This window comes from Coregonus lavaretus (assembly GCF_964263955.1).
Source record: "Coregonus lavaretus genome assembly, chromosome: 1".
Lineage (NCBI taxonomy): Eukaryota > Metazoa > Chordata > Actinopteri > Salmoniformes > Salmonidae > Coregonus > Coregonus lavaretus.
Window position 1 is genome coordinate 79,108,026 of NC_139988.1, and position 212,500 is coordinate 79,320,525.

Sequence of the window (212,500 nt, forward strand, 5' to 3'; positions counted from 1 at the left end):
AACCCAATTCAACACAATCACAATCACAATCACTTTTTGGTCTTTTAATCATTTTAAGCATCTTTTAACACAGGCTAGCCTAACAAAAACGTTGTACTTTTTAAAAACACTTTTAACATACTGTAGGCCAGGCCCTGTTGTTACCTCATATCCCAGCTATAATGCCTTGCATTATGCCTGAGAAGAAAACACCAATTTGCTCAACTTGCCATTGGCTCAACCATTGTGCCAATGCATCATGAAACCTCTAACACAATACATTCATTTGACTTGGTGAAAATCTGTTTCTTGGACCTAACTTGCTTCTTCACAGACTCCATGAAATTATTACCTGTTCCTAAATATTTTGTCAAATTATTAATTTTGTGTATGGTTTCCTAGAAACAAGGGTAGCTCAACTTACCCCACTCTCCCCTACTGTAACATATATATCCCATAACATGAGGATCTATATCCTTCATTTCTTCACATTTGTTTTCCTGTCCAGCACCTGTGTACTTTTCCCTTTTTCATTGGTCATTCTATGTAAACAGTCACTTAAAAGTTTAGAAAAAGTTGCTGTTTGTTTTTCTCTTTTCCTAACTAAAAGTTGTCTAATAAAAGCTCACAAATCTCACAAAGGTCACAAAGGTCACAAAGGCATCTCCATTCTCCAGTGGCTTTGCATACTTTCCTAAGTAATTTTTCCACAAAGATGCAAGCTGTGTAGTGTGTTGTTGTCTCTGGGCATAAATTATTTGTGAAAGAAGCGATAAACCCTCGCCAGATGGGTCAAGCTGAAGGCATTCCAATGGCAATAGATTCAGAATCAAAGAACTCTGGGAGTGAGTCACTGTGAGTGTGAATTCATGCGTGAGTTTGTAGTTGGAGAAGGTAGACAAGTTTTCGCTTTTCTGAATCTCTAGTGTGAAACGGTGGCACAAAGCAGCAAAACCCAGCAGAAGCTTGGCACATCTAATTCAGACATCACAACCCAGAATGGGCCAGTCCAGGGCTCAGAGGGGAGTGCCACTCTGCCCTCATGCCCACCACCATGTGCCCGCCTAATGCCCACCTAATACCCAGTCTCCCTCAGCTGCACCTGTTCCCCCGGCGGGAGTCTCCTTTTAGAGAGACATGGCCAGCGCTGGACTAGCACACACACTGAGAACCTATTAACACCCCAGTGAGGCGTGTGTGTGTACTTGCGTGCGTATGTGTGTGTGTGTGTGTTCATACAGCGCCTTCGGAAAGTATTCAGACCCCTTGGCTTTTTCCACATTTTGTTACGTTACAGCCTTATTCTAAAATTGATTAAATTGTTTTTTTTCTCTCATCAATCTACCCACAGTACCCCATAATGACAAAGCAATAACAGATTTTTAGAAAAAAAAATGGAAATATCACATTTACATAAGTATTCAGACCCTTTACTCAGTATTTTGCTCCCGAGTGGAGCAGCGGTCTAAGGCACTGCATCTCAGTGCTTGAGGCGTCACTACAGACCCCCTGGTTCGATTCCAGGCTGTATCACAACCGGACGTGATTGGGAGTCCCATAGGGCGGCGCACAATTGGCCCAGCGTTGTCCGGGTTTGGCCGGTGTAGGCCGTCATTGTAAATAAGAATTTGTTCTTAACTGACTTGCCTAGTTAAATAAAGGTAAAATAAATACATTTTTGTTGAAGCACCTTTGGCAGCGATTACAGCCTCGAGTCTTCTTGAGTATTATGCTACAAGCTTGGCACACCTGTATTTGGGGAGTTTCTCCCATTCTTCTCTGCAGATCCTCTCAAGCTCTGTCAGGTTGGATGGGGAATGTTGCTGCACAGCTATTTTCAGGTCTCTCCAGAGATGTTCGATTGGGTTCAAGTCCGGGCTCTGGTTGGGCCAGTCAAGGACATTCAGAGACTTGTCCCGAAGCCACTCCTGCGTTGTCTTGGCTGTGGGATTAGGGTCATTGTCCTGCTGGAAGGTGAAACTTCGCCCCAGTCTGAGGTCCTGAGCGCTCTGGAGCAAGTTTTCATTAAGGATCTCTCTGTACTTTGCTCCGTTCATCTTTCCCTCGATCCTGACTAGTCTCCCAGTCCCTGCCGCTGAAAAACATCCCCACAGCATGATGCTGCCACCACCATGCTTCACCGTAGGGATGGTGCCAACTTTCCACCAGACATAACGCTTGGCATTCAGGTTAAAGAGTTAAATCTTGGTTTCATCAGACCAGAGAATCTTGTTACTCATGGTCTGAGAGTCTTTAGGTGCCTTTTGGCAAACTCCAAGCGGGCTGTCATGTGCTTTTTACTGAGGAGTGGCTTCCGTCTGTCCACTACCATAAAGGCGGAGTGCTGCAGAGATGGTTGTCCTTCTGGAAGGTTATCCCATCTCCACAGAGAACCTCTAGAGCTCTGTCAGACTGACCATCGGGTTCTTGGTCACCTCCCAGACCAAGGTCCTTCTCCCCCGATTGCTCAGTCTGGCCGGGCGGCCAGCTCTAGGAAGAGTCTTGGTGGTTCCAAAAAATCTTTGGTACCCTTCTCCAGATCTGTGCCTCGACACAATCCTGTCTCGGAGCTCTACAGACAATTCCTTCGACCTCATGGCTTGGTTTTTGCTCTGACATGTACTGTCAACTGTGGGACCTTATATAGACAGGTGTGTGCCTTTCCAAATCATGTCCAATCAATTCAATTTACCACAGGTGGACTCCAATCAAGTTGTAGAAACATCTCAAGGATGATCAATGGAAACAGGATGCACCTGAGCTCAATTTCGAGTCTCATAGTAAAGGGTCTGAATACTTATGTAAATAAGGTATTTCTGTTTTTTATTTTTAATACATTTGCAAACATTTAAAAAAAAATCTGTTTTCGCTTTGTCATTATGGGGTATTGTGTTTAGATTGCTGAGGATTATTATTTTTTTAATCCATTTTAGAATAAGGCTGTTATGTAACAAAATGTGGAAAAAGTCAAGGGGTCTGAATACTTTCCGAAGGCACTGTATGTGTGCTCGCATGTGTTTGAGTGTGACTTTGTGTGTGTGTGTGTGTGTGTGTGTGTGTGTGTGTGTGCTCACGTGTGTGTGTGTGTGTGTGTGTGTGTGTATGACTTTGTGTGTATGCCAGGCAGAGATGTAAAAAGCAGGGATACAAAGGCGCCTATGTATCTATACACATCTTTACCTTCTAGGTTAGCTGGTGTCATGTTTGACATTGTCAGGCCTCAAAAGTGGTCACGTACCACCACATCTGTTGTTCAGGTCAAGCTAAACCCTTCAATGGATTCTTGCAGGTTAATTCTGAAATCCATCTATATAACACAAGACACTGCGATAACCTTCACCCTCCCCACTGCCGCACCTCACAGTCAATTTTCTATCAGATACAGAGGTACCATACTATGGAATTCTTATCTTCACATTGCCAAAACCTCATCATCCCTCAATAACTTCAAGCGAAGACTGGGGGATAGCCTGATGAATCAGACTACCCAATAATATCTTTCACACTCACACATACACACATAATCAAACATGGTTTCTGTTTTTCTTGTATACTGAGTATATCAGTATATGATTGTGGACTACAGGAAAAAGAAGAGGACCGAGCACGCCCCCATTCTCATCGACGGGGCTGTAGTGGAGCAGGTTGAGAGCTTCAAGTTCCTTGGTGTCCACATCACTAACAAATTAACATGGTCCAAGCACACCAAGACAGTCATGATGAGGGCACGACAAAACCCATTCCCCCTAAGGAGACTGAAAAGATTTGGCATGGGTCCTCAGATCCTCAAAAGGTTCTACAGCTGCACCATCGAGAGCATCCTGACTGGTTGCATCACTGCCTGGTATGGCAACTGCTCGGCCTCCGACCGCAAGGCACTACAGCGGGTAGTACGTACGGCCCAGTACATCACTGGGGCCAAGCTTCCTGCCATCCAGGACCTCTATACCAGGCGGTGTCAGAGGAAGGCCATAAAAATTGTCAAAGACTTTAATAACTCTAACTACATGTACATATTACCTCAATTACCTCGACTAACCGGTGCCCCCGCACATTGACTCGGTACCGGTACCCCCTGTATATAGCCTCGCTATTGTTATTTTACTGCTGCTCTTTAATTATTTGTTACTTTTATTTCTTATTATTACTTTTTTTAATGTTTTTTTTTTTGTTTGTTTATTAATTTTTTATTCTTTATTAAAATTGCATTGTTGGTTAAGGGCTTATAAGTAAGCATTTCCCTGTAAGGTCTACACCTGTTGTATTCGGCGCATGTGACGAATACAATTTGATTTGATTTGATTATAATTCATATGCTTTGTTTAACTGATTGAACAAACATGATTTTTTTTAAACTTATATTTGTGGTGTGGTTTTCATATAAGCCCTTTTGGGCTTCCAACCTCACCTGAACACTGTTTTTACCAGTTTTTTTTATCTGTACTGCTTTGTCTTTCACTTATTTTCTTTGGTGCGAATAAATAAAACCTAAAACCTGTATGCCTCAATCCCAAAATGAATGATGTCCAATTGGGATTGAGGTGTATAGCGGCTCGACCTACACTATTTCCCAATGTATCTACAATCTGACATCAGCTGTGTTGTCCCATACAGGATGTTAGTACTATAACTGTACTCAACTGTACTGTGTGTTAACACTGCACAGCCATCACGTCATGCTGTGCCAAGCCATTCCATGCCATGATTCATCCCTCCGCATCAGCGTAGGCAGCCTGGCAATATGCAGCCTCGAGCTGTGTGTGTGTGTGTGTGTGTGTGTGTAGGGGGTTTGTGTGAGAATGTAGGGGCGGTTGTCAACCAGTAGATTGATAGAGGGAGCAGGGGGTGGACAATGAGCTCTCTCTCTCTCTCTCTCTCTCTCTCTCTCTCTCTCTCTCTCTCTCTCTCTCCCCTCCTCTCTTTCTGTCTCTCTTTCCTCTCTCTTCTTCCCCCTCTCTCTCTAATTATCTTTCTCTCCCTATCCTCTCTCCTTCTCTCTCTTCCGAACCTGTGGGGAGCCTGGCTCTGCATCGCCTTCCCTCCCTCCCTCCCTCCCTCCCTCCCCTCGTTCCCTCCCTCCGTCTCATTCATCCCCCCCGCAGATCCAGCAGCAAAGTCCATCATAGCCCTCCAAGGAGGGGGAATTACTCTCAGCACCAAGTTTCAATGACAACTTTCCCAGAAAAGACATTAATCTCCTCATTATTAGCACTGCAGTCCCGCCTTCTCAAGGCTAGCTCAAAGTCTGCAGCAGTCTCCAAGTGCAAAGAGAAAACAATGAGATTTTGGTCTTTAATGTCTTTTTTCATCCAATCACCACCCGCCCCCCTCCTACCTACGCCTGCCACCTTTAGCTGTCCATCAACCTTGGGCACACACACACACACACACACACACACACACACACACAAACATGCACGTGCATACACATACACACACACACACGAGTGCACACCCACCAACCCACCCCCACACACACCCACCCAGACACCCTCACACCCACCCACCCCCACATTTTACATTTTAGTCATTTAGCAGACACTCTTATCCAGAGCGACTTACAGTTAGTGAGTGCATACATTTTTCATACTGACACCCACCCACCCACCCAGACACCCTCACACCCACCCTCACACACACACATACACACACACCCCCACAGTAGTGAGTCAGAGGCTTTACCCAGGAAGGATCACAGTGAAACACTCCCTCCCCATAATTTCAGCTGCTCAGCCGTTACGAAGCAAATATCAAGGCCACCGAGCACAGCCCACATGCACAGAAGGCATAAATACTGGAGTGAACGATTGCTACTTGGAAGAGATCAGTGACGTGCAGTCAGGGTAGGCAGGGAAGGCAGTGGTTACCCTGTGATAATCTAATACAAAAAGCTGTTATGAAAAGCCTCCCCCCAAATTAAATAATATACAGAAAATTCATAATTTTTGGTTACGTAATGTTTTTTGTGGTTTTTATGCACAAAATCTAAAGATTTGCTAAAACTGCATCAAAACCACAATTATTTTTGACATGAGGTAAGCAGAGAGTGTCACGGATACGGCCGAGGCTGCCCCTCCTCCTTGTTCGGGCAGGCTTCGGCGGTCGTCGTCACCGGAGTACTAGCTGCCACCGATCGATGTTTCTGTGTCTCACTAGTTCTGTCTGTATTGTTCACACCTGTTACCCATTAGGCTTATTAGTTTCCCTATATTACCTCTGTTTTCCCTCCTGAGTGTGTGCGTGATTATTCTTGTTACGTCGTCTGTTGAGCTGTTGTTTTGCTCTTCCCTGCGTGGAGGGTTTGCATTATTTACTTGGAGTTGAGTAAAGCCATTTAATTCTCAGTTCTGTGTCCTGCGCCTGATTCCGTTTCCCCACTGCAGGTGTGTAGGTGTTTCCGTAGGGGCAACCACGGTGGAGAGTCCAAACCATGTCTCCCCAATGCACATTCCCTCAGAATATGCCGATTTGGCTCTCGCCTTCTGTAAAAGGAAGGCGACTCAATTACCACCCCATCGACGAGGGGATTGTGCGATAGATCTCCGTGAGGGTGCTGCACTTCCCAGGAGTCACGTGTATCCTCTGTCACAGGAGGAGACGGTGGCTATGGAGACATATGTCACCGAATCTCTGGGACAGGGATACATTTGGCCCTCCACTTCCCCTGCCTCCTCAAGTTTCTTTTTTGTGAAGAAGAAGGATGGAGGTTTACGCCTGTGCATTGACTATCGAGGTCTAAATCAGATAACCGTAAAAATACAGCTATCCTCTTCCTCTCATTGCTAGTATGACGGAGTCATTGCACGGGGCACGCTTCTTCACAAAATTGGACCTCAGGAGCGCGTACAATCTGATCCGTATCCGGGAGGGGGACGAGTGGAAGACGGCATTTAGTACCACCTCTGGTCACTATGAGTACCTCGTCATGCCGTACGGGTTGATGAATGCTCCCTCAGTATTTCAATCCTTTGTCGATGAGATTTTCAGGGACCTGCACGGACAGGGTGTAGTGGTGTATATAGATGATATTCTCATATACTCCGCTACACGCGACGAGCATGTGTCCCTGGTGCGCAAGGTGCTTGGTAGACTGTTGGAGCATGACCTGTACGTTAAGGCTGAGAAATGTCTGTTCTTCAGACAGTCCGTCTCCTTCTTAGGATACCGCTTGTCAGAGTCAGGGGTCGAGATGGAGTGTGACCGCATTTCAGCCGTGCGTAATTGGCCGACTCCTACCACGGTAAAGGAGGTGCAGCGATTTTTGGGTTTTGCCAACTACTACCGGAGATTTATCCGGGGCTTTGGCCAGGTAGCAGCTCCCATAACCTCTTTGCTAAAGGGCGGTTCGGTGCGCCTGCAGTGGTCAGCGGAGGCGAACAGGGCTTTTGGTCAGCTGAAGGCACTGTTCACCACGGCTCCCGTGCTGGCTCATCCGGATCCGTCCTTGCAATTCATAGTCGAGGTGGATGTGTCCGAGGCGGGGATAGGAGCTGTACTGTCTCAGCGCTCGGGTACGCCTCCCAAACTCCACCCCTGTGCTTTCTTCTCGAAGAAGCTCAGCCCGGCGGAGCAAAACTACGACGTGGGGGATCGGGAGCTGTTAGCTGTTGTGAAAGCTCTTAAGGTGTGGAGACATTGGCTTGAGGGGGCTAAACACCCTTTTCTCATTTTGACTGACCACCGCAATCTGTAGTACATTCGGGCAGCGAGGAGACTGAATCCTCATCAGGCAAGGTGGGCCATGTTTTTCACGCGTTTTGTGTTCAACCTATCGTATAGACCAGGTTCCCAGAATGCTAAGGCAGACGCTCTGTCCCGGCTATATGACTCAGAGGATCGGACCAGGGAGCCTACTCCCATACTTCCGGCTTCTTGTCTGGTGGCGCCGGTGGTATGGGAGGTTGACGCGGACATCGAGTGGGCATTACGCACGGAGCCCACTCCCCCCCAGTGTCCAGTGGGTCGTGCGTACGTTCCGTCCGAGGTTCGCGATCGTTTGATTTATTGGGCTCACACGTCACCTGCTTCTGGCCATCCTGGCATTGGTCGGACAGTGCGCTGTCTTAGTGGGAAGTACTGGTGGCCCACCTTAGCTCAGGACGTGAGGGTTTATGTTTCTTCCTGTTCGGTGAGCGCTCAGTGCAAGGCACCTAGACACCTGCCCAGAGGTAAATTACAACCTCTCCCCGTTCCACAGCGGCCGTGGTCACACCTATCGGTGGACTTTGTTACAGATCTTCCTCCATCACAAGGTAACACCACGATCCTGGTCGTTGTGGATCGGTTTTCTAAGTCCTGTCGTCTCATTCCTTTGCCCGGTCTCCCTACTGCCCTACAGACCGCAGAGGCCCTGTTTACACACGTCTTCCGGCACTACGGGGTGCCTGAGGATATAGTGTCTGATCGGGGTCCCCAGTTCACATCGAGGGTCTGGAAGGCGTTTATGGACCATCTGGGGGTCTCGGTCAGCCTGACCTCAGGTTTTCACCCCGAGAGTAATGGGCAGGTGGAAAGAGTAAACCAGGAGGTGGGTAGGTTTCTGAGGTCGTATTGCCAGGACCGGCAGGGGGATTGGTCAGTTTACATCCCCTGGGCAGAAATGGCTCAAAATTCCCTCCGCCACTCCTCCACTGACCTGTCTCCCTTTCAGTGTGTACTAGGTTACCAGCCGGTCCTGGCACCGTGGCATCAGAGCCAGATCGAGGCTCCTGCGGTGGATGAATGGTTTCGGCGCTCGGAGGAGACATGGGACGCTGCCCATGTACGCCTGCAAAGGGCGATTAGGAGACAGGCGAGTGCCGACCGCCACCGCAGTGAGGCTCCGGTTTATGCACCGGGGGACCGGGTCTGGCTCTCGACCCGAAACCTGCCCCTTCGCCTGCCCTGCCGGAAGCTGGGTCGGCGGTTTGTGGGGCCCTTTAAAGTCCTGAGGAGGTTGAACAAGGTTTGTTATAGGTTACAGCTCCCCCCTGATTACCGTATTAACCCCTCGTTCCATGTGTCTCTCCTCAGGCCGGTGGTAGCTGGTCCGCTCCAGGAGTCCGAGGTGCGGGAGGTTCCTCCGCCCCCATTGGACATTGAGGGGGCACCGGCGTACTCGGTCCGTTCCATCATGGATTCGAGGCGTCGGGTTGGAGGCCTGCAGTATCTCGTGGAGTGGGAGGGGTACGGTCCAGAGGAACGGAGCTGGGTTCCCAGGAGGGACATCCTCGATCCCTCCTTGTTAAGGGAGTTCCATCGTCGTCATCCGACTCGCCCTGCTCCGCGTCCTCCTGGCCGTCCCCGAGGCCGGTGTCGATGCACGGCTGGAGCCGCGCGTCGGGGGGGGGGGGTACTGTCACGGATACGGCCGAGGCTGCCCCTCCTCCTCGTTCGGGCAGGCTTCGGCGGTCGTCGTCACCGGAGTACTAGCTGCCACCGATCGATGTTTCTGTGTCTCACTAGTTCTGTCTGTATTGTTCACACCTGTTACCCATTAGGCTTATTAGTTTCCCTATATTACCTCTGTTTTCCCTCCTGAGTGTGTGCGTGATTATTCTTGTTACGTCGTCTGTTGAGCTGTTGTTTTGCTCTTCCCTGCGTGGAGGGTTTGCATTATTTACTTGGAGTCGTGTAAAGCCATTTAATTCTCAGTTCTGTGTCCTGCGCCTGATTCCGTTTCCCCACTGCACCCAGATGCTGACAGAGAGGAAGTGGGTCTACAAAAGACCCATGTTTGGAATGTCTGTTTAATAATACGATCCTTTAGATATTTTGTCTCAAATTCCCCCCATCACAATGACCAACCGTCCTGCACACCAAGTTGAAATTGAATTGTATTTCACTTCTGGCTTCCCGCAGACAGTTTTTGTGCAACCCAATACAATTGAAAGCAACGCCAGTGTATGTAAATACACCCGCGTTGCTAAGAGCAGCTACTAGCTAGCTAGTGTAGCTAGCTTGTTAGCTAGCTGACTGCGCCATTCATTGGTTTGTTTCATTTTAATATAAAATGTCGCCTAGCTATTTAGTTGTAACTAGCTATAAATATATGGATGCTTGATGTTGTGTTATATTTCTGATGTCTGTGATCTGAAAGCCACACATCTGATTAGCTAGCCAGCTAGCTAATCAGCTACTTCACTTTACACTAGTGGCACGGTATAGCCATGATCATTGGAATAATTGTAAATCCATTGTGAAAGGCTATGGAGTTTGTGTTGCAAATTCTTTTGATGAAATGTGTCCATATATTGGTATTTTAGTGCCACCTTTCAGTTGTAACTGTGGATGCTACAACGGTCTATGGCTGAGCTGAGTTGAGCAGTGTGTCATTTTGTTGGATGAAATTGAAATATGCTGCCATCGGAGGCTATCGCTTGTGTATCTTGGCTACATTGGTATTTACATTTGGTTAAAATTGTTTGTCCATTTTGGTTAATAGCCTATGTCACTCTGGTTGTTGGAGCTATCTGTTGTATGGTGAACTTGAGATTCATCAAGGTATATTTGTGAGTAAATTCGGCTTTGATAATAGCCGGTGCTTACCCAGCCACCGACCTCACCGCACATCGCTGAAAGAGATGAGATGGAAGGATGCGATAGAGAGGTCTAGAATCACGCAGAGAAGAAGAGTGTGTGAAGTAGAGCTGTGCAGTCTTCAGGGTCACTACATAGACACACACACACACACACACACACACCACTAAAAGCCTTTACTACATGCCCATGTTGTATTCATACCAGATCAACTACAGATGTAGGATCTTAATTTGATCACCCTTTTGTTGCTGATAATTGCAAACTTGTAGTGTATTTGAGTTTTAAAAAGGCTTCTAAAGTTTGTAATTTCAACTTTGACATTTCAGACTTGATTGGCCATAATGAAAAATGTATCAATCCCTACAAAAAGGTCAATTAATTATAATCCACATAATAATTCACATTTCCTATTGCTGCAGGATTATATTCCTGCTCTATCAAAGTGGCTCAAATTAAGATTCTACATCTGCAGTACAATGCTAACCAGGTCAACTATACTGTATAAAAATATAAACGCAACATGTAAAGTGTTGGTCCCATGTTTCATGAGCTGAAATAAAATATCCCAGAAATGTTCCATACGCACCAAAAGCTTATTTCTCTCAAATTCTGTGCACAAATTTGTTTACATCCCTGTTATTGAGCATTTCTCCTTTACCAAGATAATCTGTCCACCTGACAGGTGTGGTATGTCAAGAAGCTGATTAAACAGCATGATCATTACACAGGTGCACCTTGTGCTGGGGACAATAAAAGGCCAATCTAAAATGTGCAGTTTGTCACACAACACAATGCCACAGATGTCTCAAGTTTTGAGGGAGCATGGAATTGGCATGCTGACTGCAGGAATGTCCACCAGAGCTGTTGCCAGAGAATTGGATGTTAATTTCTCTACCATAAGCAATGTTGTTTTAGAGAATTTGGCAGTACGTCCAACCGGCCTCCCAACCGCAGACCACGTGTCAACACGCCAGCCCAGGACCTCTACATCCGGCTTCTTCACTTGCGGGATTGTCAGACACCAGCCACCCGGACAGCTGATGAAACTGCAGAGTATTTCTGTCTGTAATAAAGCCCTTTTGTGGGGAAAAACGAATTCTGATTGGCTGGGCCTTGCTCCCAAGTGGGTGGGCCAGTCTCCCAAGTGGGTGGGTCTATGCCCTCCCAGGCCCACCCATGGCTGCACCCCAACCCAGTCATGTGAAATCCATAGATTAGGGCCTAATGAATTCATTTAAATTGACTGATTTCCTTATATGAACTGTAACTCAGTAAAATCATTGAAATTGTTGCATGTTACATTTATAGTTTTGTTCAGTATAGTACAATGTTTCCCTGCCAATGGCCCTGACATGTCGATGTGCTCTCACTTTGTCTTCCGCCAGACAACATCTAAAGACTTGTGCTTCACACCACACTACCTCCACTGGGTCGGCTCTGATGTCAGGTCCTAGCTCAACTAGAAATACACTCAAATGAGATGGAAAAGACACTCCCACTAATACAGTGTTGTATCATTCTGGTGCTGGGGACTCAGAGGGTGTGCAGGCTTTTGTTCCAGCCCAGCACAATCACATTAGATTAAACTATTAAGGGCTTGGGGATTAGTTACCTGATGTGTTTAAAACTGGGTTTTAACCAAAGCCTGAATGCCCTATGGGTCCCCAGCACCAAATACAGAAACACAATGGCCCTGAGTCCGATATTGCAAACTCCTCGAGTCTGATATGATGAGTGATGATAAATGAGACCGTGTTGATTAGTCAATCTATAACGATATGTGTGATTTAATTGACTTTCAGTGCTATGACATTCACAGCTATGACATTCAGATTAATGAATACAGCACATGTTTTACTCTCCTCTCAGGCTGGACCAGCAGCTGAGAAAAAGATGAATGGGAAAGCAGTGGGTTGGATCAGGAGGAATATTTGATGAACGTAAGCAATATCTCTCTCTCTCTCTCTCTCTCTCTCGCTCTCTCTGTGTGTGCGTGTGTGTGTGTGTATGTACACGCTCTCTGTGTAGGATTGATAGAGAAACCCAATTCCCGATTCTGATCTTTTGCCCAATTATTGGTATGTTGCCCAATTAGATCGGATCTTTTGCCCAAAAATTGGGCAAAATATCAGAATTGGGCTGCCTGTGTAAATGCAGCCAATGTATCCAAGTGTGTGTGTCTCAGTGTGTGCACACATGTTCCTCTCTCTCAAGGCGTTAGTCCATTAATCTAATGAAAAGCCTGGGGTGTCCTTGGCAGAGGACAGAGGCCCCCCCTCTTCTCCCCCCACCACCATCCCTGTGACACTCTGCTCATCTCCTCACAGACTGGGGGAAGGGGGAGGAGAGTGGGTGAAGAGAGAAGGATGGAAACACAGCAAAACTAGAGAAAGGGCTGTAAGAAGGCGACTGGGAAAAGAGGAGGACTGTCTCTCCATTCTAATTGGAGTAAAAGGAATGGAGCTCAGGGAGAGAGTTAAGTTGAATGTCACTTGTACACAGCGGAGTGTTGACGCTATTAAGACGTGCACACGCGTGCACACACGAGCACAGACACAGAGACACACACAGTAGTGATGCGCGGGTCAGCTGTTTGTTCACCCGCACCCGCCCACAATTGCTAATAACCCATCCGCAACCGCCCGACTATATGTGATAAAGTGAGAATTTGAGGCCTGCACCCAACCCTACCCCGCAAATGCGCTGTAGGCTATTTGTTAGTTAACTTGCCTATAATTAGATACATGCAGCAATTAGATAACCCATTGCTTACCAGAAAAAATGTCATACATCGATATGAATGCTTTAGTCTAGTTGACATTGGTAAGGTTTTCGCTTTTATCGCTGCTTCTCTCGCAACAAAGACGTTAAGGGATCGGGGAGAAAATGCAAGAACAAAAACAAAACATGAAAGACTTTCTTTGCAAAATGTCCAAATGACATCAGTTTGTCCCGGTTTTAATGGAATTTAAAGCTATGAAAATGACCCAATATATTTCTGATAAGATTTCAGTTCGGCATGGATGCATATTTTATGTGGTTTAAATACTATTAGCTTTTATGATGCTGATTAAGATAGCACCTTTACAGACGGTCCCTAACCATGCATTCATTCTCTCAAGGTGCCGACATTGTCCTTTTTGCCTCAGTGGATTGACGTAAACTTTTTCTGCTCAAGTTCACAAAAGTATTTGGCAATTGGAATGTATTTGGCGTGCGTACAGTTAGGCCCTAAAGCTTAGGCTTATGCACTAACTCCAGATAAAAATAAATAAATAAAAACCTCAATGTAGCCTATAGATCTGAATTGCACAAGAATTATACATGCATGGATTTTTTATGCATTGTTTTCTCTTTATTCAACCCGCCACCCACCCACCCGCCCTTCATCCACACAATATTTTATGACCCTAAACCTGCCCGCCCTATGGATATAACTGCGCATGGATATAATTGCGGGCACTGCGGGTTATGAGTCAACTTGCGCATCACTAACACACAGTCACACACACACAGAGGTCCTCAGTAGACAGTGAGAGGAAGGCACGTACTAACAGACGTCACTTGTCTCTGCTAACGACAGAGATGTGCAGCTGCCACCTGAGAGAGAGAGAGAGAGAGAGAGAGAGAGAGAGAGAGAGAGAGAGAGAGAGAGAGAGAGAGAGAGAGAGAGAGAGAGAGAGAGAGAGAGAGAGAGAGAGAGAGTGAGAGTGCGACTGTGATGGAAGGACCCAAGAGAGCACAGAACACGCAACACAGAGAGGGAAAATAAACTGAGGAACTGGAGGGACAGAAAAACACATAACAGAAAAAGGCAGAGGTGAGAAAGAGAGTGAAAGATGGAGAGAGAAAGAGTGAGACAGACACACAGAGAGACAGACAGACAGAAAAAGGAGAAAGAGAGGCGGAAAGCGAGACAGAGAGAGAGGGCGAAATATGAAGTGTGAGAGAGAAAGGAAAGCGAGAGATAGCAGGGGAGATGAATGGATGCAGGCTAAACAAATAGGCGGCACCTTCTATTTAGAGCGACATAACGATGAGCTGTGCATGACAGACAATTATTACCCACAGACTTAGAAACAAACACAGGCTTGTTAAGGAGCAATGATCGCACATGTTCCAGTCCAGCACTCTCCACACACTTTGTACAGGCCTAGGGCTCCGTGTAGCTCAGTTGGTAGAGCATGGAGCTTGCAACGCCAGGGTTGTGGGTTCGTTTCCCACGGGGGGCCAGTATGAAAATGTATGCACTCACTAACTGTAAGTCTCTCACCAAATCAAGCTTTATTTATCCTGAACAAAACATACAACAATTTCAACGATTTTCTGAGTTACAGTTCATATAAGGAAATCAGTCAATTTAAATTCATTAGGCCCTAATCTATGAATTTCCCATGACTGGGCAGGGGTGCAGCCATGGGTGGGCAGACTGGCCCACCCACTGGGAAGCAAGGCCCAGCCAATCAGAATGAGTTTTTCCCCACCAAAGGGCTTTATTACAGACAGAAATTGACAAAGGTTAAAATACTCACTAACAGGGATGTAAACAAATTTGTGCACAGAATTGGAGAGAAATAAGCTTTTTGTGCGTATGGAACATTTCTGGGATCTTTTATTTCAGCTCAAGAAACATGGGACCAACACTTTACATGTTGCGTTTATATTTTTGTTCAGTATCACGGCTCAGGAAAAGACCCAGATGCAGACAGTTCAAATATCGGACGTTTATTATATAAACAGGGGGCAGGCAAAGAACAGGTCAAGGGCAGGCAGAGGTCGGTAGTCCAGGGCAGAGTCCGTAAGGTAAAGAGCGGCAAGTAGACTCAGGGTCGGGGCAGGCAGAGGTCAGTAATCCAGGGCCCCAGAGTCGATGAGTACCCAGAGATATTTCGACTGGTTCCGCCACAGCAGGATGGCATGGAGAGGAGTGTGAGTAAGGGGAGAAGGAAAGTTCTCCATATGGCCCACCAGAGTCCTCGCCCCTACCGGTGAGCCTGGTCTTTTAGTGGACAGGTAGACACGAAATTACCAGTAGTCCCGCAATATAGACAACTCTTTGTGTTAAGCCTGCATAAACGTTCGGCTGGAGACAACCTAGCTCTGCCTAGTTGCATCGGCTCGGGAAGAGGCGAATCGGCAGACTTCGGAGACTCTCAGGGGAACTCGGGTAGCCTCGGATTCTCTTGGAAACGTAGACGTCGGGGACTTCCGGGATGCCTTGGAGGCGAGGTGGTATCCTTGGGTGGGTGCGTGGAACCGTAATCGGACCTACTCTCCTTCCTACGTTCCTGTAGCCGCCCATCGATCTGGAGCGAGTCGAGATCCGTCGGCAGTTCCCGGGCTGCGAGCTCGTCCTTAACTTCCTCCGATAATCCGTGCAGGAACGTGTCAATCAGGGATTCCGGGTTCCAGGCACTCTCGGCTGCCAATGTGCAAGAGCGGCAGGCAGGCTCAGGGTCGGGGCAGGCAGAAAGATCAAAACCAGGAAAACTAGATAACAGGGCTCAACAAAACAGGAGTATGAAAAACACGCTGGTAGGCTTGACGAGACGAACTGACAACAGACAAACAGAGAACACAGGTGTGTATATATTTTGATTTGGACTTTGATTATTCTACAATGTAGAAAATAGTCTAAATAAAGAAAAACCCTTGAATGAGTAGGTGTTCTAAAACTTTTGACCGGTAGTTTATATAGCACATTTCAGACATGAATGCAACATAATGCACTTCACAGTAAAAAAACAACAAGTTAAAAACAAATTAAAATCAACACTAAAATATTTACTACACAAGAAACATAAGAGGATAAAAAAAGATAACATTATAACAATTAAAACTAAAAAGCACGCCAAGGAAAAGCCTCTCCATGCCTCTTGGTCCTAGGCTTTGGGATAGTTAAAAGGCCAGTAACAGAGGACCTGAGGGACCTACTGAGTACATAACTTAAAAGCATGTCTGATATGTATTGGGGTGCACAATCGTGGATTGATTTGAAAACCAATAGAAGAATCTTTAAATTAATTCTAACTCACAGGCAGCCAGTGCAGAGACTTTAAAACCGGTGTAATGTGTGCTCTCCATCTGGTCTTGGTCAGTACCCAGTAAGGCCATTCTACTGCCAATGTTTGTATATGGAGATTGCATTGTCACAAGCTGATGTGTATGCGGTGTTGGAGTCAGGCGCAGGACACAGAAGCTTAGTCGAAACGACTTTAATTGTCACAAAGACAATAACAAAAATAACGGGCCTCAAACACAGGAGGCGAGCGATTACGCAAACAGTGCGTAAAAACACTAACAACTAGAGCACAATAAAGATTCACCAACGGACAGGCGGACAACAACACACAACTGCAAACAAAACCAAAGGAAACTTATAGGTGACATAATCAATACATAAGACGAAACAGGTGCACCAACAAGACAAAACCAAACAAACATAGAGAACATCAAGCGGTAGCAGCTAGTACTCTGGGGACGACGAACGCCGAAGCCTGCCCGAACAAGGAGGAGGAGCAGTCTCGGCGGAATTCGTGACAGTACCCCCCCCTTGACGTGCGGCTCCAGCCGTGCGCCGACCCCGGCCTCGGGGACGGCCAGGAGGACGTGGAGCAGGGCGCGTAGGATGACTACGGTGGAACTCAGTCAGGAGGGATGGATCTAAAATGTCCCTCCTAGGCACCCAGCACCGTTCCTCCGGACCGTACCCCTCCCACTCCACGAGATATTGTAGACCCCCCATCCGACGTCTCGAATCCACGATGGACCGGACTGAGTACGCCGGAGCCCCCTCGATGTCCAGTGGGGGCGGAGGGGTCTCTCTTATCTCACTGTCCTGGAGTGGACCAGCTACCACCGGCCTGAGGAGAGACACATGGAACGAGGGGTTAATGTGATAGTCATTAGGCAGTTGCAACTTGTAACACACCTCGTTCAATCTCCTCAGGACTTTAAATGGCCCCACAAACCGCCGGCCAAGCTTCCGGCAGGGCAGGCGAAGGGGCAGGTTTCGAGTCGAGAGCCAGACTCGATCTCCAGGTGCGTATACTGGACCCTCACTGCGGTGGAGATCGGCGCTCGCCTTCTGCCTGCGGATGGCCCGCTGCAGATGTATGTGTGCAGCGTTCCACGTCTCCTCCGAGCGCCGAAACCACTCATCCACCGCAGGAGCCTCGATCTGGCTCTGATGCCATGGTGCCAGAACCGGCTGATACCCTAACACGCACTGGAAAGGGGTCAGGTTAGTAGAGGAGTGGCGAAGAGAGTTCTGAGCCATCTCTGCCCAGGGGATATACCCCGACCACTCCTCCTGCCGGCCCTGGCAATATGATCTCAGAAACCTACCCACATCCTGGTTCACTCTCTCCACCTTCCCATTACTCTCAGGGTGGAAACCCGAGGTAAGGCTAACCGAGACCCCCAAGCGTTCCATGAACGCCCTCCAGACTGTAGAGGTGAATTGGGGACCCCGATCAGACACTATATCCTCGGGAACCCCGTAGTGCCGGAAGACGTGGGTGAACAAAGCCTCAGCGGTCTGTAGGGCAGTAGGGAGACCCGGCATTGGGATGAGACGACAGGCCTTAGAGAACCGATCCACAATGACCAGAATAGTGGTATTCCCCTGAGAGGGGGGAAGGTCCGTGACAAAGTCCACCGAGAGGTGAGACCACGGCCGTTGTGGAACGGGCAGGGGTTGTAACTTCCCCCTGGGCAGGTGTCTAGGCGTCTTACACTGAGCGCACACCGAGCAGGAGGAGACATAAACCCTCACGTCCCTAGCCAATGTTGGCCACCAGTACTTAACACTAAGGCAGTGCACTGTCCGGCCAATACCTGGATGTCCAGAGGAGGGTGACGTATGAGCCCAATAAATGAGACGATCACGGACCTCGAGCGGCACGTACGTCCGACCCACTGGACACTCTGGGGGAGTAGGGTCGGTGCGTAACGCCCGCTCAATTTCCGCATCGACCTCCCATACCACCGGTGCCACCAGACAAGACTCCGGCAGTATGGGAGTGGGCTCAATGGACCTCTCCTCTGTATCATACCGCCGGGACAGGGCGTCTGCCTTACCGTTCTGGGACCCTGGGATGTAAGTGATCTTAAAAACGAACCGGGTCAGAAACATGTTCCACCTAGCCTGACGAGGGTTCAATCTCCTAGCTGCCCGGATGTACTCCAGGTTACGATGGTCAGTCAGAATGAGAAAAGGGTGTTGAGCCCCCTCAAGGCAATGCCTCCACACCTTTAGGGCTTGAACCACGGCTAACAGCTCCCTGTCCCCTACGTCATAATTACGTTCCGCCGGGCTGAGCTTTTTAGAATAAAAAGCGCAGGGACGGAGCTTAGGAGGCGTGCCGGAGCGTTGCGACAGCCCCAATACCGGCCTCTGACGCGTCCACCTCTACCTGGAACGCTAAAGCGGGGTCCGGGTGCGCCAGCACCGGAGCCGAAGTGAACAGGTCCTTCAGTTTACTAAACGCCCTGTCCGCTTCAGCCGACCACTGCAAACGCACCGGGCCCCCCTTCAGCAGGGAAGTAATGGGAGCTGCTACCTGTCCAAAACCCCGGATAAACCTCCGGTAGTAATTGGCAAAACCCAAAAACTGCTGCACCTCTTTAACAGTGGTTGGGGTTTGCCAGTTACGCACGGCTGACACACGGTCAATCTCCATCTTCACCCCTGACGCGGACAACCGATGACCCAAGAAGGAGATGGACTCCTGGAAAAACAGACATTTCTCTGCCTTGACATACAAGTCATGCTCCAACAGCCTACCCAACACTCAGCGCACCAGGGCTACATGCTCGGCTCGTGTAGAAGAGTACACTAGGATGTCGTCAATGTACACTACCACACCCTGCCCATGCAGGTCCCGGAAGATCTCGTCCACAAATGATTGGAAGACTGAAGGAGCATTCATTAACCCGTATGGCATGACAAGATACTCATAATGACCTGAGGTGGTACTAAATGCCGTCTTCCATTAATCTCCCTCCCTAATGCGCACCAAGTTATAGGCGCTCCTGAGATCCAGTTTTGTGAAGAAACGCGCTCCGCGCAATGATTCAGTCATACTCGCAATCAGAGGAAGAGGGTAACTGTATTTAACAGTGATCTGATTGAGACTACAGTAATCAATACACGGGCGCAACCCTCCATTCCTCTTCTTCACAAAAAAGAAACTCGAGGACGCAGGGGAAGTGGAGGACCGTATGTATCCTTGTCTCAGGGACTCAGCTATGTATGTCTCCATAGCCGCCGTCTCCTCTTGAGACAGAGGATACACATGGCTCCGCGGGAGTGCCGCACCTGTCTGCAGGTTTATCGCACAATCTCCCTGTCTATGAGGTGGCAATCGCGTCGCCCTCGTCTTGCTGAACACGAGTGCCAAATCCTCATACTCAGGGGGAATGTGCATTGCGGGCACTTGGTTCGGACTCTCCACCGTGGTCGCCCCCAACGGAAACACCTAAACATCGCCCAACACACTGGTCAGACCATTCCTTGAGAGCCCTCTGTTGCCACGAAATGGTGGGGTCATGGGTGATTAACCAAGGAAGCCCCAGCACCACGGGATACGCAGGAGAGTCAATCAGGTACAACTGAATGATCTCCTCATGACCCCCTTGCGTCTTCATCTTTAGTGGCGCTGTGACCTCCCTAATCAACCCAGATCCCAACGGGCGGCTATCTAGGGCATGGACAGGGAAGGGTGCATCAACGGGCAGGAGGGGAATCCCTAACTTAGTACAACATTTCCGATCAATAAAATTCCCAGCTGCGCCTGAATCGACTAGCGCCTTATGCTGGGAATGAGATGCAACCTGAGGAAATACCACAGGTATACACAAGTGAACAACAGAGAGCTCTGGGTGAGTGGGGCGCCTACTCACCTGAAATGACTCCCCAGTGCGCGACCTGTTGCCCCGATTCCCTGGAGACCCTCCCCAGCACCTAGCCACAGTGTGTCCTCCACGGCCACAGTTGGTGCAGGGGACGGCCCCCCTCGGGTTCTCTCTCCTTCTCTCTCTAGCGCCAGCACCCCCGAGCTCCATAGGGCTCGGCTCAGAGGTGCTGGGGGATGGACTGAACGGCCCCAACTCGGGACGTCCGCGGGTGGCCAGCAGGGTATCCAGACGGATGGACATGTCCACCAGCTGGTCGAAGGACAGATTGGTGTCCCTGCAGGCCAGCTCTCGACGAACGTCCTCACGCAGGCTACACCGATAGTGGTCGATGAGGGCCCTCTCATTCTACCCCGCATCCGCCGCTAGAGTCCGGAAATCCAGGGCGAACTCCTGTGCGCTCATCTTCCCCTGTCGGAGGTGGAACAGACGCTCCCCCGCCGCTTTACCCTCAGGAGTGTGATCGAAAACAGCCCTGAAGCGGCGGGAGAACTCTGCGTAGCTGATGGTGGCGGCGTCTATTCCCCTCCATTCGGCATTGGCCCACTCCAACGCCTTGCCGGAGAGACAGGAGATGAGGGCGGAAACGCTCTCGTATCCCGAGGGCGCCGGGTGTATGGTGGCCAGGTAGAGTTCCACCTGAAGGAGGAACCCCTGACACCCGGCTGCGGTGCCATCATACGCCCTCCGGAGCGAGAGCCGAATCCCACTGGATTCCGGAGCTGGTCTGGTGGGGCTGGCCGATGGTGGTGGTAATGTAGGAGGAGGTGTGGGCACGCCTCCCCTTTCCCATCGGCGCAGGGTGTTCATCACCTCCTGCATGGCGGAGCCGAGTTGCTGGATCCTGGCGTCCTGGCAGCTGACCCGATCCTCCAGCGACTCGGTCGCCGCCGCTGCTCCTGCTGACTCCATAGTATGGTGTGTTGTTCTGTCACAAGCTGATGTGGATGCGGTGTTGGAGTCAGGCGCAGGACACAGAAGCTTAGTCGAAACGACTTTAATTGTCACAAAGACAATAACAAAAATAACGGGCCTCAAACACAGGAGGCGAGCGATTACGCAAACAGTGCGTAAAAACACTAACAACTAGAGCACAATAAAGATTAACCAACGGACAGGCGGACAACAACACACAACTGCAAACAAAACCAAAGGAAACTTATAGGTGACATAATCAATACATAAGACGAAACAGGTGCACCAACAAGACAAAACCAAACAAACATAGAGAACATCAAGCGGTAGCAGCTAGTACTCCGGGGACGACGAACGCCGAAGCCTGCCCGAACAAGGAGGAGGAGCAGTCTCGGCGGAATTCGTGACAGCATGGCTGTGTGCTAAATTGTATACACCTGTCAGAAACGGGTGTGGCTGAAATAGCTAAATCCACTAATTTGAATGGGTGTCCACATACTTTTGTATATATAGTGTAAGTTATATTCTTCAAGAATCATGGCTATATCATTAACTTAAAAGTCAAAAAATGGAAGTAACAATCGCAGACTGTCCCTTTAATAGTAAAAGCATAAAGCAGGTCCTGAACAAGTATTTAGGGATAACTGAAACATAATAATCACAAAAATGTGTTTCTTTCATGTGAACACAATCACATAGATTCAAGACCATGGGCAGTGACCATACTGCACTGCAGGAAAGAACCTTTAAAAACTGATCCAGATATTTTTTCTCCACTTACCCTCAACCAATGTGAGCAAAACAACAAAACTGCCCCTGTGTCAGTTGTTAGGAGCATCAAACACTGACTCAGCTAGGAGGCACAAAGAGAGAGGCCCAGTTTAGACTCCCCTCCGCTCGACAAAAGACTGCAACAAATGGAGTTCAAAGACAAGCCTCAGCTTCCTCTTAATCTCTGTTTTCTCTCCAGACACCAACAATGCATCTTAGCAGCTAGAACATCACTGTTTCCTCAGCTGGCCTTTTTTGGAAGATATTTATAGGAAATCTATTGGCCGTGTTAGCCCTGTCACGGCCACAAACGATTTTCTCACAGATTAAATACTTTTCGGTGAGTCTGAGTTGATTTACCGCCCGGTATATTAGTTGAGCCTCATTTAAAGAGAGAGACAGTTTCTTGTTCTTTGAAACGTACCGCTGTGTTGTATAACTATCTATCTTTTTAACTTTCTCGTGGGTTATTTCATATGCAGGGCTGTGATACTTTGGTTGCATCAGTATTAGGACTGTTAACAATAGCTGTCATGGCACTGCTAACGTTGAAGACGTCAGTAGAAGGAAAGAGGGTTTTCCAGCCAAACGAAGCAGTCGGGGCATTCTCAGAGCATTAGTGGTTATTTTTAGTGCCACCTGGGGGAATGAAGGCAGTCCAGCACAGCACCGAGTGACAGGCAAGTGGGTAACCTGGTTTTTGGAGATACAAAAAGAACCCTGTAAATCCCCAGGGTGAATATGGGCCTAAAGCAAACTCTCTCACACAACTCTTTCTCTCTCTCTCTCTCTCTCTCTCTCTCTCTCTCTCTCTCTCTCTCTCTCTCTCTCTCTCTCTCTTTCTCTCTCTCTCTCTCTCTCTCTCTCTCTCTCTCTCTCTCTCTCTCTCTCTCTCTCTCTCTCTCTCTCTCTCATACAGCACACAAACACACACATAGCCCTGCTCTCTATCAATTCCCCCTACCTCTATTACACACACTCCTCTTCTCTCTCACTCTCTCGCTCCCCCTCGCTCTCTTTTTACAGATTATATTACATTACGCCTCCATGGTCGGGCTCAGTGCCTTGAGTGGGCAGAGAGAGAGAGCAAGAGAGAGACATCCCATTACAATTCAGTTGCATCACTTTCTCCCAGTCAGTCAGCAATTGAACCAGGTGTTCATAACACTGAAAGAACAGAACAGAGACCATGTACCCTCCTGTCCCAATGCTCACACAATGCCTAAGCAACATCAAAGCAACAATGTGTCACGTTGACACAAACCCACACTGACACTGTCTGACTAACCAGTAACCACCAAATAGAGTGGAGCTGGTAGGGAAGTAGTCTGTATTGCAGAGTTATCAAACCAGCTTTGACAAGCAGTAGAGTTGCTTCTTATTGAGAGCAGCAAACAGATTGGGATGGAAAGGTGAGGCCCCTTCCTTCCGGAATAAGTCAAGCAGAGACTCATCTGAAGCAAGCACTCTGCTGGAGGAGCACAGAGACAGGGCAGCTGCCTGTGCAAAGCCCTACCTTTTGTCTGGCTGGCAGAATATTGTCAAGCTGGGGTCACCGCATCTGTCTCCGCACAGGCTATGATATGTTATGTAACAGAGAGAAGATGAAAGAGAGAGGGAAGGAGGGAGAGAAAAGAGAGGAGAAAAACAGAAGCAGGGATATAGAGAGAGGGATGGAATAAAAGGGGGAGAGGGAAAGGGGCATAGAGAGAGACAGGGGAAAAGGATACCATGTAGAGAGGGACAGACAGAAGAGAAAGAGACAAGGGGAATGGACACAGAAGAGGGAGAGAGAGAGAAAGAAAGAGAGAATGGAGCAACATTAACAAGGCAGGTATGTGTTGCAGTCTCCAGGGTTCTGGCTCTTGTAACCTGCCAGAGTTCACAGAAGAGAGCTGAACTGAAACATCCTTCATGTGGTCACTGCTTTGAATTTAACACTGGAGACCATTCATTTAGTAGCATAGTAGCATCATCTCTCGAGGCATCGAAGGTGATGATGGGTGTTGACCCTAAATGGACAGCATGCTCTTGGGGAAACCAATTTGCTGGACACGACAGATATTTGTTGTGCTCATATCAAGCAAAGCATTGTGAAAGCTTTTCATTAGAAACAGGAGATCTCTGGCTAACGTCTACACTGAGTATACCAAACATTAGGAACACCTTCCCAATATTGAGTTGCACCCCCCCATTTTGCCCTCAGAACAGCCTCAATTCGTTGGGGCATGGACTCTACAAACTGTCGACAGCGTTCCACAGGGATGCTGGCCCATGTTGACTCCAATGCTTCCCACAGTTGTGTCAAGTTGGCTTGAGGTCCTTCGGGTGGTGGACTATTCTTGATACACACTGGAAACTGTTGAGTGTGAAAAACCCAGCAGTGTTGCAGTTCTTGGCACAAACTGGTGCGCCTGGCACCTACTACCATACCCTGTTCAAAGGCACTTACATTTTTTGTCTTGCCCATTCACCCACACATACACAATACATGTCTCAATTGTCTCAAGGCTTAAAAATCCTTCTTTAAACTGTACTTCATCTACATTGATTGAGGGTGGATTTAACAAGTGACCTCAATAAGGGATCATAGCTTTTGCCTGAATTCACCAGGTCAGTGAAAAGAGCAGGTGTTTCTAATGTGTTGAAGTGAAAAGCACAGTAGCTCAAAGTGTGTGTGCTAGCTGGTTGGGCATTATTGGGCTTTTGGGAAACAACAGTCGGCTGTACAGTCGGCTGCTATTTGTTGTGCTCATATTAAGTCAAGCACCCGGCAACACTTGTGTGGGCTAGTCCTCAAACAAACAGTATTGTCTGTCATACTTCAAAAGGCGCCATGAATTTCAATTTCCCCTCAGTAGCCACACCTAAGGATCTATTATGGTTAATTGGATTCTGGTGCTTGTCTGTTTGAATGGATGATTTTGATGATTTTGATGTTCGGAATTAATGATTGACAGTTAGTAAGAGAAGTAGAGCTTCCACTGTCTTTGGTAGTTCATAAAGCTCTGTGGAGGAGCTAGCGATGATGCTAGCAATGAACCTGGGCAAACATGGTGATTGTTTCCCTAATATTCATCAGACTGAACATGAGAGAGAACCATTTGTACCATTTGATGGTCGAAACCTGTTTGAATATCAACACATCCTACAAACTAGCGCTGCACTTTTCTGACTTAGGCGATAGCCAGAAAACTCCCCCAACCTGGATTAGATCAAAGGAAGAGCCGTTTATGCTGGGTCACCTCGGGTTGAAGTCAGAAACACACAGGGAGAGAGAAGAAAACATCCTTAGAAAGTGTCCAACCAACTTAATAGATCTGCCAGGAGTGTTGTTATACAGCAGGCGACTTCTGAAGGAAGGAGAAGAGATCAGTGCACAACTTCAGGCTCTCTCTAGCTCTCTCTCTCTCGCTCTGTCCCCCTCTCCTTCAATCACCCCTCGCGACCCTTAAAAGCAGGCCATGAATATTTCATAATGTAGCAGGGTTCCTGCTCTCCCTCCTCCCTCATCATTAGCTAAATGTGTCAGAGTGTGAGTGGCTTACATAAATGTCCAGCGGCATCAATGTTGAATGGGCTAGGCAGAAATGAGTGACACATAGTTGGAAAGACATTGGGTGAAACATGGAATTCGTTTTATATACATGGGCAGGCTATGCTGTGAGTCACGTTAGGGCTATTTCTTGGTTGGTAGTGAGGGGTACTTCAGTCATGCTTATGAAGTTATTACACATGCACACCTAAGCAGAGAGCCCAAAGGTGGAACGAATGCAGGTCTCAGGTGTTGAGACCATGGAGTGAGATGGATGACCTCAATATGCCAGTGTGCTAGTCTAGGCAGTCTTGCAGGTACTGGGTGTATGAAAGACACATCACTCAGGTATACTCTCTGGTGGTAGGCTTTGCAGAGGTAGATTTAATCTCACTGCAGTATGGGTTTAGGTGAGAGGGATAAGAAGGGCAAGAGGTGACGCCTCTGATTCAACTAATCAAAGTTTTGATTGAAAAGCTGGAACAAAAGCCTGTACCTACACCAAGCCTATGTGGGTAAGAGTGACTACTCTTGGTTTTGGGTGTTCCAATTTTAAAGAAGTCTTGATTGAAAACTAGTTGGTGGATTGGTAGAATGAGGTGTGATACTGCCAGACTGGAACAAAAACCTGCACCCACACCGGCCCTCACAGATTGCCCAAAAAGTTTGAATTGTAAAGGAAAGAGTTGACTCCGATGATAGGGAAGAGAAGCTGCAATTTCCAGATTCCACTTGGTTAAACCATCTAATTCAACGCGTTACTCTCCCTCAGCGGGTTACCTTTCAGAGAGAAACACTCTTCTTTTCAGCACTCCAACAGTACGGTGCCAAATTGCTCACTCATTTAAACAATTTGCGTCAGTCCTTTGTCACCACTGGAGAGTAAGGAGATGGTGAGTTCCCTAGGCTAAACCCACTTAGTGAAGGCGGGACAGCACGATGTAGCGCCAACAGTCTTCATGAATCGACTGAAGCAATCGGCTGCTTGATTGGTAGGGCCTCTGATTATGGGTGACCCATAAAAAGCCAGACAGGACAGAAACTGGAGAGATTTGTGTCCTATGGGACCTCTGATGGGCAACATTGGTCTGGACCAGCAAGTGGCCATATCACTTTCACACATGATGAGGTAACTGGTAAATACATGTCCCCACGGTTGTCAGTGCTTTGGAGATACTGTTTATCTTTCTCAACATGGTTCCCTATGGATTCCTTGTTGGTCTTCTGCTGTGCAGTATGACTGTGCTTTTTTTCCCTTAAAGGAAGCAGTAAAACCTCAAAATAGACATACTAACAACCTACTAACAAGTACCTCAACTCCACAGTTCTGCACTCATAATTACAGCGCAAACACTTTACATAAGACATCAGAAACAAGCTGAAAGGCTCCCATGATCCAATTTAGGGGTGAGAAATGAAAAACATGGTTAGCTGAGAAACACAGCAACAGCCCCGTTAGAGGCTACAGTAGTTATGTGGCTGGTGATTAGCAGGTAGGCTAACACACAAAGTGATTCAGTCCCTTAAATTAGCTCCTGCACACAGATGGACAGGCCCCAGCGGGCCCAGCAGTGCTGCAAATGAAGTGCACAGTAATCAAGTCAGGTTTAGGCCCGGGTGTGAACACTGAACAGAGCACAAGCGATAACACAAGGGTCTGCAGGGGAACAGGCTAAGGGGTGGTGGTTGAGGTGAGGGCATGACGACCAATTCACAAGGACCTGGGTTGTCAGAGAACCCAAACCCCAATATAAGCACAATCTACAGTCGAGATAAACTCAACAATCCCTCTTCTGAAAGTCCTATTTAAACCCTTAAATTTCCGCAAAGTGATGCGGCTGAATATCAGCACCTCGGCGCTGTGCATTTCATTGCCACAGTAGAGCCACTGCAGCCGACTGTCCAGTCCACTGAACAATAATAATTTAACCTCTCAAGGTAACCTCCTATCCCTCTAAAGCTCCACAGTACTGTGATTGAATTTTGTATCATGCTAGCCACTTCATACACACTTCCTCGATGACTACATTTACATTTTAATCATGTAGCAGACAAGAGCGACTTACAGGAGCAATTAGGGCTAAGTGCAATGCTCAAGGGCACATTAGCAGATTTTTCCACCTACTCAGCTCAGGGATTCGAACCACTGGTCCAACACTCTTAACTGCTACACTACCTGCTTCCCCTGACACCAGAAAGGCCCAAACATAATATCCTGCAAGTAGACTGAAATTATATTTAGTTTTTAGGTAAATGGTACAGTATATGCGGGTATTACATGCACAGTTGTGAGTTTAGGCCTATCCAAGATTTATTTTTTAAATGCATTGCCTTTCACTCACGTCAATATAAAGTCCTTGTCTATCCAATTAAACCTTTTCATGTCACATTCCCCTTTAGGTTTTAGTGCAGATGTTGCTACTGCGGTTTTCCATTTGACTGATTCCATCCCAAGATCACATGGTCTGTTAGTTGCACGTCATCATGGTATGGTTGTCCTATAGCCTACCAAACATTTCTGACATAACTGGAGAGCAAAAGTCGATCTACACTAAGAGTCAACAGGCAGGCGCCCCACCCCTAAACTGCTGCCCACATAGCCTAAATGTTCCTTGCTTTCAATAATGTACAAGTGATCAAGAAAACACTCTCTTAATTTATTGGTATATAATTGTAATTAGTCTAGGCTACTAAATGAGTGGTCTAATTAAATAAACCTGCACGGTTTTGACAATTGAATTGCAAGCTATACATTTTTGCTTATGTAATCGAAATTTACCTTGAGCAAATTGTTTGATCGTCTATTGAAAATATCGTATGAGCGTGCATACCTCACCTATGTGGCGCTTGAAGTTGGGCGATTTCTGTCGCTAGGATCAGATGACAACTCCATCCATTCGAGGTGGTGCTGATGTTGTCAAAACACGCGCGCGTCTCCTTTAAGATACATCAGCTTTGTTCAACAACACTGCTAATTTATGGTATGTTCACTAGCAGCTGACAATGAATCATGACTTGACCCTTTTGTTATAAAGTCTGCAAACAAAAACATACATGGGAAATATTGTGCCTTTCTTTTCTTTGGTCATTTGTTGTGCAATCTGTACAACATGGCTGTATACACGGAGCGCGCTGCTTCTTTTACATTCCCAATCTTGTCTGCCTCTGTCTCCATGCACACACATCAGAGCCTGTATGGGAAACTCTACTATCACCATCACCGTACGATACATCTAATCTACGGATGATAAATCGTAATAAAAAAGGCGAGCCCATACTCACACGTTCCCTTTGATCGATCTATTGATACCATTGCTCAAGAGGGGGCAGTGTACCCCAAAAAGCGCTCGTTTACGGCGAGTCCCAATGTCAGTTGATAGTGGCCAGTGTTTTCCTCTTCTCTCCTTTCTTCCACAGTAACTGCTGCTATGACTGTAGATCACACACTTCTGTGCTCGATTGGTGTGGATTCTTGTCGCGGGAATAGAAGCGTCATATGGCTCAAAAACGCAGAAGCAGCACATCACACTGTCTCTCAACGTTTTAATAAGTCATTTGCGTCTGTCGGTTTATAAGAAAACGAACTATAAAGACAATCTTAATCTGTCAAAATAAAATGTATGTTTCAGATTATCAAAAAATGAATGTAATATTAGTCTACTCTTATAACATCAATCATTCTACATAGCAAATTTGAGATCAGAATTGTAACACCCACAGTGTTAAATTTAACCGTTTCTTAGTGTGACCCACCAAAGTAGTGTTAAACGAACACTTTTCAAAGCGTTGACAAATGTACACCCTACGAGTATTGTAATACTAGACTACACCTTGGGTGATGCAAATTCTGACTTAAATGAACACTTGGTAGTGTTACTGTAATTTTTTGGGGTGTTTTAAAGTTGTAGGGTGTAAAGACGTATTTGCATATTTCCCACCATGTGTTTGTTAGTGACAGAGACAGTCAATAATTTCCAATCCTGAAACCTTCACCAAGTGACTGCCTACGTGAATGTTTTTTAATTAAAAGCAAACCATTTATAACCATGTATTATACATTTCATAGGCCTTTAGTTATGGCCTAGTTTTCCCCCAACATTGTGGTCTGATGATCCTGGCTCATGGCCAATATCAGATCTGCAAGTCACAATATGCTTGCCTGATGACTCAAACTAAATTATTCCGCTAAATTTGCTACATACTTCAGTCTGAGACTGCCATCATTGAAGTCGTTTGTGGTGATGTCAAAATGAGGGGTGTTGTACAAAACAAAGTCATCAGCGATTGGATCATTTCTAACCATCAAAGCCAATTTTCGAAACGCTACTTTACCCAGTTGTGTTCTGGCTCTGGCCCAACCCATCGGTTTTTGGGACCAATCAGAGCAGTTAGAATGTGTTTCCGTTCTAGAAATCGTTGCAGAGGACAAACTAACATCTGTGGGCGTGGTGTAGCATTTGCCCAGAGCTAAGAGTTTGGGTAACCAGGTTAACAATATTCTGGTTTGTGCAGAGATTTGTAATTCCTATAAGAACCCAGCTAGAGTGACAATATTCAACAGTTGACATTTTTTTACTTCCACAACCTGCATTCAGAATTAATGCTATAGAAAATATCATTCCTAGAAGACTACCTAAACCATATAAATTGGAACAACCATCCCAGTAACGGGTGCAATAAAGCCAACCACTTAAAGATTGGATTAGTTTAGAAAACTTTAAGTTATTTATCTTTGTATAGTACAATATCAATTAATCAAGCAATGTGCATGCAGAAACATAGATATTAAAACAAACCATTCAAAAATCAATATGCAACAAAGCATGTTGGGAAATATGATAATGTAGCACCTCCCACATCTTTTTCACTCAGTTAGCAGAAATTAACTCAACAGTCGAGTAACACCCCGCGGTGTTGATTCCACTGTGATTAAAATAACAGTGTTGCCAATTTAGCGATTTTGTTGCTATATTTAGCGAGTATTCAGACCCCTCTAGCGACTGGCGACAAATCTAGCGACTTTTTCAGGTGTTATTGGAGACTGACGTGAAAGCACGTATCGTTCTTACTCTTCTCAACGAGCAGCGGGTGCTGCCATGTCCGTGGGCCGCACCCCCGTCCCAAAGCACTCACTTTTTGTCTCTCCCACGACGTTATACCTCTCTCCTACAGCGTCCATCACAATTACATGCACATGGTCAATTATGCCAATAGCTACTTTCCTTAATGAGGAGTTGGCAACACTGACTGCAGGTGGTGTCATTTTCATTCCGGCTAGTATGAACCTCACTAGAATCAACACTCAGATATAACACTCACAACACTTTTTACCTGAACACCAAGATTTTAACACCTGCAAATTTGCTGTGTACAGTATTATCCTCCTTGGTCTATTCCAAGAATCCAATAGCTTGCAATTCACATATTTCAAAAGACCATTATCTTATTTTCTCCTCTGGTAGCTCATTGCTGCTGTCATCTGCAGAAGTTTATTTGGATAAATTGATAATGAAAACCAACAGCCATTAGTCATCAGAGTCACAAGAGACCAGTGCTGTCAGGGCAGTAGTAGACATTGCAGTGAGCAAAGTAACAGATGCACAAGAAAACTATCCAGTCAGGCTTATTGTAAATGTATGATGTTTTGGTTGTGGTCTCAGGTGTGCTCAAAGTAACTACAGAAACAGTAGTTTATCCCTCTCATAGTCTCTCTCTCTCTCTCTCTCTCTCTCTCTCTCTCTCTCTCTCTCTCTCTCTCTCTCTCTCTCTCTCTCTCTCTCTCTGTCTCTCTCGCTCTGTCTCTCTCTCTCTCTCTCGCTCTGTCTCTCTCTCTCTCTCTCTCTCTCTCTCTCTCTCTCTCTCTCTCTCTCTCTCTCTCTCTCTCTCTCTCTCTCTCTCGCTCTGTCTCTCTGTCTCTCTCTCTCTCTCTCTGTCTCTACATTTACATTTACATTTTAGTCATTTAGCAGACGCTCTTATCCAGAGCGACTTACAGGAGCAATTAGGGTTAAGTGCCTTGCTCAAGGGCACATTTACGTCATTTAGCAGACGCTCTTATCCAGAGCGACTTACAAATTGGTGCATTCACCCTATAGCCAGTGGGATAACCACTTTACAATTTTTTTTTTTTTTTTTAAATTTACTTTATATTATATTTTACTTTTTTTTTTTTTTTTTTTTTTTTTTTTGGGGGGGGGTAGAAGGATTAATTTATCCTATCCCAGGTATTCCTTAAAGAGGTGGGGTTTCAAATGTCTCCGGAAGGTGGTGAGTGACTCCGCTGTCCTGGCGTCGTGAGGGAGCTTGTTCCACCATTGGGGTGCCAGAGCAGCGAACAGTTTTGACAGTTTTGTCTCTCACTCTCTCTCTCTCTTGCTCTCTGCCCCTCTCTCTCTCTCTGTCTCTGTCGCTCTCTCTCTCTGTCTCTCTCTGTCTCTCTCTCGCTCTCGCTCTCTCTCTCTCTCTCTCTCACACACACACACACACACTGTCTGTCTGTCTGTCTCATGTACTTTTTATTTTCTTTGTGCAGTTCAAACAGAGGAAGTAATGTCAAATCATGGACCTTCTGTTCACATGGGCCCTGCTCCTACAAGAAAACTTGTTGTATTTCAAAGGAATCACCCCATCCTTTGCATCCCCCATCCCCAAAAAACAACAAGCAAAAGACTTCTATGACAATGACCACTTACAGACAGCAGATTCTGCACTGTTGTTCACCTCCCCAATTACGCTTATGAATTGTTCACAAGTAGCACTTCAACTGTACACTCTGTTTAGGGCATAGCACAACATGATGTTGGCATTTCAGTAATGAAATTAAATGCCCTCTAAAGGTGAATGTTGGAGTGGTTCTCCAAACAGCCTCATCCATCAACAATGTAATGGGAGCTGATTGATTTCATTAAGTTGCCAAGCGGTGCATTGGTCCATTTGGTGTAGGGGTGGTTTGGTTGTGCTAAGTAGGCCATCAGCTCCCCCTGCTCCGCCGCAGAGGAAATTTCCACTGGGGCTGTTGTCCACTCTCCTATCTGACAATCACTACGGCACAGGCAGAATGCTCCGGCAATCAGGGTTGACATAAGGGTTGACAGCCTGTTTATTTACAATGGGGGACGGCAGCCTGGAATGCAGCTAAGACTAGCAGGAGAGAGGAAAATTACCAGAGTAGCCACTGGTTAAGTTATTTGACCCCCGGGGCTGAGCAGTGGATGGGAGAGGCTGTAAGTGTGAACCACTGAGAGTTCAAAGTTAGAATAGTCTCTCTGAGAGTTAGATACTGTAGAGTTGGATACTTTTCAAATTAGATACTGAGGAGTTAGATACTTTTTGGACATCTTTGAGATTTAGGGGAAGGTATTCACTCAATACCATTAATATGCAAATTAAAAGCAATTACTGAATTATTATGTAAGAATATATTGATTCGTTGTTAGGTACAAGTAATTACATTATTACACAGGTATAAGCGCAAGGGTTGTAGATTAGAAAATAATGATGAATGATGTTCTTATGATCAGCACATGGGGGTGTATAATCGTAGAGGAAGTGCTTTACATGGTATTTTTACATTATTGACACCTGAAAACAAACGTTGTTTTACAACAATGTCAGATTGAGCTGTATTTAGGCATTGACCATTAGTTAGCAAACTGCTGCCAAAATTAATACAGAATAGTTAGATAGGCATAGGTGTAGCAGAATAATTTAATCAGTTGTGACTTTATTCTGGCTGACGCTCTTGCACCTCTCATAGTTATTGAATTACACTCAAGCTTGTATATTTTCTAATCTTTCAATCAAACAGCAACAGCACAATGTAATCTTTGGAGAGTTGTTTTGAATAGTGAAGTTTATCTAAAAGTTGATTAAGGGAGAAAGCACTTCATATGAATGTGCACCTTATTGGCATAGCTGTTGCTTATGTAATGATGGATTTGATGGTGGAACAGCATGTCCCCCAACAATGTTCAGTGCTATACGGGATCCTTGGGACGTCCATAAACCTAACCTTAACCATAACCTTTACCTAACCCTAACCTTACCATTTTAAATGTCAACTTCAATGGGGTAGGGACATCCCAAGGATCTTGGATTGCACGGACCCCTGAACAATGGCATTTCTATTCAAAACAGTGGGTGGCCAGTTGCCAGGGACTTACGCTTGGAGGGACAATTTCCATGCCCAAGAGAGAGAAAGGCCCATGGATGCAGACCATGCAGACAGAACAGACAGGGTGGCTGATGGATAGCACTATACAGTAGGCTACTGAGCGGCTGACAAACCTTTACGTAAATAAATACAATGCCATTAAATAAGATGAAAATTGATAGCACGACACTCATGGCATTGTACCATGTCAAATAAAATGTTATTATCAACTGTTGTGAAGCTTTCTTTTTTGCTTCATGAAATTTGAAATTATAGATATTAATCAGTGTACTGTGTGTGATCCATACACACACCTAACAATTATTGTTCAAGGTTATTTGGTGGGTCATTCCACGAATAGAGTGCCTTTTGGGTAGTGTACTTTATTTCACCTAATTTTAATATTCTGTCATAAAGAGAACATGTTCAACTTCATATCAAACATGTTTTCGCATCTCAAGAGGTTCAAATTAAGACAAATTACTAAATCATCCTAAATTAGCCATAACTCCTCTTGTGATAGGGGGGAAGGAAGCTTGTTGTGTTAGGCTATGGTTCAACCCAGCACTCAGAGAAACAACACGACAAAGGGAGTGGAAGAAACAAAAATATTTAATAAAAGTTAAAATTGTCTTAGTCCAAAAAACAACTGAAGTAAAGGAACAGAGTGGGCTAGTCGGCTCCGGAGGAAGGAGAGGCTGAGGCAGGCAGGCAGGCAGGCAGGCAGGCAGACCGACAGGCAGGAAGGCAGGCAGGTTGGGAGGTATGTCCGAAACTAAAGACAAAACAAACGACAAGTTAAGGTGAGTGGAGAGCCAGGCTGAAGACAAAGACAAAATAACTATACTGGTGAGCCAAGTTACCGCTCTGGTAAGAACAACGATCTGGCGCCGGTGGAGAGCCATGCCCAGGAATAAGTAGTGCAGGTTGATGAGAGAATAGGATGCAGCTGCGTAGGCAGGAATCACTGGAAACAACCCGCAGCTGCACAGGAGAGGCAGATCCTGAACACGCCCCCTGATCCACTCCAGACACACCCACATAAAGGGGACAAACACACATACAGATACAACAGAAAAATAGGGGACAAAACAAGGAGGAAGGGAAACAGAAAAGGGAGAGAAGCTGCCCACATAACAGTACCCCCCCCTCAATGGTCGCCACCTGGCGACCCACCAGGCCTGTCAGGGTTGTCGTGATGGAAGTCTGTGATCAGCTGAGGATCCAACACAAAACGCTTAGGGACCCAAGACCTCTCCTCTGGTCCATAACCTTCCCAATCGACTAGGTATTGGAGACCCCTACCCCGCCTCCGAGAGTCCAGGAGCCTACTGACGGTGTAGGCCGGATGGTCGTCAATGAGGCGAACAGGTGGAGGTGGATCAGCCGGCGGACACAAAAGGCTGGAGGACACAGGTTTCAGTTGGGAGACGTGGAAAGTAGGGTGTATCTTCATGGCTGAAGGCAACTTCAAACGAACCGCAGCGGGGTTAATAATGGACTCCACCACAAACGGACCCAGGTACCGAGGAGACAGCTTGCGTGATTTGGTACGAAGAGGTACGTTCTTAGATGACAGCCAAACCTCTTGACCAGGATGAAACACAGGTGCGGGAGTCCTGCTCCTATCCGCTGTGGTCTTGTTCCTGTCGGTGGTCCGAAGCAATGCTTCCCGAGCGTCGCTCCACACTCTCTGGCAGCGGCGGAGGTTCTCCTGAACCGAAGGAACAGCCAATTCCTTCTCCTGAGCAGGAAACAGAGGGGGTTGATAACCCATGGTAACCTCGAAGGGTGAAAGACCGGTGGCAGAGGCGGTGAGGGAGTTGTGGGCGTACTCTATCCAGGGCAGATGTTTGGCCCAGGATGATGGATGTTGAGCAGCCACACAACGAAGGGTTGCTTCGAGGTTTTGATTGGCTCTTTCAGTTTGACCGTTGGTCTGGGGATGAAACCCTGAGGACAGACTAACGGAAGCACCCAAAGCAGAACAGAAAACCTTCCAAACACGGGAAGTAAACTGTGGGCCTCTATCAGATACGATGTCCACAGGTATTCCATGGGGACGGAATACATGTTGGACTAGGAGGTCCGCTGTCTCACTGGCAGACGGTAATGCTATATAGTGGACAGATTTAGAGAATCTGTCCACAATGGTAAGTATAGTATCATTACCTTCAGACTTGGGTAGGCCGGTGACAAAATCCATGGCAATGTGGGACCAGGGACGGCTGGGCACTGGGAGGGGTAGCAGCAGCCCCGAAGGGGACTGATGGGAGGCTTTGCCCCGAGCACAGGTTGAACAGGCTGCCACAAAAGCCCGAACGTCAGTTTCCATTGAAGGCCACCAAAAATGTCTCCTAAGCAACGTCAACGTGCGTCTCATCCCAGGGTGACCAGCAAAACGGGAGGTGTGAATCCACTGCAACACCTGAGACCGGACCGTCTCGGGAACAAAGAGTAGGTTGGAAGGTCCATCACCCGGTCCCGGGTCCGTGGCAAGTGCAGTCTTCACAAGAGACTCGATCTCCCACTGAACAGCCGCCACGACGCATGAGGAAGGCAGGACTGCCTCAGGCTCGCTGGTCTCCGAAGGGTCAGCAAACTGGCGGGACAAAGCATCTGGTTTAACATTTCTTGACCCCGGTCTGTATGTAAGAATAAAGTTAAACCTACTAAAAAACAGGGCCCATCTGGCTTGGCGTGAGTTGAGTCTCTTAGTGGCTTGGATGTAAGCCAAGTTTTTGTGGTCAGTCCAGACCACAAACGGCAGTTCAGCTCCATCCAGCCAGTGCCGCCATTCTTCCAGTGCAAGCTTGACCGCCAGCAGTTCCCGGTTTCCAACGTCGTAATTCCGTTCTGTGGGTGACAATTTCTTGGAGAAAAAAGCACAGGGGTGAAGCTTTTGGTCCGTGGGGGAGCGCTGGGAGAGGACTGCTCCCACACCTGAGTCCGACGCGTCCACCTCCACAACAAACTGCAGAGAGGTATTGGGGTGTATCAACACGGGGGAGGTGGAAAACAGTTCCTTCAAAACCCCTACCGCCTGCTCCGCCTCAGGGGACCACCGAAAAGGGACTTTAGGAGATGTGAGTCTTGTAAGGGGTGCCACCACTCTACTAAAACCCTTAATGAATCTACGGTAGAAGTTAGCAAAGCCCAAAAATCGTTGAAGTTGCTTACGGGTGGTGGGTGTGGGCCATTCCGTCACTGCCCGGATCTTCTCGGGGTCCGCCTTCACCTGCCCGCTCTCAATTATGAATCCAAGGAACGATGTAGACTGTTTGTGGAACTCACACTTCTCTGCTTTGACGTACAGCTTGTTCTCCAAGAGCCGTTGAAGGACTTGACGGACGTGTGACTCATGCTCCTCGGGTGACTTGGAAAAAACAAGAATATCATCCAGGTATACAAAGACAAAACGGTTCAAAAAATCCCTAAGAACATCGTTCACCATGGCTTGGAAAACCGCAGGGGCATTTGAAAGCCCAAAGGGCATGACCAAATACTCAAAATGTCCCAGTGGAGTGTTGAAAGCGGTTTTCCACTCATCTCCCTTTCGGATTCGGACAAGGTGATAAGCATTCCTGAGGTCGAGCTTGGAAAACACTGTGGCGCCATGCAGAGGTTCAAAAGCTGAGTTGATGAGTGGAAGGGGATACTTGTTTTTAACAGTTATGTTGTTTAAACCCCTGAAATCGATACAGGGGCGTAACGACTTGTCCTTCTTTTCCACGAAAAAGAAACCTGCACCCAAAGGAGACGACGAGGGACGGATTATGCCCGAGACCAGAGAATCACCAATGTACTGCTCCATTGCCTCTCTTTCCGGTCGGGACAGATTGTATAACCGACTAGAGGGCAAGGGAGCACCAGGAAGCAGTTCAATAGGGCAATCATAAGGCCTATGTGGTGGTAGAGACAGAGCCTTGTCCTTACTGAAAACCTCCGCTAAGTCATGGTATTCTTTGGGGACAGATGACAGATCAAGAGGAGCTGAGGGAGGAGTTGGGTTACACTTAGTGGGGGGAACCGCTGACCTCAGGCACTCGGAATGGCAGTTAGTGCTCCAACTGAGAATGGTGTGACGTGTCCAATCAATTTGTGGGTTGTGAAGAGCCAACCAGGGGAAGCCAAGGATTACGGAGGTAGCTGAGCCAGACATAACTCTTAGCTGAATGCTTTCACAATGATTGCCAGAAATCACTAGGGAAACGGGGGTGGTTTGATGAGTTATCTCCGCGAGGAGGCGCCCATCAAGGGCTGTGACCCGAATGGGGGTAGGTAGTGGCTCCATGGGGATACGAGCTTGTGTAACGAACTGGTGGCTAATAAAGTTATCTTCTGCACCTGAGTCTATGAGAGCTGAGAGTGGCAGGGAATGACTCTGGAAACGTAAGGTTACAGGTACTTGTAATCGGGGAATGATGGGTTCAGGATCTAATTCTGGGCTCGCAAGTAGACCCACCGTTTACGAGCGAGCCTTGTCTTTTGGCCGCTTAGGGCATTTAGCCAGAATGTGTGTGGCGTCTCCACAGTACAGGCACTCACCCGCCTGGAGGCGCCGTTGCCGCTCTGCTGGAGGTAGTCGAGCTCGACCCACTTGCATAGGTTCCTCCTCTGTGCTCGGGATGGAATCAGGAACAAGAAGCTGCCGACTCCGGAGAGGCGAGACTCGAGTGGTTGAAGGCTGGGGAACTCGTCCTCCTAGATGTGGCCGATCGCCTCTCTCCCGACGCCTCTCCCGCAACCGATTGTCTAGCTTGATGGACAGGGAAACGAGAGAATGTAAATCATGTGGCTCATCACGAGCAGCCAGTTCATCCTTAATGGCTTCATTCAAACCGTTTAGAAATGCTCCTTGAAGTGCCACATCGTTCCACTTGGAGTCCGCTGCCAACGTCCAGAACTCAATAGAGTACTCTGCCACACTGTTAGAACCCTGCCTCAAATTAAAAAGTATCTTGGAGGAATTACCCACATGGTCAGGATGGTCAAAAACAGTCTTCAATTTAGCAGAGAAATCAGCAAAAGTCAATCCAGTCAAAGTTTGATCTGAGCACACAGCCTCAGCCCAAACCAGAGCTTTCCCTCTTAACAGCCCCAGAACATAATGTACCTTAGATGAATCAGTAGAAAACGACAGTGGTCTCTGCCGAAAAATCAAGTCACACTGAAGCAAAAATCCCCGGCACTTGTCCAATTCTCCATTGAACGGTTCAGGCGACGTGACAGGGGGTTCCCGATGGAACGAAGCCTGCCTAGTGTCCGAGGAAACAACTTGGGGTGCATCAAACTGGGGGTCAGAGAGAGATGGAGAACTGATAACAGACAATTTAGAGACGTGTGTAGTTAACTGAGTCACCTGGTTCAGCAGTTGATGATTATCTTCCACAAGAGTCCGAATCAACTGGTCATGCTGTCCTAGCAACGTTCCTTGAGCCTGGATAGCTTGTTGGAAGCTGTCTTTGTTTGCCCCGTGCTGTTTCTCTGTTGGGTCCATGGCCAGATCGTTCTGTTAGGCTATGGTTCAACCCAGCACTCAGAGAAACAACACGACAAAGGGAGTGGAAGAAACAAAAATATTTAATAAAAGTTAAAATTGTCTTAGTCCAAAAAACAACTGAAGTAAAGGAACAGAGTGGGCTAGTCGGCTCCGGAGGAAGGAGAGGCTGAGGCAGGCAGGCAGGCAGGCAGGCAGGCAGACCGACAGGCAGGAAGGCAGGCAGGTTGGGAGGTATGTCCGAAACTAAAGACAAAACAAACGACAAGTTAAGGTGAGTGGAGAGCCAGGCTGAAGACAAAGACAAAATAACTATACTGGTGAGCCAAGTTACCGCTCTGGTAAGAACAACGATCTGGCGCCGGTGGAGAGCCATGCCCAGGAATAAGTAGTGCAGGTTGATGAGAGAATAGGATGCAGCTGCGTAGGCAGGAATCACTGGAAACAACCCGCAGCTGCACAGGAGAGGCAGATCCTGAACACGCCCCCTGATCCACTCCAGACACACCCACATAAAGGGGACAAACACACATACAGATACAACAGAAAAATAGGGGACAAAACAAGGAGGAAGGGAAACAGAAAAGGGAGAGAAGCTGCCCACATAACATGTTGTGTGTAACAGTGAGGGGTAATTGAATGCAAGCTTAACAAAAAAAATGTGTACTTGTAAAAAACAAATCTAGCCGACCTATCTAGGGCAGTGGAGGCTGCTGAGGGGAGAACGACTTATAATAATGTCCAGAACATAGCGAATGGAATGGCATCAAACACCTGGAAACGTGTTTGATGTATTTGATAACTTTCTACTGACTCCGCTCCAGTCATTACCACGAGCTCGTTCTCCCCAATTAAGGTGCCAACAACCTCCTGTGATCTAGCAATAGGAAGCTCTACTCAAATAACTTAAGTTCATTTTAACTTGGAGGTTCCTAGTTCTGACTAGCACTTGAATGCAGCAATATTCTTTAATATTTAAGGTCCAAAGCAGTCGTTTTTATCTCAATATCAAATCATTTCTGGGTAACAATTAATTACTGTAATTGTTTTCAATTTTGCTAGGACTGTCTGTTATGAATTCTCTGCCGGAGACTCTTAGCACACCATCTCACAGTCCTCTCAGAAACGCAAACACTAACTTTCTAACCTTTGTAGTAGTCACCCCTCCCCCACCGGAGCCTAGCAGGCTCGGTTAGGGGTCATAATGTCATAAACTGTCCTTTCACACCTAGGTCACTGATTGGTTGACAGGGCAGTTGTTAGGGCGGTTGCTAGCGGGCAGGACATCTGCCCCATTTGTCACTTTTTAGTCTCCTTCAAGCAGTCACAGAGAGAGCAGCAAGCACATTACAAATCAACTTTATATTTGTCATATGCTTCTTAAACAACAGGTGTAGACTGTCAGTGAAATGCTTACTTATGGGCCCTTCCCAATAATGCAGAGACAAAAAAATACAAATAATATACAAATAATAAAACAAGGAATAAATACACAATGAGTAACAAGAACTACATACACGGTGTACCAGTACCGAGTCGATGTGCAGGGGTACAAGGTAATCTCTGTCCTGCACAACAACGGGACTCATTCATATCTCTGGACATGTAGGATAGAGTGCGTGTATAAAGTTAGTTGTGTATATTACTGCCAGTTGTTCAGCAGCATATCAGCTTACATTTCCATATGGTCCTTTGTCATTTATTACTGCATTATTCTGTAAGATTCTGTATCTGTGCATTCTAGCCCTGGTGTATTCATTGGGTATGTGTACATTCATTGCCTCTGTTTTCAGCTGTTACAGAACCATTACCTTTCCATGTACATTCCATTCCTGTGTGTGTCAATAAAGTATCCTTGTGTGTAACTCTGAGGTTGCCTCATTCCCTTCTTACCAGGGGAGGTGCTAGTGGATCACAGACCAGCAAACACGGAGAGCCAGGTCGCTCTCTTTCACTGTCTGGAAGTGGTCTGAGTAGGGAGGGGAAAACTGAAAACTAGCTGTTACGATGTCACCAGGCAGGACAAAATTCCATCCCACCAAAACAGGCTGAAATTTCAGGCGGTCTTTTCAAACGGCTCAATCACTAACTAAAATGGCATTATCATAATTTTCACAATATTATTCCAACCTCAGTGTGGAAATATATATAAAACAGAGGCAAATCATGTTTTTGACTGCACTGGGCCTTTAACTGTTTGTGTTTTTATGGTTACATGTTTTATAGTGGTAGTGCATTGGGGTGCAATTATCATATGATGCTGCAGCTTCTGTGGTCAACACATCAGGGAGATAAAGCCCCACAGCGGTGGTGTCATAATACCCATAAAACCTAGCTGTCAAACAAGGAAATGGTAACCAATAGTTTTTCCACTTTTACCATAGGGGATTTTAGAAACACTTAAAATAAGGGCTGTGTTTCGTGTAGGCTTTCCCTGACGTGATGTTTTGATTACCATGTAAAACTCTCTCTAGGACAAGGTGACTTTTAGCAATATATTCGGCTCTATTTACTCTCAGATTCGAAAATGCTAATTAGCATCAAAGGAGACATAATGCAAAACAACAAATCCCTGCAAGCTCCTGCAAGTCATCTCTAGCTAACACCTTTGCATTCAGGTATTGTGTCAATTTAAAAATTGCACAAGACAGTTCACATAATTGTCCATTTAAAGAAATGTAACCAATTTATTAATTACTACATTTAGCTAACATTAGATAGGTAAGAATTTCTGGATTGACTTTGCCTCGATTGGGCAGTCTCATCCAGATCATCATGGCATTTGTAGTTCTTTATGATAGCCACATTAGCAACTAATTAGCATTTCATTAGTTTTTTTTTGTTGTTGTTTTTTTTTTGGGGGGGGGGTAAATACAGGCGAAAAAATTGATAAAAGTCACCTTGTCCTAGAGAGTTTTACACGGTTATCAAAACGTCACACCAGGGTAAGCCTACACGAAACACAGCCCTTATTTTAAGTGTTTGTAAAATCCCCTATGGGAAAAACTGAAAAAGTATTGGAACCATTTCCCTGTTTGACCGCTAGGTTTTATGGGTATTATGACTCATGCTGTGGTAATCTATTGGAGGTGGACTTATCCAGAGCATCTTGCAACTTGGATGAGAGGACATTCTATATTTACGTCATTTAGCAGACGCTATTATCCAGAGCGACTTACAGTTAGTGAATACATATATATATTTTTTTTTTTTATACTGGCCCCCCGTGGGAATCGAACCCACAACCCTGGCGTTGCAAACACCATGCTCTACAACCCTGGCGTTGCAAACACCAACTGAGCTACACCCCTGCCGGCCATTCCCTCCCCTACCCTGGACGACGCTGGGCCAATTGTGCGCCGCCCATGAGTCTCCCGGTCGCGGCCGGCTGCGACAGAGCCTGGATTCTCTAGGTTCTCTAGTGGCACAGTTAGCACTGCGATGCAGTGCCTTAGACCACTGCGCCACTCAGGAGTACACTCAAACTGTCCAGCAGTGTTGCATCCAGAGTTCTATTTCAACAGTTTTGTATTTGTAAAATAAAAGGTAAAATAAACCAATTTGTAAAAGAAAATGTAAAATAAGCATATTTGTAAGAAGCTAGAAGGTGTGAAAGATTGTGGGAGACCTCTAACCAATTGTACCCCCTAGTCATAGACTGTTCTCTCTGCTACCGCATGGCAAGCGGTACCAGAGCGCCAAGTCTAGGTCCAAAAGGCTTCTCAACAGCTTCTACCCCCAAGCCATAAGACTCCTGAACAGCTAATCATGGCTACCTGGACTATTTGCACTGCCCCCCCCCTCCTGAACAGCTAATCATGGCTACCTGGACTATTTGCACTGCCCTCCCTCCTGAACAGCTAATCATGGCTACCTGGACTATTTGCACTGCTCCCCCCCCCATCCCCCTCTTTTACGCTGTTGCTACTCTGTTTATTATTTATGCATAGTCACTTTAACTCTATCCACATGTACATATTACCTCAATTACCTCGACTAGCCAGTGCCCCCGCACATTGACTCTGTACCGGTACCCCCCAGTATATAGCCTCCCTACTGTTATTTTATTTTACTGCTGCTCTTTAGTTATTTACTTTTATTTTTTTACTTAACACTTTATTTTTTTTTATTTTTTTTTGACTTTTTCTTTTTAAAAACTGCATTGTTGGTTAAGGGCTTGTAAGTAAGCATTTCACTGTAATGTCTACACCTGTTGTAGTCGGCGCATGTGGCAAATAAAATTTGCATTGATTTGATTTGCGTCAATTGTCTAGTCAGATGCCCTTCCCCTCCCCGGATCCACCGCCTTTTTATTGGATGGTAAATCAACCACTGTGGTGTCGTATTGGCTGCAGGTTTTTACTGAGCCTGTTCTTTTGGGCAATCAACATTGGAACAGAAGAGCACTTGTAGTAGCCAGCCAAGCCCTCTTTTTGTTTTCAAAGTGTTTTACTGAAGACGTCAACGATGAAATTCGTGAGATTTATAATGAAAAATGCTACATTGGCCAATGTGCCTAAACATATAGAATATTTTGCAAAATTTTCGCCGTCACCACTCTCTATGAAACAATTTCTCGATTTTGGTGAGTAGCCCTTCAATGTTGTACTACCACGTTGGACAACTGACAATTATTTAATGCAATATCTAACATTTTTAGTTATCGCGTTCTTGTTGTGGAGTAACATAGGCGGCTTGTGTGATTTATGATTTTGCACCACTTTGAATGGTCAGATTCAGAGAGAATATTGTATTGAATGCAAGATACAAGCCTATGCGCACATTTGTTTGTTTACTCTATTGGGCAACATTCCTGGATATTTTGGTCGTCTGTCTTTCCTAGACTAGGCTACTTCATAGTGCAGAGTATTGCGTCATCGTTTGTTGCAAACTCCCGTTCACTGCTAGTCAGAAGCAATGTTCCATCATTGTTTTCGGCACAGCAAATGTCAGGTCTGCTGAGCGCAAACTTGAACGTTGTGAAAACTGTGCAACTTTCAGCGCGCGTTTACTGTGAACACTGAGGCTGTACCCGCTTTAAATTAGTTTTAACAGTGGCCAAGTAGGCTACTTGATCATAATGTGGCTCTATCATCAAAAACAATGGAGAAAATGCATCCCATAACATTTTAACATGGAAATAGTTGTTCTATAATTCAGCCTACCGTAGCAGCCAATGTGTGGTGAGGCCTACATTCCATGATATAAAAAAAAACATGCAGGGCTTGAAATTAACCTGTGTATCCACTTGTCCTTTAGACAAAGAGGTGACTGAAAATGTTGTTTGATGCAAGAACCCCATACCATAATTACAGAGAATCAGACAAATTATACCCTCTGCCTATTGGCTACTTAGTTTATTCAAGCCTGTCTCAAAATACAACACTGCCCCTTTAAGACAAAAAAACTGGGCTAATAACTCACTAACTAGCAAAGGATATGAACAAAAACTGCACACCTGGCTACATGCAGCTCTCCCTTTGATCTCAGAACAAGCCCATCTACTCACCACTGCTCATGCTGTAAACACAGTCAAGTTCAAAGTGAATGGCACAGATCCATATATGACAATGAACTATTTGCATATAGGCCTACTGCAGCTCTGGTTGGTTATGCCGCACCGGACCTATTCCGATGCATTCTGCCTACAACAAAATCTCTTGTATAGTTAGTTTTGTTTCGGGATGTTGCAATGAGTGGCTAATATTGCGTTGATTCGATCATAATTGCCACAGCAAAGGGAAACGTGGATAGTGTTAACAGGGAAAACAGTAGAACAGTGGTCACCAACCTTTGAGTCAAGATCACTGCAAGCAGAGACCTACTGCTCAGATTTTTTTTTTTACGTGACTTAACCAATTAAAAACAGTACTTTAGCAATGAAGTTTGTGCAGTAAGCTATAGGCCCAATACATTTTCACCGCATATTGACTTTGCTTGAATTGTTTGGGCCATTAAAAAATATATACAGTGGGGAGAACAAGTATTTGATACACTGCCGATTTTGCAGGTTTTCCTATTTACAAAGCATGTAGAGGTCTGTAATTTTGATCATAGGTACACTTCAACTGTGAGAGACGGAATCTAAAACAAAAATCCAGAAAATCACATTGTATGATTTTTAAGTAATTCATTTGATTTTATTGCATGACATAAATATTTGATACATCAGAAAAGCAGAATTTAATATTTGTTACAGAAACCTTTGTTTGCAATTACAGAGATCATACGTTTCCTGTAGGTCTTGACCAGGTTTGCACACACTGCAGCAGGGATTTTGGCCCACTCCTCCATACAGACCTTCTCCAGATCCTTCAGGTTTCGGGGCTGTCGCTGGGCAATACAGACTTTCAGCTCCCTCCAAAGATGTTCTATTGGGTTCAGGTCTGGAGACTGGCTAGGCCACTCCAGGACCTTGAGATGCTTCTTACGGAGCCACTCCTTAGTTGCCCTGGCTGTGTGTTTTGGGTCGTTGTCATGCTGGAAGACCCAGCCACGACCCATCTTCAATGCTCTTACTGAGAGAAGGAGGTTGTTGGCCAAGATCTCGCGATACATGGCCCCATCCATCCTCCCCTCAATACGGTGCAGTCGTCCTGTCCCCTTTGCAAAAAAGCATTCCCAAAGAATGATGTTTCCACCTCCATGCTTCACGGTTGGGATGGTGTTCTTGGGGTTGTACTCATCCTTCTTCTTCCTCCAAACATGGCGAGTGGAGTTTAGACCAAAAAGCTCTATTTTTGTCTCATCAGACCACATGACCTTCTCCCATTCCTCCTCTGGATCATCCAGATGGTCATTGGCAAACTTCAGACGGGCCTGGACATGCGCTGGCTTGAGCAGGGGGACCTTGCGTGCGCTGCAGGATTTTAATCCATGACGGCGTAGTGTGTTACTAATGGTTTTCTTTGAGACTGTGGTCCCAGCTCTCTTCAGGTCATTGACCAGGTCCTGACGTGTAGTTCTGGGCTGATCCCTCACCTTCCTCATGATCATTGATGCCCCACGAGGTGAGATCTTGCATGGAGCCCCAGACCGAGGGTGATTGACTGTCATCTTGAACTTCTTCCATTTTCTAATAATTACGCCAACAGTTGTTGCCTTCTCACCAAGCTGCTTGCCTATTGTCCTGTAGCCCATCCCAGCCTTGTGCAGGTCTACAATTTTATCCCTGATGTCCATACACAGCTCTCTGGTCTTGGCCATTGTGGAGAGGTTGGAGTCTGTTTGATTGAGTGTGTGGACAGGTGTCTTTTATACAGGTAACGAGTTCAAACAGGTGCAGTTAATACAGGTAATGAGTGGAGAACAGGAGGGCTTCTTAAAGAAAAACTAACAGGTCTGTGAGAGCCGGAATTCTTACTGGTTGGTAGGTGATCAAATACTTATGTCATGCAATAAAATGCAAATGAATTACTTAAAAATCATACAATGGGATTTAGATTCCGTCTCTCACAGTTGAAGTGTACCTATAATAAAAATTACAGACCTCTACATGCATTGTAAGTAGGAAAACCTGCAAAATCGGCAGTGTATCAAATACTTGTTCTCCCCACTGTATATATATTAAAACATTTGAGGTAGGCTATATGATCACACCGGTAATAGATCTGTTGTTGTATTACTTATAAGGCACAGCTGAGTGAGCATACATTTAAATCGTTTGCTTTTTATTTTAATTTTACTGGGCTGATGTGCCTGCATCTGATGGTCAGTCTCAGTGGAGGGAGAGAGCAGCAGACGTCGCTCTGCTCTCCCTTACCTCCACGGACACTGACCAAAAAGGGACACAGTCTTCCAGCTGATGGCGAAACTCGAGTCGCACCACATTATTTCTGTCTCATGCACAAATTCATGTTACTCCCATGAACAGAGGAAGTGAAATATTCCTTGACCCAAACCGCTAATAATAACAACGCAAGCTTATCGATACACTTTCCTACTCATTCATTACTGCTGCAGTGCTTGTATGTTCCCTGAGTGGAAATAGGAAGAACGTGCATTATGGCGTATAAAAGTGTTGAATAGAAAGTGTTTACAGTGCTGAGTAAGAACTTAAACATGAACTCACTCAAAACAGCAGTTACATTTACATTTTAGTCATTTAGCAGACACTCTTATCCAGAGCGACTTACAGAAATAATTAGGGTTAAGTACCTTGCTCAAGGGCACATCGACAGATTTTTCACCAGTCGGCTCGGGGATTAGAACCAGCAACCTTTCGGTTACTGGCACAACGCTCTTAACCACTAAGCCACCTGCCGCCCACTTTCATCTACTTACACGCCTTCTTAAAAGTGAAATGTTTTCAGTCATTTCATGGGGAAGATAGTGCATTCAGAAAGTACAGTATTCATAGCCTTTGACCTGAATTAAAAATGGATTAAATTGATATATTTTCTAACCCATCGACACACAACACCCCATAATGACAAAGTGAAAACGTGTTTAGAAATTTTAGCTAACATGTTGAAAATGAAATGCTGAAATATCTCATTTAAATAAGTATTCACACCTTAAAACACAAGGCGAAATCTACGCTGGAGTTGTTGACCAAGAAGACAGTGAATGTTCCTGAGTGGCCTAGATAGTTTAGACTTAAATCTACTTGAAAATCTATGGGACGACCTAAAAACGGTTGTCTAGCAACGATCAACAACCAATTTGACGTAGCTTGAATAAATCTCACCCATCTACACACAATACCCCATAATGACAAAGTGAAAACACGTTTGGTCGATACTTTGTAGAAGCACGTTTGGCAGCTGCCAAAGCTGTGAGTCTTTCTGGGTAAGTCTCTAAGAGCGTTCCACACCATCCTCAGTTTTCTCCCTTCGCAGCCATTCAACTCTGTAACTGTTTTAAAAAGTCACCATTGGCCTCATGGTGAAATCCCTGAGCGGTTTCCTTCCACTCCGGGCGACTGACTGACTGCAATAGGAAGGACGCCTGTATCTTTGTAGTGACTGGGTGTATTGATAGCACCATCCAAAGTGTAATGAATAACTTCACCATGCTCAAAGGGATATTCAATGTCTGCTTTTTTGCGTTTTTTACCATTCCACCAATAGGTGCCCTTCTTTGCTGTATTTGTTGACAGTCGCTCTCTAGTCATGGTTTTAAACGTTTCGAAATCTCACAGTATCAACATTGCTGTAGCTTTCTTTTATGCCTGCTATGTTACTGCAGACACGGTAATCTGAGCCATCTGATTGGCCAGCGGTGGGCCTATAGTGCACTTGATTTTTCTCTCCGGGACCGCCAGGAAGGCAGACTTTGTACCTTCAGACACATGAAATGGTTCAAAATGGCAACAGTTTGCCTACCCGGCGCAGGGCAGCTGAATCGGGTGCACCTAACCCTAACAGTCATCTTTTTTTTTTTTTTTACATAAATGTTTGTCGATCGACTAGGAATGCTTTGGAGAGCAACCAGTCGATCATGATCGACCGGTTGGTGACCACTGCTTCTCTTTGTGGGCTGATATTTCTTCTGCGCAGAAGTCCTGGGGGAGCTGCGCGGCAGTCTCGGGGCTACTGCGCGCCCGCACGCAGCTTATTGGGAACATTGGTCAGAAGTTAACTACATCAGAAGTGTGCTATCCTATCCTCAACAGCACTCGCAACAATATCATTATGGATTCATATAATTTGGCACAAAAACACCACGTGTGACATTATTTCCTATTGTAGCTTATTTCCTATACTAGAAATTGATGGAAGAAGTTCTATTTAGCTAGGCCTAGGCTCACTTCTTCACTCCGGGAGACCTTGTAGCCTACACATAGAGCTCCTGTCGTTGAAGGTTAGTACGTCCCTAGCCCAACCGGCTGGCAGATGTCGCTATTATTCCTTTACGTCGCGTTTCTCATCTGCATCAGAGAAGAGGCAAAGCGAGAGGGATAACTGGGCTCCAACTCTGTCTTCTCCAGCAGGTGGCGTTTGTCTTTTTTATTTTTTGATCACTAAGCGAGGAGTTTTTGTGTGGAGGTCAATGAGTGTCGAATTTGGTTAACAAATGTAATGGCTTATTTGCTACGTGTGGCTTATTTTAGCGAAAAGAAATGTTGTAATGCTTAGGTTGTTATGAGTGTACTGAAATGTAGGACACGTGACATCCCGGCAATTTGAGAAAAAACACAGTTGGGACTGTTCACACGCGTATCTGCCCTCTCATTGGTTAGTATGGTCCCATCTGATATTGCCTCCTCCCAACTGCCTTGCATTTGTTCCGATTTTTTTTTTTCATTGTTTCAGCGGCCACTCGAGTATCTGGTCAATATTATGGATATTCTGCGTCCAACTGGAGTCTATGCAGCCAGCTATACCTTGTGTCCCCTGGCAACCGGCTCGTACATAAATTATAATTCAGGCTGCAAGGGTTTAACTTTAATGGTGAACGCCAAAAAACAAACTGGAAAAATATGCGTACTGTCTTATTAAAACATTTTCCACCACCATGCTAGAGTGGCTAATGCTACTTCCTGATGTTGCAAATGACGGTCATCCAGCCCACTGAGCTATAATTAACTGGAGACTGCGTCCAAGATGTCCAACCATTGTTTTCAACGTAATTTACTCATGTTCGCATACGCTGATTCATGGAACTTTTTATTTAGTTGTGTGTGTGTATATATATTTAACCCTCTTTCTCCATAATTTTGTGATATCCAATTACGATCTTGTCTCAACGCTGCAACTGCCCAACGGGCTCGGGAGAGGTGAAGGTCGAGTCATGCGTCCTCCGAAACATGACCCGCCAAATCGCACTTAACACCCGCCCGCTTAACCCGGAAGCCAGCCGCACCAATGTGTCGGAGGAAACACCGTTCAACTGACGACAGAAGTCAGCCTGCAGGTGCCCGGCCCGCCACAAGGAGTTCATGGACCTTTACACGGCCCAACTTCACATGCGCACAAGCACTCAGTGCACACAGAGAGCAGCGACGAAGTCGTCCAAAAATATGGCAGACATTGGATAAATATAAAATGTTTATCTTCGGCTGTGAGTGATAAAAAATACCAAAATAAAAAAACTGCCTCAGCAACAATGTTTTGAATAATTCAATGGATGTTTTGTGCACAAAGGTGATGACTAAAGTCTTATTAGGAATTTCAAATCTGACTTCTCTGTGGCAATCTATGGAAATTGTCTTTCTGTGCCGGGCATCAGTTAAACTGCAGTACCAAAGCAAGGCTGTACGAGAAGACCGCTGCAACCTTATTGTCTGAAGTTGTTTTTTCAGTGGCTCGCCATTAAAGCTAGTACATCCTGTATCCCTAAAACATATTTACCAGCCCTCTGGTTTACCTATTTCCGAGCAACTTTTCCTGTCATTGAAGGCAAATCTATAATTTGGAATACCTTACCATTCGCTATGGGCTATACAATGTGTGAAAAGTGACGCCTATATCCAACTTTTCCAGAGTTGACCAAATTCACTCCATATTCAGTGCACTGCCATCTAGGATCACGCAGTAATCTTGTGGCAACTACTACAGAGTATGGTGACTAGGGAGTGCGCTTCGGAATGTTTTTATTTAAACATTTTAACCTGTAGCGAATGGTAAGGCATTCTGGATTATAGGCAAGCCTTCGGTGACGGGTAAAGTTTATCGAACTAGGTCAACCAGAGGGCTGGTAAATAGGCTTATGTTTTATGGATACAGGATGTGTCCTTCAGCGACGGGAGCCCAATGTGTACAGGTCTCCCAGAGCGAAGAGGCTAGTCCTGCCTGCCTATACAGAAAACATACCCAAATGTATTTTTTTTCAGGTTCCACCAATGCATGCGAGAGGACGTCATTTGTTTTTTTGAGACAAGAGCTACCTGTGCGACTATCTAACATCATGAAGGAGATCAATTTGCTACCTGAACGATTGCTTACAACCCCATCCGTGCAGATGGTGCAGAGCTGGTAAGAGAGTTTGACTATTCTGTAAGTGTAGTTGAGTTTGAGAGGGTGATACTGCATTTAACATATTATAATTTTTTTGAACCCAGTAGTTTTACATATTGTTTCATTCACTGTTTTGAAAATGTAGTTCATATAAACCACACTAAGCTATTTGTTTGTTGATATTGGTATGTTGGTGACATATCCCTGCATCTCTCCCTGACCTTAACTTTGCCCTAGTTTTCCCCTCCTGACAGTCTTTTGCAGTGGGCTTTGCATCGGGAAAGCCATTTCAATCTGGAAAGCACTGCTGTTTGTAGAAAAGTATTTCCATAAACGTAAGGCCTATATGTACAGTGCTGTTATTACCCTTGTTGGAACTTTATTCTATTGTAGCCCTCTTGTCTAATGCAATAACCTTCAGTCCATCTTTATTTCAGCACAACGAAGAGCACCCACAGACAACTTCTGTAAAAGCCCAGATCTTCCGTCACGCACACTGTCAAAATGTATCATACTGATGTACAGAACAGATCCTGTGAAATGCTCATAACTTCTAGCTGGTGTGGAATACTGCAAAAGCAAGCCGCTGTTGTCGCATTAATTTTCAAACAATATTTGCAAATGTGTGATCTGAAGACAAAGGCCGATGAACATCAACATGGTTCTACAGTGAGGGGAAAAAAGTATTTGATCCCCTGCTGATTTTGTACGTTTGCCCACTGACAAAGAAATGATCCGTCTATCATTTTAATGGTAGGTTTATTTGAACAGTAAGAGACAGAATAGCAACAAAAAAATCCAGAAAAACGCATGTCAAAAATGTTATATATTGATTTGCATTTTAATGAGGGAAATAAGTATTTGACCCCCTCTCAATCAGAAAGATTTCTGGCTCCCAGGTGTCTTTTATACAGGTAACGAGCTGAGATTAGCAGCACACTCTTAAAGGGAGTGCTCCTAATCTCAGTTTGTTACGTGTATAAAAGACACCTGTCCACAGAAGCAATCAATCAATCAGATTCCAAACTCTCCACCATGGCCAAGACCAAAGAGCTCTCCAAGGATGTCAGGGACAACATTGTAGACTTACACAAGGCTGGAATGGGCTACAAGACCATCGCCAAGCAGCTTGGTGAGAAGGTGACAACAGTTGGTGCGATTATTCGCAAATGGACTAAACACAAAATAACTGTCAATCTCCCTCGGCCTGGGGCGCCATGCAAGATCTCACCTCGTGGAGTTGCAATGATCATGAGAATGGTGAGGAATCAGCCCAGAACTACACGGGAGGATCTTGTCAATGATCTCAATGCAGCTGGGACCATAGTCACCAAGAAAACAATTGGTAACACACTACGCCGTGAAGGACTGAAATCCTGCAGCGCCCGCAAGGTCCCCCTGCTCAAGAAAGCACATATACAGGCCCGTCTGAAGTTTGCCAATGAACATCTGAATGATTCAGAGGAGAACTGGGTGAAAGTGTTGTGGTCAGATGAGACCAAAATGGAGCTCTTTGGCATCAACTCAACTCGCTGTGTTTGGAGGAGGAGGAATGCTGCCTATGACCCCAAGAACACCATCCCCACCGTCAAACATGGAGGTGGAAACATTATGCTTTGGGGTGTTTTTCTGCTAAGGGGACTGGACAACTTCACCGCATCAAAGGGACGATGGACGGGGCCATGTACCATCAAATCTAGGGCATTGAAAATGGGTAGTGGATGGGTATTCCAGCATGACAATGACCCAAAACACACGGCCAAGGCAACGAAGGAGTGGCTCAAGAAGAAGCACATTAAGGTCCTGGAGTGGCCTAACCAGTCTCCAGACCTTAATCCCATAGAAAATCTGTGGAGGGAGCTGAAGGTTCGAGTTGCCAAACATCAGCCTCGAAACCTTAATGACTTGGAGAAGATCTGCAAAGAGAAGTGGGACAAAATCCGTCCTGAGATGTGTGCAAACCTGGTGGCCAACTACAAGAAACGTCTGACCTCTGTGATTGCCAACAAGGGTTTTGCCACCAAGTACTAAGTCATGTTTTGCAGAGGGGTATACTTATTTCCCTCATTAAAATGCAAATCAATTTATAACATTTTTGACATATTTTGTTGTTGTTATTCTGTCTCTCACTGTTCAAATAAACCTACCATTAAAATTATAGACTGATCATGTCTTTGTCAGTGGGCAAACGTACAAAATCAGCAGGGGATCAAATACTTTTTTCCCCTCACTGTAGAACCATGTTGATGTTCATCGGCCTTTGTCTTCAGATCACACATTTGCAAATATTGTTTGAAAATTAATGTGACAACAGCGGCTTGCTTTTGCAGTATTCCACACCAGCTAGAAGTTATGAGCATTTCACAGGATCTGTTCTGTACATCCGTATGATACATTTTGACAGTGTGCGTGACGGAAGATCTGGGCTTTTACAGAAGTTGTCTGTGGGTGCTCTTCGTTGTGCTGATATAAAGATGGACTGAAGGTTATTGCATTAGACAAGAGGGCTACAATAGAATAAAGTTCCAACAAGGGTAATAACAGCACTGTGTTATAAGTAGGGTCGCAAAGGGAGGGTATATTACTGGAAACGTTCAAAGTTTACCAGTAAACTACCAGAATTTTGGTTTGACATTTGTCATTTAGCGGACGCTCTTATCCAGAGCAACTTAATTGGTGCATTCATATTAAGATAAGTGGGGGTGGGGTTCAGATGTTTTTGGAAAATGGGCAGGGACTCTGCTGTCCTAGCTTCAGTCGGAAGCTGGTTAAAACATTGGGGTGCCAGGACAGAGAAGAGCTTTGGCTGAGCGGGAGCTGCCCTCCCGTAGGGGTGGGAGGGCCAAGAGACCTGAGGTGGCAGAACGGAGTGCCTGGGTTGGGGTGTAGGGTTTGAGCATAGCCTCAAGGTAGGGAGGGGCAGTTCCTCTTGCTGTTCCGTATGTAAGCACCATGGTCTTGTAGTGGATGAGAGCTTCGACTGGAAGCCAGTGAGGTGACATGAGAGAACTTGGGTAGGTTGAAAACCAAGCGGGCTGCAGCGTTCTGGATAAGTTGCAAGGGTTTGATGGCACAAGCGGGGAGCCCAGCCAACAGCGAGTGGAAGTAGTCCAGACGGGAGATGACAAGTGCCTGGATTAGGACCTGCACCTCTTTCTGTGTGAGGTAGGGTCGTACTTTATGGATGTTGTAGAGCATGAACCTGCAGGAGCGGGTCACTGCTTTGATGTTTGCAGAGAACGACAGGGTGTTCTCCAGGGTCATGCCAAGGTTCTTTGCACTCTAGGAGGGTGACTCTGTGGAGTCGTCAACCGTGATGGAGAGGTCTTTGAACGGGCAGGCCTTCCCCGGGAGGAAGAGCAGTTCCGTCTTGTCAAGGTTGAGCTTGAGGTGGTGGGCCGACATCCAAATTGAGATATCTGCCAGGCACGCAGAGATGCGTGTCGCCACCTGGGTGTCAGAAGGGTGGGAGGAGAAAAGTAGAGTGTCATCTGCATAGCAATGGTAGGAGAGACCATGTGAGGATATGACAGAGGCGAGTGACTTTGTGTATGAAGAGGAGATGGCCTAGAACCTAGCCCTGGGGGACACCAGTAGTTGAGAGTACATGGATCCACGCTACTTGGTCCTGCCAGGTAGGATGCAATCCAAGAGTGTGCAGAGCCTGAGACAACCAGCCTTGAGAGGGTGGAGAGGAGGATCTGATGGTTTACAGCGTCGAAGGCAGCAGATAGATCTAGCAGTGCGGAGAGCCTCCGTGACACAGGAGCAGTCTCGGTTGAGTGACCCGTCTTGAAGCCTGACTGGTTAGGGTCAAGAAGATCGTTCTGAGAGAGATTACGAGAAAGTTGATCAGAGACAGTACGTTCAAGTGTTTTGGAAAGAAAAAAATGGATACAGGTCTATAGTTTTTGACGTCAGATGAGTCGAGTGTTGGTATCTTGAGGAGGGGAGCAACTCGGGCCATTTTGAAGTCAGAGGGGACGCACACAGCCAGTGGTCAGGGATGAGGGAAGTGAGGAATGGGAGAAGGTCTAGAGGAGGGGATGGGATCGAGCGGGCAGGTTGTCGGGCGGCCAGACCTCACTAGTCGCAGAATGTCATCTGGACAGAGAGGGGAGAAAGTGGTCAAGGCGTAGGGTAGTTCTGTGTGAATGAAACCAGTGGACTCAATAGGCTGAGTGAATGAGTAGTGGATGTCTTTTTCAAAGTGGTTGACAGTCGTCCGGAGGGAGAAGGGGTGGAGGACGAAGGAGGGAGGAGAAGGTGGAAAATAGTTTCTTAGGGTTAGAGGCAGAAGCTTGAAATTTTGAGTGGTAGAAAGTGGCTTTAGCAGCGGATACAGAGGAAGAGAAGGTGGAGGACTGAGTGAAAGGATAATAGGACCTTTTCGCTCAGCTGCCCGCAGCCCTGTTCTGTAAGCGCGCAATGAGTCACTCAGCCACGGAGCATGAGGGCCAGGAGGAAAGGGGACAGTGCGAGTCATAGGATGCGGAAATAGAGGAGAGTAGCGTCAAAGAGGCAGAATCAGGAAACCGGAGGGAGAAGGATTTAGTAGAAGGGAGAGATGATGGGGTAGAAGAGGAAAGGGTAGTGGGAGAGAGAGCAGATGCAAACACTGCCAGAGATCCTGAATTCCACATGGGTGGGTACACTAAATTACAAGGGTTGCAGCCAAGGGGTGGGGAGTGTCTGTAAAGCCTACAGGGAGAGTTGCGAACAGGTATAGAAAACACACACATAGTTGCCAAAGCTGCAAAATCAGAATCTGTAAATAACTAGGTAAGATACTAAAGTGAGAGTGGTGTGGAGCCTTCCTCTCTTTCCTTCCTCAAACAACTCGGCAAAACAATCTTTGTTTTGTGACAAAACCGCCACTGACTCAGCTGCTGCTGAGAAAACAGGGGAGACTGAAGAACTAATTGCTTAGCAGAGGTGAAGAGCACACCTCACTGTACTAATTGCTGATTGCCTAGTAGAGGTAAAACCACTCCCCCTCCAATACAGCCACTGATTACCTTGATCCTGGTTGATGTGTCAACAACTATCTGCAAATTATGAGCATTCAGCTGTTCATTCACATTTTAGTCATTTAGCAGATGCTCTTATCCAGAGCGACTTACAGTTGGTGTTCACACACCAAGTAGGCCACTGGGAAGACAGGCAGCACTTAAAGTAGACAAAAAAAAGTATACTTATCACTCCTGGAGATATCAGCAGTCCTCTAGCTATAGAATGATAGCCTTTCAAGGATTTTATGTAATCTATCAAGACATCTAGTGGCCATTTTGGGTACTTCAGATTATCTCTGGCCCTCTGTCTGGCCTCATCACATGTAAAATATATGAAATAATTAAATAAGATTTTTAAATAAGAAATAGAATGACAAAGCTGTAAAACATTATCCTAAATATAAGTCATCAACGTAGTGAATACCATTTGGTGTTTAATATGAGGGTTTCAGCATGAAATATCCTTAAATGTTTTTACTAACTTTTTATTTATTTTACTATGTCAATATGCATTTGTTGTCAATGTTTTGGCATCAAACTGGTGGCAGTTGTGCAAAAAGTCAATAGTTGCAGAGTTAATTGAAAATGCCATTGTTGATTAGATGCTTTCTTATTAACTAGGTTATTTTCTCTTGAACCATATGGTCTATCTAGTAAACTCAGCAAAAAAAAAAAACGTCCTCTCACTGTCAACTGCGTTTATTTTCAGCAAACTTAACATAATCATAATATAATAAATAATGTGTAAATATTTGTATGAACATAACAAGATTCAACAACTGAGACATAAACTGAAGAAGTTCCACAGACATGTGACTAACAGAAATTGAATAATGTGTCCCTGAACAAAGGGGGCTTTGTGGCCACCAGCTGCATTAAGTACTGCAGTGCATCTCCTCATGGACTGCACCAGATTTGCCAGTTCTTGCTGTGAGATGTTACCCCACTCTTCCACCAAGGCACCTGCAAGTTCCCAGACATTTCTGGGGGGAATGGCCCTAGCCCTCACCCTCCAATCCAACAGGTCCCAGAGGTGCTCAATGGGATTGAGATCCATGCTCTTCGCTGGCCATGGCAGAACACTGACATTCCTGTCTTGCAGGAAATCACGCACAGAACGAGTAGTATGGCTGGTGGCATTGTCATGCTGGAAGGTCATGTCAGGATGAGCCTGCAGGAAGGGTACCACATGAGGGAGGAGGATGTCTTCCCTGTAACGCACAGCGTTGAGATTGCCTGCAATGACAACAAGCTCAGTCCGATGATGCTGTGACACACCGCCCCAGACCATGACGGACCCTCCACCTCCAAATCGATCCCGCTCCAGAGTACAGGCCTTGGTGTAACGCACATTCCTTCAACGATAAACGCGAATCCGACCATCACCCCTGGTGAGACAAAACCGCGACTCGTCAGTGAAGAGCACTTTTTGCCAGTCCTGTCTGGTCCAGCGACGGTGGGTTTGTGCCCATAGGCGACGTTGTTGCCGGTGATGTCTGGTGAGGACCTGCCTTACAACAGGCCTACAAGCCCTCAGTCCAGCCACTCTCGGACAGTCTGAGCACTGATGGAGGGATTGTGCGTTCCTGGTGTAACTCGGACAGTTGTTGTTGCCATCCTGTACCTGTCCCGCAGGTGTGATGTTCGAATGTACCGATCCTGTGCAGGTGTTGTTACACGTGGTCTGCCACTGTGAGGACGATCAGCTGTCCGTCCTGTCTCCCTGTAGCGCTGTCTTAGGCGTCTCACAGTACGGACATTGCAATGTATTGCCCTGGCCACATCTGCAGTCCTCATACCTCCTTGCAGCATGCCTAAGGCACGTTCACGCAGATGAGCAGGGACCCTGGGCATCTTTCTTTTGGTGTTTTTCAGAGTCAGTCATAACTGTGACCTTAATTGCCTACCGTCTGTAAGCTGTTAGCGTCTTAATTGACTGTTCCACAGGTGCATGTTCATTAATTGTTTATGGTTCATTGAACAAGCATGGGAAACAGGGTTTAAACCCGTTACAATGAAGATCTGTGAAGTTATTTGGATTTTTACTAATTATCTTTGAAAGACAGGGTCCTGAAAAGGGGACGTTTCTTTTTTTGCTGAGTTTTAGTAGCTTGGCAATCCTAGTTATAAGTTGTATTGCTGCAGCTAAACATATACACCACACTAGTCAGGAATGATGCAAACTGAGAAATGTGTTTTCAGGTATATCCAGAGCTTGATGGAAATCCTGGAGTTCTTGGACAAGACTCCTGACAACCACAGTGTCTTGGATGAGTAAGTCCTCAATCACCTTTGATAGTCAGGCAGGCCCTCTCATCAATCTATCACATGCTGTTTGTCTTAGTCGCCTTTTGTCCACTAGGTTTGTGGACACCCTGGTGAATATCAGGAACAGGCACAATGACGTAGTGCCCACCATGGCACAGGGCGTCATTGAGTACAAGTCGGTGTTCGGCCAGGACCCAGTCACCAACCAGAACATTCAGTACTTCCTGGACCGTTTCTACATGAGCCGTATATCTATCCGCATGCTCATCAACCAGCACAGTGAGTACAGATGTCAGTCCACTAAGTTACCCATTCTTTTATAGACTTTGTTGACAGCACAATTGTCGGCCATTTTGAAACTGACGTTTCCCCTCATTGGACTCTCTGTAGCTCTTGTCTTTGATGGAGCAACGAATCCACTTCACCCCAACACAATAGGGAGCATCGACCCTCACTGTGAAGTCACAGAGGTGGTCAGAGGTAAAAATAAATAAAGAAAATATGGATATTTTTATGTGGTTTTGAGCTGTCATAGATTATATAGACTTGTAATATCCTATGGGTGCATGGAGAGAATAGATGGGTCCAATTGTAGTTTTGATGTAGTCAAATATAACATCTGCGATTTTGCCAGGATGTCTCTTGGACCCAAACACCCTTATTGTGTCATTTCATGTTGTATTTTTCCAGATGCTTACCAGAGCGCCAAGTTGGTGTGTGATCAGTACTATCTGAGCTCGCCAGACCTGATGCTGCAAGAAATGAATGGTAAGAACCAAACCAAGAGTAATCAATCATCTATTCCACTGATATCACCTATGACGCACGCATGTAGATGGATGACCATTTTATGCTAATTTGGGAGTCTTGGATGAAATTGTCTGAGCACCACCGCTGTGTGTATAAACAATCTCTGCCGTCTGGAACTGCGGGCCAAGTAATTATTCCAGCGAGGCAAAAGTAATGGGTAAGTGGCAATGGCTGGCTGCCTCGGACAATATTGACACTGTGACTAAATTCCCCTCTATTCCCAGAATAATTAAAATGGATGTCAACAGAATCTGTCAATGACGCATTACATCCTAATGGCTTTTGAATTTTAATTGAACTGCAGAACTTGTTTATTAATTTATTCTCTTTCGCTTTACCCAGTCAACAACCAGAAACAACCAATAAGCATTGTCTGTGTGCCCTCCCATCTCTACCACATGTTGTTTGAGCTTTTCAAGGTATGGTAGAACCTGCATTAAAAATGTATTCTTAGATCGAAGATGTTAGTCACTTGTGAATGTGAATCTTACCTTGTCTATTGGTCCATCTTCCAGAATGCTATGAGAGCCACAATTGAGAATCATGAAGCCAGCAACAGGCTACCACCCATTCAAGTCATGGTGGCCATTGGAGGAGAGGACCTGTCAATTAAGGTACAGTATGTTAGTGAAATATATTGCTATGTTTTAAAAAAAAATACTAGAATTGCCAATACCAATTAATACCATTGTCACACTCACAAGTGCTAATGATAGTCTGTGGCATAATGAATTGACAATATCTTACTTTTCATTTTTTTAATTCTCCAGTTCCCCCCAAATCCTTATTTAAAGCTGTTATGTACGATTTTAATGTTAAACTAAGCCGCTAATCCCAGATAAGATTAGCAGGATTGGGCCTACGTTGACTTCCATACTAAGAGCCCATTATCCTTGTCCTGCAGTAACTTGATCTCAGTTCTGCTTGTTCTTTTGGTGATCTGACCGGTGTACCTGGGGTGTATTCATTACACCAATTCTGTGGCAAAACATTTCTTAAACGGAACGAAATGGGGAAGGACCTACCTGAATTTGTCCAATAGAAACTAATTTTGCTCTGTTTGCTTCCGTTTGGTTCTTAAACGGTTTCCATAATGAATACGTCCCTGGCAGTGACATAACACACAACAGAGGGAACTGAGTGGCCTTGTTGTCCAGTTACCTTGACGATATGCAGAATAGATGCCTTGGCTCAGCCTATCGTAAGGCACCTGTCTTTCTGGCAGTATCTCCACCTTTTTTATGACTGGCCATTCCTCCAATGCCTGACAGTTTTCTCTCTCTCTCTCTCTTTCCCTACTTCTCTCTCTCTCTCTGGTGATGCGTAGGTGAGTGACAGGGGTGGCGGAGTCCCTTTCAGGAAGATTGAGAATCTTTTCAGCTACATGTACTCTACGGCCCCCACACCAGAGAGGGGTGAGCACTCGCAGACACCATTGGTGAGTGCCTCTGCTCTTTGTCAAGTCTATTCTTTCATGGACCAGGTTCATATTCAGGATGGTGTAACATACTGAACTTTGCAGGTAGAAATGCTCTGAAATAGAGCTGACATGATTCCTTACTCTACATGTCAGAGAGGCATGTCTGGCTCTGTTCTACACAATATATATTTCTGTCCGAACTTTCCAATACACCCATGTTTATCAGACTATTGAAGCAGCCATGGTTTAACCCTGTTGTGTCGTCTCCTCTCCAGGCTGGCTTTGGCTACGGCCTGCCCATCTCCCGGCTCTACGCTCAGTACTTCCAGGGAGACCTGCAGCTCTACTCTATGGAGGGTTACGGCACTGACGCTGTCATCCACATGAAGGTAAGCTACATACTGAGACAATGGGACTCATATAAATAATAATAATTTAAAAAATCATTTAGCAGACGCTCTTATCCAGAGCGACTTACAATTAGTGCATTCACGTTAAGATAGCTAGGTGAGACAACAACACATCACAATCGTATCAAGTACATTTTCCCCTCAACAAAGTATTTATCAGCAAAGTCCGTGCTAGTGGGAAAATAAGTGCCCTTTTTTCTTTCTTTGGTGGGGGGAGTTATAAGTTACATTTCTGGAGACTCTCTAGTACCCAAACACTCAAATTGTATCATTTCACAATATTGTATTTCTCCAGATGCTTTAAACACAATAAAATACAACTCAATCTCCTTCCCTCCACAGGCCTTGTCCACAGACTCTGTGGAGAGGCTCCCGGTGTACAACAAGACTGCTCTGCGGCATTACAAGGTTAGCCAGGAGGCAGACGACTGGTGTGTGCCCAGCAGAGAACCCCTGGACCTGACCAATTACAGGGTAGCCAAATGAGGATAATGATGACGCCACCCTGGTTTTGATTGAGGCTCTGTGTGCCAACCCCCTGCCCAGACAGCTACCTAACCCCACCCAGATATGACTGGGTGTTGATGTTTTTTCATCCTGGTTTTGGCATTGGCACATTTTCTTGTTGTCCCCACAATGATTCCCTTCATGGTTATCTTTTAGGTTAGATTGGGGACTTGTGGAAGTATGGAAAAAAATTGCGTACTGGCACTTTAAAAAACAAAAAAATATATAATCTTTGTTCACCTCCATGAGTGTTTTTATGGGAGTGCCAGATGTTGATAATAAAAATAGTCACACTCTAATTATGATCCCAAACATTTAATGGGTATACCAACCCGGTTGCTATACCCATTAAATGTTTGGGAGCATAAGAATGTGTGACTTTCTTTCTTTTTATAGTTAACTCTCCGTTAGTCAGCATGTCTATAAAACATTTTTGGGTGTGTCAGCTTATGACTTTTTACTATTGCCCGATGTTGAAGTACACCCAAGGCCCACATGGGAGGGTGTGGGGTAGTGAGGCCCCTATGTCATGCTTCATTTTGGGGGGAGAGATGTGGCAGGGTGGGTCTGAAGACCCAGAGACTGTGCCCAGTATGTTATTGAGATGGCGTAGCGTGACCGTGGGAGAGTGAGAATACGTAACACCAGGGTAGCGTTCAGTATGGCCCAACGTTATGGAACGTTCAGGTAGAAACGTGGTGTAGAACAGCCAAGCTTTTCTATCATGTCGACTAGGGAATCATGGCATCTCTATACATTACATTTTCTATCTGCAACATTCAGAATGTTGCGTCCTTCTGAACGTGACCCAGGTTGAAAAGACAATACAATGTGTTTGTTGACCTCTCTGAGAGGCTCTTTATGTACTGTAAACAGAAGTGAGCTGGAGATGTTGAGGTGTGGTAGATGTCCTTTAGATGAACCAGTACTGTAGAATAATTGAATGTCCTGGCGGGCATTAATCTCCCTCTCTAAATCGCTGACTGCCAGAAAATGCCACCTCTGCCTTAAGTGCATCAGTCCTACGTTTTCTTTACTTGAAACATGTACATTATTAACAATGTAGTATTTAATCTATGACAAGGCTGCTATTGACTTACTAGTGCCATTGCATGGAGTCCATTTCATTGATTCTAAAATAATATTGTTAAGTACTGTTCTACCATGTGTCTTGATGCCTTCATGAGTATTGGTCCTGATGTCTATATTGATTTTAATAATTTCAAGTACATTTTCTCTTGCCAGTTCAATGGACCGGATTCAACTAACCAAAATGAGTTAGTCTATGTTCAGTGTTGTGACTTTCTGTATTCCTGTGAACTCAAGCTCTAGAGCAATACATTGTGGAAACAATTTTACCCAAGTTCATCTGCAGTAAGACTATGATCGACTTTGTGTTAGGAAGCCAGTGTTCGTTGGTTACGCGCCGGAGTTCTATTGCCTGTGGTGAAGTTCATCAGAAGCTAGTTAAAACATATCCCAAAGGGCAAAGCACATCGTTCTCTGTTAAGTTCTTATCATCTGTGAACCTTAAGGCTAGTCACATAGGAATATTTGACGCTGTGTATGTGATGGGAAGATGCTCCCTGCCTGTCTGCTTTTAACACTTCCCTTTTCTTTTGTAACTCTATACGTGTCTTCAGGAATATTTTAAATGTTCTTTATTTTTATGAAAATATATTTTTCGTTGAAATTATTGTTGTAAATATGTAGTGTTATTAAACCTATTTCAATGAGAAATGCTTGTTTAATACTTCTGTAATGTAGTGCTGATCACTGGGGCTTGGGGAGAAAGACAGTGTGGCCCTGTCCAGAAACAACCCCTAGCCACCAATCCCCAGGCATTTCATATAGACCTGAAATAATTGTTTCCACTTAGCCCTCTGAAGGGGTATGGATAATTTTTGCTATATTGCTTATCTAATCTGTGTATAAGTAGTCAAGGCTAGTGGCTGTTTCTTGTCCGGGCCCAGATAATCAGTGAGATATCTGTTTCTAGGCAGAAACCATCGTGTCTTGCCATTGGCTGAAACCAGCTCCAAAGTGACCTATCAAGTTCAGTAACTCTACCTTGCCCTCATCACAGTATACATGTCCTTAGACATATAGAATGTCACCCTGCATGTGCTTCTGTTAGTACCCTGACTCTCTTCTTTTACCAATTCCATCAGCTAAAGTGGCTGTTCTAAATAGGCTATATTCCACGATGACCTGGAGTTTAGTTGAAATAAAAGTGATTGACAGCCACCCAGGTTGTAGTTGGCCCAATACCAAATATGGGAGAGCTGGCCTCTACAGGCAGCTCATAGTAAACAAGTGGTTGGTTAAGAACAGTGGGGTCTGAAACGATGTCTCTGGAACAGCCATGGCTACTTTTGGAGTCCTTACACGGGACACTATTAATAGATTCCCTTTTATCTTTAATAATGTGGTGTCCTATGTGTAGTAGTATTATTATTGTAGCAACCTGCATAGCCTGCCATTAATACTTCTGTTTAGCATCACCACTGTATCAATGTTACCATAGACATGATCTTCAAAGTTTCTCATTTTGCCTTACTGTAGCAGAGGGATTTACCTGACAGCAGCTAGGCAGCCTTGACGTCAGAGCTGCAGGGATTTTTTGCAGGGACACCGTTGTCTTCGTTGACTGAATGGAATCGAGGGTGGCCTGGTCAAGTGAGGAAAGTTTTACAGTTAGTCTCATGCTCATATTGCCCTCAGAAAGCCTCCCAATATAAGGCCAGCAAGCCTCTGTTTAGCTCCAGGGAGCTTTGTGTAACATCCATCTGATGGCAGATAGCGTTCCAAACTAATGCCCCTGCTGCAATTTCAGATACAGTCTGCCCTGTTGCAGGTTTGTCTAAGTTTGTGTGCAGGGCCGGCTCAAGCTTTTTGGTTTTAAAGCTAATTTCCTGAAATTCTACACATTTTGCCGTGACTTATGCCATGTTAAAATGATATCTGAGTGAGAGTGGCTAACAAAATCAATGGGGGCCCCCTGGAGATCAGGGCCCTTGGGCACGTGCCCTTCATGCCCGGTCGGTAATTCGGCCATGATTAGTACAAGTTTAGATAGCTGGCTAGACTAATTTGCCAATCAAATTTTTTTTAGTGAGTGACAATTGAGTGACACACATTGACTAACTGTGGTGTTTTTCATACTCATAAGAATAGATCATTAGAATTAGAACCATGTGATATAAGTGGGATAGAGTCTTTTGTTCAATGCCCTAGGCCTAGTCTATGAGTCTGGCCAGCTAGACCACCTGTGCCCTGGCTAAAGACGTCTGACATGCATCCTAACAAAGAATAGCCAGTCTAGTTTATGACTGGGGGCATCCAACACACACTAGTGACAGACGTCTGCTGTCAGGGTCACACTTACTGCAACATACCTAGCTGACTACCTAGCTAGCATTCTTTGTGAGAGGACAATTGTTGTCATCCACCTGACAACAACGTTGTGTGGGACACTGAAAATTGAAAGAAACTCTTCAATAGCACTAGTCCAAAAAGTGTTGTTCAACTGCAGACTCACTGTGTTATTTCTATCAAGCTACCAAATGATGTGTATTTGATATGTAAAGTTGTATTGCTACTACCCCTATTGGGGTATCTTTGATACTGCAGTGTTGGTACAGCCCTCAAGCATCATTATGCAGCTGCACCCAAGGGTTTCCACTAGATAGCACAGTCACAAAGTCGGAATTGTCTACATTTTGAAATTTAATGATGACAAAAATTAGCTTTTTAGTCTTAATTTAAAGTTAGGGTTAGCAGTGGGGTTAGGGTTAGATTTACAATCACATTTTAAGAAGAGAAATTGTCTAAATAGGCAGGGTTTAAGACTTTGTGGCTGTGGTAACTAGTGACGACCGCACCCAAGGGGCCAGGGTTCCAGTCTAGAAGTACGGTTTGGACTGCTCCTACAGTCTTGCTTTAGTACTGCTGTTTAATTGAAGCCGGGCCCAGAAAGCCAATTTCCATAGACAGCCACATAGAGAAGTCAGATTTGAAAATTCCTAATAAGACACTTTAGTCATCATCTTTGTGGCTGAGGTCAGACATTTTTTTCTCCATCACCCCAGTATCTCTATTTGCACATCATCTCTTGCACATCTATCATTCCAGTGTTAATACTAATTGTAATTATTTTGCACTATGGCCTATTTATTGCCTTACCTCCATAACTTGCTACATTTGCACACACTGTATATATATTTTCTGTTGTTTTTTTGACTTTATGTTTTGTTTTACCCCATATGTAACTCTGTGTTGTTGTTTTTATCGCACTGCTTTGCTTTATCTTGGCCAGGTCGCAATTGTAAATGAGAACTTGTTCTCAACTGGCTTACCTGGTTAAATAAAGGTGAAATAAAAAATACAAAAAACTCACAGCCAAAGATATTGAAATTGTATATTCATCCAATGTCTACCATGTTTTTGGATGACGTGATGAAGTCGTTGCTGCTTGCGCTGCTTCCTGTGTGCACTGTGTTCTAGCACACGTGAAGTTGGGCCGTGTAAAGCAGATGCAACCTGGATATAGACGGTCCATCAATCGCGTGAGTAGATCATGTTGAAAACAGCGGTCGGACATCTTGGAAGCAGTCTCCAGTTCTTTATACCTCAGTGGCTAGGTCCCATGTAGCTCAGTTGGTAGAGCATGGCATTTGCAACGCCAGGGGCAGGGGTTTGATTCCCATGGGAGACCAGTACGAATGAAAAGGTATGCACTCACAAGTAAGTCGTGTAAAAATGTAAAATAAATTACATTTAAAATGTTAAAATGCCTGCACCCCTCAGTTTAGCATAAGAAGTGCCTATTTTCTCGGTTATTACAGTGCTGAGTGCATTGCTGACTTTTCCGCATGTAAAAACAGGACATTTTTAATACAGAGGAAATGTGAAATAGTACCACATATCCAACATTTTCACACGTTAATCCAATCCATGTTTCAAGTATGCTTGTTTTTAAACACTATGTTTTGCCCAAAAATTATTACATGGAAAATGCTGGTAAAGTGTTTTTAGATTCATACTGCAGCCTATGTCACTGCTCTTAGTTTTGCTGATGCTTACAAAACATTGTGCACACCCCATGGCTTCAACCAATCATCTTGCATGTGGTTTTCCCATGCAGTGCCCCATTAGCTGCTTACACAAGCAACATGTCTCAAACCCTAAATAAAAAAGATGAAAACTCCTTGACAGTGAACCTTTTCCTTTGAAGAGCCATTTCTGATTTTACCTTTCAGATCGGTGTATCGGGTTCATTTTATTTAATGGACAGCATCATATTCTTGGCTATATTAATCTATTATATTGATCTACCACTTAGTATCTGTTTTGGTTGTCTGACAATCTGACAATCAACACTGATAGTTTCCTGCCCAATTCACCCCTGATTTTGTACCCTGATGATGACCCATTTTGACCCCTGAAAAGTCAAAACGCAGTTAATAAATATGTATAGCCGACAACTTTTTCCCTGGGCCTTTGTTGACCACACTGCATCCAAAACTGCTGATGGTATGATCATTTCATGTACACGTCTGCGTCTTGTCTGTGAAAAGTAACACCTAAACTTACTGAGTGGGTAAAATGCTGTTAAACTGAAGTTCTTAACTTCTCTTTTTTGGTTTGTGACATTAGTCCTTGTTCATGGGTATATACGTCCATCCGTGGACTGATTTTCAAGATGCTGACCTAAACAGGTGGGGACACGTTTTTACATTTCAAGTGCTTTGTAGAGTTACATTTGTATTTTTATTAGGGATCCCCATTAGCTGCTACCAAGGCAGCAGCTACTCTTCCTGGGGTCCAAACATATTAAAGCACTTACATTACATATAAAACAAAATATAAAACAGTACATCATATGACATTATTACACCACTACCTATCTACAATACAAAATGTTTAATACCACCATACAACAATATCACAATGTGTGCGTATGCATGTGTCTATACCCTTGTGTGTGTCTCTTCACAGTCCCTGTTGTTCCATAAGGTGTATTTTAACCTGTTTTTTAATTCTGATTATTCTGCTTGCATCAGTTACCTGATGTGGAATAGAGTTCCATGTAGTCATGGCTCTATGTAGTACTGTGCACCTCCCATAGTCTGTTCTGGACTTGGGGACTGTGAAGAGTCCTCTGGTGGCATGTCTTGTGGGGTATGCATAGATTTCCGAGCTGTGTGATAGTAGTTTAAACAGACAGCTCGGTACATTCAGCTTGTATACACCTCTTACAAAAACAAGCAGTGATGAAGTCAATCTCTCTTCCACTCTGAGCCAGGAGAGACTGACATGCATGTCATTAATGTTAGCTCTCCGTGTACTTCTAAGGGCCAGCCGTGCTGCCCTGTTCTGAGCCAACTGCAATTTTCCCAAGTCCCTCCTTGTGGCACCTGACCACACTACTGAACAGTAGTCTAGGTGCGACAAAACTATGGCCTGTAGGACCTGCCTTGTTGATAGTGTTGTTAAGAAGGCAGAGCAGCGCTTAATTATGGACATACTTCTCCCCATTTTAGCTACTGTTGTATCAATATGCTTTGACCATGACAGTCTACAATCCAGGGTTACTCCAAGCAGTTTAGTCTCCTTAACTTGCTCAATTTCCACATGATTCATTATGAGATGTAGTTGAGGCTTAGGGTTTAGTGAATGATTTGACCCAAATGCAATGCTTTTAGTTTTGGAAATATTCATTCAGGACTAACTTATTCCTTGCCACCCATTCCAAAACTAACTGCAACTCTTTGTTAAGTGTTGCAGTTATTTCAGTTGCTGTAGTAGCTGATGTGTATAGTGTTGAGTCATCCACATACATAGACACACTGGCTTTACTCAAAGCCAGTGGCATGTCGTTAGTAAAGATGGAAAAAAGCAAGGGGCCTAGACAGCTGCCCTGGGGAATTCCTGATTCTACCTGGATTATGTTGGAGAGGCTTCCATTAAAGAACACCCTCTGTGTTCTGTTAGACAAGTAACTCTTTATCCACATTATAGCAGGGGGTGTAAAGCCATAACACATACGTTTTTCCAGCAGCAGACTATGATCGATAATGTCAAAAGCCGCACTGAAGTCTATCAAAACAGCCCCCACAATATTTGTATCATCAATTTCTCTCAGCCAATCATCAGTCATTTGTGTAAGTGCTGTGCTTGTTGAATGTCCTTCTCTATAAGCATGCTGAAAGTTTGTTGTCAATTTGTTTACAGTAAAATAGCATTGTATCTGGTCAAACACAAAACATTTTCTCCAATAGTTTACTAAGGGTTGGTAACAGGCTAATTGGTTGGCTATTTGAGCCAGGAAAGGGGGCTTTACTATTCTTAGGTAGCGGAATGACTTTCTTTAAACACAAATGTCAGTTCCTGTACCGTTGGTACCATTTAAAATCCTTTAAGTGCATTACATTAATAATTTGCTCCAGGATGCTAATATATTCTGTTTCAACACATTTGACAGAGGAATTTGACAGCCGTTATAGTTTTCCCTAACTTTGGTGTTCTAATCTACAGAGTCCCTCATCATTGACTTTGAGATGCAGTGTTTCAAGGTAAGAACATTTAGACAGCATAAATTAAAACGAAATACCTTATATCTGATCACGCTCCTCTTCTAATTAATATGTAATTACCAGAACATTAATTTGGGAATAGCACAATATCTCAAAATGATCTTAGAAATGAATAATAATTGAAATAGTACTATCTTATATAATTGATTTGTCACTGTTTTCCCCAGATGATTGCATTAGCTGATGCTGTGTTCTTTGCTATCCTATCATCCTACACAGTGGGCTCAGTAGGGAATGCCAGTTCTGTGAGTATCAACTACTCTGAGTGATGTTCAAAAGCAGAGCAGATGGAGATTTGGAATATAGAAATCATACATTATGTATTAAATACTTTCTTCCCAATGTTGTTTACTTTGGATGAAAGTTCCAACTCCTGCCTAATAATGAGATTGGCACAGTGCAAAAAAAAAATCAAAAGGATTGCCAAATGAATAACACAAATAGATTATCTTAATCTTCCAGGTTGAGTTTAAGATTAGGACATTTGAGGATCAACCTTTGGTGATGCAACTTGCTGCTGTCTACAAGGTAATGCCATTAAAAAAAAAAAACTTAAATTACATGTTTTAGAAATTATTTCTGTGATGTAGCCTAATCAATCTTTGCTCATCCCTAACAATAATGCTGTGTAACAAGATTAATTAGTTATTCATTGGTTATTGTCATATATCTTTCTTTTTTTATCAGGAAATGGAACACTTAAAATGTGAACAAAAAATATTTGGCAACAGCGGGAGGCCCTGAATCAGTTAAGGGATTTTCCTCTTAATTAAGATCTATCTTTTTTTATATGATTGTGTGCTTCTTTAAACAGGCAGATTATACTTTTTGTATGTGTTTCTTCATCCACAGATGCTGACAAGCCCAAAGATTGAGACTACAACAGAAATAGGTCAGTGAATTAAATATGATTATTAGTCCTTTACATCACAATTACATTTCTATAACTTTTTTTATGAAGATAATTTTTGCAGCTTGTAATATAGTATACCTATCTGACATTTACTGCAGTAGATTTAATTATTGTTGATAAGTAAAATTTGATCATCATTATAATCCTTGACAAGATATCCATATGACTAGCTTTAGTGTGAGCATAACTGGTCTGTTGTTTATTTCCTGTCTGGTCTCTGTCTATGTGATATCTCTGGTAGGCAGCACTTCTCTTGTTTACCCTCCAAACCATGGAGAGGAGGACATCATGTGGTCATCAGAGGAAGAAGACTCTACGCGACCCTTCGATCCCTGCTTCCACTACACCGTCCTGGACCAGGCCTGGAGGGCCACTAACACCAGCAACAAGAACCAGATGTGTGACCGCAATGTCAAGTGGCAAGGCTGGTACCGCCTGTTGTACAAGGGCAACAGTCTGCAGATGCCCGAGAGGTGTGTGCCCATGGACAAGTGTGGCACCCACGCCCCCCTGTGGCTGGCTGGGTGTCACTTCTTTGCCTCCTACCCCGGTCCCATCTCAGGCAAGGTGAACCGCATCAAGTACAGGACTTTCCTTGTGAACGTCGGCGAGCCTTCAACCGGAGGACCGGGGTGTTCCAGGCTCCTGTCAAAGGAGTCTACCAGTTCTTCTTCTCCACACAGAGTGGGAAACACGGCGTCAAGACGGACCTGTGGTTGCTGATCAACGGTTACTGGGTGACTGTCTCTCACACCAACATCAGGAGTCCTGCCACTGTGGGTAATCTGTCCACTTATATGACCTTTCTGCGCAGAGGGACCCTGGTGTATGTGAGCCATGACTGTGGTAGCTCTTGGGCCAATGCTGCATCCAATACCATCACATTTGGGGGGTCACTGCTTGTTCAGTTGAACAGGTAGACTAAAGCCTAGATGTGTCTGTTTTGATTTTGTATATGATTCTTATTTACAGATGTATTGGTTTTGTGTTCATTTTTTTTACATTCTGTCAAAACAGCATTGCAGTTGAAAACAGTTCTTCTAACTTTGACTTTTACATTTCGGTAATTTAGCATAGCTTACACTCTTGTCCAGAGGAACTTACAGTCAGATGCATGGACATCAATAATTTGGCTTAAAATAAATACTATATGTTGCTTCTGTAGTAAGTGAAAGTTTGCTTGAATTCAAAATGAAAACAATTTAGATTCTCAAGAGTTGAAATTAAAGACAGTCTTAATGCAATTCTCAGATTGTTTGACATTTCATTTCCATATTTTGCTGACATTCACAAAAGGCAGCAGTAAGAAAAATATTTCCCGCCCATGACGTTTTCAGAGTAAAATGCTGTGTTAGTTGATACTCTATGTCACTAAGATAGGCCTTCTGTATTTTAATTCGATTATAGTACACTAATAAGAGATTCTAAAAGAATAGCCTACCTCTCTCAAACACAAGATGGCATACTAGGGTATCAAATGTTATTTGTCACATGCGCCGAATAAAACAGGTGTAGAACTTACAGTGAAATGCTTACTTACAAGCCCTTAACCAAAAATGCAGTTTTAAGAAAAATAAGTGTTAAGTAAAAAATTGATAACTAAAAAATAACAAATAATTAAAGAGCAGCAGTAAAATAACAGTAGCAAGGCTATATTCAAGGGGTAATCGTAATTCGTAGGCAGATTACAGCAGCATCAGTTAAATTATATAGACTGTCAGTCATAAACCTATATATTGAGTTTATTTTGCCAGTGTTCAGTAGGCCTAATTCCAAGAAACTAAAAGTGCTGAGAGTGTTTTTGTCATATGTTCATCATCATCATCATCATCTATATGATGAGTCAGTGGTCCAAATTCTGTAACAGGGAGTTGAGTTGAGCCCAAAAAGTACATGCTATGTCTTTTTTTATATTTTTACATGGTATTCTTTTTGACATACAAAAACTACCCAAAGTCACAAATGGTAGGCCTGCGTATAGCTAGGCCGAGTTGCCAACAACCGGAAGTCCCGGTTTTCAGGGGAAATGGAAGAGAGCGCCTGTGATGTGACTTCCACTGTTGGAAGTTAACTAGTCCACACTCCATCTTAACATTTACTGGATTGTTTGAACAGCGCAGAAGAGAACCTCCCCCGACATTTTTTTTTTGTCAAGACCCGAATGTGGGGGATCTAGTTTCAGGTGTTTCTTTTAGGCCTGCTAATTTAGATTAGCCTGCACTTAAGATAAGTTGTAGGCTATGAATGTTTCCTTATATGGCATAATTATAGGGAATCATTTGAGGCCCTGACTAAGCATACTAAATTGGATGTGAAGAACTTGTCAAAATGACCAGTCATCCCGAGAAATTTATAAAACTGTTCAGTGGTCTTGGGAATTGTAATATTTTCAAATTTACACACGACAAGTTTAGACCAACACTTCTGACCAGGGGGAGGAGCGTCGCGAGGCGGTTAGGATTCTATTCGTCTGTATTGAGTCAAGACGATAAATTAAAGGAAAGGGCTCTATTGATAGGCGTTTAGTGTAACGGGAGTCGGGACAATACCTTTTCGGCGAAAGCAATAAGTCTGTCTGGATATGAAAACATATTCTGAAATAACCATTCCTATTTGAAACCTTCCGTTGTATTGAGAACAAATAATTATATACGTTTTGCTATAAGTTTGGCTGTTTTGTATCGTTTCCTTATTTTTCCAGCTCATTCAAAATGAGTAAAAAGTAACATTGTATCACTTGTACTGTTTACTACATGAATGAAGACAGTACTCATCGACGATTTAGCGCTTGAATAGGTGCATTGACCAGCTCGCCATTGTTTACCTGGTGTCGCGGAGGACCACTTCAAAACAGTGAAGTTGTCTTTTACCAAAAAGTATTTTCTCCTGAACCGATTTTTTTAGACCAAAATACAACATGGCAGAACACGAGAGTCTGGAGTTTGGAAAGGCTGACTTTGTTCTTCTGGACAACGTTTCTTTGGAGGAATTCATGGCTAACCTAAAGCTCAGGTAGGTAGTGGCGTCCACCACGGTCGTTCACCTCAATGAGGCAAGGCGTAGCCTGCGTGTTCAGGAAAATCATGTTTCCTTGTCTGATGGACGCTTTAGATAGTATTAAGCCTAAATAATGATAATTTTTTTGTTGTTCGTTCAATTAGGCCCCTATGTGTTTAGCACTGACTAATGTATGAGTTGTTTTCAAGCACCACAGGCGCAGGAGTGCTTGCTGTTCATTTTGACAGGTCAGAGTTACTGTTACAATTTTTTTTTGAATTTGCAGTGCTACATTCCTACACAACACCTTCCAGTAAAATTGTCAGATTTGTTTATTTTTAGTTGGCTGTGCCAGACTGCCAGTGCCATAGCCTAGGCTACTATTTAATGACTCTCTCTGAGTAATATGAATAGAATTCCCATTCCATTATGGAGTGCACATCTTGCAAAGCAACTTTTGTTTATCACTAACCACGTTTCCATCCAACCATTTCATGTGGATTAATTATTACCTGAGGCATAAAAGAAAGTCACGAGCCGGCTGATGAAAACATACAATTCCGGTAAAAATATGTTTTGCCGTTTGACAAAGACAAATAATATCGCTCTTATCCATAATAATCTCATAATGTATGTAGCCTACCCGCACTCTTATCTGCGAGCATACACACAAAAAATGTTTTATGCACGCATGACTGTAAGTCGCTTTGGATAAAAGCGTCTGCTAAATGGCATATTATATTATATTATTATTATTATAGCTGTTGGCTAGAGCGCATGTGCCAAGACCAGAGTGGGCAAATTTGCTATATAACGCAACAGTTTTTGTGACAAAACCATCAGTAGAGTTGAAAATGCGATGGTAACCCATTTAACTTGTGTGTTTCATTTGGTACATGGGAATTTAAAGGCAAAAGTTATTTTTATGTTATTTTTATTTTTATGTCATCACGCATTATTGTTTTATGCAGGTTTTTGAATATTCGCATGAAAATCTGTCGCACATTGGAAGGAAACCTAGCTATAGATGTCCAAGTTATTCATTGTCATTTGAAGGATGAAACAAGGAATAGCAGTTCTATTACTTGGCCTTTACTACAGGAATTGGCCTGTCATGTGAAAACTATTCCTCATGTTTTGTCTGCATACATGATTCTTTTGACCATTCATCCACTGCAGGTCAGACATAGAACAATGGACATAGTTTCCTCTTGGACCCTATTCTGTCCGGACACACAGCATTCCTCAGAGATGTTGTCTTTGTCAGACTGGTAATTCTATGAGCCATGCAGTGTGTGAATGGGGCGCCACCCAAGGAATCACAGTGCCCCACTGAAAAGCATCATCCGAACATACAGATTGTCCAAGGCTATTTTTGCATCATGAGTGGTTTGTGGGATGATGCCAACCAAACATGGCAACCAAGCATTCAAAGTCACTCACTGCCCTGGCCCAGTGTGCCTGTCCTCTGCTGCAGCTGCATGCAACTTTGCATGTGGTTTCTGACCCCATCGGATGTCAGGGTGTGGATGTAAGTCCCTTTTTTATGTAATGCTCATTGTAATAGCCTACTCCTGTTTTGACTTGAATATGGACAGAGTTGATTCTAGTAGAATTCTCTGTTATTGCATGCATGTGTAAACAGACATAGGCCTACATCTTATATGTCTCAAATTATGTTTATCATATTTGTTTTCCCTAGGGCTCTCCAACCCTGTTTCTGGAGTCCTACCCGCCTGTAGGTTTTCACTCCAACCCCAGTTGTAACTAAACTGATTAATCTTATCAATTATTAGAATCAGGGGTGCTAGATTAGGGTTGGAGCGAAAATCTACAGGAAGGTAGCTCTCCAAGAACAGGATTGGCGAGCCCTGGTTGTACCTGACTGGAGAGAGAGATAGTTTCCTCAAATTCAACTCTGGACCTCGAAGCCAGTTCCACTGCGTTTTTTCATTGTTCCCCTCTAATCAGGGAGTTAGACCTGGTACACCAGATGTGTGCAATTATCAGGTAGAAAACCAGCAGGCTCTAGACTTTGTAGGGTCAGAGTTAAATACCCCTGAGATAGTGGATGTGGGAACTATTTGACAGACCATGTAGTTCAGTACGAGAGTCTTTTCACAGACACACGTCTAAATCTGTCCTCACAATGATTCGATTTTATTGGTGTTTCTATCCTGATAAGCATCCAGTTTATAACATAGCTGTTTGCATTTAATAGCCAGGCAGCAGGATCTGCATACATCATTTTCCCAGCTTTCCCTGGCCCTACTGTTTGTCTTCCCTCCAGCTGGACAGGCCAGAGCGGAGATGATGTGTGCAAATTGTTATTTGCAGAGGGTGTGACCGACCAGGAGCACTTCCTCCTCCTTTCCCTTCTCATCCTGCGTGCATGCGTGTGTGTGTGTGTGTGTGTGTGTGTGTCTACAGCAGGGCGAAGGAGGCGTAGAGAAACACTTGGAGAAGGGATACACTGACAGAGTACATGAGGCATCTAATTGCCTCCTTCGATAGCTATTTTAAGGTGTGAAAGTTCCCAAATATCCACTTTCAATGCCATCATGGCTCTCTGGGGTTTATTTTGTGGTCAGCCCATGATGTCCATGTTGAGTCGCTAATCAGAATGTATCCCCTAGTGACTATATGATAAATTATGTGGAGTAGATTGCTTAGTTTTCGTCTTCATTTGGCCAGAGTGCTTGTCTAGCTGACTTGAGGTCGAGCATTCTGGCCTCAGGGAGCACAGTGCCAAGGAACTTCCTAAATATAACCCCAACAAATGCCCGATCTCTTTGGAAACGTTCCATATGAAAACAGTGAAATTCCAGTAAAGGTCTTGGGAATTTGCTTCAACGGACCAGTCAGCAGATAAGAGGCCATGAAGCCTCTACAGCACATTGGAACTGAGCAAATAAACCATTGTGATCCAATCTAACAATGGTGAAAACTGCGAAGGAAAGTGGTAGTCTCAAGGAAGTTGTTTTCCTCATTTCTGATTCTGGAACCTCCTTATATACACCTCTGGTGGTGTACCCCAAAACTCTTCTTTGTGGCACAATGTTATCACTGTTCACTGTTTGTCTTTTTATAGCACTTAGGTAGTGTTGTTTTGTCTGTTGCTGGGTCTGCTGGAAAGTTTGTTGGCAAACCGCTGCACATTTCGAAAACAATTTAAGCAATTTTTTTTATTCTTCCAAAACGTACGTCCTAAATACTGCAGATGAAATAGCTGATAACCACTCCACATGTCAGTAGCTAAGAATGTTCTCTTCTCTCACTGACTCCCAAACCTCCCAAACCGCCCTAACCTCCATTCTCGTTCTAGATCTTGTCTTTATATGTTTATATGTCAGTCTCTCCTGGCTCAGAGTTGAGGAGAGATTGACTGCATCACTATTGGTCTTTGTGCAGATGGCACACAGTTCGGACACTCATCAGTACAACACAAGACATGCAACCAGAGGCCTCTTCACAGTCCCCAGGTCCAGAACAGAGGCTGGGAAACGCACAGTATTAAATAGCCATGACTACATGGAACTCTCTGCCACCCCAGGTAACTCAAGTCAGCAATATAACCAGTTTCAAAAAACAGATAAAGGAATACCTTACTGCACAAAGGGGACTGTGAAGAGACACATCCATTTTATATATCTTATAATAATAATATGCCATTTAGCAGACGCTTTTATCCAAAGCGACTTACAGTCATGCGTGCATACATTTTTACGTATGGGTGATCCCGGGGATCGAACCCACTACACTGGCGTTACAAGCGCCATGCTCTACCAATTGAGCTACAGAGGACCACATCTTGTTTTGTCATTTGCACTGTACTATGTATTAGACCAAGATATTGTGTGTATGTAGGCTATGTGTGGCATTATAAATGTACAGTCCATTTTCTATTTTTTTTACTGAAATACCTTATTTACCTAAGTATTCAGATCCTTTGCTATGAGACTCGAAATTGAGCTCAGGTGCATCCTGTTTCCATTGATCATCCTTGAGATGCTTCTGCAACTTGATTGGAATCCACCTGTGGTAAATTCAATTGATTGGACATGATTTGGAAAGGCACACACCTGTCTATATAAGATCCCACCATTGTCAGTGTATATCAGAGCAAAAACCAAGCCATGAGGTGTAAGGAATTGTCCTTAGAGCGCAGAGACAGGATTGTGTTGAGGCACAGATCTGGGGAAGGGTACCACAACAATTCTGCAGCATTGAAGGTCCTCAAGAACACAGTGGCCTCCATCATTCTTAAATGGAAGAAGTTTGGAACCACTAACACTCTTCCTAGAGCTGTCCGCCCGGCCAAACGGAGCAATCGGGGGAGAAGGGCCTTGGTCAGGGAGGTGACCAAGAACCTGATGGTCCCTCTGACAGAGCTCCAGAGTTCCTCTGTGGCGATGAGAGAACCTTCCAGAAGCACAACCATCTCTGCAGCACTCCACCAATCAGGCCTTTATGGTAGTGTAGCCAGACGGAAGCCACTCCTCAGTAAAAGGCACATGACAGCCCGCTTGGAGTTTGCCAAATGGCACCTAAAGAACTCTCAGACCAAGAGAAACAAGATTCTCTGGTCTGATGAAACCAAGATTGAACTCTGGCCTGAATGCCAAGCGTCACGTCTGGAGGAAACCTGGCACCATGCCTACGGTGAAGCATGGTGGAGGCAGCATCATGCTGTGGGGATGTTTTTCAGCGGCAGGGACTGGGAGACTAGTCCGCATCGAGGGAAAGATGAACGGAGCAAAGTACAGAGAGATCCTTGATGAAAACCTGCTCCAGAGCGCTCAGGACCTCAGACTGGGGCGATGGTTCACCTTCCAACAGGACAACGACCCTAAGCACACAGCCAAGAAAATGCAGGAGTGGCTTCGGGACAATGTCCTTGAGTGGCCCAGCCAGAGCCCGGACTTGAACCCGATCAAACATCTCTGGAGAGAAAATAGCTGTGCAGCAACGCTCCCCATCCAACCTGACAGAGCTTGAGAGGATCTGCAGAGAAGAATGGGAGAAACTCCCCAAATACAGGTGTGCCAAGCTTGTGGTGTCATACTCCATAAGACTCGAGGCTGTAATCGCTGCCAAAAGGTGTGTCAACAAAGTACTGAGTAAAGGGTCTGAATACTTATGTACTTATACATTTGCTAAAATTTCTAAACCTGTTTTTGCTTTGTCATTATGGGGTATTGTGTGTAGATTGATGAGGGGGAGAAAAAAACAATTTAATCAATTTTAGAATAAGGCTGTAACGTAACAAAATGTGGAAAAAGTCTGAATACTTTCCAAATGCACTGTATGTATTTCAGGCCTTGACTAATAATGTTCTGTACTATGTTTTATGTGGACCCTAGGAAGAGTAGCTGATGCTTTTGCAGCGGCTTATGGGGATCCTAATAAATACCAAATTATGAGACATTTATTGGAAAATGTGTACTTCTTTAGTGAAAATTAATGAAAGAAACAGTTACAACTAGCCTTATAGTGACCCTGACCATCAGCTCTAGTTGTGTTGGAATGGTTAAACTAGGATGCAGGTTTCTTTTACCAGCCAAGAGATAATGCTTTATCTGATGGTTTCCACCTAATCAAAACATGAAGATGGTGGTAACCCTTGTTGGGGACATTATGACTTAGGGACTACAGTAGTTTTTCTGTAGTATTCAAAGCTACTCTTTTTCTGTGTCTATCTTCATTCCAATTAGTTTGACCTTTGAACTCCTAAGAGGGGTGTGGAGATTGGAAAAGGAAGGAGACAAAAATATGGCGCCTGGAGGAAGGCAAAGGAAAGCTGCCTTTTCCCATTGGCATTTCCCGTTCTTTGGCCTCACATTTCATTGTTTCCTGCATGTCCTCTCTAAGCCTGAATATTGGCTGAAACTGTGTTGACAGGGCACAATGTCTTGAGATTTAAAGTCCTACTGAAGTTATGATGACAAGATTAATATAAGAATAACATTCAATGACAAATAATACGATGAGGAATAGGCTCATATGATTTTCGTATACAGTACACACAGAACTGGCGCTCCACTTCCTGCTCCGAGAGGGACTGCATCTGCATGAAAGCACCTCCCAATTCCTCAGGGAGAGTTGTTAGAGGCAACCCTGGCTAGGAAAGGCTTACTATGCGAAAATTAGTTTTGCTGGACAAATAGGGCCTGGCATCTTCTCCCATTTCAGGCGTGTAAATGCTCATTTGTTGCCGTAACTACAGATTGAATCGTCGAATAGGTGCGGCACACCGAACATAGAAACCCGACTCCCTCCCTGCAGAGCAAACACAGGGATCAAAGTCTCTCCACGGTTCAGGTGCAGTGAGCAGAGAGAGCGGTCAAAGTTTCTACTTCCTCTTCCTGTTATACAGGATCGGTCTAATATACACTGAACAAAAATATAAACTCAACCTGCAACAATTTCAAAGATTTTACTGAGTTCATATAAGGAAATCAGTCTATTGAAATCAATTAATTAGGCCCTAATCTATGGATTTCACAGGACTTGGAATACAGATATGCATCTGTTGGTCACAGATACCTTAAAAGAACAAAAGTAGGGGCGTGGATCAAAAAAAAAAAACAGTCAGTATCTGGTGTGACCACCATTTGCCTCATGCAGCGCGACACAGCTCCTTCGCAGAGAGTTGATCAGGCTGTTGATTATGGCCTGTGGAATCTTGTCCCACTCCTCTTCAATGGCTGTGCAAAGTTGCTGGATATTGGCGGGAACTGGAACACGCTGTTGTACACGTCGAACCAGAGCATCTCGAACATGCTCAATGGGTGACGTCTGATGAGTATGGAGGCCATGGAAGAACAGGGTTGCTCGTCACAGTATCTCTGTGCATTCAAATTGCCATCAATAAAATACAATTGTGTTCGTTGTCCGTAGCTTATGCCTGCCAAATTCTCTAAAACGACAGAGGCTTATGGTAGAGAAATTAACATTAAATTATCTTGCAACAGCTCTGGTGGACATTGCTGCATCCCTCAACTTGAGATATCTGTGGCATTGTGTTCTGTGACAAAACTGCACATTTTAGAGTGGCCTTTTATTGTCCCCAGCACAAGGTGTACCTGTGTAATGATCATGCTGTTTAATCAGCTTCTTGATATGCCACACCTGTCAGGTGGATGGATTATCTTGGCAAATGATAAATGCTCAATAACAGGGATGTTAACAAATGTGTGCGCACAAAATAAATGGAAGATTTCTGGGGTCTTTTATTTCAGCTCATGAAACATGGGACCAACACTTTACATGTTGCGCTTATATATACAGTACCAGTCAAAAGATTGGACACACCTACTAATTAAAGGTTTATTTGTTATTTTTACTATTTTCTACATTGTAGAATAATAGTGAAGATATCAAAACTATGAAATAACACATATGGAAGAATGTAGTAATCAAAAAAGTGTTAAACAAATTAACAGCTGAAAGTTCCTCTTGCACAGTGAAGAAGGTGAATGGATGTCAATGAAAACAGTTGACTAGAAGGAGACTGACAATGTCACCCCGCAAGATCATTGCCAAATCAAAATCAAATCAAACAGGATATTAGCGGCACACTCTTACTCCGAATTCTACGCAATCCCCAACATTTCAGCAGCAAACTGTATTTATCCGGGTTTCTGAACTAGACTACTATGAAAAATCTCTGCTCCATACCTCTTTTTTTCAGCACCATTTGATCCAGTATTTTAGACCCTTCCCTAGCCCAGCATACTCCCCCTCCCTATTTTCCTGACTTTTGCTGGTTCAGTACCTCAGTATTCGCCTGGCACAAGCCTTCTTTCTTGCCAAGATAATTATTTTTTTATGATGATAAAGATAGGACCAGCACAAATACAGCAGGGCTGGGAATTGCCAAGGACCTCACAATACGATATTATCATGATACTTAGGTGCCGATACGATATGTATTGCGATTCTATATGTATTGTGATTCGATACTGCTATTTGATGTTCCAAACATATTGCTCACTGTCTGCTGCAGAGGGTTGAGAGAGCATGAGAAAATGTGTTTTGCTCAGTCATGGAAATAAAAGTGCTTAAAACATGTTGGCCAGCTGAACGGTGTTTCCTCCGACACATTGGTGCGGCTAGCTTCTGGGTTAAGCGAGCAGTGTGTCAAGAAGCAGTGCGGCTTGGTAGGGTCGTGTTTCGGAGGACGCATGGCTCTCGACCTTCGCCTCTCCTGAGTCCGTAGGGGAGTTGCAGCGATGGGACAAGACTGTAACTACCAATTAGATATCATGAAATTGGGGAGAAAAAGGGATAAAAGTTTTTTTTTAAACTTGTTGGCTCGCTATTTAAAGATGCACTACGCAGAAATCTCTGCCATTTTGTGGTTGCTCAAATTCTAAAAGTTTGCCTAATATCAGTTTGTGACAAAATTAGCAAGTATAGTGTAGAGAATCATTGTACCATCTAAACCTCTGTGAAATATATTTTCCATAACCAAAAATATTGTATTGTCAGCTATTTTGAAGTTGGTGTACAAAGCTGAAAGTAAAAGACGCAAAAACGAAACTTAAGAACGGGAAACATAGAAATAGCGCACATATAAACGATCTACCAATTCTTAGACTTGCTGACAATGACTGACAGATCTATAACTCATATTTCTATGTGAATTTGGTCAGGTCGCCCAAAAATTAACATATTGCAGCTTAAAAAATATGGAGAACAAGCTATTCATAGGTTGCACCTCCGTCACTCGGTCGCGTCATGCTATTGTCATGAATGTTCTCGAGCCGCCCTCTATCGGCGACGCCATAGTGGTACCCTAAAGTGGTGATAAGCCCAGTCATTCTGGAGGGAGGCTAACTACTATTTAGTCTAAATTACACTATAGTGCCTGGAAATACGATGATATTGCTAAAGTAGTCAAATATTTAGTAGGAAACAACTTTGCCATCATTATCATGTCGTCAAATTTACTTCAGACAAATGTCAATGTTGTCATTTAGCAAAGTTAGTCAAAAATAGCTAGCAATGCTAATGTTAGCTAGCTAAAATCCGGTGGCCTCCCCTCAATCCCAAACGTTATACTGCATCTAAAGTAAATCTGGTGACATCAAAATGATGACAAAAGGTTTTCCTGTTCATTATTTGCTTCCTTTTGAATGTCATTGTTTTTCCAAGTCACTGTAATGCACTTTTGATGAAATCCTCATCAGCGCTCATTGAGGATGCATTGAGTAGAATGCTCAGTCGGGCATCAGTCCATAACGAACGTTCAAAACATGCAACCCAAGAATAGGATAAAAAATACCGGAGTACTAGCGCAGGTACAGCCGACTAGCGCTAGCTAACGCTATCTACAGTATTTTAACAAATCGATACTTGGAGTCAAATATCAGTATAATATCGGCCAAAAAGAATAATAACATCATTAATATACAGTATTTTCTGAAAAATGTCTACTTCATTCTCTCTTGCTCTCCAGCAATGAAAAGGCCAGTCTCCACGCAATAATTTCAATACAACCCCCTGTAATCTGAAACACATTACCGCCTTTACATAAAAATATATACACTACCGGTCAAAAGTTTTAGAACACCTACTCATTCAAGGGTTCTTCTTTATTTTTACTATTTTGTACATTGTAGAATATTAGTGAAGACATCAAAACTATGAAATAACACATATGGAATCATGTAGTAACCAAAAAAGTGTTAAACAAATCAAAATATATTTGAGGTTCTTCAAATAGCCACCCTTTGCCTTGATGACAGCTTTGCACACTCTTGGCATTCTCTCAACCAGCTTCACCTGGAATGCTTTTCCAACAGTCTTGAAAGAGTTCCCACATATGCTGAGCACTTGTTGGCTGCTTTTCTTTCACTCTGCGGTCCGACTCATCCCAAACCATCTCAATTTGGTTGAGGTCGGGGGATTATGGAGGCCAGGTCATCTGATGCAGCACTCCATCACTCGCCTTCTTGGTCAAATAGCCCTTAAACAGCCTGGAGGTGTGTTGGGTCATTGTCCTGTTGAAAAGCAAATGATAGTCCCACTAAGCCCAAACCAGATGGGATGGCGTATCGCTGCAGAATGCTGTGGTAGCCATGCTGGTTAAGTGTGCCTTGAATTCTAAATAAATCACAGACAGTGTCACCAGCAAAGCACCCCACACCCTAACACCACCTCCTCCGTGCTTTACGGTGGGAAATACACATGCGGAGATCATCTATTCACCCACACCGCGTCTCACAAAGACACGGCGGTTGGAACCAAAATCTCCAATTTGGACTCCAGACCAAAGGACACATTTCCACCGGTGTAATGTCAATTTTCGTGTTTCTTGGCCCAAGCAAGTCTCTTCTTCTTATTGGTGTCCTTTAGTAGTGATTTCTTTGCAGCAATTCGACCATGAACGCCTGATTCACACAGTCTCCTCTGAAGAGTTGATGTTGAGATGTGTCTGTTACTTGAACTCTGTGAAGCATTTATTTGGGCTGCAATTTCTGAGGCTGGTAACTCTAATTAACTTATCCTCTGCAGCAGAGGTAACTCTGGGTCTTCCATTCTTGTGGCGGTCCTCATGAGAGCCAGTTTCATCATAGCGCTTGATGGTTTTTGCAACTGCACTTGAAGAAACTTTCAAAGTTCTGGAAATGTTAGTTTCTCTTTGCTTATTTGAGCTGTTGTCATAATATGGACTTGGTATTTTACCAAATAGGGCTATCTTCTGTATACCCCCCACTACCTTGTAACAACACAACTGATTGGCTCAAACGCATTAAGAAGGAAAGAAATTCCACATATTAACTTTTAAGAATGCACACCAGGTGACTACCTCATGAAGCTGGTTGAGAAGCTGCCAAGAGTGTGCAAAGCTGTCATCAAGGCAAAGGGTGGCTATTTGAAGAATCTCAAATATAAAATATATTTGGATTTGTTTAACACTTTTTTGGTTACTACATGATTCCATATGTGTTATTTCATAGTTTTGATGTCTTCACTATTATTCTACAATGTAGAAAATAGGAAAAAGAAAGAAAAAGCCTTGAATGAGTAGGTGTTCTAAATCTTTTGACCGGTAGTGTGTCCGCCAGGTCTAACAGACGTCTCATTTGTGGACTGTGTGCATTGGCAGCTGTGCCGTCCAGCGCCATGTTTGTGGTCCTCCTAATGCCTCCTCTCTCTTCCACTCTCTCTTTCTCGTTTTCTCTTTTTATATCCCCCATTGCTTTTCTCTCTCCATCTTTCTCTCTCTTTTTCCCTTGCAATTTCCCTTCCTCCAGGCCGGCCCGCATTATGTTGTCCACATTCTTGATATTAGGTAGGGTCATACAGTAAGTTACCCATCTTTTGTATAGAATGTGTACTACTCATTCAATAGACAGTTTTGTCTGGCATATGCTCACTGCACAGGGCAATCTATCCTAGGTCTGGGAAGACCTTGATTCAATCTTGATAGATCCAATCAGATTAGGCTTCCCATTAAGGCTGTCTGGCTTTAACGAGGTGAAGCACATCCTCCACTACATTAACTCTCTGCCTGTAATTTCCCAGAAACCAATTTATTTACAGACATGACGCATGTTGCATTCATGTGAATAACAATCAGTTTCTGTAATGAATGAGTAAGGTTTGTCAGGAATCCCTTGTGTCATGTCATCCAATAATCCTTAAAGGGCCCAGTGCAGTCAAAAATGTGATTTTTCTGTGTGTTATATATACACTACATTACCAAAAGTATGTGGACACCTGCTCGTCGAACATCTCATTACAAAGTCATGGGCATTAATATGGAGATGGTCCCCCCCTTTGCTGCTATAACGGCCTCCACACTTCTGGGAAGGCTTTCCACTACATGTTGGAACATTGCTGCGGGGACTTCCATTCAGCCTCAAGAGCATTAGTGAGGTCAGGCACTGATGTTGGGTGATTAGGCCTGGCTCGCAGTCGGCGTTCCAATTCATCCCAAAGGTTTTAGATGGAGTTGAGGTCAGGGCTCTGTGCAGGCCAGTCAAGTTCTTCCACACCGATCTCGACAAACCATTTCTGTATGGACCTCGCTTTGTGCACGGGGGCATTGTCATGCTGAAACAGGAAAGGGTCTTCCCCAAACTGTTACCACAAAGTTGGAAGCACAGAATCGTCTAGAATGTCATTGTATGCTGTAGTGTTAAGATTTCCCTTCGCTGGAACTAAGGGGCCTAGCCCGAACCATGAAAAATAGCCCCAGACCATTATTCCTCCTCCACCAAACTTTACAGTTGGCACTATGCATTCGGGCAGTTAGCGTTCTCCTGTCATCCGCCAAACCCAGATTCGTCTGTCGGACTGCCAGATGGTGAAGCGTAATTCATCACTCCAGAGAACGCGTTTCCAGAGTACAATGGCGGTGAGCTTTACACCACTCCAGCCAACATTTGGCATTGCACATGGTGATCTTAGGCTTGTGTGCGGCTGCTCGGCCATGGAAACCCATTTCATGAAGCTCCCGACCAACAGTTATTGTGCTGACGTTGCTTCCAGAGGCAGTTTGGAACTCGGTAGTGAGTGTTGCAACTGAGCGCTTCAGCACTCGGCGGTCCCGTTCTGTAAGCTTGTGTGACCTACCGCTTCGTTGCTGAGCCGTTGTTGCTCCTAGACTTTTCCACTTCACAAAAACAGCACTTGCAGCTCTAGCAGGGCATAACTTTGACTGAGCTCTTCAGTAAGGCCATTCTACTGCCAATGTTTGTCTGTGGAGATTGCATGGGTGTGTGCTTGATTTTATACACCTGTCAGCAACGGGTGTGGCTGAAATAGCCGAATACACTAATTTGAAGGGGTGTCATACTATATACAGTGGGGAGAACAAGTATTTGATACACTGCCGATTTTGCAGGTTTTCCTACTTACAAAGCATGTAGAGGTCTGTAATTTTTATCACGGAATCTAAAACAAAAATCCAGAAAATCACATTGTATGATTTTTAAGTAATTAATTTGCATTTTATTGCATAACATACGTATTTGATACATCAGAAAAGCAGAACTTAATATTTGGTACAGAAACCTTTGTTTGCAATTACAGAGATCATACGTTTCCTGTAGGTCTTGACCAGGTTTGCACACACTGCAGCAGGGATTTTGGCCCAATCCTCCAAACAGACCTTCTCCAGATCCTTCAGGTTTAAGGGCTGTCGCTGGGCAATACGGACTTTCAGCTCCCGTCAAAGATTTTCTATTGGGTTCAGGTCTGGAGACTGGCTAGGCCACTCCAGGACCTTGAGATGCTTCTTACGGAGCCACTCCTTAGTTGCCCTGGCTGTGTGTTTCGGGTCGTTGTCATGCTGGAAGACCCAGCCACGACCCATCTTCAATGCTCTTACTGAGGGAAGGAGGTTGTTGGCCAAGATCTCGCGATACATGGCCCCATCCATCCTCCCCTCAATACGGTGCAGTCGTCCTGTCCCCTTTGCAGAAAAGCATCCCCAAAGAATGATGTTTCCACCTCCATGCTCCACTGTTTTTGAGTCAGTCATGTGCGTGGTCTAAATAACTCAACTGGCTAGTTTGCCTGTCTATAAAGAGAAGGGTGGGCTGTACATTGATCCTGCTGCTCTGATTGGATAGAGTGAAGCTCTATTTCTCTGTCCACTCGTTTTATAATTTAGATTGCTGCTGCCTTCTACTATGATAAATCACATAACAAGGACGTTTGCTATCAATGTGCATAATACAGTGCATTCGGAATGTATTCAGACCCCTTGACTTCTTCCACATTTTGTTACGTTACAGCCTTATTCTAAAATGGATTACATTGTTTTCCCCCCTCCTCAATCTACACACAATACCCCATAATGACAAAGCAAAAACTGGTTTTTAGAAATGTTTGCACATTTATATTTATTTACATACAGTTGAAGTCGGAAGTTTACATAAACCTTAGCCAAATACATTTAAACTCAGTTTTTCACAATTCCTGACATTTAATCCTAGTAAAAATTCCCTGTTTTAGGTCAGTTAGGATCACCACTTTATTTTAAGAATGTGAAATGTCAAAATAATAGTAGAGAGAATTATTTATTTCAGCTTTATTTCTTTGTATGTAAACTTTCAAGTTTACACACACTCAATTAGTATTTGGTAGCATTGCCTTTAAATTGTTTAACTTGGGTCAAACGTTTCGGGTAGCCTTTCACAAGCTTCCCACAATAAGTTGGGTGAATTTTGGCCCATTCCTCCTGACAGAGCTGGTGTAACTGAGTCAGGTTTGTAGGCCACCTTGCTCGCACACGCTTTTTCAGTTCTGCCCACAAATGTTCTATAGGATTGAGGTCAGGGCTTTGTGATGGCCACTCCAATACCTTGACTTTGTTGTCCTTAAGCCATTTTGCCACAACTTTGGAAGTATGCTTGGGGTCATTGTCCATTTGGAAGACCCATTTGCGACCAAGCTTTAACTTCCTGACTGATGTCTTGAGATGTTGCTTCAATATATCCACATAATTTTCCTTTCTCATGATGCCATCTATTTTGTGAAGTGCACCAGTCCCTCCTGCAGCAAAGCACCCCCACAGCATGATGCTGCCACCCCTGTGCTTCACGGTTGGGATGGTGTTCTTCGTCTTGCAAGCCTTCCCCTTTTTCCTCAAAACATAACGATGGTCATTATGGCCAAACAGTTCTATTTTTGTTTCATCAGACCAGAGGACATTTCTCCAAAAAGTACGATCTTTGTCCCCATGTGCAGTTGCAAACCGTAGTCTGGCTTTTTTATGGTGGTTTTGAAGCAGTGGCTTCTTCCTTGCTGAGCGGCCTTTCAGGTTATGTCGATATAGGACTCGTTTTACTGTGGATATAGATACTTTTGTACCCGTTTCCTCCAGCATCTCACAAGGTCCTTTGCTGTTGTTCTGGGATTGATTTGCACTTTTTGCACCAAAGTACGTTCATCTCTAGGAGACAGAACACGTCTCCTTCCTGAGCGGTATGACGTCTGCGTGGTCCCATAGTGTTTGTACAGATGAACGTGGTACTTTTCAGGCGTTTGAACCAGACTTGTGGAGGTCTACAATTTTCCCATGATGTCAAGCAAAGAGGCACTGAGTTTGAAGGTAGGCCTTGAAATTCATCCACAGGTACACCTCCAATTGACTCAAATTATGTCAATTAGCCTATCAGAAGCTTCTAAAGCCATGACGTAATTTTCTGGAATTTTCCAAGCTGTTTAATGGCACAGTCAACTTAGTGTATGTAAACTTCTGACCCACTGGAATTGTGATACAGTGAATTATAAGTGAAATAATCTGTCTGTAAACAATTGTTGGAAAAATTACTTGTGTCATGCACAAAGTAGATGTCCTAACCGACTTGCTAAAACTATAGTTTGTTAACAAGACATTTGTGGAGTGGTTGAAAAACAAGTTTTAATGACTCCAACCTAAGTGTATGTAAACTTCCGACTTCATCTGTACATATTCAGACCCTTTACTCAGCATTTTGTTGAAGCACCTTTGGCAGCGATTACAGCCTCGAGTCTTCTTGGGTATGACGCTACAAGCTTGGCACACCTGTATTTGGGGAGTGTCTCCCATTCTTCTCAAGCTCTGTCAGGTTGGATGGGGAGCGTCGCTGCACAGATATTTTCAGGTCTCTCCAGAAATGTTTGATCGGGTTCAAGTCTGGGCTCTGGCTGGGCCACTCAAGGACATTCAGAGACTTCTCCCGAAGCCACTCCTGCGTTGTCTTGGCTGTGTGCTTAGGGTCGTTGTCCTGTTGGAAGGTGAACCTTCGCCCCAGTCTGAAGTCCTGAGCACTCTGGAGCAGGTTTTCATCAAGGATCTCTCTGTACTTTACTCCGTTAATCTTTTCCTTGATCCTGACCAGTCTTCCAGTCCCTGCCGCTGAAAAACATCCCTACAGCATGATGCTGCCACCACCATCCTTCACATTAGGGATGGTGCCAGGTTTCCTCCAGACGTGACGCTTGGCATTCAGGCCAAATAGTTCAATCTTGGTTTCATCAGACCAGAGAATCTTGTTACTCATGGTCTGAGAGTCCTTTAGGTAACTGTTGGCAAACTCCAAGCGGGCTGTCATGTGCCTTTTACTGAGGAGTGGCTTCTGGCTGGCCACTCTACCATAAAGGCCTGATTGGTGGAGTGCTGCAGAGATGGCTGTCCTTCTGGAAAGTTCTCCCATCTCCACAGAGGAACTCTGGAGCTCTGTCAGAGTTACCATCGAGTTCTTGGTCACCTCCCTGACCAAGGCCCTTCTCCCCCGATTGCTCAGTTTTGCCGGGCGGCCAGCTCTAGGAAGAGTCTTGGGGGTTCCAAACTTCTTCCATTTAAGAATGATTGAGGCCACTGTGTGCTTGGGGACCTTCAATGTTGCAGAAATGTTTTGGTACCCATCCCCAGATCTGTGCCTCAACACAATCCTGTCGCTGCGCTCTACGGACAATTCCTTCGACCTCATGGCTTGGTTTTTGCTCTGACATGCACTGTCAACTGTGGGACCTTATATAGACAGGTGTGTGCCTTTCCAAATCATGTCCAATCAATTGAATTTACCACAGGTGGACTCCAATCAAGTTGTAGAAAAATCCTAAGGATGGTCAATCGAAACAGGATGCACCTGAGCTCAATTTTGAGTGTCATAGCAAAGGGCCTGAATACTTATGTAAATAGGGTATTTCTGTTTTTATTTTTAATACATTTGAAAAAATGTTGAAAAACCTGTTTTCACTTTGTCATTATGCTGTATTGTGTGTAGATTGATACTTTTTATTAATTTAATCCATTTTAGAAAAGGCTGTAATGTAACAAAATGTGGAAAAAGTCAAGGGGTCTGAATACTTTCCCAATGCACTGTATCTAACAAGTGCGGCAAGGGTAGGGAAAAAATATGAAACGCTAATGCGCATTCTGAGTGAGTGACAGTAAACTTGGCTGCCCGCTGCAAGCTGAGGATACACACACCCACCCACCCCTCCGCACGCTGCTTCTAATTTGCAGTGAGAACGTGCAGGGAGGTATTTTACCAACATCTATTTAGGTATATTAAAACACTTTTTCTGATCACAAGTATCAACCGATCCGACTATCAACTGTCAGTTTACGGATACGAAAACGGCCGTTTCGGCACACCCATACCAGACACACTTGTCTAAATTTAATGGGTCATGTGAAAGAAATGCTGTAACCACCCCCCAGCCACATTAGCTAAGTGGATGGGTCACTTTTGTCTAGACATGTACACATGTTCATGAAATACAACAGATGGCCGTAATCACCCCCAGACACACCTGGCTAACTTGATGGGTCATGTAATCATCTGGCGAAGTAGAGTCTTGTTTAGACATGTGGCTAGACATATCATACACGTAACTTTAGCGAGCCATCAAGCTAACGTTCACTAGCTAGCTAACAGTACGTTATAACTTGCAATGAAAACGACTTTCTGACAAAATTTGAAATGTGTAATATCTGAAAATGTAGCTAGACTCTTACCCATATGCATGGCAGCGTGTTCTTTCTGTTTAGTTTGTAGCTAGCTACAGCTTGTTTGGCCCGTTGTGTCAAGTCACTCCGGTTCACACTGACCGTGTGCAGAAAGTAGTTGAAATCAAATCACATTTTATTTGTCACATACACGTGTTTAGCAGATGTTATTGCGGGTGTAGCGAAATGCTAGTTCTGGGCAGCAATGTTGTTGAGAGCAGTAGCAACACTTTTGCAGTTCTCCATGGCTAACGTTACATCTTTCAAAAAACTGCGGTAGCAAGGATTATCTACACATAATGAGCAGCTCATGTTATAGACATGTTGTAGATGTCCAGCCCATCCATTATCTCAGCCAATCATGGCTAGCGGGAAGGTTCCTGTCTTTTTCCGTGGCTAAAACAACTAGGCTCGTAATTTAACAATTGTATTCGTATTTACAGATGGCATACACGTTTGTTATTAAGGCACATGAAAGTTCACAAGTTCCAGAAGGCATTTCTGGCAAAATATGCATTTTGATTAAAAATAATAAGAATACAAAAAAAACATTCAAATGCCTCTCCTGTGAAGTAGTGACGTGCGACATACGCCTAGCTTCTTGAAACGGGTTACATTTGATATTGAGATAAAAATGGCTGCATTTTACCTTTTTAAGTGTGTGTGTCAAACAGTAATTATGCTGTGTGTATACAGTCGTGGTCAAAAGTTTTGAGAATGACACAAATATAAATTTTTACAAAGTCTGCTGCCTAATTTTTTTATGATGTCAATTTGCATATACTCCAGAATGTTATGAAGAGTGATCAGATGAATTGCAATTAATTGCAAAGTCCCTCTTTGCCATGAAAATGAACTTAATCCCCCCAAAAAACATTTCCACTGCATTTCAGCCCTGCCACAAAAGGACCAGCTGACATCATGTCAGTGATTCTCTCGTTAACACAGGTGAGAGTGTTGACGAGGACAAGGCTGGAGATCACTCTGTCATGCTGATTGAGTTAGAATAACAGACTGGAAGCTTTAAAAGGAGGGTGGTGCTTGAAATCATTGTTCTTCATCTGTTAACCATGGTTACCTGCAAGGAAACACGTGCCGTCATCATTGCTTTGCACAAAAAGGGCTTCACAGGCAAGGATATTGCTGGTAGTAAGATTGCACCTAAATCAACCATTTATCGGATCCTCAAGAACTTCAAGGAGAGAGGTTCAATGTTGTGAAGAAAGCATCAGGGCGCCCAAGAAAGTCCAGCAAGCGCCAGGACTGTCTCCTAAAGTTGATTCAGCTGCGGGATCGGGGCACCACCAGTGCAGAGCTTGCTCAGGAATGGCAGCAGGCATCTGCACGCACAGTGAGGCGAAGACCTTTGGAGGATGGCCTGGCGTCAAGAAGGGCAGCGAGGAAGCCACTTCTCTCCAGGAAAAACATCAGGGACAGACTGATATTCTGCAAAAGGTACAGGGATTGGACTGCTGAGGACTGGGGTAAAGTCATTTTCTCTGATGAATCCCCTTTCCGATTGTTTGGGGCATCCAGAAAAAAGCTTGTCCGGAGAAGACAAGGTGAGCGCTACCATCAGTCCTGTGTCATGCCAACAGTAAAGCATCCTGAGACCATTCATGTGTGGGGTTGCTTCTCAGCCAAGGGAGTGGGCTCACTCACAATTTTGCCTAAGAACACAGCCATGGATAAAGAATGGTACCAACACATCCTCCGAGAGCAACTTCTCCCAACCATCCAAGAACAGTTTGGTGACGAACAATGCCTTTTCCAGCATGATGGAGTGATAACTAAGTGGCTCGGGTAACAAAACATCGAAATTTTGGGTCCATGGCCAGGAAACTCCCCAGACCTTAATCCCATTTGAGAACTTGTGGTCAATCCTCAAGAGGAGGGTGTACAAACAAAAACCCACAAATTCTGACAAACTCCAAGCATTGATTATGCAAGAATGGGCTGCTATCAGTCAGGATGTGGCCCAGAAGTTAATTGACAGCATGCCAGGGCGGATTGCAGAGGTCTTGAAAAAGAAGGGTCAACACTGCAAATATTGACTCTTTGCATAAACTTAATGTAATTGTCAATAAAAGCCTTTGACACTTATGGAATGCTTGTAATTATACTTGAGTATACCATAGTAACATCTGACAAAAATATCTAAAAACACTGAAGCAGCAAACTTTGTGAAGACCAATACTTGTATCATTCTCTAAACTTTTGACCACGACTGTAGTGGCTGGGGCGGAATGGGCGATGATGTCATTCTCTAGTTCTTTTGTTCCCTTGTCCACCTGTTGGCTCTGTGCCCTAAGGCACTGTGGGGGATCTGGCTTTCACAGCCAGGTCTGAGATCAGATCACAGCCCCAGCATATGACTCACTTCACTGTGGGGGATCTGGCTCACACAACCAGGTCTGAGATCAGATCACAGCCCCAGCATGACTCACTTCACTGTGGGGGATCTGGCTCACACAACCAGGTCTGAGATCAGATCACAGCCCCAGCATGGCTCACTTCACACACCTTTTGAATGCCCACCTAGACACTCTCTCTTTCTCTTTCTTTCTCTTTATCTATCCCACACTCCCTCTATCTCTATACGGTAGCTAAGTATGCTCTAATATTTCCACCCCAACTTCTCCCTTCCCTCCCTTTCTCTTTGTCTCCCACCCCTCTCCTCTCTGAAGTATCTTTATTGAATTCTTGAAACTTTTAATCTGATTAAAATGAATAGTTTCTTCTCTCGCTGAGCTCCCCTAGCTCAGGATCGGCTGTGATCTCCTTCGTCAGGGTAGTAGACAATAAAGGGCCGAGGCCCAAAGAAACACTACTGTCTGTCAGCCACCCGATCTCCAGCCAAGCTGTTTACACCTGGCTTCCATATCCTATGTATTCAGATGCGAGCCAATGACGTTCATGGGAACACATGCTAGGCTATATCTCATACGTTAACATGAAAAATGCTCTGCGCTTTATTGTACATTTCATACAGTGTTCTTATGACTGAATGTGTATGACGACTGGATGGGCACCTCCAGTAATTGTCATAATATGAAGGGCCTATAACGTACGACCTATGACCCAGACGTTTTCCTTGTCATGTCGTCAGGAGAATGTCCCTAATCATATGATATTAGCTATCATAGATTGGCTCGTAATAATGGTTAATTTCATAATAATGGGAAGGTTAACTTGTTTGTTTCTCTCTCTCACCCTTTCAATACTGGGTGTGTCATGTCCTGTAGTTTCCCTGTCACATCCTAACATCTGTCCCAAACCATTGAAAAGTAAAGGACTCTCAGCTGCATCCTCTCCCCTATAGAGCCGGAAGAGCCGCTAACGCTAGTTGCTAATCCATCTGATTGCTATCATAAATCTGCAGACGTGCTATCATTAGAGTGAGGTAGTGATCTCACCCAGTCAGCTCTGCGCCAGCTGTGCTCCAGTAGCTACACTACGGTAACAGAGGGGGAATCCAGATCCACTCCTACAATATGTGCTAGTGAAAATGGATTTGTCTGTGGGCCAAGGGCTGGAAGTGTTGTGTTTAAGGCCCCAGGTCTTCCACAGCCAAGCAGACAGGCTGGAGTGGGAGCTAGGAGCTTCTGTTTAGCACTAAGGAACAGTTTACAAAGCAATGGAAAATCTCCTAATGCAGTCCTTAGATGTTTGACAAGAACTGAAGGAGAAGGAGGAGGCCCATTGGCTGTAAAGAGAGTGATCGGGATCCATGCTAGGGTTGCTTCATTCAGGTGTGATTGGCAGTAGGCCATAAGATAACATTTTGTATCGGATCAGATATAGTATGTACTTTGACTCGTAGTTGTCGTTCATATTATCAAAGTCTTTGGCAATGTCTAGATCTTGGAGATTTGTCAGTTGATACCTGTGACTAAATATGTGTTTTATATCTATGAATTGACCAGTAATGGGCATTTTTGAAGTGAATATCTCTTCAATGGAATCAAACATTTTTCCAGAACTATGACTTCCTGTAAAATAGCAATGGCTGAAATCACCCAAAATGGCCTTAAATAACCCTTAACTTCATGTAAACAAACTTAAATTATCCCTGAATCACCATTTTCCATTTCTCACTCTGAAACAGCCCCATAAAAGTGGTAAAAAAACCGTCATCCCTGAGAGGTCGTACCCAGCATGCACTGGGCTAGATAAGCTGTAAATCATGCAATCAGACTAAACAGAGACAGCAGAACACTGTTTGGTGGTAAATTCATGGGAAGAGAGAAAATTGGAACAGCCAGCGATTATCCCTGTCTTGATTACTGGAAATCCCCAACAAGGTCACAGTCACTGATAACAGCCAGCCAGCAAGTGTTGTGTTGTCTATTATATTGGATCCTTGGTGATAACACTGTGGCTGTGTCCTATTCCTTTTACCCCTAGGCATCTTCTGAAGGTTTGGAATGATGAAGTAATATGGTAACAACTCCACCTTGCCCTGTTTTTTATATGCCATTCCAATCCTTTCAGCTGTACACAAGTGTCTAGGGGATAGGCTCTAGAGGCTATTTGGTTTAAAGAGGTCTCTTAGGACCACCATGTTATTTACGTAGGTTCGTTAGGTTGCATTCTTCTCTTTATCTGTCTTTTTAAGGATTTTCATTCTGTTTCTATCTACAAGCCATCAGACTGCTGAACACTTGAACTGGACTGACCACCTGCTCTGATTCTCCACACCTTAGCACACATGCACTCACTCATGCACACGCCCACACAGACATACACACACACACACACACATACATTCATGCTACACACACACATCACAACTGCTGCTACTAGATAGGGTTGGGCGGTATCCATATTTTCATATCGTCCTCTCATTCTGGGATTTACGGTATTACCAGCGAAGTACACAAGTGGACGCCAAAAAACCCCGCAAAAAAGGCCATTGGGCATCTATTACCAGAATGCTACGAAAATTAGCACAAATAATAGCGAATTTCCATGGAGGCTGCTTGCTAAAGAGTGCAAATGAACATAAACGAATTGCAAAGACAGGCTTTCCAGCTCATAAAGTTATACATACAGTATATACAGTGGGGAGAACAAGTATTTGATACACTGTATATGCAAATTATTACTTAAAAATCATACAATGTGATTTTCTGGATTTTTGTTTTAGATTCCGTCTCTCACAGTTGAAGTGTACCTATGATAAAAAATTACAGACCTCCACATGCTTTGTAAGTAGGAAAACCTGCAAAATCGGCAGTGTATCAAATACTTGTTCTCCCCACTGTATGTAGGAGCTACCGAATGCCTTTTTTGGCAAGTTTGGACATGGACATTTTACAAGCGAATGTGAAAATATGCAAATTAACAAAGTTTTGAGGCTTGCTTGTGTCGTGGAAATTACCACCAGGGACAAACTTAAATTAATCATTCTTTATTAACAGCAAGCTGGAGCGGTTCCAACAAACTTAATGCACCATAGTACATGTCGGTCGGGAGCTCTCTCGGGGCAGTCCCGTTAGTTCTCTTATATATTGCTTACACAGTCAAGTTAGATTTGCATGATTTACAATATTCATTATTCATCATTGATTAATCATTAACGTTTGGTTCCTGCATGTGACTGGCACCGTCTCCTATCTTAATTTATCTAATATATTCTGGGCGTTCTGCCAAAAGGTCTGAGGAGGGGGTCATGACCTTCTCCCCCTCATATCTCTAAACAGCACCTACAGGAACCAATGATTGTACGAGACAAGATGTACAATTCAAGGCTATCTCTTCAGATAACAAAACTTCTGTCACAATTGCTTGTCTTTTTTTTTCTCCCAAATTTCGATCTTGTCTCATCGCTGCAAGGTCGAGTGATGCGTCCTCCGAAACATGACCCGCCTAACCGCGAATCTTAACACCCGCCTGCTTAACCCGGAAGCCAGCCGCACCAATGTGTCGAAGGAAACATTGTCCACCTGACAACCGAGATCAGCCTGCAGGCGCCCGGCCCGCCACAAGGAATCGCTAGAGCGCGATCAGCCAAGTAAAGCCCCCCCGGCCAAACCCTCCCATAACCTGGATGACGCTGGGCCAATTGTGCGCATGGGACTCCTGATCACCCGGGTCTGTAGTGACGCCTTAGACCGCTGCGGCACTCGGGAGGCCCCACACTTGCTTGTCTGAAGGGTCCCCTGAGTGGCGCAGTGTGGCACTAGAGATCCTGGTTCGAATCCAGGCTCTGTCGTAGCCAGCCGCGACCGGGAGACCCATGGGGCGGCGCACAATTGGTCCAGGGTAGGGGAGGGAATGGCCGGCAGGGATGTAGCTCAGTTGGTAGAGCATGGCGTTTGCAACGCCAGGGTTGTGGGTTCGATTCCCACGGGGGGCCAGTATGAAAAAAATATATATACAAAAATAACTCACTAACTGTAAGTCGCTCTGGATAAGAGCGTCTGCTAAATGACTTAAATGTAATGTAAATGAAGGAAGTGCTGCTTGAAAGTATGTTAACCCCTTGTGCAATTACAGATGTTTTCAGTTTTTACCATGAAATCTTCATTTAATCAGAACCAGTCTTTTTGATCTGACATAACAGGTTTATATTTACCAATACCATAAGTTGGTGTAGAGGAAATCATGCGTGTAGTAGAAAAACAAAATTAAAAAGGAATTAGTGCAGGTGCAAAAATAAGTGAACCCTAAGTTGCATTGGTTAAATCAAGTAGGTAAGTAGAATCAGGTGGGTAAATAATTAGCTACCAAATTCACCAATTAAAGGAGAGATCGTTAGGAAAGAGTTTGGGCGGGACTCTGATAAAAAGAGATAAGAAACCTGGTCAGTTTGGTGTTACCCATCCAGGTGAATGCAAAGCACACCATGCCGAGAGGAAAGGAGATCTGAGGACATCAGGACGAGGGTAGTGAGAGCACATCAGTCTGGGGAAGGCTATAAAATCATCTCAAAAAGGTTTGAGCTCCATCAGTCCACTGTGGGGCAAATCATTTACAAATGGAGAGCATTTAACATGACAGCAACTCGGCCTAGAAGTGGACGCCCTTCCAAATTATCCCCAAGAGCCACAAGAACAAAAATAAATCAGGTAAAAGCCAACCCAAACATAACATCTAGAGATTTGCAGACCTCCCTTGCTGCATCTCAGTTAACTGTGCATGCTTCAACAATAAGAAGAACACTGAATCGAAATGCCATTAATGGGAGGGTTGCTAGGAAGAAGCCTCTGCTGTCAAAAAAGAACCAAACTGCCCGTCTTAACTTTGCCAGAGACCACCTAGACAAACCTGAAGGTTTCTGGAAGTCCATTCTCTGGACCTATGAGTCCAAAATGAACCTTTTTTGGTCACAATCAACACCGCTATGTTTGGGAAAACTCAACACAGCCTACCACCAAAATAACCTTATCCCAACAGTCAAGCATGGTGGTGGGAATTTTTAAGATCTGGAGCTGCTTTTCCTCCTCTGGACCTGGACGACTCCACATCATTAAGGTAACCATGAATTCTGAGGTATACCAGGAGATTCTTGAACAGAACGTCAGGCCATCAGTCAAGGAGCTAAAGCTCGGCTGAAAATGGGTCTTCCAACAAGACAACGACCCAAAGCATTCAAGCAAATCTACCAAAGAATGGCTCAGGAGAAAGAAGATTTGTGTTTTGGATTGGCCAGGTCAAAGTCCTGACCAAGAACAGAGAGGAGAAAAAAATATAGAAAATCAAAAGATAACTCATCCAAAGGGCTTTGACTTCTCAAACACGGCAGAAAGCTAACACAATATGAAGCCCCGCCACCTTATTAATTCAGCCACTTACTTTTTTGTAAACACAGATTTAAAATGCTTCTTATTGTAATTTCTGCCCTGCATCAGACTAATGTTGTGGTTCAGTTGCACTTCTCCACTCAGAATGCCTGTTTGTGAATTCTTATCTATCAGCAGAGATCTACTATTTCTCTGGAGCGCTCTGACTGATGTGTAGCTACATTTCTCTTGAGCGCTCTGACTGATGTGTATCTACATTTCTCTGGAGAGCTCTGACTGATGTGTATCTACATTTCTCTGGAGCGCTCTGACTGATGTGTATCTACATTTCTCTGGAGCGCTCTGACTGATGTGTAGCTACATTTCTCTGGAGCGCTCTGACTGATGTGTATCTACATTTCTCTGGAGCGCTCTGACTGATGTGTAGCTACATTTCTCTGGAGCGCTCTGACTGATGTGTAGCTACATTTCTCTGGAGCGCTCTGACTGATGTGTAGCTACATTTCTCTGGAGCGCTCTGACTGATGTGTAGCTACATTTCTCTGGAGCGCTCTGACTGATGTGTATCTACATTAACTGATTTCTCTGGTACTTTCTCGGTGTAGCCAGCCTACTTTTCTCTGGTAAAATGCAAGGTTAACTTTAAGCAAAACATTAGGAAATGTAGCTGGCTACATTCTTTCTATGATAAACATTAGAAATATGATGGCCATGCATAGTTTTTGCAAAAAATACCTTGCTTTTTAATTGTAAGCTCATTTTACTTGTGTGGCTGCCAGCAAAAAATAGCGTTGCACATCTGTTGTCATCTGATGAAAATGAAGCTATTTTCTGCTGAATGTGTTGTGCTAATGTATTTTCTGTTAAGGAAAACTATAGTTGCACGTCCCTGATCACTCTATTGAAGCAAAAAAATCACTGTTGACTTTTCTCGGGGCAAAAATGTATGCACGCATGACTAAGTCGCTTTGGATAAAAGCGTCTGCTAAATGACATATATTAATATAAAATGCGACCCCCGTCAATAGGACTCACCTGCTCCCACTTTCTCCCGTTGTGCTATTTACAAACAAACACGTGACTGGCTCACCTGTTCAGGGGAACTACAGTAATCTTCATAATGTGACAGGTGAAATGAAGAACTCGATCTGCTTTATCTCCTAACGTATTGCACAAGTGGACTGCAGGTACTTAAAAAATAGCTACAAATATTGAAATTGATTGAAAAACTACAAATAATTAGTTTAAACAGTATTGACGGTATCGAAAAATCACCCCGTGGCTATTTTCAAATACACGGGTAAACGTGTATTTCGTATATTTTCTTATTTCTTATTGTTGTTGCATTGTCGAGAAGGAACCTGCAAGTAAGCATTTCATTGGTCGATGTATACCATGCGTATCCTGTACATACGACTAATAAAACTTGAAACTAAACTTGAGTGAGAAAATTGCTCTCCACCCTAGTTAACCACTGACAAATAACCATAAAAGACCCACCCAAACAAGATTGGGACCAGCGGTTATATGCTTTGCTTCGGCTTGTAATTCCGTTCTGAGGGGGGGTAGGGACTGACATTCATACTGAAGTAGACATTACAGTGGCTCAACAAGTTCAAAGCCCAGGGTAGCTCTTGAGATTGATTGATTGTTTGTTGTCTAGCTTGTGGTGTAGCTCAAAGGGTATCCCTCCTCCTCTTTTTGTACTGTATAAGGAGGCCTCTCTGGTCTCTCCCTCTCAGGTTTCTCGCTCTGGTCTCTCTCTCTGGTTTCTCTCTCTCTCTCTCCGGTCTCTCGCTGGTCTCTCTCTCGCTGGTCTCTCTCTCCCTCTCGCTGGTTTCTCCCGCTGGTCTCTCTGGCTCTCTCTCTGGCCTCTCTCTATGGTCTCTCCCTCTCTCTCTCTCTGGTTTCTCTCTCCGGTCTCTCCCACTCCCTATCTGGTCTCTCCCTCTGGTCTCTCCCTCTCTCTCTCTCTCTGGTCTCTCCCTCTCCCTCCCTCTGGTCTCTCCCTCTGGTCTCTCCCTCTTGTCTCTCTCTGGTCTCACCCTCTGGTCTATCTCTGGTCTCTCTCTGGTCTCTCCCTCTGGTCTATCTCTGGTCTCTCCCTTTCTCTCCCTCTGGTCTCTCCCTCTCTCTCTCTGGTCTCTCCCTCTCCCTCCCTCTGGTCTCTCCCTCTGGTCTCTCTCTGGTCTCTCTCTGGTCTCACCCTCTCTCACTCTCTGGTCTCTCATTGTCTCTCTCTCTGGTCTCTCTCTGGTCTCTCCCTCTCCCTCTGGTCTCTCTCTCTGGTCTCTCCCTCTCTCTCTCCCTCTCTCTCTCTGGTCTCTCTCTCTGGTCTATCTCTGGTCTCTCCCTTTCTCACTCTCTGGTCTCTCCTTGTCTCTCTCTGGTCTCTCTCATGTTTTAAATGTGAGTAATTTAGCAGATGGTCTTATCCAGAGTGACTTACAGTCGTAAGTTTAAAAAAAAAAGTGAACCGAACTCCAATTCAAATGTAAATGTTTTCCTCATTGAAAAGCATTGAAGAGAATTTGAATTTTAGTGTACTTCCTGAATTGACTGGAATTGAAATAGAATTGACCCCAATCCTGGTAAGTGCATACATTTTTGGACTCTCTCGCTCTCTACCTCTCTCTAGCTCTCACCCTCCCTCTCTCCCTCTTTCTGCTCTGGGCCCAGCTGTGAGTTGAAGAGTGTTTGACTGGCATGGCCCACAGCCTTCATCTCCCTCCAGCAGGACCCCTCCCTAGAGCTGCCGGGAAACCGGAGGAGAAGGGACAGAAGGAGGGAGGGAGAGAGGGGAGGAGCGCTGAGAAATGCTGACATCTACACCCTCAAGCTCTGACGCTAGAGTTGCCATAGAACCCTCCCACCCACCTCCAGTTTTTCTAAAGACCCTAGCCCGGACCCACAACGTTTCTCAATCTCCCAGAAACAGTCACACAACGTTTAGCCTAGACTCCCACTCCACTCAGTCTGTTTTGTTTATTTTTTAAATAATCTCTCTGTGTTGTTACTGAAATCCCCCGGAATGAGACTCGCTGAACCAGATGGGGGAGTCATCCAGTGTTCTCACACACACTCTCCCACAGATGTCTCTCTCATCATAAAATGCGCACAATTGATTCTGTCTTTGCACAGATGCCCTCTGATCAAGAAGAGATGATGATGGATTAGGACATGAATCATAATGTATATTTGTAAAAGCCCCAGAGGTTAGGAAAACACCAGGACACTGTCTGTATTGTTGAAACGGCCTGACGGACTGTTTGGGTGGAACATTGTTTACCCAATCGACTGTTCGGTTGTACCGCAAACAGATGATGATTGTGTTTTTTCGCTACCATATATGGCATTATAGAGTGTGGATGGAAACCAAACCACAATGACAAAATGACACTCCTTAGTGATGTTCTCGATAACACTGTGATTTTGGACCTCCCACGTATTGTCTGAAACCTGTTAGGTCTATAGTAGCCTACCTTGCATTATGTAGATTCGCATTCAGCGATTTTGCTGTCAACTCTGTCAACTCTGTCCTACCTCTTTAAGGAATACCTGGGATAGTATAAAAGTAATCCTTCTCCCCACCCCACCCCCCCAAAACAATTTTTTTTAAAGAAGAAATTAAGAATTTAAAAAGTAGAAAAATATAAAAATAAAACATTGTAAAGTGGTTGTCCCACTGGCTATCATAAGGTGAATGCACCAATTTGTAAGTCGCTCTGGATAAGAGCGTCTGCTAAATGTAAATGTAACTCCTTCTAACCAGCTGAGATCACAGCCACAGATGGAACACTCCCAACTGGTAGTTCATTGTTTACATTCCTCCAGATGACATTGTACACGTGCACTTTAAGTGGGCAGCTCACTGTGTTGGCCAAGGCTATGTAGGGGAAAGGAGGCCTATCTGTGCTTCTCAGACAAAGACCCCCAATTGACGTCTGAACAATGGAGCGGGCAGTGCACACAACAGCGTTCTGCCCTGGAGGATGGCACAATGGCTCCTTATCTAGTGCCAGGGGAGGTGCCACCAGCCAGCCTGCCAGGCTACCAGCCTGCCCACCACTTCCACAGGTCCCCGGGCATGGGCACACGATGCCAACCTGGGCACACGAGCACAGCGTCTCGGTGTCACCCATGCCCAGTGGCGCGTGACATGACGACATTCACACATGGCTGGCTGCAGGAGAATGAGCTAATCACCGCCTGTGTTGACCTGTCAGAGAATTAGCTGTGGTTGTTGGGGTAGAGATTGATTGTAGTGTACTCTAATGTGTACTTTAATTAAGCTCTCGGCCTCTTTCATTTGTTCTCTCAGTTCTCATTTAATATCTAAAGCCGTCGTTCTCTGCTCTTCTGTCTGTCTGTCTGTCTGTCTGTCTCGGTGTGTCAGCTGGAACACTGATTAGATTACAATCAGCTCTGTGTGTGTTTGGCCAGTTCTTCAACAACCATTGTGTGTATGTTGTGGCTTACCTCAATTGCTCTGTCAATGTTTGTATGTTGCTCAGTTCAGTGTTTATTATTTTAAGCATGACCAATGCCCAGCACATCATGACAATATCAATAGGCTTATATCTAACAACACAAAATTGGTTGCTTTATCTGATATACAATCAAACAGGATTCCAAAAACATTATATAAATCGGAAAATCCCCATCATTTCACTGACTGTAGGTAGAGATTACCAAGCCAAAAGTCCATATTCATCAGAAGCCAAGGTTTCTTTCCAGGGACTCTGCACAAAGGGCAGTGCTGTAGCAAAGGTGATTATTGTCCTAAGATCTTAATTACGAAAACCAGGTCTTTGAAATACTGTAAAATGGGATATTGTCTTAGTAACTTACCTGGCTATATCACATAAATACATAAATACAGAGTTTCACAGTCTGGAAAAGCAGTCATCCTGAAGCTGTATAGCTGTATTCCAATGTCTGTTAGTGTAGGCTCCTGGAACCCAGGGCCGCCAGGAGGAACCCAGAGGCCAAAGCAGAGGTAGGCTTGGCCGGGGTGCAGCTGAGAAGAAAGGCCCTATTCTTCTGAATAGGGGGAGAGACCCTGGTCCAGAGGAGGAAGGAAGTGAGGCAGGCAGAGAGAGAGAAGGCCCAGATCAGCCCCAGTCAGCTCCTCTCTCTGCGTTCTGCACAGCTCTAGGATCAGTGTCTTATGCTGCATAATGGTGTAGCCCTTGGAGTTGGACCTACCAAGACCATGTTCCTGGTAGCATCCATGCATGCATACATGCATTCCTCCTAGGCTGCAGATCAGTATAGAAAGCTATCAGTGTCTGAAGCATTGTTGTGTTGAAGGGGGGATTGAGATATAGAGAGGGATGCATCATTCTACAGTGATGGAGGTCCTCTTTGTTTAGATAGGGCGGCAGATAGCCTAGCAGTTAGAGCATTGGGCCAGTAACCGAAAGGTCGCTGATTCAAATACCCGAGCAGACAAGGTGAAACATCTGACGTGCCCTTGAACAAGGCACTTAACCCCATACTACTATGACTGACCCTGTAAAACAACACATTTCACTGCACCTATCTGGTGTATGTGACAATAAAACTTTTATTTTTATATAGTCTTACATAGAGAGCAGGGAACTAATGTAATCTGTTGCTCAGTGCTAGATTATGTTACCTCTGCACAAAGTCATAAAGGGTAGTCAAGGGTTATGATGAGAGTGAGAGCCGATTGCTTGGTTGTCCAAACATGACCTGGTATAGTCTCTGCTGTTTTTTTGTGTGCTAAAATGTTACATTTGACTGAAATACCTGCACTTCTGACCTGCATTTGTAGTGCCGTTATTACAATATGTTTTAAATATGTGCCTTTTTCAAAGTGTATACATTCTCCTCCAAAATGTTGAAAGAAATGTACCCGTCCATTTCCTGTAACATTTTTTTTATTTTTTTTATTTCACCTTAATTTAACCAGGTAAGCCAGTTGAGAACAAGTTCTCATTTACAACTGCGACCTGGCCAAGATAAAGCATAGCAGTGCGATAAAAACAACAACACAGAGTTACATATGGGGTAAAAAAACATAAAGTCAAAAAATACAACAGAAAATATATATACAGTGTGTGCAAATGTAGCAAGTTATGGAGGTAAGGCGATCTTATGAATCAGCAGTGTAGCATCTTGTTGTCAGGTGAGATGATGATGAGTTGACAATGCTCGTTGTCTCATGTGGCTGCAGGTTTGAGAAGGGCCGTATCTACACCTACATCGGCGAGGTGGTGGTGTCGGTTAACCCTTACCGCGCCATGAACATCTACGGTCGAGACACCATAGAGCAGTACAAGGGCCGGGAGCTGTACGAGCGACCGCCACATCTCTTTGCCATCGCAGACGCAGCTTACAAAGCCATGAAGAGGAGGAACAAGGACACCTGTATCGTCATCTCAGGTAACGGGGGAAGCCCCCAAAAACGTCCAATCAAATCAATTTTGTCTATTGAATTAATTGGAGCATAGAAATACACAACATAGTAGGAGATTATAATGGCTCATGCATGCTTATAAGAACTCCTGAGTGGCGCAGTGGTCTAAGGCACTGCATCGCAGTGCTAACTGTGCCACTAGAGATCCTGGTTCGAATCCAGGCTCCGTCGCAGCCGGCCGTGACCGGGAGACTCATGGGCGGCGCACAATTGGCCCAGCGTCGTCCAGGGTAGGGGAGGGAATGGCCGGCAGGGATGTAGCTCAGTTGATAGAGCATGGCGTTTGCCATTTTTTACTGGGGGCCAGTATTTTAAAAAAAAAGGTATTCACTAACTGTAAGTCGCTCTGGATAAGAGCGTCTGCTAAATGACTAAAATGTAAATGTAAATGTAAGAAGTAATACCCGTACATAACACTGGTTCAGGTCAAGTCATGTCTTCCTGGATGCCAACTTTAGTGTTTGTTTGAAAATGTAGCTTTAAAGTGTCAAATATTCTCTCAAAATATTGATGTCATGTCTGACTTTTGCTCTAATGTTTTCTGTCTGGAGTAATGTGAGTTTGTCATTTCGCTGGCGAGCCTTTTGGGGAAATCAATATGAAAATAGCAGGACCAATTCGTCACCTTCTTTCTAAGAAAACATTGAAGTGGCCACGAACTGTGACAGCATGGTGAAACTATTTAGTTGATAAAGTGCCACTTAGTGGTGAAGAGAGGAATATTCTGTATCAAAAGGCATAAATCCCAAAACTCACCCTAAAGAAGCCTGTGTTAATGTAGATGACAATTTAGAGGTTCTTATTGGATTCACTGGCACTTTATAACAAAAATCGTTAAATTTTTTCATTGCAGGGGAGAGTGGTGCCGGAAAGACAGAAGCTAGCAAATACATCATGCAATACATTGCTGCTATCACAAACCCCGGGCAAAGAGCTGAGGTCGAAAGGTGAGAAATTCTGCCATTCTTCTGTGGGAAGTTGCCATTTTAACATTCTCAGAATGTCCATACTAAAGACCTGTGAATGCAGAAGTAATCAGAAATTGTTTGCATTCCCAGGAGTATGATAAACTAAAGGTCAAGGTAGTTGTCACCAAATCACCCGTGGTATGCACTGGGAGTGTTTCTGCTAGATGGAGAAGAAATGCCTCTATCGCCATCGAGAATGTGATCATTCGGGACACATTTTTTAGTAAGAGTGCGTTGCTTGCCATGCGATAAGAGGAATATTGGTTGAAGGTAGGCTTGGGCAATATACCGTTCATACCGTATACCGCGGTATTTCAAAATGTTCAATACCGTTAAAAAAAATACCGCCTTACGGGGGTGCGTGCTACGCCACTGCTTATAACTAACTATAAGTGAAATATAACTATAACAAAACAAATCTAAGGTGTCAAATAAATGATATCCAGCTCAGGGCTCCAACTATGCATTTGGTTTGCTAACTTGCTAGATGTCAAGATCAAGCTTCTTGGTTACAGCACAGACATTTTTTATTTGTTTTGAAATAGCGCCCCCTTGTGTGCACATTCCATAATACCATATACACCGGCATGGTACAGAAACGGTATGACAGTATGAAAATCTGGATACCGCCCAACCCTAGTTGAAGGTTAGGGCAGGAAAAGAATGGGTGAGGTTGTACTTAACAACAGGAATATTTGGTGCAGAGAGAGAGAGGATAACCTATAGAAGATATACAGGAGAACACATGGAACGCGTTGCCACGGGAATTTAGCACGTACCTGTGGTGTATTTAAGTGATAATGCCAGAGAAGCCGGCGTTTGGAGGATGTACAGTGAGGGAAAAAAGTATTTGATCCCCTGCTGATTTTGTGCGTTTGCCCACTGACAAAGACATGATCAGTCTAAAATTTTAATGGTAGGTTTATTTGAACAGTGAGAGACAGAATAACAACAACAACATCTAGAAAAACGCATGTCAAAAATTTTATAAATTGATTTGCATTTTAATGAGGGAAATAAGTATTTGACCCCTCTGCAAAACATGACTTAGTACTTGGTGGCAAAACCCTTGTTGGCAATCACAGAGGTCAGACGTTTCTTGTAGTTGGCCACCAGGTTTGCACACATCTCAGGAGGGATTTTGTTCCACTCCTCTTTGCAGATCTTCTCCAAGTCATTAAGGTTTCGAGGCTGACATTTGGCAACTCGAACCTTCAGCTCCCTCCACAGATGTTCTATGGGATTAAGGTCTGGAAACTGGCTAGGCCACTCCATGACCTTAATATGCTTCTTCTTGAGCCACTCCTTTGTTGCCTTGGCCGTGTGTTTTGGGTCATTGTCATGCTGGAATACCCATCCACGACCCATTTTCAATCCCCTGGCTGAGGGAAGGAGGTTCTCACCCAAGATTTGACGGTACATGGCCCCGTCCATCATCCCTTTGATGCGGTGAAGTTGTCCCCTTAGCAGACAAACACCCCCAAAGCATAATGTTTCCACCTCCGTGTCTGACGGTGGGGATGGTGTTCTTGGGGTCATAGGCAGCATTCCTCCTCCTCCAAACACGGCGTGTTGAGTTGATGCCAAAGAGTTCGATTTTGGTCTCATCTGACCACAACACTTTCACCCAGTTCTCCTCTGAATCATTCAGATGTTCATTGGCAAACTTCAGACGGCCCTGTATATGTGCTTTCTTGAGCAGGGGGATCTTACGATGGGCCTCCGCAGTGCATACACGTAGCCTACAGTTCTTCATCGTTCTCGCCAGAGAAGACAGGGAAGAAACCAACCATTTACCTCTAGGCTGCTATACATATTTGTTTGGTTTGTCATTCTAACTCTGTGTATTTTCAAATTGAAAAAAGTGAGGGAGCGTCACTCCTCCGCACTCCGGCAGCACTACACCCCTGCCTATCAGGTCATTACTAGTTATTACCCCTGTTATCATTTCTACATTGGCTCAAAGATCAAAGCTCAGCTGAATGAATGCTTTATAACCCTCCTTATGACACGCATATGTTTGGCACACACCGCTCGTAATAAAATCCCAGAAATAGGGCTGTTAATGGCATTTTAGTGCTGAATATATTGCCCTTGACCCACAACATCTTCCCTGTAGCCATTTTAAAGGAGTAAAACTGTAGTTTTGTGTTAGTATCACTGAGAACATTTGTTGCCTCTCTCTCTCCAGGGTGAAAAACATGCTGCTGAAATCCAATTGTGTCCTAGAGGCCTTCGGCAACGCCAAGACCAACCGCAACGACAACTCCAGCCGCTTCGGCAAGTACATGGACATAAACTTTGACTTCAAGGGAGATCCCATCGGGGGCCACATCAACAACTACCTGCTGGAGAAGGTAGGGGGCGCTAGAAAGAATTGTTTTATTCCCAATGAGATCACCTTTATAGATAAAGATAAATTATATTTCACTCTGAATCAATTAAACTAAATCGGTTTCTCTTACAGTCCAGAGTCATCTTCCAGCAGGAGGGGGAGAGAAGCTTCCACTCATTCTACCAGGTGTGTGTAAGCGTTTACGTGTGTGTGTGTGTGTGTGTGTGTGTGTGTGTGTTACACGCCAGACTGATGCCACCATAAGCTGCTATACAGACCAGATGGTTTGTGACTGTGTTAATCATAAAGGCATGGTGATATCATAGATTTTACAGCTCCATGCTGTCAGTTGAAAATATATATATCCATCTTCTCACCCCATTAACTCCACAAATAAACATCCATATTTCTCACTCCATAAACTACCCATTCTTAACGGACTTCACCCTCCATTGGTCTGGTCTCATTATTGATCTAGATAATTATTTTCCTTTGCTCCATTTTACTGTGGAGTTATATATGATTAACAGCAACATTAAAATTAAATAGGGGGCAGCAGGTAGCTTAGCTGTTAAGGGCATTGAGCCAGTAACCAAAAAGTCGCTGGTTCGAATCCCTAAGCCGACTAGGTGAACAATCTGTCTGTGCCCTTGAGCAAGGCAATTAACCCTAATTCCTCCTGTAAGTCGCTAAATGTAAATGGTTTAGAATGTAAATACTGAACAGTTCTTGGCATGTGTCACTACTGACTCTGTGTCTCTTTTTCTCGCTCCGTTTTCTTCAGATGGTTAAAGGGGGTCCTGAGTCTCTCTTGCGGTCCCTCCATGTCTCGAAGGACCCCGCAGCCTACAACTACATCAAAGTGGGAGGCCACGTCAAGGTACTGTAGGTTACTACAGAACTATATCTACTTTGACCCCTAACTTTACATAAACAGTCACAAAAACAAGTACTAGACAGAGAATGTCACTATCATACTGTGTTTATTTGGTCACACTGTTTATTTTCTCAGGAATAAAGATACACAAGCCCAGCTATTAACACATCGTTTAATTAAAGCAGGCATATCCGTTCTGCTGTCTCTGCACTTGAAGCTTAATTAGTAGGAACAAAACAATATTTTATAGCAACAAACAACGTGACGTCATGGAACAGAACAGAGCTAGGGCCCAAACTGCTGAAGTGGTTTGTACATGGTCCAATTTTTATAGGAATAGCCCCCGACTGACACTCACACTGTTCTGTCTTGAAGAAATGTGTGGTCATCTAGTGATTCCTACTGTATGACTTTGGCTGCTGGGAGGGGAAACATGTTAGGAATGAACTCGTCCTTGCCAAAGTGAGGAAGTGGTGTACTTGGCCAGTGTTACAGACTGATCAAAAGTAGATATCAAGTAAATATCTTGACTAAATTCACGACACTAGCCGGAAGTTTTCCTTCAAAATGGACTAAATGTAACGTGTTTTGTGTGAAATTAGGGGACAAACACTGTCCTATTGTAGCCAGTTTGATTGTTCTATTCCTCCATCTCCCTCCTTTCTCTCTCTCCCTGTCACAGTCGTCCATTAACGATGGTGCTGATTTCAAAGCAGTGGCAGACGCCATGAAGGTGATCGGCTTCACAGCAGATGAGCTCCAGACGGTTTACAAGGTCCTGGCCACTATCCTGCACCTGGTAATACCCCATAATAACTCCTAGCTCTATTGGCCTGCCAGCAGGGTTAGCATAGGTTAAAATGAAACAGGGTTAAAAGTACAGTCACTAGTGAAAGTCTACATTTACATTTACATTTTAGTCATTTAGCAGACGCTCTTATCCAGAGCGACTTACAGTTAGCGCATATATAAAAATAAAATAAAAAAAATGTATTCCCCCTGTGGGAATCGAACCCACAACCCAGGCGTTGCAAACGCCATGCTCTATCTACTGAGCTACATCCCTGCCGGCCATTCCCTCCCCTACCCTGGACGACGCTGGGCCAATTGCGCGCCGCCCCATGGGTCTCCCGGTCGCGGCCGGCTACGACAGAGCCTGGATTCGAACCAGGATCTCTAGTGCCTTAGACCACTGCGCCACTCGGTCTACACATCCCTTGTACAGTCTTCATATTTTGCAGCCTTAAAATTACATTAGATTTTTTTCCTATCGATCTACACAACCTACTCCACATTTTCAATGTGAAAGAAAAATTCTAAAAAATATTCAACATTTCTAAGAAATACAAAATGAGGATGTATTGCTTGCGTATGTCTTCACATCCCAGTTAATACTTGGTGGAATAACCTTTGGCACACATTGCAGTTGTGAATCATTTTGAATAAGATTATACCAACCTTGCTCTACTCTTAGGGCAACATACTGTGTGTCCATTGTTTTTGTCAAAATTGCTCAAGCTCAGAAAATTTGGTTGGGAATCATTGATGGACAGCAATATTCAAACCTTGTCTCTGATTTTTTTAAAGCAGATTTAAGTCAGGAAAGAGACTGGACCATTCAGACTGGAGTATTTGCAACAAGGTCGTTAAATAATACTGCAAGACAACTCAGCAAAGACTAACTTTTTGGCCTAAATTAAAAACTACAGATTTGGGTAAAATATTATACAACACAACACAGAGTGAAACCCTCTGTATTGTGGTGGAAGCATCATGTTATGGGTATGCTTGTCATCGACAAGGACTGGGGAGTTTTGTCAGTTAAAGGAAAGCCCACCTCAGTCTTCTGAAAACCTAACCCTGGGATAGAGTTTTATTTTGCAGTGAGACAATTGCACACATTTTTATCTAAAGTTACACCAGAATGGCTTTCCAAGTGGTGTTAAGTGTTCCTGTGTGGTCTAGTCTCAGTCCTGACTTAAATTTGCTTGAAAATCAGAGACAAGGTTTGAATATTGCTGGCCATCAATGATTCCCAACTAAATGTAATGTGCTTAACTGAGACATTTGGACGAAAACAATGGACATATGTCGCCCTAAGAGTTGTGCAAAGTTGGTAGAATATTATTAGAAAATGATTCACAGCTGTAATGGCTGCCAAAGGAGCTTCCACCAAGTGCCAACTCTGGGGTGTGAAGACATACGCAATCAGGACATCTTTGTTTTTTATATATTCATGTGGGAAATGTTCTACATTTCTTTCAATTTGTGAATGTGGAGTAGGTTGTGTAGATCTTTAAAATAAAAATAATGTTATCCCTTTTTAGATGTATTTTTAAGGCAGCAAAATGTGAAGACTGTGCAAAGGGTGTGTAGACTTTCTCTAGACACTGTATACTCAGCAATATGTCATCATCATTTACTGTGTGGTGACTTCTTGTTGTGTAATGAGTCACCTTTCAAATGGAACAGATTTGAATGAAACGGCATTGAATGGAAACAGTCCAGCCCTTTGTTTGTGCTATTCTCCTCCCCTTTTCTCCAACGCTATTACTCCACATAGTCTCTTTAGTTTACAGTTTACTTCCTGTATTTACTTCCATGTGACCTCTCCCAGGGCAACCTGACGTTTGGTGTGGACGGTGACACAACGCTGATTGAGAATTCCAAGGTGGTGGCGATGATCGGGGACCTGCTGGCCACTAAGGAGGAGAATGTTGAGAAGGCCCTGCTCTACCGCACCGTGGCCACCGGCCGTGACGTCATTGACAAGCAGCACACGGCCCAGGAGGCCAGCTACGGCCGGGACGCCTTGGCTAAGGTAGCTAATGCTAGTACGCTATGTTAACCGATGCACAGTTAACTGTCAACATGCTGATTCTTAGCTAAGGTAGCTATCTAGCGCGCTTCTTCTTTTTATAAGAAACATTCATGTGTTGAAAATCCCTAATTGTTTGCATAGTCAACTTACACACAGTTCTGACACACACACTTACCCCATCAGACATGCCACCAGGGGTCTTTACACAGCCCCCAAATCCAGAACAAATTCAAGAAAGCGTACAGTATTATATAGAGCCATTATTGCATGGAACTCCGTTCCATCTCATATTGCTCAAATAAACAGCTAACCTGGTTTCAAAAAACAGATAAAGCAACACCTCACGGCACAACGCCTCTCCCATATTTGACCTAGATAGTTTGTGTGTATGTATTGATATGTAGGCTACATGTGCCTTTAAAAAAAATGTATGTAGTTATGTCCTTGAGCTGTTCTTGTCTTTTAATGTTCTGTATTACATTTACATTTTAGTCATTTAGCAGACGCTCTTATCCAGAGCGACTTACAGTTAGTGAGTGCATACATTTTCATACTGGCCCCCCGTGGGAAACGAACCCACAACCCTGGCGTTGCAAGCGCCATGCTCTACCAACTGAGCTACAGGGGACTGTATTATGTCATGTTTCATGTTTCATGTTTTGTGTGGACCCCAGGAAGAGTAGCTGCTGCTTTTGCAACAGCTAATGGGGATCTTAATAAATACAAAATACACTACGTTGCCGCTTCGTGCACAGCAGCTAATGCTAACTCTCGATGATAATGCTAACTCTCGATGATAATGCTAACTCTCAATGATAATGCTAACCCTCAATGATAATGCTAACCCTCAATGATAATGCTAACTCTCAATGATAATGCTAACTCTCAATGATAATACCAACTCTCAATGATAATACCAACTCTCAATGATAATGCCAACTCTCAATGATAATGCCAACTCTCAATGATAATGCCAACTCTCAATGATAATGCCAACTCTCAATGATAATGCCAACTCTCAATGATAATGCCAACTCTCAATGATAATACCAACTCTCAATGATAATACCAACTCTCAATGATAATGCTAACAAGAAGGGTTTGTGAAATGGGCTAAATGTTGATTTAGACGTGGTAGTCCTACCCAGTTTTTAAAGTAACCAGTGTAACATATTATGAATGCTTCTGCGTAAAAGAGGAACAAGTGTATGTAGGCCGACTAAGGAATGCATTTAACTCTGCTTTCTCATCTGATCTTGGTCTACTGTTGTCTGCCTTGGTGTTGGGGCTTGTGACCAACAGGCTATGTATGAAAGAATGTTCTGTTGGATCGTGGGAAGGATCAATGATGTCATCGAAGTAAATAACTACGACGCCAAAGTCCACGGGAAGAACACGGTCATCGGCGTGCTGGACATCTACGGCTTTGAGATCTTTCAGAACAACAGGTTAGGAGCTGTGTCCGCTAGAAATATATCAACATAGAATGTACTTCAGCATGGAACGTCTACTTGAGTTAGTCTTGTTTCTTATACATCAATATGAAATGTACTGGCTTTATACACATTTAGTGTCAATCTCTCTGTCATGACACTTAGTTGATTTGTATGTAACACAGCATAAAGCATTTATGGTCTAGTTCAATTTAAACCAGGGTCACAGTCATTCACTCACCTCTCCTTCTCTGTCTGTCTGTCTGTCAGCTTTGAGCAGTTCTGTATTAACTACTGTAATGAGAAGCTGCAGCAGCTCTTCATTCAGCTGGTGCTGAGGCAGGAACAGGAAGAGTACCAGCGCGAGGGAATCCCCTGGAAACATGTAAGGCTGCATCTTGGTTCCACACCACTCATGTCTTGTATCGCCTACTGCAGCATTGTCACTTTACCTTAAGTCATTCTCCTTCATTACATTTACATTTACATTTACGTCATTTAGCAGACGCTCTTATCCAGAGCGACTTACAGGAGCAATTAGGGTTAAGTGCCTTGCTTAAGGGCACATCGACAGATTTTTCACCTAGTCGGCTCGGGGATTAGAACCAGCGACCTTTCGGTTACTGGCACAACGCTCTTACCCACTAAGCTACCTGCCGCCTATTCCATTGAATATGTCTACCAGGAGCTTCTTCCTCCCAGTACTGGTTTTAGTTGTAATGATATACTAATCCCCTGTTTTCTCTCTGTACCTGGGCGTAGATTGACTACTTCAACAACCAGATCATTGTGGACCTGGTGGAGCTGCAACACAAGGGCATCTTCTCTGTGCTGGACGAGGCCTGTATGAACGTGGGAAAAGTCACAGATAAGGTCTTCCTACAGGGACTCAACAGCAAGCTGGCCAATCACGCCCACTACACCAGCCGCAAGGTACGTTGGAAACAATAGGAAATCATTTTCAATTCATTAATTTAATTTTAATTAATTTCCTGTATTGACTGAATTGAACGTGGAATTCACCTCAACAATGTGGACACATGGATATGATCTCCCTAGGCTTGATGCACCAATGGGTTTCTTCTTTCCACAGGGCATAGTGGTAACCTTAGAACAACATTAGCGATTTATAAAACATTTGTGATTTTAAAGGCTTGTTCCCAGTAATTATAAAGTAATGCTATTAGCCCAACAACCAAGCCCAGTGATTTTAAAACATAAGACGAGACATATACTGTATAATTTGGTTAGTTTCAATTATCAGCTCCATCAAATCCTGTTTAAAGTCTAATTGGCATTAAAGCCATTGTACACCACCAGACTAAGAAAAACTAATTTATCTGCACATCTGTTCCCCAGTGGCTCAGAAGGCTGCATTTTACAGGGTAGTATTTCACTCAGTGGACCACAAGAGGGCAACATGCGTCAGAGAAACGAGTGCAGGTCTATCTGACTCAACACTCTGTCCCCAGTGATGTCACTGACAGCCAATAGGAGTCAATGGAGAGGGCGTCTTGCTGCGCTGGCATGGGTGTTGGAGGGAGGGAGGGAGGGAGGGAGAGAGCGAGAGAGGGAGAAGAGAATGGAAGAGACAGAATCATAACAAGAGGAACAGATGGAGAGGAGGGGAGGTACAAGGTAAAGATAGAGGACATATCACTGATAAACAGGTTGTTTTACCCTAAACTTCCTAGACTGTGTTATGTGTCATCACCTTAGCTGTTTCTCTATGACAGGGTTCCCCAATTGGCAGCCAGTTGATTATTATTCCCCCCCCCCAAGTTTTCTTGTTTGACTTAAGACTGTAGAAACACCAGAAAATCAGCTCCAAGTGATTTTAATTTAGGAAATCAAATCTGTTCCAAAGTATTCCCACGCATAATAGAGATACAAACACTCACCGGCCAGTTTATTAGGTACACCACACCGTTCACGAACATTGATTGCTCCTTCAGACAGTGAGTCACGTGGCTGTGGCTTGCTATATAAAGCAGATGGGCATCGAAGCATTCAGTTACTGTTCGTTTGAACGTTAGAATGGGAAAAACGAGTGACTTAAGCGACTTTAAGTGTGGTATGATTGTCAGTGCCAAGCGCACCGGATCCAATATCTCAGAAACGGCTGCCCTCCTGGGCTTTTCACACATCACAGTGTCTAGGGTTTACCGAGAATGGTGCTACAAACAAAAAACATCCAGTCAAGGGCAGTCCTGTGGGCAAAAACAGCTAATTGATGAAAGAGGTCGAAGGAGAATGGCAAGAATCGTGCAAGCTAACAGGCGGGCCACAAACAGACAAATAACGGCGCAGTACAACAGTGGTGTGCAGAACGGCATCTCGGAACGCACAACTCGTCCATCCTTGTCACGGTTGGGCTATTGCAGCAGAACGACCACACCGGGTTCCACTCCTATCAGCTAAAAACAAAAAGATGCGGCTCCAGTGGGCACGGGATCACCAACACTGGACAATTGAGGAGTGGAAAAACATGGCCTGGTCCAACGAATCCCGGTTCCTGTTGCGTCAGGCTGATGGCAGAGTCAGGATTTGGCGTAAGCAGCATGAGTCCATGGACCCATCCTGCCTGGTACAGCCTGGTGGCGGTGGTGTTCTGGTGTAGGGAATGTTTTCCTGGCACACGTTAGGTCCCTTGATACCAATTGAGCAACGAACATTTCCGACACATTGTAGAATCCATGCCCCGAAGAATTCAGGCAGTTCTGGAGGCAAAGGGGGGTCAGACCCGGTACTAGATTGGTGTACCTAATAAACTAGCGGGTGACTGTATGTGATCTTGTACAAATGTAAGCAAGGTTTGATATGATTATGTTTTAGTCCAATATTATATCTGTTTGTAATTCTTGCGGTCAATTTGCAGTCTACAAATTATTTGTAATTATGTTCCGGCCCCCTGACAGTCTATTCACTAAAATAAATATTGTCCTGCAGCTGAATCTAGTTGATGTTCCCTGCTCCATACAAAGACCGTACATTGGGCAATGCTACTAGCCAAGGTCTCATTCAGTCCAATCACTCCAATGGGTAAAGACTGCATTCCCCTTCAAGTGAATAAAGCGATCGTTACATCTATGCGCCATTCATCTAGTCATAGACCAAGTCAAAGATTAGCTTAATGCTGAGGCCTTGAGGGCTGGCAGCCAGATGGCTATCATACCATATGTGTTTTTGTGTTAATGTGTGTGCGTTTTTGTGTGCATGTGTCCCTGTGTGTGTGTGTGTGTGTGTGTGTGTGTGTGTGTGTGTGTGTGTGTGTGTGTGTGTGTGTGTGTGTGTGTGTGTGTGTGTGTGTGTGTGTGTGTGTGTGTGTGTGTGTGTGTGTGTGTGTGTGTGTGTGTGTGTGTGTGTGTGTGTGTGTGTGTGTGTGTGTGTGTGTGCGCGCGCACAGCCCTCTGCAGAGATAACACACCTAGCGCTAGGCTAATGTGTGTTAGAGTACACAGTCCCCATAGACTCCAGTGGAGAAGATTGACAGGCAGAGAATGAGAGAACATAAGAATAAGGATGCTACCTGATTATGTGGATGTCTTTTTCCATAATGTAGTTATGCTATCAGCCACGATCTGGTTAGACATAGTGAAAATGCTTGACTCTCATTGTTATCAGGAGAAAAAAAACTAAAAGGTTACTTTTAAAAGTGGGATTTATTGCAAAAGCATAACTGAAAATGCTCTAAGGCTCATCCCTGGTGCATTGTCGGGATACATTTTTAGATTCACACTTCACGCCCCATACTCTACAAGTAGCTCTGCTCTAAAAGTTTTGAAATGTTCACGGCTGCCAGGTTCATTCGGCACAGACTCTGCAGACTTGAAAGACCTCAAGCAGTTTTTTATCATTGCAGTTCTTGTTGGAGATCTTCTCAAGTAAGTGTGTGTGGGGGGGGGGGGGGGGGGAGAGGGAGAGAGAGAAGCAGTGCTATCAGAGTGGATTAGCCTGTTATAAGATCTGCACTGTCTGTCAGCACTAATGTTGTCACCCTATTTTTTATGAAGAGGTCCTGGAGCTGCTAGACACCAAGCTCCTCTCTGTTCTCTGTAAACACTCTGACAACACACACACACACACACTGTTACACCCCTTGGTAAAAGACCTCACACTCCAGATCAGATAGAATGTGGAAATGAAGAAGCGTCTTGATCAGTGGCGGCGTCTTCAGGCGCATCTTGGCTTTTAAAGCTCCTCCAGACCTAGAGACTTGTTATGTTGTCTAATAAAAATATCCCTTTTAAAAGTCCCTGTTATTGGTTTTCAGTCTTGTCAGGGCTGTTATGTATGAATCAAGGGGTGTTTGAAGCTGTGGATCTGGGTTGTTGTTTACACAGACCTCTCACTTAGATGAAACTACTGGATGTAATTGATATAATGGGCCAGGACGTTTAGGTGGATGGTTATTTGGTCACGGCATCCCTCTTTGTGGTGTGCCAGGAGTGGTTACTTACTGACAACTGAATGATAGAACTTTGAAGAAGTTTTAAATGGACTGCAGTTATTCTAGCTATATAAAGGTTTAGGAAACGCTTCCCTGCTTCTCCTCGAACTGCTTATGTCGATACTTAGCTTGGCTGATGTGGTACACAGTGAGGGAGAGCTGTGACACGCTGGTCTAGACAGGAGTCTGTTGTTAGTGCAGTATTCACGAAGAAGGGGGTTGAGACCTCTCGCTGTTTGGATTTGAAAATCCAACAGTTGAATTGGAAGGGTGCGGCGCTCGGGGGCTGTGTGTGTCTGTCCAAGTGGGTGTTTAAGTTAGAAAGACACAGAGGAGAACCAATCAATAACAAATAGCCTTTCCGGACTCTGAAGTAACAAGGACATCAAGTTAGGTGTCAGCCAGACTAGTTGATACCATACTCAAATTTCGAATCTCCCAATTTGCTGTCCGACTCGTATGCCTTCTCTTGTGCACGTTGTAAGGTCGTACTCCTGTAATACCATGTCTTTATATATGCTAGGAATTAATTATTTTTATGGGCTACTTTTCTACATAACTAAGGAATTAACATGGTCCACTCACACCAACACAGTCGTGAAGAGGGCACGACAACACCTCTTCCCCTCTCATGAGGCTGAAAATATTTGGCATGGGACCTTTGCAAGATCTCCGGTTCCAACACAATGGCTTTTTACCTCTCAATGCATCATATTCTTGATATGACGTTTGAACTTCTCCTAGAAGTGGGTGCTTAGTTTATACACTGAGTATACAGAACATTAAGAACAGCTGCTCTTTCCATGACATAGACTGACTGACCATATGAAAGCTATGATCCCTTATTGATGTCACTTGTTAAATCCACTTCAATCAGAGTAGATGAAGGGGAGGAGACAGGTTAAAGGATTTTTAAGCCTTGAGACAATTGGGACATGGATTGTGTATGTGTGCCATTCAGAGGGTGAATTGGCAAGACAAAAGATTTGAACGGGGTATGGTAATAGGTATCAGGCGCACCGGTTTGTGTCAAGAACTGCAATGCTGCTGGGTTTTTCACACTCAAAAGTTTCCCGTGTGTATCAAGAATGGTCCACCACCCAAAGGACATCCAGCCAACTTCACACAACTGTGGGAAGTATTGGAGTCAACATGGGCCACCATCCCTGTGGAACGCTTTCGACACCTTATAGAGTCCATGCCCAAACAAATTGAGGCTGTTCTAAGGGCAAAAGGGGGGATGCAACTCAATATTAGGAAGGTGTTCCTAATGTTTAGTATACTCAGTTGTATATCTGTTTCTGTTTTTAAAAAGTAATAATATGCAGTCTAGAGAGGTAATGTGAGAGAGTAAATACCATGACAGCTGCAGCGGGTGAGGTGGCCGTGAAACAGCACCATCCATCTCCCTGTGTCCTGATTGGCTCCTGTGGTGAGTGATTGACCGGTTTGGAGCCAGTCAGTCGGGCCGCCTGGTGTGTTTACCCTGCAGGTGCCAGCTTAGTCAGTGGGCGGGGGAGCGAGGCACAGGTGGTGAACAGGATGGGGGTGGAGGTGGCAGAGGAGAGGAGAGGTGCTGGAGGGAGGGCGAGATTTAGGCAGGAGGACAAGGGACAGCAGGTGTTAGGGTGATCAGAGGGGTCTCTGCTATAAAGCTGTTCATCCATTTACAAAACAGGCTATCGCCCTAGTATGACTACAAATGTATGACCTCGTTTTCTCTGAGTTGTACAGATATGAATGGCCAACATGCTCACATACTGTTTAAATCAGAGAATGTTCAGTGCTTTTGTGTACAGGTGCAGTGTCGTTCTCAAAGGAATGAATGTGGAACTAAAGATCCAATAGGCAAAAGGCAAGGGAACTTATGCCAAGGGATTACAGTCTGTGTACACATGACTGTGATACAGGCACAATCGACCTGTTCTGAACCTGTTTTGGATCCAACTAATGCCTTATATGTTCTATCTGTCCCATATCTACATGTGAAGAACCCAATATCCCCCCCCCCCCCCACTCAAAACATTGTCTCCATCTTCACTCTCTTCTCATTTCTTTTCTAGTAAAAGAGTAATTTGAAGGTGTTAAATGCTATATCCCCTCTCGCTTCATGCTTATTTCTTTCTCGCTCATATCCTCTTTTTCCACCTCACCTCATCCCGAATGTATCTCTGTCCTTTTCTCACCCTCTTTACTTTCCGTTGTTTTGTCCCCCTCTCTTTATTTTCTCCCTCTCTCTAAACCATCCGTTTTATCTCCCTTGCGCGGTGTCCTCCATTTCCCCCCCACCCCCACCCCCATTTTCTCATCTGATATACAGTAGGCATTAGGCTGGATAAAGAGTGACAGACACAGAGAGAGAGGTGGTAATGATATAGCTGGCAGTGTGTGTGGAGGGGGACTTATTGTGATAGATGAGGACAAGGTGGCTTCCAGCAGCCTCTGTCTGTCTGTCTGGCTAGCTGGCTGTATGTCTAGCTGCCAGGTTGGCTGGCTGTACTGGCCTGTAAAGAGCACGGGCCCTTCATGGATCAATTCCCTATCACAGTTCCACTCAAGTATTTCTGCTATTGCCATGCCCATTCATTTTCAAGGCTTTGAATAGGAATTTGAATGCGGTCACACAGAGATTTGTATACTTTCCTCCACAGTTTGCTGCCTGTGAGTTGTTCTCTTGTTAACAACATTCGCATCTTCAGGGACTTTCTCTTCTTCCTTTGGTGTTGTCACGGTTTCGGCCGAGGCTGCTCCTCCTCCTTGTTCGGGCAGGCTTCGGCGGTCGTCGTCTCCGGAGTACTAGCTGCCACCGTTCAATGTTTCATGTTCGTTTGGTTTTGTCTGTTTGTAACACCTGTCCCTTGTTAGTGTTTGATTGTGTTCCTATTTAGTTCCGTTATTTTGGGTCAGGTGTTATGTGTGATTGTTCCTGTCAGCTGTTCGTGTTCTTGGTATTTTGACTCTCTTCCTGTGTATTTCGAGAGTCCGCACTGCGTGCGCTTTTTCCTTGTTTTACGCACTGTGTTGTGTGCGCATTTGTCGTTCGCGCCTCCCGGTTGGGTTGGCTATTTTCTCCTGTTTGGAGTTGTTTTGCACCACTAAAGACTGTTGACGTACTCTTGTGTGCCTGCGCTTGATTCCCTACACCACATCCACACTCAGCGTTCGTGACAGGTGTGTATGAGCTCTCTGCTCGATGACTCAGGCACTCAGCCTCTCTGTTCCTCCAAACATCCTGGCTGTCCCTGTTTTATATAACACTGTCTGTCCCCATGGCTTATTGGAGGTTCTCTAATCTATTGCTGTGTGCTAATAATTTCTGCCTTGTATTTTAATGAGACTAGATGCCTCTCTCTCTCTCTCTGTCAGCATAATATTTTATGAATGGCAGTGCAGTAGTGGCACTTATACAGTGGGTATCATAACTATTCACATTACATTATGTTGCTTTATGAATCCCACTTTATAAAGCAACATAATGTAATGTGAATAGTTATGATACCCACTGTATAAGTGCCACTACTGCACTGCCATTCATAAAATATTATGCTGACAGAGAGAGAGAGAGGGAGAGAGAGAGAGTGGCATCTAGTCTCATTAAAATACAAGGCAGAAATGTCAAAAATGTCAGAGAAAATAATGAAATTTTTTAATTTCATGCATTTTTACAAATTAATAAAAATTAAATAACTAAAATATAGTTGTTGCGTAAGTATTCACCCCCTTTGTTTAGACAAGCGTACATTAGTTCAGGTGTAAAATGTGGCTTAACAAATCACATAATATGTTAGGGGTTGATATAAAAAAATGTATGACTGCCTCTGTCCTCCATACATACAATATATGTAAGGTCCCTGAGTCAAGTATTGAATTCAATCATAGATTAAACTACAAAGACCAGGGAGCTTTGTGAAAGCCTCATAAAGAAGGGCAGTGATTGGTAGATGGGTAACAATAACAAATCAGGCATTGAATATCTCAAGTTAATAATTATGCTGTGACTGATGTATTAAACCACCCAGACACATCAAAGAGGGGATACTTATAATATGCCTTTTAGCAGACGCTTTTATCCAAAGCGACTTACAGTCGTGTGTGCATACATTTTTACGTATGGGTGGTCCCGGGGAACGAACCCACTACCCTGGCGTTACAAGCGCCATGCTCTACCAATTGAGCTACAGAGGACCACTTATGATACCCATTGTATAATGCTACTCTCACCATGCCACAGGGCTGACTAGGGCGTCCTCTCTCTGTCACCAGACACACTAGCTACTCTACTGTAGCACACCAATATACAACTGACGCAGTCACAAACATCAACACAAAGGTGTACAAACATGGATGGATGGATGTATATACAGACACACACAAACAGGTACACACGCACTCACATCCGGTCAGGTATACACACACAGGCTCATTAGAGTTTGCAGAGGACTGCGGCAGACCTCTCTGCATTTCCCGTCACGCTACTTTTCTCTCCTCTCTGCACTCAACCACTGGCCTACATACAGCCATCCACATCAGTTCCTGCGGCACCACACACAGCTCATTCATATTTAATGTGCACAGATTTCCTCTCTCTCTCTCTCTCTCATATCTGGGGACGCTGCTTCTGTCCCTCTAATGGGGTACACTAGGTTATATCTGGGGAAGCAACTTTCCAGTAAAGAAAAACTGAGTATAGCACATACGAAAACAGATATCCTTGATATTACAGAGTAAAGTTCCTTTGCATAGGTTACTAGTCCCCACTTCCCCCGGTTTGTGTTACTCAATTTCTCTCTCTGTCTCCCCCCCCCCCCTCTCTCTCTCTCTCTCTCTCTCTCTCTTTATTTCTCTCTCTCTCTCCATCCTCAGCTTTCACCGACAGACAAGAGTTTGGAGTTTGACAGAGATTTCCGTATCCGGCACTATGCAGGGAATGTTGTGTAAGTAACCATTGCGGTGGTGTACTGTATGGAACCACTCTCGGCTAAAAGTCATTGTGGCGGCAGTAGTGAGTTCATTGCACTTCACTATGTTCTCTTAATACCCTAATCATTACAGAAATGTGAGATCATCAAACACTATCTGCCAAATCACAAGCTTTGTATGCTACAGTATGCAAGACATCCTCAGTGCCTGTCCAGCCCAGCAGCTCTCTAGCTAACTCCCCATAGTTGACATATTAAATGGCTTTAAAGATGAGATGAGACCATTATAAATACCATGGACTCTGCCTCCTGCAGCGTAGCCTAATTGGTTCAGGGAGCACTCAAACTTGAGTCTCGCTGCGTCCCAAATGGCACCCTATTCCCTATATAGTGCACTACCTTTGACCAGGGCCCATACTGTAGGTCTCTGGTCAATGGGATCTGGCCAAAAGTAGTGCACTATATAGGGAATAGGGTGCCATTTTGAGATGCAGCCTGATACTGTAGAGTAAGGGGTGTAATGGGTCAGTGTCCCCTGGGTCTTACTGAATACCACAGATGGCTCCTACACTTACACTGTCTCAGACTGGAAACAGAGGATTTCTTCTCTAATTCTTCTGTGACTCATCCATTGTAACCGTTTCTGAGTAGGGTTTACGAGACGCTGTTGTCATTTTTAAGCACCGTCTTTGGTGATGCAAGTTTTAAGACGGTCTTAGTGTCAGAAAAAGATATTCGAAACGTGTGTGTGTGTGTGTGTGTGTGTGTGTGTGCACTTTTGTATTTACACAGGTACTCTGTGGTTGGCTTCATCGACAAGAACAAGGACACTCTCTTCCAGGACTTCAAAAGGCTACTGTACAACAGGTCAGAGTCAACACACCTGCTATCCCCTCTCCCCCTCCTCCCCTCTCATGACGCCACAGTAGCCTTCAAAAAACAGAACAACAGCACCTACAATGAAGAACTGATAAACAATCTTCTCTCTCTTTTACTCTTCTCTTTCTACCTCTCTCTTCCTCTCTTCCTCTCTCTCCGTAGCTCCAACCCAGTGCTGAAGGTGATGTGGCCAGAGGGCAAGTTGAGGATCACTGAGGTCACCAAACGACCCTTAACGGCCGCCACCCTCTTTAAGAACTCCATGATCGCATTGGTGGAGAACCTGGCTTGCAAGGTGAGGGGCTATTTAATTGGCCAACAACATCCAATTTTCTGTTTGTACTACTGACTTGGCGTGTGTGTGTGTGTGTGTGTGTGTGTGTGTGTGTGTGTGTGTGTGTGTGTGTGTGTGTGTGTGTGTGTGTGTGTGTATTTCAACTTTAATAGTCTAAAGTGGGTTTTTGTTCATCTCCTCTCCTTCAAAATTACACAAGGGAACTCACAGGATAGGTGGAAAAAACATGTTGGTTATTCTATAGGAATTAGCTTTCACGTTTCCCGTTCTTCCACATCCGTGCAGATAATGGATAGGAGACTAGGGGGTAAAGCCATTTTAGACTATTTACATGTAGTCAGTGTTCAGTGCCACTTTCTGACGAACCCCATAGTAGCCAATGATGTGTCCCCTTACTGTGGCGTGTGTGTAGGAGCCTTACTACGTGCGCTGCATCAAGCCCAACGATGTCAAGTCGCCCCTGCTGTTCGAGCACGAGCGTTGTCGCCACCAGGTCGAGTACCTAGGCCTACTGGAGAACGTTCGTGTGCGCCGTGCCGGATTCGCCAACCGCCAGGAATACCCCCGCTTCCTCCAGAGGTACGAGCTTCCACCCCATCTCCGGGTAGAAGTAGAATTAGGGCCCGTATTCAAAAAGCTTCTCAGAGTAGTGCTGATTTAGGATCAAGTCTCTTCTGTCCATATAATCATATTAATTATTATCTAAAAGGCCTTATCCCGATCCTATATCAGCACTCCTACTCTGAGGGCGACGTTTCCGTAGTGCTAAAGCATTGTGCGAAGTGCAAAAAATACATTATAATATGTGTGATTTAATTACAAAATGTTCTTACGGGACCTGTGTTATAACTGGGCTGGAACAAAAGCTTGAACAAGATGCCCACCCCTGCATTAGATCATTGGCTAGGGGCAACATCATCCTCCCTACATTCCCATCCTTATCATGTTACTTCCTGCTGTCAGGTATTAAGTTGTTGTTTAGCCAATGTCCCAGACAGTTGATTTGATACTTCCCTATCAACACAATGTTCCTGTGCCCTTGACTAGGAACAGCCTTGTAACAGAGTGGATGTATTTAATGAATTGCCTTTTCATCGAATTCAGTCGACGCACTGCAATTCAGTGGGGGAAAACAAGCTCTGTGACGAGTTGTATTGAGACTATGACCCTCACTACTTCCTGCCTCTGTTTTCAATCCATTCACCAGTATAGACTGACAGTCCCTAATACATTTTTCTCTACCATGATACTATGATATTATTTTATGTACAACAGTTCTCCTACTAACATCAATTCATGACTAAGTGAATAAACCGGGGCTGGGCTTGAGTTTGATCAAGCAGAATCCAGTCAGTACTGGACTAAGTCATAGAGATCTATGCAGTAGAGAGAAGAGGATGGGCTTCGCACGATCACGTTACCTTGTGTCTCCCTTCCAGAGGTAGATCGGGCGCTAAGCGACAGCAGTGATGTCACTGAGGTGGCAGCAAGTCACTTTCATCAGATGAGATGTTACGTAATAATAAATACAGCAAGATATGACATTTCTTCTAAAAGTGTGTTATCTGGGAAACAGAAACAGGTTTATATTGTGTGCAAAAGGAGGATTTTTATAGGATTTATTTTGGACTCTTGGCAGTCAAGACTGACCAAATGTTTAATTAGGATTTGGTCCAAATTGCACTGTCACACACAAGCTCCAAATGGTCCCAAACAAATGCAAACACACACACACACACACATTCTGTTAATTGTTGATCCCTTTCCCTAATTCATTCACAGCTGTTTCATTCTCCCACTGCCCCGCCCTTCCTCGGTCAAACTACACCGAACAACAATATAAACGCAACATGAAACAATTTCAATGATTTTACTGAGTTACAGTTCATATAAGGAAATCACTCAATTAAAATAAATTCATTAGGCCCTAATCTATGTATTTCACATAACTGGGCAGGGGCGCAGCCATGAGTGGGCCTGGGAGGGCCTCACCCACTTGGGAGCCAGGCCCAGCTAATCAGAATGAGTTTTCCCCCACAAAAGGGTTTTATTACAGATATAAATACTCCTCAGTTTCATCAGCTGTCCAGGTGGCTGGTCTCAGATGATCCGGCAGGTGAAGAAGCCGGATGTGGAGGTCCTGGGCTGGCGTCGTTACACGTGGTCTGCGGTTGTGAGGCCGGTTGGGCGTACTGCCAAATTCTCTAAAATGACGTTGGCGGCTTATGGTAGAGAAATGAACATTCAATTCTCTGGCAACAGCTATGGTGGACATTCCTGCAGTCAGCATGCCAATTGCACGCTCCCTCAAAACTTGAGACATCTGTAGCTTTGTGTTCTGTGACAAAACTGCACATTTTAGTGGCCTTTTATTGTCCCCAGTACAAGGTGCACCTGTGTAATGATCATGCTGTTTAATCAGCTTCTTGATATGCCACACCTGTCAGGTGGATGGATTATCTTGGCAAAGGAGAAATACTCACTAACAGGGATGTCAACAAATTTGTACACACAATTTGAGAGAAATAAGCTTTTCTGGAATCTTTTATTTCAGCTCATGAAACATGGGACCAACACTTTACATGTTGCGTTTATATTTTTGTTCAGTATAGATTAGGTAATAGTTGCGATACTTAACAATTATTGTTTTGCATAACGCACTTCTCCTCTAACTCTATCCCTCTCCCTCATTTCCTTCACTGATGAATTTGGTATAGATCGGTATTACATCATGCTTTAGCAGTAAAATGCCAGTGAAATGACTAATTATGACTAACAGGATTTTTTGTCAGGCCTGCTGACCTCTCTTGGCAGTCAAATAATATCTTGTCCTGTAAAGTTACAAATCATTCTGTATTTTGCTGGGCATTTTTTCTGTGGTTCAGGTTTCATAAAAGAAGAAGGGTGATGCAAACACCATTAGGAATTTAAGTCCTAGTAATTTAGCAGATGCTTTTGTCCAAAGTGACATACATTTAACACACAGTATACCATGTTTTTGGCCCTTGCAGGAATCAAACCAATTATTATGGCATTGTATGCCCCATGCTCCGACCACTGAGCAATCAGAACCACTCTGGTTAGCGATCGTGCTAAAGTATTTTGATCTCCACTAATATTGGACTCCTTTCCCCTCGGCCTCCATTCCACCCCCTCAGGTACAAGATGATCTCAGAGTTCACGTGGCCCAATCACGACCTCCCGTCGGACAAAGAGGCGGTAAAAAGGCTGGTGCAGGGCTGCGGCTTCGAGCAGGACGTGGCGTATGGCAAGACGAAGGTGTTCATCCGCACGCCGCGCACCCTCTTCTGCCTGGAGGAGCAGAGGACCAAAATGGTTGGGAAAATCGTCCTCTTCCTTCAGAAGGTCAGTGTCAATCTCGTCATCTTTGACCTTTGGCCTGGTCTCCATGGCAACGGCTTTAGGTCGAGTGTAAACATTGTATAGGTGTGACCTCTACAGGTAAATCTGTTCAAAAGTCAAAAATAAATAAATACAAATAAGTTTGAGACGCTTTAAATTCAATAGAAACTCACTTTTATATTCGATATCACATTGTCAGGGAGCCTGATTGTTGGTCAAAGCTACCTATTATCCAGTGACCTCATTATTTTGTGTTCTCATTTAAATTCATTCTCCTTGCTTCTCATATGAGTAACTAACTCCCGAGACAGGAACAACTCAGCACTTGATATGCCACCGCCGCTAGGCACCGAGATATGTTCAGAGCCTAAAATAATGTTGTATTATTATAGCGTTGGCTCTCTCTCTCTTTCTCTCTGGGTTTTATCCGCCCACGCAATCCCAACTCAGTAAATGATCTGGAGGAGAGAAGAGGGGTCCACACATCCGCACTGCAGACTTCTGGGAAGCCACTGGCAACTCCTGCACACTAAAAGAACAAACAAACTCTGAAAACAGAATATAACGTTCCCTGTACTCCTATTCAACCCTTATTAGCGACTCCTTCTCATAGTTGGAATATATCACTACTAGCACAGCTCCTGAGATGCTGAAACCCATATGTATTAATAGAAACCATTAGCTAATGTACTGTAGCTATAGGGGAAATCCATTTAGTACCCCTTTTATCATATTGACAGTTTTATGACATTGATACAGACCAGAATGTAATCCCATGTTATTGCTTTATTACGACCAATTCTCTGTAAACGTTCTCTGTTATATGATTGGGGATATGGATATTGGATTTTTCATATGCCTTCCTCCCTTGGTTGGTTGGTAAAGAAAGTCATGTGATTGTGTTGTGCATGAGAATGCATTACTTACTTTCAGACACCTCAGGTAAGAATGATAGCAACTCTGATGTGATGATTGGGTGTGTCATACCATATGCCATACACACCCACTAAGACAGCCTCAGTCGTACTGTACAAGGCTTCTGTATAGATGGGGGAAATGTTTTTTGTAGAATGCAGTGTTGCCCTGTCAATTTGCTGTTAAATCTAGCTGAGCTTCTCTATAAAGGTAATGCCCTATCTGACTGACTGGTCCAGAGCTCCAAAACGTCCATTTGTCAGCATCTGTCTGTTCGCTTTCGTGTTTCCTTTTCCCAGTTTGGGATTTGAACGCCTATTTCACTCATTCACCTGGGAGCCATCTATATGTTTGGTGTTCTGACAGAATAAAGATTGACAGCTATACATTTACCTAGCATGTTATTGCTACTCATATCCCTAGGAGTACATTCCTTCACATTCTGAACACCTTTGATTCAGTCAGCTCTCTCGGAGGACTGTGCTGCAATCTAACTGCCTGCAGACATCAAAGGCTGAAACCAACCAAATTGCTTCAATCTGGGATTGATTGTTTGACCTCTGTATTGATCTAGAAGGCCCAGGTTGTGCTGCCCAACAGACAAGCTCGCCTCGTGCTCCTGTTCTCCTATCTCAAAGGATTTTGTCACTTTGATAACCAAGTACAAACACCAGAGAGAATTCCAGACGTTCTACCAAAACAAACATCACACAAAAGAGAGGTTTAGGGTTGAAGGAATCGTGCAGGGGCTCTGTCAGAGAATATGAAGAGAGGTTCTTTGTCAATGGATGTTGCTCACGCACGCACACACACACACTCTCATGCACCACCCTCCACAAATAAGCAAAATAGACTGCTATTTTACTCTGTTTGTCCCCTGCCCCCTACACACACAGCTCATCCTCTGTGCCATGCAATCCCCTTATCAGCAGCTGGCACACCAATGGGGCTTATGCCAACGGGCCCCACCATGCCAGGGGTGGCAGGACCCATGCCAGTATCTCAAGCGCTCTTCCCCTCCCCCCAACGAGCCTCCTTCCCCAGACAACCACAAGTGCCTGTCAGTGACTGCACTCCACATAAGAAGTGAGGGGTCCCATATATAGAACCCGAGAATATTGTGCCCTTCTCCATGCCTGTTTCTGGAGTACACAATGTACCTTTCTCCCTACCGCCCCTTCACCCCCTCCTTACAGCCCCCTACGTAAGTGCCCCTCATCCCCTGAAGGGAGGAGGGGGGGGGGGGGGTGAGAGAGAGAGACTCCCTCCCAGTCTCATTTCACGCTGCCTTTCGCTCCGTCGTTCCTCGTTTCCGCCCCGTACTCCTGAGCCCCCGACTAAGCCGTTCCACTCCGGCTCTCCTCTGCTCCCCGAGGCAGCGGCTAGAACCCTGGCTCCGCTGAATCCACCGCCACGGCTATCAACTCTGCCCTCACCACTGACTGACTGAGTGCACTACATCCCACTATCAATGGCCTATATCTGCTCCACTGCCCACTCCCAGATGTGGACTGTGCGGGCAGTTGAGCACACAAGCCCCCATCCAATCCGCAGTCAGAACCTTATCCTCAGGAAGGGCCGATAGTCCCAATCTGAACCAACCTAAAGGGGATTAAATACTACAATCCAACACAAATACAGAGACTTTTTTAAAAATTATTCATGAGCTTCCACCCTTATTTTTTAATGAATATTTCATACATTTATGTCACGCCCTGACTTATGGGACTCTTGTATGTTGAGTCAGGGTGTGGATATCTATGTTAGTATTTCTAGGTTTTCATTCTAGGTTTGTGTTTCTATGTTTGGCCGGGTGTGATTCCCAATCAGAGGCAGCTGTCGCTCGTTGTCTCTGATTGGGGATCATACTTTAGTAGCCTGTTGGCAATCATTAGTGGCGGGATCTTGTTCCGTGTGTAGGCTTGGTTTGTGTTTAGCCTGAGGACTTCACGTTACGTTGGTTTGTTGTTTTGTTCGTGTGTTTATCGTTGAAATAAACATGTATGCATTTCACGCTGCGCCTTGGTCTGACCCGTCCTTCAACGAACGTGACAGTTTAAGCCCAGCCATCCACATCAGTTTCTGTCAGGGCTATTCTTTTAGCTGAGATGACGACAGAGAGTCAGTCCCCTGTGTATTAGGAACTGGACATTAATTTCTATTGAAAGCGTTACAGGTTTTATCAGTGAGACTGTAGGCTAGGCTAGGCTAACATTAGCTTAGCGTTAGCCTAGTGTAAGCCCTAGCACGCTGTCTGTCTGCCTACTGGGCCTGAACTGATCCCCTTCTATCCACACGCCTCAGCAGTATGTAACCTGATCCTAATTCGTCTGAGGTAGGCATTATTGCAACGGTGTGTATAGTGTTCTGTTACTTATGGTACATTTACAACTGCTGACTGCAAAACACCTAGCTACCTCCAAAATTGACAATCTGCCAGAAATATTAGCAAGTTATTCAATGTATTTTCATGTGATAGAAGTTCGTAGAACTATTACAGCAGAACAGATAATACCTCATACCCCTGCACATCGACTCAGTACTGGTACCCCGTGTACAGTATATAGCCAAGTTATCGTTACTCATTGTGTATTTATTATTACTTTTATTATTATGTGTTATCACTTTTCTATTATTTATACCTTTTCTTTCTCTCTGCATTGTTGGGAAGGGCCCATAAGTAAGCATTTCACTGTTAGTCGACACCTGTTGTTTACGAAGCATGTGATGAATAACATTTGATCTGATAATACCCTTCCACATGATCACATTTAAATGAAAATAGGATGTAAAGATACATTCTGCAATATTTACAACTCTTCAATTATCATTTCAATTAGTGATATAGGCCCATTGATTATTGAAAAATTTAATTTAGAAATGCTTCATGAGCTAAGAACAACTGTCTAACCTCATTATAACACAATATAAGGTTGTTCTACTCCAAGCTTTGTAAACAATGTCTTTTTTAATGAACAACACACAGTAGTATTGATTTTAATAATGATTTTGGGGCTCCAAAAATAGGTTCACCTGAGACCATTACAGCATTGAGCATTCACAGTGTTCTCGCACAGGGAAGAGCTGGAAGCCACTTAAGATCATGTGATTGTCAGGATCATCATAGAGCCTACACCCTTCAGTGATATACATCGCATCCACATCCTCCTCCTCCAGCTGCTGACTAACTACATTAGATATACACTTAAGATTTGAATCAAAATGGTAGTCATAATTCCGCATAATTCTCTGGCCATTACATTTTTACATTTTACAGTTTTAGTCATTTAGCAGACGCTCTTATCCAGAGCGACTTACAGTTAGTGAGTGCATACATTATAATTTTTTCATACTGGCCCACAACCCTGGCGTTGCAAACCAATTGAGCTACATCCCTGCCGGCCATTCCCTCCCCTACCCTGGACGACGCTGGGCCAATTGTGCGCCGCCCCATGGGTCTCCCTTTCGCGGCCGGCTACGACAGAGCCTGGATTCGAACCAGGATCTCTAGTGGCACAGCTAGCACTGCGATGCAGTGCCTTAGACCACTGCGCCACTCGGGAGACCATTATTATACATCAGTATATAAATATCCACTCCTGACAGTTCAGCTGCTTGGCTTGAAATTATGGAAACATAAGCCATTAATGCTCATATAAAGCAGATGAAACAAAATGTTGTTCATTGTAATTCGTACACCTACTATAGGTGTATTAGGCCTACTTGCATTCTCGTTCTTCAGTTCCTTCACCTGGCTCTCACAGGCTGTCAGTCTGGCCTCCAAGGCTGTAATGGGCTCCCCAGTGGCGCAGCGGTCTAAGGCACTGCATCTCAGTGCTTGTGGCATCACTACAGACCCCCTGGTTCGATTCCAGGCTGTATCACAACCGGCCGTGATTGGGAGTCCCATAGGGCGGCGCACAATTGGCCCAGCGTCGTCCGGGTTTGGCCGGTGTAGGCCGTCATTGTAAATAAGAATTTGTTCTTAACCGACTTGCCTAGTTAAATAAAGGTAAATAAAAAATCTGTCTTCAGTTCCTCCATCTGGCTCTCACTGGCTGTCAGTCTGGCCTCCAAGGCTGGATTTTCTGTCTTCAGTTCCTCCACCTGGCTCTCACTGGCTGTCAGTCTGGCCTCCAAGGCTGGATTGTCTGTCTTCAGTTCCTCCACCTGGCTCTCACTGGCTGTCAGTCTGGCCTCCAAGGCTGTATTGTCTGTCTTCAGTTCCTCCACCTGGCTCTCACTGGCTGTCAGTCTGGCCTCCAAGGCTGTATTGTCTGTCTTCAGTTCCTCCACCTGGCTCTCACTGGCTGTCAGTCTGGCCTCCAAGGCTGGATTGTCTGTCTTCAGTTCCTCCACCTGGCTCTCACTGGCTGTCAGTCTGGCCTCCAAGGCTGGATTGTCAGTCTTCAGTTCGTCTACTTCTTTCGTAGTGATTCTCTTCTCCACTTTAAGGTCCATCACTTGGTCCTCACTTGCTGCCACTCTGTCCTCCGTGTTCCTCAGCTTCTCTCTCTCTGCTCCACCACCATGTCTCTCAGCTCCTTAATCTCATTCCAGATGTCAGGTGTGGTTGTGTGTTCGTCGGTCACGCCCATAGCTTCAGTCCCTCGGGTCTCCATCGGAACTTCGCTAACTCTGCTCTCTCTCCCTGCGCTGTGACCCTGTTGAGCTCTGTCTCTGACCCCTCCACTCTCTCCCTGAGCCCATGCCCCGGACAGACAGAAGAACAGCAACACTAACAGAGTTACCGCACCCCTCATTCTGAAACATTGCCTTTTCAGATACAGTGTGGCTTATGAGGCTACGTCACGTCAATGCAAATGTTGCTACTAAAGTCAAGGACATTTGACAACATATATTTTGCCACGTAAGACGTAAGAAGTCTGCAACTGTTGTTTTGTAAATTATCCCCTAATGCCTCTGCAGGTTGAAACCATGTTGTTTCTCTTGTTGCCATTCCTTTTCTCAGTGATCTTTGCTTAGGAAGATACTGTACCTGCATCCTCTGTTATTGAGGAAGACTTTGGTGATGAAGAAGTGTGTCTTCATTGTACTGGAGTATTTTTCCCTGCTGTCTCTTGGAGCTCAGCTGCCTTCTCATTTTGTGTTCTTTCATGTGTTTTGTTTGCGACTGTGCTGTCAACTAGCGCGGTGACAGTTTGAATATTCTCTTTTGCTGCAACTTCTCACTGCCTCAGCAACTTCCAACTTCCCACTGTTGAACAATTAAGGCACAGATGTTTCCTTTGAATTCATAATCACACATTTATTTTATATTTTACAATGCAAAGCCAATTAATACAGGCTCATATTTTATTCAAAAAAATCCTTGAGTTGGTAATGTAATTGATTCGTAGTAGGCTATTTGAGTAAAGTTATTCACACTTAGATTCACAGCACTAACAACAAGAAGATAAAGTAGTGCCAGGCGTTCCACATTCAAAACAATCCACTGAGCTGACGCATCTCCCTGACAGTGGAAGGATATGGATAGACGGGGCTCTCACCATGGCAACCCAGGTTTGGCTCCCAGCCAAGGTGCACTGCTTTCCTCCACTATGACCTTCATTTAACATTTTCCCCCGACTCCTCATAGAATCACCCCTTTCTTTCTATCCTTTGGCATGTCTATTCATGTATAATACAGTATGTTTTACTTGTCCGGATTTCTAATTGACAGACCTGATACAAGCAATCATTTCTGAAGGTTTCTTTGTTTCAGTTATTGATTTTAGTGTCTGACAGTCTGTCCATGGAGGCAACACAAATTCAAAATTTCCATCAATATTTCTATCGATCAACAGGATCCATAGCTATTCTATTTCCTCCTTACTTTAGTTCCTGTATTCCCATTGTTAAAAATTATTTGTCACACAGTACAGGAGCCCAATGATGGAACATGGTGATCATGTACAGTGGGGAAAAATGTATTTAGTCAGCCACCAATTGTGCAAGTTCTCCCACTTAAGAAAATGAGAGAGGCCTGTAATTTTCATCATAGGTACACGTCAACTATGACAGACAAAATGAGGAAAAAAAATCCAGAAAATCACATTGTAGGATTTTTAATGAATTTATTTGCAAATTATGGTGGAAAATAAGTATTTGGTCAATAACAAAAGTTGCTCAATACTTTGTTATATACCCTTTGTTGGCAATGACACAGGTCAAACGTTTTCTATAAGTCTTCACAAGGTTTTCGCACACTGTTGCTGGTATTTTGGCCCATTCCTCCATGCAGATCTCCTCTAGAGCAGTGATGTTTTGGGGCTGTCACTGGGCAACACAGACTTTCAACTCCCTCCAAAGATTTTCTATGGGGTTGAGATCTGGAGACTGGCTAGGCCACTCCAGGACCTTGAAATGCTTCTTACGAAGCCACTCTTTCGTTGCCCGGGCGGTGTGTTTGGGATCATTGTCATGCTGAAAGACCCAGCCACGTTTCATCTTCAATGCCCTTGCTGATGGAAGGAGGTTTTCACTCAAAATCTCACGATACATGTCCCCATTCATTCTTTCCTTTACACGGATCAGTCGTCCTGGTCCCTTTGCAGAAAAACAGCCCCAAAGCATGACGTTTCCACCCCCATGCTTCACAGTAGGTATGGTGTTCTTTGGATGCAACTCAGCATTCTTTGTCCTCCAAACACGACGAGTTGAGTTTTTACCAAAAAGTTCTATTTTGGTTTCATCTGACCATATGACATTCTCCCAATCCTCTTCTGGATCATCCAAATGCACTCTAGCAAACTTCAGACGGGCCTGAAAATGTACTGGCTTAAGCAGGGGGACACGTCTCGCACTGCAGGATTTGAGTCCCTGGCGGCGTAGTGTGTTACTGATGGTAGGCTTTGTTACTTTGGTCCCAGCTCTCTGCAGGTCATTCACTAGGTCCCCCTGTGTGGTTCTGGGATTTTTGCTCACCGTTCTTGTGATCATTTTGACCCCACGGGGTGAGATCTTGCGTGGAGCCCCAGATCGAGGGAGATTATCAGTGGTCTTGTATGTCTTCCATTTCCTAATAATTGCTCCCACAGTTGATTTCTTCAAACCAAGCTGCTTACCTATTGCATATTTAGTCTTCCCAGCCTGGTGCAGGTCTACAATTTTGTTTCTGGTGTCATTTGACAGCTCTTTGGTCTTGGCCATAGTGGAGTTTGGAGTGTGACTGTTTGAGGTTGTGGACAGGTGTCTTTTATACTGGTAACAAGTTCAAACAGGTGCCATTAATATAGGTAACGAGTGGAGGACAGAGGAGCCTCTTAAAGAAGAAGTTACAGGTCTGTGAGAGCCAGAAATCTTGCTTGTTTTTAGGTGACCAAATACTTATTTTCCACCATAATTTGCAAATAAATTCATTAAAAATCCTACAATGTGATTTTCTGGATATTTTTTTCTCAATTTGTCTGTCATAGTTGACGTGTACCTATGCTGAAAATTACAGGCCTCTCATCTTTTTAAGGGGGAGAACTTGCACAATTGGTGGCTGACTAAATACTTTTTTTCCCCACTGTATAGAGGATGTCAGTCTAATGAGGGTTTCAGAGCAAGCCACTGGCTGCTGCCTTGAGCATGTGGTGATGCTGTTGCTGTTCACACGAGCACTGGATTGATTTATGCTAATACCCATTGGCCCAGTGTCTCAGCCCAGTGTCCCTGGTGATTGCCTGCGGTCAGAGTGTGTGTGTGTGTGTTGTGCCCTTGTTAAATTGTGTCACACACTCCGCTTGATGCCGTCTCCACCCACCTTGGTGTGTCGAGCATGTCACTGGAAAACCAGCCTGATGTCCCTGGAGGACAGGGAAATAGTGGTGCTCAGCATTGGATTGTAGTCGAGTGTGTCGCTCCGCTGGCCCAAATCGACTAGGCTATCTGTCTTTCCATGTTTGATTTGTTTTGTGGATGACATATAAAAGGATATTTTGATTTAGCATGTTTGGTCAGAGACTATGAATGGTATATGGCTCTTCAGTAGTCCTAAAGCAGTTTCAGCACTTGGTGTAGCCTATATATCTATACGTTTACATGAAGATATATGTCAAGTAAAAGATTTCATCTTTATGTTCTTCTCTCTCAAACTCCCTACACATCCAGCCATTGTCATGGTATGTGATTTGTGCTGGCCGGCCTCGCCCTACCCAGCATGCATTTCAAAGCGCCCCAGTAAAGCCTTACCAATCTGTCCCACTTTGTCTGGCCAAGACACCCCCAATGGCTTTGACAAGCTCGTAAATCTGGAGCCCCAAAGTCAGGGCAGCGTGTGGCTAGTACGACTCCATGATGGAGGGAGTCTGTAAAATGGTGATCAGATGGCTCTATTGGAGAGGAGGGAGTTCCGGACGTGTTATTAGCCTGATTTACATACGTTCCCCTGGGTGTTGTCCTCTCCCCACCTTCCTACTCATGATCATCCACACTGTCTGCCCCTCTTTGTTTAAGCGCAGCCAAGCAGGTGTGTGTGTGTGTGTGTGTGTGTGTGTGTGTGTGTGTGTGTGTGTGTGTGTGTGTGCCGGGCGGGCGGGCCCACCTAAGTCCATGGTGAATACACACATCAAGTAATTTACCTCTTGTATATCATAATCAGCTTAAGATAATGTATTCAGATAGATTTAGATTATGTTTAGGCCTTATCCAATGTCGCTGTTGCTCTTCCTGCAACCCGCTTCTTACTTTTAGCTCAGGACATTCACATTCAAATGTATGTTTATACAAAGGCCTTGATTGATGCTAAGTAGTTACCATCTATTGGCAATATTATGTATGACACAACTGCCACAGTTAATCAGATGTGGTTACAGTATTTTGTCACTTAGATAACGTTTCTCATATCTGCCCATATGGAATGTTTTAGGAAGAGATGTACTGTAGGAAATCAGGTTGAGAGCTTATTTTAACACGCAGCCATCCCACCACCTCTCCGCTCAGAATCTTAGTCTTTGTTTAAAATCAAAGTAAAGAAGGTCATTGAGGGTCCAATAGCCCTACAGTATATTGCTCACAATCACTTAAAGCTGCAATATGTAACCAAATGTACATAGAAATGTAAGTTTTATAGATCTGTCATTCTCATTGAAAGCAAGTCTAAGAAGCGCTAGATCTGTTCTATGTGCGCTATTTCTTTGCTTTCTGTTCTTAAGTTTAGTTTTTGCGTCTTTTACTTTCGGTTTTGTACATCAGCTGAAAATACAATATTTTTGCTTAATGAAAATATATTTCCCAGCAGTTTAGATGGTACATTGATTCTCTACACTATACTATAAGCTATACACTATTGCTTGCTTTTTCATATAAACTGAAATTAGGCGAACTATTAGAATTTTTGCAACCAGGAAATGACGGAGCAATTTCTGCATATTGCACCTTTATGCAAATTCTGTTTATCTCAACCCAAGACCATAATACACTCGGGTCCCTTAAGAAAAATCTTCAATTCTCCATTTTAATATCTTATTTTAGAATATCTTATCTCAATGCCGCTCGCCTAAAACAGACTTCATTTTCCCCAAACATTTGATCAAATCTGAATTTGAATGTTTTTTTTTCTAACACAGTTAGTTAGCGGGGACCATCTATGAGTTGTATTCTATTCATGTGTTCACCTCATCGTCCTTGTCAAGTGGGAGGATAGTAACAGGCCCGTATACATTACTTCACACTGTAGAAAAACGTTTTGCAACGGAAAACGAGCGTTTCTTATTGGACAAGTTCAGGTAGTCCCTCCCGGTTTTCAGTAAAAAAATTAATAAATTGGTGCCTAATGAAAATAGTTGTATTTTGTAGTTTATTTTTAAATACCAACTTTCAAATACTCGAGGTAGTCGAATATATTTTCTGTAGACTTTCAACTAAAGGCAACTATTTTCTTTGATATTCAAATACAGGTCTCAGAAAACCAAATCATATTTGAAAGTATTTTGAATACCTCTCAGAAAACCATATAATATTTGAAGGTATTTTAATATATGCAAGTTGTTTGAAACCCCAAAAATGTGATGGCTGCCAAATATTTGATGAAGAACCAAAAACTACAGCAGTTAGTTGAATTAGTTTGAATATATGATCGTTAGCACATGGTATGGAGGGCTCTTGGATATTAATCAAATATTGCCTATAGCCTATAATTAAATACATGAAGGACATGGAATCATCTCAACATTAGAGTACAGTGGCGCAGTGGTCTAAGGCACCTCATCGCAGTGCTAGCTGTGCCACTAGAGATCCTGGTTCGAATCCAGGCTCTGTCGTAGCCGGCCGCGTCCGGGAGACCCATGGGGTGGCGCATAATTGGCCCTGCGTCGTCCAGGGTAGGGGAGGGAATGGCCGGCAGGGATGTAGCTCAGTTGGTAGAGCATGGCGTTTGCAATGCCAGGGTTGTGGGTTCAATTCCCACGGGGTGCCAGTATGAAAAATCATAATAATGTATGCACTCACTAACTGTAAGTCGCTCTGTATAAGAGCGTTTGCTAAATGACTAAAATGTAAATATATTCAGACCCCTTCCCTTTTTCCACATTTTGTTACGTTACAGCCTTATTCTAAAATGGATTAAATAAAAAAATGTCCTCATCAATGTACACACACTACCCCATAATGACAAAGCGAAAACCGTTTTTTAGAAATTGTTACACATCAAAAATAAAAAGTAGTTGCTTTCTCTGATATGTATTCAGTTTTAAAAGGTAGTTCCTTTCTGAGATCTGTATTCAAATAGTTTAATATAATAATTATTTTTTGGGATCTGAATTCAATTATACTGAACAAAAATATAAACGCAACATGCAACAATTTAAAAGATTTTACTGAGTTAGTTCATATAAGGAAATAAGTCAATTGAAATAAGTTCATTAGGCCGTAATCTATGGATTTCACATGACTGGGAATAAAGATATGCATCCCAAACATGCTTAATGGGTGACATGTCTGAGTATGCAGGCCATGGAAGAACTGGAAAATTTTCAGCTTCCAGGAATTGTGTACAGATCCTTGCGACATTGGGCCGTGCATTATAATGCTGAAACATGAGGTGATAGCGGCGGATGAATGGCACGACAATGGGCCTCAGGATCTCGTCACGATATCTCTGTGCATTCAAATTGCCATTGATAAAATGCAATTGTGTTCGTTGTCCGTATCTTATGCCTGCCCATACCATAACCCCACCGCCACCATGGGGTACTCTGTTCACAACATTGACGTCAGCAAACCGCTTGCCCACACGACGGTTGTGAGGCTGGTTGGACGTTGGAGGCGGCTTGGTAGAGAAATGAACATTAAATTCTATGACAACAGCGCTGGTGGACATTCATGCAGTCAGCATGCCAATTGCACGCACCTTCAAAACTTAAGACATCTGTGGCATTGTGTTGTGGGACAAAACTGCACATTTTAGAGTGGCCTTTTATTGTCCCCATCACAAGGTGCACCTGTATAATGATCATGCTGTTTAATCAGCTTCTTGATATGCCACACCTGTCAGGTGGATGGATTCTCTTGGCAAATGAGAAATGCTCACTAACAGGGATGTAAACACATTTGTGCACAACATTTTAGAAAAATACGTTTTTTGTGCGTATGGAACATTTTAGTGATCTTTTATTTCAGCTCATGAAACATGGGACCAACACTTTACATTTTGCATTTATATTTTTGTTCAGTGTAGTTTCTCATTGACTTTAAGGGCATTCTAGTGTGCATTATTTATCTGTAATGCACGGAAATAACTAATGGTGATGAACGGAATTCTTACATGTTTGAGCTAGCCTGGGTACCAGTCTTTTTAGCTAATATTCCACTCTTTGCCACTCCTGTCATTTGCCAAAGGATAGCTATGAGGGATTTGATGAGGTGGTGGCGGCGTGTAACTGGTGTTTGGTTATGCCGGCACAGGGCATTATTTTCAGTAAGAGTCCAACATACAAGCTGTTCAGATTTACAGCTACTAACTTGAATGTGAAAGTTTATTATGTTAATCTTTGTTTTTGCTTTCTTGCTTGAGCTCACAAAAACGTACGTACATGTTCGTTTATGCATTATTTTCAATAAAGGTCTGATGAATATGTTGCTCCAATATAGGCTGCCTTTATTCACATTTGACATATATTATATTTAGTTTGTTTCATACTCTAGACATAAATCCTGTTCAACTAATAGTTGTTATTGGGAGGTATCAATAAATAAGTTTATTCATCTCCAGTGTATGAACCTCTCCATCCCCTTCTCTCTCTTCGGTCCTATTCACCAGATATGGCGCGGTACCATAGCCAGGATGCGTTACCGGCGCATGCGAGCCGCCCTCATCATCCTGCGGGCCTACCGGCGCTTCAAAGTCAAGTCTTACATCAAAGACGTCAACCGCAAATTCAAAAACGTGCGCTCCATGAAGGACCACGGCAAGCACATCAAGTGGCCCACGCCGCCCAAAGTACTGCGGAGGTTTGAAGAGGCGCTGCGGAGCTTCTACAACAGGTGAACAAACGGGAAATCACCCGCGCGCACACACACAGGGTTGTAATATGACTTGTCCCACCTCTGTTCAGACAGAACATCAACCCTTGAACACAATGCACTGTAAGCCCTTCCATCGGTATATGATCAGTGTAGTAACAATTCTGAGGAGTGCCATAGCCAGCGGTGTTGTTTTAAACTCCAACTGGTTTCCTTTGAAGGTTCTTACCCATGTTTCCTCCAGCCTCAGCTCTGTGGTGGACATTGATTTTCCCCCATCAAAGCCTCATACAATACTTTCATCCAGAGAAAGTTCAATTCCACACTTCATGCTTTGAAAGTACAGTTTCAAGGCAGGATGTTTCTTGTCAGAGAGAGTGCAGCCCCCCAAGAAATCACTGTTCTACAGTATCATCAAGTCAGAAATAGCCAATCCAGTTATCAAGGCTATAGATTCTACAGTATCAGAGTCGATATCTTGGCTCCATTGCTATTCCTGACGGTGTTTCTTGTTGCTTTAGGTGGTGGGTATGGATGCTGATCAAAGACCTGACTCCAGAGGAGAAGCTGCAGATCAGGGCCAAGGGGGATACCCTGGAGGCCCTCAAGGGCCAGAGACCTGACCTGGGGCTGCAGAGGACCTGGGAGGGCAACTACCTGGTGAGTTGGACTGGCAGGGAGGGGTTCTGACACTGTAGCTCTGAGCTCCTCAAAGGAGGAGTTTAGCGGTTGATGTGTGTGTTGTTGTTTTTTATTTGAAGGTAGTTGTAAATGTGTGTGTGTGTGTGTTTTTGGGGTGTAGTGGTGTACGGGTGACCGTGTGTGTGTTTGCGTGCATTGTTGAACTAAAATACAACAGAAAGCGCTTTGTCTTTGTAGAGTTGATCTTCATGACAGTCTTTGTCTTTGTGTGTGTGTGTGTGTGTTCAGAAGCGAGACAGTCCTGACACAGCGTCCTCCTTCACCTTGGTGTCCAGTGAGCTGCAGCGTAAGGACAAGTTCATGAGAGTTCTCTTCTCCTGCAACGTGCGCAAGGTACGTATATGCAGATGCAGACGCACACACACACACACAATAGAGAATACAATCACATCTGTTACACAACACACACTCTCTCACCTAACTGTCTCTGAGTTTAGCCAACTCCCAGTGGTGTGTGTTGGCTGTGTGTGTGGGACTCCTGTGGGGTGACTGATGAGGATCTTTGTGTTTCGCAGATCAACCGTTTCCACAAGGCAGAGGACCGGGCCGTCCTCATCACAGACCGCCACCTGTACAAGATGGACCCCCTGAAGCAGTACAAGCCCATGAAGAGCATCCCCCTCTACAATGTAGGATCATCTCCCCTGTGTTGTTAATATCGTGTATTTTATGTAGTTGAAAATGATGGAAATCTTACTAGCTGTGGCTCTAAATAGCTTAATGGATATCTCTAAATTAATCTCAATTGATAATTAATAACAGCATGGTTTGAGGAGGGGGATATTAAACACTATGTTGAGATAATGGAATAATTGTCTTTCCCACGTCCTGTTAGACTTTAATTTAAAAAGATTAGATGGGATTTTGTTTAGTTTTAAATCATCATAATTATCTCTCGTCTCTGAGAGTATTTTATTATACTATATACGGAGACTATTATTTGTAGCTATGGCAACAGTGTTTAAATGTACAACTTTCCCAGTCCTTTCTCCACTGCATTCATGTTATGTTAAAAACATTCACACTGATTGGTGGACTATAAGGCACACAGAGACTATGAGCCTTGTTTCCATGGTGAAAATCCTCTGGGTTGTTTTTAGATTTACAGCAGTGCGTCCCTGCTTTTTCCCAAAACATCCTGGCTTTTTATCAGAACTCTGTTTATGTAACCTACACCCGCATTTAAACCTCTGTCCTCGTTCCAAGTACGAGTCAAAGTAGCATCTCTGCTATTACAGTACAGGCAGATATTAACAGTGGCTTATACCTGGAAAGTTGACCTTGTGGATAAAGAGGGGAAAATGAATGAAAAAGAGAGAGAGAGAAGGGAGGGTGAATGAGAGGGAGAGAGAGAGAGGTAGAAAGGTAATCCATTCATCTTTGGCCAGATATTCCCTCCCTGTTCTGTTGTAATGAGTGAGAAATGAGCTGAGGCGTACAATGACAACTATGACAAGGAACCATTTTGTTCAATCTGAAAAACAGTCAGGAAAGAATTATAGGATGGACACCCCGGTCCTATCGCTGCATCTGTAATGGAAAGGGGAAATGGAAAAGCAGGGCTAGGAGGAGAATGGGGTTGGCTGAAGGGCTATCGGCTATTGTTTACACACACACACACACACACACAAGAGAGCCCGGAGAGGGAAAGCGTGTCTGCTGGACACTCAGTCTGAAGCTTCAGTATTGTTAAATGGAGCAGACTGGGAGACATAAGAAGGCTACTCAGAGAGGTAGAGAAGGATGTAACCCACAATACATACAGTATAGAACATTGTGTACAGCTACATGTATAACATAATGTATTGTAACTACCCCACACACACACACACACACCACAACATATTGCATGTATGACATCATATATTGTAACTGCATCCCCCCACACACACATGCATGATTAAATACTCCATTATTCTGAATGTCATCTGTAGGAGTGAGAGAGCTGGTCAAGGTGAGAGAGTAGATTGAGATGGAGACGTATGGTTGCTAGGGATGCCAGCGAGGCATGACGAGGAACCATTGATTACTTGAAGGTCGGATGGAGTGGAAAGGCCTGTTGATTAGCAAGCCAGCTACGTTGCTGCCATGCTAAACCTTGGCTTCCCTTGTGTTTATTTAGTGCCCCTGCAGGAACCAAAGGCAATTGTTGCATCCCAAATGGCAACCTGTAGTCCATATGGCTCTGGGAAAAGTAGTGCGCTATGTAGGAAATAGGGTGCCATTTGGGACGTATCCACTAGGCCAGGGAGATGGATAGCTCCCCATACGTCCATACTACTGAGGAGCCACAGCTGTCTACCTCCGATTTATAGGGCAATTAACCAATGCCTTGTGACGCATACAGCGATCGTTACTGTGTTAACTGTTGTGTCCGTGTATAAAACAAAAGTGTAAAAAATAAAAAGACGATCTGTTATACATCCCTACCTCCCTCATCCCTCTTTTTCCTGGCACATTCCCTTCGCTTTCTGCCATCTTCCTCCCTCTCCCTCTCCATCCGTGCCGCCGCCGTTGTCATGCCAACTTCCCAGGAGATGGGGTTGTCATGGCGACCGTACAGGAGGGCAGATCAGCTGATGTCTGGTGTCATTCAGGCATGTGCACAAACCGCCTGGCTGCTACATGTGTGCTCCGCTTTCTAATAGCGCTTATTTTGTCTTTCCTCTCACTCACTCTCTTTCACTGTTTTTATCTTCCTCTCCATCTCTCCAAACATGCATTCTTTCCCGAGTGTTTCCCCTAGGATTGTTTTCAGCAGCGGTTGCAAAGTTAGTGTGGAAGTGGGCGTGGCCAATGGTGTGGTCTCCGACATCCTCTTGGTCGCATAGACAAAATGTCGCTGTTTTCAACACATTTCCTGCAATTTTACACATTTTGCCATGGCTTATGTGTTCTTAGGTTATCTCCAACATTGAGTGACTCCAACATTATAACAAAATCAATGGGTTCCCCATGGCATTTTGGGCATTTTTTATTATCCCAGTTTTTATTTTGGTGGTTGTTAGTTCTCAAAGATGATCTTATAAATATACACAGTGTGCAAACATTAAGAACATCTTGCTAATATTGAGTGTCACCCCCCCCCCTTTTCCCCTCAGAATAGCCTCAATTCGTCGGGGCATGGACTCTACAAGGTGTCGAAGGCGTTCCACAGAGATGCTGGCCCATGTTGACTTCAATGCTTCCCACAGTTGTGTCAAGTTGGCTGGATGTACAGTACTTTGGTTGGTGGACCATTCTTGATACACACAGGAAACTGTTGAGTGTGAAAAACCCAGCAGCGTTGCAGTTCTTGACACAAACTGGTGCGCCTGGCACCTACTACCATACCCCGTTCAAAGGCACTTAAATATTTTGTCTTGTCCATTCACCCTCTGAATGGCACACTTACACAATCCATGTCTCAATTGTCTGAAGGCTTAAAAATCCTTCTTTAACCTGTCTCCTCCCCGTCATCTACACTGATTGAAGTGGATTTTACAAGTGACATCAATAAGGGATCATAGCTTTCACCTGGTCAGTCAGTCTATGTCATGGAAAGAGCAGTTGTTCCTAATGTTTTGTACACTCAGTGTATAGCTCCATTATCTTTTCTACATACTTTCTATCTGGCCACCTCCCGAGTGGCGCAGTGGTCTAAGGCACTGCATCGCAGTGCTAGCTGTGCCACTAGATCCTAGTTCGAATCCAGGCTCTGTCGTAGCCGGCCGTGACCCATGAGGCGGCGCTCAATTGGCCCAGCGTCGTCCAGGGTAGGGGAGGGAATGGCCGGCAGGGGATGTAGCTCAGTTGGTAGAGCATGGCGTTTGCAACGCCAGGGTTGTGGGTTCGATTCCCACGGGGGGCCAGTATGAAAAAAAAGAATGTATGCACTCACAAACTGTAAGTCGCTCTGGATAAGAGCGTCTGCTAAATGACTAAAAATGTAAATGTTAAAATGTTTTAGCCGTTTAAGTTTGAAAAAATTATTTGCAAAAAAAGATAAATAAATCATGTTTTCGGGAGCTGCTAAATGAATATAGGGAAACACTTATTTCCCTCCTTGACTCCTTCTCTCTACAGTAAAGTACAGTCAAGCAGTGCAATGTAGGGATACTTTTATTTGTAGATGCTAAACGGGAATGTAATTGTTAGTGCAGATTAAGACTGGTGACCCTACTAGAGAAGGTTGTCATAGCTTGCCTCATTATACTGTAATCTTTTTAGTCATACTGCATGAATCCTCCCCCTTTCCTCTCTCTCTCTATCTCTCTCTTTCGCTCTCTCTCTCTCTTTAAGGGATTCGTCTGTGTTATATAACAGACTTGTCTCCCTCAAGAATACCCCGGAGGAAGAACGAATAGGACGCTCGCTACAGTACCATCTATATCGCTATGACAACTCAGACAGGCAGTCCCCGACCAGAATGCTCTGGTCTGATCCAATGGCTGGCCTGGCCCCCTTCTGACTGCACATTAAACAATGTGCCCACTCTGCAAAACCCACAAACTCACCTCCCGACACACGTTTCCCACTAAGCTACCCACCGACACAACATTTACAAAATCAAACGACGTCTTGATTAAAAAACAACACCTTTCCCAGTGTTTCATTACAAAATCAAATGAATGGAAAAAGCAGAAACGAAAATGCCAATCTGACTGTTTCATTATCCCACCTCATTAAAAAGAAACGAGGCTCGTTCCAATCAATTAACCTGTTCATATGAATATAAATGTAACCTGTTCCTCTTAACAAGCTGTCACGAACGCAAGCGTATGGTGTCGGAGTATACCTGTCGAAATCGTTTCTAACCCCGGGGCTCATTTCACTTTCAGTTATTTCAGCTAGCTGTTGTTTACCCCTTGATGTGTGGTGCCATGGTGGAGGTGTCACATTTCCTTAAGATGGAATAATTATTATTTTGTCCCAGTATGGTGCAGGGCTAAGGGGGTAATGTGTAAGACTCTGTTTCCATAGTCTACACTGTGCTCAATGGGGCCTGGACTCACAGAGAGAGGGGGAGGAGGGAGAGGGGGGGGGGAAGGGATGGAAAAAGAGAGAGGGAAAGAAAGGAAGAAACTATAATCTATTAGCATTAGACCTAAAGAGAGGGGGAGGAAGAGAGATACAGAGAAGAAGGGTGTCTGTGAGAGAGGTAAATAGACACACCATGACCTTTAGGCATAGCCCTAACCATGACCTTTAGGCATAGCCCTAACCATGACCTTTAGGCATAGCCCTAACCATGACCTTTAGGCATAGCCCTAACCATGACCTTCAGGCATAGCCCTAACCTCTAAGCGGTATTTACCTGTGATGCTATTAAATAGAGGTTAGGGCTAGGTCTAACACATTTTGTGGGGTTTTGTAGAGCTCAGTAAAGCCCAACTACACACATGGAGAATATTGGCATCTGACCACACTGGCTGGTTCAACGAGCCTCGATCAGAAGTAATTGATTAGTCCTGTGGGATCAAGATCAATAACTGAAAACATTTATATATTGAAGAAGATATTTGTCCACATACTATTCTTCTCAGCCTCTCTGAGCAAATACTTTTTTTTTTAACAAACACAATTCTGTTCGGTTCAGTTCATATTTATTTAACAGTATAATCCACTCTATAAATCTATAAACAAAACAAAATATGATTCATTCCAGAGCAAACAAATGCACAGTATACACTCTACTTTTCATTATGTTCCTTAGAGATGTTATCTTCCATAGATGTTATGTTCTGTTAAATAAACAGTCACATCAGCAGCAATAACCCTTGAAGCAGCCAGACGTTACACACTGAACCTTGGGGTTTTACCTATCCATTGCAGTCTTTGTAGGACCATGTCAGAATTCCCCTGGTCCACTAAGTAAATGAGGGGTGATGGATTGCAGTTTTGATTCAGTCTGAGAACCCCTAGTGTATTGCTGTGTCCATTGAGCCGTGGTAACTCAAACTCCCCTGGTGTGTGTGTGTGTCTGTGTACTTACGCGTATGTCCTCTCTCTCTCTCGCTCTCTGTCCTCCCAGGTGACTGGGGTGAGTGTGTCCCCTGGTAAGGATCAGCTGGTGGTGTTCCACACTAAGGACAGCCGGGACCTGGTGGTTTGTCTAAAGGGCATGGTGCCTGCTGGGGACAGCCGCATTGGCGAGCTGGTGGGCACCCTGCTCAGCCACTTCAACAGGTAACCAGTGGGTGTGTATGTGTGGCATGCATGTGTGTCTGCCTTTCTGTCTGTCTGTTGGTCGGTCGTCAGTGGGTGAGTCTGTCGGTCTTTCTACTTGTCTTTCTGTCTGCCTTTCTGTGTGATTCTCTCTGGCTGTGAATGTTTGTGATGTGTGTCTGCAGGGAGCCATAGAACCAGTACAGTTATACAGTACCACTCCTCCACAGGAGGTTGGGAGCACCTTAATTGGGGATTGCTAGCTCGTGGTAATGGCTGGAGCGGAATCGGTGGAATGGTATCAAATACATGGACACCATGTGTTTGATACCATTCCATTCGCTCCGTTCCAGCCATTATTATGAGCAATCCTCCCCTCAGCAGCCTCCTGTGCTCTCCTCTAAGCAAAGTCCAGTACCTTCTGTATGGTGCATTCTCTCAGATGTGCAGACAGTAGTGGAGATTATGGTCCAAGCCAGCTGTGTCTCCCCCCACCTACCGTATTACTCACTGTCCCTTCGGTCACCCCTGGAAAAACTACACATGCAGCAGATTTTAACTGCTATACTGACCCATCTGATATGGTACTGTACATGTAATATATACCAGGGCTTGACATTCACTTTTTTAGCCACTTGTCCTTCGGACAAGTAGGACAGATTATTCACTTTTCCAAACAAATAAAAAAGGTCTGTAACACCATTTTTACATAATTGTATGATGCAAGGAACCACTTTACAAAATAAAATGCATTATTATCTTTTTTTTACCATAGACAATCAGACAAAAATGTAGGTTACACTCTGCCTATTGTTTTTTTTGCATATTCAAGGCTGTCTCAAAATACAACACTGCCCCTTTAAGGCTCTCCTGGAGGATGGTTGGCCTCCCTTGGTAGCCTATAAAATATTGCAACATTACAATTACAACCAAATACTTTTTATGTCTTTTATAAAATAATTCCCTCAAGGGCTCGAAATTAAGGGTCCGTTGGACAATACAAAATATGTCTACGGTTCAAAAGTTCTGGGATGACAGATCCAAAATTCATACCACTGAACATAAAAACAATTAAAAAAGCATTGAGAGTGATGCAACAGATCAGACCGTAAGATCAACAATGTGCACATGGCTTGTGTATGTGTGCCAAAATGCTATTAGCGTCAAAACACCGTTCTCAAAAGTGCACCGTGCACACGAGCGGTTTCATGTGACAGAGATTAAAATATCCGTTACAAATTAAGAAAAAGGGGAGATCTAAAGATGCATCAACTAGCATGGGTTACTAATACAACTAGGATTATGACTAGCTGCTGCACAATAAAATATGTGAAAAATGCTGGTTTAAGTAATTCCCTCAACATTTGGTCGTATTTTGACTAGGCTAGGCTACTTTGAAACAAAGCTTCATAAAAGGATATAAAACGTCCAGGTTTTAAACAATTAAGTTTATGGTTAAATAGTTTCAAAATACTGACCACCTTCGCTCAGATTCAAGGTGGATGATGTGTGGTGCACAACAGGCACTGTCCTTCACTCTCCGGTCTTCTGACCATTTGATCAGAACGAACCGCCTCAAGTATGTCGACAAAATCAAGCCTTAATGTTAATTATCCTTCATTATACTTGTCAAACATGACTGGCGTTTAGCCTATATTTATGTAATTAAGTCTCATTCAAGTTTGGCTACATTTTCTGCCGCCTCCCTCATGTCAGCATAGGTTTGGACATGAGGCTGTAGTCAATATGCATATCACCAACACTTTGACATCTAGTCTTTTGTATTTATGTACATTAAAAATAGATTTGAATATTATTCCAATGCTGGCCTCTTTGAGCCAATTCCGATCTGAGTAATTGTTTGATATTGTGATCAAAGAAATGACTTGCCCATTCGGACATCTTACATCAATATTCTTCTTGTGCAACATTTTTATTTAGAGAACTAGCGTTAATGTCAAGCCCTGCATATCATACTTTCTTGCTTTTTAAATTCTATTTAAGTGGATATATTGTAGGAGAATGGAGAAAATTATCAAGACATCATCGTGATCATATTATTTTCAAGTTTGGGCTTGTATGATAATTTAGTAATGTATGATAGATGATTGCAGCATTTTGACCCTGCTGTAGAATACCTACATTATATTTAAGCCATGGCGCTTTATCATATCCTTGGTCTGGTCTGAAACTGGTCTATTCTGTGTGTGAATGTGCCTGTACACGGCTCCGATGCTATCATGTGTATGTGTATTACACGCTCTCAGCGACAGATAGAAAAAGCCCCCTGCCATTAGGTCCCTCTTAATTACTCTCCATGTGCTTCCTATAGAAGCCCATCTATCACAATGAAACATGGACAGAACAAAAGGCTCACGAGACACCCCAGTGTGTGTGCATGTACACTGAGAATACCAAACATTAGGAACACCTTCCTAATATTCAGTTGCATCCCCCGTTTTGCCCTCATAACAGCCTCAATTTGTCGGGGCATGGACTCTACAAGGTGTCAAAAGCGTTCCACAGGGATGCTGGCCCATGTTGACTCCAGTGCTTCCCACAGTTGTGTCAAGTTGGCTGGATGTCCTTTGGGTGGTGGACCATTCTTGATACGCAAAGGAAACTGTTGAGTGTGAAAAACCCAGCAGCGTTGCAGTTCTTTACACAAACCGGTACACCTGGCACCTACTACCATACCCTGTTCAAAGGCACTTAAATCTTGTCTTGCCCATTCACCCTCTGTATTACACACATACACAATCCATGTCTCAAGGCTTAAAAATCCTTCTTTAACCTGTCTCCTCCCCTTCATCTACACTGATTTGAAGTGGATTTACCGGTGACATCAATAAGAGATCATAGCTTTCACCTAGATTCACCCGGTCAGTCTATGTCATGGAAAGAGCAGGTGTTCATAATGTTTTGTGTACACAGTGTATAATGTGTGTATGTCCCCTACACATCCCAGTAGATTTAACCTTTATCTCTGTAGCTCAGTTGGTAGAGCATGGCGCTTGTGGGTTTGATTCCCACGGGGGGCCAGTATGAAAAATGTATGCACTGACTAACAGTAAGTCGCTCTGGATAAGAGCGTCTGCTAAATGACTAAAATGTAAAAAAATCTCTCCTTCAGCACAGTGCACAGCCCACACAATAAAGAGCAGAGGGCCATAGCACACACAGGGACCCAGAGTCAATGGCTGGCTTTTTATCCCCCAAATGTACAGCATGTGTAGTGCAGAGTGAAAGTGACATTAAGTTTAAGCCCCACTCCAAATAACACTGCCCCTGTCTCTGTCAAGTTAGTGCCCCCCTCAAAAGTCTGATTGAGTTTGCGACTCGACTGGTTGTTGAAGAAATGTCAACGCTGTCATATTTTACGAGTAGATAGGAGCCTTCTCAGAATGTATCGCGGCCAAATCTGTTGAGAGTAAAACAGACGCGGCGAATTCTGCCCCACATGTAAGTAAGAACATAACCCTCTTATCGACTGTGACGCACAACAGTTGTCTAGAAACTCACAAATAGTCCTGCCGTTTTTGCATGAAAACGGATTATATCCCCATGCTCTCACTTCCTCCCTCACTCTTTTCCTTCTTCTTTCTCATCCATTTTCCCCTTTTCTGTCTCTCTCTCTCCCCCCCATCCCTCCCTCTCCTCTCTCCTCCTTCCCCCCTACCCCTCTCCCTCCATCCCAGAAGAGGAGAGATTAAATATTGAAGGAGATGTGCTACTCTGCTGTGGTAGCCTGCATGCTCTCTACTCTATATTTAGCCCAGACCTCTGTTCTATTGACATGCACCCCATGCAGCACGGACCAGGCAGCCACTGTTACTGCAGCACACCACAACACAACTCATTAGTAGAATCAGGTGTGTTACTGCAGGGCTGGATCAAAAGCCTGCATGCATACACGGTACATTTTATATTTACGTTTGAGTAATTTAGCAGACGCTCTTATCCAGAGCGACTTACAGGAGCAATTACAGGTTAAGGGCCTTGCTCAGTTGACCACCACTGCTTATAAAGCATCCACTCTACATGCAGTACATTACAGTCTACTGTATATGACCCTGATATACACTGAGTGTACAAAACATTATGAACCCCTGCTCTTTCCATGACATAGACTGACCAGGTGAATCCAGGTGAAAGCTATGTTCCCTTATTGATGTCACTTGTTAAATCCACTTCAATCAGTGTAGATGAAGGGGAGGAGAAAGGTTAAAGAATAATTTGTAACCCTTGAGGCAATTGAGACGTGGATTGTTAATGTGTACCATTCAGAGGGTGAATGGGCAAGACAAAATATTTAAGTGCCTTTGAACGGGGTATGGTAGTAGGTGCCAGATGCACCGGCTTGTGTCAAGAACTGCAACACTGCTGGGTTTTTTCACGCTCAACAGTTTTCCATGTGTATCAAGAATGGTCCACCACCCAAAGGACATCCAGCCAACTTGACACCACTGTGGGAAGCATTAGAGTCAATATGGACCAGCGTCCCTGTGGAACGCTTTCAACAACCTTGTAGAGTCCATGCACCGACGAATTGAGGATGTTCTGAGGGCAAAAGCAGGGATGCAACTCAATATTAGGAAGGTGTTCCTAATGTTTGGTATACATTACATTTACATTACATTCAGCTTACCTGATTATTATTGATCACTGGATCTAACACATACCCCTTGGTTCCCACCTGTCCTAAAAATATCCTCCATGTTAATTATTAATTTCTCTCAGGAATTATAACTGTGAAGGTAAGGAGGTTAACTCAGCGAAAGACCAGCAATACACAAACTCTGTCTTAACTTCCAAATTCTAACGTATAGCAATGTTCTTCTACTCTATGTCCGCCTGATTCGGACAGACCTACTTCACTACTTTTCCATATGGTAACGGTTCCCTTTGTTGTGGTTTCTAAACTATAAATTGTGCTTCAGTGGAACCCAATCTAATGAGAAGGTTCCACTGTGAGATGTGTAAGTCCCTGACAGAGATTACTCTGTCGCGGTTGTCTCTGTTCTAGATGTAGCTTTGTTTCGCTGTTGTGTAACGCTGTATTTCAACTACTGGGTTCTGAGAAAATTGCTTTCTGTGGCTGCTTGTCTTGCTGTTGTCCACAGTGACTACTGAAAGTCCAGAAAGTATTGACACGGAGAATGGAGGGAGAGATCCTTGTAAAGACAAACGATGGATGAGTGTGTGCGTCTGTCTCTTCATCCTTTCTCTCTCTCTCTCTCTCTCTCTCTCTCTCTCTCTCTCTCTCTCTCTCTCTCTCTCTCTCTCTCTCTCTCTCTCTCTCTCTCTCTCTCAATTTCAATTTAAGGGCTTTATTGGCATGGGAAACGTGTGTTAACATTGCCAAAGCAAGTGAAGTAGATAGTAAACAAAAGTGAAATAAACAATAAATATTAACAGTAAACATTACACTCAGAAGTTTCAAAAGAATAAAGACATTTCAAATGTCATATTATGTATATATACAGTGTTGTAACAATGTGCAAATAGTTAAAGTACAAATGGGAAAATAAATAAACATAAATATGGGTTGTATTTACAATGGTGTTTGTTCTTCACTGGTTGCCCTTTTCTTGTGGCAACAGGTCACAAATCTTGCAGCTGTGATGGCACACTGTGGTTTTTCATCTCTCTCTCTCTCTCTCTCTCTCTCTCTCTCTCTCTCTCTCTCTCTCTCTCTCTCTCTCTCTCTCTCTCTCTCTCTCTCTCTCTCTCTCTCTCTCTCTCTCTCTCTCTCTCTCTCTCTCTCTCTCTCTCTCTCTCTCTCTCTCTCTCTCTCTCTCTCTCTCTCTCTCTCTCTCTCTCTCTCTCTCTCTCTCTCTCTCTCTCTCTCTCTCTCTCTCTCTCCAGGAATTCTCTCCTGTGTTCTCCCTCTGTGGAGATGAATGGTGTTATTCTGGGTCCAGCCTAATCCTGTAATAAGAAGGAAAGCATCGCTCTCTTAATAGCACTAGGGAAAGACAGGAAGAGAGAGCGCTTGACAGAATAAAGATATGAGACACTCTGCACTGTAACACTGTTCATGTCTGTGTCTGTGTGACACCAGTTATTGGACTTAACTGTTTGCTTATTCTTTCTGTCATTTGTTGTTTAGTTTCATTCAAATTCTCTTATTTTTGTTCTTTCTCTCTCTCTGCCCCTCTCTCTCTCCCTCGTCATTCCCTTGTTATGTGCGTCACAGATTGAGGTTGGCCCAGATTTGACAGGGCAGCAAGGTTACATGATCAGTTCAACCCCTCAGTTTAACCCCAGGGCAGAACATGACCAACGAGCTATATCAGATCAATACAGAGGCTATGGGCTTCATACTGCCGACCCATTCACAGCAGAGAGAGTGCGAGAGATAAGATGAGCCGTATGAGAGAGAAGGCGATATAAGAGAATGCTAGAAAGAGAGTAACATAGATCTGTTGCTTGTTGTCAGCCAGGTAGCAGAAGTCTAAGACCCCTGATTTGCTCTGACAAATCCTCTCTGCTCTCCTCCCCAAGCAGAAAAGTAGGGATCTGTTTTCCTTTCCGGAGAAAGACGATCCATTAAGTTTGTGTCAGTACAACGGAAGCATGATGAATATTCAGACCTTGAAGAAGTGCTGCTTGGCGTGAACAAATGTGCCGTACTGCACTTTCCTGTGTAATTTGAGATGGCATCATCATCATCGTTAAAGACACTAAGACAGACAGAGGCGGTGTGCTGCTGACTGGTGATTATGTCTCCCTACGCCATCAAGGTCACCCTTTATGCTGAATGGAGCATTTGAGACTTAAGGAAGTCATGCTCCACTCCCCTGTCCTCTATCCTTCCCTCCCTCCCTCTAACACCCTCCCTCTCCTGCTCCTCCCTCCCTCCCTGTGCGGTGATGCAGTTGCCATAGCGACCAGCCGATCCATGTTTGTCTGATATTTAGTCATATAATAACCCTGCTGGCTGAGAACTAACGACTCATCTCCTCTGGAGAGGGAGGGGAGGGGAGGGGGGGGGGGGGGAGAGTGAGAAGGAGAGAGAAATAGGTGGGAGATGGGGAGAGGCAAAAAAAACAGTTTCAGAGAGGTAAACAGAAACTGTAGGAAAGGACAAAGAGACGGGTAGAGGGGGAGAGGGAGAAACAGGGGGATAGAGGGAGGGAGAGTATTTTTAAAGCTCATCTTGTTTTAGCCATTAATGGATCTGTCTCCATCCTTATACATTATCCAGGTGATGGAGTGGATGGTATTCCTGTCATGGAAAACTGTGCTGAGCACCAATGCTAGTCATCTGTATAAACGCTAATATGCCTTCCAAAAACATACAGTAAAATTGTGTTTTTGCTACCCCCTGCATACATGGATGCATGTGTGTGTATATCGTCATAACACACTTACATTAGGCTATAGCCATCACACACACATGCAATATTTTCTAGAGACACACACACACTGTTTATGCTGGACAGTAGAGAGTCCTGCTCTGTTTTGTATTTTATATCCCTACCCTGTCAGCCTGGGGGGTCGGTTGGTTGGTGGAGTGAATGAAGGGGAGGGGTGTAGACTGAGTGGGTGTGTGTGTGTTATGACTGAGTGAGTGAATGTGTGTGAGAGATGGGATCTGACCTAGTTTCCCTCTGTGTCGATCCCTGCACCACTGCAGTGCTCTCTGCCTGTCTGCCTGCCAACCAACATTAGGAGACGCAGTGAGGTACAGGTCAATAGGCCTCTACCATGCTCATAGGGTGGTGCTGCGGCCCCAGACATCCCCTCCCCTGACTGGGGTGAAGTGTCCCTGTCCTGCCCTCCATACCTCCAGCCTTTCCGCCTACGCCCAAACAGAGCCACCCACTTACTCTACCATCTTGCTGCTCTTACTGGTCATAATTTAAGCCTCTCGATCCTTGTACAGTATACCAAGATGTAGCCCCCCGCTTGACCTTTACCCTCCACTCGTTTTCCTCCTTGGCCCTTTCTCATCCCTCTCTTCACCCCTTTCGTCTTTTCTCCTGTCACCTCCAGCTTGGGCCTGATCAACTCGATTATCTTGGTTCCAAGACAACCTCGTCCCCTTCCCCCATGTCACTCGAACCCGTGAAGCATCGATAAACTGGAATGAATGGCCTCTTCTTTGAGCTATTGATTTGATTGGGTGACAAAGTGAGAGCCATGTCTCTTTAAAAGGGAGCGGTCTCCCCATGTATAATGAAGAACTCATTGAAGACACTTTTCCTTTTCCGCTTGGCTCATCCTCATCGATATATTGATTTCCGTAATGGTCCTTCAATGGTCCAGCCACCCATGTGATTATACTGGGTGCTTCAGAGGACAAGAGAGAGACGAGGGATGCTGTTTCATTGACGAGTGTCATGCTAGGCCTATTAAACAGAATGGAGAGAAGAGAAACTGGAGAATTGAAGAACCAGGCGTGAAGCCATTGTGGCTCCAGCAGTGTTAAGATTCAGCCGTCTGTGTAGTGTGTACTACTATCAACGGTCCCTCAGGGGAAGTGCTCCCTTGCTTTGTCCACTTCTGGGACGCATCACCATCATTGACCCCGCTGATCATCTAAAGAGAGGATCTCAACACCGATTACAGCAGAGAGAGGATGAGTTTGTGTTTGTCTAGGTTATCTGTCTATGAGCAGTGATGAATACTCTGTACTACCCTTCTTGATAATAATAGTCTCTCTACCCTAATGGGAGTAGAGCTGGTCTCACATTACCATGCGTTAAACCTGTGGCCGCTACACGTGTTCTGTTCACACTGACGTTATCAATCCCATCAGTACGCATGATTAATGTAGTGGTGGAATCACAGGAGATCCAATACAACTATGTTGATTAAGTCCTATGGAAGTGGATTTTTAGTACTGGTAGTCCCTTCTGTTCAATTATTGTGCTCTTATAATGCATTCATATTTCATATCATATACTCTGAAGAACATTATATAAAACATTATAAAACCATTATTGTCAATTGTCAGTGGAGGTCGGAATGAACAGCAGTATAATACACTGCTCAAAAAAATAAAGGGAACACTTAAACAACACAATGTAACTCCAAGTCAATCACACTTCTGTGAAATCAAACTGTCCACTTAGGAAGCAACACTGATTGACAATACATTTCACATGCTGTTGTGCAAATGGAATAGACAACAGGTGGAAATGATAGGCAATTAGCAAGACACCCCCAATAAAGGAGTGGTTCTGCAGGTGGTGACCACAGACCATTTTGGTCACTTTTGAATGCTGGTGGTGCTTTCACTCTAGTGGTAGCATGAGACAGAGTCTACAACCCACACAAGTGGCTCAGGTAGTGCAGCTCATCCAGGATGGCACATCAATGCGAGCTGTGGCAAGAAGGTTTGCTGTGTCTGTCAGCGTAGTGTCCAGAGCATGGAGGCGCTACTAGGAGACAGGCCAGTACATCAGGAGACGTGGAGAAGGCCGTAGGAGGGCAACAACCCAGCAGCAGGACCGCTACCTCCGTCTTTGTGCAAGGAGGAGCAGGAGGAGCACTGCCAGAGCCCTGCAAAATGACCTCCAGCAGGCCACAAATGTGCATGTGTCTGCTCAAACGGTCAGAAACAGACTCCATGAGGGTGGTATGAGAGCCCGACGTCCACAGGTGGGGGTTGTGCTTACAGCCCAACACCGTGCAGGACGTTTGGCATTTGCCAGAGAACACCAAGATTGGCAAATTCGCCACTGGCGCCCTGTGCTCTTCACAGATGAAAGCAGGTTCACACTGAGCACATGTGACAGACGTGACAGAGTCTGGAGACGCCGTGGAGAACGTTCTGCTGCCTGCAACATCCTCCAGCACGGTGGGTCAGTCATGGTGTGGGGTGGCATTTCTTTGGGGGGCCGCACAGCCCTCCATGTGCTCGCCAGAGGTAGCCTGACTGCCATTAGGTACCGAGATGAGATCCTCAGACCCCTTGTGAGACCATATGCTGGTGCGGTTGGCCCTGGGTTCCTCCTAATGCTAGACCTCATGTGGCTGGAGTGTGTCAGCAGTTCCTGCAAGAGGAAGGCATTGATGCTATGGACTGGCCCGCCCGTTCCCCAGACCTGAATCCAATTGAGCACATCTGGGACATCATGTCTCACTCATCCACCAACGCCACGTTGCACCACAGACTGTCCAGGAGTTGGCGGATGCTTTAGTCCAGGTCTGGGAGGAGATCCCTCAGGAGACCATCCGCCACCTCATCAGGAGCATGCCCAGGCGTTGTAGGGAGGTCATACAGGCATGTGGAGGCCACACACACTACTGAGCCTAATTTTGACTTGTTTTAAGGACATTACATCAAAGTTGGATCAGCCTGTAGTGTGGTTTTCCACTTTAATTTTGAGGGTGACTCCAAATCCAGACCTCCATGGGTTGATCAATTTGATTTCCATTGATCATTTTTGTGTGATTTTGTTGTCAGCACATTCAACTATGTAAAGAAAAAAGTATTTAATAAGATTATTTCATTCATTCAGATCTAGGATGTGTTATTTTAGTGTTCCCTTAATTTTTCTGAGCAGTGGATAATACAGGTGTTCCTCAGGACCAGCTTGGAGAACCTCCACTGTCATGACACATGATTAGGAGTGTAGAGTTACATTATAGGATCTCTATAGCTAAGAAAGGGACTTGAAGTATTATTGTCCAGTCCTTTTGACCCGTCCCTCCACTGCTACAGTACATTAGGCACTGAGTTGACCAATGCTACAGTGGCTTTGATCAACACTCTCCTTGGCAGCTTCACTGCTAGGCTGCTCTCTCTCTCTCTCTCTCTCTCTCTCTCTCTCTCTCTCTCTCTCTCTCTCTCTCTCTCTCTCTCTCTCTCTCTCTCTCTCTCTCTCTCTCTCTCTCTCTCTCTCTCTCTCTCTCTCTCTCTCTCTCTCTCTCTGTGTGTGTGTGTGCTATTGTGTGTTTGTGTCTCCATCTCCTCCTCCTCTCTCTACGTTCAGGGGTCTTTGATCAATATACTTTTTGCTGCTAAGACATTTTTAAATGACCTACTTAGTAATCTCCCCCATTTAGAGTATATAGCTCTTCTTTTCATAAAGAAATGGTGGAGAAAAGGAGAAGGGGACAGAGGAGGAGAGGAAGATATCCGCACTCTCACAGCTTACTAAATATTGTAATGGTTTTGAAGGGTAGAAGTTCCTGCATTTGAGCAGGTTTTGACTTGGGAGTTTTTTTTTTGCTTCCTGGTGTTGTTTTCTCACATTAGATGTTTTTGGGGCAGAAAAGGCTGGAAGAGACATGTCTCTCACTAACCATCTCTCTCTGACCTGTAGCGCTGCCGATGCTAGCGGAACTGCCTCGAACTATGAATCACTCTTTCTGTTGTGACGTGAATGAAGGACAATTCTAAACCCGCTGTGCTGCCTGGCTAGAACCATTAGCGACCTGAAAGAGGTGTGCTTAGTTTTCATTGTCTAGATGGAGCTGGCTGGGAACACGTGAGACGTGTGAGAGAGCGGATGCAGATCCATTCGGAAGGATATGGTGGATGGTTAAGGTGGAAATTATGGATGTAGAGACCCTTTTATCGACCATTTCATCCTTTTCTCATCTATTCCTTCTCTCCTTCTCTACCCCCTTTTCTGTATACCTCCTCCTCCTCTCCTCCTTGGGCTGGATTATGTTTGCTCGTGTTGTGGAAGACGGGATTGGGGGTTGGCCGCAAGGCTTGTGTGTTGAATTTGGGAGAGGAGTTGGCTATCTATCAGATATATATATGGACCATTGGTCCGTCTCGACACTCTCCTACACCCAGCCCCTCCCCCTCAGACAGTAGTAATAGGCAGAAACACATGAACATACTGTCCACAAATACGCACACACACACACAATCTCAGTATTTATCAGAGGAGGCTGGTGGGTTTTATTTTAGAACTGCTGTTAAGGAAAGCAGGGAAATTCGATCTGACAGGTGAACAGTGGGGGCTTATATCCCTCCCCCATCCACAGCACCCTGTGGTGACCCTCCCTCTGGGCATGTGTACGTGCTGCTCTTGGCATAGAAGCTGCACTCTTGTTGATCATCTGGCCCATCATTTGGCCGTCTGTCTCTGCCTTTGCCACAAACAGTCTATTCACATGCACTGCCCATATTTGCAATAATCTGCCCATATTTGCATCATGCTGCAACAAATCCTATGCTACATCTGTCATTAGTTAGCTTGATAGATATTTCCCAGCATAGACATTTACATTTACATTTACGTCATTTAGCAGACGCTCTTATCCAGAGCGACTTACATATATATATTTTTTTATACTGGCCCCCTGTGGGAATCGAACCCACAACCCTGGCATTGCAAACGCCATGCTCTATCAACTGAGCTACATCCCTGCCAGCCATTCCCTCCCCTACCCTGGACGACGCTGGGCCAATTGTGCGCCGCCCATGAGTCTCCCGGTCGCGGCCGGCTGCGACAGAGCCTGGATTCGAACCAGGATCTCTAGTGACACAGTTAGCACTGCGATGCAGTGCCTTAGACCACTGCGCCACTCAGGAGACTTAGCACTTCGAAAGGGACTTTAAAGTCTCAGATAATATTTAAGAGGTCTATATATAACCTACATACAGTGCATTGGGAAAGTATTCAGACCCCTTGACTTTTTCCTCATTTTGTTACGTTACAGCCTTATTCTAAAATTGATTAAATTGTCAATCTACGCACAATACCCCATAATGACAAAGCAGAAACTGTTTTTTTAAATTTTTGGCAAATTTATAAAAAATGTAAAACAAAAATCACATTTACAGTATTCAGACCCTTTACTCAGTACTTTGTTGAAGCACCTTTGGCAGCGATTCCAGCCTAGAGTCTTCTTGGGTATGACGCTACAAGCTTGGTACACCGGCATTTGGGGAGTTTCTCCCATTCTTCTCTGCAGATCCTCTCAAGCATGTTCGATCTGGTTCAAGTCCGGGCTCTGGCTGGTCCACTCAAGGACATTCAGAGACTTGTCCCGAAGCCACTCCTGCGTTGTATTGGCTGTGTGCTTAGGGTCGTTGTCCTGTTGGAAGGTGAACCGTCGTCCCAGTCTGAGGTCCTGAGCGCTCTGGAGCAGGTTTTCATCAAGGATCTCTCTGTACTTTGCTCCATTCATCTTTGCCTCGATCCTGACTAGTCTCCCTGCCGCTGAAAAACATCCCCACAGCATGATGCTGCCACCACCATGCTTCACCGTAGGGATGGTGCCAGGTTTCCTTCAGACGTGATGCTTGGCATTCAGGCCAAAGAGTTCAATCTTGGTTTCATCAGACCAGAGAATCTTGTTTCTCATGGTCTGAGAGTCTTTAGGTGGCTTTTGGCAAACTCCAGGCGGGCTGTCATGTGCCTTTTACTGAGGAGTGGGTTCCGTCTGGCCACTCCTGATTGGTGGCCTGATTGGTGGAGTGCTGCAGAGATGGTTGTCCTCCTGGAAGGTTCTCCCATCTCCACAGAGAAACTCTAGAGCTCTGTCAGAGTGACCATCGGGTTCTTGGTCACCTCCCTGACCAAGGCCCTTCTCCCCAGCTCTAGGAAGAGTCTTGGTGGTTCCAAACTTCTTACATTTAAGAATGATGAAGGCCACTGTGTTCTTGGGGACCTGCAAACATGTTTTGATACCCTTCCCCAGATCTATTCCTTCGACACAATCCCGTCTCGGAGCTCTACGGAAAATGTATTCGACCTCATGGCTTGGTTTTTGCTCTGACATGCACTGTCAACTGTGCGACCTTATATAAACAGGTGTGTGCCTTTCCAAATCAAGTCCAATCAATTGAATTTACCACAGGTGGACTCCAATCAAGTTGTAAATACATCTCAAGGATGATCAGTGGAAACAGGATGCACCTGAGCTCAATTTCGAGTCTTATAGCAAAGGGTCTGAATACTTATGTAAATAAGGTATTTTTGTTTTTAATTTGTAATACATTTGCAAAAATGTATAAAAATCTGTTTTCACTTTGTCATTATCGGGTGTTGTGTGTAGACTGCTGAGGAATTGTTTTTATTCAATCCATTTTAGAATAAGGCTGTAACGTAACAAAATGTGGAAAAGTCAAGGGGTCTGAATACTTTCCGAAGGCACTGTATGTATGAACAAAAATGTTAACGCAATATGTAAAGTGTTGGTTCCATGTTTCATGAGCTGAAATAAAATATCCCAGAATAACACAAAAAGCTTATTTCTCTCAAATGTTGTGCACAAATCTGTTTACATCCCTGTTAGTGAGCATTTCTCTTTTTCCAAGATAATCCATCCACCTGTGTCGTGGAAATTCTAATCAATAATGAGGAGAGACAAGGTCAATCACCAATCAGGATATTACTTTATTCAAAACGTATTAACAAGGTAGTAAGTGAGGCTGGTCGACCCAACACTCTTGAGTGTTGAGCCGAGAGCTCTGACATACAGACAATACAAATATATTTTGTAGCGAAGATACACCCTCTCAGTCTACATGACAAACAGCAGATGTGTGGAATGAGTCAAAAGGTGAGACTTGATATATGAGAAAGGAGTATCCCCCAGCCAGAGAGCATTTGCTGTGAAGACTGTTGTTATTGTATGGAACCCAGAGTTTGTCCCTGAAGACAAGGTTCCTCTCATCATTATCCATACCCGAGCCATCTCTCCCTGGTACCTTACATTAGACAAACACCAACTCATTCTATGGAATGCAGGCTGTAGGTTTTATCACCAAACCATTCTTAAATCAACTGCCAGGCCCAGCTTCAGAGTCTCCTCTAATAAACAGTATTACATATAATCTTGTAATTTCTCCACCACACCTAACCGGTGTGGCATATCAAGAAGCTGATTAAACAGCATGATCATTACACAGGTGCACCTTGTGCTGGAGACAATAAAAGGCCACTCTAAAATGGGCAGTTTTATCACACAACACAATGTCTCAAGTTTTGAGGGAGCGTGCAATTGGCATGCTGACTGCAGGAATGTCCACCAGAGCTGTTGCCAGAGAATTTAATGTTAATTTCTCTACCAAAAGCCGCCTCCAATGTTGTTTTAGAGAATTTGGCAGTACGTCCATCCGGCCTCACAACCGCAGACCACGTGTAACCACGCCAACCCAGGACCTCCACATCCGGCTTCTTCACCTGCGGGATCGTCTGAGACCAACCACCCAGACAGCTGATGAAACTGAAGAGTATTTCTCTCTTTTGTGAGGAAAAACTCATTCTGACGGGCTGAGACTTGCTTCCCAATGGGTGGGCCAGTCTCCCAATGGGTGGGCCAGTCTCCCAGGCCCACCCATGGCTGCGCCCCTGCCCAGTCATCTGAAATCCATAGATTAGGGCCTAATTTATTTATTTCAATTGACTCATTTCCTTATATGAACTGTAACTCAGTAAAATCGTAAAAATTGTTGCATGATTGCATTTATATTTTTGTTCAGTATATAACCTAATCCTGAGTCCAGAGTCTTCTGCAAGCCATGGTGGCTTTGCTGAGTGACTTTACCTGTATGTCTTAAGTATGGGAAGTTCTCATATATTTTGCAGGAGACAGGAGAGCTTGGCTCCGAGACAGAAACACTCTTAAAAGGATGAGTCAGTGGTGTTGCCTGGATGCAGATAGGTTGCCCTCTTAGTCCCCAACCTCTTAAGAAGATTCCCTACTTCTCTTCCTGTTCTTCCTCTTTATTTTCAGAGAGGCTGGGGTAGATGGGGCAGAAGATTTATAAGTCTGAGAAGAGACAGTTACTGGGGAAGAGTAATGAATGTTCTAGTAGGAGAGGAGAGGCAGTGGTGTCTGAGTCTCCCCCTGGGGAGATAGCTTGACTAAGACTGGTCACTCAGTATTGGATTGATGTGACGTCAACAGTTGACTGATTTGCTTTCGCGGCATTTTCGTCTACCAGAATCACAGGGATTTTACAATGGAAATATATTTTTTAAGCGTTTCTTATTATTAACCACATATAAAGGTGTCCCAATACACATTCTATGCAACGTCTGTGTGTGTCAATGGCGGTCGGTGCTGTTTAAGATTAGAGAGGACGTTTATTTATTTTACGAGCATGTCCTTATTTCTCTTATAGCATATTGAATGACTGTCTTTCATATTCCATTCCCCAGCTCAATGTAACATCGATAGGTTTAGGCTACTACATGATACTCAAATTTTCTCTATACCCATCATGAGGTTGCTACAACCTACGAATTAAGGTTTATAACGGTGCACATGTCAAGATACAAATTGGAGTAATCAAGGTGACAGACAGTGACACATTCAATACTGCCTTGCACCCTCTTGCCTGCATCTAGCTGATCTAGGGTGTAATTATTAGTCCAAACAGTTGAAAATGAGAGTTTCTATTGGACAAATTCAAGTACGTTTATCCCCATTTCGTTCCGTTTGCTTCCGTTTAAGAAACATTTTTCAACAGAATCGGCAGAATTTTCAGTTTACTTTAATTATCAGCCACATATAAACAGTATCACCACTTTGCTTGTTGTCTAATTCCTTCTCACATCTATGCGCTAGCCTCTTCTCACCTTTTCCCTTCGCTTGTGGACTTCAGTGCACAACACAACAGCTGTCTGTGACCAGGTGAAGAAACCTTTCCAAGCCAAACCTTCATACCATAACCGCTACACACAGCCTACATCGTTTTCACCATATTAACTAATGTCATAGTCAGCATAGAAGAACTAACACATTAGTAAACCCGCTACAATCATGCAGTACAGTGTACAATAAATTAATAAAACCGAAAGCTTACCTTGACTTGGAAGAGTTCCAGTGTTGGATAGCCTTAGCCAGCTAGCTAACATAAATAGCATTCATCTCTGTTTGAGCCGGGTGTTTGAGTAGGCAAAATTAGCTAGCTGTATTTTCTAGCTAAGTAAATTAAAGTGAAAAAAAATACAACCAAATATAGCTAGCTCGCTCTCTCTTTCTGCTGCTTCTCTTTAATTTTTGAATAAATTAATATGTTCAAAACGGTTCCACTATTGTCTTTCTCTCTCTTTGAGTCAACTACTCACCACATGTTATGCACTGCAGTGCTAGCTAGCTGTAGCTTATGCTTTAAGTACTAGATTCATTCTCTTCCTTTGATTGGGTGGACAACATGTCAGTTCATGCTGCAAGAGCTCTGATAGGTTGGAGGACGTCCTCCGGAAGTTGTCATAATTACAATGGAAGTCTATGGAAGGGGGTGAGAACCATGAGCCTCCTAGGTTTTGTATGGAAGTCAATGTATCCAGAGGAGGATGGAAAATAGCTGTCCTCCGGCTACACCATGGTGCTACCCCAGAGAGTGATGTTGAGGCTACTGTATACTTTCATTGCAGTGTGTTTTAATCAGTTATTTGGTGACATGAATATATTTAGTATCGTTTTCTCTAAAACGTTTTCTCTATGTCTCACAATTTTTCTGAGTAGGATGGTCCTCCCCTTTCTCCTCTGAGGAGCCTCCACTGGTGTGTGTATACTGTGTGTGTTTGTAAGCTTAACCCTGCTTGCCCTTCAAGTGAGCAGATAGCAGCTGATAGCAGCCCTGTGGCTGTGCTTACCATGCTATCCTCTGAGACACAGACAGACGGACGGACGGAGAGATAGAGAGGTGGTGAAAGCACCAGAGACCGGCCTGGGCAAGAGCCATTAATCAGAGCTGTTGTCCTATTGGCTGGCCCTGGCATGGGCGGCCATGACAGATGGAGAGGTTTGCAGTGTTGCCATGGTAACCCTGCACCGCTGCAGCCCTCATCGCTAGGCTACAGTGCTGTATGTATAATGCAGACGCAGAAGTCTGACGTGGGTAGTTTGAGGTGATTTGTTTTTGTTTGTTAGGCGTTGTTGCGTAAGTAATGAGTGTCGAGGTTGCGCTGATTCATTTCTGTAGACTTAGCACCACTGGTTGAGTGGATGTTTTGGCTCTGGCCATTTCCACGAATCACCAAGGGTATTATCATGAATTATGTTTGACAAACGGGGCGAGCGGCCGTCGTTAACGGTGCCAGCGAGAAATGGTTTCAGGATGAGAGGTGGATTATGTAGGCAAGCATTTCTCTCTCGCTCTCTTCCCATGTGCTGTAGTTCACTGTAGCACTAGTTATAGTTCTTAAACACACACATTAAAACACACAGTTTTTGCAGACACTCAAAGCCTGACTCCCTCACAAATGTTTTTTTCCTCTCAACAAATCTTTGATTTGCCTCATTGATCCTCTCAAAGAGGGAATAGTGCAAGATGGCCGTTCAGCCAGAAACCCCTTAACTAGATGTGACAAACGCTAAAAGACAATCTGCTGGTGAGCCAAACCTACAGTACAGGCACAGGGATCATTCCTGGGGTATAGGCTAGCCTAGCGTGGGCTCACTATTGTCAATCTACATGACCAGTCTACCATGCTCTATAGCAGGGCTCTCCATCCCTGTTCCTGGAGAGCTACGCTCCTGCAGGTTTTCGCTCCACCCCAGTTGTAACTAACCTTATTCAGCTGGTCAACCAGCTAATTATTAGAATCAGGTGCGCTAGATTAAGGTTGAAGCAAAAACCGACAGGATGGTAGCTCTCCTATAGTCTATATCTATTCCCATTGGCATCCAGTTCGCTTTAGGTCATGTCCATATTGTGACGAAGCATATCCACAACAGTGAAGGATGCACATTCAGTTGCAGTGAACCATATCAGTGTTTTTGGTGTAAAAAGGCCTTTAGCCTTTTGAACGAGAACAAATAAAATACCATAATCTCTCTGTGTTGATATGGATGTAACAGCTGTAAGCTGTGCATGTACAACACATTCTTAACAAGTCTTTCAGGGAAACTTAAATCAGTTCTACCTAATTTCTACTAGCATGTTAAATGTGCAACCAGAGGAAAACAAACTCTAGACCACCTTTACTCCACACACAGAGATGCGTACAAAGCTCTCATTCGCCCTCCATTTGGTAAATCTGACCATAATTCTATCCTCCTGATTCCTGCTTATAAGCAAAAACTAAAGCAGGAAGCACCAGTGACTCGGTTAATAAGGAAGTGGTCAGATGACGCAGATGCTAAGCTACAGGACTGTTTTGCGAGCACAGACTGGAATATGTTCTGGGATTCTTCCGATGGCATTGAGTACACCACATCAGTCACTGGCTTCATCAATAAGTGCATCGATGACGTAGTCCCCACAGTGACCGTATGTACATACCCCAACCAGAAGCCATGGATTACAGGCAACATCCGCACTGAGCTAAAGGGTAGAGCTGCCGCTTTCAAGAGATCCCGCTATGCCCTCCGACAAACCATCAAACAGGCAAAGAGTCAGTACAGGACTAAGATTGAATCGTACTACACCGGCTCTGACACTCGTCAGATGTGGCAGGGCTTGCAAACTATTACTGACTACAAAGGGAAGCACAGCTGCGAGCTGCCCAGTGACACGAGCCTACCAGACGAGCTAAATCACTTCTATGCTCGCTTCGAGGCAAGCAACACTGAATCATGCATGAGAGCATCAGCTGTTCCAGATGACTGTGATCACGCTCTCTGTAGCCGATGTGAGTAAGACTTTTAAGCAGGTCAACATTCAGATGGATTACCAGGACGTGTACACCGAGCATGCGCTGACCAACTGGCAAGTGTCTTCACTGACATTTTCAACATGTCCCTGACTGAGTCTGTAATACCAACATGTTTCAAGCAGACCACCATAGTCCCTGTGCCCAGGAACACTAAGATAACCTGCCTAAATGACTACCGACCCGTAGCACTCACGTCTGTAGCCATGAAGTGCTTTGAAAGGCTGGTCATGGCTCACATCAACACCATTATCCCAGAAACCCTAGACCCACTCCAATTTGCATGCCGCCACAACAGATCCACAGATGATGCCATCTCTATTGCACTCCACACTGCCCTTTCCCACCTGGACAAGAGGAACACCTACGTGCAAATGCTATTCATTGACTACAGCTCAGCGTTCATCCCCATAGTGCCCTCAAAGCTCATCACTAAGCTAAGGACCCTGGGACTAAACACCACCCTCTGCAACTGGAACCTGGACTTCCTGACGGGCCGCCCCCAGGTGGTAAGGGTAGGTAATAACACATCTGCCACGCTAATCCTCAACACGGGGGCCCCTCAGGGGTGCGTGCTCAGTCCCCTCCTGTACTCCCTGTTCACCCATGACAGCATGGCCAGGCACGACTCCAACACCATCATTAAGTTTGCCGACGACACAACAGTGGTAGGCCTGATCACTGACAACGATGAGACAGCCTATAGGGAGGAGGTCAGAGACCTGGCCTTGTGGTGCCAGGATAACAACCTCTCCCTCAACGTGACCAAGACAAAGGAGATGATTGTGGACTACAGGAAAAAAAAGAGGACTGAGCACGCCCCCATTCTCATCGACAGGGCTGTAATGGAACAGGTTGAGAGCTTCAAGTTCCTTGGTGTCCACATCCCCAACAAACTATTATGGTCCAAACACACCAAGACAGTCGTGAAGAAGGCAAGACAAAGCCTACTCCCCCTCAGGAGACTGAAAAGATTTGGCATGGGTCCTCAGTTCCTCAAAAAGTTATACAGCTGCATCATCGAGAGCATCCTGACTGGTTGCATCACTGCCTGGTATGGCAACTGCTCGGCCTCCGACCGCAAGGCACTACAGAGGGTAGTGCATACGGCCCAGTACATCACTGGGGCCAAGCTTCATGCCATCCAGGACCTCAATACCAGGCGTTGTCAGAGAAAGGCCCTAAAGATTGTCAAAGACCAGCCACCCTAGTCATAGACTGTTCTCTCTGCTACCACATGGCAAGCGGTACCGGGGCGCCAAGTCTAGGTCCAAAAGCTTAACAGCTTCTACCCCCTAGCCATAAAACTCCTGAACAGCTAATCATGGCTACCCTGACTATTTGCATTGCCCATCCCACCCCACCCCATCCCCTCTTTTACGCTGCTGCTACTTTGTTTATTATCTATGCATAGTCACTTTAACTCTACCCACATGTACATATTACCTCAATTACTTCGACTAACCGGTGCCCCCGCTCATTGACTCTGTACCGGTACCCCCTGTATATAGCCTCCCTACTGTTATTTTATTTTACTGCTGCTCTTTAATTATTTGTTATTTGTTATTTTTTACGTATCTGTTTTTTACTTTTCTTAACTGCATTGTTGGTTAAGGGCTTGTAAGTAAGCATTTCACTGTAAGGTGAATACCTGTTGTATTTGGCGCATGTTGCAAAAAATTTTTTATTTGATCTTTCTCTCTCTATATATATATCTCTCTCTCTCTCTCTCTCTGCAGTGAGAAGAGGAAGCTGCAAGTGAATATCGCCAGTCCCATCCAGTGCAGTATGAACGGCAGGAAGTGCACCATCATTGTGGAGCCCAAAATCAACCAATCACAGCCAGACTTCACTAAGAGCCGCTCCGGTTACATCCTGGCAGTTCCTGGAAACTAAAAGGGCCTCTCGGGGGCCACTTGGTCTGTGACAATGACAAGTGTCAAATGAAGACTACATGAATCATATATCTGTTTGTATAGAGCTGATTTGTGAACTAGATAGTATGACATGATGCATGGGAGGGTTGAACTCTCAGAATGACAGCCATGCCAAATTTGTACCTTTTTGAATCTGTATTTATTTTACACAACTCAATGTTTTTCAATAGGACATGTAAGATGTTTAATACATGCAAAAAAAATGTGTTGTTTTGTTAGACAGACTCGCAAACATGCACAACAATAATTCACCAAAGAGTCGATTTTTTTCCCCTCACTTTTCAATATCAAGTTCACATGTTTGACTGAACTGTCTTGTTGGGGCATTAGTAATTTTATGTCACGCTAGCTTTGGTTTATCATGATTAGAATCAGATTTCCGGCATTTTGTTTGAGTAGAATATAATGTAGGAAATGTATATTCTCGCGGCTATATTTTCATTATTTATTTTGATCTAAAATGGAGATTTGATGGAACATTTTTAACACAACCCTTTGTTTTACACTAGAGACTCACAGCCAGTCCTACATACACACATCGGAACAAGAATGGGAGGCAATGTTGTCCCATGTATTTCAATGACGGAACCGTGTCAGAGGCACAGATAAGAAGTGTTTAGTTAGTTAGTCACAGGGTGTTGAGTGAGATGTGTTGAGCATATCCTGAACCCGAACGTCACGACATGCTCTGAGAGGAGCATTAAAATCTCTCTTAATTTAAAACCTGTAATCTGTTCTCTATGCATACTGTATACTGTATGTACGTTCATAGTGCTCTACATGCTTTTATTATTATGCAAATTGTATACTGGATGTACATTCATAGTGCTCTACATGCTTATATTATTATACAAAATGTGCTTATGAGTGGACTTTAACCGCCAGATTGTGTTTATTTCATGGCAATAGTTATAGATATTGATTTATTGATGGATCATAAAGTACTTCCTCCATTATATCAACATTTGAACACGTTTATGCTATATGACCATAGACGACACAGCCAGATATTGTATGTTCTCCATAGACAAGAGAAATTAAGTCAACTCGGTACCTGAGCAGTAAATCAGTAGTATTGTTTTTCCTGTGTGACTGAGTAGGCCTACCCACTGGGCACTCACTGGTTAAATCAACGTTGTTTCCACATCATTTCAATGAAATTACGTTGAGCCAACTCAGAATAGACGTTGAATTGGAATAGACGTTGTATTGCCGTCTTTGCCCAGTGAGTATTGACTGAGTGACAGTGGAGGGATATTATGAACACCGCCATTTCCCAGGATACTTGGCCTACTTCCACTAGTTCTAGTTCCAGTGTCAAAGTACTGCTGTAGATATCGCTCTGTCACTTGGCATTCTTTTCAGAGTTAAAAAAGTTATCTCCAATCACTTTCAGAATTGCTGCCAAGCGCTAACTACTTTCAATATCGTAATTAGTTTTTTAGCGTCCCTCTCAACTGAAGAAATCTTCCTTTACCTTGCAGCTATGGCGTATGATGACCTTGTTCTGTTGCTTAATAAGGCACTTTAGACCAGAATATGTCCCTGTATTGGGGGAAAGTTGTAGGCTATGTATTGTGTTGTGGGTATTATCAGTGACGTCACAGTAGTATCTCTAATGGCAGGTGTTTAATATGTGGCTAGTCCTCAGGGCTGCCTGTAAGACTTGGTTATTATGAGAAGGCCAACCATAGCTATCCCCCCATATCCTCCAGTTATACAATACGTTTCCCTACAGGGCGTCTCTATTCCGTTACTCATCATTACAATGCTCTGATTGTCTGTGACTGTGTGTCACATCCCACTGAAATAGGTTTCTCTCTCTCCCGTCTCCCAACATGCCTGTCTTGTAGGGAAGGATACTTTTGTCTGAGAACAAAAGCCCAGCCTGGCTGCCTCCTCTCCTCCCCTCTATCCTCTCTCCTCTCTCTGTATCGCGCTCTCTCTCTCTCCCCTCGCTCCATCACATCTTGGCGCTATGCGCCCGGGTGGGTAGACTGTGCCACTGCAGAGCTGAGGAGGAGTTTATTTTGAACTCCTCGATTCATTGTTTCTTTCTTAGCCGGATATCACTAAAGTGCCTTCAGAAAGGGATCCCAGTCTATGATATTTCATTGAGTTTCTTCTGTTGGTAACCCTTTTGATTACAATTACAATTGTAAAATGTGTCCCCTATTCCCAGCTTTTCATGGTTAAAATTGTTAAAATTGTACTGCAAAGATATCAGAAAATTGAGAATTGGGGAAGATTGATAACATTGTTGTAACCTAGGGGGGCGGTAACTTTCAGGGTTTCTGTAATGAGTATATATCTATATTCAATACACCAAATATATAGATGAATATATAGATACATTTGCTGATCAAACTATGTGCCTAATTTTATACTTTCCGTATTTATGTAATATATCAATTTTGATAATGAATGAAAGAAAAAGTGTTTGGACCAAATCTGAAGGGAACTTCACTGTTTTATGTTATATGCAGTGATAGTTATTTGATTAATAATTGTATTAATAAATGTAAATGCTCAAGTGGAATGACTTGTTTCAATACAGCATTTGATATTGCTCACCTAGTCTTGTGTGTGTGTGTGCAAATTTGTGAACGGGGAGATGTGATGACACCCCTTTATCCCTCTTCAACCAGGAAAATACGTGGTTCATCAAGGTCTGCTGGTATGTAGGCTAGTCTGTGATGTTTTCTCCTTCTCCCAGCTGTTGTGTTGTCTGTGTGATTTTGGGGGAGCCAAACCTACCAGCTGTTTCCCTAGATGACGTCGCTACAGCCAAATCCTCTGCAGTCAGTCAGGTCAGGTCAACGGCATCACCACTTCCCACTCCCTGTCCTGTCAATGACGCATCACCAGCCTTCTGATGGAGGATCATTAAATGAAATCCAATCAAATCCAATTTTATTTGTCACATGCGCCAAATACAACAGGTCTAGACCTTACAGTGAAATGCTTACTTACAAGCCCTTAACCAACAATGCAGAGTAAAAATATTTGTTAAATAAACTAAAGTAAAAAAAGTAACACGATAAAATAACAATAACGAGGCTATACACAGGGGGTACCGAGTCAATGTGCAGGGGTATGGGTTAGTCGAGGTAATTGAGGCCATATGTACATGTAGTTAGGGGTAAAGTGACTATGCACAGATAATAAGCAGCAGCGTAAAAAAAAAGGGGATCAACACAAAAAGTCCGGGTAGCCATTTGATTAACTGTTCAGCAGTCTTATGGCTTGGGGGTAGAAGCTGTTAAGGAGTCTTTTGGACCTATTGGCGCTCCAGTACCGTTTGCCGTGCGGTAGCAGAGAGAACAGTCTATGACTTGGGTGGCTGGAGTCTTTAATAATGTTTAGGGCCTTCCTCTGACACCGCCTGGTACAGAGGTCCTGGATGGCAGGAAGCTTGGCCTCAGTGATGTACTGGGCCGTACATACTACCCTCTGTAGCGCCTTGCGGTCGGATGCCGAGCAGTTGCCATATCAGGCGGTGATGCAACCAGTCAGGATGCTCTCGGTGGTGCAGCTGTATAACTTTTTGAGGATCTGAGGACCCATGCCAAATCTTTTCAGTCTCCTGAGAGGGAATAGGTGTTGTCGTGCCCGCTTCATGACTGTCTTGGTGTGTTTGGACCATGATAGTTTGTTGGTGATGTGGACACCAAGGAACTTAAAGCTCTCGACCCGCTCCACTACAGCCCTGTCGATGTGAATGGGGCTGTGCTCGGCCCTCCTTTTCCTGTAGTCCACGATCAGCTCCTTTGTCTTGCTCACGTTGAGGGAGAGGTTGTTGTCCTGGAACCACACTGCCAGGTCTCTCACCTCCTCCCTATAGGCTGTCTCATCGTTGTTGGTGATCAGGCCTACCACTGTTGTGTCGTCGGCAAACTTAATGATGGTGTTGGAGTCATGCTTGGCCACGCAGTCGTGCGTAAACAGGGAGTACAGGAGGGGACTAAGCACGCACCCCTGAGGGTCCTCCGTGTTAAGCATCAGCGTGGCAGATGTGTTGTTGCCTACCCTTACCACTTGGGTGCGGCCCGTCAGGAAGTCCAGAATCCAGTTGCAGAGGGAGGTGTTTAGTACCAGGGTCCTTAGCTTAGTGATGAGCTTTGAGGCCACTATGGTGTTGAACGCTGAGCTGTAGTCAATGAACAGCATTCTCACGTAGGTGTTACTTTTGTCCAGGTGGGAAAGGGCAGTGTGGAGTGTAATAGAGATTGCGTCATCTGTGGATTAGTTGGGGCGGTATGCGAATTGGAGTGGGTGTAGGGTTTCTGGGATGATGGTGTTGATGTGAGCCATGACCAGCCTTTCAAAGCACTTCATGGCTAAAGACGTGAGTGCTACGGGTCGGTAGTCATTTAGGCAGGTTACCTTGGCGTTCTTGGGCACAGGGACTATGGTGGTCTGCTTGAAACATGTAGGTATTACAGACTCGGTCAGGGAGAGGTTGAAGGCTCTGAGTACACGTCCTGGTAATCCATCTGGCACTGAGGCTTTGTGAATGTAGACCTGTTTAAAGGTCTTACTTACATTGGCTATGGAGAGTGTGATCACACAGTTGTCCGGAACAGCTGGTGTGCTCATGCATGCTTCAGTGTTGCTTGCCTCGAAGCGTGCATAGAAGTAATTTAGCTTGTCTGGTAGGATTGTGTCACTGGGCAGCTCGCGGCTGGGCTTCCCTTTGTAATCCGTAATAGTTTGCAAGCCCTGCCATATCCGACGAGCATCAGAGCCAGTATAATAGGACTCAATCTTAGTCCTGTATTGACTCTTTGCCTGTTTGATGGTTTGTCGGAGGGCATAGTGGGATTTCTTATAAGCGTCCGGATTAGTGTCCCTCTCCTTGAAACCGGCAGCTCTAGCTTTTAGCTCAGTGCGGATGTTGCCTGTAATCCATGGCTTCTGGTTGGGATATGTACAGTACGTACAGTCACTGTGGGGGAAGATGTCATTGATGAAGCCGGTGACTGATGTGGTATACCCTTCAATGCCATCAGATGAATTCCGGAACGTATTCCAGTCTGTGCTAGCAAAACAGACATGTAGCTTAGCATCTGCGTCATCTGACCACTTCCATATTGAGCGAGTCACTGGTACTTCCTGCTTTTGTTTTTGCTTGTAAGTAGGAATCAGGAGGATAGAATTATGGTCAGATTTGCCAAATGGAGGGTGAGGGAGAGCTTTGTACGCATCTCTGTGTGTGGAGTAAAGGTGGTCTAGAGTCATTTGTCCCTCTGGTTGCACATGTGACATGCTGCTAGAAATTAGGTCAAACTAATAGTCGGCAGGTGTGTTATCTTTCAAACTCTTTGATTATATTGTCTTTGATTTACCCCATGGCCAATTGAAGTTAAATGGAGGCAGATTGAATGGTCATAGACTGTATGATGCGATGATTCGACCAGACTATATTATTTATGTCTCATAATCTTATGTAACTAGCTGGATTCTCTTCTGGATGTGAGATCTATGCCATTTTTAATCTTCAAATGATTATTTAATGGATTTCATTCCACAGATTACAGTTCATATCCCCTGCCACTCTTAAATTATACACTATATGGACTATAGACTTCTGTATTGTGGGGCCTAGTAAACAAACAGTGTCAAGTATGCGATTATATCACTGAAGGGTTCAGCTGCAGATGAAGACACCACTCATTTGTGCGTCATGAACAATCAGTGCATTTTATTTTCCATCACAGTACAAAAATAAATTAAAGTAAGCAGAAACAAACTAAAAAAGGTTCAATTAGAGCAACAGCGTTTTTGTCTTTTTCAAAAGAACAAATTTGAACAGCTTTAATTAACATCCCACCCACCCACCAATCACAGCCCAACCCCAGTAGCCTATCAGTGTAGAGTATCCTCTTTTCCACTTCCTCTATGTCATAAGAAAACAGAATTCACACATTCTTCTGTACAAATAAACTCTCACACACTTGCGCTCACATGCATAATTGAAATGCCCCCTTTTTATGTTCTTTAACTCTTTTTTTGTTCTACAAAGTACGCAACAAGATACAGAAAAAAGAAGTTGACTTAAATTTTCAAACATATAACTTTTTTTCTCTCTTTTTTTGTAAGGTTTTTCCAAGTATTTTTCAAACAACTACTCAAGTGATGCTAGTGAAAAAAATGGCACATTTCAGTGAGTTGGGCCGAGTGAACAGCGAGAGGGTCAAGATTCCCCTGCTTTTCCCCCAGAGCAGTAGCCCATCCAAAGTGTGTGTCCCCCCTATTGCGCTACAGACAACAACCTATTTCCCATTGCAAGGCACAATGCCACGGTACTGCTCCACAACCATGTCCATTTGCACCATACATTTTTCTCTTTGACTCCCACTGATACAGCAGAGGAGAGAGATATATCATATATCAACCAACAGTCCCCAAGAACAACCTTCATCACATGACAGAAGTGAATAGCCTTTTGTGGGAAAAGACATACAAATAAAAATTCAATTTATTCCCTGCATATGACTGTCACCATTTTGCATTTCTAGAGTGAAATTTGAGAAACAACTACTGAAAGAAAGCATGCGCAATTTCTCACTGTTTAGTTGATAAAAAGCTGGCAAATACTTTTTTATTCACTTGTTTTTATGTGCATTGTTTTCATTTGTTAGTTTTTTCCTCAAGGTCCAGTTTAATCTATGTACTGTATACTAGTGACAACTTATTCCTGTTAAACTGTGGATTCAATTCCACTTATCTCTTACAACATATATCAGTGGTTGACAGAAAAACCTACCACCTCCCTTTATCTTAGTTATTGGAGATGGAGGTGCTATCAGTTCTATAATCTTTTCTAGCCTCTACAATTCTTCAATGCAAATGATAGCCATGTATCTTGACTGCTCCATATGCTCTCATGTCGATGTAGTCCAGGTTGTCATGGTGTTCCTATTTCCCTCAGTGGCTTCAGCTGATTGAAAACCTGATTATCTCCATGGAGGTCAACTAGAATCTAACCCGACCATAACCTCATCTCCTCCCCAGCTGAATACATTGTTGTCTTAGATTTGATTAATATTGGCATTGAGAGATTACTCCAGGGGAGGCTGCCTGTAATTTTTTCTGCTGTGCCACTGAGTGGTTTTGAGTGAAATGCCCTGCCATTGGCTGATGGTTATGTTGTCTTGTTGATATGTGGAGCTGGTTGGTGTGTTGGGTTTGGGATTGCTCTGTGCCTATGGTTCTAGGGGTGGTAAAGGTTCTAAGATCTTTGTCTTTACTCAAGGTCTCTCTGATGTGTTGGTTACTTTGTCGATGGTCAGATTTGTATTGGTTTTTAATCTAGGGTCAATCTATAGCTTATTCCCTGCAACATTAATTTGCAACAACCATCAATCTTCATTCCCACCATATCCTGTTCTTTTAAATAGACTGATTGATCATTCATTCATGATCATTTGATTACAAGAGATGTGCCAAGAGAACAAATAAAATTACAATAAATTAAGTTCACTCAACATTTGGATATCTTTCGATGTGTTTTCAGACCTACAGGATTTTCATCAAAGATATGGCACTAGTTAAACATTTGTTAATGCTGAATTTCTTATAGCACAATATGGACCTTCATTTCAAAGTGTTTTTAGACACAACCTTCAGACAAAAGTACAAAATAATTCCTTGGTAAACAAATAGCCTATTTTAGCAAGCATAGCTAAATAAACTAGTTTTCACTTTGTTTACAGCATTCTCTAATGCAGATACAGTTAGTTTAATTACAAATCAATTGGAAAAAAGTAAAGTCATTCCTGCCCTCCAAAATTGCATGGCACACGTGCATTAGGCTATTATTTCTAAGTTAAAAAAAGAAAAGGCGCAATAAATAAACCTCCCTGGGCTTGAGCCTTTGAACATCCATTAGTTTTTTTCTGAGCTGAAAATAAAGTAGGTCTTTCTTAACACGTAGTGTGACCATCAAGTGTTGTGTCTTAGGTTGTACTGTAATTCCTCATGTCCTGTTGTGTTGTGGTCAAATCAATCCCACAATGCAATGCAGGCCTTTTGTCAAGTCCTTCTGAACCAATCTTTCTCCACCAAACCACTCTCGCCAAGTCACAAACAATAAACCCGAAACAACATGAATCTGCATCGGTGGCCCCACTTTTCCTTTCAGGTCAAATAATGTTTACACTGCAGCAGAACTGTCCAGCCCTGTCCTTCTCTGCAGTGTGTGTGTGTGTGTGTGTGTGTGTGGGGAGGGGGGTGGGGGGAGGGGGGGTTGCAGCTTGTCTGTTCATCCATGATGTGAGTAGTAGCCCAGTCACACAAGGGCCCTGTACCCTCCCACAATAGGCAGTGCATCTCAGACAGTCAGCAGGTAGCTGGTAGGCTGCTGCAGCCTCAGTTCTCTCCACATTCATAGCTGTAGATTTGTGTTCCTTTTCTATAGTTTTTTTAAAAGTATTATTATTGTTGGTTTTGTATTTTTCAATGTTTTCATGTACATGTACGTAAGCAGAGGATGTACCCAAGTCTGGCATTTTTGTTTAGGTGTCAAAATCTTTCATTCTTAGGTGCAGTGAAAATGCAAACCTCTTTCCTTTCGAAAAAATATTGGTTTGGTCTTAAGAAAACTTGAGATAAATACGATTTTACCATAAAATGTAATTTGTTTTTTATCAAATTTTATTCTTATGTCCCTCTTCCTGTGAACTGTTGTACTGTTAGCTGTCAAACATGCTTATAATCAAAAACTTTTTGGGTATATCTAAGCCAAATCAACCCTCATATTAACCCTCAAAACTTCCCCACTCCCCTCTTCCTACTCCCTCAACCAATCCCCCTCCCCCCATTTTGAAATGCCAGACTGGAGTAGGCCCTTGCCCCACCCTGGCCCCTCTACCCATGACCTTCACCGGTCCAGACCGATGAGCAAGCGGCTCCTCTCCTCCTCCTTCTGGCTTTCGTTCTTCAGGTCGGCAAACACCTGGGTGAAATAGTGCGGGTCCGAGTTGATCTGGAGCATCTTAGCGCTCATCAGGTTGATGATGGACAGGCAGCGGTCCCAGAAGATGTCCCTGGAACTCTCCACCAGGAAGGGTTTCAGTGGGTAGGAGATCTCGTTGCCCATGTAGGAGTAGGACAGGTAGAGGCAGGTGAGCAGCACGGCCTGCAGCTCATGCTCGTTTGCCACCTCGGAGGAGACCACGTCGCGGCACAGCATGTAGACAAACACCACGTTGGCCGGGGTGATGAACCCCTGGTCTTGCCAGCCCTGGAGGAGCAGCGAGCGGTCCACGCTCCGCAGCCACAGCACTGGGTCGGTGGGGCACATGTGCTTTAGTCGGTAGCAGCGCCGGCACAGGAACTCACCCAGGCAGCGCAGCAGCTCGCTGGTGGAGGCCTGGACGATCACCCTCTTGGGCGTGCCGGGGGCCGCATTGGAGTTGGTTAGGGGGGCCTTCTTGACCGACGAGACAGCGTTGTTGGAGCTCTTGACGAGGGCTGGGGTGCTCTGGTCCTGGGTGAAGGTGGACAGGTTGGCACAGGACTGAGACTTCTTCAGGTTCTCGTTGTTGAGATGGGTCACATTATTCTGATAGGTGGCGTTGGGCTGCACCTTCTTGGAGCCTTTTTTCTTGGCTGACACTGCCACGATCCGCTTCCATGGCAGAACGTTGATGAGCGAGTGACGCTTCAGGTTCTTGTCTTTGGCATTCTTGCTGTTCTGAACAGCCGTGTAGTGGCCCACCGTGGCTGGCCCATCTTCGAAGAGGGACGCCTTCCTGTAGCTGGGAGAGAGAGACAGAACGGTTCCCATGATGACCGAGTAGCGATTTCGTTAGTGGATGACAGACCAGAGAAAATGGCAGTGGAGATCCTGAGGGCCTCAATGCTTCTGAGCTGGGAGACCCTGCCTACAAGCGTGGATTCCTCTCAGGCATTTAATGCCAAGGTAGGTCCTGATAGGAAGGTTTGTGCTGGATGGATTAGGAGTTGATCTGAGCAGATTCTCTCTGGGCACTTAGCTCTCCTCCTCAGCTGGTTCAATAGTGCCTGTGGAAAACAAAATGCATGGCTTCAGTAGCTAGTAGCTACATGTTTCCACTTTCATTGTATCATTGACATTAAGGTTGTGTGTACATAAATTTGAGCAATATAAATTGTATTTGATGTTGAGAATTAGATATCTCGGTTGTGATTGCGATATTCATTTTACATTAAAACCTTCAAAGATATGTCAGTATTTCTTACTAACTGAAGATGAAGATACGGATTGTTTGGCGGCAAGCATTGATTTCAAATCTGATATGGTTGTGTACGTCGGCTGCTGTCCAAGGTCCTGAAATCAAGCGTCTGCGTCGTCCTAATAAAGGAGCATGTCATAAAAGCGATGCTGTGAAGGGTATTTTGATATATCTTGGTTGCCTCTAATAATTCACAGGAATTACCAAAACATTCAGATATTCTTTCATTAATGTGTACACAGTAAATGCAAGTGCTCGGCGATCCACTTTGAATAGTCTAATTGGCTTTATTGATTTGACTTGGTAAATTGAAAAGAAGATAGGTGAATGTAGGGCCTATGCCAGGGAATATTATGATGCCTCTTAGCACTCAGCAAATCAGACAGCAATGACAACAAACTAGTTGAGGCAACAACACTGCTTGCTTGCTGACTATTCGCATGGCAAACAAATGTAAAAACATCAGGCCTCTATACCTTTAAAACAAATCTAACAGCCGCCCAATTTACGCAACGTTTACAGTGGTCTCTACACATTCAATTCCTGTTGAATTGAAATGGAGAGCAGGTTAGCTACTTACAATCAGATTTCCCCTAAACTATTGATACCGATTATAAAAAGATCACATCTGGCTCATCAATTGTTGATTAAGGCATGCACATCTTTTAGCCCATAGCCTATTTCTGTTATAATGTAAACACCTTTATGTGAAGCTCGCCTTTGATAGCCTAAATCATCCACTTTTAAAATGATTTGTAATATAATCAGAATGTAAACGAATTACTGCTATGCACTATGTTTTATAACAACATTTGCATCTTTAGGCTAGACTAATATTTGTCTATAGCTGATGATGTGTGTGTAGAATTGTTTTTACGAGATAAGATTCAGCCATAACCAAAACAGCCACAGAAAAACTTGATTTCAAGCAGGCTAGTCGAGTTGTTAGAAAATCAAAAACATATTTTGCTATTTGACTTGTTAATTGAAAGATAAAGACAGTTTGTTTAGCGGCAAGCTTTGATTTCAAGGCTGTTATGTGGTTGTGTACATAGGCTGCTGTCCATGGTTCTGAAATTGAGCATCCGCTTCCTAGTAAAGGTGCAGAATTCCAACAAACCCCTTTGACATGACTAATTTTTATTATGGTGCATATGGTTAACCTCGTGTTATGAAAAGTGTTATTCAAAGAAATATAGAATACCTAAAAATCGAGCAGCATAGCCAATTTTTCCCAGTGATATGTCGCCTATTCTCACATTCTGATGTTTACAATAATTCAGCAGGTTATCCTTCGAATTAGGTTACGATATTAGACGGATTATGAAATAATATAAAAACAGTATACTTACGTGATATTTTTCCTCCAGTCAATGAAAAAATAATAGCACTGCAGTGATGGCTTCTTTAACAGTAGCAGCTAATTCCTTTGATATGGTGCACATCAAGGTGAAACCTTATTAACCATCTTGGAAAATGCGGCAGAAAAACATAACAGCGTACAATCCAAGAAAATAAAAGGCGTTAATCAAGACAGAATATCCGCACACCTTGACATAGCCAAGGAATCGCCTGTCTCTCTGCTGCGCAGGCGGTAGGTAGGCAACTGTGGAACGGATGGATGGCTGGCGTAAAAAGGGAGAAAGGCAGTGGTCGGGCGCCGCTCTGTGCTCTGTCGGTGGTGCTGTAATTTGCAGCTGTGTGTATGGCTGCATTCACACAGGCTGTTTGTAATAGGTGAATTACCCTATCTATCTTGTAACCTATATTCACTACCAAAACGGCCTTGTTTTAGTGTGTAGGGCGCTGTCCATTGTGCTGATATAGCGCAGTGGAGATAGGCTACAGATTTGCAACTCCACCCCATCACAATAAACAAGTTGCACAATGCACTCAATTAACTCAAATCCATTTCTTGAAAAACAATTAATGGATTTCAGCATATAGACTAGGGCTGTTTCAATCACACAATACAAGTAGGCCTAGCCAATAAATAAATGTCCACATGAAAACTATCTGTATTTATTAATAACCTACATTTTAGATCGCATCTAAGCTATTAAAATGAGGGGCGTAAATAAAATCCTAGTTTAGGAATAACCTGATATTATATTTTATTTATTTAGGCTATTTATTTGAAATTGTGCAGGATGAAATCTCTTCTGATGCATCATCCCGTTTTCAAGTGTCTAGCTGTCGTTGTACAGACCTAGTAGGGGTGTATTAATTGTTTTTAACATCCTACTATCTTAATAAACACATGATCCAGCAAATTCCTATAGGCTATCATCCATCTCAATTTTCACTTATTTCATGAACAGACCACTTTGGATTAAATAGGCCTGTAGGCCTACACTAAATTCTGATTGGTGGTCCTAAGTAAAATGATCATGACATTCTGCTACAATTTATTTGATAAGGTGAGTCAGCATGGCAAAATAGGATCGTTGTGTTATAATTTATAGCAACTGCTTAGAGTTAAACACTGAACTACAATCCCCAGAATGTATATTTGGCTCCCTCTCTGCGTAGCCCGTTTACGTATTTCCTATCGCATTCTTGACTGTTGTAGGCAGGCAGCTTTTGAATAGGTAAGATGGCGGCTGCGGCAGTGGTTGAGTTTCAGAGAGCTCAGTCTCTTATTAGCACAGATCGTAACGCCTCTATTGATATTCTACATTCTATTGGTAAGTAATGTTTGTAGGCATTCAGACGAGAAAGACTCGTCTTGTTTTCGTATTTCTGCTCGATTTAAGTCACCGCAAAGGCAGTTTTATACACTGACAAGAGCCGGTTTATGTGTCGTGCTGACTCACTGTAGAATCGTGGGGTTGCTAGCTAGCTAGGTGGTCACTGCTGGCTAGCTAACTAGGCCATGATGAACGGCAAAAAGACGTTAGCTAGCTAACTATTTATGCTGTTTTTATTAAACATATGTGTAGCTACAGTAACACAATACAATTCAAAGTTACTAGTTAACTAACGTTAGTCAAGCACCCTATGTTACAGCTAGTTAGCCAGCTACTGTAGCTAGATACATCAATGAACTTGAGAATTGAATGGATTTTTGGGTATATACAATATAGCTAACGTTACCTACAGTAAATGCTCTAAAATGATAGTTAACTTAACTAGGTAGCTTGCTTATGTTACCAAATTAACAGTGAGATCAAGTTAACTGTTTTTCATTAAGTAAGCTATCTTTAGTAAACGGTTAGCTAACTAACGTTAGATACCTAGCTAGCTTTTGTTGACAGTTCTGTAGCTAACTTTGTAGCATGCTATTCCCTGTGTGGCTGTCCACAAATTGCCTTAGTCACAGGGCCCCAGTTAAGTTAGCTGTTGACTTGTTAGCCTAGTTGATCCAGATAAATAGTAACTCGGAAAGACAATAAGGAACACAAAAAATAGTTAAGACTAGGAGACTGTCAGTGTATGAAAATATCTAGTTAATGTTAAATAGTTAATCAGTGCATTATTTTCCCTGTCCTCACAGTGAGGAGAAATATCCAGGACAGTGATGAAGAATCCGTTCGAGTTAAGGAACAGAGCATCCTGGAGCTGGGGTCACTCCTGGCCAAAACAGGACAGGCTGCAGGTGAGACTCAAAACACAAACACATAATCTGGTCTATTTGCCAGGCTGTCGAACTAGAGGAACTTGGGGGTGATTCATCCAGTAACTGCACAGTGATTCACTGTATGTGCCATTGCCTAACTGTTCTGTAGTAAAGTGGTTCCCAACCTTTTCCGGTTACTGTACCACCAACTGAATTTTTCCCTGCTGGGACAGTACCCCTGAAGTACCCCCTCATGTGCATTTGACCAGTAAGCCTATGATTTCATGAAGTACCCCCTGTGGATAGGCCAAGTACCCTGGTGTCCTAGTACCCCTGGTTGGGAACCACTGCTGGAGTACACAATAAATCAAATGAGATTTTATTTGTCACATGCGCCAAATACAACCGGTGTAGATCTTACTGTGAAATGCTTACAATACTTACAAGCCCTTAACCAACAAGGCAGTTTTAAGAAAATATTTACTAAATAAACTAAATCATATCAAATTTTATTTGCCACATGCGCCGAATACAACAGGTGTAGACCTTACCGTGAAATGCTTACTTACAAGTCATTAACCAACAATGCAGTTTTAAGAAAATAAAAAATTGTTAAGTAAAAAATGGATAACAAAACAATTAAAATAACAAATAATTTTAGAGCAGCAGTAAAATAACAGTAGCGAGGCTATATACAGGGGGTACCGGTACAGAGTCAATGGGTGGGGGGGCAATGCAAATAGTCCGGGTAGCCATGTTTAGCTGTTATGGCTTGGGGGTAGAAGCTGTTAAGAAGCCTTTTGGACCTAGACTTGGCGCTCCGGTACTGCTTGCTGTGCGGTAGCAGAGAGAACAGTCTATGACTTGGGTGACTGGAGTCTTTGACAATTTTTTGGGCCTTCCTCTGACAATAACTGCTTATTATGACGTTAACATCACTAGTTTGACAGTAGACACAACACAACCTTGGGTAGATAGGCTTATTTAGTAGACAAGATATGCTTAATGTTGCTATTCATTTAGCCCTGTTTTCTGCTGTGGTGATTCTTCCACAGAGTTGGGGGGTCTGCTGAAGTTTGTGCGGCCGTTCCTCATCTCCATCAGTAAGGCCAAGGCGGCCCGGCTGGTCCGCTCCCTGCTGGACCTCTTCCTGGACATGGAGGCAGCCACAGGCCAGGAGGTGGATCTGTGTCTGGAATGCATCGAATGGGCCAAGGTGGAGAAGAGGACCTTCCTCAGGCAGGCTCTGGAGGTGAGCTGGCCTGGAAGTCTTCTTCACCTAGAAGACAAGCTATTGTACCTATACTCTGATGTTTTAGTTTGGAGACTATTTGAATTTGTCTTTCTCAACACATTTCCCTACCACCCCAGAGTGAAATTAATCATATTTTTATACTATAATGTGAGTGTAGCAATGTGACATTTCTCTTCCCGTTTCTCCAGGCCCGTCTGATTTCACTCTATTTTGACACCAAAAGATACCAGGAGGCCTTGGCGCTTGGTGAGTGACAGCTCCATCTGAATGGACTGACAATGTTATCCCTGCTACATGAGCTTAGCATCTGTCTGAGCAGCGAGGGCTAAGCATTGTGCAATGCTTGGATATGTTTACCCAAAGCTGTGTCCAAAGCTATGTAGCATGACTCAGTATCCCATTCTCCCGTCTCCTGGATGCTTTGTGATGAGGAGTCAAACAAGTCGAGACTCATAACGACATTGAATTGATCCTAAGTTAAACTTTGATATTCCTCAACACCAGGGTTGTTGACCACGTACTGTATACAGATGCTGTGTTAACTCCACTGTAAGGCACTTTGGATAAAAGTGTCTTCTAAATGACCATTTATTGTGTTTCTCTGGTGTTCAGGCACCCAGCTGCTCCATGAGCTGAAGAAGATGGACGACAAGGCGCTGCTGGTGGAGGTGCAGCTGCAGGAGAGCAAGACGTACCACGCGCTTAGCAACCTGCCCAAGGCCCGCGCCGCCCTCACCTCCGCCCGCACCACGGCCAACGGAATCTACTGTCCCCCCAAGCTGCAGGCCGCCCTGGACATGATGTCAGGTCAGTCCCAGTGAACGAGCCTCCATCCAAGCCTCCCTACAGTGTTCTTCAATGGCTTAGAAACGAATGGCAGCTTATGCAGTTATTTTGGCAGAAACAACAGAACATTGTACAACAGAATAGCATCCACTCAACTCTTGTAAATGTTTTGTTCTACTGATAAAGTAATCTATGGAACTGTAAATCAATCAGTAAGATGGCTTGTGTGCACATTGTGTATCCATTTACCAGAGATTTCAACCAGACATTAACCACGTTTCCATCCAGCCTTTTTATGAGTCAAGTACATGTTGGATAAAACATTTCACGACAGGCCTGATGGAAACAGCTAATTTGTTGGTAAACGTTCCAAATGTCGACAAAACAAAATACGCTAGACAAGGTGGGATCTTTTTGTTTCAGTAAAATAAATTAATGGGAGAAATGGCAGTGGAAACGCCTTTATGCACAAGTATTGCTATAATAACTGTCATATCGAAGAAACCTTGTAGTCATGCGATATGTTGTGTGGACCTTCCACTAAGACTTGGGAAAGCATGCAGGCTACAGATTAAATAAGTTATGATGAACTTCACAGGGTGGTGAAAGTGCACAGTGATTAGTTTGATGCTCCTTTCCAATAAATATTGAGGGTCTCATTCTGGTGACATAATGATCGATGCTTAGGGCGGCAGGTAGCCTAGTGGTTAGAGCATTGGGCCAGAAACCGAAAGGTTGCTGGTTCGAATACCCGAGCCGACAAGGGGAAAAATCTGTCTGTGCCCTTGAGCAGGCACTTAACCCTCATTTGCTCCGTACTACTATGGCTGACCCTGTAAAACAACACATTTCACTGCACCTATCCGGTGTATGTGACGATAAAACGTGTATATTTTTTGGGCTGCCATTTGACAAATAAAAATAATCTTGCTCTTTTGTCCATAGTAATCTCATGTAGTAGGCTATACCCGCACTGCATCTGCGAGCTGTTGGCTAGCCAAGATCAGAGTGGGCACATTAAATTGTAGTCTTTTGTCTGTAATGTCTTTTTCGTTATGTGTTGGACCCCAGTAAGACTAGGAGTCGCCATTGACGTCGGCTAATGGGTAACCCAATCATTTAAAAAAAAATCTACCGCAACCTTTTTCTGACAAAACAATCAGTGGAGTTGAAAATGCGATGTAAACACATTTAAATTGTATTTTTTATTTGGTACATGGGAATTTGACAGCAAAAGTTATTTTTAGATGTACTACGTAATCACGCACAGCCTTTTTATCCTCAACAAGTCTATTTGATTAAACACATCTCTGGTTGGAAAACAAAAATTTGTGTGCGGATTTTAGAATATTCACATGACAATCTGTCGCCAATTGGATGGAAAACTAGCTACTGTCTTCATTTGTAACACCCAATATTAGTTTTCTGACCCAAATGAAGAAGAGCTGTGTGTTGAGGTGGAAAAGTGCCGTGCTTAGTGTGGACGACTGACCATGCTTCCTCCCCTGCAGGGATCGTCCACGCGGCTTCAGAGAAGGACTGGAAGACTGCCTACTCCTACTTCTTTGAGGCCTTCGAGGGCTACGACTCCATCGACCACCCTAAAGCCATCACCGGTCTCAAATACATGCTGCTCTGCAAGATCATGCTCAGCCTGTAAGTGATACTACCTCCTAGCTGTGTTGCAATGATATGAAGCATATAGGTATGGCTTGGTGTGTTCGGACTGGGTTGACCCTCTGTTGCTGTTCGCTTTCAGACCAGAAGAGGTGCAGTCCCTGATCAGCGGAAAACTGGCCCTGCGGCATGTGGGCCGACAGGTAAGAACCCGCGATTTGTGTGTGTGTGTGGGGTGGTTGGGTGGTCTTTCTCAACTTTCATTGTGTAATACATTTAAATTGGTTGGTACCTGGGTGACCATGGTCTCTACCTCCCTCCCTTTGCAGACGGATGCACTGAAATGCGTCGCACAAGCCAGCAAGAACAGATCATTAGCTGACTTTGAAAAGGTAAGACCGTCCTTTAGCCCTCATTGTTGCTGCTATGTTTGTTTCTCTGAGGATCTCTATTGTGACTGGTCCATTTATATCCTCCCTTGTCTCACCTCCCCTCTCACCCTCTTTCTCTTCTCTTTCTCTCCTCCTCCTCCTATTCCCCCCTCTATCTCTAGGCCCTTACAGAATACACAGCAGAGTTGAGGAATGACCCCATCATCAGAACCCACCTGGCCACGCTGTATGATAACCTGCTGGAAGGGAACCTTATCCGTGTCATCGAACCCTTCTCCAGAGTACAGGTACCGCATGTTCATCCTGGGACCGTTAATATTGCTTTATGTTGGATTTATAACTGTTTTTAAATGAATGAAATTCATGAAAGATGTGGCTAACCACTCCTAAATCGTAATCCCTCATGGCGTTGCTCTTTTCCAGATTGAACACATATCAGGTCTCATCAAACTTTCAAAGGTATGGAGGTTTCTGCTTTGCTACCTTAAAATCTTTGGCATTTGAAAAGGGAAAATTCGCCAAGTATTCAGTCCAGTGATATAAGATTCACACATGGTAAATCTTCTATGCCTTCATGTCCTCAATATTGTCAGTAGTCAGTGGATATGTTTTATTTCCATCAGGCGGATGTCGAGCGGAAATTGTCACAGATGATCCTGGACAAGAAGTTTCATGGTAAATTGCCGGTTTGATTGGTACATGTCTGGTATAAAGGACTGTATCATACCTCTACTTGTGTTGCGCATCTTTCGTTCAGTGAAATGTAATGTAGTCTAAAATGCCTGTATGACTCATTATAGGGATCCTGGACCAAGGCGAGGGTGTCTTGATCATATTTGACGAGCCACCTGTTGACAAGACTTATGGAGCGGCCCTGGAAACTATTCAGAACATGAGCAAAGTTGTGGACTCGCTTTACAACAAAGCGAAGAAGCTAACATAGGTAGGGCTCTTCAAGAGAGAAACATGCACACGTCACATGTTCTGTCAGATTGAACAACTCACTGCAACCTTCCAAACAGCAAAGGAAGACTTTTTAAACCACTGTGCTTACTTGTAGATCTTATGTCTTTCTCGTCCTCAGAACAAATGGCGAGACCACAGCAGCACAGTGACGGATGTGTGTGTGACCAGTGTGTGTAACATTTTAAGAAAGGGACAAAGGAGAGCGACAAAAAAAAAAAGTCCCACAACAAACTGCAACAAAAACAGGATTCCCGGTTCATGAAAGTTCCCCCTCTCCCTCAATGGACAATTTCATAATCTCTTCTTCTCGTTTTTTGTTTTCTTCTTTGATGTTCTTCTTTCAGGATTCTGTTAAAATCTCATCGGCCACAGCAGGCCATCAGGGAATATTGTACAACCACAAAAGATTAAGAAAGAAAAATACACATATGTTTATCTCCTGTAGAATAAAGATTGGGCTTACAAAGCCTCCAGCTGACTCCGTTACCACCCACAAAGGTGCAATATCGACCACAAGCGAGCGCCACCAACCCCGCTTCATTTACATGCAGGGACAAGGCTTTTGGTCAAGGCGGTCTCTTTTTTTCCCTCTCTGTTCATATCTTTCTAAAGCACATGGTTTTTAGCTAGTTGAAGGTAGGTTAGAAAACATTGGGATATCCTGGCAGTTACATTTGGTCAAAGAGCTCCCTCTAGCTCTTGGTGTTCTCATCATATCCATGCTAACAGTCAGTCAATTCCCCTTCATGACACTTCAAATGGTTGTCATCCTCACTTTATTCGGGTTGCGTTTGTTTTGTAACTAAAATAAATCAGATTACACTTTTGTCCCCTTCATAAGTACATAGAGCAGAATGGATGCCATTTCACAATGCTGCTTTGCCTCAACGTTTTGCTGCAACATAATTTAGGGGTGCAGAAATGGAGATGTATTGATTTGCCTCTGAGCGTCTGTCTGATCCCGAGTGAACGATTATCCATTGTTAATGCCTAGCCCTAGTGTGGTATGCTAGTAACCAAACAACAATTGTTTCTTTTCATTTGTCATTTTCAAAAATGCATATTTTGTATTTTTTAAGGATTTTGTCTGCCTCTTGGAAAAAATATCACTGACCTTGGTAAAGTTCGATTGGGCCATTTTAGCCCTCTGATGTGCTCTTGTGCTAAGGTAATATGGGTAGGATGTTGGGTGCCCGTTGTCGGACAAGTGACTTCAGTTGATTTGGATGCCCAGTGTAGAAATTAAGGTCTACTAGACCAAGGCCTTTGAATTAAATGTCTGCTGGGACTAGCAGCTTCAACTGGGTGGTGAATAATGAGTGCCTCTAGTTGCTTACTGGGTGGAAGGAAGGAGACCGTCAAATTAAAGGGAAGAGAAGTGTATGCAGTATGAAGAATCCCTGTCCAGTCAACTCTGGGATTGCCATGTTGTGAACTGCATTAGAGGGTTATGAATACTGTATTGTCTTTACTCCTGTTGGGCAAATGTTCCTGTGTTGGAAAATGGCCTCGTCCCATCAAAGGGCATTAAACCACAATTTCAATGACAGCTTTGGATTGTTTTTTTTGTTTTTTTTACAGAAGGCAATGTAAACATTTTATGAACCTGTTTGTGTAATGAAACCTAGTCATTGAGTTGAAAAGGGAAGGATTTGGATTCTGACATGGTGTTTATGCACTGGATAAGACCATGATATTCTGTTTTCGCTCAAGTCTTGGTTCAGAGGGTTCATTGTTGCGTAGAGTTCATGACTTGTTTATTGTGCACCAGAGTTCTCCAATATTAAAGTGCCATAAACTGCACTGAACTGACATCAAGCTTATTTCCCTCTTTTGTTGTCAGTGAAGCATTTCAGTTTTTCAGTATGATGACAAAAAGCACAGCCATTAAACACTCACTAGTGGAAGTCCCATTTCAAGGATGTCCACATCTCTGTTTATCTGTTAGGTAGGGCCTATATGTGTAAAACCATAAATTGAGACAAATGTTGACATGTAATTTTAAACTAAAAGCTTGAGGTGGTTTGAGGTGACTAGATGTCATGTAAATGTAGGTATAACATTGAGCAGAAACATGATGGACCTATTTGATTTTATTGTTTACAGAAACGGTGTCCAACAGTTTTACAGCAAATAGAGTAGATATAAGACCCTTGGCCCCTCAAAAGCAACTTTTGTGTATTTTTGTTATTTTGAATTGATATTTGACAGGTATGTAATATAGCCCCTAAAGCCATCCAACAGCTTCACCCAGTTTTCCAAACCCAAAAAAGTATTGTTGCTTGTTTTGGATTTCTATACACATCAATATCAAATGTACAAACGGTTCTTGCTGACCAACAATTACCGAGTATATCTGATGTTCAGATGAGTTCAAAATAAATCTTTTTTTCAAAAGTGTTTTAGTTCTGTCTTTTTTGTTGAGTGTTTTGATGATGGATCATTGATCAGCCTATTTGCAATAAGGTATTCACTTTTCCATTTGACTTTATAAGATGGTCTCTCTGATCATTTGTATACTTGCAAACTTGGAAATTCACATTATTGAGAGAGGGGGTGTGGTATATGGCCAATATCACGGTTAAGGGCTGTTCTTACGCACAACACAATGTGGAGTGCCTGGATACAGCCCGTAGCTGTGGTATATTGGCTATTGCTATTATAAACGGGTTACCAATGTAATTAGAAAGGTAAAAAGTATTGTTTTGTCATACCCATGGTATACTGTCTGATATACCACGGCTTTCAGCCAATCAGCATTCAGGGCTCGAACCACCCAGTTTATAATGTACAATATATCGATTTTAGTTTGTGTGTGTTAAAAGCAGCTAATTATGAACACAATATTGAATCAGTTAAAGATTAGATTATTTGATTGTGCAGTTTTTCGAAACGTGTTATTAATAGCCTATGTACACACCTGGGATAAATGTACTTACTGCACCTGTGGAGGACTGGCAAAGATTTCCAGTGGGCTTTTACAGAGAGGAAGAGGTGAAGCAACAGGGATAACGGCCCAAAATCTGCAGGTGGCGTTTTTTTCGTAGTTTTCTTTGCTCACCAAGCAGTGTTTGTATGGAGCTCAATGATAGTGTCGAATTTGGTCCCAAACAAAAGTAATGGTTTATTTGATACGTGAGGCTTATTTGATCTAATAGAAGTTTCGTAATACTTAGGTTGTTATGAATGTACTGATATAAATAGGACACGTGATATCCCGGCAACTTTGAACCCCCCCTCTTTATATCGGTTTTGTGCCACGCGTATCTTCCCCCTCATTGGCTAGAATGGTCCCACCTGATCTTGCCTCCTCCCGACTGCCTTCCATTTTTTTTCGTCAGAGCGGCCACTTGAGTATCTGGTCAATATACATGATAATATGTAGTTTGTACAAAGATTTCGTCGCCAATGTGTACGTGATGACATCACTTCATAAGCGACGGCGATCCCGCCCACTCCAATTTTCAAGCCTGTAGTGGAGTTTAACGCACGGTTGTACTGTCAGCGGTGTTGGGAACTTTTATGCTAAATGACATTTGAAAAACGACAACAAACACCAAGATGGCCGGCCGGGTGAGTTTCCTTTAAATACATGGCTTTAGTTAAACATATTTACCCATAGGCGAGAATGCTGTGTTAAGGATTTTTCAGCCACTGCTACTACCTCCAACACACACTAGCCTGTATGGCAGAGTATGTAATTCAAATCTCTTCTCGGAAGACTAGTATTTTATGACCAGTGTCCACTGCGAGCATACCTCAGTGACTGCGAGCCATGTAATAGCTAGCAACACAATACAAGTAGCGGAGCGTGGGTAAAGTAACTGCGGAAGCCAAGCCAGAAAAATAAAGCCATATTACAACCTATGTGTTGTGATAATTGCGTTTACTCTATAACCTGTTAGTTCATATGCCTTGCCACCATGATATAGACCTAAGGCTGAGACAATAGAATAACTTCAACCACACCTTTGTTTCATCACAAAACCGGAGAGTAGCATCTGTCCGGTGAAGTCCACAAAGCATATTGCATGGTCAAACAAGTTGATGTTTCCGACATTTTCGGACTACTAAACAACTGGATTGAACCATGGAAAGTTACCGCAAGTCGCAAAGAAAACAGGAGCTGCCTCTACTATCCCAGCACCATTTCAACTTCAACATTTCAACATAATCAAATCACCTATGCTTAGTCTAATACAGGGACAACTAAAATATAACAAAAACAATTTGGTCCAATCAACGTAAACTAATATGATGTAGCTGTCCATGGACTAATTTCTGTGTGTGTGTGCGCGCAAGTTGAAAAAACATGTTCATTCACCCTACTTGTAGAAAAACGCCAGTGAATGCCATCCTCTCTTTCATGTTGCCGAAACGGTCTATGACTCTGTCATACAGTACACACTTTCAGTTTTTGTTGTCCTAGGCTAAAATGCTTGCTCGCTAGCCTAACTTCCTTTCATGGGCAACGATGCGCCAGGCCAGCTAGTTAACATTAGCGTTAGCCTACTACATCTAACTATATATTGAACTTCCATCCTCTCAGGCCAGGGGCACAATGTATGAATTTATGGTTGGATCCGAATCGCCTTTAATCAGTACGGAGAAGTAGGTAAAACCACAAGTCCAAATCCCTATCTCCATCCATGGGTAATTTAGGAAAGGGACGATTTTAGCTAGCTTGCCACTGGAGGACAATGACACAAGGAGATGCAACAATTCAATTATTTTCTGTAAATGACGTTTTGCTTTTGATGTAATTGGTGTGAAGCCACATCCAAACTGGCTTCCCTTTAATTTAAAATTTAAAATTCGTGCGCCAAGACCATTCACAGTTGAGCTCGCTCAGTTTAGCTCAATGCTGATTGGCTATTATTTTATATATTTTTTATCAAGGGAGGCCAAATACTAGCTGGCTTCCCTTGCATTCAATGCTGCTGGCAGCAACAATGTCATACTATTTTTGACAAGACAGCATAAGACAGATGGGCTACACATACTGAGACAGAGGGCTGCTGTTTTGCTCACTCGGATGCTTTCTCCGGTGAGATACTGAATGTATGCCTTGAGAAGGAAAATTATGAAACACAGAGAGACGAAAGATACATTATTTTCTTTTTTTCTTGGATTTTTTTTTGGGGAAAGCCTGGCTTCCCTTGGCATCCATGAATACATGCCACTGCACAATACAATACACTCAAATAGTATATCTCAGTTTTATCTCTAACCAGTCTCAACATGGAAACCTCTGTGATAGTAGCCAACTAAGCCAGCGCAGTATGAAAGGATACATCTAGCTAAGCTAAATCTCACCTGCCAAGGTTTGACAGCTGGCTAACTTGTTGACTAGCTTTCATGACCAGGCTAGCTAGGTACAAAAGTATGTGGACACCTGCTCGTCGAACATCTCATTCCAAAATCATGGCCTATAATATGGAGTGGGTCCCCCCTTTGCTGCTATAACATCCTCCACTCTTCAGGGAAGGCTTTCCACTAGATGTTGGAACATTGCTGCAGGGACTTGCTTCCATTCAGCCACAAGAGCATTAGTGAGGTCGGGCACTGATGTTGGGTGATTAGGCCTGGCTCGCAGTCGGTATTCCAAACGTGTTTGATGGTGTTGAGGTCAGGGCTCTGTGCAGGCCAGTCAAGTTCTTCCACACCGATCTCTGTATGGACCTCGCTTTGTGCACAGGGGCATTGTAATGCTGAAACAGGAAAGGGTCTTCCCCAAACTGTTACCACAAAGTTGGAAGCACAGAATCGTCTATAATGTCATTGTATGCTGTAGTGTTAAGATTTCCCTTCACTGGAACTAAGGGATCTAGCCCGAACCATGAAAAACAGCCCCAGACCATTATTCCTCCTCCACCAAACTTTACAGTTGGCACTATGCATTGGGGCAGGTAGCATTCTCCTGGCATCCACGAAACCCAGATTCGTTCATCAGACTGCCAGATGGTGAAGCGTGATTCATCACTCCAGAGAACGCGTTTCGACTGCTCCGGAGTCCAATGGCGGTGAGCTTTACACCACTCCAGCCGACACTTGGCATTGCGCATGGTGATCTTAGGCTTGGGTGCGGCTGCTTGACCATGGAAACCCATTTCATGAAGCTCCTGACGAACAGTTCTTGTTCTGACGTTGCTTCCAGAGGCAGTTTGGAACTCAGTAGTGAGTGTTGCAACCGAGGACAGATGATTTTTACGCTCTATGCACTTCAGCACTCGGCGGTCCCGTTCTGTGAGCTTGTGTGCCTACCACTTCGCGGCTGAGCCGTTGTTGCTCCTAGACGTTTCCACTTCACAATAACAGCCCTGACAGTTGACCGGGGCAGCTCTAGCAGGGCAGAAATTAGACAAACTGACTTGTTGGAAAGATGGCATCCTATGACGGTGCCACGTTGAAAGTCACTGAGCTCTTCAGTAAGGCTATTCTACTGCCGGTGTTTGTCTATGGAGATTGCATGGCTGTGTGCTCGATTTTATACACCTGTCAGCAACGGGTGTGGCTGAAATAGCGGAATCCACTAATTTGAAGGGGTGTCCACATACTCTACTGTCGATAGTCCCGTGCCCACACACACTAGTACCAACAGGGAACTGACGTTGAAATAGCCAACTGCTGGGAAAGAGGCACAACGGATAGTCCAAATGTAATTTAAAGTTACGTAGAGCTTTCCTCTTTCACTCTAGCTCTATGAACAATGTGGACTATCTAGCCATCTAAGTATCCACTGACTGACAGTGGCACTGTGGCACATACACTGCTCAAAAAAAATTAAGGGAACACTTAAACAACACATCCTAGATCTGAATGGAGGTGGGTTATCCAGGTGGGTTTATGATCAATACTAACTTTGAATAATATTGTAGTCTATATAGTGTATATTTATACCCCAGACCATTGATTTCCAAATATTTTGAGTAAACTTTGCTATTCTGTCTTTTCACAATAAATCATTGCTTTTCTAATTTAGCCATGTATTCTCCTATTAAGCCAAGTTTGCATTGAAATACATGGGGATTGTGTGATGATATCCCTAATATTCAATAAACCTGAGCATAAATAGTTTTTTTCTTCAGATATAAGTTGATTAAACTACTCATAACTACAGTTATGCATATTATGCATCTATCCATGGTTCTTCTACCAAGATTAAAAACAATCAAGAACAATTAAAAGCCTCTGTACTCTCTCCAAGATGTTTGGAGTGGGCAGGAAGTGATTGATGCAGAGAGAGAATAATAAGGACAGGGTTGAAGGATATCAGGGATAGAAGACCTACAAGTAGTGGACAAAAATGGAAACAAATGAGGGACAAGAAGATGACTATTGGACGACTACTCAAATCAAATGTATTTGCCACATGCTTCATGCAGTTAGGGCCGGGGCATTGTCATATTGTTGTCCCTCATTCATCTAGGTGCTACTCTTAATTGGTTCACCACATGTACCTTTGTAGTACAACAGTAGAGGGGGAGATTTGAAACGGTCTTCAGACAGGCTTAAGAAAGACAAGTTGAACTAATTAACAAGAATAGGAGTACAGCAAATGTGAACCAGATTTCTGATAATTCATTTAAAAGTTGTTTGTGTAGGCCTCCCGAGTGGCGCAGCGGTCTAAGGCGGTGTCACTACAGACCCGGGTTCGATCCCAGGCTGTGACTGGGAGTCCCATAGGGCGGCGCACAATTGGCCCAGCGTCGTCCGGGTTAGAGGAGGGTTTGGTCAGGGGGGCTTTCTTGGCTCATCGCGCTGTAGTGACTCCTCGTGGCGGGCTGGATGCCTGCAGGCTGACTTCGGTCGTCAGTTGAACAGTGTTTCCTCCGACACATTGGTGCAGCTGGCTTCCGGGTTAAGCGGGCGGGTGTTAAGGAGCGCGGTTTGGCTGGTCATGTTTCGAAGGACGCATGACTCGACCTTCGCCTCTCCCGAGCCTGTTGGGGAGTTGCAGCAATGAGACAAGATCGTAATTGGATATGACAAAATTGGGGAGGAAAAGGGGGGTAAAATGTTTGTGTTATAGTCTTTGTGCATGGCTTCTTATCCACAGAGGGCAGGTGCAGGTTTTTGTTCTAACCAAGCAGTAACACACCCGATTCAACTAATCAAGGATTGATTGAAGTCTATGATTAGTTGATAAGTTGAATCAGGTGTGTACTAGTTGGCAATAACAAAAGCCTGGGCCCAAATTTACCTCTGCGTATATGATTCGACACCCCCTGTTATGAATGCTACTTCCATGATAATAGTAATAATCAATTGATTTTAATAACTTTAGGGGAAATGACTATAATTTAAGCATAAATAAGAAATGTCCATTTGTAAGTTTTAAACATTTGGAAATGTATAAAAATGGATTATTTAAGAGGTGGGCTTATTTGGAATACCCATGGGTTTAAAGCGTACATTCAGTAACCATTTTGCCCAGTCCGGACTTGGTGTAAGTACAGTCATAAAACTTCACATGAGAGATTCATCTTTTATTTTATCTCCACTTCTTTTACAACAATTAGTGCTGTATACGTTAGAAATGTCTTAACTTAGATTTTTGTGGGCTCGATAGGTACACATGTTGAGATCTAAACAGGCCAGTTTATGAGCAGTTTGAGAAAAAAATATGGTTTCCTTGCTTCAAAGGAAAAAGAATGACTGATAATGCTCATTAACTTATTGTTGCCTGATCTAAATCTGCAGTTTTAGTCTGCATTAGGCCTATGCAATTAGGCTAGTTCTGCACCGAAGTGGTTTCCCAGACCAATATGCTGTTAGCCTTTCAGAGGAACTGCCTGTAAGCATCAAATAATATATTTCAGTAATACCATCCTGAGATCTTAAGGCAGTATAGATTGAGTTTCCCCTGAAACCTTTCAAATCCTTTTTCATATTGATGTTTGTTTTAATTGGGGAGTAGCCTAGGTTGACAGTTGTGTGATCTATGTACTTTTAGGAGTGATTAATTCATAGGGCTTCATCCAAAACTGCAGACGTGCATTATTCCAGCCACAACTATTGACAAGGACTCTAGCAATCAATACCAGGGGGACATATGGGAGGAAGTAGACTAGCTACCTTAGCCCCCCCCCCCCCCCCCCCCCCCCCCCGATCGATGAGTGATTAATTGCCACTTGTCTAAACAACAGGGATTTTAGGTGCGTGTGCAGTTTATAAGGTGCTTGTTAAAAAAATACCGGTAATATGATTACTAGCAGCTAGGTTTCCATCCAACTGGTGACAAATGTTAGTGTGAATAATCTAAAATCTGCATAAAAACAATATGCGCATTTTTCCACCAGAGATGTTTCCATCAAGGCTGTGCGTGATGACATAGTGCACATAAAAGTACCTTTTCCCATGTACTGAATAAAAAATACAAGTTGAATAAATAAACTGCATGCTTTCCTAACGAGTCGTAGTGGGAGGACCACATACGTCATTGCGTGACTCCAAGTTTACTTCGATATGACTGTTATTATATCAATATTTGCACATAAAAGCGTTTCCACCGACATTTCTTGCATAATTCATTTTACCTACACAAAAAGATCCCACCTTGTCTAGCATATTTAGTTTTTTAGCATTTGGAAAGTTTACCGAAAAATGTTCTGTTTCCATCAGGCCTGTCATGAGATCTTTTATCCAACATGTACTTTACTCGCATGAAAAGGTTGGATGGGAACCTGGTTAGTGTGGCACATCTTTTATGTGTAGATAGTACATTTTTTGTTTAGGTTTTCAATATATCACAAACTGTTTCTGTATATTAGTTATTGATTTGGGCACTTTCAAACTGTCTTTTGACATTGGGCAATTTATCCATATGTCTTGTCAACAGGAAGCAGCGACAACATCATAGGAGTATAAATGGAACTTTCAACATTAATTTACAATGGTATTGTACTTAATCAGATAAAAACTGCTGAATGAGTCCAAAAACATGCTATGATTAATTTATTTTTATGATATACCAGAAATAACCAAAACGGTTTGCCCTGCCTAGTAGTAGTTATATTAGGATGAGCTATGTTGAGAATACAATATATACATACAGCAACAGTATACAAACAGAATATGAGGTGACCAGTGTTAAATTACTCTACGGTTGTTCCTGCTCAAAAAGCACAAGAAAGAGGATTTTGAACCACTCATCATCTCAGATTGTTCTAAAATTGTTTCTGTGGTTTCAAACAGACAAGATAAGCCTTTCTTCAACATTATTTTGTTGAAGTATATTTTGATCTCTGAGAAATTAAGCTAATTGATTGTACCCAAATTGGCAATTTCAATTGATAGGATTCATATAGTATTCAATAAATATAGTACCCAACATCTGATTTGCACAAAAACCTCTCCTTAACAATGATTTAAGATGTAAGGAATCCAAATAAATGGTAAAATGCCACCCACTGACCCCCTAAACTTCACACCAAGTCCTCCCCAATGGCCAGTATACAGTATCAGTTCTGTATGTTTGACAAGTTAAATGAAGCTGTGACTTGGAGTACTGTTTATCCATACGATGTAATGTATTCTCAGTGAATTTGGTGATGTTTTTTTTCCCCCTATTCAGAGAAATTAGCCATTGAAGTCGCTTGCATTTTCTTCATAAATTAAGTGAAAGTACCAGGTTTTGACCACTAGATCCTGCTGTTCCTGCTACTGCGCTTTTATCCATTTTGCTGGTCTCTTGTGTTTATCAAATGTATCACAACATTTTCTTTGCAACTTTGGGCAGTGGTGGAAAAAGTACCCAATTGTCATACCTGGGTAAAAGTAAAGATACCTTAATAGAAAATGACTAAAGTGAAATGTACGCAGCCTATTGCCTATACCTACCCCTATTCTATTTGTTTGCGATTGCATGTCTCTCTCAAGATAAGATATATGGTCGAGCTTTCTATAGGTCTGTTCGACCTGGTAGAAAAAATCATCATGGCAACCTGAATGTATTGCCAAATTTGTGGCAGCGGTTGATATGTCAGTAGAGAGAGTCTTCAGAAGAAGGTTCTCCTTGAGAAAATGTCTCCCTTGATATTTTACATTTTAACTTGGCTTGTATAAATCACCATCCCTATGGAGTACTTATAGCTGTGATTATATTACAAAGTTACTATCAACCATTTTGGGAAAATAGCCTGAAATCTGAGATCTATAGCCTGAAATCTGCCATATTGACTGAATGAAGAAGATGGGTGTAATGACTGTTGGTTTCAGCAGAAACCGAAACCCTTAAGGGAGAACTTTAGCCTAAACATTATGTAACGTGGTTAAAGGTAGACTTGCCACGAGCAGCACAGCAGATATTGAGATGAGTGAGATGCAAGACTTTGCTCGAACACAATCACAAACAGTATCTGCGCATGTGCATGGGTTTGCTTCACGCTGTTACAGCGTGGTTGCCACAGGACCAAAACAGAGGAGAAGTTGAGCCTCTCGCTTTAACTCTGTTAGATGTTACGGAAATTGACCCACTATGCTGTTTACTTTCTGCATCTACGTCATATCGCTGAGTTTACCTTTTTGTTAAGATTTTACGATTTTCATCTGTTAAACTGGTTAACAAACCTGAGTTGTTTTGAATCTGTAGGAGGCTTGTCTACCATCAAACTGTCTTCACTCTTCCACAAAGCACTATTGCTCACTTTTTCTTATTTCAGTTTACACCAATATATTTTCAAGAACATTCTATGAATTCCTCCAATTCGATCAATCCAGTCTGTACAACCACAGTGTGAAATGCTTCCCTGCCTCTCCTGGGGATAAGTATGAATGGATAGCCTATAGCAGGAATAGCTTTTCCATCCTATCAAATTAGCTGGAGTGGAGTGACAAGCCCATTCACAGCCTGTGCTAATAGGCTAAATTGACCCGCTAAAATTATTTGAAAAGAAGCCGTCTGGCAAACGTGCATAGGTTGACAATCTACACAGGAATGCAGGGCAATGAACCTGTGTCCCACATGTAGGGGTGTGTAATATGTTTGTGTAATAGACTCCTCACGATACAATGTTGAGGATATTCTTAATTAGAGCAGCTTGTTGGCAGTGCAATCCATTCAAATAGCTTTGCTCATTAAAAGGCCATGTGATAACATTTGGGTCTTTCTATAAACTAGGGTACCAGTGAGGATTTCCTACACTGGACAACTTGTTACAGCTGTTGATAATTCGTTAATAATAATCAGCCAATTTTTTCATGTCATTACATTAAGAGAGAAGGGGGGATCATAGCTAGAGTCAATAAAATTCACGTGTTGATTTAAGACCTATGTTTAACCCTTTATCATAGTTGGTGTCTTGACAGATTTGTCCAAATTCGTGTGACATGAAACATTACTGTACTTGCATTTATGGCAGTGCATGTTGTCATATCATATATTAAGCATTAATCAGTTAAATTAGACATTGAACTTGAACCCTATAAGAATCCTGGATCTAGCTGTCGGACAGTTTTTTGTAGAGAGTTCTCAGAAATGCAGTGTAACTATGTAACATTTCGTGTCTCCTTATGTTTTGGGGTGAAAACAGTTTTCATGGGCACACAAATCCAAAATAATATATGCATTGCAAAATCGAATGTTTCTATATATATATATATATATATATATATATATATATATATATATATATATATATATTTATTTTTTAAAACAGTACAAAACATACAAATGACAGCTCACACAACATCAACGACCTCACACCTGCCCAGACACACCTGCTCACACGCCATCTCCAGCGCCTGCATCACTTTACGCCACATGGCCTCAAACTGCACCATTTAGTTTCTCTCCGTCGCCCACGCACTTTCAACATTTAGATAATAAAGCATTTGCCCTTTCCATTGTGTTAACGATGGCGGGTTGGTTGATTTCCAGTTTTTAAGTATACGTTTTTTCAAGGTGATTGACGAGAAAAGTATCATCCAACCCATCCAATCCATCGGGTATCTCACTGCACCCTCATATGCCATGTCTTGAAATATGCAGACAGACGGATTAAAAGTACATTATAAATTAAAAGACAGCCAACTTTCTAACTCCGCCCATAACTTTTGGACTTTATAGCGTTTACAGAAGGCTTGTTAGTTTTACACTTAAGACATGACTCCTTGTGAATTTTGTCTGTTGTATAATAAATTCTATACATTAGTTTATACTGTATTAAGCTTACATTTTTGTTAACTGTAATTTCGTTAGTTATGTTCCTTCATTCCCTCCATCTAGTGCCAATATCAGTTCTTTTTAAGTCTTGGTTCCAGTAGTTTATATATTTTTTTAAGAGCTTGTCAGATAGGCTCTCTGCAAGGTTTTGTATATCTCACCTATCATATGAATGAATATCCTCCAAAATCGAATGCTTCTAACCGAAGGAGCCACCTTACCTTGATACTTAAAACCTAAATCGATACTGTAATTAACATGGTTCTTCAATAATTATGCATAATCCTTGTTGGATGTGTATTTGGTGTCCAGCTGATTAGTTGAGCCATGATATTTTCACACATCATCTGATCCAGGAAGGAATTTTCAGAATGACAGGCAAGTGACGAACAGCTGTTGTGATAGCGCATGCGATTCAACAACAGCCTAGGTACTGGAAAAAAGGTGCTTGAGAGGAATGTCCAGAATATTTTGCCGTCTCATTCATTACGCCGGTAAAGACATTTGTTGCCTCGATCCACGTTGTATCTAATATCCCTAGTGAATTGGTGTTGCTCATCTGTTGTTGTCTGCTTGATTTACAGCAGGGTCTAATTAGTTTTAACAGAGAAAGCATCAAGGTAATGAGTTCTTGCTTTCATATGTTTTTGTGCTTTGGAAGTCTACTGTGCACAATTGTGTAGGATAGACTATTGCGCAACACCAGTGGCGATTTTAGCATACTCAACAAACTGGCGCAAACTCAACAAATGTATTTTTAGATGCATGCCAGCAATGCCACTACACAACATTGCATTCTTTCATTAGGCCTATGTGGTCTAAAAAGGAAGGAAAATACAATCACGAGGATTCTCTTTTATAGACAATATACTGACACACAGACAGCGTATTGCACAAAAAAACAACCCTCACAATATCAACTGGAATTACATGGGTCTATTACTGAACTTTTTGTTGCAGAATGTTTTTTTGAATGGGAAGAGAATCACTGGCAAACATGGTTACAGACCCAACAACATTATATAGTATCCCCTCCTTGTGAAGAAAAGCACATGAGCTACTGTAATTATAATACACAAAGTAAGCAAAACAATGAAATCATTGCAACATTGCCTAAAATGATGAATAAGGTTCACTATATATACAAAACTATGTGGACACCCCTTCAAATGAATGGATTAGGCTATGTCAGCCACACCCGTTGCTGACAGGTGTATAAAATCGAGCACACAGCCATGCAATCTCAATAGACAAACATTGACAGTAGAATGGCCTTACTGAAGAGCTCATTGACTTTCAACGTGACACCGTCATAGGATGCCACCTTTCCAACAAGTTAGGTTGTCAAATTTCTGCCCTGCTAGAGCTGCCCCGGTCAACTTTAAGTGCTGTTATTGTGAAGTGGAAACGTCTAGGCGCAACAAAGGCTCAGCTGCGTAGTGCCAACTTCATAGTGCCAACTGTAAAGTTTGGTGGAGGGGGAATAACTGTCTGGGGCTGTTTTTCATGGTTCGGGCTAGGCCCCTTAGTTCCAGTGAAGGGAAATCTTAACGCTACAGCGTACAATGACATTCTAGACGATTCTGTGCTTCCAACTTTGTGGCAACAGTTTGGGGAAGCCCATTTCCTGTTTCAGCAATGCAATGCCCCTGTGCACAAAGTGAGGTCCATACAGAAATCAGTGTGGAAGAACTTGACTGGCCAGCACAAAGCCCTAACCTCGACCCCCATCAAACAACTTTGGGATGAATTGGAACGCTAACTGCGAGTCAGGCCTAATCGCCAACATCAGCGCCCGACCTCACTAATGCTCTTGTGGCTGAATGGAAGCAAGTCCCTGCAGCAATGTTCCAACATCTAGTGGAAAGCCTTCCCAGAAGAGTGGAGGTTGTTATAGCAGCAAAGGGGGGACCAACTCCATATTAATGCCCATGATTTTGGAATGAGATGTTTGAGGAGCAGGTGTCCACATACTTTGGTCATATAGTGTCCTAATGAGATAGACGTACAGTATATAAGCAATAAAAACAATTGAGATGTACAAACTATGGCATAAGGGAACGATGAGCAGATAAGAGGCAAGCTGTAATTTCGATTAAGACATTAATGAGCGAGTAGCCGATATAACTATTTGTTCAGCACTTTGGAAATTTACAGCGACAGAATTCAGAACATGGGCCTTTCTTCTCCTTGTACACCAAGTCAGAACCGAAGGATAAATAGCATGGGCATATAAGCAGACAATGAAAGCTCTTACAAGATTCAATGATAATATTTCTCTAAAACAGGCTATAGGCTACATGTGCACCACCAAGTCAGAACAGTAGGCTAAGTTCTGAGGGGGAGAGGGAGAGGGACCAAATTCTTAGGGTGAGACACATGGGCTACTAACAGGTTACTACACAACATACATGTAGTATTACTAGCTACTGTATACATATCTCCCTGGCATATTACATCATTTATGCAGCAGAACTTTGTCATCAAACTTTGTCATCAAAGTCTGTCATTATCTGGATTTATGGTGCTTTCAAGACAACTGGGAACTATGAAAAACATAAGATTGAATCATGACGTCAGTGATCTTCAGGTCAGAGCTCTAGAAAGAGGCCAGAGTTCCCGACTTGGAATTGCGAGTTGGATGGCCGTTCAAAACATATTTTCCCAGTCCAAGCTCGTTTTTTCCCCCCTGAGTTCCCAGTTGGTTTGAACGTGGCAGAAGTCATGTTGGATTGACAGCATGGCCAATGTATTCAACCTTTTCTTGCCCATGGTGTTGCGTGTGAATGTTTATCCTTTTTAAGCTTGAAAAGAGACCCTTTCAGACAGATGTTTTAAATCCTTAAACCCAGACTTGGACCACACACCCTCTCCACCAAATAGCAGGCATGGGAAGGAAAATAGGGATTGTTTTGCAACGCTCACAGTTAGCCATTGATTCCTTCCAAACCACTCATTGTTTAATTTGCGATTTCCGACTTGTTGTGTAATGTTTATGTCCAATGGCTGATGAGCACCAATACGTTTTAGCTATAATTTCTCTTCATATGACAAGGATTGAAAAGGATTTGCCAGTAGATTGTCGACATGAATCATGACGATGACTGCTTGTCTAGCTTGCTAGCTAAGATTGTGAAAGTGTGATGTTGACATGATCAGTCCAATCAAAGCTACAGTAGATATAACGTGATTTGACGTCATTTTATCTGTGTCCAATGACCTTGAGCCTTCTTGGACGGGCACTTCTAATGTAAATCTATGGCATGGGGCTTGAACTGCCTAGCTCTCCTTGTAGATTCGCCAGTGACCTAGTGTCCCCATGAGTGACAGAACACTGAGCCAATTACGGCGCAACTAGAGAAGATTACCAATGCTTACGCTCTATATTTTCGATGGCTGCCCCTCCATCACAGAAAGCACTGAGCTAGGCTAAAACGCCTGCGTTTTGGAGCTGCTTTGCTCAGGAAAGAGACCATGTTTGTATGCGGCTTTATTAACTCAAGGAAAATGTTAGTTTTTTTTACATTATTTGCAAACTGATATGTGACACGAATTAATGGCCTAAATAACATGCAAAACAGATGTGGCTCAAAACAGGTGGGGCTCAAAACAGGTGGGGCTCTGTAATTATTGTAGCAAATTTCTAAGTTCTCCTGATTTCATTTTTGATCCGTTTTTGTGAGAGATGTGGCCTCTTTCATTTGTTTCCCGCCGCTTCATTTGAAGGGTGTTGCGCTACTCTGTTGCGGTAAAACCATATGTGGTTATTATGAGGACGACAACATCTAATGTTGGCTTCAACTTGGCTTTCCATACAAATCCTTCCATAAAAAAATGAACCTGGTTTTTGGTCACTTTCTCATGATAAAAACAACGATGTGAGATTCAAATAGTGAGATGAATTCAACCGCTATTCGTGGCTTTATTACGTTTGCCTACATCGGCCACATAGGCTACAGAAAAATTGGCATTCATTCATCCAATTTATTTAGTCAGGCAAGTCCACATTATTGTCACGTTTTAATATAATAATAATAATTTGAATATCAATGCATTGGCAAGGCCTAAAAAATTTATTATTCTTAAAGTGGTAATGGCGTACTTTTTTGACACTTTTTGCATGCTTTTTTGGTGGGAGGGGGAGTTCTATATTAGGCCCTATATGTACAATTATATAAATTATACACTTGTATAACATTGAGGTCCTTGAAAATTTCAATTAAGCACTTGAAAAAGTCCCTGAAAGTCCTTGAATTTGACTTGCCAATGTCTGTATGAACCCTGCTTAAAGGATGTATAGTCCTAGGCCTATGTTATTGTATAGGTGGAGTTATGGGCCAATTTGCATATATTCACATTTAATCCTCAAAGTACACGTGTAACTACATGAAAATCCCTTTTATTTGTGTTTCAAACCATTTTGAGATGTTGATCCCAATGTAACACATTGGCCCCATTCTTTATAGAAATCTTGTAAGGATTCACAGCCAAGGGAAATATTTTCATTACAGCATATACATGTATGTCAATGGGTCATGTTTCCCTTTGTTAATGGTTAATGATTCTCCTTTTCATCTCCTTTCCAGACTGTGCAAGCGGGGCGATGTCCAACAGATGAACTGTCACTGACCAACTGCGCAGTCGTGAATGAGAAGGAACCACAGTTTGAACAGTAAGTTGTGCGTGTGTGTTGATCCCCAGCCCTGAGGTGCCTCAGTCAAATCAAAGGCCAGTGTGTGTAGTGGCAGATCACAGTGCATCACTGGGGCTCAGCTCTCTAGACACGGTGCCAAAAAAGCCTCAGGGCCATCACATACTCTCTGCTCTGTTTTCCTTCTCTATCACCTCACTAAATAATGGCGCCCTCGTCTCGGTCTTCTCATCCCTGGCCTCGCACATGTCCCTCTGGGGCAAACAAAGCTCTCTCACCTGGTGAAAGAAGTAACCCATCCTTGTGTGCCAACATGTTTTCAGCATTTTAATTTCCCTCACTGATCAAACCTTGTTTGCTCATGCTCTCTGTCTCTCTGCAGCAAAATAAGGTCCATTTCCTCCACATTTTATGGGGACATTTGAGCTTTAAATATAGTTTTACTGTTTGTCTAATGGCCCATCTCATTTGTGTCTCTAACATTTGCACTGATCCCCTGTCAATTTGGATCTTCGCTGTAGTACTTCTAGACTTCTTTTCTATTGCACTTATTTTTTCATTGCACTTTTCAGCAATATGTTTGGAACTTGAAATTGCAATAAAATCGCAGTATCAAATCACAATATGTTCAGAATCGTGAGAATCGCTATACATATAATATTGTGAGGTTCCTGGGAACTCCCAGCTCTAGTTCACTCCAGGGTTCTGATGTCTATTAGGCCTGTATGCTGTATTATATCCTGGGCTAAATATGTATATCTTTAACACTCAGAACAACATGGAACAGATCAACATGACCTAGAACATTTCAAGGAAAATGTACAGACCCTCTTAAACCTCTCTCTCTCTCTCAATATAATGCCTGCTATACATGTAAACCTGCATATTCTAGTTCTCTGTATGATATTCTTCTCCTCTACGCAGTCACGTGACCGTGAGAACCACACCGACCCACAAGTTTGTGTTCACATTGAAGACCCACCAGAGTGTGGTCCCAGGGACCATCGCCTTCAGTCTCCCCCAGGTAGGAGCCACCATTATGGCCTTCATAAATAGGCTACACACTGTGTTCAAACCTATCCTTGCTTGAATGTATTGTAACGATAAACAGACTAAAAGTCTAACCCACATCTTTAGGGTGTTATAACTGAAGCCATTATTTAAATCAATGAGGATGAAGTGGGTTTCTACAAGTGCAGCTGCGGAATATTTTGTGGATGTAGCTGACGCCATCTGAGCGTTTTACTTCAGCTGAAGCTGTACTGTACTCTAGCTGTCTGGCTTCTATGGCCCGTCTGTCTGTGCGCTCCTCCTCTCTCTGTTGTCTTTCTATCATGTCTGTCACTGCTTTTGACCTTTAACCTTGCATGTCTCTGTCTGCTCTTTCTCCATCTTTAAACTCTGCAGCCACAGCGGCACACAGGTATGACGGTAACGTCCTCACCCCGGTCTTATTTTACAACTAGATTGGAGTGTAGACGGAAGTAGAAACATTTGAAGGTGTAGCGATGCACTACACCATAACTATTCACTGGACATTTGTCAATGGCCTAATGCTCCATACATCAGCCAAGCGCTTAGGCCTAAGTCATATAAAGTAATGCTCCATACATCAGCCAAGAGCTGAGGCCTAAGTCATGTAAAGTGATTCTCCATACATCAGCCAAGAGCTTAGGCCTAAGTCATGTAAAGTAATGCTCCATACATCAGCCAAGAGCTTAGGCCTAAGTCATGTAAAGTAATGCTCCATACATCAGCCAAGAGCTTAGGCCTAAGTCATGTAAGGTAATGCTCCATACATCAGCCAAGCGCTTAGGCCTAAGTCATGTAAGGTAATGCTCCATACATCAGCCAAGAGCTTAGGCCTAAGTCATGTAAAGTGATTCTCCATACATCAGCCAAGAGCTTAGGCCTAAGTCATGTAAAGTAATGCTCCATACATCAGCCAAGAGCTTAGGCCTAAGTCATGTAAAGTAATGCTCCATACATCAGCCAAGAGCTTAGGCCTAGGTCATGTAAGGTAATGCTCCATACATCAGCCAAGAGCTTAGGCCTAAGTCATGTAAAGTGATTCTCCATACATCAGCCAAGAGCTTAGGCCTAAGTCATGTAAAGTAATGCTCCATACATCAGCCAAGAGCTTAGGCCTAAGTCATGTAAGGTAATGCTCCATACATCAGCCAAGAGCTTAGGCCTAAGTCATGTAAAGTGATTCTCCATACATCAGCCAAGAGCTTAGGCCTTAGTCATGTAAAGTGATTCTCCATACATCAGCCAAGAGCTTAGGCCTAAGTCATGTAAAGTACGTGACACATCAGTTCCACGATCAGTCACAACCTGTAGCCTGGTCCTGACGGTTTTTGACCGTTGTGTGACTGATGTTCTTCTTAAAAGATGAAATAGGTTGTAAAATAAGACCATGCTTGAGAGGAACGTTATATCACTGTCTTTGTCAGAACACCCTAGTTATTAGTGTTGTTACATTGGAGATGTACTGTCGTCCACATATGTAAGAATGTCTTTTTCCTGAGCATGTTTGTACCTCCTCCGTTGAATTTTCGAAATCCCATTGTTGCCCTCGAGCCAAAAAGTTTGCCCACCCCTGCCATAAATATTGTTGGCCTTTTTTCTATTGTCTTTTAATGCATAGCTTATATAAAGGAAATGTGTGGACCGTACACTGATTAGAATAAATTACTTGTTTTTCAGAGAAAATGGGCAGGCATCTCCATTGGTCAGGATGTGGAAGGTATGAGTAAAACATGATGATATTGAACTGTGAGGTAATTGTGTGTGAATGCAGGAAGGTAAGGTACTTTCGGCTTCAAATAGCCTCATTTAGGCCATTGATTACCATTGCCATTATATTACTGCTCTCTCATCGTTAGCCACCAGATGGCTAGCTCTGGTCCGCAGCCACAATAACCACTCCGTCTCCACAATAACAACCCAACATCCTTCTCTTGCAAAATCCCTGCAACTTAATCATATTTCACTCTAATGGTTATAGATGTTACATCTATGCCAGAGAAATGGCAATTATCCCATGATCCTTTGCTGCAGTGATAGAGCTTCCAACTGATTGCAATACACTGAGTGAACAAAATATTAGGAATACCTGCTCTTTCCATGACAGACTGATCAGGTGAATCCAGGTGAAAGCTATGATCCCTTATTGACGTCACTTATTAAATCCACTTCAATCAGTGTAGATGAAGGGGAGGAGAAAGGTTAAAGAATAACTGTTAAGCATTAATGAGATTGAGACATAGATTGTGTATTTGTGCCATTCAGAGGGTGAATGGGAAAGACAAAATATTTAAGTTCCTTTGAACAGGGTATGGTAGTAGGTGTCAGGCGTACCATTTTGTGTCAAGAAGTGCAACGCAGCTGGGTTTTTAACGCTCAACCGTTTCCCGTGTGTATCAAGAATGGTCCACCACCCAAAGGACATCCAGCCAACTTGAGAAAACTGTGGGAAGCATTGGAGTCAACATGGGCCAGCATTCCTGTGGAACGCTTTTGACAGCTTGTAGAGTCCATGCCCCCACGAATTGAGGCTGTTCTGAGGGCAAAAGGGGGGATGCAACTCAGTATTAGGAAGGTGGTTGTGATAGGCCAGTTGACATCAATCTTGAAGCTTGACCAGGCAAAGCCATTATAAGCCTGCTGTCAGATCATATCTATAGCGTCAATGCCTATAGTAATAGGCCTAAGTCCTATAGCTCTGCCTTAGCTTGGTAGTCCAGATCTGTTTAGCGCTACAGCCAACTCCTCTCTGTGTTTTGTTCTTTGTCAAGCCAAACATGTAGGCATGGCAACAATGACAGTTGGCTACAGCACATGCAGTATGGGACCAGACTAGCTCTGCCTAGACGAATCAAAATATGATCCCCTAAATTAGCAAAGTGTCGATATGTAAAGGAGATCTGCTACATGGCAACACAAGCTGGGTGTGAACAGATGTTGATCGAGCACTGTGAACAGCTGGTTCCTTAATCACTTTCAGTCCTGGGTTGCAGTGTGCTCTCTCAGATGTGAGGCCCATTTGAACTCACTGTAACATGAACAGTACACTTTAACAAATGGTAATAATTAGTTGTTAGTCCTTGATTAGGTTGTTCATTGAATATGCTACCAAGTGAATAGCACTAACGAGCAAGGTACTATAATCGAACACCAACCAGACTGTTGACGTTGTACGTGAAAATAAAAACTGAGAAACAAGGTGAAAAGCTACAGGGCTACAACTCTTTGCCATCTCACAGTGTGTGTCCTTTCTCTGCTGTGTGTTCATGTAGTGACCGGCTACAACTTTGACAAGTCCAAGCAGTGTGTGGGCACCATGACTGTGGAGATTGACTTCCTGCAGAAGAAGAGCGTGGACAGCAGCCCGTACGACTCAGACAAGATGGCTGCAGAGTTCATCCAGCACTTCAACAGCCAGGCCTTCAGTGTAGGCCAGCAGGTACTGGAACTGTAGCCTACAGAAGGAAGGGGAATGCTAGGATGACAGGTTGGGGTTACACACGTTACCTCTTCAGGGACTTTGTAGGTCTTGAGGCTCTGGGTAGAATTTGTATTATTATTCTGTATTCAATCAATCGGCAGAATAAACAGCGTTGGACAAATGACAAATACTTTGTCAGCACACATCCATATCACATGATAATCATTACATGCTTATCAATACCACAAGATAAATTCATAGTACATGCACATACCAAGCAACAATAGACGCTACGCTAATTGATTCCACCATTTCAAGTAAAACAAAAAACAAGATGAATTAGAAAATAAACGCAAAATAAAACCCACCCCATCCCACCCGAGTGACTCTTTTGATTTAACTTCTCATATCAAGAGATCTTACACTTTCAGCTGCGTTTGACCACATCAATAAGCGTCATCATTGTCACCTTGAGAACGAGCAGTGGACAATTCCAAAAGAACAATATCTAAAAACGAGAAGAGCAATTGGAGCCATGCCAGTGTATGTGGGGGCTTCCATCTTAAGGCAAGCTTCTTCTTCTTTTATGTCTAAAGATTGTTATTCAACAGCAACACAAGAGGAGAGCAGGCTACATCGACTCCCAAGTATTTTGGATAGGGATATAGTGATCTTTTTCCCAAAACAATAAACCTGAGGACAATTACACATTACATGAATAAATAAAGCGGTGACTATGAACAGAAAGTACATAAAGGGGAGTGTACTGAAGACATTTTATATATTTTGTGTGGAGTGGCATAAATTATATGAATGAAGTTGAAATGATTTGTTTTGGGGATTAGGGTTCCGAGATGCTCAACTTATGTCCACACAGTTTCCTACTCAATGTCTCACTCTAGTACTGGAAAGTCATTATTGCATGGTTTCACAAATCTTCAAGGGTTTGTTTGTACCATCAACAATTTTCAAATAAATAACAGATACAATTCCTTTTGGTTTTAGATTTGACATACATCCAGTCAGTAAATGTATGTTTACATACAGTAAATGTGAAATCCAAGGAACACCATTGGCCTTTAAGGCAGCATGTAACTGAAGGTTAAAAAAATAAAAATTAACTTATGTTGTACAGCTGAAAAAACACCTAGTCCTTGAGTCAAATAGATCTCCAAGTGTAAATAAAATGTTTTTACTCCATTGGGAATATGCCAAATTACATGAGAACGTGTCTGCCTTATTGCTAATTTCCATATAGACAGAACATTAGAAATTATTGGCCCATAATGAAATCTAGCTTGTTTCAAGGGGATCTCGTAGTAAATAACATCTTGCAATCTGTGAGGTAGAACAAGTTTATCCTCAATTGACCGCCAAGCTGTGTCACTACTAGGATCTATCTATATTGGAATTGCTCACGATACAAAAGCCCAGTGATAAAATGTAACATTTGGAACATCCCACCCACCAGCAGACTTGGGTCTTTGTAAAGTCGATAATTTGATTCTTGGTATTTTTCTATACCAAATAAAACTGGAGATTGCACTATGAAGTGAAGCCTGTCCCAATATCCTGATACTGGGCACAGAGGAATCGTAGAGCTTACAAAGTTCATACGGGGCAACACAGAAATGCGAGACTGAAAAGATAATGAGGACTGAGTCCATCTATTTAAATCACATTCAACCTTGTTTAGAAAGGAAGTATAGATCTTTGTCGCAATCGCTTCCAGACTCTTGTAAATGTCAATGCCCAGATATCTAAGGTCTTCAACATAGGGTATACCAGCTGTTAAAGGGTCATTGGAATTGTTAAGGGACAACAAAGCAGACTTTTGCCAGTTAATTTTACATCCTGAGAAGCTACCAGGGTTAGAGTTTGTGAGATGTTGTTTAAAACAAGAGGACATCATCTGCATACAGCGAGATAAAATGGGGAGAGTCATTAATGATAATTGGTTCAATGGCATTGGATTGCCGTACAGCTTGGGTGTGAGAGAATGAAAAGCAACAAAGAAAGAGGATCTCCTAGCCGCTCTGGAGATTGGGACAAAAGGATGAGCAATTAGTGCCGGTCATCACCATTGTACCAGAGTTGACGTACAAAACTTTAATCAGATTGATATATTTGTGTTTGTTACTTTTTATTTTGTTTTTTACTTTATTGTATTTTGTAAATATTTTCTTAACTCTATTTCTTAAAACTGCATTGTTGGTTAAGGGCATGTAAGTAAGCATTTCACGGTAAGGTCTACAACTGTTGTATTCGGCACATGTGATATATTTTTTGGGATTTGATATTTAGCACACAAGGCCAGATGACCTAGTACGATCCATAAGTACTCCCATTCTAACCTATCAAAGGATTTTTCAGCATCTAATGATAAGATGGCAGAGGAATCATTTGAATCTGGAGCAAAATGAATCACATGCAATAGTCTTCTTAGATCATCTGATGCAAGGTGATCCTTAACAAATCCGGTTTATCCCCATGGATTAATTTAGCCAAATACTTATTCAGACGGCGTGCTAGAACCTTTGAAAATTGTGTACTTACATTGTGACAATTTGCCACGGTTTGTATTTGTGTTTACATGCTCTTATGCTTTACATTCTTATAACATATCGTGGTCCTCTGTA

General features: G+C 43.7%; 5 protein-coding genes across 5 annotated transcripts in view; 4 read left to right on the plus strand and 1 right to left on the minus strand.

The window, feature by feature from the left end:
* Positions 1–43,693: 43,693 nt before the first annotated feature.
* On the plus strand, positions 43,694–63,352 carry pdk2a (pyruvate dehydrogenase kinase 2a). Its single transcript, XM_084161925.1, has 11 exons — positions 43,694–43,876; positions 51,068–51,209; positions 58,406–58,477; positions 58,566–58,750; positions 58,862–58,951; positions 59,162–59,239; positions 59,624–59,700; positions 59,797–59,895; positions 60,609–60,719; positions 60,977–61,090; positions 61,454–63,352. The coding sequence occupies exons 1-11, from the start codon at positions 43,759–43,761 to the stop codon at positions 61,595–61,597; spliced, it is 1,230 nt and encodes a 409-aa protein (XP_084018051.1). The 5' UTR covers positions 43,694–43,758; the 3' UTR covers positions 61,598–63,352.
* Positions 63,353–72,649: 9,297 nt separating this feature from the next.
* On the plus strand, positions 72,650–171,373 carry myo1d (myosin 1D). Its single transcript, XM_084154089.1, has 22 exons — positions 72,650–73,141; positions 104,538–104,746; positions 105,634–105,727; positions 107,940–108,105; positions 108,216–108,269; positions 108,868–108,963; positions 109,643–109,759; positions 111,578–111,781; positions 113,084–113,229; positions 113,485–113,599; positions 113,977–114,147; positions 122,528–122,598; positions 123,376–123,450; positions 123,625–123,757; positions 124,170–124,336; positions 126,916–127,123; positions 140,280–140,503; positions 141,004–141,142; positions 141,413–141,517; positions 141,700–141,813; positions 147,198–147,352; positions 168,603–171,373. Exons 1-22 carry the CDS (start codon positions 73,047–73,049, stop codon positions 168,757–168,759), a joined length of 3,015 nt encoding a protein of 1,004 aa, XP_084010215.1. The 5' UTR covers positions 72,650–73,046; the 3' UTR covers positions 168,760–171,373.
* A 6,311-nt stretch (positions 171,374–177,684) lies between these two features.
* LOC311126929 (cyclin-dependent kinase 5 activator 1-like) lies at positions 177,685–178,593 on the minus strand (the record flags this gene model as incomplete). Its single annotated transcript, XM_084158641.1, has 1 exon — positions 177,685–178,593. One exon carries the CDS (start codon positions 178,591–178,593, stop codon positions 177,685–177,687), a length of 909 nt encoding a protein of 302 aa, XP_084014767.1.
* A 3,001-nt stretch (positions 178,594–181,594) lies between these two features.
* LOC311129594 (26S proteasome non-ATPase regulatory subunit 11B-like) lies at positions 181,595–189,995 on the plus strand. Its single transcript, XM_084161935.1, has 13 exons — positions 181,595–181,707; positions 182,517–182,618; positions 183,635–183,831; positions 184,023–184,080; positions 184,447–184,641; positions 186,132–186,276; positions 186,380–186,440; positions 186,567–186,629; positions 186,791–186,916; positions 187,053–187,088; positions 187,253–187,304; positions 187,430–187,572; positions 187,714–189,995. Exons 1-12 carry the CDS (start codon positions 181,617–181,619, stop codon positions 187,570–187,572), a joined length of 1,269 nt encoding a protein of 422 aa, XP_084018061.1. The 5' UTR covers positions 181,595–181,616; the 3' UTR covers positions 187,714–189,995.
* Positions 189,996–190,916: 921 nt separating this feature from the next.
* Positions 190,917–212,500, plus strand: part of LOC311128289 (vesicle-fusing ATPase-like) — a 41,781-nt gene continuing 20,197 nt past the window's right edge. Inside the window, exons 1-5 of the mRNA XM_084160371.1 lie at positions 190,917–191,168; positions 205,347–205,432; positions 206,336–206,435; positions 208,121–208,160; positions 209,713–209,879. Coding sequence (XP_084016497.1) covers positions 191,157–191,168; positions 205,347–205,432; positions 206,336–206,435; positions 208,121–208,160; positions 209,713–209,879 — 405 coding nt within the window. The 5' untranslated portion in view covers positions 190,917–191,156. The remainder of the gene's footprint in view (positions 191,169–205,346; positions 205,433–206,335; positions 206,436–208,120; positions 208,161–209,712; positions 209,880–212,500) is intronic.

Excerpts from the sequence above, each read along its gene's own strand:
- LOC311129594 (XM_084161935.1), top strand. The coding sequence starts at position 181,617 with ATGGCGGCTGCGGCAGTGGTTGAGTTTCAGAGAGCTCAGTCTCTTATT. Across the intron at positions 181,708-182,516 it reads TGATATTCTACATTCTATTG|TGAGGAGAAATATCCAGGAC; the intron begins GTAAGTAATGTT and ends CTGTCCTCACAG. Across the intron at positions 183,832-184,022 it reads TCCTCAGGCAGGCTCTGGAG|GCCCGTCTGATTTCACTCTA; the intron begins GTGAGCTGGCCT and ends CCGTTTCTCCAG.
- myo1d (XM_084154089.1), top strand. The coding sequence starts at position 73,047 with ATGGCAGAACACGAGAGTCTGGAGTTTGGAAAGGCTGACTTTGTTCTT. Across the intron at positions 141,143-141,412 it reads CCTGGGAGGGCAACTACCTG|AAGCGAGACAGTCCTGACAC; the intron begins GTGAGTTGGACT and ends GTGTGTGTTCAG. Across the intron at positions 141,814-147,197 it reads AGAGCATCCCCCTCTACAAT|GTGACTGGGGTGAGTGTGTC; the intron begins GTAGGATCATCT and ends CTGTCCTCCCAG.
- pdk2a (XM_084161925.1), top strand. The coding sequence starts at position 43,759 with ATGAAATTCGTGAGATTTATAATGAAAAATGCTACATTGGCCAATGTG. Across the intron at positions 58,952-59,161 it reads AGTCACAGAGGTGGTCAGAG|ATGCTTACCAGAGCGCCAAG; the intron begins GTAAAAATAAAT and ends GTATTTTTCCAG. Across the intron at positions 60,720-60,976 it reads AGCACTCGCAGACACCATTG|GCTGGCTTTGGCTACGGCCT; the intron begins GTGAGTGCCTCT and ends TCTCCTCTCCAG.